Below are 288,358 nucleotides of genomic sequence, written 5' to 3'. Positions count from 1 at the left end.
GAGCAGTCAAAGAACACAGATCTCGTGTGCAGATTGCACAGGGAAATGCAGAAACTGGGGAACACCAGGGCTGAGCAGAGGTGCTGCATTCAAGCGAAAGAACTTCGGCAGGCTGCCCTCATCCTTGACCTTCCTCTTCTACATTGGCCAGCATGGCATACTTGGTGTGGACATCCCTGGCACCCTACATTCAAGTCTAAGATGAGGACTCCCACAGTATACAATGAGGGAGGGGGCACCTGTCTCACCTACGCATTTACAGAGCAAAGACGTTGACTCCTCAGTGCTCACTTCCCTCGCAAAACATCAGAAAAGCAATTTTAAAACTAGCTTGGCAGTCTGCATTACACAGCACACATTAGAGCCGTGCTCTCCACTCAGAGAGACGTAGAACAGACAGGTGGAGGCAGCATCTGCTTTTCCATTCTTTGGCTTGTTGGGCAAATCAGGACCATGCAGAGTACTTTGTGTGCCTGAATAGGGATGCCCTTTAACCACATTGAGTGATCCCAGTCAAACTTTCCTGGAGATATTCTGCCATCCTCTCCCACACATTTCTAGGGATAGGAGACTCATTTCTTCCCTGGGAACAGGAGACTTCTCTTTGCCACTGTGTAAACCACACACCTATGGGCTTGGTTCACAGTCGCATGTAGTGGCACCTAGGCCACTTCACATAGAAAGAATAAGCCTCCTCTACAGCCTTAGCTGAGACCCAGCTGCCTTTTAGCTCAAACTGTAAAGCAGGGGTCAGCAACTGTTCCGAGGCAGTGACCAGATTTGACCTTTTGACCGGTGATGCTTTTTAGAGTCACTAATAGTCCTACTTACAACAGCTTCATTAATCAATAAATGAAGATGCAGAGCTTTTACCCTTTAGGTGGTGATTGTTATCATTAGCTGGTCTTTTGTTGAAACACAGGCCGCATGGCTTTGAGCAAGCTCCCAGCTGCATGAGGTGGGACGGAGGCTGAACTCCCACCTCACCTGCCAATGAAGATCAGCTCACATGCATGTCAGGGGTTGCTAAGTCCTGCTGTTAAGGCTCCAGAAATTCCAGGTTCAAGTTCCCCTGTGGAGAGTTACAATTCTATGATAACTTCCAGGTTATGGAAACACTGGAGCTGCAACTCAAAATAACTTAAGAAAATTATGCAAGCTATTTTGAGTTAACTTATTTTGAACTCAGTGCCATCCAAACAGCACTGAAGTTTGAAATAAGCAGCTGTTTCAAAAGTTTCCTCTACCCCTCTGACAACAAGGGGTAGCAGAAATGAAATAGCGCACGTAAACTAGTGCTGCTATTTCGAGCGGGATGTTGCTATTTCAGAACACAAATTTATCCTGAAATAGCATCAACAATGTAGCCATAGCCCCACTGGCACCATTCCAGTAAACTAGCAGCATACGGGCCCAGCCAGCTTTGGAAACCCAGTTGCATCTGGCTTCTCTGTGCCCCCATCACCCTCAGGAGTCAGATCTCAGACAGAATAACCTCTACCTGGGAATATATTGACAGAACGCTTTCCACTTCCCCTATTCTACTACCCATTGGTGCCCACGTGTCTCAATGTTCTATGGAATGGAACACCCTACTCCGATTGGCCATACTAGGGTAGACCCATCATGGTTTGAGCAGCAAAGCCGTGCTATAAGAAGAACTCCAAAACTAAAGTGACACTTAATATCTCTTACTACAGGTCTTTATGGGAACAATCCAGAGACATTTTGAGGCTTCTCCTTTCCCTTCCATTGTGACTGTAAATCTCATTGTGAATCTGTCTGTTTTAATCAGTAGTGTGGTGTGGTACCTCCTCCAGGACTGGAGAACCTTCGACCCTGATCTAGAGGAGGTAAAAAGAAGACTTGGAGGAAACATTCTGCGCTATTCTCCAGTCTTTCACAGCCGTTGACCGTGAATACAGGGCTTGGAAGGGCTATGTGACCATGACCAGGGAGAAGGACTGAAAATGGAAAGCGGTTGGTTACAAGACAGGATTAAGGGCATATGAGGAAGTGCATCAGGACATCATGAGTTCACTCAGGCAACAATCTCAATGCTGGGCAACATTTATTGAACCACATAACCTGAGACCATGGACACAGCAGTCCTTCTGGTCAGACCTCAGCTGCAGTATTGCGTTCAGTTCTGGGCACCACAGTTCAAGAAAGATGTGAAGAAATTAGAGAGGGTCCAGAAAACAGTGACGAGAATGATTAAAGGTCTAGAGAATGTGATCTATGAAGAAAGACTAAAATAATTGGGCTTGTTTAGTTTGGAAAAGAGAAGATTGAGGGGAGACATGATAGTGGTTTTCAGGAATCTAAACGAGTGTCATAAGGAGGAGGGTGAAAACTTGTTCTTTTTGGCCTCTGAGGATAGAACAAGAGGAAATGGACTTAAACTGCAGCAAGGGAGGTTTAGGTTGGACATTAGGAAAAAGTTCCTAACTGTCAGGATGGTCAAACAGTGGAATAAATTGCCAAGGGAGGTTGTGGAATCTCCATCACTGGAGATATTTAAGAACAGGTTAGATGGATGTCTGTCAGGGATGGTTTAGACAGTACTTGGTCCTGCCATTGGGGCAGGGGGCTGGACTCGATGGCCTCTTGAGGTCCCTTCCAGTCCTAGTATTCCATGATTCTATTATTCTAATCCATAAAAAGCCCAAGATCACTGCTTCCTACACGTAATGGAGTACCACAGTTCAAACTCCCTCACCCAACAACTCCAAGCCAGGGAAAAAGCAAGGGGAGGTGTAGCTATGCACACAGAGACCTGCAGAAACCACAGGAGCTACCATGTTTTGTAGCAGGACTGTCATGCTTTTTAATACACAAACATATGCATTTATTGCTTACTTGAATTTTATAGCACAAGTCACTCTTTTACAGTGCTGCTAAAATGGTCTGAACCGGTATATTTGTTCTTTAACTTTTTTTCCAGCTTCTTGGTATACAATAAAGTTCTATTTTTAGGAACTTAGAGGCTTTTCTTAGAAATTTTAGTAGCTTACAACAGGCACAATCACTGCATCTCAAAATTGGTAATCGGAGTCAATAACCCATCCATATTTAAGCTCCATATATATGAAGACTCAACAGTTCATAAAAACCTCACACAACACTACTGCATCTGACAGTTAAAATGGTCTCTTAAGGCCTCTCTAAGCACTACAGCTTCATGATGGGCTCTTCTAATAGCCTGTGTGTCTGTCTTTTCACATGGAGCAGATAGCTGTGGCCACCGCATCCCTCCATCGTCTTACAGATACTAAGCAGTGCACAGTATGCAGCTATAATTGACAGGGATGTTGACCTCACTGAAATCTGACCTCACTGACAAAAAGCACCAACAGTACTTTTATCTACCAAAAGCACAAACAACTGTCATCCTGTACCTGCTAAGCCTGTTGTTGACTCTTTCTTTGATGTCATCAACATGGAGAGGTTATGGTTTTGTGAACTGAGGAGCAAGAGTTAGACTGGCACTCCTAGAAACACTATTGGTATTTCAACGGAAACGTACTGGTCAGGAAAGACAACCCTTGCTTGCAACTTTCTGAACAATCCCATGTTCATAAAGGTGTGTGCATCGCATCCCACACAGATCTCAGTGACTTGCTGATGGTGTGCCTCTTCCACAACCATGAGAAAATATCCCTGCCTGTTTACGTACCCACTGAGCAGGGAGGCTGGTTCCAGACTGGAGAAACGCGTGCCATGCAGTGCCTCACTGCAGTTCGCGAACACTGCTACTTGCAGATCTACCCACTAATTCCTGCACATTGCTGAGAGGCACAGTCCTGTGTCACAGGATATGTGTAATGGCCCTACACACTTGCAAGTTAATGGCCCCCGTTGCACATTTTTCAACTCCAGACCGAGTGTGTTCTGACAGCAATCCAACATTGCAGTCTTCTGAAGCATGGTCATGCTCATTTCTGCACTGTCCATGCAGCTCAGTCTGGAGTCCCCTACCCTGAGCACAGGGGGTGAGCTCAGCACAGAGATCCAGGAATGTGGCCTTTCATGCACAAAATCTCTGCAGGCACTGCTCATCCTCCAAAACTTGCATTACGATATAATCCATCAGTGCTTGCTTGTTTGTCAAGCCCAGAGGTGGCAGTCCAGCCTGCAGTGTTACTCCACAAATGCCAGTGGCAACCTGACATTTTTACTTCCTGTATCCATCAGCTTCCAGCTACTGGCATTGAACATCTGATTGTCCCGTGCCCACCTGACTGTAGTAGTACTTCTTCAAGTTCTGCAAATACAGGAGAATCTTGCTCCCAGAGTTAGCAACGGTCATTAGAATCATGCTGGGCTCTTCAGGGTCCACGTAGATGCCAAAACCATGGCAGAGGCCAAAAAGCAGTCTACAGGACTGTAGGAGTTTTAAAAACACCACAGAAATTATGGGATTGAAAAAGTATTATGGGATGGAGACAAAATGGCACCGAGGGGATCTGATCCCTAGGTCCCAGAAATCCAGGGGCAAATGCTGTATTCCACAAAGCACTACAAGGCTACGTCTACATGTGAAGCCTACTTCGAAGTAGCTTATTTCGATGTAGCGACATCAAAATAGCCTATTTCGATGAATAACGTCTACACGTCCTCCAGGGCTGGCAACGTCGATGTTCAACTTCGACGTTGCGCAGCACCACATCGAAATAGGCGCAGCGAGGGAACGTCTACACGCCAAAGTAGCACACATCGAAATAAGGGTGCCAGGCACAGCTGCAGACAGGGTCACAGGGCGGACTCAACAGCAAGCCACTCCCTTAAAGGGCCCCTCCCAGACACAGTTGCACTAAACAACACAAGATCCACAGAGCCGACAACTGGCTGCAGACCCTGTGCATGCAGCATGGATCCCCAGCTGCAGCAGCAGCAGCCAGAAGCCCTGGGCTAAGGGCTGCTGCACACGATGACCATAGAGCCCCGCAGGGGCTGGAGAGAGAGCGTCTCTCAAACCCTCAGCTGATGGCCGCCATAGCGGACCCCAATATTTCGATGTTGCGGGACGCGGATCGTCTACACGGTCCCTACTTTGACGTTGAACGTCGAAGTAGGGCGCTATTCCCATCCCCTCATGGGGTTAGCGGCTTCGACGTCTCGCCGCCTAACATCGATGTTAACTTCGAAATAGCGCCCGACATGTGTAGCCGTGACGGGCGCTATTTTGAAGTTAGTGCCGCTACTTCAAAGTAGCGTGCACGTGTAGACACGGCTCGAGTTATGTAGAGGTTAACAGAAGACGCAAGCCTCCCGCTTCATCCACAACAGGCAACAAATGAACAAGCTACATTTAGTTTTCTTTGTACTGAGAATTTATTTGAAAATTTTAGACAATTTGGTTATATTTATAGTTATATATTTAATCTTATTGCATGTGTGTTTGGTGGAGCTGTGTACAGGGAACACAGTAGCCATGTGGCTCTTTTGGTGATTGCAAATGTTGTTCCCAAGTCACATACTTGTGACTACCATTGTGGTGTGGCAACACTGCCGAAAACCATATCATGTGTGTCAATTGAATTCCGGAGTCCAGACCTATCCTTGTTTGCACACACATTTCTCCCACCACCCTGGCAACTTCAGGACCCACTCCCCATGCAAATCATTGTTTAATAAAATGGTGATAACAGCCACACTAGAAGCAAGTGACACACAGCTTATTGAGCCGCCATTCCAACAGGAGTTTTAGAAGGAAAGACATAACTTGAGACTCTTTTCTGTTTTTGTTTCAGCTTTAATGGGTGAGGAAAGGGTTTGACCACAGAAAAACCCTGGGCAGAAGTAGTGCCATTGGTCCAGCTTACACAGTGTGTTACAAAAGCTAAGAACTCAGCTTGTCTGCATGTGAAAGGTGACTGGTCTGAGCAGGAATGCCAGCTGGCAGCTTTTCCAGCTATGTGATTGATCGAGAGTTTCTTCTTCTCCTGTATCTTCATTTGGAAATCAGTAACTACCCTGTCCAGTAGCGCATGGGCAATAAGATAAATGACGATAAAACAGTTACACATTACATACATCTCATAGAACTGGAAGGGACCTCAGGAGGTCATTGAGTTCAGTCCCCTGCCCTCTTGGCAGAACCAAGCACCATCCCTCACAGTTTTTTTTTAATTAGTCTATTTGCCCCACACCCCCAATTGGCCTCCTGAAGGACTGAATTTGGTAAGGCCTTTCACATTTTAAATCTGGTTTAGTGCCAGGCACATGGAAATGTTACACGGTAGAACCAAGTTCTCCTACCTTGTGAATTTGGTAAGTACTTAGAAAAATACTGCACTGCACTGATTAGAATGGGGTCTGCAGGGAAATGAATAATAGACTATTTATAACTGTGCTTCTGGACTCAAGTCATTTGTACCCATTTTCTCCCCTTTGTTCTCTGATTTTGGCCCCGTTCTGCTGCCAGATCTGTGATTACCTCTTTGTACCAACTCCCTTCAATTTGCCATAACTGGTCAAAAGGGCATCCCCTGGTATTGGAGCAACAGCACAGCTAACTTTGGGTCAACTCTCCCAGTCTGGCCCGTCAGGTGGGGGAGCACAAACTGGGGCAAGCCCCCCCCCAACCCCATATGCAGGGCCCTGGGCAATCCCTGCCCTGTTCTGCCTCAGGCCCCACCCCTTCCCCAGCCCTGCTCCCTCCCTGAGCAACACTGCCTGGGGATTTCAAGATCTGGTGCCAGGGCAGCTGGAGTCCTTCCCCACTCACCACATGAGCAGCAGGAGCTGGAGCAGCACTCTGCCCCACTGCATCACCCTCTCAGCCTGCTGCATTCTGCTGCTCTGTGGCAGTGGGAAGTGGAGTAACCTGGGGCTGGCTGCCCAACTTGTGCTGCCCACGATGTGTGTGGGACCTGCAGTCTCAGCTGCCATGGTGTCAAGCCCCCCATGATCCCCTCATCCACCCTGTCCATAAGATGGTTGGAGTGGCTGCTACGGGCCCCACAAAAGTGCGGGGTTTGGGGCGGCTGCTCCACTTCATCCTATGGACAGGAGAGTTCTGCTGTCCGGTGGTAAGCATGGTAAGCATGTTCCTGGGGGAACAGAACACGGCTGTGCAGAGCTGCTGTGCTCTGGTGGTTACCAGACTACAAACTGCTGATTGACAGCACCTGAGGCCGTTCTAATTTTGTCTGAAGCCAGAGCGTCCCTTCCTCCCACCCCAAATCCAGTGCCACACTGAGAAACTAGGAAATGTAGCTTCCATTTCACAAACCCATTTTCCCAGTATACCTGCAACTTCCCTCAGCCCTGGTCTCACTACATTAAACTCTCTTACACCTGAGCTTTCCCTTTGAGTGGTGAGATCGGAATGGACACAGCATGGGCCCAATAACAGAGTCACAGACACTGATGTAGAGAAAACCTACATGGTGTCATCAGACCCTCAGAAGCAGCAGAGCACACAGGGAGGCAGCCAGAGGTCAGAGGGTGAGTCTCAAAGCAGGAGGAAGTGAAGTACCTACGTACAACCCCAGCCTCACTAGCTCTTGACGCAAGCTCTGCATAGGAAACCTGGCACTCATGACATTTTCCTGTTAGGAAATGTTAATCCCAGCAGCACCCAAACATGGTAAACGAAACCTCAAGGAAATCATTGCTTTGGAGATGAAGTGCTCTAAGCCATCATAGTCCGGAAAACCCACGTACATTAGAGATATGAATGAACTCTAATCTGGGAATTATCAAGTTAGTGCTATGATTATGTATTATCTATGCCGGATGGGGGCTCCCTCAGTAGATGTGAAATTTTATAAGGGGAGCCCAGCACGATCGACTGCTGGGTGTCAGGCTCCATCCATCTCATTAAATATGATGAAATAATATGTGACTGTTTTTATGTGTGTGTATTCACATTTATATGCCAATTAGTTACGTTCTTACATGCTACAGACTTGTTTTCTTACATGTGCCAAAAGGTTTTTTTTTCACATGAACGAAACCAAAACTTCCATCAGTTTGGATTACGTTGCTGCAAATAAAAGGAATGAAAAGAGGGGGGCCAATGTAAAACGTTTGCTCACCCCAGTCTATATGACAAAGATGAGGACTACATGGGTGTATTTGATTGGACCAATTGCTGTTGGTAAAAGAGGCAAGCTCTCAGGCTTCCTCAAGAGCTCCTCCTCCGATCTGGGAAAAGTACCTGTCACAGGTAAACATGAAGTGGAACAGATTGTTAAACATAAGAAATTAACACATTGCAAGAAACCATTTAGAATGGCAACCGGGGTGTGTGGTCAGTGGTTTGTTTTTACTGTATTGAAGCTGGTTCCCTTGGGGAACAGTGAGGCCCATTCCATGTGGGACCTGTGTCTCTGGTGGGGTGTCCCTATTTGGTTAAGATGATTATTTGGCAAACCCCTAGTTTGCACCCACCATCCCACAATGGAAAGCATACAGAGTTAGAGCCAACAATTACAACCCTGATGGGAACCACATCCTGAAAGAAATCCTCTTCTGGCCTGTAAACAACTTTCCAGGTGTGCAAAGCTCCTCATCACATGCAAGCTCCTCACAAACCAGTACACACCTAGTCAACACAGCACCAGACCCTGCCAGAATGAACAGACACAAACAGCAGCCACAACTCCACTTCTCCAAGGATCAGTACCTGCCTCCCAACATACCTTTCAAAATCCACAACTCCCACTCAGGCCTATCATAACATGAGGTGTATCTCAGCAAGTGCACTAAAAGATATCACTGCACCCACCTTGTCAGGACAGTGATAGCAATTGAGGGCACTTGGTAGACTGAGTGCAAGTGTAACCCACATACCTCGTGGGTGGGGTTCACTGTCCTATCTACTGGCAATTAGACCACTTACACAAAAAGAATGAGGCTGTGTCTACTCTGTAAGGTTTTGCAGAAATAACTCATTTCCACTGCCTAATTTCAAAATAAGTTATTTCTGAAAAGAGCATGCACACTGCAGAGCATTTTGAAATTCAGCATTCACACTAGGGAGCCCAATTTTGAAATAAGAGCAATGAAAGGGCTGCCACCCTGGAGGCCAAGTTAAGGTGCAATCTGATGAACCGAGTCTATACACACAAAAGCTTATGATCCAAAAAAATCTCTTAGTCTATAAGGTGCCACAGGACTTGTCATTCTTTTTACCTCTGCTTGGTACACACTGAATCAATTTCAAAATTGAAAAGCGTGGGAGGTTGGTAAAAGTCATTTGTTTTGCTGGAGTTACTCTTTCGAGTTAAATGCCCTGTTACTCCAGAATAACAAGTTTTGCAGTGTGGATGCAAGGCGTTTATTCCAGAAAAAAAATTGTTCTTTTTGCAAAACAAAAACCCACAACAACAACAACAAAAAGCACTGTAGACAAGCCTTGAGTTTCCTCAGCAGCCTTAGCTAAGAGTCAGCTGAATTTTAGCTGAAGCAGTAGAGGCTCATAGACTAAGCTCCAGGATTCCCATGTTCTGTTCTACCATTTACATTACAAGGTGGGTGACATCTGGGATTTCAGTTGCTTTCTGAATCTCTGGATGTGTTTTCTCATTTAGGAGAAGTATGTAATCCCTCCCCACCCCCGACACCGTCCATGGTTCATGGTCCCATGGAGTGGTGTTAGGGAGGAGAAAGGAGTCTCCTGTACAGCCTTTGCTGAGAGCTTTTAGCTCAGGGGTTCCTGAACTAAGCTCCAGAGGTTCCAGGTTCTGCCTGTTGGCATTACACAAGCAAACAATACACACTTTAACATGTCTGAATGTAAATGTGTACTCCTGGGACAAACACAGTATTCCATATTTACAGGATGGGGTGTTCTGTCCCAGGAAGCAGTGAAAGGAAATAGTTAGGGGTTGAGATGAATAATTAACTAAGTACAAGTTCCCAGTGTGATGCTGTGATCAAAAGAACTCCTGAGGTCCTGGGATGCATAAACAGAACACTGAATCAGGGTATCCGGGTTATTAAAGTCTACACATACCTACAGGGAGAACAAATGTGTAACTTTGTGCTTTCTAGGAGAGAAAGTTATGACATGAGCCAATGGCAGGTACTGAAAACTAGACAAATTCAGACTGGGGCCAAGACATATACTTACAATGGTGACAGTAATTAACCACTAGAACAGTTTACCAAGGACTGTAGTGGATTATCCATCACTGACCATATATAAACTAAGATTGGGTGGTCTTTCTAAAAGATCTGCTCTAGCAAGTATTATGGAGAACTTCTCTGGCCTGCGTTACACAGGAGGTCAGACTAGATCTGCAGTGTCCAATACGCTGTCCATTTGTCACGTGGCAAACTGGACAGCGTGGTGTGGTGATGTGGCTGGTTAGAGCCGCACACATGGAGCACCCTCTGCCCCCATGCCCCACCACTTGGAGGGACAAGCGTGGCAGCAGCAGCAGAGGTGGCTTCTCCTGCAGATCGCTCTGGCCACAGGAAAGCTTGAAGGGGGTGGCTCAGGGGTGGGCGGCCCGGGGTTGGGCAGCTTGCATGGCACCTTGGAGCTGGGTGACTCTCACGGTACGGCTTGGGGCTGGGCGGCTTAGGGCAGCGCGGCTTCTTCAGCAGCTCCAGTGAGTCATCAGCATTTTGCAGGGGGGTACGGTGGGGATAAGGTATATGGCTTGGGGGGTCAGTGCCTGGCTCTGGAGTGGGGGGGCAGTGCCTGGCTTGCGGGCAGAGGTGCATGGCTCAGGGGTAGGGTGGCTTCTGGTGTGGGGGGTGGCATGTGGCAATCCATTCAATTGCTTTTGGACACCACTGGACTACATGATCACAGTGGTTCCTCCTGGACTTAGAATTTACACATTTTGCTTTTATGACATTTGCCTCTTCATATACAAGCCACGACTAACCTTCGTTAGACTCCTGTGAGGTAGGCAACTGTCACCTTCATTTTACAAACAGTGAATCACAGCCTAGAGAGAACTGAGGAACAGCAAAGATCTACATTTTTTGATGCAGACTTTGATTTTGAGGACATCAGTGTTCAGGGTCCCTACCCTGATGTTTGAAGGCAATGGAACGGATAGGAATAGCGATTTTGACGTCTTGCCGCCTAACGTCGATTTCAACATCAAAATAGCTCACAGCACGTGTAGACGTGAAGCGTACTATTTTGACTTTGTACCAGCTACTTCGAAGTAGCCGGCTAGTGTAGACGCACCCATAGTGAGCAGAGCTGAGAGCAGGACATTGGATGTCCTGGATCCCAACTTTGGATCCAGTGGATGTGCTGAGCTGTGTCTCTGAAGGCAACAGAATGCAGAAATATTAACTGCTAAATCTGACCTGGGACAGGAGTGGAGGATGAGTGTTAATTAGACCTCCCGGCTCTTTAGTTGACTATGTGAATTAAAATTATTGTGATCATCAATATTGGACGAGGTGAGATCATCCATCATACACTTTTATCATACACTTTGACATGCTAGCTCCAAAATTAAGCTTTCATTTTGAAAAGAAATAAGCACAAGATTTTCAAAGCAAGCTCTCAGTGTAATTCTCTACTCTATATGGTTGTTAAAAAAAAAAAAACTTCAAAGCAAAAAGCCACCATATACATAATGCCTTGGTGTATTTACATCTGAAACAATAGTCCTGGGAAGAGGTGTGAACTTCCCTATTCCCTGCGAAGGCAGCTGTTCAACACTGAATATTTCACAGGTGATTCTTGCATGCAAGAAAGATGGATAATCAAATTAAGATGTGCTCTTTTGCAACTTTTGCCCATCTCCTATAAAGGTGACAGGTGGGCACAGTGCTGGACTAAGGCAGAAACAACTGTTTCAAAGATGCAGCCCCTTGGCTGGGAAGGGGGACACTTGAGACCACAAAGTTTGGATCCCAAGATACGTCAGCAAGACCTCTGCCAGATAGCACTAGAGTCCAATGTGAGATTTCAGATCCAGGACCACTATGAGTACTTGATCATGTTGTTGGGACTCTTTCAGTTGGCTTGGATACAGGCCAAGATGTCTACTGGGTGTCTAAGTAAATGGACTTCAGATCTGGCGTTAACTAACAATCTTTCTGCACCCACTGTCCACAGCCGTGGTGTCCAATACGCTAGCTACATGTGGCTATTTGGCCAGTTGAGTGTGGCTAGTTGGCTTGAATAACACGTATATTTTCAATATAACGTGGCTAGGTCACTATAGTGACTACTGTTTCAGAATGGGTTGGACACCATGGGTCAACAGGGAGAAATGAACTACTCTTACACCTAGATGTTGTCCCACTGGGTTAGGTGTTCAGCACAATGGCAAACATGAACAATGCTAAAGGGCAAGTTTGCCCAACCTGTACTCCTATCTGGTCTGTAGATAAACTGAGGTTAGCTATGGGCCTCTATACCATCAGACATAGCTGAAAGGTCTCAACAAGACCAGGTACTCACAGCACCAATGTTAAGCTGACAATACACATTAGCACAAAACTGACTATTAAAAATCTGAACCCACTCCCCCATCCCCCAATTCTCAGGTTATCTATGGTAATTGAATTCATGTTCTCATCTTGCTGCTGAAGTTTGTTACCCCACAAAGCGAGTTTGGGAAAAGAAAAAGTTTGTCCACTCCAGCCTTTGTGATTTTTTTCAGGGTCATTTCCCTTTGACATGGAACAATCCCCTTTATTCATTTGTCTTTAGGAGTCCTCTAAATAATGCACCTCAAGCAAAAAGAAGCTTCACTGGAAAAGGTGACACCCATCCTTCTCCCTCCCCCTTCTTTATTATACAGTGTAACTCCGATGTGTCATCCTTTAACAAGCCTTCTTACAGCTCATTGGTACAGGTATTTCAAAGCTATGAACCCGATCTCCCTGACACCAAAGGTTCAACTCTGGGCTGCTTTAACTCAGTCATCCATAAAGGGACATAATATGGAGCAAGAGACCTTCAAAACCAAGGTTCTGGACATGCCACTAGGACAATAAAGATTCCAGAGAATTCATTATAAGCAGTGCTGCTTGTCCCAGTGCCCTTGGCTAACAATGTCCTCCTTCCTTTTACAAGCCAGCTGTCTGCTGCTTTGCACTCCCCACCCCAGCTGGTGCCTTTCAGTGATATTGTAACCTATTGTTTGTAAAATAACATATAGCTACTTTAACTTGTGGCACCCAAAGGATTCAGGGGTAGATACATTGCTCTCATTTACACATTTAGCATTTTTTTAGCCACATCGATTTTTGAACTCTTTATTACAAAGGTGGGCAGGCAATGGTCCCCCTAATGCTTCCCACCCATGTGTGGATTTTTCCCACCTATGTGTAAAATACGTTTTTTTATGTGCGTCACCAGAAACACAAAACCTAGCTTTGGGCCCACTGCTGATCAGCTGAGAGGCAGTGTTCCCTCTAAGGTGAGTGCTTGGGTGGCTGCCCAGGAGGGAGTCACTTGCTGCCCAGTTGATTAGGTCAGCACCCACAGTGGGCAACACTTCAATTGGTGGTGCACATAACAAAATTTAGTCCACTCTTGGATGGAAAAAATTAGAGGGAACACAGCTGCGGGCATTTGAACTCTTCCCGAATGGCCGCACAAGCACCCAACTTACAACACGGTGAGCAGGTCCCATTGTCGCCTATGACTGACGGGGAAACTGAGGCACGGGCCCAACATGAGGGTCAAAGGACCAGCAGAGAGGGGAACCCAGCATCTGGCCATGCAATTCTCCACAGCTGGGGGAAGCCAGGCTCTGGCTGGTGACATGATCTCAAGGGTCACCCAGCTGACCAAGGGCATCAGAGCGAGACCCCAGGAGTCCTGAGTCTGAGCCCCTCCCCCAGGCCGCTCGGAGGGGTGCGCCGTGCCCCGCTGCGGTGCGCCCCGCCTCGCCTCGCCTCGCCCAGGCAGACACTGACTCACTTTCTCCCCTTTCCCGGCTCCGGAGCTCTCCCGCGGGGGCGGGGGGAGGCAGGAGGACTCGCTCTGCTCCCGGCCGCGCCGCGGGGAGGGAGGGGGCAGGAAGCAGCGTGTGGGCTGGAGGCAGGCAGGGCTCTCGCCGTCTCTGGCTCCGGCTCCCTTGTCACCGCCTGCGTCAGCGCCCAGGAGTTTTCCACTGACGAAAAAGGGCAGCGCTGCTGAGCCCGGCGGAGGAGGGCGGCGCGGAGCCGAGTCAGGCGCAGCCAGTCCTTCCGCAGCTGCACACACAGCAGCGGCCGCTCGCCTAGACGATGCGCAGCTGAGCGAAGGCTCCGTCCGTCAGTCCCGCTAGCTCCGCAGCCGACCCGCCGGGATCGCTAGCGCCGGCTCGGTTCTGCCGGGCGCCCTCGTCTCCAGCGCTCGCCGCCCCCGCCGGAGGAGCCCGGGCGCAGGTAGGTGGCTCAGGCTGCGGCGCTCTCGGTGCCTGGCCCCGGGCTGCCGGGGCTCGGGGGCGCTGTGGGTTGGGGAAAGGCGCAGGGGCGCGGGCTGGGGGCTGCAGCGGGAGGGGCGGCGCGGGCAGGGGGCGCTGGAGAGACCCCCGGGCGGTGGGGGGCCGGAAGTCGGGAGGGGGCTCAGCTGAGACACCCCCCCCCGGAGGGGAGCCGGGGAGGGGGCGCGGGAGAAACTCCCGCCTGGAGGGGCGCAGCTGAGATCCGGGGTCGGGGAGGTGGCGCGGGAGACCCCCCAGACGGGAAGGGGCGGGCAGGCTCCGGACCCGAGAGCGGCTGGCGAGGGGCGCACGGCGGCGACAGCGGGCGGGGAGGGGAGCTGAGTCGCGAGGCGGGGCGAGGCGGGGCGCGGGGGACCTGGTCGGGAAAGGGGGGCGGTCCAGGACAGCGATGGAGGCGGGTTCAGAGGCGCTGGACTTGGGGGCGCCGCCCCCCCCCCCGAGGGGTGACAGCGCTTCAGCTGCTCTCAGCACCCCGGGCAGGTTTGCAGCCCCCCGCAACCGGCAGCGGGGTGGGGGAGGGGATGCGTTTGAGGGGTTCAGGCGGCACTTGGCCACGGTTCCCTGTTGCCCAGGGCAGGTGACTCGCTGGCTCCGTGGCCTTGCCCAGCCCTTGCTCCCCACTGGGGCGTTTGAGGCGCTGTTGGCAGCGCCGAGCACCGGACGCCTGGCCGGGTCAGGGCCACTTTGCTGGCCAACGTGCCAGGCAGCCCTGCTGCCTGGACTGCCGAATCCGGTTCCCAGGGAGACCCGTCCCGTCCCGTCCCGTCCCCTCCCCATGTGCTGCAGCGATACGCGCCAAAACGTTTCAAAAGAAGTTAATTAAGGAGCCCGGGCCCCCCAGCCCGAAGAGATAATGATCTCTGGCTCCCTGCTGGGCTATCAGGTCCGACGGGAATGCACACACATCCCCTCTGGCGAACTGACAAGGCAGGAGACTTCTTTTGCTTTTAAGGAATTTGATGCCTGCTTTTCTCCTTGCCTCTGTGGTCCCAGGCGGGCAGGGAAGACTCTTCACGTTGCTTTATCCGCTCAGGAAACGAAACTGGCTGCTGCCTGAGAGCCCTCCCCAGCAGGCATGTTAGAGGAGATGCATTTGGATGTAGTTTGCTGCCCAGGGCGCACGGTTAAAACCAGGTCCTTTTGTAGAGGTGGATTCTGAAATAGCTTCAGTCGCTTCACCTCACTCACAACAGGAGAAAAAATGACTGGCCTATGTCTTTTGTTAAGGCGCCTCATGCATCAAAACTACACATTCCCTGCAGAACATGACTTTTTATTTGGTGGGGATTCTTTGTTTTATCCAGAGAAAAAGAGCAGATTGCTTTACCTGTTTCAAGGCTGCAGTTTGAATCTTCTGTCCATATTTGAAAAAAAATGACTTAATAGTTTTAGCTCCCAAATTTGCAAAACGGGCAGTATTTTTCCATCACCACAGCAACACCTACTGGTTTAGAAACAAATTGATCAGCTGTATTGTCCTGCTGCCCAAACACCAAGACGGGAAGGTGCTTTACCCCACAGCTGTGCCTTTTCTGTGAAAAGTATGCAAATCAACTTCATCTTCCCAGAGCAGCTGTTCTGGTCTTAAATTTATTAAGTAAACAATCAGACTTTTCTTTAAGTTTGTCTGCACTGGGGGGAAAAAAGACTGGTAAAGTTTCATGGGCTTTCTTTCAATTGTGTGTCACACACACCTTATATATTCTGGTTTTAGAAGACAGCTGATACACATGATAACTTTTCACTAAAGTAATGCTGTCCTCCTAAAATGTTTAATGAAAAATTTGTTGGAATCACAGAAAAATTAAAAAATATATAGCTGGGAATGGAAATGTGTACTTACATGTCGATTGAGTTATCAAGTCATCTAATATGTTACAACTGGAGCTTTTCCTAAACAAACTTAAGTGAAGCCATCCAGATGCATAGGTTTGTTTTAGGGAATTTTTACTCTAATAGACCATACAGCTGCTGGCAAAGCCTTTAATAATTTAGTGCATGAAAAGCATGCACACACATAGGAGAAGAGGTAATGTACAGTGTGTACCTACTGGAGGACAAATATGGAAACCTGTTGTGAATTATGCATAAGAGGTAATCGAATAGAAGATTTTTCTAGACAAAGTGCATAGTGTATTTTCATATGTATTATAGTCAGATCACAGTCAAGTAGACAAGGAAGCTCAATTCCAGAAGCCAACTCAGATAATCTACTATTTATTTTGCTGATTTTTATTTACTTTTTCCAGTTGTCCAAAAGATACAGTGGCAATGTGAGGGAGTAAAGGCTCACCTCATTGCTTTTTTAAAAGGATTAAAGAAAGCACTTCCTAACTCTTTAATGAAACGATATTTTGGCATAGGAATAAACTTGCACTATAAACTAATTCCTGCTTTTATTCTGCAGCACTGACTAGTTCAGTTTTTGCTGTTACATGGTAGGCAGAGTCTATTTTTGCCCAGAGTAAGGTTATGAAACCTTAGACCCAGCTGGGTTAAAATGATCTAGTTTGAACTGGAAAGCAAGGCTTGTGTTTCTTGGAATACAGTCAGTGAAGCTGGTTATTCTTTGCTTTGCACTCCAGGCTTGAGCAGGAAACTGGAAGGGAGACTACATTTTTTTCGTGCACTTTCCTTTCTGTACTGTACAAGGATTTTGTTTTCTTTCTTTCTTTCTTTGTGGTAGCTTCCTCAAAATGCCTATATCAAACCTGGTGATATTGCATGCAACATGAGTGCTGTAGAAACCACTTAATATCCAGAGAATTAAAATAGTTAAATGAATCAATGTCAGTTAAGTCCTGATTATTAAGTAATCTGGAAACATCAGGGAAAGCATCTTTTTTGTAAAGGTGTCTGATATTTAGATGGTTAAATTAAAACCTCTGCTCTGCTTCATTTTTTGTTAATGGTAGATACCAAGGTCATCTGACCTGCAGTCAACAGAGGCATGGAGATGCATGCCACCTAGTCTGAGGAGAGAGTGTAAAAATTGCAGACTTGCTCACTGTATTTACTGTCCTTCCAGTCTAAAATACATGGTGGTGGTGTTTTAAAACTAATATTTGCTCTTGTCAGACATGCAGACTCACCAGAGCCCCTGAAAACTGAGCTGGATCTTAATCTGACACACAGATCAACAGAATTGCTAACTAATTTCCAGTAGCAGAATCTTTGTTCTTGTTGAGCCATGAGCTAGAAAGAACCTGCTGTGACTTTCAGATCCCAGGTTGTTGGCAGAGTTGTCATCTTTTTACTTGTAAAGGGGGCAGAGTTGATTGGAGCGTCACTGAAAAACGAACGGTTAAGTCCATCACAACATTTTTACACAGTTGCTTTTCAGAGGGGAGCTGCACCTTGATTTACTTCTTGTACAAATCTTATGTTCCTTCATGCAATGTCTTTTGAAACCAAACTTTAAAATGTCACTGCAGACCGGTCAGTTCTGATGCTTCTTGTAATTATGGATATCCAGCCTGATACTACTGAATGCAGACTCTGAGCAACTGGCTCTAGTATGAACTGTTTCAGTCAGTTGACCTACTGATTATCCTACAGCCATGCATTTGTAGAATTGTGTATAATATCCACAACCTGAAAATGCAAATAGTTTATGTTCTGTAATAAGAGACCTGCAACTTGCAGACACAAACATAATGTCTTTCAGGGTTATAAATAGGCTAAAGGACCACTATTGGTTTTGGTTGCTTTTCCTCTGGTTGACTAAATAAATGCCAAATCTTCTTAAATCTAAATTACTTGAAATATTTACTGTTGACATGTAGTCCTAGAGTTGGATAGTTAAAACATTAATTCCTTGCATTCCAGTGTATTAAGGCTTTGCCCTGTGACTTGCTCAGAGCCAGAAATAGGTCTTAGCAATTTCAATTCCCCTTCCCCCATTAGACATCCAACTTGCATCCTCTGCCCCAAGTTTGATGTTCAAAAAAAAAAAAAAAAATGAAGCGAGAGAGGGAGGAATGCACATCTGGGCTAAATATTTGTTAGAAAGTATTCCCAAGATAGTGGGAGTTGTGGTACTAGTGGAATTCCTGCGGGTTTGATCCATCGCATTATGTACTTGTTCAAAAAGCTGTTTTCAGTAAAATAGATGAGTCAGGAGTCTTAGCCAAGAACAGAATGTCTTTTTTGGCAACCAAACGGGAGATGGGATTATTTTAATTCAGGTTATAAGAAAAAAAAAAGTGAGAAAAATCCTTTTCTAGATTGTACTTTGCAGATTTTGTTGAGTACAAGAATAAGACCTTTTTAAAGCTGCTGTGTACAGTTTTGGTGGTTTATTCTTAAGTCCACATTTATGTTCTATATAGGCATTTGGATTCTGGGATACTGCAATTAAAATAGCCTCACTGGGTACAAGTTGGCAGTCAGGTTTTATTGGCTGAACCTTCAAGAGCCTAAGAGACATCAGAGTTTCCAAGGCAGTGTTCAGATCATGGGGCTAAATGCTACTCTCACCAAACAGTGGAAGAGTGATGGACTTTACCTCAAGTGTTCATTCAGTAGGATTTTCATTTTGGGTGTGTGCAGCCAGCAGCGAAAGTGCAGCTTCATGATATCTGTATGGTTCATAAAAAGTTTTTGAAAATGCTACCTGGGAAATGTTCCATCTCAAAATCAAAACCAGAAAAGGGAAAAATTTTCTTGGACACGGATGGAAGCAGTTTCAGTAAAAGTTTTTCCCCCTGAATTGAAAATTGTGTTTTGCATGATCTCTACTTATGCATTGACAGTGTCGTAAAATATTTGAAATAACTTGGCTGTAATGGGTTATTTTTTCTCCAAAGGTTTAGCTCACTTTATTCTTATGGACTATGTCTACATGGGCAGCTTCTGTTAACAGAGGGTACTGTCGATAGAGAAACCCCAGCTAAATTTCCGTCGACAGATAGTGTCTACACACAAGAGCAGTCCACTGTGTCAACACAGAGCAGCCAGACTGCCTTGGCCCTCTCTCAATAGAACGACTGACCGGAAGCTCTGCATATCAGGCTGCCCAGGGAACCAGAAGACTCTTCTGTTGACAGAAATGGCTACAAGGGCTCTCTGTCAACAGAACACTGTCAACAGAGGCGCTATACTTAATTGGGGGGAGGTTTAATAGTGCAGGCTGAAAAGCTGAGTTTTATCAACACACTCTTGCCAGAGCCCTTTAACCATGTAGACGCTCAGCAAGTTTTGTCAACAAAAGTCCAGTTTTGTCGACAGAATCTGCCTGTGTAGACGCAGCCATGAAGAGAAGTTATATATTTTCCCTCTCTTTCTCATCTTGGGGGAAATTACCTAATGCACAGTGAGCACTTCTGTAATGGACACTATTGGATTAAAATGCTACATTTCTGCTGCTTTGTACTATTGCATTAGGTAACACTAGATTATAACCTCCCTTGATCATGGTTTTGTGCTTCTGATCAACTATCATTAAGATAGCATGTTTATCTGTGGCATGATTTGCTGGAGCTTTATAAACAAACTGGAGTATGTGCCTTATTCATGAGCTTCTATGTTCAGTGTTAATTGTCACATTGGTACTTACCCACTTGATAATGAGATCACCATTAGCACAATCCTTTAGGTCAGCCAACTTTGAATGTCATCTTGGAAGTGCGTATACAGGCCACTTAAACAAAGGAAGAACAAATGTAGTTTGTAAGCAATCAGATGTGGTGGTGTTGTACCCTTTGCTTTCTGTTTTTCTTCACATGCCACCTTTTTGCCTCACACAAAACCAAGTAGTCCTGTGCCACCTTAAAGACTAACAGTTTGATTCATTAGGTAATGAGCTTTCCTGGGTAAAAACCCCACTTCTTCAGATTCCTTTTTGCCTGCAAGTAAAAACTCATGGTTTCAGTTCTCTTTAATGCTCAGTAGTGACTTATCTGTACAACCAAAGTGCCAAATATTTCTCCTGAGGCATAAATTGGTGAGTGGGCTGTCAGAGAGCAAGAAGAGAAGCCAGAACTCGAGGTCAGAATTTGGCTCTTAGGCTGGGTTGGAAGATGGTTGTGTCTGTGTTCAGCATTGGTGGCCCATGTGGACAGTTCAGTAGTTTATATTGTGCCAGGGAGAAGGGGCTTCACTGTAAGTAAGCCTGACATGAGCCATACAATTTCCCTGTTGTTTAGTTTTGTAGAGAGACCTGGGCTGTTTTGCACGCTTCCTTTTTTTTCTGCTTGACATCTGTCACTGTAGCCACTGGGCTGGTTCAAGTAGCACAATCAATGAGAAGGCTACTGCTATCCCTGTTCGTTAAAAGCTGGGATCCCTTACAAATGATGTATCTCAGAGTCTGCATGTTGGGGTGGAAGGTGACTGTGACATAACAAGCAGCTGCAAACGCATGTATCATATGCCAGTATGCTTTACAAATGAGCTACCCACAAGCAGAGAGGCACGAGGGAGTGAATTACTCCTTAACACAACTGGGCTGCTTTAAACTACTTTTCCCCTGTGCTCAGAAATAGGTTGGGGGGGGAGTAACAAGCACTGAAGCAGGCGCCATTGAGTACTATCTCAGTCACTCCTAATTTTCCAGCTGTATAATTGGCACAGACTAGTAAAACTGAGCTGAGAAAAACCTCAGACTTCTGCACAAAACTTGTTTCAAACCCCATGCTGAGAAGATGAGGGAAGGAGGGGAGGCAAGCCACTGAGGTCATGGTCGTTTTGTAAAATGGGGGAGAAAGCCCAGAGTACAGTGGGAATTAATACTAACAGCTAAGCCTCCTTTTGGTGGCTTGGTTACTTGGGGAGTTCTTGGTGAATAGTCTAGTGGTGGAAAGCTAAATGGAAAGTAGCAAAGAGGTTAAGCCAGGTGTCAGGTAGTACATGGGGTGTTACTGCTGGAAGAGATCCAAATCCACCACCTCCCCATCTGTTTTGGATTAAGGCCAAAAAAACAACTGTGGTAAAACCACCTGCAATGCTCATTCTCTCTCCTTGTCATGTTAGAGCTGTCAGCAAAGGGTATAAAAAACAGCCTGGGGGAACAGTTACTTTGTCACTAGTATGAAAATATTATTGAAAAATGCTCTTTATTGAGCCCAGTTTCAGATTAGAAAGTTACAGAGTCTAGGGCCTTTGAAGCCCCAATACTGCCATGCTGCAGTAAATAATTAACTTTCTTATAACCAAAGGGCTATTACAGCCTGCAGTTTTTAACCTTTTAGAGGCTATTGTCTAATGGAAAGCTGTTTGTCAACATAATTAATTGCTGTTTGTATAGAACTTTGAAGATATAAAGTGCTATATAGACACACTAAGTAGTACTATGCAGTGCTATTGACATGTTAAAATCCCATCATTAAAAGGTTTTGAAATATGCATTTTTGAACCCATCCTGCCCCAGTACTTGGCAGGAGCTTTTAAGGAAGAATTAACATAGGAGGATATGCAAAGGAGGTGGTAATACAGTTATGGTCACAAAAACGCATTTATGCTAATAGCAAAGTTTAACCTTGATGTGCTGCAGGAGAAGAGTCCTTCTGGCTGTCAAGCCTAACGCTGGGCTGTGTAAGATTTCAAGCTTGTTTATAATGCTCATGTGATACATCCTTGTGCTCAGATTCAGTGTCGCATTAAAGGATGCCTTTGTATTTTTATAGAATTAAATGGAACGCTCGTGGGAGATTCCTGAATTTTGTACAGTTGAAGAAGTTCTATGTAACTTTGTAGTAAGTAGCTTAGTACCTGTTAGTGTCCAGAGCCAAGCTTCAGTTACAGGATGTTTTCTGATACATTAATTCTTACAGTGTGACTTTTTACATTTTCACTGTAGACCCTTTTTTGCAAGGCATATGGAAAAGAGAAGGGGTCAACATCCTTCTGCCTGTCTAATTTCCCATGTCAGCTGTGTTTGGCTGCGTGGACTTTGGATCCAGTTCCATTCCTAGCATTCAGTGACACTTCCTGATAATAGCCTCTTAGTTTCATAGACTTCTAAAACTGCTTACTAAGAAGCAGCACTGCTTGTGTCATGCCAAGTGGCTGGAGCCACTGCATCATCCCGCCCTCCGTAAGAGAGTGGGTGATTCTCATAAATTGCACCTCCTTCCTTGCCAAAGGAAGTTTCTGAACTCTAGCTTGAGGGTTGTCATGATTTGTAGCCTCGCATGTTTGTTCCTGATAAGTATACAAATTCACTGCTTTGAATCATAGTGAGTCATTCTTCCAGTAATAATCCTGTCGTGATGTCTGGGTATGTGCCCACCCACTGCAAACCTAAATAGCCCAGTGGTAATTTCTATAAAAATAGAGAAGCAGCCAGCGTGTTGTTTCCACGGTTTTGTAGGTCTTTGGACCAAGCAGAATTCTCTCCAAGAGTGCTCAGGCTCCATGGACTCTGAGCTGTGGAGTAATTGATGTGATTCCGTTGGTATACTGGATGTAGTGTTGTGTCTTTTTGCAGCAGGAAATTCTTATTCTAAAGATGCTAACGGATTAAATGTGAAGTTGTTTGGTGAACTGAATGTTGGAAAAAGAAGTGAAAAAAATTTGAAATCCAGACAAGTACATAACTATTTTGGTTTTAATTAACTCTGTTGCTTTTAATTGGTACTGTGTCTGATATATAACACAAAATAAACACATGGCTTAGTGAACCGTGGGGCTGAATCTGAAAGAAACTGAGAAGAAGGGTTGTTTCTTGCACTTGATGTATTTGTATTTCAGTGCTTCATTTAATAAGTCCCCAGGGGACTGAAGCAAGTAAATCCTGCCAACCAATTGTTCTCGACAAACTGGCTTCTTTTTTGCAATTAGCAAGGAACTAGAGCTGTAACTGCATAGTAAGTGACTGGGCAGAGAGTTAACATAAAATGTAAAATGTAATGCTTATTATTTCTTAACATTGTTTTTGATGGACTGACTTTGTGGAAGATCTGTTGTCTTTCTGTGGGTGTGCAGTAACCTACTGCCATTTGGTATGATCTTAATGTGGGTGGAAGGAAATTCAGCTGAGTTGCCAGAAATACAGTTTGAAAGCAGGGTGAATTAGGTAAAAAATGTGAACCTCAAAAGTAGGAGTGATTTGGATATATTCAGAAACAAGAGCAGTTAAAGCAGTAACCCTTTATATAGTGGTAGAAATCAGGGGCCAGTTTTCATGGGTGGAATTAGGTGATCTAGAAACTGAAACTGTGGTGTGTTTTGTCACCTATTAAGGTTGTGAGGGAATAGCCTTGCATACCGGAAGGTAGCAAATACGTGAATACTTAATAGGTGGCCTGAATATTTTTCCCTCTGATCTCTAAGTGCAAAGGGGTAAATGTTACCCATATGCAGAGGGCAGGCACAGAAGCCACTGAAATTCCAGTGGAAGTCCTCAAAATAAGGCTTCAGTGGTACTTGGTTTATACTCGTTTTGTTTCTCCCTGTTCTGGAGCAAATTTCATCCTCAATAAAGAAGAACCATTGTTGCCTATGCTTTATTTTTCAGTTATATGAAAAACACCAACCAACCATGAGCGGGGTATTGAAAAGGAAGTTTGATGAATTGGAGGATGATGCCCCCTACTGTTCCTCTTCCTCCTGCTCTCCTTTCTCCTCTTCGTCGGCCTCATCTGGCTGGGAGTCAGAGGAGGAAAACTCCCAAAGCGACAGCAAGCCCAGCACTGCCTTAACCTCCAGTTTCACTCGTAAGTATCCCAGGACAGTCTGTGCTGTTCAGGTTAGATAGAGGGACTGTAATCTTGTGGAGCCCACATAAGTCCATAGGCAAACAGATTTTTAAAACATGGCAACCTCACTCTGGATGGTGGTTATAGTCACTCCCAGGATCGTGGCAGACACTGATTTATTCATTGGAAACTATGGAATAAGTCTATGAAATCTAATGTATGTTATTTTATACATATGGTCCCTTTACTTAGCCAATATTTTAAGAATAGTTTTCTTCAGCTGTTTTCTCCATTCTCTGGTATAATTTGTAACAAGTTTATAACTTTACATAGAGGCCCTAGTTTGTGAAGATAGGAGCTTGGTGTTAAGTACCTAAGTCTGCCCTCAGGTATCTGAATGGTCTGCTAGGGGCCTAAATGTTAGTTATAAGTGCCCATTTAAAAAAATAGTGTACAAATGATTAACCGGTAGCTTAATTAGTTAATGTAAACCACTTCAGATCTGTTTCATAAGCAAACTGGATAACTTGCCAAATAACATGACACATTTGACACTGGCACTGCCGCTGGGACAGACAAATGCTGTTTTGTTTTCCTCGCAGCGATTGCCAATTTGGGTTGCTTTGGGGGAACGTTTGGAACATCCTCACATGTCGTTCAGAAATTACAATGCACACAATCTTCAGCTGCGGGAAATTACCTTACCAAGTAAATGGCACTTGAGCACCAAAACTATCTTGCTGTTAAGGTCCACTTAGCAGACATACCCAAACACGAGCTGGTCTGAGAAGGCAGTAGAAGTCTTGTAATAATAAAGAGCCTCATTCTTTTTTGTCTTCTGGGTTTGTGAAATAACAGTGAACTTTCTGTATGCTCTGGCTCAAGTGAAGATTGTCAAGAATGAGAAAACAATTTGGGGGGTGGAGGAGCAAAAGAAAAATGTACTAATTTTATTTTTTGTGGGCAGGGCATTCTGGTAAAGAATAAATATTTGTAAATGGTTGAGCCAAGACAATACAAAAGTGCATTGCCTGGAGGGAAGATATCATTAAATTGATGACAATGACTAGTCTGAGCTCTGGAAAGCTTTGCTGATAGGTTGAGTAGCGCTGGCCTGGCTAGCTACACCAATGCTTCTTTTGTCTAAAACTAAGAAACAGTTGTTTATGCATTGGTACATGAGGCTTACTATTAAAAGCAGACATGACTAACTGCAGTTCTGCATTTCACTAAGCTTCAGGGGCAGCTGATCTCACCCCGCCTCTGCAAATATCCTTTGAGTTTACAGCTGATACTTAACAATTCAATATCTATAGTAGTTTTGGTAAGGAGGGGAAGGACATGGCTTAGGCCTAGGATCCAGGGATGTGAGTTCCTTACAGCTTGCCCTGCCAATGATTCTTTTTTGCAAGCTCAAGTCACCGGATCTTCTTGCAGCATCAGTTTTCCATCTGTGAAATATGGGTGATTGTTCCTCTCTTGTTTGTGGTTAGAGTCTAAGCTCCTGCATGCCATTGCTTGGTGTGTGTGTATAGTTCCTACCATTTAGGGTTCTACTACTGATCTAAGCTAAACCAGCGTGAACAAAAATTACACCAGTTTGTGTGTCTGCTCTAGGGCATTGCACCAGTATAACCAGACTAATGCAGGATAAATTCCATTAAACGCGTGCAACTTTTCATGGACAGACATGGCAAGTTTTTAAATTGCGGTTTTAGCTGAGAGGGTAAGATGGGATGGGAGGCCACTGTCTTTGGGAAGATACATCCTCCCAATAACTGCAGTCTTTCCATCTGCCAGGTGAGGTCTGTTTAAATAGTTGTCAATGGTTTGAGCTCTCAGATCTGATTATGTTGACTAAGAATTCATCCTCTTTCTATGAGAATTTAGCAGAGATCATGGGCCAACAAGCTAAATTTGCCTCTTAATGCTTCTTCCTAATGTGTTCATGTTTCAGGAAAAAATAGTTCCTTAAGCCAATATTACTGTAATTGTGCGTTCCTTTTTACATGTCCTGTTCACAACAAGGTAACAGAGTGATTCTGGAATTACTCCTGTGAACTAGTAAACTTAATCTGTTATATTTATATTCACACTAGGAAATCTAGAGCAAGATACCTCTGGAGAGGTTATGTTTAAAACTTTCTAACTACATAAAGCATGGTATAGCAGTTTAAGATAAACCACTGTGTTGTACTGCCAATGTTTATATTGGGATAACCTGTATAAAGATTAACATCTCTGCAGCTGCTCTCAAATTAGTCTCCTGAGAATAAACTGCAGATTCATAGTTCCTCCCAGTGGATGTAAAAGGAAGTGCCACAAAAGCAGCTGGTGGTAATTGTGTGCTCTGCCCCCATGTAAGCTTAAGCAACCAACCCATTTGGGGGTCAGCAAAATAGCATCTGTGGAATAAACACAAGGCTCTGTAAAAGCTGTGATTCTGCCAGCACACAGAGAGGGCACTGAGGTGTTTAAAATCTTTCTCACATTGCCATGCACCCTTACACACACTATTTCATTAAGCTCTGCTATACCTGAAGAATAAGTAAATGTAAATTTCCTTGAAGCAATCAGTGTGAAGAGGATAAAAGTCATTGCTTCTTAAAAAGCATAATCAGTCTTCCCTGCAAGGAAAAATATATTGGCTAAGATTTCTTCCACCAGCTGCACATGCCTTCAAGTGAGTTTGCTTACTGCTTTAGGGTCCATCTAGAGATACACTGGCCTAATGCTCACTTGTTGTTTTACTTCGACTAACTGGACATCTTACAGTGTGTTTGCAGCTATTCGCATTAATGTACGTCTGTTCACAGGACAGGAATGTTGGCCTCATGTGTCTCTTTCATTTCTGCCTCTCTAGCTACATCCATCCTGAAGAAAACCAAGCGGCTAAAGAAGAACAATGTGGAGTTCGACCAGGTCACTGTGTTTTACTTTCCACGCTGCCAGGGGTTCACCAGTGTGCCTAGCCGTGGTGGCTGTACCCTGGGGATGATGAGCAAGCACAGTTCGTGCAAGCAGTTTACACTGGCAGAATTTTCAAAGGAACAGGACAATGTGCGGAGAGAGAAACTCAAAAAGCGGTTAAAAGAGGAGAAATTGGAGGCAATGAAATGGAAGGTGAGTAATAATGTGGCACCATTTATCAGCTGGTACAAGTCCTCATAATTAGTTTATGGCCACTTTACCATGAGGAGCGTCTCAGAGGTCCATACCTAGCTCCCTTAGGAGCCAGCGTTCAGGTGGAGAAACAAGCAGCTCAGTACTCTGTCTTCCAGAGATAAAGAAGCTGAATTCCCTGATTTTAAACTTACCACGCCTTCAGCGGCAACCTTGTCCCTGTGTGCTCAGCGGCTGTCTTGTGTATCTGTTAGGAGGTGTAAAGGTTTGCCTTCTTGTCCTTGGTCAAATGTTCCTTCTCCCACTTGAGCACCAGGTGTTCACGTCACCAACCAAGAAGCTGCTACATTTCAGAAGCAGGATGAGACCTGTCCCTTCCCCCCACTTAGTTTCTGCCCCCCTGGATCTTAATAGCCACCAATTTTAGGTCACTTTTCTCTGACTCTGCCCCACAGACGTCTCACTCCTACCAGAGGCGCATGGCAGAGACTCGTTTGAGGTGTAGTAATAGCAGGTGTAGGGGTATATGCTGTGATGGCTTACTTCCAAGTGTGTGCTTGCTTGTACGGCTGCCTGTTGGCTAGAGCGAAAAGCATTTCTTTAGTGTATGCGGTGCACTGACTCGCTCTCCCTTTATGCTCTGGGCACAGCTAACTGTGAATGGCACTACAGAGTCAGAGGAGGCCAACCAGCTCACTACTGAGGACATATCCGATGATGACGTGGACCTGAGCAATATGGAGTTGGAGGACGGCTTCTTCCTCCAGCCCTACCCTGCCAAAAAGAGACGCGTTCTACTCAAAGCCGTGGGGGTGAAGAAGATTGACAGAGAGGAGAAGCGGGAGCTGCATAGCATCCGCCTGTCCCGTGAAGACTGCGGCTGTGACTGCCAGGAGTTCTGCGATCCAGAGACCTGCAGCTGCAGCTTAGCAGGCATTAAGTGTCAGGTACATGCCACTTAGGCAGCATGTGGTGCATGGAGCCCATGAGGATGTATGAGCGAGGTTAGGGCTGAGATGAGGGTGAAACTGAATACTAGAAGGATCCTTGCCCGGGTTGGGACTGTATGGAGAGCCAGGCTGTGGGGCAGCGTCTGCGGACTTGACACAATCAGAAAGAAAAGCAAACAGGGAAGGTTAGCTCGCTTTGGGCAGTCTCCAGTGTAGATTAGGTCTCCCTGCTAGCAAAGCCTGATTGTAAAATGCACTCATTCTAACTCGCGTTTAAAAATGTTTACTGGCAAAGGGACGCTGCTGAGCTGTTTACCTGCGTGCGTACTGATTTTTGTTGCTTGTATTTCTGAGCATAGAAAGTTAGACTCTTTTACTCCTCTCAAGACCATAAGGCAAAACGAGAGAAGCAGTATAGATGAAGTTACAAGATTTCTGCTGGACAGCCCCCACCTTGGGATGCCTAAAGTCTGCTGCATTTCTTTGCAGTCATTTGCACATCCCAGTGCCCTTCTCTTCAGCATGTTTCTGCAGATCTACCACGTGGAAATTTGCACTCTGCTGCTGGTTACTTGAAGGAGGACGGATGCATATTTAATGTTGCACTGTCTTGCCAAATCTGAACAGGCAGGTAGAGCAAAGGGCTTCATCAGAGGCACATGTCTAGAAACTTAAACCATGCTTTTAGGTCACATGTTAGGGCTTGATTGTCTCCCTTTGGATTCCCTGGTTTTTCTTAGTATGTATCCCAATTCTGTCAAACAGGCTGGTGGTCTACAGTCAACAGAATGTGACGTAGTGTGTAGCTTCAGTGACTTCCTCCATTTTTAAGCACTCCCCAAGAGATGAGCTAGCATCAGACTGAGTTGGCCCATAATTCCATTTTGGAATTGGTGTTCAGTTTCCCCTTGTTGATGCTTGCCTCTTGAAGTATGTTTTGCAAGATGCATTCCATGGGGTTAGAAATGTTAATTCATTTTATGACACAGCTGTGAGGGTGGAGGTGGAATGTGTGCAACCTACTTTACGGCACATTTCACACACACTCTTCTAGTGGCTGGTCCTCTAAGGTGCATCCAACAAAGTGCCAGTTATTGCAGTTAACCCTTTAGTTCACATGGCAGAAGCTCTGCTTATTGCCAGCAGTAGTCCTGAGAGCTATTCCCAGGGGCTACACTGATAGCTCTTGTTTTGCATGCATATGATGTAATCAACACATAGCTTTTTATATAATTTGTCCCGCATCTTACATGCACAGCAGCACCAACAGGCCTTTTGGGCGAAATAGGAGGGAGCCCTGATTCTCTGCCTCCAGAAGGGGCAGGGCCATGGATAGAAGGAGCAGGGCTTGGGTCAGTCAGTCCTGGGTTCCTCTCTCTGAGCCACCACAGAGGGGCGCACAGTGCTCCGCAGCGTTTCAAAGGAGTTGTCTTTGCTCCACCCCCGTGGGTGGGCCTGTCCATGCACACTTCCTTTGAAAGGGAATGTGCTTTACCCCTTCAACCTTTTCATCCCCTTCCATGCTTCTTCTAAAGAGAGTTAGATTGTTTTTACCTGCTAGCTGATAGGCGCTCTTGTGATGATGTGTTCTCAGAATCGTTGAATAGAGGCAGTTTCTACTAAATAAATCTTGTTACACTGTTGTTTAGGGTTTTCCTCATATCATTCAGTCACTTTTTTTCCACATTGTCCTGGGGTTTGTGGGACCTGTGCCTAACAGCAGCTAGGCCTGAGGAGAATCTCGTAGGTCTAACATGTTATCTTCTTTACTCCATGGCAGATGGATCACACTTCATTCCCTTGTGGCTGCACAAAAGATGGCTGTGGAAACACAGAAGGGAGAATAGAATTCAACCAGGCTAGAGTGCAAACTCACTTCATCCACACCATCATGAAACTGGAACTGGAAAAGAACCAGCAGAACAGTGATAGGAACGCAGAACCTGAGGCATCGTTCAGGGACAGACTCCACCCATTTGGGTGTTCCTCAGGGAAAAACGTATTTGAGGAGAGAGCCGTCCCACTGACTCCAGTATTTCAATTCAACATGGACCTGGAGACTGTTGGGGAGAACAGCTGTAGTAGCGATATGACAGACTCTTCAGTTTCATCTGTTCAGAGCGAGGATTTGGAAGAGCAGTACGAGAGTGTCCCATCAGATAAGTCTCAGTCTGACATTGATGACGACGGCCTGGCAAGGATACTCCATTTCAATGATTCGGACATTGAAGACAATAGTAGCAATTGCCGAGATAATCTGAGCTGTTTCCATCCTGCTGACTTCTTTAGTGCAAACATTGAAGACCAGTGCGGTACCACTGCTGAAAAATTCAGCCCTGGAAATTACTCTGGTCATTTGTCAAACATCTCTGAATGCCTGGATGAAAATGCCAATCAGGATGCTGGTTGTTTTCTAGATGAAACTGCTGACACACACTGTGATGGGCTTTCTTGCTGCATGTCATCCTCCACAGAGCAGTGCTCAAAGAGCTACACAGATCTCAGTCTTTCCTCTGACTCCTTGGATCTTTTTCAGTCATTCTCTGACTATAACTTGGGACCTCTTTATAGCTCCCTAAAGGAATATGAGAACCTTGATAACTTTTCAGCATTGCAGTTTCAGTTGCCTAATTTTCCTGGCTTTCCTCAGGCTGGAGATCAGAGCACCTGTTTCCTGGAGTCTCTCATTGGCTTGTCTGAATCTGTCCCAGAAACCCCCGTCCCTTTTACAGACAATCAGCTCTTAGAAGATGCTATTAAGTCGTCACTAATGGAAACAGTGAAAGTTTAAAAAAACAAAAGCAAAACGGAAAACTGAAATTAAAACTGAAGAGCAAACTTTCAGTGAAGGAGAAAATACTACAAAAAGCTTTCTAAGCGTACAAATTATTTTTGGTCTTTTTAGAACATGGACACTTTGAAATACTGCAGCTACAATCAGTTCCGTTGCTGTTTGTGGAAAATTTATAAGCTTTCATAATTTGGAAAAAGCAGAAGACTTTCAAGTATGAATTTACCTGTGTTTTGTACAAAAAGACCTGTTAAGAAATACTCCTTGTTAACCTTGCCATTCAGACACAACTGCCCCTTCTAGAAACTATTCCATGTTGCAGCAACTTTTTAAAACAACTTCTGAATCCATATTTATTGTGAAAAATGATTTGCATAAGAGTGAGCCTGACATGCTCTTATGTTTAGAGGTTTACAGAAAAGATCCATACACTATATCCATAACCATTTTTCATCTATTTATTGCAAATTCCAGAATTTAAATAGCCACCGAAGCTTGAACTAGCATGAAACCTTATTTAAATTGGTAATACCTCAGATGTATTATGTGTACAATCATATTTTTACATAATATATCTGTATTTATTTATTTTTTACCTTTTAGTACATGAATAGCACTGTGGTTTATTAATGACCTGGAAGTGCAATAAAGTCTTTAGTAGCAGCACAGATCCTAAAGACGACAACACTGTTTTTAAAAAGAGACGGAAAGGTATTCACTTCCAAGATAGTAACAGTCCTTTTCCGTCTTTGTATAACATTTCTAAAAGAGCCTAAGCAAGGTGAAGTTTGTGGGGGGTTGGCTTTTTTTCATAAATAAAAACATCCTTTTGGTAGCTAAGAATCCTTTCATGGATGGGATTATACGATGTTACGTGATGTCCATAATTCTGCTATGGAAAACAACTCCCCCAAAACTGTTCCAGAAGTAATATGAACTAACTATATTTAAAAATCTTTTTTCATAAATTATTTTATAATTTTATTTAATTGCCTGAGGATTTGGCCATGAGATCTTTGGTGATCTATTATGGTGCCTGAATATGCAGAGGAACCATTAGCAGCTGCAGATGTAGTGAGGGGGACCTTTCCAGTCTGTAGAACTTGATAAGAACAAAGCAAACCAGAGCGACGCTGCTCATGCTCCTGATCTAAGTGCCCCTTAGTGCACAGAAGCATCAAGGGTCTAACGGTTGTAAACCATAATGGGCCAGACTGTTTATATGCCTTTTCTAGCTACATTGATACAAGTAAAATTGATGAAAATGAAGGTATTAGATTATTTATTGCTTTTATATGTTTTTAAAAACCTACAGTAAAAAAGTAAAGCTGAAAAATATGGAGCATCTTTTTAAAAAATCAGTACAAAATCCAGCAGTATCATTTTAAAGGGTGTTAGAGGCCTTCTTAGGCATGTGTGTTTAAATCAGTCTGAAAACAGGTCACTGGCCATACACTTAATTGGACACAATCTGTATTTTAGCAGTACACTAAGTGCCTATGCCAGCAGTACTAATGTATGTTTGTCTAGTTTGTATATCCCAATATCATGGTATAAACCTACCAGCTTTAAAAATTAGTTTAAAAGATTAAATTTCATATGTGATGCTGTCATACTGGTACTTGTGCAAGAGCCAAATGGGGACCAAAGAATACACTTTTTCTTTTGAATGCCCAGTGTCCAGGAAGTTAAAGGTCCAGCTCCAGCTATTTTAAACAAAAGTTGCAAATGTAACAACAACCAGTTCTGAATGTAAACCTACCTGGCATCTGCTTTGCTGAACAGGCTGGCGTAAGCAGATTCCCAACCAAGAAAAAATGGTGTCACTTTGACTGGTTTTAGGCTAAAACACAAACCCTTATGAAAAGCTAGGCAGAGCACTTCCATTGGCTGAATTGTAAATACAGCAGACTATAAAGATCACAATGATTTGCACCTGATAGAATGTGAATCATTTATTAACTAACTGGCATGGCAAGTTGTTCACAGCTACCAGCAGTTAGGAAGTTTTCCCATACCAGTAGAGCTATTTTGTGGATTGTAGATTTTTCACTTGTACTGAGCTGGTTAACTTTTAAGTGGTCATAATTATCACCAACTGAACTGTGACTCTTTACAGCTGTGACTAACAGCTGGGTTTGAGTCTAGCTGCAGGCTGCATTGCTGGGGAGTCCATTGGTGCTGTCTGATCAGACTCCACCTGCCTCTCTGGGACACCCTGCATCTCACCCCTGAAGTGTCAGCTATCCTGACTTGAGCCCCCGCATTCGTTCCACACTGGAGTCCTTGCTAAGGACCCTGCACTGTACTGTGCAGAGCAATGGTACGCTTGTGTACAAGTCTCACCTAGCATGTGTTGCAGGGTGGGACTTGGCTGCCATGCAGGAGAGCTATTGTAGGTGAACTACTGTCAGACAGAGGATTTCAAGAATTTTGCTTTGTTGTTCTGGAAAACCCATTCAATTGTCTAATTGGTGGTCATTTCTATTCTTCAGACTGCATCCAAAATACTGACAAAATGTGTCCGGTACCATTCTGTATTTATTGGCACTAATGTAAGATTATGTTTTAGAACATTCCTAGGTTTCTCTGCATATCTATTATTTTAAAAGTGAATGATGGGGATAAAGATTCCTGCCTTCATGGATTTTTTTCTATAATTTATTCATTTTATTTGTGTTGGTGCCAAAAAAAAAAGACTTCCCCCCCCCCCCCCTTTTTAGGGCACTGAACTGTAAATATATATATTTCCCCCCTCTGTACCTGTGTAAAAAGTTGCCTGTTAAACAGTTGAAAAACTGGGTATTTATTGACACAATCTGTAATTATCTAATGTATTGATTGAAACGCTTTGGTTTCAACATAGCTTTATTTTAGCTTCCTTTGTGTATATATTGTGATTATGTTGCTTAAAAGTACAAGTAGGAAAAAAAAAAAGCTTTATTTTTACTTTATGCATTTTCATTTGTTTAAGAAAAGCATATTTGTCTACAGCTGCTGTCTGTCATTTCATCACAGCAATATGAAGAAATTTCCATTTACACTCTCAATAAAACAGTTTTGTTTGAAGTCGGTGGCGCTTTCGCCTTTTTTCTTGGCCATTTCAATCCAAGTGTCCTGAAATGTGCTAGCCAGGGGCGGGCAAGATACAGCCTGGTGGCTGGATCTGGCTCACTCCTGCAGCACAGAGCAGAGCCTTTTAAAGCAGCTGGCTGCTCCTTGTGACACACTGCGTTGCAAGGGGGAGGGCTTTGCTCTGCCTCTGCCCCAAGGCAAAAGCTCTTAGCTTCTATTGGTCATAAAAAAATATTGGCTGGTTTCTGGCCAATAGAAGCTGAGCTATTTTGCTAGGGGCAGAGGACAGCACATGAAGCCCTTCCTCACAGCACAGAGACACACATGGAGCATCCAGCCCCTGTGAGTGGGCTCAGGCTGCTGCCAGGAGAGGGTTGCTGACCTGGAGCTGCATAGGTAAGTGTCTCCTGGCTGGAACCTGCCTCTGGCACTGTACCCCCTTTTGCAGCCCAACTCCCTCCGAGACCATGCACCTCTTTCCCCAGGGCCAGGGTCCTCTCCTGCACTCCTGCCCGCTCCCAGACTCTGAACCCTGATCACCTTTCCCAGGTCACCACCCAAATCCTCTCCATCCTTCTCCCCACAGCTCCCCCTCACACTCCACACCCTCTCCTGCACCCCAGTCCGCGAGTCCAAGCTCCGTCTGCACCCAAGTCCCAGGTTGCTCGGGCGGCAGCAGCTCCAGCTGTGGCACTGGAGCCCTGGGCTTCTCCAGCCACAGTGTGGCTTGGCCCTGGGCAGCTCCAGCTGTGCCTGCCCCTCTCTGCCCCCAGCGTTGCAGTGCCAGGCAGCCAGAAGGCAGGAGATGCTTCCTAAGGAGCCCCTGAGCTGGCCAGCAATGCGGGGGTAAATGGAGAGATGGGATACAGAAATAGAAGGGTTCCCCCCTACACTCAACTCATGCCAATATGAAACTGCATAAGTCGAGTCCATGCGAAACGAGGATCTACTGTGTAACTTAAGTAGTCTTCATCATACCCTTATGTTACTAAGGGTACAGCTTCACGGGGGCAGTGCATTCTTAAGTGATATTCACCTAATATCACTTAGTGGTAAGTGATGATAATATCATAGTGGTAAGATGAGGTAAAATCCTTGTGGAGGCCAGGCAGTTGATAGTTTTAACTTGGGGTTGGTTGAGTGATTGTGGGAGAGCTTTGATTTGCTAGCATGTGTTAAAATTGCAAACTACTTTTCCTTAATCTGATCTCAGTTACTTAAAAATTCACCTTGTTTTTCCTAGTGAAGACAAGGCCTATGGGAATATTGAGGATAGAGTTTTTACTTTATGCTGACTGTATTAATTAGCTTGAGCTAATCACTTTTATGACTACAACACTAGAACCTCTCCAAACAGCCTGTCCACAATATTCTGTAGTACAGGCTGAACCTCCTCCATCCAACCCCCTCAGGACCTGACTGGTGTCGTATGAGAAAATTTGCTGGATCACATGAGGTCAATAGTGTAGCACATTACCAACACTTCCACTGCTTACTGGGCTCTTAGAAGACATTGAGGGGTAAATTACAGCTAAATAACAGCACAGAACACCGAGATCCAGGACTGTTGGCTGTTAACAAACTTTATGGGACCGTGGAAAACTTGGCTGCGTCCCTGATAAGTGGTTGTTCAGCTAACTAAAATCATGCTGGATTCTGGATGTCACTGGAAGAGACAATGCTGAATTAGAGAGGTTCAACTTATAGTAAGGAATGGACTGGAACATGAAGGGTCACTGGAGATTGCAGCTCCTTTCTGTCAGCCATCTCTGGTCCTTCACACCAAATTTTGCACCATCTGGGCACTTCCTACTGCAGCTACCTAGAAGAAGGGCAGAGCTGAGCCCTACATTAACTCCTCGCTTAACCTTGTCCCTGTTAACCTTGGTATGTTGCTTATCTATTAGATCACAAGTTCATTTAAAGTTGTGCAATGCTCCCTAATAACGTCATTTGGCCGCCTGCTCTGCCCATTGCTGGCAGGATTTTCTGGAAAAGCAGCCTGTCCTTGCAGGGGTTTGGAGCCAAGTGGGCTGGCAGACCCCCTCAGCTTCCCTAAATTCCCTGTAAGCCATGTGTCTGGGCAGCTGCTTGCTGTACGATGAGAGTGGTGCTGATGCCAGGATCTCCCCTGCCTTACCGATTGAGCCCCCCTCACTTTGCCCCATCTCCACAAAGTTGATTACAAACAGCTATGGATTCTTGAGTCTGAACTTCCTGACCTACAGTACTGTACTTAAAAGAGCAGTGTACTTGATGTGAGGGTCAGCGTACTTGAAGGGGCAAGAATCTGACGAAAGTGAGTCTTACCCACAAAAGCTCATAAAATTGTTAGTCCTGTCGCACCTTAAAGTCTACTTGTTTTTAAAGGGGCAATGTGCATGTCTGCCTGCCTGCCTCTGTCATACACACACGCTACTGTGCGTGTGCCTGTTTCAAACACAGTGTGTGTCTGTCTTATACATATACACCTGTGCTGCACTGTATGATCTTTCTCGAGGAGAAAGTGGTGCACTCTAGCAGACCAGTGTTGTTTCATCTTCAGGGAAACATTTGCAGCCTCTGTCCTGCAGCTATTGCACTTCCTTCCTCCTGCCTCAGACAATGCTGCCTAGAGGGGAGGCTACCTTAACAACAAGGGGTTAACCTGGGAGGGCTCAGCCTAGTGCTAGTTCATCATTTAGTAGCAAGACATTCCCTGAAAACTAATCCCACCCTTTGACTCTACTTCCTCAACCAAGCTGCATAATCATCATTTCTCTGTACAATATTAAATTGTTTAAAAGTGTTTAAAACATCCACTATGATATACAATGTCTTTTGTCTTCTGGAAAATAGTTTCCCTGGAACCTAACTCCACCTATTTACATAAATTTATGGGGAAATTGGATTTGCTTGACATCATTTAGCTTAAAGTAGCACCTTTCAGGAACGTAACTACGGCATTAAGTGAGAAGCTACCGTATTCTAATGAAAACACAAGGTGCTGATCCTTTTCCTTTGAACAGTAGAGACCAAAGAAATTAAGAGTCATGGGCCTTCTCACATGTCTAAGCCAGAAGAGCATCTTCCTCTCAGACCAGACTGCCTTGGGCAAACTAGCAGGGCCAATTATTCATGTCCCCTGCTTTCATTAGAAGCACATCCACTCCAGACCTGAAGCCCAGTGCTGGCAAAGACTCCTCACCAGCATCCCCATGATCTGGAAGGGGAACTGGAATCGTCAAGTGTATTAGGCCTCTACCCTTGATTCCAATGTCACCTGAACTGGTCTTTCTGGCACCAGAAAGAAGTGAAACTTTCTGTGGCAGGAGACTTCTAGCAGCATCACTTCTGGAACAGACTTCCCCTCCTCCTCTTTGCTCGTGACTTATTCTCTCCTAAATCTAGCAGGACTTAGACATCCATCCCCATCCTTCTCCCAGAGACCCACCCCCCACCTGGTACAGCAACTCATATTTTGTTCCCAGATCACCATCAGGTGACTTTAGAATATTCATCGTGGGCCGTGAGTGAAGCTGCTGCTTGGGGAGGCTAGCGCCTCAGCCTGTGGCCCCGCTCATGCTCCACCTCTTCTCTGCCCAAGCCCTGTCCCCACTGCTCAGGCCCTGCCTTCCCCCCACTGTCTCCCTCTTCTCTTCCCTCCCACTCCCTGCTCGCCTCTTCTAACCAAATCCTTTAACCCAAATATAGCAAATGGCATTTGAAAAAAAAATTCTTCCAAAATGGAGCACGGTTTCCACTGCATGCCAAATTGTGAAGTGCAGACAGGCAGATGGTATCGAATTGAAAGCACAGATTTCTTAATATATGCTGAAGTTTGCGAGATTTATTTGCAAAAACTTTGTAGTAAGGGCAAGGCACCTGTCCTGCTGATTACGACTTGAGATATTATGAAATATATGATGCAGCTCTTCTCTCTTTTACATTTTCTTTATCAGTATTTCTAAGTTGTTTATATTTTAAATGTACCCAACCATTCATAAAGTCATCATTCCCGATTACTACATATTTATGTACTGAAACAAAGAAATTATTTTAAATTAGTCAGACAGTAGTTTAGTGTATTCATAAAAAGTTCATTGTTTTTACAAAAAGGAAACACTAATTTATTTTGTATGATTTCCATAACAAAAAATGTTTATGAAATTTTACCATATTTGTGTTAAAATATGTTTCCAAAGACTTCAGGCATAACAAAGATTTTATATCCTAGTAAGGTACTGATTTTGATTGAAGGTTCTCTTAATATTAGTTTATCAAATAGAGGTGAAGAAAGTGAAGTTCATTTGTCCAGCTATCTGGAAGAAAAGGGATGCTGTCCCTTAAAAGGGCTGTTTTTAATGGGGGGTGCGGGAGCGGGATGAAGAGAGAAAGCACAGCACAGGTGTCGACAGAAAGGACAGGAGGACTTTGAAAGCAAATTTTTGTAAAATGTGTATTTTAGATAAGGGTGGTCTTTTGAAGAATTTATTTAATGTGTTTATATGAAGGTCCAAGCATTTAAGTCTAAAGCTCAATACTCAGAGGCTATGTCTACACTAGAAGCATCTGTCTACAGAAGTTGCTGTCAAAAGAGATGCTCCTACAAAACTCCGGTTGAGAGATCGCATCTACACATAAAAGCTGATCAACCTAGCCACAACATATGCTTATTTACTTTCTTGGTGTTTTTCCACCTTTTGCTTTTTTCAAACCACTCTGTCGACAAAAGGGCCCCTGGAGTATCTACACAGCATTTTTGTTGACCGTTTTTGCTGACAAAACACGTTTTGTGTGTAGACGTTCCACAAGTTTTGTCTACAAAACTCTCTGGTGTAAATGTAGCCAGATTGTGCATATAAAAATCCACAGAAGTATTTTTAGAGATGTGATTTTTTGATCTTCAGTGACAAACTAATGAAATATTTACAACAAATTTTAAACTAAGGTGCTGTAGACATATTACAGTACTGCACAACTAGTGTTGTCAATAGATTCAGAAACTGCCAGTATATACCTCAGGGTTGGCACGTGCCTGTTAAATGACTTTATTACCACTTAATGGCTCTTTCACAATTCAGTGTTATGTTAATAGGTCTTGCAAGCAGGAAGGCTTTTGCTTCTAAGCTACTAGATCTACTCCAGAGGAAGACTCAGCAGGTTGCAACAGCCTCTAGTGGGAGCCTGCAGGAATGGTCAGAATGGAGCTAGGAAGAAAGGAGAAGTTGAGCATTACGGCCCAGGGAAAGCACTGCCTCCCCTTGGCTCTTATAACCACCACCCATGATCCTCCTTCAGATGCCTTCCAGAAAGCCTAAGTTCCCCCTATCAGCGCTGCCTCCCTCCTCTGACATTCTGAATGCACAGAGTTGGGGCCCATAAAACCCATAAAAATACCTACAGGCTCTGCTCAAAAAAGCTTCTTGAGGTCACAGATTCCCTGACCCTGGGTCAGTAGTCTGCCACCACCCAAGTGAGAAAAAACCCTTTTAACCCAAGAAGACCCGTGAGAGAAATCTCCCTGTGAGGTAAACCCCAAGCTCTTACCCATCCCTTAGGAGAGAGCTTGGCAACAAAAAAATTTAATCTGCTAGCTGACCTTTCAGTCTAAGGTCTGAATATACACAGACCCATCTCTACGACACAGGAATCAAATCATTGTTTTTAATACTTTATTCACAAAAGCAAAAGATGGAAAAATACCAAGAAAGTAAATAAGCATATTTAGTTGCTAGATGACTAAAACAACTCAAAACATTTTGGTTGCCACACAGAGAATTACTTTCCTGTGATTCATCTTACAGAGTGCAGTGGAAAAAGATCTACTCAGTCTGAGAGTTTACCAGTTCCAAAATAACTGTAACCTGATTGTGTCTAACCAAACATTTCCTTTCTACTCACATATCTCTGTGCTGATTATGAGATGGCCAGGAAATTTACTGGATGAATTCAAGCATTTCTGGTCTCTCCCTGTTGCAGCCACGGTCCAAGACAAAGACCCTCTCAGAGTTCAATTTTTCTCAGTTTAAAATAATTTTTCTTCCTCCCTTTGGCTCACCTGACTGCTCCCCATGGAAAGGGCCCTCTGACCCTTTTCCTGCATTCATTCATGACACCCTTGATATCCCTGTTAGATGTATCCTTGAATCTCAGCAAGTTCTCAATCCTATTCCAGTAGCTCTAGCCCTGCTACTGTGGACCTCCCAGTCCAGGTCCCCCTTTTGAGTGGCTTTTCCTAGACCCGCTCCATGAGCCAAGGCTTTTACTAAGACCTTCCAACTTAAGCAATGAGCAAGATAGAAAACATCAGGAGACAGAGGCTCAGGAGAAAGGTTCAGAAGAATCCTCTCTCCTATGAATGGTTTTGCAGGGACATTCTCAAACCTATATTCCATAAATGGGGGTCCCCTCCATCAATCTGTTTGCCAGCTTCTTGCTTCTGCTCCAAAGGAGTACCAGCCCAGGGTCCTTCCAATGCTGCTTTCAAGGCCCACAGGTATGTAAGCATTTCACCACTCAGCATCCAACACCTAACCGGCAGGTGGCCTGCCACCCAGTGGAATGCACACCCCCATGTCTGCCTTACAGACAAACACCCATGGATGGCTTACGCTACCTGCTCCAGGCTCAAGTGGTGGGGCTGCAAAATTGCTATGTAGATATTCAGGTTGGAACCTGAGTTCTGGGATTCTCCCTGTGCCCCGCACACACACCTCCATTGTTGTGTCCCAGAGTGCAGGGGCTGGCGCAAGTACAAACATCTAGACAACTGTATAGGCACATAGCCAGCCTGAGCAAACTGATACAGCCCAGCCATGGGTGTTTACTTGCAATGTAGATGTAAACTGCCTGGGGTGTCAGCTGGAGCTAGGGTTCTGAGCTGCTCATTCGCAGTGGGGCCAGGGCAGGGCTTAGGCAGCTGTATCACTACTGATCAGCAGAACCGTTGGTGACTACAGAAGAATCAGGCAGCAAATGGGCAGCAGCTCTGAAAAGCCCATTGGCACCTAAGTGTCTCTTTTAGACATCCGAGTACTGTTAAAGCCATGGGCCAAAGTTTGTATGCTTTCCCCCCATTTCGCTGAGCCCCAAGGTAGAGATCAGGCAAACTGCAGCCCCTGTGATTCTGACAGCCCTTTAGAGACCCAGACAGTAACAGCTCACAGACCTAATGTTCACACAGCCACTGAACTTCTTTCCTCAGTCTACCAGCTTTACACCCCCAGGACTGAGGACCAGTTCCCCAATTACAGCCCAGGTCTGTACACGTGACTGATTAGATGTTGGCTGACTGAACATCTCAGCCTGGGATTAATCCATGTCTGTCCAGCAGCTCCTGATATGAAATGGGAAACCCTCTGCCAGATCAGGCTATAGAGCATCACGGAAGAACTTTACCATAAGAAAAGCCATATTGGATCACACCCAAGGTCCATCTTGCCCAGAGTTTTGTCTTTCAACAGTGGCCAATGCCATGCACCCCAGAGGGAATGAAAAGAACAGCTTCTGACAAACAGGCTAGGGATACCATCTCTGCCCATCCTGGCTCATAGCCATTGATGGACCTATCTTCCATGGATTTATTTAATTCTGGTTTGAACCTGGTTATAGTCTTGGCCTTTACAACACCGTCCGACAAAGAATTCCACAGGTTGTCTTTGTGTTGTGTGAAGAAATGTTTCCTTTTGTTTGTTTTAAACCTGTGCCTATTCATTTTATTTGGAGACCTCTAGTTCTTGTGTTATGAGAAGGAGTAAGTAGCACTTCCTTATCTACTTTCTCCACCAGTTGTGATCTTATAGTCCTCTATCATATTTTCCAACCTGAAAATCCCACTCTTAATCTCTCTTATATGGATTGCATACCATGCCCTTCACTTTTGTTGCCCTTTCCTGAATCATTTTCAAACCCAACGTAGCACTTCAGAGATGTATTCAAGATGTGGGTGTACCATGGATTTAGAGGCTAAGTCTACACATGCCCCAAACTTTGAAATGGCCATGCAAATGGCCATTTTGAAGTTTACTAATGAAGCGCTGAAATGCATATTCAGCGCTTCATTAGCATGCGGGCGGCTGCGGCACTTCGAAATTGATGTGCCTCGCCGCCACGCGTCTTGTCCAGACGGGGCTCCTTTTCGAAAGGACACCGCCTACTTCGAAGTCCCCTTATTCCCATCTGCTCATAGGAATAAGGGGACTTCGAAGTAGGCGGGGTCCTTTCGAAAAGAGCCCCGTCTGGATGCGACGCGCGGCGGCGAGGCGCGTCAATTTCGAAGTGCCGCGGCCGCCCACATGCTAATGAAGCGCTGAATATGCATTTCAGTGCTTCATTAGTAAACTTCAAAATGGCCATTTGCGTGGCCATTTCAAAGTTTGGGGCACGTGTAGACACGGCCAGACAGTCGCAATACGATGCACCAGCTGAGTGTCACATGATCTTACACCCATGCAAGCCCTTATTCACACATATCTGACTTACATCCTGTAGCTCACATCCCTGAGCATCAGCATCATGCTCTTTGGCGGGGGCGGGGGCTACAAACCGAAACAGTTTGTGGCAGTGAGTCTGAGTGTCCAGGTTAACTGACTCGGGCTTGCATGGTATGGCCAAAATAGCAGTGGACATTAAGGTTCAGCTGGACCCAGGGCCATCCCTATGGGGACATGGGGTAACCCCCCTCTATCCCAGGTACTGGCCCACCCTGCCTCTTCCTTCCCCTGCTCAGCCCCAGCCCCACTTCTTCCTGCCCCTTTGTATCCTTTCCCCACAGCTCCTCCTGCAAGCTACACGATCTGGATTACCAGGGCACCTCGCGCAGGGCGGCAGCAGGTATCAGGACCTTCCCCCCACAGCAGCAGTGGGAGCCTAAGAAGCAGACCGCCCTGGCGCCAGCAGGTATCAGGACCTTCCCCCCACAGCAGCAGTGGGAGCCTAAGAAGCAGACCGCCCTGGCGCCAGCCTGCTCTCCCAAGCCCTGCATTGCTCTGGGCAGCAGAGCGAGAGCGGCTGGGGAGCTCCGCTTCCCACTTCCAAGGCACAGCACGGCAACCCAGAAGGGAGATGGCAGAGGAGCAGTGCTGGCTGCTGCATGCCCTGCTCTGCTCCCTGTGGCTCCCACCGCCACTGAGCATGTGGAGGGTTCTGACCCCTGCTGCTGCCCCAAGGCCAGCCCCTCCAAGTAAGCCCCCAGGCCACCCTGGGCCATGTGGGCTACCAGGAATGTGAGGGACCATCCCATCCACAGGACACTTGGGGCAACCACCATGGGGCCCTTCAAGGCATGAGGCCCTGGGCAGCTGGCCTGAATTTTCCTCTGGACGGGTCGGCTGTGGCTGGACCCTGCATTCTCACAACCCCTCTGTTTTTCTGGATTCAAATGCAGCCCATTCTCAAACACCCACGCTGCTTTCTTGGCCTCACAGCATGAACCCCGCAAGCCCCAGGCAGTTGACCCACAGGCTGTGAGATGCATGACTGGCGGTTTTCTTGAGTTGTGTAGCTGTACCCTCTGGTTCCATTTTACTGCCATGTCAGTGCCCCCACCCTCTTGTTCAACCCCAGACAGTTTCCCCTCAGCCCACTTTTCCGAAATTGCCTAAAGGATTGATTCACGCATGCTCCCCTGGCAGAAGGGGGCCCACCTGCCTTCAGAGATGTTCTTGGAGTTCCCATGAGCCTTTGAGAGTCTCTCCTCCTTTTGGACACTCAGCCAAGTGTTCTCCTCACCTCACACTCAAAACTGTAAGACCCTCCCCCCAACCTCTGGTCCCCATAAACTGAAGCAGGCTGGAACAGCGTACAGGGTCTCTGAAACCCCGGCTCGCACTGGCTCAGCACAGACTCTGTGCTCGTCAGCTATAAGGACTCCATCAGAGGACCTTTCACAAGAACCAGTGGGTGCAGGAGGGACATGATGAAGTGGGGTGCTGTGGAGATTCTGGGAACCACTGCTGTGGCTGACAGAGCAGCCCAGGACAGCTCCCATCACTTATCTGGGCCCCGGGGCTGTCTGTCCTATGGAGATCCCAGAGTACCTTAGGATCAGAAGAGCACAAAAGTGACCTAACGCCACCTTCACCTGGGCAGTGAGCACCTCAGTGCTCACCTTAGGGAGGATGTTATCTGTGAGCAGAGGCAGGAACAGATTGAGAAAGGCTTTTGGAGCTGCAGCCCATGGCCCCAACCCCACCCCAGAGCCCACACTCCCATTCAGTGCCCTCACCGCTTCCTGCACCACACCCCTCACTCCTTCCCCAATCTGCAGTTCTCTCCCATACACCGATGCCCTAATTTTTGTCCAACCCCAGAGTCTTAGGGCCCCACAAATTCTGGTAGCTCTGGGGTCCCAGAAATGTTAATCAGCCCCCCACATGTGAGTGACTTCCATGTAACCACTTGTGCAAAGAATAGTCTTTGGGGGATGTACAGAATCCCATACAAGGGGGGACAGGTTCAAGGGTGAATCTCTGCAGTGTTGAAATGGCAGAGAGTCACTCATCCCATTTGAAAGAACACCACATTTTAAACTGCCTGAAGCTCATCTTAACCGCATTGGATGGGTAGGACAAAGCAGATGACAATAGCCAGAAGTCCAAGTCCAAGAGATGCCTTCGGGGATTATTTTTGGCTTGTTCTGACATAGTCTATAAGGTGCCACAGGACTTCTTGTTGTTATTGTGCTGCGACTCCTAGGACAATGCTGCAAACTAACAGATATTTTGGAACATAAGCTTTCATGGGCAAAGACCTGATTCATCTGATGAAGTGGGTCTTTGCCCACGAAAGCTTATGCGCCGAAATATCTCTTGGTCTCTAAGGTGCCACGGGACTTCTTGTCGGTTTTGAAGATACGGAATAACGCAGCTACCCCTCTGATGTTCAGCGCAATAAAGAGCAGTGCTTTGTCAAACCTAAAGATTCAGGGGAGGGCTTCCAGGACAAAGACAGACAAGTAGGAGGGCATCTAGGCTGCTAGCTGAAGCCCCAAGAAAAGTATTTCCCAGTGCTGGACTCCACCCCAGTAGAACTTCCTTTTTCAGTATAGTCTTCAGTGGGATTTATGCCAAGAAAAATCAAAGCTGAGGCTTCAGACTACCCCCCACTGCTGAGGTTTTGGTTTTGCCTAACGAGAAAGAATTTGGGAACTGTTTAAGCTCCTCCTGTTTCCTCCATATTTCATTCAGACAAGAAGGCAGCTTCTTGAAAGCAAGCCAGTTGCTATAATTATTTCTGGGTGGCCAGTCCCAGAGAACAAGCATTACTGTTAACAAAGCTTTTTATGTATGAACTTCCTGGCGCCTTCTGACAATTCGCAGAATGTGGCATTCAGGTCGCTACAGATTAATGACCTACAGCAACACTAGGGCGGTCAGTTGAAAAAGTGCAAAGGAAGGTCCGTTGTTGTCTGTTCCCCTACAATGCATCCCAGAAATTATGCTTGTGCATTTCAAAGACTAATGTTTAACAGCCTCCCAATTAAAACTAGCTCTCCGGAAGGATGATGTGTGAAATCAGACTGTATTGGCATATTGGGGTGCATTAGGAGGAGCATTTCTAGCAGATCTACAGAAGTTATTATTCCCCTTTATTCAGCACTAGTGAGGCTACATCTGGAGTATGGCATCCAGTTCTGGGCCCCCCAGTATAGAAAGGATGTGGATGCATTGAGGTGGGTTCAGCAGAGGGCAACAAAAATGGTTAGGGGGCTGGAGCACATGACCTGTGAGGAGAGGCTGAGGGATTTGGGTTATTTAGTTTGCAGAAGAGTGAGGGGTGATTTGGTATCAGCCTTCAGCTTCCTGAAAGAGGGCTCTAAAGAGGATGGAGAGTGACTGCTCTAAGCAGTGACAGATGGCAGAACAAGGAGCGATGGTCTGAAGTTACAGAGGGAGAGGTGTAGTTTGGGTATTAGGAAAAACTATTTCACTGGGAGGATGGTGATGCACTAGAATGTGTTACCCAGAGAGGTGGTGGAATCTCCAGCCCTAGAGGTTTTTAAGATGCAGATTGACAAAGTCCTGGTTGGGATGATTTAATTGCGGTTGATTCTGCCTTAGGCTGGGTGCTGGACTAGATGACCTCCTAAGGTCCCTTCCATCCCTAGGATTTTATGATTCTATGTAACTACATTGTTGCACTATTTGCACGCGTGTGCATGTGTATAGCACATGGAAATGCTGATATGACACACCAATTATAGAAAAGGAGAGAGCAAAAAGGGAGACCCAGGCATGATTTTAAACTTAAGTTGATGCAAATCTCTGGGTGGCCATTCATTTTGGTTTGTGAGTGATTTATACTGACTGAACTTAAACGGATTCCTAATTAGCTTCAGTTACAAGACTCTTTGTACAGCCTTTTCCATTAGTTGAAGAAAACAAATGATTCAAGACTGCATCTTGAGGCAAATCAGTGCAACTGTCTCATACAGAGAAGTGTAAGGTCCAAAATCTTTTTGACATTTTACTGATGCAAACCGAAGTCAGAGGGCAGGAATCTCTTTTTTGTCCACTGGTATGACACCATGGATTTCAACAGATTTACTTCTAATTTACACTAGTGTAAGCAAAAGGCCAATCAGGACCAGCATAGTTTCTCAGGGTTTGCACCAGTGTCAGAGAGAACAGGTGGCCAAATTGCCTGTATTTGGTACATGATACAATACATTACGCGGAAGGTAGCAAGTAAATGGAGTATTTGAGTTTTACAGTTGAGCTGTCCAAAGGAAAGCAATATCACAGAGAAATGAGTGCATACAAATGAGAAGAGTTTACATGGATCCAAAGGTCTTTTCAGAAATGCCAATATTTTATGGAAATATCGTTGGATTGATACTGAGAAATCCATCTGAACAAACACTCCATCTTTCGTCAGACCAACGTACATTTAATGCAAGGTTTGGTTAGAAGAGTCACCATGAATATGGCAGCCTCTTATGCAACCAGTCGGTTTCGGGTTGGTGTTCAGCATCAGTCTGTTGCATTGCTGACAAACACAAGTTTGTAGTGTTTTTTTTACTTCTGCAAAGCAGGGTACCCTTCCAGACTAGCCATTCAATTCCATTTCCCTATGTAGACAAGGTGTTTCATGCCCTTAGTATCTAAGCTCCAGGTTTTCCTCACTTCTCAAGCACAATGCAGGCTTTATGGACCAATAAAAATGCTAGACTCCTCAGTGGTGTTTACAAGCTAAATTAGATGCAATAGCATAAGTGAGGGAAAAAGCAGGAAGGTGTGGGTGGGCCAGCATGGCCCAGTGGTCTAAGGTGCTGTGTTAAAGCTACAGTCTTCCCTTGGAGGTGTGAGTTCACATGCTACCCTGGACAGTCTGGTGCCTGCTGGTTGTCCTGGAACCTCTAAGCAGATGGTGGTGAGGGTCCTTGGGCAGGGGCTTCTAGCCCTATGATTCTATAAGAGGGCTGTACAAGTTTACCATCTTGATCATCACTGGGGAAGTGAAGTGAACCAAGGAGCTTGAGGACTGAAAGCCCACCTGCCTGTACCTAGAGGCCCCCTGATGGAGGTGGGGTAAAGGCATCAGTGGTTGCAGAGGGTAATTAAAAAGGGCCTTGAGCTTGGGGCCACTGGTGATGCAGCAGCCTGGGCCCTGCCCTTTAAATTGTCCTCCAGAACCCTGTATGGTGTGGTCTGGCAGGGCATAAATCTGGCTGCCCTGGCCTCACCCCTTCCACACACGCATTGTCCAGGGCCTGGTAAAGTCTGTCACCGATCCAGTCTGTAACCCAAGGTAAAGAACTACCTCTGTAGCTAGGAGCTCACAGCATCTGCTGCTGTGGCTTGGGTGCAGAATGAGATGCAATCCAGTCTGATCAGTGAGGTGTCTGTCTGGAGTGAACAACTGGAGGCAATTATTGTTATGTGCACATTGTGCTCAGTCTTCACCGGCTTAAAAAACAATCAATTTGACAGATTAAAACTGTCACAGGAGTTGGCATGGAGGGAAGGTAAATGCCTTTTTGGTCTGTCATTCTACCTGGCTGAGGTGGAATAACAAACAGTACACACAGCCCAGGGAGTAGCTGTACATGTTGGCAAACACAAGGCTTAACCCTTTCCTGCAACTTTTATGTAAACCTGTCTTCAGTTTAGTAACCATAGGAACAAGCTACATTTGCTGATATTGTTACCCTGGTAAAGTGCTGGATGAATCCCAGCTGAGCTTTAAGACACTCCCAACCTTCTGTTGTAAGGATCGTTAAAGGTTTTCTTCTTAAACGAGGGTCTGAGAAGAAATCCACTAACCACGAACAGATGTGCCGCTTACTGTGCTGCTTTCTCTCCGAAAGCTTTGTTAGGAGCAGAGCAGCTCATTGGAACTTGTCTGACCCAGCAGTGGGATAACGGAACATGCCACAGACACACGAGCTCTGAAACATATGGCTGGGTGAGCAGACCCCAATGGCAGGTGAATGAATTCAGTAGCCTCTGCTGGTGAAAAGCAGAAGCTCCCAGAACTCCATGCTGTATTGAATATGTTCTCTTGGTGCTATTTGTCTGCCGTTGGACAGCATTGGGAGAAAGGTGCAGGGGTGAGCAAACTTTTTATGTCAGGTCCCACTTTTCATCCCTGCAATTAGCAAGTGACCCCAACCTGTCAAATGTCATCCAAACCAATGGAAATTTCCGTTGCGTTCATATGAAAAATAAAATAATAATTAAAAAAACCCTTTCAGCATGTGTAAGAAAATAAGCCTGTAGCATATAAAAATGTTATTAAGTGGTATGTCAGTGTGAATACACACACAGAAAACCATTAACATACTGCAGTCTTTTCAATGAGATGGATGAGGCTGAGACCCAGCAACAGATTGTGCTGTGCCCTCCTTAGGAAATTTCAAACATATCCCCCCCACCCAAAGGGTCTGCCCCTCATTTTGCGCACCCCTTATCTGTGAAGTGAAATTAAAGGCAGTTTCTCCAAATATGGCCCGAACTGTCATGGCCTAAAAGAGCTGCTCTTTATTATTTGTTTGGGAGGAGACAAATACGCATGCTGGAGAATAATTCTGACCACAAATAACACAACAGCTGGGTCTACACTTGCATTCCTCTTTCGAAAGAGGCATGCAAATGAAAGAAATCAAAAATGCAAATGAGGCACTGATTTATATATCTGGCATCTTATTTGCATATTCTCCTTTCAAAACAGCTTCTTTTGAAAGAAAAACAGTAGTGTAGATGCAGCTCTTTTGAAAATAAACCTCATCTTTGAAAGAACCCTTCCTCCTGAAACAAAATAGCAAGAAAGGTTCTTTGGAAGATGGGGTTTACTTTCGAAAGACCCGCCCCCATCTACACTGCTGTTTTTCTTTCGAAAGAAGCTCTTTCGAAAGGCAAATGTGCAAATGAGGCACCAGATATGTAAATCGTGTCTCATTTGCATTTTCAATTTCCTTCATTTTCATGCTTTTTTTAAAATGGGAATTTTGCTCTCGACTTCAGTAGGGCCAGCAGTTCACTGCTGGTTTGTGTTCTGCTCTGCTACTGATCTACTGTCTGGTCTCCGTCAAATCACTTCTCAGTTTCTCCTCCCCTCCTTTGTTTGTCTTCTTTTTCTAGCATCTGACTTCTTTGAGAAGGGCATTGTGTCTCACTATTGGCATGTACAGCACCTAGCTCAAGGTTGGTCGGGGCCTTCAAGTGCCACTGTAATACAAATAAAAACAACAGCAATATGCCTGATGGTGTTCATCAAAACAAGGCTTCTAGCAACCAAACGTGGATCTCTCTTGAGCAAAGAGACTGACAGCTGTACTGAAGTATTAGGTGGCTTGTCAACGACGAGCAGGTGTTACACAGACTTCGGCTATGGAAGGTCAATCTTACTCTGACTTTATACCACCCTGTCTACACCTACACTTACAAAAAACTTTGAAATGGCCATGCTGATGGCCAAAGCGAAGAACACTAATGAGGCACTGAAATGAATATTCAGCTCCTCGTTAGCATGCTGCCAGCTGCGGCACTTCAAAAGTGCCGCAGTTCGCTCACCCGCGGCTCATCTACATGGGGGTCCTTTTCAAAAGGACCCTGCCAACATCGAAATCCCTGAACTAAGGGGATTTCAATGTTGGCAGAGTCATTTCGAAAAGGACCCCCCGTGTGGATGAGCCGTGGGCAAGCCACAGTGCCGCGGCCAGCGGCATGCTAATGAGGTGCTGAATATTCTGTTCAGTGCCTCATTAGTATTCTTCACTTTGGCCATTAGCATGGCCATTTGGAAGTTTTTTGTAGGTGTAGACACGGACCCAGTGACAAATATCATTCTTGTACAATAAAGGGCTGGTAGCAAACCCACCAAAGGGATTAGGTTAGAGAACACTGGTTCTGTCTTTTTCTCCGTCTAAGGGCCTAAGTGCCAGCTCTCTGCCTTGTGGTAAATTTCACGGGGGTTACATAGAAGTGTCCTTGTTTTGCAGGTGGGGTGAATACAGAAGGTGTCTCAGTCTGTCTGCATTGAAGCAACATTAGGCTATCGCCTCACAAATGCAAGGAAATCAAGAGTTTACACTCACCAAACCCATACCCAGCAGATAGCTGGACCCCTGCTGGCAAAGCACAGATTTGAACTGTGACCCAATAAATCATTTTCTCTAATAAAGTTTTCTTTTTTTCCTTCAAGCAGAAGCCTAAATTCAGTAACTTATTCCTCTATTAAAGGCTGTGCAATTTCCAGCACCAGGAGCCCGCCTAGTGTAAATCATGAGTAATTTCACTGAAATCAATGGTCCCAGTTTTGCTTCCTTCACCATCCCACACAATGAATCCCCTTCACACACACAGCTCCCTTATTCCTTTAGCGTCCAGCCATCCCAGCAGGGAGTACAATGTGGAATGCCCCAGCTTTTAGCTTGTCCAAATCCCTGAACAAAACAGCAGGCGAGAACGTGCACTGAAGATGGGACTGACAATGTGCTTCAGCTCATTCCAGCAAGAAATCAGAGCCCTGGTAACTTTCATTCCATTTGCCGCCCCCCTGCACTCCCTCGCCACTTCATCATGTAAGGTAAATAAAAGCAGATTTGACTTTAAATATGAAGAAAATCTGCATTTTAAGGCCCATTTCCATGGACTCGGTCCTTTTATGTAGCATAGTGGTTCCCATCCTTTTCGCTAGTGCAGAACCCTACTAACTCCCCAAACTGTTCATGGACCCCCATCAAAGCCAATTTTAGCTGCTATGTACACTTCATTAAATGAAAAAGGAAACCGCAACATAGATTTTCAGGCAATGATTAATAACATTATTGGAAGATATTTAATTTAAAAATAAGAATTGATTGTAACTTGGAAATTTATTTAAAACTTATTTTCTGTGATCTTTTGTATTTATCTTTTGTTTTTTTCACAGACCCCCCCTTGCAATACCTTAGCAGACTTCAGGCTGTGAACCACTGATCTAGTATAAAAGGTCTTGAGCAGGAGTAAAGACCTCACCCTATCTTTACTGTGTGTCTGTACAGTAAGTAGTACAATGGGCCTTGATCTTCATTTGATGCACCTCAGGACTTTAACAATACAAATTAACAATAATAAAAGCTGAGCATCCAATAGGAGAGAGCAAATGAAATTCATTAAAAATTCCACTCCATAATGTGAAAGAGATCCACGATCAGTTTCCAGAATAGAGAAAGAGACTAAATTCACTGAATTAAACTATTTGTTATGAATTATTTGCCCAGCTGTATAAATAATAATACTGTAATTAAAACCCTCGATGGCTATTATGTAATATACTGTTAGCTGTGCAGATAGCTTCTATTTCCTCTACACATAAGGAACTATTTAGTGATAATTTTAATTGATGGGCTCTATGCATATAATTTCCCATTAAGGCTAATTGTGCTCCTACTGTGAGAAGAATAGGCCCCATTGTATTGATCCATCAGCCATATGAACTCTGAGTAATGGGTTTAGATCCCAAAGGGCCTGGAGAATGGTAATGATGGGGTTTGTGCAATGCAGTGTGTGCGTTAAAGCTGAGAGAGAATTTGGGTCTATTTGTTTTCTTACACCGTGCCCATCACCCTTGTATCTGAGCCCCAAGGGCTGGCTCCACAGCCCAGTGAAATCTGTGTTTTGACGTCAGTGGACTTTGCAGCTGGTGTCTAACAAGAAGGCATCGGAGAGAAGCATAGCACACCCTCAATTTTCTCATTCCCATTCGTCGGCCTACTGACAGTGCTGCCTGCCTTTCCCAATGACCAAAGCTACACTTTCTTTTACAGCTGGATGAGTTCACTGAGCCTAATCTCGCTCCCTTTGCATTTACTGGGAGCTTTGCCATTTTGTTCAGAGGCTGTAAGCCTTTAGGCTCCAGCTAAGGCCCGTCACCACCGGGTGGCTTGGCCATTCAACATGATAAATACTCTCAAAGGACATCCAACCGCACCTTCTTTCTCTGCCTCTTCCAAGGCTGTGGCAGTAGAAGTTGGCAGTGTATAGAATAACAGCAGAGTTCATAATAGCCTCTTTGTGCCAAGAGAAGTTTGTGTTTGATTGTAATAGCATGCAGGAGAAGCCCCTGGAGCAATTTCCTCCAATGATTCAGTATCATGTCTCTGCAAGGCTGTAAGTTTAAAAGTGATAGACCCTTAATTTTTATAAGACTGGATTTTAAAAGGCCACAAATCTGCCTCATTTGTTTCATTTTATTTTTTATTTCTCCTGCTTTGAAATACAAGAATCAGCCTTCTATCTTTTCTCCTCATGGAAATATCCTGCAGTGCTTGTCTCTTATTGTTAATTAGGATCACTGAGAACCCTGCCACACCATTAATGCTAAATTACTTGGTAGGTGTTCTTTATACGCATTGGACCAGCTGCTGAGGTCAATTACTCTAGTGTAACTGGAAGAGAGGTGCCATGAGAATCACTGGTGCTCTTTCTGATTTAATCTGGTGGAAGGGAGGGCAGAATCAGACCCCCTGACTGCTCACACACACCAGCTTACATATATCACCCACGCCCTCAACACACACAATTTAAGCATTATTTGACAACAGGAGGTTCATTGCCATGTTGGTGGGAATATCCGATGGGACATTAAATGAATGCATTTCTACCTGTGTTGCCTCTTGGGGGAAGAAAGTGGTGTGTTTTAATCACCGGTATTTGCTTCTTTCTTCTTCTGCTCCATTCTCGTTTGCCAGCTTCCTGTCTAGCCACTTCTTGCGCTTTCCCTTCCTGTGAGTTTTTTTTTTAAATACAGGTTGAACCTCTCTAATCCAGAACTTTCTCATCTGGCAACATCTGTAATCCAGCATGATTTTAGTTAACCGGACAATGACTTACAGTGGGTGTCGCTGAGTTTCCCATGGTCACATAAAGTTTGTTTACAGCCACAAGTCCTGGCTCTCAGTGTTCTGGGCTGTTATTTAGCTGTAATGTACCCTGAAATGTCTTCTAAGAGTCCAATAAGCAGTGGAAGTGTCGGTAGTGTCCTAGACAATATTCACCTCCTGTGGTCCGGCAAATTCTCTCATCCAGAAACAGTCAGGTCCTGAGTGTGCCAGATGAGAGAGGTTCAACCTGTACGTAGGTCTGGAATTGCTGACCTCTTTTCTTCTTATTCATTCTGTGCCTGGCTCTCAGACAAAAGTTAAATGGTGAATTTAGTTAGAAGACTACAGATAGAGCTTTTCTCCTGTAAGTCACACAGCAGGGTTTTCAGAGGGCCCATGTCAATGTGTGGCCATTAACAACCACAGATGGGCTGGAAAAGTCCATTTCAGACCCAAAGATGTTTGCAAAGATGCTTTTGGTTTGGACACATCTTTACTAATAGACATGCTAGATCTTCATGTGTCATAAATCATAGGAGCACCACTGACTTCAAAGAAGCAGTGCCGGTTTGCACCAGATGAGGATCGGCGTACCTACACAGCAGCTGGCCTGGGCCAGCCAAGCTGGGCTCAAGGGGCTTGGGCTTCAGGCTTTATTGTTTTGTGGACTTTCAGGCTTGGGCTGCAGCCCAAGCTCTAGTATCCAGGATGATGAGGGTCTCCAAGCATGGTCTCCAACCCAAACCCCAAAGTCTACACAGCAATGAAACAGCCCCAGAGCCTGAGCCCTGTGAGCCCGAGGTCAGGTCCACATTGCAAAGAAAAAATGATTTAAAATATGCAAGTCCGGCTACATGAATTGCATAGCTAGAATCAACCTATCAGAAATCGATTCACTGAGATGTCCCCAAAGTGGGAGGTCAATGAGAGAACATCTCCCCTTGACTTCCCTTATGCCTCGCAACAGCAAAGAGTACCAGAGTCAACAGTGGAGCCCTGGTGGCTTGGTTTAGTGCAGCTTCACTAGGCACACTAAATCGAACTCCGGATGATCAATGACAAACTTTAGTGCAACTTTAATACAACCCATCCTGGACAATGATCCTTCACTCTCACAGACCTTGGGAGGCAGGCCTGTCCTTGCCTACAGACAGCCTCCAACCTTAAACAAATTCTCGCCAGCAACTATAGACCACAACAGAGTAACTCTAAACCTGGAACCAATCCCTGCAACAAACCTCTCTGCCAACTCTGCTCACATATCAACACCAGCGATATCATCACAGGACCTAACGTCTACCACACCATCAGGGCTCTTTTACCTGCACATCTACTAGTATAATATATGCCATCATGTGCCAGCAATGCCCCTATGCAATTTACATTGGCCAAACTGGACAGTCTCTACGTAAAAAAATAAATGGACACAAATCAGACATCAGGAATGGTAACATACAAAAACCTGTATAGGAACACTTCAATCTCCCTGGACACTCAGGAACAGATTTAAAAGTAGCAGACTGACAGCAAAAAATTTTCAAAAATAAAATGCAAAGAGAAATTTCAGAGCTGCAATTCATTTGCAAATTTGACTCCATCAGCCAAGGATTGAACAGAGACTGGGAATGGCTGGCCCATTACAAAAGCTGTTTCTCTGCTCTTGATGTTCATACCTCCACATTAGCAACTGACAATGGGCCATATCCCCTGTGACTGAACTGACTTGATTTTTCCTCTCTTGATGGTCACAACTTCACATTAACCACTGATAATGGGTCACATCCACCCTGACTGAATAGATCTTGTCAGCTCTGGCCTTCCCCTTTAGTGAGACTCCCTCTTTAAATCCTCCTCTGAACCCTTCCCACTCATGCATCTGATGAAGTGGGTCTTTACCCACAAAAGGTTATGCTCCAAAATAACTGTTAGTCTATAAGGTGCTACAGGACTTTGTGTTTCTGAAGGTACACACTAACTTGGCTACCTCTATGAACCTTTAGTGCAGCCTCATAAGGCATGCTAAATCAAACTCTGGAAGATCTTCTGGTAAGTGTGTATGTAACCTGAGTTGGCTGGCATGGGTCAGCAATGTGGGTATTTCTTTGCAGCGTAGACATATCTAGTAGAGCCCTGTACTAGTACAGAAACCAGCCTATGGAGTGCTGAAGAGCTGTCATGATTCAGAGTGCCGGCTCAGGAAGAAATTTCACTACTGTCACCACCATGGACAGTATTGCACACCTCGGCAAGTGTCTTGTGATATATGCCCCTGCAACACAAGACGTTAGCCACTGTCAGACGGTGACGCCAAGAGACATCAGGGGCCCGGCACAAAGTGGGAGGAGGCCCAGCTCCACATCCTGGAAGGGGTGGAGCCAACAGAAGAAGGGGTGGGGCCTAAGGCATTCAGGCCTCATCACTACCCTGACTGTGACACTGCTGCAGCACTTCATAGGGCTTACTACTATGGCAATGGCAGTGGCTGGAGCCCTGGGGCCCTTTGAAATGCCAGGCCTGGGGACGACTACCCCCTCCCCACCCCCATCAGTGGGCCTGCTGTCAAATGTTTATTACACAACTGACACCACCCCCAGCCCCTTGTTCTCCGTCTTCTCTGAGGCATCTCTCCTCCACAGAGAGGCAGCCATTACTAGGGGCCTACTAAACTTGCAGCCATGATAATCACATCACAGACTCTGAAATCTGAACTACCCATAAAATAGGGTGCACCCTGCGAAATATGTTCTCCAGACACTGAGCTCTGGAGGCAGCACTGCTGCCCACAGCAGCACAGAAGTCAAGGTAGCACGGTGGAGCCATCCTTACCTTTGTGCTGCAGTGGTGCTGCTTTCAAAGTGGGGCACCACCAGGCTAGTAACCAATGATCCCTGTAAGCTGAGGAGAGAATGAGGTGCTGTCCATCTGAATATCAGAGCCCCCTAAGTGGGTTTCTATTGTTGGTGCACAGCCACACATGCTCTGGTGCATGTAACAAAATTTATTCCACTCATGGGTGGAAAAAATTAGAAGGAATATTGGGAGTCCTCACATATTTCCAGCTGCCCAGCTCTGAAGGCAGAGAGGAGGGCAGTGGTTACTGGCCAGGCACCCAGCCCTGAAATCAGTGCCACAGCTGGAGCTGCAGAGAAGTAAAAGAGGCAGGGTGTGGTATTCCCATACTTCTGTACCGCTTCTGGCAGCGGCAATGCCCTCAGAGCTGGACACCAGGCAGCCGCTGCCACTGCCCTGCCACCCAGCGTCAGGCAGCGTCAGCACTAGCTTCAGTGCGGAAGTAGCGGTGGCTATATTGGGACCTCCTAATTGACTTGTGACTATAATCGACTTGGTCCAGGCCCCTGGTTTGAGAAACACTGCAGAGGAATCGGGTATTTTTCACTGGTTCACCAAGGCAGAAAACGTAAATTCCCCTGAGGTGTTACACAGCCACAAAATTTGCTCTTTCTGATACATGCAGGAGCTGATGGAATGCTTCCATTCCAGCTAGTGGGAAAGGGGCAGAGACCCTGGGTGTGTCCATGTCAACAGGATTTCCTCCACAGGAAGAGACACACATGGTAAAGTAGAGGGGAGGGAGCAGAGCAGGGGCATAGAGAGGGCAAGACAGGGGTGGGAAGGGCGTGGCGGATGGGTGGGGCAAATGTTGGAAGTGGGCGGGGCAGGGGCATGTGGCTGGTGCTCCCCTCCCAGAATCCCTGCACTAGTAACCTCTGCCTGCTTTGCTTAGATTTCTTAGCTATTTGGCCGATGGAGGGGTATTTTGCTCATTGTAATCACCTTAATTTGTGACCCAGTCGCAGCTCTGTTTGTATTAAATGCAGGGACCGCTGAAATACGGTTACCGATGTTTGTAATTCCTATGGAAATACAGAAAAGCAGGACTGTGATTAATCTGTTCCAAAGGAAAGAGCCCATCGCAGAAGGAACCTTGCTAGGCAGGGCCTCACCTTTCAGAGCTCTCTGAGAGTAACAAGGGTGAGGGTAGATTATTCTGGTCAGGAAGCTACATACCCTCCCCAGGCGTTCTGCCTGGACTGGTTGGACCTGTTCCTCCCAATGTTCAATTCTACTACTTAACCCTTTTATTTTGCCTAGAGTGTAGGTCATCTACAAGTCTCCTCCACTTCACTCTGTCTTGGAACAAAACTTCTAGCTGACTCCAGGAGTACCCCAGTTGTTGTTCTTCAGTCTCAATAGACCTTCTCCTTATTGTCCGAGGGCTTCCTCTTTTGCGTTTTTCATGCAGGTTCCGTGGGACAGCTTGACAGGCTATGCTGGATGATGGTTTTCTGAGAACCTGGCCTAGCCATCCCCACATCTCCTGATTTCAGCATCAATTTGTTCTTGCACTGCTCAGTTCCAAAGCTCCCATGTGTGACAAAGTCTTGCCAATTGATATGAAGGATGTACCTCAGGCACCTGTTTATGAATGTCTGTAGCCTGTGATTTGAAGACTTTTAGTACACCAGGTCTCGCATCCATACAAGAACACACTCTTCACATTTGTGTTGATAATCTGCAGTTTCATCTTCGCAGCTATTTTTTGTGAACTCCATATGGGACAGAGGGTCTTGAATACAGCTGTTGCTTTCCCTACCCTGGCATTGATATCCTCATCTGTTCCTCCACCTCTGCCCATAATACTCCCCAAGAAGGTGAACTGCTCCACATCTTCCAGGTCATCCCCTCCCAGTGTTCAATGAAAGGAGCTAAATAGGCATCATTAGGAGCTTCTTTCCTAGGATAATTTTCAAGAGCTGTGTTTTTCTGTCTTACCTGTTAAGAGGTAAAACCACAGGAAGCTGAAATCACTTGAGGCAGAGGTCACAGCCAAGAGTTGAATGGCAGTGAATCGTGACTGAGAGCTGGTGGAGTGAGTGGGTGGTGGAGAGGTGAAAGGAGTGGACAGCAGGGTGGCAGCAGACAGGTGCAATGAGCAGCCAGCCGAGCAGAAGGCAAGTGGCCAGTGGCATGAATAAGGGTGAACTCTGTGGATGTACCTCTGAACTATGGGTCTGCCCTGATGAAGGGCTGAAAATGTGAGTGGGGTGCAGAGTGGTATTGGGCGTGTGAGAGGGACATTTAAATGGCTAGATTTTATAACCTGAGATGAAAGGGCACTGCCTGACTTACTGGGGTGGGACTTTTACTCACAGTTTATGAACCCAGCTTGTGGTGTTTTCCCAAATTCATGCCAAGTTACTTCCGTCCTTTTGGTAAAAGTTTCTTTTCTACACTCCATCTCTGTGCTTGCAAGTGAGGACGTATCACCTCTCAGAGGTACCCAGGGGTAGTGTGTGAATTTCCCAGGTTACTGGGTTGGGGCTTGAGCCAGTTCTGGGCCACATGGATGGAAAAGAACCCCAGGCTATGGAGCCCAGACCTGGCTGCTGCCGGCTCGACCTGACAGATGGGTTACAATGCCATGATCAACCCATGAAAACCGTGATTTCTCCATGATTTAAGTAGCTCCCAGACCATTATTGCTTACCCAATGACCACCTCTCACCACAGAGTCCAACATGCCCTCAACTTTCATAGTCCCAGCAAGGCAGCTGGAATGATTAACACAAAAATCCACTTGCTCACTTTGAAGGCAGTAGTTAAATACTCTACTTCAGCTCATTCTGCTCTGACCAGGCCACAGTTCAGCATAACAGATTTCTTCTGTGTGGAAACAGAAGCTACAGCAGGGATTAGTTAGAGTCTACATTTAAAGCAGGGATGGAAAATGTGTTTTTTAAACTCATCTCATTATGAATTACTATTAGTATTATAGTAAGATGAAGATCAAGGCCCCATTGCAGTGGACATGGTGCACAAACATATTAAGACACTTCCCTTGCCCTAGAGTTTGTGACCTAAGACCCTGCCCCTGCAAAGTGATCAGTGGTCTGCACATGCTCAACTTATTGCAGGACTGAGGCCTGAACTGATGGCACACAAGTGACTCTCCGGGTCCATCTTTGCCAGCTCCTGAGGGCCCATCGCCCTGAATGTGATGCCGGCAATTTATTCTGTATCAATATTGAGGTACATTTTACCAGCTAGGGAGCGTTGCATTTTCATCAGCTATGGGCCTGGAACAGCACTAATATTTCAGAACTGTTCTAGATGACAGCCACCCTCCCCTGCCAGGGGCAATGGACATTATCGTCTAGTAAGACAGAGAAAAATGAGAAAGGTAGAAGGAAAGTGCTCCAGGAAAGAACAAAGTTTTAATGCAAGATAAACACTAAGGACTAGAGGCACAATGGGGACTTAAACCCAACTCTAATTTTAACATAAACTTCTTTTTCTTACTTCTGCAGTCTTGGGTTCAGTGTTCTGGGCCCTATCCTCCTTCTGCTGAAAGCTGTGGGATTTTTGCTGATAATTTCAATAGGAGACAAAAAAATCAAACCCTTATGTCATTTATTTTCCTCTGTAAGTGTCTAAAATTAGGCATGTAAATAAAATCAGCCCGTTTTACAGCTGTGAGGACCACCCACCATGCCCAGTCATATTAAGTGGAGCTCTAGGTACTCAATGGCTCAGAAAATTTAGCAATCTAAATGTATAATTGGGTGACAAAATGTAGGCTCCCTAGATGGAGCCTTGACCTTAGAGTTTTTTCTGCAGTACATGATAAAAATCATACACTTACCAGAGTGTGAGATAGAGGAAGAAATCACAATTTAAATGATTACTAAGAAAAGCTAACTTGTTCCTTTCATAGGTAGCGCCACTTCAGGGAACTTTGTTAAAATGAATCTCTCTCTCTCTCTCTTTGTAGATATGAAGCTTATATTTTTATATTTCAGTACAGGTAAGAAGACTGCAACTAAATGAATAGCAACATCCACCTCCTCCTGAATAGCTATACTCTTGTGTTACTGCCACTCTCTGCCAAGAGAACATTTTCCTTTGCCACCTAAACTGGGATGTCTGTGAGGTATCCCACCGCTCCCTGTGTTAGGGCATGCGCTGGGGCTGGAGGTAATGGAGATGTGGGGCATTGGTAATTGCACTGAGAGACTTTAAGGTCAGACCCTACCATCATGACCATCTCATGAAGGCGCAGGTCATTGGTAATGGGGGTACAGAGAGGCTGCCTTTCAGGTCTCCATTCAAATCCAGCCATGGCTGCAGGTAATCAGCGGCTGTCAGAAGCTGATGGCTGTTTGGGAGATGACAGTATGACATGAGGTCAGTAGTCTGAGTACAGTTCTTGACAGGCAAATATAACACAGAACCCAACCAAAGTGCCCTATAAATTGAGCAATTGAGCAGCCACTCAGGAGAGATTCAGGTGCTGCCCAGCTTATTAGAAGTAGGCCCCCAGCACCACAGCCAGCAGCCGGTGCTTCTATAGGTGGTCCACGTCTGTGCATGCCTGGGTGCACATAAAATCCATTCCACACGTAGGTGGAAAAAAACAGAACATGGGCCCAAGCCTAGAACTGCAGTAACTGGCATCCTCGTTGGCAGTCTGTCTTCTGCCAAGGTAGAGGGTGTCTCTAGATTAGGGTTGAGTCATGCTGGTGGAATGGGGTGGGACATACTCGACTGGCGCTGCTGTGGCTATTCTGGGGCTACCTACCTGGCACTCTGTCCCTTTCATAAGCCCTGGCACCTGCTCTATGCTACAGAGAGTCCTGACTGTGCAATGGTTTGTCCACACACATAATGGTCTAGTCGTGTAGAAAAGGCCCAGTGGCCAGCAGATTTAATAGTGGGTAAAGGCTCAGCTAGCTCAGTGCATGATAGACACTGACCAGCTGGAATGGTCGTATTCATCCTGTGTTACCATCACACAGTGAGACAGTATGAAAATCTCCTAAAACAGGCGCTGAGCCAGGAATTCTGGGGTAGGTGCTTACAGGGCATTGCAGCTAGTCTGGACGCAGGGAGAACCTGAAAGTGATCTGGCCACAGTAGAGAAGGCTCATTGAGTCATTCAGTTCCAGGGTGAAGAACACCCAGCCCACGGCCTGCTTGTCTGGATCTGGCCCCTGAGGCTTGAGGCTCCCCTCCCCCACATCCGGACTGTGGAAGGGTAGGAGTGGGGAGCCGTGAGCCTTGCAGGCTGGACTCAGGCATGCTGGGGCTGGATGTGGCCCACAGGCTCTGCCAGGATGGGAAGTGGCTCTGCACAGCACCCTACGGCTTAGGGCTGTTCCCCATATCTGGGGAAGGAAGTGGGGGATTAGCAGTAGCAGCGCTACATGGAGGCTTTCTCCTGGTGCTCTGATTGGCCAGCCAGCAGCGGAGGTTGGTGCCTGGGAGCAGGGAAAGAGGATGCAGAGCCATGTGCATTCCTGGAGTGCTGCACAGATAAGCTGTGCCTCTCTCACCTGGACCCCCTGCCCCTGGATCACTCGTACAGCTCCTCCTGCACAGACCCCCGTTGACACCCCCTTCCTGCATCCTCCCTGCTATCCTGGCTTTCCACCCTGTTCCTGCCCTTTCCCCCCAGACCCCTCAGCCCAAACCATACTTCAGCCTTCCTCCAACCCCCATCCCCCTCCCCCAGCCTTCTCTTGCACCCTGCCCACCCAGACCCCCACCCCTACCCCATCAGGCCTCCAGCCCACTCATGCACCCCCTACCCAGACCCCACATCCCAAGCCCATTTTTGGCAGGCCCCTCCCACACTCAGCCCCTCATTTAGCCCTACCTTGCGGTTCAAGGTATAGCGACAGGGAGGGAGGAGTCCGTAAGAAGAAGCGAAGCCTTAAAGCTTCTGGGTTCTAACCCCAGTTCTGCCATGGGCTCAATGGGCCTGACCCCTTTCTGGGGGAGGGATAGCCCAGTGGTTAGTGCCGTGGCTTTGTAAACCTGGGATTGTGAGCTCAGCTGTTGAAGGGAGCCTCTCAAGGGTCTGGCACAGCTTAGACCTAAAAAAACAAAATGCCAGGGATGGTGATAGGGCCTGTTGTGAGTGCAGGGGAGGGGGCTGGTCTCAATGGCCTTCCAGGGTCTCTTCCAGCTCTGTGAGATGTGTCTATCTCCATGTTTCAGAGCCCAGAGGGGTCCACAGAATGCACTAGCCCTGCGCCCTCAGGCTTTGTGGTTGAGGCATGGAAGGGGTGCCTCTTGTTCTGGTTTGTCAGTTGGGGACCACATCAGTGAGGGTTTTGTTTTCCTGCTTGTTACTTGTGTGGCCTCCAACACACACACACTGAGGTTTCCCATTCCTGATTTAGTATAAGTGTCTCATCCTGCATCATGAGAAAATAAGCATATTCCAGTAGCTTTAATGAGGGCAGGACCTAAAGCATTACAAAGTAAAACTGTGATTGTGGTGCAGTGCGAAGTGTTAAGTGGGGGGTTGCTGGTGCTGTTGGCTGACAAGAGGATGCTGGACAATCTGGGCACAGTGGCAGGCAGTGTGCAGCCAGGCACAGTGCAGTAATAGAGTGATTTTTAGGGATCAGCCTGGTTTGTTTAGTCCCTGGGTTTTGCTACTTCTGTTTGTAACCATACTGAATTCTCAGAAAAAAAAAGTACTGGTGCCTTCCCAGCTTCCAGCAAGAGTACTTACGATTGTATCTAACTTCCCCGGGTGTATGCCCTGAACATAACAATTATGATTAATAATGTAGACAGGCTTAGATTAGAGGTAGGTCTGGTCTAATAGGCTGCAGTGCATTGCAAGCTATTAACTATTATTTATTTGTGGATTAATTGAGAATAGAATTTAATGGGCCTTATGTGCTTTTCATACCCAAAACATCCCAAAGTGCTTTCCAGTAATGAAGAACGGATTGCTGTCATGGGACACCAGAGTCCATTATTTTCATTTCTCCTAATGCCCATTACTTTTGCCTGCTGGTCAGTGGATAATGGGTGAACAGGAAGAGGCAAGTTTTAATAGAGACATTGGAGACCACGTCAGTAAGTCCATCACTTCAGAGATAAATGAAACCAGAGCCAGGGCAGTATAGGATATTCCTCATGCACTTTAAGGTGCTGCATTTCAACTAATGCTGTTGGGCATTGTCATTTCCATAATGCCTTTTAATTAGGGGGTACATGCTGAGAGGGACTGAGTACGCCTTCAAAGTGCAGAGGTCCATCAGCTCCAAATAACATCAGCAAGAGTAACTTATCTCAGGCATATCTAGTATATGGCTAGATCAAACCCTCCAGCTATGTCTGCGCAGCAGAGCTATTACGGGATGCAGCCCAAAATAGCTAATCCGCATCTTTGAAATGCACCTGTTATTTCAAAATGCTATTCAAAATACCAGTCGCGCTAGTTCGGCATCGCTGTAGCCCTCACGCAGGAGTAAGCAATGCTTCGAAATAGCACTTTATTGTTTAGACAGCACCAAATGCCAAAATGGCATATGTCAAAATAAAGCTTTCAGTTTGCATAACACAAATTAGGTGTCTTATTTCAAGTTTAGGGTACTGTGTCGATGTAGCCACAGATAACAAGCTCTTCAAACACAGCCTTGGTCTTGCCTCCCCACTCCAAGATGGGACCTCTAAGCTATGTCCACATGGCAGCCTAAACTGGAAATACTGCATGATTTCGAGGCATCCCTTACTCTTCCTGCAATGAGGAGTACAAGGATGCAGAAATAGTGTACCCATTATTTTGAAAACTATTTCAAAATGACAGGCGCATGTCAAAGACATGCAGTAACTATTTTGAGGTACCTCCAGTATCCCCAAGTAGCTCTGCTGTGTAGACATAGCCCTAGAGTGCAGGCTTTCCAAAATCCTATGGATCCTTGTTTTATCTCTACCTACTGCCTTTGGAAAAGGTGCATTATAGTAGGAGTGTCATGGTAGCGTCACTCAGAGGCTGTTTCTACACATGCCCCTCCCAGAGGAAGAAGCATGGTAATGAGGAGCCCGGAAGATGCTAAGGAGGCATGGATGTAAATTTTTCACACCTCATTAGCATATGGACATGGTATTTGGAGTCCAGAAGAAGCTCTTCCAGACTCTAAACCGCACGTGTAGATATGCGGCCCATGGGGATCTCCTGGAAGGAACCCCTCCTTCTGGAAGCCCCCTTTTCCTCAAAATTTTGGAGTCTGGAAGAGCTTCCTCCAAACTGCAAATTGCATGGCCATATGCTAATGAGGTGTGGGAAATTGACATCTGGACCTCATTAGCATCTTCTGGGCTGTCCATTACCATGCCCCTTCCAAAGGGCATGTGTAGAAATGGCCAGGGTGATTAGAAGGGTAACTTTAGATGAACTTTTTCTAAAGCTTTTCTAAACCTGTGATTATGGTATTAACGTGATTACAGGTTTGTGATTTGGGCTTGTAGGAAAGTGAGGGCTTTGTAGTTCCAAAAAGACTCTTCAGTATTGAGAGACATATGAAGAGTGTAACATGAAGGATAAGGTGCATCTTACAAAGATGTTGCAAGACTATAATTTTATCTAATGGTTCTTCTTATCCTATGTAATAAAATCATGGTGGAGTAGCACAAGATGTTCCTGTCACAAGAGTCTGAGATGCAACAATTCTCTTTGTAGTGGTGACAAGATAATGACCCCAATTTGAGTTTACTTTCTCATAACGTTTGGTTCTTCTGCCATAAAACTTGCATTGTGATGATTGCTCCTGGCTGGTGCAAGGACTGATTCCGATCTCAGTCAGTCTGCAATAACTCCTCTGACTTCAATCACTGACTCCTGCCTTACTGTAATTAGAATCTGACCTTCTGGGTTCAAGAGGCAACATCTTGCTCAAGGCCCAAATCACGTTGTGATAACAGAGTTAAAATGGCACAGTCCAGGTTGTTGCCCTAAGCAAACTGATGACAGTCACTATGTGTAGAGCTGGACCTTTATGTCTAGCTGATGAGCGAACTTGCTAGAAGTCAGAACAGGTCAATGTCAGAGATAGACTCATGGTGGACGATTCAGATCCCCAAATCTGTAATGTCCAGAGCTCACTGGGTTCCAGCCCAAGGTTTTGGTCCAAGTCATTCTCCAGTTCATTTACTCAGCCCTTGGTAGTTCCTGATTGTCAGACACTGGGAACTCTCTCCTTTAGGGAACCTGCCTAACACCAGTTTTGCAGGGCAGGTCATTGGATCACTTGGGGTACAGCTATAATAGCTCAGTAGAATGTGGGGCTCACTCCAGCACTTTACCTGTGCAGACAGTGCTTTGAGGTTGCTGCTGGGGCTGGAGTTCAAGTTCTGAAGCCTGGGTGGGTTCAGAACTCAACTCCCAACCCACCCAAGCTGCATCTTCAAAGCTCTGTCCACACATTGAGGTTAAGAACCCTAAAATGGGCCCCTCTGCCCTAAGTCTATCCCTGCCTGGTCTGGGAGGTTCACTGCTGCAGGCTGTGTAGGCATCCATAACCTTGGTGTCCAGGAAACGAATGACTCTCATCAATGCATTGCTCAGACAAGTCTTATTTTTAATGCTGTAAATTCTTGGGGGCAGGGCCCATTTCTCTTTTCACTTGTCAGAATTGCCAGACCGGGCAGCTGAGGCAGGAGCCATCGAAAGCTGGAACAGGAGCTGGCTAGTGTGGAAACAGTCATGGGCTAGAGCAGGAGCAGTCTGTTGAAATGCTCAACCAGGATGGAGCACCTGGCCAGGAAGCCACGTAGAGCAGACTGGAGAGATGTCTTCTCTTAGCAGCCTCTGTGCCTGGGTGGCTCTTCGACTGTGGATTTGCTGAACCCCTGGTTGAATGGCCTATGACAAGACTTGCAGGCAATTGCCTCCAATGACTCATCAGGTTTAAGCAACCTTGGGCACCGAGGCAACTAACTCAGGCTGAGACAGGCTCTGAGGTAACTTGTCATGTCGACACACCCCTGCACTGTCTGTCAGCACTTTTAAGAACAAAATAAATAAACAAGGAGCTAGCACGGCAGCAAAATAACCTGCATGCATGTCCTTGACATGAAGAAACCCCCAACTTCCAGGAATTATGGAAGGCACCTCGGTTTTGGGGGTAGAGTTCCATCCTGTGCCACTCTTTAAGAAACAAATGCCACTCCAGGGAGCTCTTATCCCCTTGCTGCAGGCCACTGGAATATCCACCTCATCAGCAGTATCTGGGTTTTGTTTTTATGTAGGACAGGCTTTACTCATGCCATGTGAAGCGGCCTGGCCCACTTTGTCTAAGGCTATGGCCACACTATGAGGTAATATCGATTTTAAGTCATTTAGCTCAATTTTTCCAAGTGCCTGTCTTCACTGTAAATTCCATTAGCTATCGTAGTAACCTGACGGATGTAGCCTTCAGTTCGAATTTAAAATTCTAAAGGAAGGCCAGTGAGGATGCACCATGTCTTTAAATCGAATTCATTAGCCTCCAGATATATCCCATATGTGACCACAATGTTCCACAGTTCTCCACTCTGGCCTCTTCCATCTCCACTGCTCTCAGGTGCTCAGGAATTAGGCAACAGGAAGACCGTTTCAATTTGGCACCTCGAAGCCCAGGGCTGTAGGATCATGAGAGGCTGAAAAAACTTCTTTCTTTTTGTTTGCTATTAGCACGCCTGTGGGGTCTGTGGTTCTCTGCATTACTGCTGCTAGCTGCTTTTTTTCCTGTGCCGCCTGGCGCCAGCCGCTGCTCCCCCCGGCCCCCGCACCATGTGGCAGCTAGGCTGTGGGTGGGGGTAATGCTTGTATGATAGGATGAGAAACTTATTTTCAGCTGTTTACATGTTGCCCTGCCCCCACACATCCCCTCCCCAAGAGGCACCACATATTCTGGAACTTTCCCTTGCCCATATCAGGTAGCAGCTAGTCTGTGGGTGGGGGTTGTGCTTGGACAAGAAACTTCTTTCCAGCTGCTTACATTTGGTCCTGACCCCCACATCCCCTCCCTTCCCTAGAGAAGCCACACAGTCTGGAACTTTCCAGCTTCCAGATGCTTGACCCCGCACCCATAAAAGGACGTGCTGCACAAGGTGCCAGGCAACTCATGAGTGGTGAGGGGCCTATAGCCGGCCAGGGGCAGGCCATGGGTTCTTAGATGTACATTTCCAGATTATGGTTTGCGTGCAAGGGCTTTGCAGTGGTTGCAAGGATGAAAATTCTTATTCTGAGGGTCAGACTCCACCTGGAAAAAGGGATGTTTGTTTAATATGGCAGGGGAATGAGGGAAATGAAATGTAGGAAATGGAATGTGAGAAGATGTCATCAGATACCCACATCCACTTGCAGGGCATTTTTTTTCCCATGCTGCACCAGTGAAAATAACCAGAATGCTATGGTGCTCAGGGAACTATGGGATAGGTTCCCACAATACACTGCTGCACCAGTCGATTTAAGCGATGTATGTGCCACCCGTAAGTTGATTTTGTGGGAGCATGTGGGAATGTGAGGGTGCTCAAAATCAAATTGATAAAACCCAGCATTAATCAATCTATTTTAATAAATTCGATTTTCGCTTGTAGTGTAGATGCAGCCTACGTCACTATGGCTACGTCTACACGTGCCCCAAACTTCGAAATGGCCACGCAAATGGCCATTTCGAAGTTTACTAATGAAGCGCTGAACTGCATATTCAGCTCTTCATTAGCATGCAGGCGGCCGCAGCACTTCGAAATTGACGCGCCTCGCCGCTGCACCTCTCGTCCAGACGGGACTCCTTTTCAAAAGGACCCCACCTACTTCAAAGTCCCCTTATTCCCATGAGCTGATGGGAATAAGGGGACTTCGAAGTAGGCGGCGTCCTTTCGAAAAGGAGCCCCGTCTGGATGAAACGCACGGCGGCGAGGCGCGTCAATTTCGAAGTGCCGCAGCCGCCCGCATGCTAATGAAGCGCTGAATATGCATTTCAGTGCTTCATTAGTAAACTTCGAAATGGCCATTTGCGTGGCCATTTCGAAGTTTGGAGCACGTGTAGACACGGCCTATAGGGTACAAAGTCAGGCCCCAGAGTGAATCCTCTGTTCTTTATCTCCTTCCAGAATTATTTAGTAAGCAAAGCCTGTTTTTTTTTCTGCAATAGCTTTAACAGTTGAGTGGCGTCATGTTACTACTAACATCCCACCTCTGCTACTCAGGTATCACTGTGAGCTGACTGCCTTAAGCTCGCTCATGGCAGGAGCTGTGCAAAGGCCTCACCCTGCCTACTGCATGGGTTTGTGATCACAGCAGTGGGCGGCACAGTAGGGATGTGATGGAACAAGGGTCTCCCTGGGGTCAAAGAGATGGTGCGGAGATTTCAACAAGTAGCTTTTAAGTCGTTTTTCATTAACGCTGTCCCATGCTGACTATTCAGGACCAGTTTCAAAGGGCAGGGCTGGATTTCTGGCATACGTATATCAGCTTTCACCAGGGCGTCCCCAGTCAATATGGGTTTAGCCTGAACAAAACGGTGCAGCCAGGACTATGCTGCAGAGTGCAGCACAAGGAGATGTCTGACCTTGCCAGGGACAACTGCTGAGCCAGCAGCTTGTCTTCCAGGGGCTCTGTTGGCCTTCAGGAGAGGAACCTGTGATCTGCAACAATAATTACAGATGTGCTCGATGCCCCTGGCGTATTAGCTGCCACCTACCTAGGCTGCCCCATGCCAGCAGAGGTGAGGAAAAGCACACGAGCATGGGGTGGAGTCCATAAGGCTACCTGGCCTGCTGCCCCTTCACAGTACTGGCAGCTAATGCGATGCTTAATGGACAGCAGCGGCTCTGCCTCTAGCACTAGATGGGGACAGAAGGAGTGAATTCTATGGACTCACATGTAGCTTCATGGACTGCCTGATGGTTTCCAGTGAGATCTCGCTGGACCTGTATTAACTACTGTGGTGCTCTAGGCCAGCGGTGTGCAAAGTGCAGGGTGGACCCCGTTGGGAGGGGGTGTGAAATTTCATAAGCGGGGGTGCAGCACAATCAGCTGGGTCTCAGGCTGATCATCATCAACCATGGGCTCAGCACCTTTAGTGTCTGATGCCTCTCTCACTATGTCCTTCCATCTTTCCCTGTCCGGTGCTGAGTGGCTTAAGTTGCTGAAGACCAGCTCCACACCGATCGACTATATCATCTACATCGTTTAGTCATACTGGCATCAGATTTCATTCGTATTGTTGTTTCACAGTCACCGCATCATCACTCATCTGACCAACCTGCCTCCTTGATCCAGGCTTGGGACTGGCATGGAACCCCCAGGGACTTCATGACAGAGCTTCAGGCTCATCCATCTCATTAGAATGTTGAACTATATGAACTATGTTACTGTTCTTATGTCTGTGTGTTCACATTTGTGTACTGATTAATAGAGTTTTTACATTCTACATTCTTATTTTCTTACATTTGCCAAAAGGGTTTTGTTTTTTGTTTTCATGTGAACATAACCAAAATTTCTGTCAGTCTGGATAACATTAGACAGGTTGCGGGGGAAATGCTAATTGTAGGGATGAAAAGTGGGGCCCAATGTAAAAAGTTTGCTTACCCCAGCTGTAGGCCGCAGCTCCCCAGTGCAGTAAGGCTACCCCTACAGGGATGCTCTCCATCACAGAGCTTGCTTCACTGGTGTGAAGAGAATAGTCAGGCTGAGCAGGAGTCATGCTCGTGAATCAGCTCCTGGCCAGCAAGATTTCTGTAACTGCTACCGGCAGTGGTAGGGGAGCAGTGCCCATCAACTGGGATGGAGCCAGCGAAGCTCTCCTGGCTGACCTGCGGCATGGCCCAATGGGAGAATCACTGTTGTCTTGCCACTGCTGCTGTGCCAACAATGCATAGTGTCTGCTCTTAAAGCTGTTGCCTGTGTAACCTGGTCTCACATTGGCCCAGGAGAAGTTTGCTTTAGAGATGCCCAAGTGTCCTTGTCAGCTCATCACAAGCAGTGACTGACAAGGCCAAGTGGGCCTGGGACAGCAACACTAGCCCAGAGTTAAGAAAATGCAGTAAATGCAGCTCTTACACAGCTTGCAGACTTCAGGTTGCCTGTCCCACAATGCACCACATTGCTCTGTGCAGGACAGCTCTGCCAGGCAGGCCGAGAACAAGTAAGTTTGTCAGCTACAGGGAAAAATAATTTTCTGCCATTTGGCCAGACTCCTGCCTCGGTCTGCGGGGAAGAACAGATGGAGAAAAGCAGCTCTGCATTCCACAGCAGTGCAGGGTGAGAGGTCCCAGCACATCAGCTGGCAGGATTAACCTCACGTGAGCCCCCACAGCCGAAACGTAGCACGTGACTGCTGACTTGCCAAGCAGTCTGATACTTATGGAGGTATTGAGCCCCATCACTCTCATGGCAGCACATCACGTGGACTCATAACGGGCACTGTGGAACTGTAGTCTTAGAAGGCAACACAAGGCAGGGTCTGCTGGTCCTTGTCTTTCCACCCCTGCTGCCACATGCCCTGTCTTGCTCAGGAGACAACCAGCATGATTTGCATTCCCTGTAGAGCCACATCTGCATGTGTGTACATACATAGGGATGGACTTTGCACACGCACAAGCACGCCTGCTGAGGGGGAAGGTAAAGGGGGCAACTGCCCCCAGCGTCCAGCCTTTCAAAGGGGCCTGGAGCTCCAGTAGCTGCAGGGATGGCAGCCGGAGCACTAAGCCCCTTTGAAATGCCATGCCAGCGCTGCTCTGGCTGTCCACAGCTGAAAGGGGGTGCGAGAGGCAGTGGCACAGTCCGGGCAGCGCTGAGAGCTGACTGTCCTTGGTCCCACCCCTTCCTCTCTTGGCCCTGCCCCTTCCAGTCATAATGCCAAGCCCCCCTCCCATCTTGCCCTGGGGCACACAGTGGCTGTCAGTGCTGCGGAGCAGTAACATGAACCTCTGCATGTAGATCCCATGCATGGCCAGCCAGGCAATGGTTCAGCTCAGGAGTGGGGACACATCCAAGATTTGCTTGAATGCACGGAAATGGTCTGGAACCTTACTGCACTTACCCTGAACATCTTCCCACACATAGAACCAAAGAATCACAGAATCCTAGGAAGGACCTCAGGAGGCCATCGAGTCCAGCCCCCTGCCCAAAGCAGGATCAACCCCAACTAGATCATCCCAGCCAGGACTTTGTCAAGCTGGGATTTAAAAACCTCTAGGGATGGAGAGTCCACCACCTCTCTAGGTTACACATTCCAGTGCTTCACCACTGTCCTAGTGAAATAACGCCACTTCTCGCTTCACTATAACAATCCTTTTCTTTGACATTATAAGGTGCTGACACTATTAAGGGATCACTGTAAGGGAGTGCATATTGTTGCCCCTTGACCTGAACAGCTGCACAATATAAAGGCTATTGCCAGGGTGTTTCCATTAGGAGGAGAAACTGGTGGAGGAGTCAGATATTTCTTTGGTGCAGATCCAGTACTTGGGCTCCTGGGCATCACTGCAATACAAATGACAATAGATCCTGTCATTGCCATGTATTTCAGACGTGGAAATGAATAAGGAAACCAGTGCAAAGCATGAAGCATTGGTGTGCTGTTCGTCTTAACTGCTTGGCAGATCGGCCGCTGCGTTGTACAGTATAGCTCAGTGTTTCTCAGATGGTGTTCCACAGAACCCTTGGGTTCTGCAAAGTGAAAATAAGGGCTCCACGAGAAAATGAGCAGGGGTCAGCAACCTGCGGTTACAAGGCTGCATGGGGCCCTAAGGAGACATTCACTGCTCCGGATGCTGAGGCTGCTGACTCCTTAGTGGCTCCCTGCCCTGCCACCACTGAAATGGTAGCACTACATTTAATTGGTTTAGCAGTTCACAGGGCAGTGGAGGGATCCAGCCCTTAAATCAGCTGAATTTAGTTCCATTATTTCAGTGGTACCAGGGCAGGAAGTTGCAGAGAGACCCTCACTCACAAAGTAGCTAGCACACACATAATGTGGGCCGGGCAAGGAGAGCCAATGGCTATCCAGAAGGGGAGCCAGATGGGTTCTATGGTTCCTACATCGTCCTCGCCTTTCATTGGCTGTTACTGGCCTCTTCTGTTGCTATAGGGCATCCAATGAAATCACGTCCTCAGGATTAGAGTTGGAGGAGCAGTGGTGACTAAGGTAGGTTTGTCCACCATGTTAGGTGAGGTAATGAGAGGAGCTAACAGGTGGAGTTTGTTCCGGCGGGGTTAACCTGAGGGACTCTTTGGGTGGATGGATTATTCTCAAGGGCAGGTTGGGGGCTCAAGCGGGTTAATCCTGGGGATGAGGGGTGGGTTTGGTGCTGATAGGGGTTATGCCATATATAAGACTGTTCTTCAGGGTTCCACAAAACGTTCCATGGCCAAATAACATTGGGAAACACTGGTTTAGCTACACAGGGATAAGTATGGTGGCAGAGCCTTCTAGTGGAGCTGCAGAGTAAGCTGAGAAAAGGAATTCCTTTGCTATCAGAGCTACCTTACCACCTTGTACATTTCCATCAGCATCCTTGCACCTACAGCCGGGATTTTTACCCGCATGATTATGTTTGCTAGCAGGTGTGGGGTCTTTGCAGACCTCGCCAACATAGCTAGGCCAACAAACGTCAAGTATCAGAGTCAACAGGTCTGCAATCATCAGTGCAAAATTTCTGGGGGCACAACATGCCCACCATATATTATATATGGGTGCCTTAGCCATACTTTTCCCTCACTATAGTTTAACTAGACAAAAAGACTGAAATACGAGTTAAGCTCTGACACCAAAACCAAAAGGGATAATTTAAAATACAATGAAGGGAACTTTAAGGACAAGAATGAAGGTCCTGTGATTGCAAAGCCTCTGCAACCCTACCACAGCTAATGGTATTTTTAAAGTCAATCTCTCCCTCCAGCCCACTTTTCCCATCTGATCCTTTTGGAACAAGTTTTAACTGTCAATTTTAATATTCTCGTCACAAGATCCACTCCTACTGAGTTTCAGTAATACCAACTATATCAAACTTTTCCCTCAGCCACGAGCCTCTCCATTTCCTCTTGTTTAGTGCTCATCTTCTGGCATTCTTCTATAGTTGAAATATGTGTTCTTTAGACACTCCAAAAGTATGTGGATTTATTGCTGGAAATCTGCTTTATATATAACCATGACTGCCCAGTTATCACCTCCCCTTTCAAAGATAGTTTAAACCCCACCTGACTCCTTAGCTAATCTCATCTCCTAGGAGATTGGTCTGCTGACTAGTGAGATGGAGGCCATCACATCCATACCACCCCCTTTTTGGCAGGTATGTGCCTCGATCTTCCATAAAACCAAAATATTCCTTCACACCACCTGCTTAACCGATTGTTCACCTCCTGTACCTGCGACCTTCTTTCTCCTTTCACTAGTTGGGACAGGAAAGATCAGAAGCTCCAGACCCTTCCCAAAAGTGGGGTTCCAGGAGCACCTGCTCCCTCTGTGGTCCCTGCCTACCCATCCTGCCCACCCCCAAACTCCACCCCTGGCCAAGCCAGTATGAAGTGGGGACTGAGAGAAGCCCCTGTCCCAGGCCCCAGGCCTCCTACCCAGGGCAATTTGAGGGTCTGTGGCTCCCCACAGCTTCCTAAGTGGTTCTTACCTTGATGTGGCTGTTCCTCTGACCAGTGGGTGGGGCCTTGTAGCTGCAGACCAGCCACAATAAGAGCCATCTGGGCAGCTGTGGACCCTCCAACTGTTCTGGGTGGTGGGTCTGGGGGAGTGGAGACATGGGTTAGGGCATTCTCCACCCCTGCAGGCAAGTGGAGGGTCTTTGGTTCCACAGCTGCCTGGGCTCCCAGGTTGAGGATGAGAACTCAAAGGAGAGATGGGCAGGGAATGGGGGAGGGGGAAAGTGGACTGACCTGGCTTGTCTGTTTTCAAAAATGTTTGGTTGGAGACATGGCTCCCTGGCCTCTCTTGTTCTGGCACCTACAGAAAAAATTTCTGAGCAGATCGGCTGGATGCTCCTCTCCTTCAGTAACTTACCTTCTGAGATCTCAGATGTCTTCCAGGAGCTGGGGAATGGGACCTGATATGCTCCAATGTAGACCACTGCCAAGGGAGTTTCTCCTGCCAACTTCAGAATATTGTTTATTCTCGTAGTGGCGTGCTTCAGCCTTGCTCCTGGAAGGCAGCAAACAATTCTGCTCTCCCTCTGCCCCTTAAGTTAGCTGTTCAGGACACAGAAACTGCTCTGCTGAAGAGACATAGGACGATGCTATACCACAGCCTTGGGGAGGGGATGCTTTCTGTGGCTCTCAGTTTGCCTATGTTAACATGTTTTGATTTCTGATTATGCCGATTCTTATTAGCCCATGAGCGCCTTGGAGCAGGGACCATCTTTATCCCAGTTTTTGGAAGGTGCCTTGCACATAGTGGCTACGTCTACACGTGCAGCCAACATCGAAATAGCTTATTTCGATGTTGCGACATTGAAATAGGCTATTTCGATGAATAACGTCTACACGTCCTCCAGGGCTGGCAACGTCGATGTTCAGCTTCGACGTTGCTCAGCCCAACATCGAAATAGGCGCAGCGAGGGAACGTCTACACGTCAAAGTAGCACACATCGAAATAGGGATGCCAGGCACAGCTGCAGACAGGGTCACAGGGCGGACTCAACAGCAAGCCGCTCCCTTAAAGGGCCCCTCCCAGACACAGTTGCACTAAACAACACAAGATACACAGAGCTGACAACTGGTTGCAGACCCTGTGCCTGCAGCATAGATCCCCAGCTGCCGCAGAAGCAGCCAGAAGCCCTGGGCTAAGGGCTGCTGCCCACGGTGACCATAAAGCCCCGCAGGGGCTGGAGAGAGAGCATCTCTCAACCCCCCAGCTGATGGCCGCCATGGAGGACCCAGCAATTTCGACGTTGCGGGACGCGGATCGTCTACACGGTCCCTACTTCGACGTTGAACGTCGAAGTAGGGCGCTATTCCTATCTCCTCATGAGGTTAGCGACTTCGACGTCTCGCCGCCTAACGTCGAAGTTAACTTCGAAATAGCGCCTGACGCGTGTAGACGCGACGGGCGCTATTTCGAAGTTGGTGCCACTACTTCGAAGTAGCGTGCACGTGTAGACGCAGTTAGTGAGTGCTACTGTACATAAACTGTAATGATAAAAAGATAAACATCCTTTGTGGAAAGCTCTTGCCAACTGCATCCTTCTTCCATTTTTGCTGAGGCAGCCCACCAGCTCACGCTGCTGTGATATGCCTGTGACTACACACACTGGGCCAAGTCCTCATTTGGCACAGATCAGGGAAGATCCATTGGAATCAGTGGAGCTGCTGTGAGTTATGCCAGCTGAGAATCTGAACCACATTATGTCATAAACCATGGCATATTGGAGAGAGACAGAGACACAGAGAGACATGCAGTGGTGCTATAGCTGTGGTGGTACCATGACATGAGAGAAACAAGATGGGTGAGGTAGATTTTTTTATCAGTCCATCTTCCGTTGGTAAGACCATCCTGCTGATATCAATCACAAACACTTGTTGAATTCAGTGGCGCAGCTACCACCTTCTCATTCGGAGGCCACCTACAATCTGTTCTCTTTTTCTGTTGGTGAGACAGACAATCTTTCCAGCTGACACAAACCTCTTTTTTTTGGGCCAGATTTTTAAAGACATTTAAATAACTAAAGATGCAGATAATTACCCAGTGTCATTTACAATGGTGCACAGGCATCAACTCTCTTTAACAATCAGACCCTGAAATTTTGGGATAGGTTTTTTTCTCCCTCCATTATTATTTAAATAAAAATTAGCAAAAAGATGGCCCATTATCAGAAGGGTAACTGTGTTAGTCTGTTATGCAAAAACAACAAGAAGTCCTGTGGCATTTTACAGACTAAATGATATTTTTTGTGCATAAGCTTTTGTGGGCAAAGACCCCCTTTGTCAGATGCATCTCTGATGAAGGGTGTCTTTGCCCATGAAAGCTTATGCTCCAAAGGAGGGCCAGTTAACTTTAACTTCGCCTTGGTCATATGCGGATCAATTTTACTTTTCAAATATGTGGAAGACTTTAACAAGACTTATAAAGACTTTAAAAGGTCTCTCGTGGAAGACTTTTACAAAAATTAGTTGCCTTAGGCATATACAAAATATTTTGTATTCAGTTCTACAAAAAAGAGCATACACTTTATCCTACAAGGCACAGGAACTGTAATGTAATAATAAAGGTCATAAAAATAATATTTTTTCTACTCACAGGGAAGGGCGGAATACCTATTGGCAAGTGCGATCAAATAACTTAGCAATTTTTGAATTAAAACTCATCAGGACAGATGCTCTCCTGTGCTCTTAGAGCACGTGCAAAAATCTTCATGGCTTCCTCTTCAGTTGTATTTGCCATAATGTACAAGAGTTCTCTATTTGCAGATTAGAAATATCTCATTAATGGTATCTAAAAAAGCAGCTGCTTTATATATCTATGAGTGAATTAAATGAAATTGTGCACATACAAATCCTTGCATACTGGCAGCATTTAGATCCAAAGTATCTTCTGCAGTATTTGGCCTGTAGAGATTAGCAAACATAAACATTTCTTTGATGTAATGGTGCCCTTCAGTGGCTAGTTTGGTTAATTACAAGTATAAATTGAGTCATGCATTTCCAGATGATTAACACAAACACCCGGTGGGAGATGCAAAGTGCCAGATCATACGCTTGGGCTATGCAAGCAGCTAGGTAGGAGGCTGAGGCCAGAGCAGGACAATGCTCAAAGAAGTTAATGAGCTAGAATGGACGCATCGGGACATTAAACAGCACTTCTGCAGTTTTAAAACCTTCTTCCCCTATATAACAGAAAGGGACCTGGCTACAGGTGGGTGTGGCTTCCCCACATAGTCCTACCAGCTTCACTGCTCACATTTGTAATCAACCAGAAAATGAATCTGTTACCTCCTACTCAAGTAGCAGGGTTTGAGTATTTTTTCTGCTAGTTTCATAAGCTCAATATCACCCCTAAATGGTTCTGAATCATCCTTTAAGCCATTTAAAGCAATTCACAGAAGTATGGTGCCTGGTAAGAATATATATTGAGAACCTCAAAGGAAAGTTAGGCAGGGGACAGGAAAGGGTGTTTGGTTTTGTGTGAATAGAAATTTGACAGCCTTATACATACACATACATAATACATAAACCCTAATTATCTGGGATGGTGAATTCTGCTAGCCCTACAAGGGGGAAAGATAGCTCAGTGGTTTGGGCATTTGTCAGCTAAACCCAGCATTGCAATCTCAATCCTTGAGGAGGCCATTTAGGGATTGGGGAAAAATAGATACCAGGGATGGTACTTGGCCCTCCCAACAGGCCAGGAGACTGGACTAGATGACCTCCCAAGGTCCCTTCCAGTTCTAGGAGATGCATATCTCCATTTTTTTAAAAAAGCGCCTCCATGTGTATTATTCATTATCACAGGACTGAAACAAGGACTTTTCTTGCAGCCTTTGTCCCAGGTCTACCATTTCCACTCCATCACCAGTGCCAATCCAAACCCATTCAACTCCCTCTGTCACTTTCCCCTCTGAAAACAGGAGTGCCTGAGCTAAGGGGCAGGAAAGGGATTGCTTTTCTCCTTTCTGAAGGATCCTTATCCCCAATAACCATTATGATCACCCAGAGTCACTCAAGGCTGCTAAGAGATTGTGCTTGGCCCTGAGGAAGGTGAAGATGGGGGTGGCTCTGGCACCTCCCAGCAAACAGCCCTTCAGCACAGCCTGTCGCCTACTGCCCTGGGTTCTGGTTGTGATTTAAAGGACCTGAGGCTCCAGCCACTGCTGCAGTAGTAGTGGTCAGCAACCTGTAGACCTTTGAAATCACTTAGATCCTGGAGCAGCTGTCCCCTCTTCCCTGCACTTCCCCATCAGTGGCCCTGGTCTGACCTCCTGAATACCACACGCTATTGGACTTCACCCAGTGATTTCTGCATCAAGCCCGTAACTACCCTTTGGGCTATGGACTATTTTTTAGACAAATGTGAAGTCTTTATTTAAGGTAACAAACCAGACTGGCCTGTGTGTTTTGCTGGGGAAGGCACCCAAGAGCAGCAGTGGCAGGCGAGCGGCTAGGCATAGCCATCATGCAGGTGTGTTAGCTGGTAGCTTGCCTGCATTGGCTGTGGCTGGTTCCATGAGGATGGCAGCTGGCTTTGACACCGTGCTGTGCTCAAGGTGTCTCTTTGATAGATGGACTGACACTGAAAAGCGCTGGGTAAAACTGGCTGGCTTTCAGATTTTCTCTCATCTGTTGGGGTTGCTTGTAAATTTAGCTAAGTGTGCGCCAGTTATAAGTGGCCAGGCCCCTAGCCTGGGATGGGGGCGTCCCAGCTTGAATGCCCTGCTTTGCCACTGACAGCCTGGGGTATTGTGGGCAAATCACCTCAGGCTAATAGTAAATGCCCTACCTCACTGAGGGCTTGTGAGGTTAAACGCACTTGAGAGTTCCAGCTGCTCACACACTCCAGAATGCTCTAGTTGAATTTCCCAGCTTTTCAATAGTCTTTGTTTTACTAGCTACAGTGTTCTCACAAGGATTTTTATCTTCATGTCATGTGTCGTTATTTTTAACTTCACCTTCTGGAAGATTTTCAGTGAGTGGGAATACACCAAGGGAACCATATCGTACCTCTGTTCAGTGAGCAGAACAGTCACTACCACCGGGGCAGTTTATGTAGAGCCCAAAAGAGTAAAGCGTCGGTTCCAGTGTGTTCCTGCCATGTCTTGGTCATCATGTCCTCTCTCAGTGTATCTTTTCAGAGAAATGGAGCCCCAAAGACCACATGCCTTAGGCCCCTAGGAGCAGCACTGCCCCCCAAGTTACCCCAGTTGCTGAAACATACCCTCTCCCAGAATCTCATGGAACTGTGTGAGCCTTCTGTGTTAGAATTTAACTCTCTCCGGAGGCATTTAGTTGATGTGATGTATATAGCATATACACAGGGTGCAACCACAGTGCAAGGTCCTTGAATGTTCGCACCCACAACTGATGAATTCAGTCAGTAGGCTGATACTAAGCTCTCCCATTGTGAAAGCTGGAAGTGATGCCTTTTGCTAGCTAGAGGACTCCATCCTGTCCTGGCAGTGATGACCTGGCCTCACTTATTAACATCTGTCATCTCTCGGCTGGACTACAGCCTGTACCCCTGACCAGACCCCTAACCCACTCTCACATCACAACACACTGCCTCAGCCCATAATCTGCTCCCACACTCTGAACTCATTTCTGGCCCCAGCCTGGAGCCTGTCCCCTGAAAATGAGCAAGTGAATGAGGGTGGGGCGAGCGAGTGAAGAGGAAGGTGGGTGGAGTAAGAGTGGGTGGGGATTCAGAGAAGGGTCAGGCAGGACCTCAGAGGAGAGTTGGGCAGGGGACAGACAAGGATGTTTGGTTTTGTGTGAGTATAAAGTTGGCAACCTTAGCAGGAGGACCATGGTCCCAGTGCCCTCTCCTGCCACCGTTCCAGCACCAATGTCTCTAAATCAGTGATTCCCAAACTGTGATTTGTGACCCCAAACCGGATGGTGATCCCATTTTATGGAATAGTGTTAGAGTGGCTGATGCCCAGGGCTGAAGCTTAAGCCCCCCTGCACCCAGGGTTTAGGTTTTGGCTTCAGTCCTGAGTGGCAGGGCTCAGGTTGTAGCCCCCTGCCCAGGGATGAAGCACTTGGGCTTTGGTTTTGGACCCCTCTGCCTGCAGCGGTGGGGTTTGGACTTTGGCCCACATCTGGGGAGATAAGCTCAGGCAGGCTCAGGCTTCGGTTCCCCTTCTGGGTCATGTAATAATTTTTGTTCTCAGAAGAGGGTCGCAGTGTAATGAAATTTGAGAGCCCTGGTCTACATTAAGATGGTTTACACCGGGGTAACTGTAAATGATGCAGTTACACTAGTTAGTTTCCTTCATGTAGACAGAGCCTACATGTTGGGTCTTCAGCTAAGGGCGGAGAGAACAGGGCAATCCCCATAGCTCAATAGATCTTTGGCTTTTCTGCTAGGACTGACAACAGGGGGAAACCCTCTGGACCCATGCATGCTAATGGACATATTCATTAGGAACTGGATTGAGGCCAGACTTCGTTGTCATACACCTACAAAGCTCTCATTTACTACTGACCACACCTGGATTTAAATTAATGACTTTGAGATGAGAAGCTCTGTATCCCCCTTATTCCAAACCAGGCGGTGCCAGGAAACATCCAATGCCTCTAAAATAGGAGTATTCCTGATGAAGTACCGGCATGTATGCTCTAGTTGTGTGACATCCCCATGACAGCCACTATTCTATCCCGTATGCATTATTTTGGGCTTCCCTATATTGAAATGCACAGTACTACAGGTTTTTAATTCAATGCTTCCTTATTATTATTGCAGCCAATCCATCTATTAATATGACCATAAGAGAGAGAGAGAAATTCAATTAACAGGCATATCTCTTAACTCATCAGTTCATATTGATGTACAAGTTGATCCTTCCTTAAAATCCACCATTATTACTCACAGTCTGAAAAACAACAAAAAAGAGGATTTAATACGAAATATATTCAGTTCTTTTCCAACGTTATTTTAAATGTTTGAATACAAATACTAGGCCAAGCCTCCACTGTGCCACATCTCTCCATTCACCCCAGCTCAGGAAAATGAGGCAATTATGACTATATTCCATCCCTTGGCTCTCCCCGGGTTGGAGCTGGTGCAGCTGGTTCAACTTCTGGTGCAAATTAAAGTATTTTAAGGTTGTTCTACATGCTGGAAATTGCCTCAGCACTTCAGCCCTACCCTCTTGATCACAGTCGTCATGTCCTTGGCCTGTCCCCTGTGCCAGACTGCTGAGGGAGGCCAAAAGGAGATGTCTAGCTATGATAGTTTATATCATCAAGGGGTTCTCCCTTATGGAGGACAATTCCCAGCTGGCTGGATCCATTAGGTGTCCAATACAGCTGAACTGGGGCAAAAAAAATCTGATAATACCTCAACAACATTCCAAATACACCGAGTTCAGGTTAGTCATGGGCACTTTCCAACTAAGGAGTAAGTTATTTCAAATGAGTCCATTGGGTTTTGTCCTATCTTTTGTTGACTCTAACTGCTGTAGTGCAGATAAGAGGTCATTTATCCCTTTGAAAGCTGGCTCGCCAGGGCCTATTTTTACTAGTGAGGGATGCATTGTAGAGACAGCCATCTCATGTTGTAAATGGCTACTCTGTCTTTATGTATAATAGTTTAGAACATTCATCTTGTTTCTTTGGAAGTCTGGTACAGAGCACATCTTACAGGCATGATTGTACTACAGCATTTTCCCGGGATGCTGAAGCAGATGACCCATTGTGGCATGCACTGTTGCTGGGAGCAAGGGCCTTTTGGACATTTCCAAATCCAAGGCTTTGACTGCATTGGGGAAATCAGCTGAACTAGGGCAGCACATGACCTATGAGGAGAGGCTGAGCGATTTGGGTTTATTTAGTTTGCAGAAGAGAAGATGGGGCAATTTGATAACAGCCTTCAGCTTCAGGAGGCTTTAAAGAGGCTGTTCTCTGTAGCGATGGATGGCAGAACAAGGAGCAATGATCTGAAGTTACAGAGGGAGAGGTGTAGATTGGATAATAGGAAAAACTGTTTCACCAGGAGGGTGGTGAAGCACTGGAATACATTACCGTGAGAGGTCATGGAATCTCCATCGCTAGAGGTTTTTAAGTCCCAGCTTAACATAGTCATGGCTGGGATGATTTACTTGGGGTTGATCCTGCTTTAGGCAGGGGGATAGACTAGATGACCTCCTGAGGTCCCTTCCAGCCCTAGAATTCTATGATTCTATGATTCTCTGAGCTCCAGCACTTGTGCATTTATAGACACTGTGTACAACTGTACTGCTCCAGGCTGGATTCAGAGATACAACAGTAGACTGCATGGACTCCTGATGAACATGAGTTAAAGATCTCATCCTAGATATTCCTATTAGCTGGTACAACCACGCTTGTCCTAATCATCTGGGATGGCAGTTTCTGCATGCAGTGTATGTCTGCAAGTCTCAAAATATACCAAGTAATTCATATATCTCAAGGCAAAAAAACACCAATATGATCAGATAATCTCCTGCCTGAGACAGGCCATAGAATTATACCAATGGTTTCTTGCTGTATCTTTTTTTATTTTGGGTGGGTAAAGCCTAATTGATCAGAGGTCAAACCTATGGCCAAGCAGGAATTTTGAGCCTTAAGTGTTGTATTTCAACCCTAGTATTTCCAGAGAGTGGCGGCACTCATTCTCCTTCATGAGAAGCATTTGAAAGTGCCAAAAATAAGACAGAAGCATTGTGGATTTGAAACTTTCAAAGTTTCCTACTTCTGTTCTTAATGTAAGAAATGCATGGACTGGGTCAAACATATCTCAGGAAAAATTTAAATCAATAACTTTGGAGGAACTTACTCTGTAGATCCAGGAGATGTAAGCAGATACCCGTGTGAAGACCGTAGGCTTCTGATACATGTTGCAGTAAGGGACAATCCCAAAACTAACAACCCCGTGGATTTGCCATTGACCACCCTTGTAACACTGTAAAGGGCCCCCTGAGTCGCCCTGCAATTGGAGTTGGGAGAAGAGACACACAGTTAGTGGCAGCCAGATTTCTTAGCAGTTTAGAAAATAGGTTGGAAAAGTGGAGTCAGCTGATTAACTCATGAACATTCCAGTCAATGGGCCCAATACTGTGATGTGCTGAGGACCTTTTGGCTGTTTCTACACATGCCACTTTCTCCAAAAATGGCATGCTAATAAAGGGCCCAAAATATGCTAATGAGGCGTGGGTGCAAATTCCCCAAACACACTGACATCTGAAGTGGAAAACTCATAGGGACACCACTTGAAAGACAACTTTGGTTCTGTTTTCTTCTTTACTTCTTTCCCATGAATTCTCTGTGGGAGGGGGAATTAGCAATAATAACAGTTAAGAGGATGGTGTTCAAGAAATAGTGCTTAGCTTGTCAGGAAAGCCTGAGCTCCTGAGATGTTGCATGCATTGCAGGAGTGGGTTGTAAGTAATTCACACTTCCTGTAGGAATGGGATTATGTGGGAAAGAAGGCGTTAAGTGGAAGAAGAGAAAGGATTGAAAAATCCCAGAAAATATGGCACTTACACTGCACCCAGACTTCACCCCATCTCCACCAGCACACACCATGCTCTCCTTTACTTGAGAGCCCCACCAGTTACTCTGAGAGCAGATGGCATGGCCCACCACTGGGAGCATCGCCTCTTGAAGTTTAGCTGGAGCGCTGCCACTGACTAAAAGGAGAAAGGACAAGATTCTGCTCAAAGAGACATGATAATTAAAAATAAACAACCACCTCTGCTGCTCTTGTTTACATTGACTAGTACAAGGGTCAGCAACCCCCAGCACGTGTGCCAAGAGTGGAATGTGAGCTGATTTTCATCAGCATGCAAGGCAGGAGCTCAGCCTTACCCCTTCTCTCCCATGCAGCCATGAACTGTGGATGAGCAAAAGACCAGCTAATGCTACCAACCACCACCTAAACAGTAAAGTTCTGCCTCATTATTTATTTATTAATGAAGCTGTTGTAAGTAGGACTATTAAGCCGTGTCTACACGTGCACGCTACTTCGAAGTAGCGGCACTAACTTCGAAATAGCGCCCGTCACGGCTACATGCGTCGGGCGCTATTTCGAAGTTAACTTCGACGTTAGGCGGCGAGACGTCGAAGTCGCTAACCCCATGAGGGGATGGGAATAGCGCCCTACTTCGACGTTGAACGTCGAAGTAGGGACCGTGTGGTCATTGCGCGTCCCGCAACTTCGAAATAGCGGGGTCCGCCATGGCGGCCATCAGCTGAGGGGTTGAGAGACGCTCTCTCTTGAGCCCCTGCGGGGCTCTATGGTCACCGTGGGCAGCAGCCCTTAGCCCAGGGCTTCTGGCTGCTGCTTCGGCAGCTGGGGATCCATGCTGCAGGCACAGGGTCTGCAACCAGTTGTTGGCTCTGTGTATCTTGTGTTGTTTAGTGCAACTGTGTCTGGGAGGGGCCCTTTAAGGGAGCGGCTTGCTGTTGAGTCCGCCCTGTGACCCCGTCTGCAGCTGTGCCTGGAACCCTTATTTCGATGTGTGCTACTTTGGCGTGTAGACGTTCCCTCGCAGCGCCTATTTCGATGTGGTGCTGCGCAACATCGAAGTTGAACATCGACGTTGCCAGCCCTGGAGGACGTGTAGACGTTACTCATCGAAATAGCCTATTTCGATGTAGGCTTCACGTGTAGACGTAGCCTTAGTGACTTTAAAAAGTATCACTGGCACTTGGACCATAAATAGGAGGTCAAAAGGTCAAATTTTGGCACTGTGCCTCTGAAAGGTTGCTGACCCCTGGACTAGTTGCTCACTATGCATGACTGGTTCCAGGGATTTCCACTACTACTCACCGAGTAAAATATAACTCTATGGAATCATAGCAGTATTGGGTCCTGGCTGAAGGTAATATGTCTCCTGCTCACTCATGGGACCTCCTCCCTGTGTCTAGTCAGTGATATCTGCTGACTTTAGTGATTAAAATACATTTTTACCACTTGCAAGGCTGCCAATGGGGTGGGGCAAAGGGGGACATTGCCCTGGGGCCCAGCAATTTAAAAGGGCTTGGGGCTCTGGGGCACCACACTGCTACCAGTGCAGCACTGGCAGCTGGAGCCTCAAGCCATTTAAATCTCCACCAGAGCCTCAGAGATTGCTGAGGTCTGGCAGCACCTGCCCCTGCCCTTTATGCCTGAACCCCACCCATTCTGGAGACTCCAAATCTGAGCCACTCCACATTTCTCAGGGCCTGGCAAAGTCTGTCCCCAGCCCTGATCACTTGAATCATGAGAGCTAGTCTTAGTTAACCCTAGAAGAGATCCCAGGATGAACCACATTAAACACAGCAGTGCTTGTACATACTGTGGGTTGAATCATGTTAAACATCACGTTATTCCAGGACTATTTGCTGGAGGAAAATGCATCATGTGATGCTGACAAGAGTTTATCGCAAATTCACCCCTCTGCAGAGAGCCATCAGAAGGCCTAAGTGCCCCACACATCCTACTGAAGCTGTCAAAGCTGTTGCAGAGCAAAAGGTTTTATTTCCAAAAAGAACTGTGATCAACCTTTGATCTAGGTCAGTCTTTCTGGAAGGAGCATTAAATTTTTTCCACTTACCACTAACCAGTCCCCATCCAGTAATATAACACGGATAATTATTAGGCAAAATGTCTCCTTCAGATGGAAGCACTCCTATGGCAACAAAGCCATTATTGTAAGCAGGTGTAGAGAGATGCAGCAAGGCAATGTCATTTCTGAAATAGGACACAGATATTAGCCCTTTGGATGCCATGAGGCAAAATTATTGATATAGTCAGGAACAAACCCTGAGCATCCTTACTCACTTTTTGCTTATCCATCTAGTGTAGTAATGAAAGGCTTGGTGTAACGCGAAAGGCCAAGGACAACAGTCAATGCTTTGTTAACATACAGAAAAGCTAAAAGTCTCCAGCCTGAACAATGGTGGGTTAAAACAAAAACTGTGCTAGGTAGATTCTGCCCACAGGAATGCAGCAAGAGACAGAGCTGATAAGTCACAGGGCTTAAGAGCACATAAAAACACCTAAATTCACCCAGAACCAGGCACTTACCCTGTGTCTACATGTGCCCCTTCCTTTTGAAAGGGGCATGTTAATGAGAGGGTTCAAAAGATGCTAATGAGGTGCTGCAATGAATATTAGCATAATGGCAGCTGTGGCAATTCGAAAGTGCGGCTTTTCGAATCGCACACCTCCCGTGGAGACGGGACCTTCCGAAAGGACCCCCCCCGAGTTTTTGAAAGCCCTCCTTCCAATCACCATATATATATATATATATATATATATATATATATATTCCCATTAAATAAAGGGAAGAAGGATTCTTTTGAAAATGGAGTTTACTTTCGAAAGAGCAGCGTCTACACTGGTTTTCTGCTTTCGAAAGAAGCTCTGTAGAAATAAGGATATGCAGATGGGGTGCTGAATATGCAAACATGCACATCTTTTGCATTTTTGATTTTCCTCATTTGCATACCTCTTTCAAAAAGAGGAACGCAAGTGTAGACGCACCCTCATTGTATCCATTATAAATAGTATAGAGAACAATGAGGTTTCATTGGCAGTTCCTTGTGTTGTCTACAAGGACAGAGTAATTGAGCTAATCAAGCAAAGATTGATACAGATACAGTTACAGAACTGGCCACAAATACTGTACCACACAGCCATCATAAAGCATGTGTCGGAACAAGAAATAAATAATATTAATTCCAAAGTTTTTACAATCTATTCAATTTTAGAAAATACCTAAATTACATCATGAGGATGATAAACGTGTAGCTCACGATGGCCATCCCTAAGTGGAAGTAGAAGCCGGTCAAAGTATATTATGCAAACAGTGTGGGGACTGTGGTAAATAACACATACATACAACTTTACCCCTCTCTGTGTTTAGTCACAGACAGTGGCCTAGAGGTTAATCAGGCTTGGTGCATTAAACATAAAGGATGGTGGCTGTGTGAATGTTATGCTACAATTAATACTACTAATACCAAAAAAGGCTGGGTTCTCATGGTACACAAGGAATTAGTACAAGAAGTAGTCTGAATACAAGATATAATCTGTGCCTTTGGATACTCAAATTTTTTTTTATACGTGTACTGGCACTAATACTGAATTTTGTGTACTTGTTACCAGTACAATTCAAATAGGTTCTCATGCCCGTTGGTCAACAAGCAGTGTTAACACTGCTATTGAAATGCTCTTCCCGCCTATAAAACATTACAGCTGGACAAACATAATTTGCTAGCCCAACAAAGGAGGGCCTAATATCTCATAGCCCTACTCACATCTCCTATCCCTAGTTACATAGCAATATCCTATGCATATTACCTAAGCACCTCTAACAGTCTATATCCTTATATAACTAGTTATAAGCATTTATGAGCACATATATTCACAACTTAAGCCCTTGTCCTCAAAGAGACACACCATGGCCAAAGCCATCTCATGTTATCAAATGCATTTACCCCACATTGTAGTTACAGTCCTGGGCCTAACATTCGCAGGTCCATCATAAGGGACTAATCAAAACTGGCAAATAAAATCTGGCTGGCAGTAGTATGAGGGAATGTGCAGAGTTTGGCACAGATGGGGCATGAGTGTATGGACGGGAGAAGAAAGGTGTTCACATAACAGTGTTTAGCTCATTGGGTCACGTTTCAGTCTATGCATTATGTTTTTCAAGAACGATGGGTAAACATCCTCCCCATAAAAAGACAAAAAATGGGGGAATGTAGTAGTGAGAAGCTTGGTGTAAGGCTAAAGACCGAGGACAATGGTCAATGCTTTGTTAAAGTACAGCAAAGCTAAAGGCCTCAAGCCTGAACAATGGTAGGTTAAAGCAAAAACTGTGCTAGGTAGATTCTGCCCACAGGAATGCAGCAAGAGACAGAGCTGATAAGTCACAGGGTCGAAGAGCACATAAAAACACTAAATTCACCCAGATCCAGGCACTTAGTGATACACATAAACACATCCTGCTTAGTACCATGTACTCCCTATACCTTCCCCATAGATAACAGCTTATCACCAGGTACATTCCGACCCAAGTTCAGGAACAGGTCGTAATAACAGCATGATGGGTAGTGTTGTTTTGATGGTACCACAATTATTCCCTAAGCTAATGGTTAGATCTAGTTACATTAAGGGGTGTCAATGTATTACAATGAGGGGGTTGTACCTGGATACATAACTTGTTTATACCTGTGTATAAAAGTATGTGTAACAGGGGCTGTGTCGAGGGACCTGGGGAGTAACGGAGCCCCTTTGTCATCAACTGAGTCGTGTCCATTGTTATGGCATATGCATGTATCAAAGTAAACTGTTGAGTCATATTGGAGGCCGTATGTCAATGACAATAAACCTGGCTCCAGTACCTTCGTACCTCATTTGATTTGTGGTTCTTGGGGCTCTCTGAGGTCTGCAGTGTTGGCTAATCGCAGAGTGTATACTGCTGTCCAAAGAGAGCACACGCACGCATTCAAAGTGATTAACATCAAAGGGAGCAGATTGGACGTCTGAGCACCTTTCCCGTAGAGATGCCGGACCACATTTAGTTTCTTATATAGCTTCCAGTGCCACAGTATCTTTAATAATGTATCCTTAAATGTATCCTTAAAATGACATTTTACCAAAGAAGAACAGAAGGCTCAGAGGGATTAAGTAATTTACTAAAACATGTAGGCAGTTTACAGACCAGAAACTGAACCAGATGTCCTGATATCCAGCCCAGTGTTTTCCATAACCTACTTACTTACATACTTAACTTAAACCCGTGAACCCCAAGTGGGGCATAGGTCATCCACAAGGCTCCTCCACCTGGTTCTATCTTGGGCAATGGCTTCAATCTGGCCCCATGAATATCCCAGTTCTTGTGCTTCCGTGACTGTAGATCTCCTCCATGTGATTTGGGGTCTTCCTCGGCTGCTTTTCCCCTGAGGATTCCATTTTAGGGCATGTCGAACAATGCTGGATGAAGGTTTCCTCAAAGTATGTCCCAGCTATCCCCATTTTCTCCTTTTTATTTGGAACCCCACTGGCTCTTGGCCTGTTCGCATCCACAGATGTTCATTTGTGACTTTGTCTTGCCATCTTATTTGTAATATGTACCTCAGGCATCTATTCAAAAACGTCTGCAGTTTGTGTGTTGAGGACTTTGTGGTGCGCCGTGATTCACAGGCACACAGCAGGATGGACTTCACATTTGAACTGAAGATTCTCAGCTTTGTTTCGAGAGAGATGTTGTGTGATCTCCACACTGGCCACAGAGTTTGAAATGCTGCTGTGGCTTTGCCAATCCTGGATTTGATGTCTAGGTCAGTACCACCATCTTTATTCACAGCACTACTTAGATAAGTAAATTGTTCGACATCTTCGAGGGTCTCTCCCCCTAAAGTGATGTTGTCTTCTTTGGTGTGGTTGACCCTCATGGTTCTAGTTTTACATCTTCTGATTTTCAGGCCTGCCTTTGAGGCAGCGCTATCCAGTGCTGCAACTTTGCTGTCCATATACTCATGCCGATGTGCCAGGAGAGCAATGTCATCAGCAAAATCGATATCCTCTAATTGACGAGAGAAGGTCATCCATAAGGTCATCCTTAATCTCAGTGGATGATGGATAGGCTATGTACATACACATTTGCAGGACTAACCCCTAACTAAGGACATCTGTATTCATTCCCACATCAATGTAGTATTCAAAACAAATTACCCATTTGCAATATCATAGTGGTTCCAGCCTTCATGAATAAATATTTTGTCCACACCAACAAAATATTCAGTACCATCCATTTCAAAGAGATTATGCTCTCCCAGACCCACTCGGTAAATTGCTGTTATAGGCCTGAAAAGGAATTGAAAAATAATTACCATACAGCATCTCCTCGGCTCTACATTGGTGCCTTTGTATGATAGAGCCTACTTCTTCTGCAGGAACTTTCTCCTGTTATAGCCTTTTGTACATCACCTTAGAATCATAGGCTGTGGCCGCATTTGGCCAAAATTTTGAACTGGCTATGCTAATGGCCATATCGGAGGGTAATAATGAGACACTGAAATGAATATTCAGCACCTCATTAGCATGCTGCCGGCCACGGCACTTTTAAAGTGCCATTTTCGATTGCGCACAGCTTGGCTACATGGGGGTCTATTGCGAAAGGACCCTGCACGTTTCAAAATCCCCTTATTCCTATCAGCTGACAGGAATAAAGGGATTTCAACATCTGGAGGGTCCTTTAGAAAAGGACCCCTGTGTAGCCAAGCTGCTCGCAATCAAAAGTGGCACTTTTGATGCGCCGTGGCCAGCAGCATGCTAATAAGGCACTGAATATTCATTTGAGTGCCTCATTAGTATCCTCCGATTTGGCCATTAGCATGGCTAGTTCAAAATTTTGGCCAAGTGTGGCCACAGCCATAGAGTGATAGAATCATGGGACTCAAAAGGACATTCATGCAAGACTATTATCTAGGTCACCCCTGACATTTGTTTGTCTAATCTGCTCTTAAAATTCTTTGAGGATGGAGGTTCTGTAACCTCCCCAAATAATTCCATCTGAAGATCTTCAAAGCGTTTCAACCAATGTACATGTGAGCTGTCAAAATACTATCCACATTTTATGATTTGGGAAACTGCAGCTGTTGTGTCTGGCCTCCTTGTTCAATCGCTCACAGTCTTTTCAAACCAGACTCTGGAACTGTTCATGTTCCCTCTATACTTAAAGTTTTACATAGCTATAGAATGCTAAGGATGTGTTTGTTATGAATATTTAAATATGCATTTGCTATGGACATCTACAACTAAAGATATGTTTCTTATTATTATTATGTATTGTATTCTGGTTTTGGAGATGGAGGAAGGACAGAGGAGCATTGGGGGCCAGTGGAAGCAATATAAGGACATGCTAAAGGCACACATGAAAAATTGCAGCATTGGTGTCAACACTTGGGACAACCTTGCCCAGGACTGTCCCCATTGGAGAGAGGTAACCCATGAGGGGGTGGTGCAATTTGAGAGGTCCCACTCTAGTGCAGATGAGGAAAAGCAGAGAAGAAGAAAAGAGCATCAAAAACTGCCCCATGCCCCTCCAACAGCTGCCAACACCTGCCCATTCTGTGATAAGACCTATGCCCCCAAAACTGGGCTAATCAGCCATCAAAAGGCACAAATAAGAGGGTGAGCTGAAGATGTCCTACTTGTTATCAAGTCTGCCAAGAGAGAGATAATGTGTTGTTTATATATGTCAAAAATGTGTGAGGAGCTTAGTGGATCATATAATGAGGCATGGCGCACAGAGTGGGTAGGCAAGGTTTCCTTCCTCACTCTGTCTTTGTGCAGGCTTATGCACATTTAAATTTATTTTAAAGAGTTACTTGTATGTATATTATATACATTTATTTAAATCTGCAATCAGCTGTTTTTTGCTTCCAAAAGTTCACAGAAATGGGTAAATACGGATGAGTCTTTTAGCATTTACCAGAGGTCACAACACTAACTGTGGGTTAGTTCCACTTGCTTGTCTCACAAAGAATGAACATGTTGAAGTGGGTCTGCCCCAAGAAAGCTCATCACCCGATAAATTATTTTGTCAGTCATTAAAGTGCGACATGACTGCTTTTTTTTTTAATGTTGAATGCAGTGAATGTTGAGAGTATGTGTTGCCTGACCAGCCTACTTGCCTTCTATGGTGAGATAACTGGCTCTGTGGATATGGGGAAAATGGTGTATGTGATACACCTTCACTTTAGGAAAGCTTGCCAGCGAATGAAACATTTGGCTTGGATGAATGGACTATAAGGTGGATAGAAAGCCAGCAAGGTCGTTGGGATCTACTGGTAGTGATCAATGGCTCAATGTCTGGTTGGCAGCCAGTATGCAGCTGAGTGCACCAGTGGTCAGTCCTGGGGGTGGTTTTGTTCAACATCTTAATTAATGATCTGGATGATGGGCTGGATTCCACTGAGTTGCAAATAACACTAAGCTCTCAGGAGAGGTAGATATGAGTCAGGGTAGGAACTGGTTCCAGAGTGACTAGACAAATTTGAGGATGGAACCAAAAGAAATCTTATGAGGCTCAACAAGGACAAGTGCACAGTCCTGCACTTACAGGGTGACCATATTTTCCTAGGCTAAATAAGGGGTACCCTGAGGTGCAGGGGAATAATGCCTTCTTGGTGCCTGAAATAGGAGACTATTCCAGCCAAAATGGATGGATGGTCATTCTATTCAGCCAGTGACTGCCCTGGTGGGGCTGATACCCTGCTGGTGGGGGTGTGCTCCCTGGCTGCAGGGGGCTACTGCAGCTCCTGGCTGTCCCATGCCTTGGGGCACCGGGAACAGGACTGCGGCCCTGCTTGGGACCTCCCTGTGCCAGTGCTTTCTCAGGTCCCCCAAGCCACAGGGAGCCAGGAGCTGGGTGACAGCCATGATAGTCCAACTTCTGGCTCCCCCTAGCCATGGGGAGCTGGGATCCAAGTGGCAGCTGTGCCGGTCTGGCTCCAAGCTCCTATGAACTGCAGAGAACTGAGTGTGCAGCTATACCGGTCGAGCTACCAGCCTCTCCAAGCAGCGGGAAGCTGGGAACTGTGTGGCAGCTGCTCCCCCTGCACCATTAGCTCTTTTGTTAAAATAAATCAGGATGACTTTCTGGCTCTTGAAATACAGGGCTGTCCCGGCCAAAATGGGATGGATGGTCACCTAAAGCACTGAGGACAAAAGAAGCCCATGCACTACTACAGGCTGGAGACAGACTGGCTAAGTGGCAGTTCTGCAGAAAGGACTTGGGGATTAGAGTGACTGAGAATCTGGATATGCATAAAAAGAAAGCTAACAGCATTTTGGGCTGCATTAATAGGATCACTGCCAGCAGACTGAGGGAAGTGATTATTCACTTCTGTTTGGCACTGATGAGGGCACATCTGGAGTTTTGCATTCAGTTTTGGAACCCCCCACTACAGGAAGGATGCGGACAAATTGGACTGAGTCCCGAGGAGGGAATTTAGAGGGGTGACTTAGAGAGGATGGGGAGGTGGGCTTATTTAGTCTGCAGAAGAGGAGATATGATACATGGGGGAATTTGACAGCAGTCTTCAGCTTCTAAAAGTGGGACCCAAAGAGGAAAGAGCCAGGCTGTTCTCAGTGGTGGCAGATGACAGAACAAGAAACAAAGGTCTCAAGTTGCAGTTTGGGTTGGATATTAGGAAAGCTATTTCACTAGGAGGGTGGTGTAGCTCTGGGATGGGTTGTTGAGGTAGATAGTAGAATCTCCGTCCTTAGAGGTTTTTAAGACCAGGCTTAACAAAGCCTTGGCTGGGATGATTTAGTTGGTTCTGCTTTGAGCAGGGGATTGCCCTAGATGACTTCCTGAGGTCTCTTCCAACCCTAATCTTTTAAGTTCTATAGGTGTTTAAATGGTCTGGAAATGGGATGGCTGGCAGACTTGGCCAGGCCCTGGGCAAGATGGGGTGGGGCTGACTCTGGTCCCCTGGAAAGGGTGAGGCCTCAGACTGAAGGGGTGGGGTTGTGGCTATCCTCCCCCAGCCAGCCGTTCAGTGTTGTTTGGAGTGGTGCCTGGAGCGCACGTGGGGCTCTGGTTACATTTTAAATGGCCTGATGTCATTGCTGTGGTAGCAGTCGTGGCAGCAGATGGCATCGGGCCCTTTTAAATCACTGTCACTGGGACAGCTTCCCCTTCTCTTTCCCCTCATCCTCATCAGTGTCCCTGCCCAGTAGCAGTCCAGAGAGAGAATAAGAATTGGAAGTTGTAGCAAGAGTTCGAAGCCTTTTATTATCTTACTTACGTTTGGATGCAGTGTGCCGCAGTCATGACCCAGTAGGGACTAATAAGGGTGCCACCACACACGTGATAAAAGTACTCCGGATAATCTTCATCAGCTCTTTGGAGGGACACCTTTATCCAATGGCAACATATTAACCACAACGTTCCATTCTGGACACTGCGGCTCTTTACCAGTGCGATTTTGGTCCATAACATACCCTGCAACCCACCCACACCCTCACTGGATCTTGCTGTTTCTCTCTAGTTACATGTGTGCAGCCCCCTCAGCCAGTGGTAGGAAGTAAGTCTTCTCCAAGGGTTTGTCTAACCTAGGACGAAAGGGCCCTTTTCTGATGAAGCGGGTGTTAGCCACAAAAATTCATACTATATTTGCTAGTCCCTGAGGTACCACAGGACTACTGGTTGTTTTCTAAACTGAGTTAGACCAATTGGGATGACTGCATTTCATGATCATGAGGGTTAGCCAGCAGCCTGGGAGTAAAAGGGTTAACCTCCTTAGCCAGGTGGGGTTGGCCTATAGGAATGTAGGTAAGAATTGAATTTTGGCTCCTCCCTCTTCTGTTCTCTGTCTTTGCTTCTTCTTTCCAGCCATGAGGGAGAGAGAGACAGAATATCTCCTTCCAAGAACAGGCCCTCCAACCTCCTGTAAGTAGGGTAAAGTTTAGATAGATCCGTTAGGCTTTATTGTTTTATGGTTTGGGAAGTAGGATCTGATGTCTGCGCACTTTTTAGAAATATTCTTTTACTCTCCTTGTAACTAAGTTCTAGGCCCATGGTGGAGACTCCCCATGTGTTTTACTTCGTGACTCTTCCATCTAGTCATGAGGCTTGCAACACGAGTATTGTCGTAATAATAAAAGTTCTCTTTTGCTTTTTATTAACCTGGTATTGGTTAATGTTTGTGTCCTGGTTTTTACTTTTGGGGCTGAGATTTCCCAAGTAGTCTCTCCCTGGTTTCCTTATTATTACTTGGGTGGTCGCAGCAAATTTTATCCCCAAAATCTAAGGGTTTTTAGGATTTTGGGGGGGAAGTTTATACCAAAACCTGGTAGATAAGGTTTTGGAGGTACTTTTGCTGGCCTCCACTTCTGCATTTATCTTGCTAGAGTGGGGAAGGAGCCATGACACTGCATTTAATTGTTTAGGTATGATCCCAGCAGACCCAGTTTAACATCTTTGGGAGCCAACTTGATTGAAGAAATATTTTACATGGTCTAAACGAGGCCTGACAGAGGGTTCAGATTACCAGAGCACTACAGCACCACCTTTAACTCTTTAGCGTCTGAACACTATAAAGTCGTTCCTACAGGATTAGCATGCAGGAGAAATGTTTGAATGTGGAACATCTTTGTCATCAATGTGTGCAGAATCCCTGTGCCAGTGCATAGTTAATGGTTCTGAATAAACTTTGTAGGATTAGAGAAACATTATTTGGAATGAAAGTTCAACATGAAATGACCTATGGGAGGATAACAACTCCTACATGGGTCTGCAGAGAACAGAGGGGAGCCCTCATATGGGTCTGCAGCAAACCATCCATGACTTTAATCTCACTGTGCCTGGTTTTGTGAGGCAATAAAATAAGGATATTACCTAGATATAGAAACCCCTCAGCTAAAGATATTGTGTCTGCCTGCTGACACATTTTGTTCCTAACTGTGTTATTTTTACTGTGCAGTCATATGGGAATATTTTTGTCTGTACAGTGTATTACAGATTTCATGGTGTAGTTTTATAATACCACTAAATAGTATCAGTAACGTTTGGGTACGAGATCTTATCAAGCTAATCACTTAAAGTACTAGCCACATTTATACATGTTCCGTATTGCTTTTAGTCTGAATATACATTGATTATCTTCGTCAAGACTTAGCCTCACTGCACAAAAAGTTCCTTATCAGCATATTTCTGCGATGGTATTGTAGAATGACTAGTTTTGTTGGTGACTGAATTAAGATAATAGGTATAAGGTAGTTGTAAACAGATTTCAGTATGTCCACACAAGGCTTTATACTAGTTTAATCAAATTGATTTAAAAACAGATATAAATATTTAGACCGAGGCTAGGGAACTTTATTTTGTTTGGAGGCCACTAATCCACAGACAAATCAGCTGAGGGACAGACACAAGTGAAAAGTAAAACAACAACAAACCAAAATCTTCACGGACCTGGCCCCCAGCTGAGAAGCAGGAAAAAAGGACATTTCCCTGACTCTCCTTAAGTTCCAGCCCCACTGGGGGAGATGCTGAAGCTCAGGGCTTACCCAAGAGCCCAATTAACTCTTTTGGGGCCCGGGACTAGTAGATTTTGTGGGCCCCCTAAGCTCTGAGGTGGAGCTAAAATGAGGGGTTCTGTGTGATGAAGGAGCTGCCAGAGAGCAGGTGGAGGGTAGGATGTGGGGTCTGGGCAGAAGGTAGGCGGCAGGCGCAGGCTGGGGGTAAAGGTACGGGATCTGAAAAGGAGGGAAGGTGCAGGAGTGGGATGTGAGTAGATGTACAGGGCTCAGGAGTAGGGGTACAGAGGTGTGAGGTCTGGGAAAAAGGGAGGGTGCAGGAGTAGGAGCTGAGCAGGAGGGGTGCAAGAGTGGGGTAGGGGCACAGGATCTGTGTGGGAGGGGGCCAGGGACTGGTGTGCCCACCCAATACAGCTGTTGGGGACACGGGTCTCTGCGCAGCTTTGTGCTACAGGGAACCACTCCCTGCAGGCACTGCCCCTGTTGCTCCCATTGGCTGCCATTCTCTGCCACATGCAGAGCCACTTCCTTCCACCTGCCCTGCACAGCCTGGAGACCAGATGTGGCCAGGGGCTTGCCTTGATCTGGCCTGTGAGGCTTGGGGGCTTCCCACCCTGATGTAGACAAACATTGGGAGTTACAACCTTCTGCTGAACATCAATGTTTGTTAAAGGAAATTAAGCCTGTTACAGTGCAGCTACTGTCTGAAAAAGCAGTTCCGTTAAATGACAATAAAAGATTCCAGCCTTATTGTCTCTCACTGGTTTCCATATTAAATTACTTAGTATGCTGTAGCCAGACATGAACCCCCCATTTGGCCTTTTTTTTTTCTTCTCCCCCCCACTGGGAGAGAGAGAGAGAAATAAGCAGGGGAGACAGGCAGCCTTTGATGTCCTGGGAACACAGGTGTGCTGTCTCACGCAGCCTCTCTACTATACACAAAAACCAGACAGTGAATGGGCTAGCTAATGGCCACCCTTCTGGCTGATCTCGGTAATTGACACGCCTTGATCACTTCCCCAGCCTTGATCACTTCCCCAGGAAGACTGGGGAACCCCGCCCAACACCTCCAAAGGTGCCCAATTGTCCACAATTCACAGGTGCAAATTGAGCCTTGCATCTTCCCTGGGAAACCTGGGGTTCAAACACTCTCCTCCCAATTGGCCACTTGAGACCAGAAAGAAGCCTACATGCCACAAGGGGTATAAAGGGGCTTGGCAAACCACCCCCCCCCTTTGAGTTTCAATCACCTACACCTGCTGGCCAGGTCTGGAATTAACTCCCGAGACTGGGGACGCCTGTTTCGTATCTACTTCTTCCCGAGGGATTGAGAGAATTTGGGTCACACTGGATCTAGGAGGCAGGGGTAAGAATTACACCTGTATTGCACTTCTTTCCTATAGGAATTGAGGGAAAGACTCTGGTTCCACCAGGTCTAAGAGGCAGGGGTGAAAATCACACCTGCAACTTGCCTTTCTTGTGTACACATTACTTGTATTAGTTTAAGCTAGCTAGTTTGTCTAAAACTTTTCTTGTTAAATTGTGTTGTTTCCCCTTTAAGAACCATGAGTACTAACTTGTACTTTAATCATTTGTCTTAGTTAAATTGTTTCTATCTTTGTATAAATAAAAAGTAACTGTTAAAGCCTCTCTAAGTGTAATTTTCCTCTTGCTGCTGTACCCGAACTAAACACAAACCAAAGAACCCAGCCTGCCCTGGCTGCTTAGCATAGCTGCTGGTGTAGCATCACCCCACCCCTTTTTGCCTCACTAGACCTTTAGCTGGCACCTGGGCATCGGCTCACATATGCAAACAGATTATTTTTTTGTAAATGCTGAGTCTGTGAATTCAAGTGGGATCTTAAAGTCATGTTGGTGTTCACTGAGTAGTAATTTCCAAGGCCAGAAAGGATCATTGTGAACATCTAGTCTGACTTTCCATACCACACAGGCTATAAAATGTCCTGAAAACAGTTCCTAGAACAGATCTTTTAGAAAAACATCTAATCTTGATTTTAAAATGTTCAGAGATGGAGCGTCTACCACTGTCTTCGTGAATTGTCCCAATGGTTAATTAGTCTTCTGTTAAAAATTTATACCTTAATTCCACTCTGAATTTGTCCAATTTCGAGTTCCAGCCATTGGATCATGTTATATCTTTCTCTAGTAGACTGAAGAACCCATTATTAGATATTTATTCCCCACGTAGATACGTATAAATTGCAATCCAGCCACCTCTTCACCTTCTTTTTTGTAAGACCAATATATGCAGCTCTTTGAATCTATCAACATAAAGCATATTTTCTAATCCTTTAGTCGTTCTTGCAGCTCATCTGAGAACCCTTCCCCAACTTACCAACATCTTTCTTGAACTGCAGCCATGTCCACACTAAGGAAAAAAGGTGCCTTTTATCATGTATTAGAATCCTAGTATAGACAAGACTGTGGTAGTTTAATATGTGTTAGCTGACTGAGGTAAATTAGTGGAGCCTAGGGTTCACCTACATCAGGTTGCCTTGTCTGTTTGCAGGTTTTAACAGGTTAACAAACATGAATTAAAAAGACATCTTTTTCCTAGTGGAGATAAAGCCTGAGAGTAACCAATTACATTGGAAGTCAGTTAACAGTTCTGATGGTACATAAATCCAGAGCAGAATCCAGCTAACTCTTCCATGTCCATATTAACTCTCTGGTGGTAACAGGAGTTTAAAAAAAAAAAAAAACTAGAAAAATTGTTTTGACATGAAGCAAGCAGAAATTACTTCCAACATGTATAAGAAGCAAACATGTTAGTAGAAGGTTCCATTTTTAATCTACCCAGGGAGAGTCTGAACTTAGGGAGAAAGTCAACTCAAGACATGCAACTCCAGTGCTATGAATAGTGTAACTGGAGTCAATAAACCTAAAGCCAAATTTCTGTGGTATCCCCACAGCTGAATTTCTCCTGTTGACTTCTCTGACTCCTCACAACCCTGTAAAGTCTGGGGGTTGATGAAAGAGTGATGTGTGGTTGATTTAGCACATCCCTACAAGACCAGATAAATCAATCCCCATGAGCTCAATCTCCAGGGTATCTATCTCTGGTTAAGTGTAGACTAGCCATCACAAGAGCAACAACCAGAAAAAAAAATCCTCTCCTAGGAAAATGCACCCTACTCAAAGCAAAGTTCCATTCTCTTATGTTTATATTATGGGATTTTCAAGACACTATTTTTTAAAAATTTTTGGCACCAAACTACTTCAAGCAATAAAGCTCTCTCAGGGTCAAAGCAAACATACAAGTTTATTTAAATCTGTCAATCCAGGACACTAATATGTAACAGAAGGGATAGTTCATGAATCACAGCTTCTGTTTCACATTGATGTGTGGGACCGACAGATTTAAATGAAGTTGAATGTTTGCTTTGACCAACACTTGAGAAAATTCATCCATCTCCAAAATCCCATATTTCAGCTTTGCTGTCATGTGCTCAACCCTTTTTGTTTTTTAATAAGCAAAACATTTCAAATAAAATTTTTACCTGCCACTTCCAGCTGTTTGGTAAGGCCTCATGTCCTCCAATTACTCGCTCTGTTAGCATATCATTGTGAACTGCATAGTTCAGAGGGCTTCCAGAATTTGCCCCTGGCCACAAAGAAATGAGTACACTTCATCATATGGATCCTTAACTGGGGTCAGTCAGTTTGGTTTCATGTCAGCTACAAATCTGTGCTGCATACTGCTGTTAAGTAGGCAAGACTGAAAGCTCAGGTAACTTTTTCAGTTATGAAAGAAACTGGTTAAAGTACACTGGACTGTGACAGCGAGAGGTTCTGTTCTTTGTTTGTCTTTCAGGTTCAGATTGGCTTAAAAAGGGTGACTTTAAAAAAAGAAGCTCTATTACTGCACCGTGAAGACCCTTCTGTCCCAGCCCCTCAAAACACACACATGTGAAAGGATTAACGCTTGTAAATTTGTTTCTTCTGTTCCTTTTAAAAGAAATGTCTTGGCTAGCTAGTGGTAGTTTCAAGTATTATTCCATGAATTTGGGATTACCTTTATTAAAATGCTGGAGCCCGATCTAGTCTTGAATTTTGTATGATGGAAAATTTAAAAAAAAAAATCTGTGTTTAAACAACCTTTGAGGTCCCGACCTCTCATGGAAGGTTAAACAATCTCTCTTTTGCCAAAGGTTGCTGGATAGTCCATTGGACTTCCTGAATAATCCCTCCTTTAATCCTGAGCTGTTCAGCTGCACAGTCATGGCAGTGCTGGTGCTTCCCGCAGTATTTTAAAAAATCTTTGTGAGATAACTTGCATGCAAATGGCGGAGTGGAAGGCCAAATTCTGTGTTCTTCTGAATGAACTCACCAGGCCTGGCCTCAGGGCAAGGCAAGCAAAGCACTAAACACTCAGTGCCCTGCACTCCAATTGACTATAGCATCTACTGCCTGCTGTCCAGGCCCAGTTGTCAGCCTGCTGTGTGGGGCCCTGCTCACCAGCCAGACCCTGCTGGGCTGTCTCCAGAACTCATCCATTACCCAGGAGATATGCTGGAGTAGGTATGTGAACAAATATGATGAGATCTCTCACACACGGAAAGCGTCAGTGTGATACACCCTACTTGAATTCAATTCTATCATATAAATAACCTGTACAAGAGATCCAATTTGACTCTCAGTCTCTCTCTTCCACTCTCCTCTGCAACTAGTGCAATTGGAGCAACATGCTGAGCCTTTGGGCTACAAGACACCCTTTACTTACTGGTAGATAATCAGTTAGACAAATTTGGAGGGGATCCTTTTCTGGCTCAGCTCAATTAAAAGACAACACTGACTGGACAGTTGTAAAATGTGAGAAAAAACCAAAACATTCTAGGCTCCAGCGATGGCTCAGAAAATTCAGCCACATAATCGCACCCCTAGCCCAAACCCTCTAATTATAACTTACCCAGACAAATAAGAAGGATCAAATAGTGAATCATTTTCAAAAACACAGTGACGATGCTTTCTCAGGCCAAAGCATTTTATACAGAACCATTTGATAAGTGGCTCTATTTGAAATAGTAATTAAAAGTGTTTATCTGCACAGTCTCATGATAACCAACTAGGCCTATGAAAACCCAGAAATGGTCTATATTTGGAGGAAAAAAGATAACTGGTTAATGACACGGCACAAGGTTACACAAACAATTCCACACCTGCAAAGTTCCCATGGACTTGAAAAAAACAGTGATATATTTAGTGGATACTCACCTTACGAGCCCTGGGAAAATGATGCCAACTTATGCTAGACACTCCTGTGCTGCATAATATTAAAACCTTACCTGTATATATTGTACGCAATCCCAAAATAATTTGAAAACTAGCAGCCAAATTCTCTTCCCACCTAGACCCCTACAACATCAATTAAACCAACGAGTTTGCATTCATGGAAAAGAGAGAACTTGGCCCTTTCACTGATAATGGCCCTTCACTCACCATTGACATTCAGCCATCAACAGGGTAAATCATAACAATTGCATAACAGTGTATAGAAAAACCACAGTTTAGTACAGAAAAGCTGGGTCTACACGCGAGCACCCTTTGGAAAGGGCGGAAATCGAAGTTCGGCAGTCGAAATAGCAGCTGTTGAAAGGGAGCACCCGCCGCCATTATTGGATCTGCATTTCGATCCACTCTTTTGAAGTGCTGCCGCGGTCTTTCGAAAGAGAGCGTCCACATGCCTCCAAGCCCTTTCCAAAAGGAGGGAGGCAGGAAATGCCGCAGATGGGATCCCTATGGCCGACAAGCCCTTCTGGGGCCGCAGCCAGCCGCCCCCTTTTAAGGGCCCCTCCCTCCGCCCTCTACTTTGTATGAACTGAGTGCTGCCCAGCCTTTCCGAGCCCGGCAGAGCCTACCCATGGCCATGATGGAGGCACAGTGACAGCTCCTGCAGGAGGACAACCTCATTATGGACACCCTGCTGAGAGTGCTGTGCACCATTGCTGCAGCTGCACCTGATCGCATCGGGTGGCTGGGCAGTCCCCCTGGGGGCATGGGGTTGCCCTGCCCCCCCCGGGTGCCCCGATGCCTCTGGGCCCACCCCAACAGCACCGACTGGTGGGAGCGCCTGGTGCTGGGAGAGTAGGGTGAGAAAAGGTGGCTGTGGAACTTCCGCATGTTGAGGCAGACCTTGGACGAGATCTGCCACTGGCTCGCCCCCGCACTCCGGCACCAGGATACCTGCATGCAGCCAGCCCTCACCCTGGAGAAACGGGTCGCGATCCCCATCTGGAAGCTGGCCAGCCCGGGCTCCTGCGGCTCCGTGGGACAACAGTGTGGGGTGGGCAAAGCCACCATCGGGGCTGTACTTGTGGAGGTAAGGTGGGGCTGGGTCACGCGTCCCCCACGGGTGGGGGGGCTGGGGTGAGAGGAACCCACCACTGCAAGGGTCCAGATGGGAGGGGGGCAGGGGGCTGGATGGGGCGGGGCTGGATGGGAGGGGGGCAGGAGGCTGGACAGGGAGGAGGCCAGATGGAAGGGGGGCAGAATGGGCCCAAGGCTGAGACAGATGCCACACCTGCACTGGAGCACGTGCCCCCGCTCCCGCCCCTGCAGGTTGTCAGAGCCATCAACATGATGCTGCTCCATAGGGTCATCCACCTGGGGGATCTGGACATCACTGTTGTCAGCTTCTAGGACCTGGGCTTCCTGAACTGCATCGGCGCTTTGGACGGCACGCACATCCCCGTCCGCGCCCCACCACACAGTGCCGGCCAGTACGTCACCAGGAAGGGCTACCATCCGGTGGTGCTCTAGGCCCTGGTGGATGTGAGGGGCCTGTTCACCGACATCTATGTGGGCTGGGCCAGCCGCACCCACGATGCCTGGGTCCTCTGGAACTCCGGCCTCTGCCAGCACATGGGGGCCGGCATGTTTGTCACCCAGTGGGAGATCCTGGTGGCAGAGGGAGTCACCATGCTGCTCTGCATGGTGGCAGATGAGGCATACCCCCTGCAGCCGTGGCTCATGAGGCCAACATGGGACACCTCGATCCTACCTGGGAGGCATTCAATCAACGCCTCAACCATGGCCTCAACATCAGGGACCTCAGTGTGCCACAGGTGGTGCGTGCCTGTTGCGTCATCCACAATGCCCTCTACGCCGGCTACGAGCGCCGGCGCCGGCTACAAGCAGCCAGGCAGTGGCCCCATCCACGAGGCCCACCCGGATGGCCACCGCATCAGGGAGGCCCTCAGGCAGGCCTTTGCTGACAGCCACCTCTGACCCACATGCACATCCACATCCCATGCACCTCTGCCAGCCAGCATCCCCACCTGCCCCACCCCCACCAGCACCACACCCACATATCCACCACCCATCATCCCCCGATGAGCACAGCACAGAGTGAACATTAAAATAAACGTTTATCTAGAGTATTCTTGTTAACTATGTACAGGGGGTGGGAACCTAACTTGGAGGGGGTTGGGGGGAACCTAACTTTGAGGGGGTCAGGGGGAACCTATTGGATGGGGGCGTGGGAGGAACCTAACCTGGAGGGGGTAGAGGGAACCTAACCTGGAGGGGGGCAGGGTGCTCATTCCATTGGTCTCTGGAGCCCCTAACTCCCTGGGTGCAGGGTCCCCGGTGGGGAGGAGAGGGTGCAGGGAGCACCGACAGGTAATGCTGGAGAGTGGGCCTGGTGGAGGGGAGGGGGCAGGTTCAGCGGGGGCGGACTCAGCTGGGGCAGAGGGTGCAGGCTTGGGGGGGGCCTGGCTCGGGGGGCCAGGGGGAGCAGGCTCAGCAGGGGTGGGCTTGGTGGTGGTGGGGAGCTGCCGGAGAAGGCCAGGAGGTGGGCAATGTTGGCTGCATGATCCCAGAGGGTGAGGCCAGTGCCCTCCAAGGTGGTCAGCAGCATCTCCAAGGCTGCCCTCTGCCACTCCGTCTCAGCTTCGGTGACCCACAGGTGCTGCTCGGCCACCTCGGCCTGGTGCCGGCTGGCTGGGTCCTCCTCGGCCCAGCGGGGAGCCCTCCGGCCGCGGCCCTGACGGTATGCCTCATGGAGTGGCATCCGGGTGCCTCCGAGGGCTGTGGGGGCGGGGGGCTCTCAGGGACAAGGGACGGTGTAGAGCTCTCCCCACCCATGGATGGTGCGGCTGTGTGGAGAGGAAGGCAGCATGTCAGTAATGTGCCCCAGACGGAGGGTACCTGGCTGTGGCCCACCCACCCAAGCCCACCCCATGGGGCCCCCACTCCCCCTAAAGGTCACTGACCCCCCAAGGGACACCGACCTGCCCCGCACAGGCTGGGCCTCCCGGCCTGGGGGTGCATCCAGGTGGCCCTTCCCAGCCTGCAGTGTGTCCAGCACTGACTGGCTGCTGCCCCTGTGCGGCTTGCAGCGCCGTCCACTGAAGGCAGGTGCTGGGCATCGCTGGTGGGCCACCGCGGGGTGCCGCATCCCATGTGGGGGCCGGCCTGTGTGCAGCCCGGGACCACCGGTCCTGTGTATGGGCAACAAGTCGTTGCGTCGCCCCCACCCCGTGGAGCAGGTGTGCGCCCCTCCCTGCACGTACCGGAGGGTCCCTCAGCGACGTCTGGGGATGTCCAGCTCCCTGTCGCCTGGCTGGAGGAGGGGGAGGGGAGGACGATGGTGAGGTTCCCCTCCTCACTCGACCACTCCATGCTCCCCTCGCCCTCCTGGGTCCCCGGTCCAGGCTGCTCCTCCTCGTCCGGCTGCATTCCTAGAAGTCCAGGAATGATGGAGGTGGGGAGCTATCCCGGGGCCCCGGGATGCCCCAGGATGGCTGGAGCTGCCTTGGAGCAGCCGGCCTGGTCCCTGGCCCAGGCATAGCCCTGCCACAGCTCCTGTACCTTGGAGCGTACCTGCTCCGCGCTACGCTCTGGGTGGCCCCTGGTCTGGAGGCCCTGAGCCAGGTGGCTGAAGGCAGCGGCATTGTGCTGCTTGACCTCCATCTTGTACAGGACCTCCTCCTCCTTCCACAGGCCGAGGAGGTCCCACAGCTCCTGCTCAGTCCAGAAGGGGACCCTTTTTTCTTTTCCCCCCGGGAGCCCTGCAGGGGCTCAGAGGGGGGGCCATGGGGCTTACACAGGGGCTGGCTGCTGGCCATGCTGTGGCGCTGGAGCGTGGGGCTGGAGCACATGCAGAGGCTGCTCCTAGCACGCTCTCAGCTTGCTGCCATGGGTTTCCTGCATGTGTGCAGCTTTAAGGCAGCTGGAGGCAGGGACCATAGAACCCCGCGCTCCAGCTGACCGGCACCATGGTGGACCTTTATTTCGAAAAAGCAGACTGTGGCGCGTCTACACATGTGCTCTTTTGATTTAGTATTTCAAAAGGGGGCCGATCTTCCTGATCTGGGATCGGGGTTTGGATTTCGACGTCTGCGCCCCATTCTTTCAATTTCCTTTCGAAAGACAGCAGTACGCGTGTGGACGCTCCTCTCGCTCTTTCAACAAAGGGCCGCTTATTTCAATGTTTTGTGCATGTGTAGACACAGCTAAAGTGAAGAACACAGGAATCTCCATACAGGATCACCCTTCAGCTCCAGCCAGTTTTCTAACCTATTTCTGGCAGTGGCCAGCACCAGATATGTCAAAGGAAGAAGCAGAAGCTCCATAATAAAAAAACTTGATCACAGGGAAGTTTCTTTCCAACTGCACTTGGTGGTTGTTTTGTACCATGGAGCATGAGGCTTTATATCTCTTGTAAGTGATTTTAATCCATGTCATGCAGCTGGGGATGTTCTCATAGAAAATGCTATTTTCATTAGAAACTGTGGTGGGGAGTTAGACAGGTGGAATGAAATCACCTGGCCTGTGTTGTAAACAAAGAGGGTTCAAAATTAAACTCCATCCAAACCCTCTTGAATGCCAAGTTTGCTCAGATTGGAATGAATAAATCTATGAGCTTATTTTTCTAGTTCCATTTCAAGTGCACCTGAAATACCTCATGAACAACCATTCTACCAAGATTTTAATTCAAGAGAGATTCTCACAGGATTCCCACAAACCAAGATACTAGACATCTTGCAAGACCATTTGGCCTCATGAGAAATCTTCCATTTTTGACCAGTTGGTTAGGTTTTTGTGGCAGCACATTTGAACCCTGGTTCCATCAGAGGTGTGTATTTGAATATCATTCTAAACATATCCTTAAGTACATTTTGCCAGGCATTTTCCTAACAGCAAATAGTAACCTAACTTCCTGGCATTTATAAAAGATCCATTTTGACAGTATTTGAGAGTCTAGTCAAAATAAAAGTATAAGACATTAGTTAAATGTGAACCAGGCCCTAGTCTTTGCCTAAATATGGCTACGTCTACACGTGAAGCCTACATCGAAGTAGCCTATTTCGATGTGGCGACATCGAAATAGGCTATTTCGATGAATAACGTCTACACGTCCTCCAGGGCTGGCAACGTCGATGTTCAACATCGACGTTGTGCAGCACCACATCGAAATAGACGCTGCGAGGGAACGTCTACACGCCAAAGTAGCACACATCGAAATAAGGGTGCCAGGCACAGCTGCAGACAGGGTCACAGGGCGGACTCAACAGCAAGCCGCTCCCTTAAAGGACCCCTCCCAGACACAGTTGCACTAAACAACACAAGATCCACAGAGCCAACAACTGGTTGCAGACCCTGTGCATGCAGCATGGATCCCCAGCTGCAGCAGCAGCAGCCAGAAGCCCTGGGCTAAGGGCTGCTGCACACGGTGACCATAGAGCCCCGCAGGGGCTGGAGAGAGACCGTCTCTCAACCCCTCAGCTGATGGCCGCCTTGGCGGACCCCGCAATTTCGATGTTGCGGGATGCGCAACGATTACACAGTCCCTACTTCGACGTTCAACTTCGAAGTAGGGCGCTATTCCCATCCCCTCATGGGGTTAACGGCTTCGACGTCTCGCCGCCTAACGTCGATGTTAACATCAAAATAGCGCCCAGCACGTGTAGCCATGATGGGAGCTATTTCGAAGTTAGTGCCACTACTTCGAAGTAGCGTTCACGTGTAGACACGGCTTATGTGGCAAGGCTAGAGCCAGAATCCTTCCTCCCACATTGCATGTTCCTGCAAGGGAAAATGGCTCGTACTTGAGGGGCTGGCGGAGGAAATGCTGGGACTCATCCATTGACACTGCGCTTTCAGTAGGTGGATCAGGGCAAGTCACCAGTGTGCCCCTACCTTAATATTTTTTTATACAGGTGAAATCTAGCTATAGTGAACGCCAAGGGTAGCTGCTAGCAGCAGGTTAAGTATTGATAATTGTCTTCTTTTGGTGGGAATGGGAATGGCTGCAAAGCAGGGGCAGCCACCATGTGTCCTGGCCAGGTGTCCTGTGGCAGTGAAAAAATGCATGGCTGCATGTGGGGTTCAATGTACAATAAAAATAACGTAAAGCAAAAAAAAAAAAATCCAAAGGAAGGCTGGATGTAAAGGGACATGGGAGGGGAAAAGCACAGCACAGGAACGTCCCATGGGGTGCAGGGGATTCCTGAAAACTTAAAACAAATGGTGCTTGAAAAGCGGCATAGTAGGGGAAATGCCCAGCAGAGTACAGCAGCCATGTGGCACTGGGGAGTCCTGAAAAATGCAAAGAAATGGTGGGGGAAAGGGACATGGGAGGGGAAACGCCCAGCAGAGCCTGGCTGTCATGTGGCAGTGGGGAGTCCTGGAAAATGCAAAGACATGGTGGAAAAGAAATGCTAGGGGAAAGGGACAGGTTGGTTGCCTGGACTTTTTGATAGGCCTGACAGAGCTCTTTAACCTTCACCTGGCATTGCATAGAGTCCCAGGAGTAACCTCGGGTGGCCATCTTGCATGCCATCTGATCATAGATGGCCGTGTTTCTCTTGGCCACCCAAAGTCTCTTTGCCACCAATTGGTCTCCCTAGATGGCATTGAGATCAATAATCTCACGGTGGGTCCAAACTGGAGCTCCCTTGTGAGCCTGAGAAATGTTAGTCAGATCGTGACCCTGAGTGCTCATGATTGCAGTACAGGGCTACCGAAAATTTCTACTGATTCAAATTTCAATTCAAATTCAAATTCAATCAAAACCTCTCAGGCTTACTTTGACCTTCTTCTTGCACACCTGACAGCAGTGACAATGAAGTGGCCATATTTAGAGGATCACCGCGTAGCTTGTTGGGATAAAAATGGGACACTTCTGGAAGCTGTGAGCGGTTCCCACCGGTGTTAGGGTAGCCTAGTGGCTAGGCCCCCTTGCCAGGGCCTGGGGAGTGGGTCTTCAGCCCCCACCTCTGAGTCTGTTGGCTAAATTTGAGGTGTGGCCCCAAAAACCTAGTTTCCCCTCTGGTGAGAGAGGGTTCTCTGGGGGGGCTTCCCCCACTTTGTACCTGAGAGAGGGTCCTGAGATTCTGCCCTCTGGCAGCTAACTGGCTGGCAGCTCTGGCTCGGGCCCTGCTGCCTCAGAGCCAGCTCCTGCCGCTTGGCTGGTCACCTCCAATTGGGCTGGCTTCCCTCCCTTTAAAACCCTCCAGGCCTGCCACTGGTTGCAGGTGAACCGGGGTGGGGCTGATTGGGCCAACAGGCCCTGTTTAACCCCTGCCTTGCCTGGCCTTGCTCTCACCCTCTTACACATCCCCTCTACCTCAAGACCGCCATGGGGTCTGCCCCTCCCACATCTCTGTTCCTTCTGCCCTGGAGAAAAAGTCTGCATTTGCATGATCCTTTCCTGCACGATGCTGGATCTGGAAGGAGAAAGGTTGGAGGGAGAGGTACCACCTCATGATTCTGGGGTTTGTCTCTTTCATCGCCTGTAGCCAGTGCAAGGGGGCATGGTCAGTGACGAGGGTAAAGTGGCTGCCCAGGACATAGTATCACAGTGAGTCTATGACCCATTTGGCAGCTAGGGCCTCTTTCTCTATTACTGAGTAGGCCTTCTCCCTTGGGAAGAGCTGATATAAAGAATTGAGTGCTTCTTGCCTCCCACAATTTGGGAGAGCACCGCTCCCACTCCGACGTCCAAGGCATTGGTCTAGCAGGAACTTCTTCAAGAAATTGGGGCTGTACAGGACCAGTTCTCAGCAGAGTGGCAGCCTCCTCACAAGCTGGAGTCCATGGGATGTGGTTGGGAACCTCTTTTCTGAAGAGGTTGGTAAGAGGGGCAGTGTTGGAGGAGAAGCCTGGGATGAAGCAGCGGTAATACCCTGCTAATCCCAGGAGTTGGAGAACCTGTCTTTTTGAAGATGGAGGGGTGCACCGCTGGAGGGCTTGGACCTTCCCCACTAAGGGGCATACCATGCCTTTCCCCAAGGTATAACCTAAGTAGGTGGTCTCATCCCTTTCCAGGCAGCATTTTGCCAGGCTCGCTGTCAGGCCCGCTTCCTGGAGGGACTGCAATATGGTAGTTATGTTGTAGGTGGGTTTGCCAATCGTAGCTGTAGATCACTATATCATCCAAATGTGCTGCAGTGTATTGGCTATGGGGATGTAGAATTCAGTCCGCTGCGCACTGGAACGTAGCCGGAGCACCATGCAGCCCGAAGGGCGTGGTTTGGAATTGGAAGAGTCCAAAGGGAGTGGAGAAAGCCGTCTCTCCTTGGACTCAGGCATGAGGGGTATTTGCCAATAGCCCTTTGTTAAGTTGAGGGTGGTGATGTATTCTTCTTCCCCAAGCTGATTGAGCAGCTCTTCTACTCACGGCATTGGGCAGGCATCAAATTTGGACACAGTGTTCAATTTCCAGAAGTCGATGCAAAACTGGGTGCTCCCATCTAGCTTGGGGACTAGGACTATTGGGCTTTTCCATTCGCTGAATGACTCCTTGATTACCCTTAGTGCTAGCATCAACTGCAATTCTTGCTTCACCACCTCTCAGTTTCTGAGGGTGGGGCCGGGGCATCTCCCACACCTTAACCCCAGGTTTGGTCTGAATAAGGTGGACAGCCAAGTGAGTTCTACTGGGTTTTCCTGAAAAGACTGAGGAGAAGTTGGCAACTAACTCCTGGGCCTGAATTCTCTGTTCCAGGGTAAGGTTGGGCCCAATCTGGACCTCCCCTGGGTTTGCCACCTGCGCTACCTGGGGCCCCAGTTCTGGATCTGGTGGGTAGGGGGTAATTAGCAACCCTTCCTGGGCCTTCCAGGGTTTTAAGAGATTTACATGGTAGATCTGTCGCCTCTTCTGCTTACCCAGCTGGTCCACCTCATAGTTCATGGGGCCCACTCGCCAGACAATCTCATAAGGCCCCTGCCAGTGGGTGAGGAGTTTGGAGTCCGTACTTGGTAGTAGCAGCATCACTTGATCCCCTGGTTGAGACTCATGGAGTCTTGCTTGTTTGTTATAAGTTGCCTCCCGAGCCCGCTGTGCTTGGAGGAGGTTCTCTTGGGCAAATGGACCTAGATTTTCAAGCCTCCCTTGTAGGTTGAGCATGTATTACACCACGTTACTGCTTTGGGAGGGCTGTTCCTCCCACATCTCCTTTACTAGGCCTAGAATCCCCTGTAGCTGCCTTCCATACAAGAGTTCAACGGGTGAAAACCCTGTGGAGGCCTGGGGCACCTCCCGATCTGCAAACATGAGGACTGGGAGGAGCTGGTCCCAGTGATGTGCATCCATCAGCACAAACTTGTGGAGCATTGCCTACTAGTCCATCAGTTTGTGGGTGGTAGGTGGAAGTCCGGAGTGTTTTGATTTTTAGCAGACGGCAGAGTTGTTGCACTGTCTGGGACATAAAGTTTGTCCCTTGATCCATTAGGATCTCCCAAGGGACCCCGACCTGGGCGAAGATGTTCATGAGCTCTGTTGCCACCCGCTTGGCACTCATTGAGCATAGCAGCATGGCTTCCGGGTACCGGGTTGCATAATCAGTGACAACAAGGATGAACTGGTATCCAGCAGCACTCTTCTCCAGGGGGCCAACTATATCAATGCCAATCCGCTCGAAGGGTATACTCACGAACAGGAAGGGAACTAATGGGGCCTTCTCCACGGACCAGGCAGCTGTGAGCTGGCACTCTGGGCAGGAGGCACAGAAGTCTGCAACCTCTTTGTGGATCCCAGGCCACAAGAAGCAGGCCAGGATCCTATCCAGGGTTTGTCTCTTCCCCGGTGTCCCACCATGGGGATGGCATGGGCAAGCCACATGACCTCTCTCCAGTATGGTTGGGGCACCAGGAGCTGATGGTGCAGTTCTCCCGTCTGTGGATCCTACTCTACGTGGTAGAGACGGTCTCCCTGGATTTCAAAATGGGGGAACTGTCCCGCTGGATGGGCTCCAGTGGTTTCCCCATTCACTACCATCACCTGATCGTATGCTTGGCTCAGCATCTCATCCACCTGCTGCTCCCCCACAAAGTCTGAGGGTCACGTGAGGACTGAGGATTCAGGAAGTGGAGGCGGCTTCTTCTCCAGCTGATGGGGACCTGGGCCCACCTGGGCAGACACTGGCCCCTGGAAAGTCCCTTCTCCTGAGTCCACCATTTCCCCTGCTCCAGTAAGAGTTGTGGCCCTCCCTTTTACTGTGCTCAATGGCTGGGGCTGCCGCTCCCTAGCTGAAGGCTTCCCAAGTCCTGCTAGTAATTCTCAAAAATGTCCCCAGTTCCTGCCCAGTATCACCGGATAGGCCAGGGCTGGGGCCAGGCCGACCATCACTTGTTCTTCATGCTTTTCCACCCGTAGGATTACCTGGGTGTAGGGATAGGCCTTCACATCCCTATGGACGCACTGCAGCCTGATGGTGTCTTGAGGGGACCCTAAGTCTGGCACGAGTGTTTGCCGAACCAGGGTCTGGGCACACCCTGAATCAATCAGCCCAATTGCCTCTGTCCCATTGGCATACATGAGAATGGTCAGCTTGGTGGGGCCTTGGGGGTGTGCCCGTTTGTGGGGTCCAGAGCTTCCCAAAGTTGCATTCCATGTGTGGGCAGTCTCGGGACCAGTCCCCAGCGCCCCCGCATGTGCAGCAGGAGTCCTGTTCCAGGGTGGCCTTTAGGGGGTCTCCTCAATGGCCCCGTGGTGGGGATGGATGTGGAACCGAATCTGCAGCTGGGGCATGAGTGGGGTCGCTGTTACCTTGTCCAAGAGGCAGCTGGGCTCCCTGCGGAGGAGCTGGTGGGTTGGTCCAAGGCCCAGGGGTTGAAGCCCAGGGTTAGCTCAGTAACTCTGAGTCTTTCAGGGCCCAGGAAGGAGTGGCAGGCACTGTGGCCCACCCTGGCCTTGTGACTCCTGGCCCCCCACAGTCACTCGTGCTGGGGTGCCTCTGGCTGAACCGGGGCCTAAAGAGGGAGTCATCCCCAGGGACTTGGCCACTAGATAATTCTCCATCAACTGGATGGCTGCTGTCATATTTTCCGGATAGTTCTTCATCACCCACTCCCTTCCCCCAGAGGGCAGAATCTGTGTGAACTGTTCAAAGAGCATATGCTCAGCTACCTGCACCCCAGACTTTGTTTCGGGCTTCAACCACCTCCAGCAGGCATCCCGCAGCTTCTGGGCAATGCAGCAGGGTCGGGGTCTGGGGTCCCCTACTTACCCACAAAAGCACTGGTGGAAAGTCTTTTCCAAGATATTCAGAGCATCCAGAATTGCTGCCTTAACCTGGGCATAGTCCTGAGCAGCTACAGCATCCAGTACCTGATATGCAGTCTGAGCAACCCCTGTCAAGTAAGGTGCCAAGATGGCCACCCACTGCCCTTGGCCCCACTGGGCAATGGTGCCCACCGTCTCAAACATCTCCAGAAATGCCTCTGGATCATCAGCCAGGCCCATCTTTGCAAGTTTTATTTGTGCCAGCACAGGCGCTGGCGGCTCATCCACGGCTCGGGGTTGTAGCAGGGAAGTTGCCTGCTGCATCAGCTGTTGCTGGTGGGTTGCTAATTCCCCAATTAGCTGCTGCTGCTGCTGCCGGGCCATCTGTTGGAGCAGCTGCTGCTGTTGCTGCTGCTGGTTGGCCTGTTGCTCCACAATCCACTTCAGCTGGGGCTCCTTTGCATCAGTGGTTTGCCCTTGCTTGGTCTATGGCTGTCACAGTAGGATGGCCCTTCTGCAGGGCCGGGCTATACCCACATTCTTCACCATGTGTGAGCGGCTCCCACCGGTGACAGGGTAGCCTAGTGGCTAGGCCCCTTTGCCGGGGCCTGAGGTGTGGGTCTTCAGCCCCACCTCCCAGTCCATTGGCTAAGTTTGTGGAAATCTAGTTTTCCCTCTGGTGGGCAAGGGTTCTCTGCGGGGGCTTCCCCCACTTTGTACCTGGGAGAGGGTCCTGAGAGGCTGCCTTCTGGCAGCTGACTGGCTGGCAGCTCTGGCTCGGGCCCTGCTGCCTCAGAGCCAGCTCCTGCTGCTTGGCTGGTCACTCTCCAGTTGGGCCGGCTTCCCTCCCTTTAGAACCCTCCAGGCCTGACACTGGCTGCAGGTGAACCAGGGTGGGGCTGATTGGGCCATCAGGCCCTGTTTAACCCTTGTCTTGCCTGGCCTCGCTCTCACCCTCTTACAGAGGCTAACAAATTTGAATTAAGGACATGGTGCTTCCACACTTGCCTTCATTCAAGATTTTAAATTCAAAATTGATGCTATACCTGTCCCATAATACCAATATTTTGTAATCCATATCACATCTCAATACATTGAGTTAACAGTGTTATGTGTGAAGACAGTCACATTTTAATAGCAAACTAACATCTTGAAATTCAAATTTATCTCATAGTGTAGATGCAGCCTTAGACCATAAGGACGTGTTAAAGAATTAAATGCTGGAACATACTTAATGCCATATAGGTAGAGTCCAATGATTCATCTTGTGCATAGCCTGTCACACACCAGCTTTAGAAGACCCCATGGAAGATTTAACTTTACACTTCAGCATCAGGATGTTCTTTCAGTTGTTAAAAAGATGTTTGTTCAGAATTTTCCAGATCTGAAGAAGAGGGGTTGTCCCATGAAAGCTGATCACCTAATACAGTGTTTCTCAAACTTAAAACATTTGCATACCCTTTTTGGGACATCAGCCTTAGTGGCGTACCCCCTCTTCCCGTGCTGTCCCAGTGCTTATCTCCCAGTTTTTAGTAATTTATTTTCTGCCGTGTACCCCTTGAAATCCTATTAAGTACCTCCAATGGTATATGTACCACACTTTGGGAAACACTGACCTAATAAATGACTGCATCTGACGAAGTGGGTCTTTGCCCACGAAAGCGTATGTTCCAAATATGTTAGTCTATAAGGTGCCACAAGACTTCTCGTTGTTTATAAATTATGTTATTAGTCTTTGAAGTGCTGCAAGACTGCTTTTTTGTTTTGTGATGATACAGGCAAACACAGCTACCTCTCTGTGTCTTTGCAGTCTGTTTTGGATCATCTGCACACTTTGCAACCTCACTGTTTACCCTTCTTTTGCAATAGCAACAGAGAGGTAGCTGTTTTAGTCTGTATTCTAACAAAACAAACCAGCAGTCATATAGCACTTTAAAGACTAACAAACTAGTTTATCAGGTGATGAACTTTCATGGGACATTCTTCAGATCTGTTGCAAATCATTTATGAATTTGTTGACAGCAATGTCCACAGACCAATACAAGCCCCTCAGGGGAATACCACTATTTACTTCTCTTCATTCTGAAAATGGATGATATAAATAGTGATAACTTCAAACCAAAACCTTGGATCAAAATAGCCCCAGACCTTGGCAAAGCTGAGACCCAACTCTGATCCTGACAGAAAACCTCTCAATATGAAACAGAGCATACAAAAATTCTGAATTTGAACTTTGCAGTTCAGACTCATCTCAATATTGCATAAAAGCTTTGTTTCTTCTCCTTCTTTATGGCCAAATTCAGTAAAGCATCTCTATTCAAGATAGCACTGAAACTACATACTTAACTTTAATTATGTGATAACAGATGTTTAAGTGTTGTCCTGATAGGAGTGAACTTAAACACATGTGTAAGTGCTTTCCTAAATCAGGTCCAGAATTATGCATTAGTGAGAGAAGGTCTCTGCCAAAAGCTAGACTTAATAAGAAAATTATGTTTGCCATTTCATTTTTCACCATCTTGTCAAAGTCTCATCTAAGAGGAATTCAAACTCACAATCATTCAAGCTACAGTGGAACTTTCAAACTCCTTAACATTCAAGTTGGCTCAAAAGTAGGCACCTTTAATAGAACTCCATGACTACACAAGCAAAAAGAATTTGTTGATACATAATAACGAAGACAGACAAAACTTTAATCGGTTTAATTTACTTTATATAGTGGTCTCAATCATCAACAGGCAAAGGAAAAGGGACAAACTACTTTTCCTTGCCATGCCTTCAGCTTTTGTTATTGGTAGACGAATTATTCATTTCAATACATCTGTTCTGAGCTGTGTGATTATTTGAAGAAGCAGCAAATGAAATTATTTCTCTCTCTTTCAGCCAATTCTCCTCCTGAATTAGAGTAAGTTGTGTAGAAAAATGTTGCTCTTTCTATCTATTTATCTTTCTATCTTCTCTATATATTTTAAAATATATTTTCAGTAAGTGACTAAAATGTAAAATAAAATAAATGAATGAAGAAGCTTTAAAATAAAATTCAGAATAAAAATATAATGTCTAATTCATTTATTTTTGTAAACCACAGATTAATAGAATTTTTTTCCAAAGGGTGACTTGGTCTTATTAAATATAAAAGTCTAACATATATTTGCAGATAAGTGGTGAATGCCATGGTGTCTGATCTGAATAACTGGTCACTGACCGGGTAAACACTATGAAGTTAATACCTACAGAGATACACACTTCTTTGAAAAGAACTTTAAATTATTATGTTCACTAGGCAACTGAATCCCATGGGAACTTTCTAAACTTTCCTAAATTCTGTACTTAAAATAATTTTGAAAATACTCTGATGTATTGTATTGTAAATTAAATATATTGAGCCTGAGGTTATGTCTACATTTACCGGGAATGTCAACAACTACAAAGAAATTTTACGAACACCAATTGCATACCTAAAATTGATTTTGCAGCCACTGACATTGGTCTCTGTCTTCATTACAGAATGTTGATGGAAGTGCTCTTCCTGTCAACATTCCTTAATCCTTGTGGCTTGCAAGGAGTTCTGGGTTCATCATTGATCTTCTGCAGCTAGTCCTAGCCTCAGTCCCATTTACAGTAAAGCTTCTGTAGTCCCACTCTGGCACAGCAACGTGCCTTAAAGCAGATGTAAACATAATTTAACTTTTACTTTAAGGCTTCTTCACTCTGATGGAGTTATAGAAAGGGGTCTTATTAAAAATGAGAATCGGGCCCACTCTGTTTTCTTTTACACTGAATCCTGTAAATAATGTATATAAGACATAGAGGATGCACTCTTCTGCTAAATTTACAATTTTTCTTTGTCAGTCCATATAAACAGTTTAATGGGCCTTGCCTCAGTCTTATTATCTGATTATTTCCACACGAGTTTTCAGGAGCATACTCTCTGCAAAGAGGCAAGGCTGAATTTTGTACCCATTCAAACATCTAAATGCATAATAATCTTTACTTTAAATATGTTTTTATTTCTCATGCTGATTGACATATTTCTAACAGCAGGACATTTCATGTTATCAAGACTTTTGTTTCTATGGTTTGAGAGCTGCTCGTGCCTTTTCCAAAATCTCTTCTCTAACTTTTGGGTAATCTGGGCATATCTTCAAAACCTAGTGAAAAAGAAAAGGTGGATAGTCAATAACAGTCAAAATCCATTTCATTATCTAATTTAAAGTTTTATGTAGAACTTACATCATGACAAACTTCTATCGCCTCCACATACTTCTTATCTTTCAAGTAATTGAAAGCAAGTTTGAAACCTGCCGAAGGGTGAAAAAGATAATGTGATTTCACTGGATTTGAATATAAAACTACATATAGTCTGAAGACTTAGCATTTATTAAACAGCACTTCAGACAATTAACTAGTGTTAAAATATGATATAATAGACTTGCATCAGAGGAAATTACTTGTACCCTTTGGGCCTAACTCAGGTTGCAATAAAGGTTGGATCTTCCAAGATTCTGATAACTTTGCAGTCTTGAGCCATGTTTTATAGTGTGCAAAACAGCCTTAAATTCAGCTTAAAGAGCTAGTAAGAATCCTCTAGCAATCAGAAACGAGCAGAGTTGTCCCAATATTACCAGCTACTCAGCTCCTGGAATACTAAGTATGGCAAGTAAGTGAGTGGGGCCAGGGAAAAGGGGCATGGCTGATTTGTCTTTATGTTTTGAAGATTTCAGCTGCTGGAGCAACTCATTGGGGTGGTGAGCTACTGGTATAATGTACGTTGTATGGGGAAACTGAACCAAAATACGGTGGCTTGTGGAATAAGAGAGAGAAAAGATGTCTTAAAAGCACCTTTTCACTTACCTTATGAGCAGTCCAGCATCTGGGACAGAGTGTATAACATTCATTAGTCACATATGATAAGTTTGGAAATCAAGATGGATTCTTCCTTTCTGTCTTTCGAGTTGTAGGAAATCTTTTCCAAATATGCTAATACCTCCATCTCTACCACAGCCTGCCCAGCAGGGCCTGGCTGGTGACCAGTGGATACTATAGTCAATTGAAGCACAAGGCCCTGAAGGCACGGTGTCCAAGGCATCTGTCTTGCTCGCCTTGCTCTAAGGCCAAGCCCAATCTCGACATAGATCTCTTCTGCATTTACTTCTCCCTCCACATGGAATTTATACTTGGCCATTCTGCATATTTCACTTTTCTTACAATATTATGCAGTATTATCATTAGCTGTAAATAAGATCTTAACAGCATACTGGATTAAATGCCATCCTTAGTTACACCTTTGTAACCCCACTATCTTCAGTTTGGTTGCATAGGTGTAAGCAGAAGCACCTATTACATCATCACAATTTGTTGCACTCTCAGGAATACATATAATCAATGACACGTGGAACTTAAGTCTGAACACCACTTTGTGAACTTACCAACAGCAGGATTTGCTTGATTACTGTATTTCCAAGCCAATTCATAATTAGCTGCAGCATCCTTATAGGCTTGTTCTTTTTCCATGATAAAACCCATATATTCATAAGCTTTTGAACAAGACTGAAAAAACCAAAACCACAAAATGCTACATCATTATCGAGAATATGTAGCCTAAATGTCATAGCAGCACTGAGGATAGCTAATGTGTTGCCAAATTTTTAAAAAGGGCTCTAGAGGTGATCCTGGCAATTATTGGCTGGTAAGCCTAAATTCAGAATTAGAAAAATTATATTGAACATAATTTGCTGGGGAAGAGTCAACATAGTTTTTGCAAAGGGAAATCATGCTTCATCAACCTACTACAATTCTTTGAGGTGATCAACAAGCATGTGGGGAAGGGGAATCCAGTGGCAATAGTGCACTTAAATTTCCAGAAAGCCTTTGACAAGGTCCCTCATCAAAGGTTCTTAAGCAAAATAAGCTGTCATGGGATAAAAGGGAAGGTCCTCTCATGGACTGATAGATGGGTAAAAGATAGGATACAAAGGGCTTGTCTATACTTGCCCCCAACTTCGAAGGGGGCATGTTAATCGGGGTGATGGAAGATTACTAATGAAGTGCTGCGATGAATATGCAGCACTTCATGAGGTTAATTCTCCCCCGCGGCAACTAGTGTCAAACTTCAAAGTGCTGGCCTGCGTGTAGAAGTGTCTTTACTCCTCAAAATTTTGGGGAGTAAAGGCATTTCGAAGTAGCATGGGCACTTTGAAGTGCCCAGAGCTACACACATGCCAGAACTTTGAAGTTTGACATTTCCAAATTGCCGCGGGGGAGAATTAGCCTAATGAAGTGCTGCATTTACATGGCAGCACTTCATTAGTAATCTCCCATCACCCTGATTACCATGCCCACTTTGAAGTTGGGGGCATGTGTAGACCCAGTCAAAGTGTAGGAATAAATGGTCATTTTTCAGAATAAAAGAAGGCAGGTAGTGGTATTCTCTAAAGGTCTGTACTGGGATCAATCCTATTCAATATATTCATCAATGATCTGGAGAAAGGGGTAAACAGTGAGGTGGCAAAATTTGCAGATGACACAAAACTCCAGCTCAAGATAGTTAAGTCCAATGCAGATCGTGAAGAGCTTCAAAAGAATCTCACAAAACTAAGTGACTGGGAAACAAAATGGGAGATGGCATTCAATATTGATTAATGTAAAGTAATGCATATTGGAAAACATAACCCTGACTATACATTTAAAATGATGGGGACTAAATTAGCTGTTGTCACTTAAGAGAGAAATTGGCAGCATTGTGGATAGTTCTCTGAAAACAACCACTCAATGTGCAGTGGCAGTCAAAAAAGCAAAGAGAATATTGTGAATCATTAAAAAGGGATAAAGAATAAGACAGAGAAGCTTGGGAAATAGATGACTAAGGGGGATATGCTGAAGGCCTATACAATAATGACTAGTGTGGAGAGAATGAATAAAGAGGAGTTATTTACTCCTTCCCAGAACACAAGAACTAGGGTTCACTATAGGAAATTAAGAGGTAGCAGGTTTAAAGCAAACAAAAGGAAGTACTTCACACAATGCACAGCCAACCTGTGAAGCTCCAGGATTGAAGATTGATCCATCAAAGGCTGTTATCCAAAAGATGGGCAGTGATGGTGTCCCTGGCCTGTATCAGAAACTGGAATTGGGTGACAAGGATGGATCACTTAACCATTACCTGTTCTGTTCATTTCCTCTGGGGCACCTGACATTGGCCACTGTCAAAAGACAGAATACTGGGCTAGGTGAACCTTTGATTTGACCTAGGATGCCTGTTCTTAGGTTCTTATATTATGTTAAATATTATTATAAACAGATTCCAAATTACAGGTGGTCCTTTCAGTTGTTACTTGTGTGGGTTACTGTAAAAGGCCACTAATGAACATTTGTGTTTAAATCTCTAATTGGACTCAGTGTTTTTACACCTTCCAAGATTTCCTTGTATATCCCTCCTTTTCTTCTCACCTTATTGTACTGTAAACAGCGTTTCAGCTGTTCTGTTGCAAGGTCATACTTTCCACTTTTGCAGTATATATCAGAGAGCAGTAGCCAACTTTTTTCTAACTCTTCAGCATCAGACAAATTCCAGTTTGCTTTGGCTAATCGTTTTAGTTGGGTTCTGGCCTTGGGAGTCTGTTTCAGAATCATATAGGCTTGGGCCATTGCCAAAATAACTGGAACACTTTCCCTCTAAGAAACAAAAGCAGAAATACTATTGTTTAAGCAATAACCTCTTTCCAGGGTCTAGAAACATTACAAGTTTGATTGCCTTACTTTAAAAATTTACAACTTTCACTGTTAAACCAAATTTCATTTGGTTTATTAAAATCAACATGGTTGTCAACAAACTGAATGAACTTCAGTACTTCCCTATACAATGTCCCAGTCTTGCACTCAAATCCATTCAGACAGACTCTTATGATCACATGATGTAGATGGATCAGTTAATGGGACTACACGTTACAACTCTCAAAACTGAGACTCCTTGGTCCAGTAGCATCCATTGTCTGGCAGGTCCACAGATGCTACTGGACCAGAGAGACCTGGGGCCATGAGCCTAGTGGAGCCCTGATGGGCCAGGAGCCTGGTGACTGGGGGCTGGCAGCCTTGTCACATCACATTTTTGGGAGTAAGGAAACTTCAAAGTTGCGTGGGTACTTCAAAGTGCCCATGGCTACCTGGCTTACCAGCACTTTGAAGTTTGCAACTTCTAAGTTCCTGTGATGAGAATTAAGCTAATGAGGTGCTGCATATGCAGTGTACCACCTCATTGCTATTCACTGAGTGGGCTCATTTACATGCTCTCTTTGAAGGAGGGGGCTAGTGTAGTCAAGCCCAAAATGTTATCTGTTAGCATTTAACAATAGAGGGTCACCTAAGATTTGCTGAAGAATTTTCTTACCTCATTTTGGGCCATTTCTACAAACACACTTAGGGCTCTCTCCACATTAAGTTTGTCCTTTGTGGCCATCAGACAGTAGTTTTGTAACATCTTCATCTGATTTTGTCCTTCTTGTGAGTGAGCATAAAACTCTTTCAGTAGTTTCTCCGCTGTGCGTATCCCATGTTGCTCAGATTCTCTCTTCTCTTTTAAGTTACTGCTAAAATGAAATTCTACATGATTCTGAGTTTGCCTGTGATAAGGCAATGTCTTTTAATTCCAAAAGCACCATATTTAAGAGCGCAGATTTGCATTTCTCCTAAATGTGTAACTCACACATATTAGATTACAGACCACTGTCTCCTCCAAACTGGAGGGGCAGAACCTTAACCTGCCACTTCTCACATACCCATTCTTTGTCTGAATACAGGCTGTCAGCCTCCAGGCCTTTCAGTCTGATCCTTTCCCCATACATTAAATTTGTTCCATTTTTTTTAAATGCACAAATATGCAAACATTTCTATTTGCTGTTAGAGAATATGGTCTAGAGCAGGGGTGTCCAATCTTTTTTTCATTGGGGTCCACTTGGCAATTTTTTTACATGTTCTGGGGGCCAAATACAAAATAGCCCCAAAACCCCTCCAACCCCCAGGCTTAAACCCCTCACAGCCCCAAACTGTGTCCCCCATCCCAGGATTAATTTACCCAGGAGCTCCACGTGCTGCCATCTCCCACTGCTCTTTCGCTGGGCCATCTCTTCTTCACCATGGCTGCGTGGCTTCCCCAACCCTCCTACTGCCCCCACAAACATCGCAGCAGGGGCAGCTCTCAGCACCCTGCCACACTGAAAGAATAGGACTCTATTTAATTGGTTTAATAGGCAGATCCCTCCGGCTGGCCATTAAACAAATTAAATTGAGTTCTACTCTGGTATCCACAATTTTCAGACATGCAATATTCCCAACCCTACTTCCCTTTCTCCAGAGCCAGGCAGTGCCAGCCCTCCGCTTTAAATAAATCCCACCCTCCTCTCCTCCAGACAGGTACCCCCAACTCCCCACTTTAACCCAATCCACACTTCCCTCCCCCAGAGCCAGGCACCCCCAGCCCCCCACACTTTTACCCAAATCCCCTACACTCCCCCAGAGCCAGGCACCCACAGTCCCCTTGCTTTAACCCAACCCGTCTCCACTCCCCCAGAGCCAGGCACCCGCAGTCCCCCTGCTTTAACCCAACCCATCTCCACTCCCCCAGAGCCAGGCACCCGCAGTCCCCCTGCTTTAACCCAACCATCTCCACTCCCCCAGAGCCAGGCACCCCCAGCCCCCCACACTTTTACCCAAATCCCCTCCACTCCCCCAGAGCCAGGCACCCGCAGTCCCCCTGCTTTAACCCAACCCATCTCCACTCCCCCAGAGCCAGGCACCCGCAGTCCCCCTGCTTTAACCCAACCCGTCTCCACTCCCCCAGAGCCAGGCACCCGCAGTCCCCCTGCTTTAACCAAATCCCCCCTCTCCCTCAGAGACAGGCACCCACAACTCCCCCGCACTTTAACCCAATCCCCACTCCTCTCATGCAGAGCCAGGCACCCCCAGCTCCCCACTTTAACCCAGTCCCCTCTCTCCCAGGGCCAAGCACCGCCAGTCCTCCTGCTTTAACCCAATCCCCCCTCCTCCAGAGCCAGCCCCTGCCCCATAATCCAATACCAGCGATTCACCAGAGCCGCTGCTGCCACCATCCCTGCTGCCACGTTCTTCTCCCTCCTAGCACTGGGGAGGGACATGTGTGCAGAGCAGCGCACTGTGCTCCAAGGGCTCTGAGCATTTCATTGCTCAAAGAGCCACATGTGGCTCCAGTGCGTGTATCCCCTGCTGCTTTTCTCTGCCCCTGCTGTGCTGTATGGGAGCCAGAGGAGGAGTCAAGCATCAGAGGCAGGAGCAGCAAATGGCTCCTTAAAAAGCCAATGCAGCTCAGAGGCACCCAGACGCCTTTTAAAAATGGCATCGCTGCCAGATCCACAGGCTGGATAAAAAAGCTCCGTGGGCCGGATTCTGGTCCCTGGGCCACGTGTTGGACACCCCTGGTCTGGAGAGCTCAGATGAAATGAAATAATGTGTTTATTTAGCCTCCTTTTACACATGGAGTAGGGGAAAAATGACCAAAGCTTTACATTAGTCTTTGATATATAATGAAAATGAATTTGATATTTCATTGTGTTTGTCAATTGCAAAGTATCTTCATGAGTGTTGAGCTTGTCTTTTACCTGTCTTCTTCACTGAGGCTTTCAAACACTTCTCCTCCTATTACTTCATTATCAGGGTTTAGGCAGATCTGAATCATATTGTTGATGGCTCTTTGGCCCCAGTCACTATCCTTTCGAGCTTTGTTGAAATACTTCAGAGCCTGATTGGGCTGTCCAATGTGCCTATTCAGAGAGAATATGTAATGTGAAGTTTCAGCATGAGTATATAGGGTGATCATCAGTTTTAATAATGCTCCCATAGTCATATACATAAAGCACTAATGAAAGAGGCCTTTGTCAGCATGGGAAATTCTTATACAGGTTGAACCTCTCTTGTCTGGTACCCTTGGGTCCTGACTGGTTAGATGACAGAATCTGCCAGAAGATAGGAGGTCAATATTTCCTAGCACATTACCAACACTGCCACTGTTTACTGCACTCTTAGAAGAATTTAAGGGGCACATTAGAGTTACGTAACAGCACAGAACTATATCAACCATGAATCGTGGCTGTAAACAAACTTTATGGGACCATGGGAAACTTGGCCACACCGGTGATAAGTGGATGTCCAGCTAACTAAAACCATGCTGAATTACCGATGTTGCTGGATGAATGAGTTCCAGATTAGAGAGGTTCAACCTATAGTATTTGTTAAGACCAGTGATTCCCAACCTTTTCACCAGACCTAATAGTAAAGGGAAGGAAATGGAAGTTTAAAGATACTCTAGCTCCAGTTTAATAAAGCACTTAAGCATATATTTAATTTATTTTCAGGTAATCACTTGAATATACGCTTAACCTTAAGCATATATTTAATTTCATTGACTTCAGTTAGATTTAAATATGTGTTTAAGTGCCTTCCTGAATAGGTGTGCATACCTGAATTGGGGTCTCAGTGAACATTCCTCAAACCTTGGAAGCTAGAAGTTGGAAAAGAACATAGACTATATACATTTAAAAAATGAACAAATATCAGAAACAAAACAGAATACTCCACTGAGCACACAATTTTCCCCACATGGAGAGAACGGACCATCCATAATAGATATTAGTCAAAGAGCTTATTCACTACTGAAAGGTGGACAGACACTACCATAGTGAGAGTAGAGTATAAGTCTACACAGAATAAATCAGTGAATACAACCTCCTTTACTGACTGCAATAAAGAGGGAACTGACTGGAATAATTGACATGCAGCATATAAACTTAGGAGAGAGAAACGCACAACAGTTAGTAGAGGGCCTGGCTCATACCCTATCCTGTTATAATTGTCCATGATGGTCAAAAATCTTGAGCGATAGGTAAATTCCATGAGATTCATGTTAAGAAACCAATACATAGGATATCAAAATCCTGATAGACTATATCTAAAGAATAAGTACTTTTACTGCTTTTTTCTTTTGGCACTGCAAAGCCATCACAGCTAAGACTAATAGAGCTATGTATCGCATTCCAACGTGTGCATCATGAACAAATTCATTTGTTAAGTTCTAATCAGTTTCACCCATGCAATCCCCTTCTACTAATCAGGGTGCACAGATATTACTGAGGTTATAATCTGAATACAGTTAATCTTCACAGATGTCAGCAAGGTGCATTTAGCCTATGGTATCTTCATGAGATCAAAAAAAAAAATCCAGCTTGATCGGTCTTAGGCCAGACTAATCTGTGGGGCTAACAGTTACCAGAAAAACATTTTTGACTTGTTCTAGTTTGAAAGGTGAATCACTGAAACACAGTATATATGGAACCTTGCAATGCCATATTTAGAGTCATATTTTCAGGCAGAGTCAGACTTTAAGGCTTCATTAAGGTAGGGCAACTGCAGCTTTGCTTGTGGGGCTCAGATGTTTGGAAAATGATTTGTGGCCCCAAGAGAAAAGGTTTTATATAACAAAAAACTATTCTTCATTATTTGACTGTCATAACATGAAGTTTAATATATCAAAATACGTTGCGTGAAATCCTGGCCTCACTGAAGTATATGGGGCTTCTGTCATTGACTTCAAAGCGGCCAGATTTCACTCTTTGGTTTTAGAGCCATGTGAAATGAAACCTCAATTTTTTTTCTGCAGAGACTTCTGAAGTTTGATACATTTAAGTCAATCAAGTTTGTTCTATTTTACTCAAGTTCTTACCATTCATTACTTTCCTATATTTACCTGGCTTTCTTTTCTCTGTTCCAACATTGCCCTTGCTCACAAAAAGCCTTGAGCCCAGCAGAAAGTTAAATTTGTTGAAGGAAGAACTTTAACTTCCCAGCAAACCTGAAGACACTGGTTCACTTCCAGTTCTTGCAAGCCAAACTGCAATGCTTAGTTCACAAAATGAACCTGAATCAGCACGCATAGGCTACAAACTTTTACAACCTTACTCATTATTGTATCCATAACATTGCTAAAGAAAACGCAGTACAAATTACCGGCAATAAAGTCCTCTGCAGTAGTTATAACCAGGCTCCAAAGGTATTCGAGTTGACTTTTTCTTAGCCATTTCAAACAAATATGTAGCTTTATCAAGCTTACCACTTCTTCTTAGCAAATCAGTTAACCTTTCCATGACTGAGAAGTTATCTAAAATTACATAGAACATGCTACTTGGAAGTCTTGTACATAAAATTAAAACAACAGAGTTGTCAAATATTTTCTTTGGTCTTTTAAAATTAGGATTAATCTGAAAAGACTCCACCTTATTTAATATTAGATACCTGGTGTTTTGTCCAGAACATTTTGGTAAAGATTTATAGCTTGTTCATGCTTCTGTTTTCTAAACATGAGGTCTGCCATCATCTAACAGAGAAAACAAATTGCATAAGAAGATACTGAATTGAATTTCTTAAAAAGAAATAGAAATGTAGAAATTACTTCTGAAAATATTCCTGACAACCAAAAAAGGATATATTAAAAATAACTGAGCATGAACTAGCATTAAACAATGTTTCAAATGAAAGTATGAAACATGCAATAAAATAACTATGCACTATTCAGAATTTAAAGACCAGATGTTGTTGCCTCTTGCTGGACTTGGGCCCAATACTCTCATTTGTACGTCAAGAGTCCTGAGTACTCTGTAACTCTGCAGCAGTGGAATTTACCATAGAATTCAGCATTTGCTAAAGAACTGTGCTCCAGAATCATAGCTTGCAGTTAAAATATTTCTAATAATTATGGTAGTTGCAATAATCTATAAAACAAACCAAGCATAAACTGATACAGTGTTGCCTTTCTGAGTTTGCTGACAAGCATGAAAAAGTAGTTCTGAGAGATGTGAATAGTCCCCTTCATTTACAATAGGTTGTATTAACACTGAAATATAAATAAGATCATTTATTTGTTGAGGCTGTTAGATATTTTTCTGCTGGTCATTTTAACAGAAATATATACAATGTGTTTATCAAATATGAAATTTCAGACACGCTAACTGCAATGTGTAGCCTATCGTTTAAATCACCCTCTATACCAGATGGCTCAAAGAGAGCCAATGTAATGCTGATTTTTTAAAAAAGGCTCCAGAGGTAATCTTGGCAATTACAGGTTGGTGCGCCTAACTTAAGTACTAGACAAACTGGTTGAAACTACAGTAAAGAACAAAATTATCAGGCACATAGATGAACACAATATACTGGGGAAGAGTCAACAGAGCTTCTCCAAATGGAAATAAATCATGTATCACCAATCTATTACACACATGATCAAGTGTGACACAGTTGAGCTTGTGTACTTGGTTATTCAGAAAGTCTTCGAGAATGTCCCACACCGAAGTAGGATTGTCAACTTTGATTGGAAAAAAGGAGAAGTTACTCACTTTCATGCAGTAATGATGGTTCTCCGAGATGTGTCCCTGTGGGCACTCCAATTAGGTGTCAGCGCATTCTGGCACTGTCAATCAGAATCCTTTTCAGAGCAGCACCCCCTGCCAATGCCGTGTATGCACACTGGTTATCTCAAGCCATTGCCACTCTGAGGAGTGTGCATACGGCACAGCCCTCCTTTGTTCCTTTTCTACCTGAAGTTCCTATAGACTCCAAGCAGAGGGTAGGACACGAGGTTTGTGGAACACCCACAGGGACACATCTCAAAGAACCATCATTTCTGTACAAAAGTAAGTAACTTCTCCTTCTGTGTCGAGTAGTCCCTGTGGGTGCTCCACTTAGGTGATTCTGTAGCAGTACCCATATGATGTAGGTGAGTATTGGGGTCTTCATGTGGATTGATGCAAAACTGCATGGGCCAAAGCAGTGGCAGGATTGGCCCTTTCTGCAAAGCATCATGTTGTGCAAATGTATAATGCGAGGACCAAGAGTGTGCTCTACAAATGTCGATTAGAGGGACATAGCTAATGAAGGCTGTTGTTGTGACCATTGCCCGTGTGGAGTGGGCCCTAATAGTCTGTGGTGGCTGTTTGCGTCTGAGTTGGTATGCAGTGTGCATGGAACCTGCATTCCACTTGGATAGGTGTTGTGCTGAAACAGCTGTTCCTGAATGAGGTCCTGAGTACACTATGGAGATTTTGCTGAATTTTCTAATTGATTTAGTTCTGTCAAGGTAGAATGTACCAGCATGTCTTACATCGAGAGTGTGTACTGTGGCCTCCTTAGAGGAGGTGTGAGGTGTAGAAAAGTAAGATAAGTATATAGGCTTGTTTAAGTGAAAGTCAAATATGACCTTCTGGAGAAACTTTGGGTGTGGCCTAAGTCTCACCTTGTCTTTAGTGAAAATAGGAAAACATAGGTCAGCCATGAGTGCTGCAATTTCCCTGACCTTTCTGGCAGATGTTATGGCCAGTAGAAAAGTCTCTTTCATAGGAACATACTGAAGGGATGCCATGGCAAGAGGTTTGAATGGTGGTCTTGTAAGTGTATCTAACACTAAACTTAGGTCCCATGGTGGTACCAGGGGGTGCAGATTTGGGTACACTTTTTGTAACCCCATTAGGAAACGCTTCACCCTGGGGTGTATGAAGAGAGAAGGATCATCTCTGGACTCATGGAAGGCCATGATCACGGCCAAATGCACTTTGATGGAACTAATACAGAGGCCTGCATTGTGGACCCCAATGGTGCACAGCAATATGGTGCTGTTTGCAACTGTGCTATATTAAAGTACATTGGGTACCTTTACTGTGCACCAGTAGGGCACAAACATACCACTTAATGTGCAACATGTTAGTGTGCTTTAGAAATCACAGCTGCAATAGCACGTTATCTCACAATGTAAAGAAGCCATATATCTCACTTATATGCAATACAACACTGACATGACTTAGTGCCATGTGAAACATCAACTGAACTGCAAATCAGAGAAACTTTGCCCTGTGCTAAACTGACAGGTGTACATGATTACTTACAAAAACACAAATGCTTTTCCATTACTCATAGTTAAGTGTACAGTTTATTTTTTTTTCTGCTTTTAATGCAGATTGCTTTTTGGGACCTATACCTTTGCCTTTCACTTTTCCCTGGCCTCTCTTTCCTCTGAGTCTTCATGGAGTTTTTTTTTTTTTCCGTAGACACAACCTGTTTTGCCATCAATTGCAGTGTAGGTTCTTGGGCATAAGACATATTATGCCAATATACAAGGACATGTGTTTAGAACAGACTAAAAATTGAAAGCAATTCTTCAATATGGGCTATAGATGATTAAATATTACCCATTTATACCATTGTTGCAATTTCATTGCTATTGTCATCTTGAAGAAGCAGTGCACAATGATGTTCACATGAATCAATATCTCCTTGTGTCAAATAAAGACGAGCCAACTGCAACAGTACCTGGGAGAATAAGGATGAGTAATTAAAGAAGGTAAATATTTTGATGATCAATACAATTGATATTGAGAGCCATTTTTTTCTTTCTTGATTCAGAATCCTACCTCAGAGGTTAGAGATTAAAAAGATTTCAATGAAGTGACATCAAGGATAGATTTATCCCATAATAACGTTTACATCATCTTTTCAAGAAAGTGGAATCCTCCACACACTAGTATTGAAGGATGGAAAAATCTGAGGCAGGCCATCGTTTTCTGTTAAAGACCCCATACTTGAATCCTAAATTCTGGAGTAGGCCTATAATCCTATAGTTGGTATGAAACCCAGTTAGCATGAATGCAAGGTTAGAGAAGTTACTCACCTGTAGTAATGATGGTTCTTCAAGATGTGTCCCCGTGGCTGCTCCACAATAGGTGTCGGGCTTGCCCGGCACCACAGATCGGAAATCTTCCAGCAGTTTCTCCTGGATCGCGCATGCGCTGGTGCGCGCAGCCCCCCTGCGTGCCCCCGGCCGTGTGAGCGATCCGGTCCCCGCCAGTTCCTTGACCAACCACCTCGGATGCTCCTGAAAAACACTAGACAGAGATCTGAAGCGGGGAGGATGGGTGGGTGGTGGAGCACCCACGGGGACACATCTCAAAGAACCACCGTTACTACAGGTGAGTAACTTCTCTTTCTTCTTCGAGTGGTCCCTGTGGGTGCTCCACAATAGGTGACTACCCAGCAGTAACCCAAGTAAGGAGGTGGATAATCAGTTGATGTGCAGCTTGCCCCGGAGAGGACTGCTGTCGACAGACGGGTATCCTCTTCGAATAACCGAGGCAGGGCATAATGCTTGGCGAAGGTGTCGTAGGAAGACCAGGTCACCGCTCTACAGATGTCTTTTAACGCAATGCCCTTGAAGAAGGCTGTTGATGCCGCCACCGCCCTGGTGGAGTGAGCCCTGGGCGGGGCCAGCAAAGGAGCAGTTCGAAGCTCGTAACACATTTTTATACAGGACACAATGTGCTTAGAGATTCTCTGTGAAGAGAGACCTTCTCCTTTTGACCTGGGAGAGAGAGAGACTAGGAGCCTGTCCATTTTCCAGAAGGACTTAGTTCTGTCTATGTAGAAGGCCAACGCCCTCCTCACATCCAGGAGATGCAGGCGTGCCTCCGTGCCGGAGCTGTGAGGCTTCGGGTAAAATGAGGGTAAAACTATTGGCTCGTTAAGATTGGACTCCGAAGAGATTTTTGGAACAAAGGCTGGGTGCAGCCTTAAGGTTACTGCCTCCTTTGATAATACTGTGCAGTGCGGTGTTGCCATCACTGCCGCGAGCTCACTCACCCTGCGGGCTGACGTAGTAGCAAGGAGGAAGGTTGTTTTTTTTTTTTTTATCATAAGGAGACGTATGGGAACTGTGGCTAATGGTTCAAAAGGTGGACCCGATAGCGTGCTGAGCACCAAGTCCAAATTCCACGATGGTGGAAGCGGTTTCCAAGGGGGGTACAGGTTTACCAGCCCCTTCTAGAACCTGGTAACAATAGGATGGGCAAATACCATGGGCCCTTCCTCTGTATGCCGAAAGGCTGATATAGCGGCGAGGTGGACCTTTAGCGAGGATAGAGAAAACCCGCCTCTCTTGAGGTCCAATAAGTACTCTAGTATTACAGGTATAGGAACGTCAAGGGGAGCTAACTGCTTGGTGGAACATCAGGCTGTGAATTGAGTCCATTTCTGCTTGTAAGTCCTCCTGGTGGAGGTCCTTCGGCTACATTCCAGGACTTGTTGTACTCCCTCCGTACACATGCTCTTTAAAGAGCTGAGCCATGGGTTAGCCATGCTTGTAGGTGCAGACCCTGAGGGTGCGGGTGCACTAAGGACCCCTGAGCCTGCGTGAGTAAGTCCGGTGCCACCGGTAGAGGGAGTGGTGGGCGGTCCAACATGCGCAAAAGCAAGGGAAGCCATTGCTGCCACTCCCAAGCGGGACTATGAGTATCATGCGAGCTGTCTCCCTCCTGGCTTTGTGCAAGACCTTGTGGCAAACAGATCGATCTCGGGAAACCCCCATGTACGAAAAATGCGCCGTAGCAGATCGGAGCGGATCTGCCATTCGTGCGTGATTGCAAAGCGCCTGCCCAGCTGATCTGCTTTCACGGTGTGAGCACCCGGCAAGTACGAGGCTTTCAACGTTATGTTGTTGGCGATGCACCAATTCTACAATTGGACTGCTTCCGCACATAGGGCACGGGATCGTGCTCCTCCTTGTCGATTGATGTAAAACATAGTGGAGGTATTGTCGGTATTGAATCCCAACTACATTGCCACATAGGTAATCTCGAAAATGTTTGCAGGCGTTGAACACTGCTCTGAGCTCCAGCATGGTTATGTGCAGTGTCTGTTCCACAGGGGACCATAGCCCTTGTGTTACCTTGTTGCCGATGTGCGCTCCCCATCCTATGTGGGAGGCGTCGTTAGTAAGAAAAAATAGAAATTTGTGGTTGGTGAAAATGCACCCCCACTAGCAGATTCTTGGGGTTTTCCCACCACGCCAGGGATCTGTGCACCTCTGTTGTGGGCGACACTACCCTGTGGACAGTGTGGGATGCTGGTTTGTAAACGCTCACCAGCCAATGCTACAGGCTTGACATGTGCAACCTGGCATTCTGTACCACAAACGTCGCTGCTGCCGTATGGCCCAGCAGCTGTAGGCAGGTTAAGACCGGCACCATGGGGCTGCATGTAATGACTTGCACCAGCGAACTGATTGCGCAGAAGTGGGCGTCGGGTAGGTACACCCTTGCTGTGATAGAGTTTATGCGTGCCCCTATGAACTCTATATGATGTGTGGGTTCGGACTTTGACTTTGCGAGGTTCATGACTAGGCCTAGCGAAGAAACGTGTCCGCTGTGATGCATACCATGCATGAGACCTCTGCCTTCGAGGTCCCTTTTAGCAGGCAGTCGCCCAGATATGGGAAAAATAAACACACCCCGTCTGTGCAGGTAGGCTGATACCACTGCCAGGGTTTTGGTAAAGACTCTGGGGGCCGAGAGAGGCCAAATGGAAGAACCCTCTGCTGGAAGCGCTCCTGGCCGACCGTGAAGCGGAGGAAGCATCTGTGTGCCAGGTGGATTTTTATATGAAAGTAAGCATCTCGTAAATCGAGTGCTGCAACCCAGTCTCCATCGTCCAGTGCCGTGAGTATCAAGGCAACTGTGATCATCCGAAACCGTTGCTTACACAAGTAACTGTTGAGGCCCCGAAGATCTAAGATGGCCTCCAGTGTCCTGTTTTCTTCTCTGGTAGGAAGTAGTGTGAATAAAAACCTTCCCCTGGCATTATTCCGGCACTCTTTCCACCGCCCTTATGAACATAAGGTGAGTCACCTTCTGCTTGAGCCTCGCCTCGTGGCAGCATCCCTGAGGTGAGGCCTGGTGGGAGGCTTTGTCGGTGGAAGCAACTGGGAGGGGATCGTGTAACCCGTGGCTATGATCTCCAGCACCCATATGTCTGTGGTGATCTTTTGCCATTGGGAGTGGAACGGTCTGAGGCGATGATGGAACATGAAATGAGAGTGGCATTGAGTGAGGGTATTGATAGTGCAGCCCCCGACATACCCATCAAACTTGTTGCCTTTGGGCCTGACCCAAGGGCGTACGGCTTTGTTAAGAATGTCGCCTAGGAGTTCTGTACTGTTGCCGCTATTGACAGCACCCTTGGCCGTAGCCCCATTGATACTGAGCACGCTGTGGTTGTAAGCGTAGCTTCTTTGCTGAGGGTAAAAGTTTTTCCTCCTGTATGGGGCAGTATAAATGCCCGAGGTTCTAAGTGTAGCTCTCGAGTCCTTACTGGGGTGAGGGACCGAGTCGGTTGAATCTGCAAACAGCTTTTGTATATCAAAGGGAAGGTCCACAATCTTCGCCTGTAGGTCCCTCGAGATACCCGACGTCTGGGGCCAGGATTCTCTACGCATGACCACTGCTGCAGCCGTTGAACGTGCCACCGTGTCCGCCACGTCCAGGGCAATCTGGACTCCCGTCCGCGATGCTGTGTAGCCCTCTTGAACAATCGCCTTTAACACCGGCTTTTTATCTTCCGGAAGTGAATCCATGAGGGGAGTAAGCCCGGAGTAATTATCAAAATTATGGTTTGCTAGGTGTGCCCATAATTTGCCATTCTCAATAGCAGGATAGGAGAGGAATATACCTTCCTGCCAAACAGTTCTAGCTTCTTAGCATCTTTGTCCGATCCCCCGATTTGTACTGAGAAGCCTTTGACCTCTGCTGGGACGACCCGACCACCAAAGAATTTGGTTGTGGGTGACTGAAGAGGAACTCCATGCCCTTTGCCGGGACGAAGTATTTCTTATCCACTCTCTTGTTCGTAGGCAGAACAGAGGCCGGAGTCTGCCATATAGTAGTCGCTGACTCCAGAATGGCTTCGTCCAGCGGAATAGCAATTTTGGACGAAGCCGGGGGTCTCAAATTTTTCAGGAGTTTGTGATGTTTCTCCTGCACCTCTGCCGTCTGAATGTCTTGCGTGAAAGCCACCCTTCTAAACGGCTCCTGAAACTGTTTAAAGTCATCCGGGGGAGAGACATCCCCGGGGGCCATGGTCTCATCTGGGGAGGATGAGGAGCAACCACTAAGGTAAACCTCCCTTGAACCCTCGGGTTCCTGTGGTCGATGATACACTTGCTCGCCAGAGGATCGTGAAGGAAAGTCTCGGGGTTCTAAAATTAACTCCCCTTTAGACAACTGTGTGTCCGTCCCCGATCGGGAGTGCCCACGGGGGTATTGAGTGGCTGGGGGGGGGACCTGCCCCTGGGTGTAGGCCTGTGGTTTGTCTGTGTCCAGCCTGATAAGGACGATCATGGCAGCACGTGCAAGGGTCTGGGGATGGAGACCTAGACCACTTGCGGGGTGTGTACCCCCGATGTCTGGGAGAGCGAGACCTCCGCAATGACACAGATAGAGGTGAAACTGGCTTGTGATAGTACGCCAGGGGATCCAATACCAGAAATGGTGAAGGTGGCCCAAGCCATGGTGACATTGGTTGGAGGAATGGAGAAGGAGGCTTTTTTTTTTTTTCTTTTTTCCGGATGGGCCGGTGGAGACACAGGCCTTCGGTGCGGCGTGTGTATCACAGGGGGAGGGCTTGGTGCTAACAGCAGCGCAGCCCTGTCCAGAGATGGACTGCGGTGCCGGGTTTTTGATGTTGCCTTGCCCCTCTGCTGCGGGGCCGGCACCACCCCCTTCTGTGCCAGGGATCTCGGCCCCACTGTCAGTGCCGCGCTCGGCACCATCAGCTGCAGTGCCGCGCGGGTATCCCCCTCCGGTGCCTGCAGGCTCCATGCCTGGCAGCCCTGCACCGCTGGTGCCGCGGGGGTCTGTGCCGCCTGTGGCAGTGCCGCCGGTTCCGGCGCTTGCCTGGCTCACGCTCTAGGCACCGCGCATGCCGGCTGTTGAATAATCGGAGGCTCAGCCTCTGCCACGTGCGCTGCCGTGCTGTCGCTTGCCTGAGTATGCGGCTGGTGGCTGTGTGCTCCGCTCGTCCTGCTCGCTGCAAACGCATGGCAGGGATCGAGCCAGGGAGAGTTTCCTCTGTTTCTGCGCTGAGGGGGTCAGAGAGAAAAGCTGCCCTCCTGTTATGCAACCCAGAGGGCCCTTCTGGGTGAGGCTTCTCTGGCAAGTCCAGCTGGAGAACCTTATCAACAAGAGCATTTTATGCCTCATCGCTCTGTCCTTCCTGGCCCTGGTTGTGAGCTTAGCACAGTGAGAACGTGTCTGGGTAAGCTGTAATTCCCTCAGGTGTCGGATGCCTTCGCTATGCCCCATGGAGGCCGGCATAGCTTCACGGCATGACTGCCGCTTTTTAAAACGTGAAGAGGCCATTGCGGTGAGTCCTTTATTGTTAATAGGGTACTTAGCACTTAATCCGTGCCTTTCCACCCCAAATAGTGATCACCGGCCTGCGGGTCAGTGGGCGGCCTAAATGGCCTTCACGTCCGCTCTTCTCTTCTCCGCTCCTCTCTTTTTTTTTTTTTTTTGCTGATATTCCCTTTGTCTTTGCTTTCTCTCTTTTTTTTGTTTTTTTTGTTTTTTTGTTTTGTTTTTTTGTTTAATAACCGAAACAACAAATTACATGTGGAAAAAACCACTAAGTAATCTGACTCTGGCCTTAGCCTGAGTGGATTCCGTCTGCAGCCGATGGTGGTTGAGAAGGAACTGGCGGTGACCGGATCACGCACACAGCCGGGGGCACGCAGGGGGGCGGCGCGCGCCGATGCATGCGTGATCCAGGAGAAACTGCTGGAAGATTTCCGATCTGCGGCACCGGGCGAGCCCGACACCTATTGTGGAGCACCCACGGGGACCACGCGAAGAAGAAATCCCCGCTTCTCCTCTCTCCCCGCCCCCCATATCAAGACCCAGAGAAGGTCATCCCAACTTGGAATTTGGAGAGAGGGATAGTTGCCCCAGCAACCACCTTCCAAGAAGAGCCACTGCATGTGAAAGCCAGGATATAGCACCATCCCATTTGCTATCCCAGGGTAGGACTCAAAACAAATGTGTTATTGCTCTATGCTGTTACAGTTTTTTGTTTAATCTTCTAGATAATGCACCCTTAGATATGCCCATATGAAGGCATCATCATTACTCCTGTACATGCATCATTACTCAAATTAGACACATAGATGTCATTAAATGTCTGCTTTGTTTAAGTAATTTGTTAAGGAAAACCACTTGTACTAGAAATAAGGTGTTTTGTAAGCTATGGGCAGGGATACTATGTAACCCTTTTTAGATTATTGGCTTATTGTGCTCATTTCATCTTGTTGCTAGAACCTATCCAGGGTTGGGTAATACCCATGCCATAGCTTCCCCCTGCCCATCAATAATCTACATAATCAATTATAACTTATTGTCTGGCAGTGCTCCACTGAGTCCTGATGGGTGAAGTGACACTCCACTGGCACTGTGTGTAATAAACCTTCCTGCTTCCTTCATACATAGTGTCCAGACTTTGTTCCAACAAGTAAGCTCTTCATTGCTTTGCCTTGTCTCAATTTAATTGTCTCAAGTGATGAGGATATATCTATTTATCTTAGAAATAAACAGCTCCAGAGGATACAAGGCTAAACAGCTACAGAAAAGCCACTATACACGCCATATAACCTTTGAAATGAGTGTGATATGCATATGTTAATTTTGTTCTCATTTAAATGGAAGTTGCAGATGCCTGATCTTGGTCACATGCCTGAGTGCCATCAGTAGAACCCTGCATATCTGTAGACATCTGCATTAGCAGATGCAGATATCTGCAGTAGTGGAGCAGATACCCACACTGGGCTTTCCCTTTGTTTTTCACTTGGCAATCAGGCAAACGAAGAGGGGTGCCAGGTCAGGCCTGTGTACTTCCCACAGGAAAGAAATGCAACAAGCTCCTAAATCTCCCTGGGGGGAGGGGCTGAGTGCCAGCCTCACCTGATCCTTCTGCCCCACCCCTCAGCCAGTGAGCACTGACATACAGGAGTCTGGCCCCAGGTCCTGCTCAGGGACATGATGCCCACCCCACATAGTGTTCTGTGCTGCCAACTAGTGCAGTTGGGAGCATGTATGGGGGAGGCAACTCATTTCCAGGAGAGGAGGAGGGCTCCCAGAAAAGCAGCGAGCTGCCCTGCTCAGGATGGGTTGGGGAGGGCCTGTCTCTGTGGAGCTGGGACTAGGGCTGGAGCTGATGTAGCCCCTTCTTCCTGTCCCATACCCCTCTCAAGACCCTCACCCTGCCCCTGTGCTGCCCCTCACATTCACTTCCTGTTTTTGTGGTGCCCGTATCTTCCCTGCACAACCCTGCCCTCTCCTCGCTCATCTGTGCTCCCTGCTCCCTCCCCTCCAGATGGTTTGCTGTGTGGATGCAAGTAAAATGCATATTATGGATCAGATAATGATCCACATTTTTGTGTCCATGCAGGGCTCTAGCCATCAGCTTCCAGTGGCATCAGCTGAAGGGGTGACAAAGAGAAGGTTAATATGGGACTTGATTACAGTCTATAAAAACCTACATGGTGAAGTAATATTTGATAATTGTATCTTCAATTTAGCAGACAAAGGTCTATCATGATCCAATGTCTGGAAGCTGAAGCCAGGCAAAGTCAGACTGGAAATAAGGTGTACATTTTGAACAGTGAGCATAATTAATCATTAGAACAATTCACCAAAGGTCACGGGAGACTGTGAATCATGCACAATTTTTAAACAAACTTGGATGTTTTTCTAAAAGATCTGCCATAGGAATTATTTTGGGGGAGTTCAATGGCCTGTGTTATAGAAAATGTCAGATTAGATGACCTCAGTGGTCTACTTTGGCCATGGAATCTACGACATTTAGAGATGCAGTGTCCAATACCAGGTTAAGAGCTATTTAGAAAAGCTAGATGCACACAAATTCATGGGTCTGGATTTAATGCATCCAAGGGTACTGAGGGAATTGGCAATTATCATTGCAGAGCCTTTGGCTATTATCTTTGAAAACTCATGGAGATTGGAAGAGGTCCTGGATGATTGGAAAAAGGCTCATCTTTAAAAAAGGAAAGAAGGACAATCCAGGGAACTATAGACTGGTTAGCCTCACCTCAGGCCCCAGAAAAATCATGGAGGGAGTCCTCAAGGAATTCATTTTGGAGCACTTGGAAGAGGAGAAAGTGATAAGGGCAAGTCGTGCCTGACCAATCTGATTAGCTTCTATGATGATGAAACTGGCTCTGTGGACATGGGGAAGTCAATAGATGTGATATACCTTGAATTTAGCAAAGCTTTAGATACAGTCTCCCACAATATTCTTGCCCATAAGAATCCATATGGATTGGATTCAGGGACTGTAAAATGGACAGAAAACAGGCTTGACAGATGGGCCTAATGGATAGTGGTCAATGGCTCAGTGTCTGGTTGGCAGTTGGTTTCAAGTGGAGTGCCCAAGGATCAGTTCTAGGGCCAGTACTGTTCAACATCTTTATTAATGACCTGGATGAGGGGATGGATTGCACCCTCAGCAAATTTGCAGATGTCACTAAGATAGGGGGTCAGGTAGATATGTTGGCGGGTAAGGATAGAGTCCAGAGTGACCTAGACAAATTGGAGGATTGGGCCAAAATAAACTTGATTAAGTTCAACAAGGACAAGTGCAGATGCACTTGGGATGGAAGAATCCCAAGCACGGTTACAGGCTGGGGACCAACTGGCTAAGTAGCAGTGCAGCAGAAAAGGACTTGGGGATTGCAGTGGATGAGAGGCTGGATATGAGTCAACAGTGTGCCTTTGTAGCCAAGAAGGATAATGGCATATTGGGGTGCATTAAGAGAACATTTCCAGCAGATCGAGAGAAGTTATTATTCCCCTCTACTTGGCTCTGGTGAGGCCTCATCTGGAGCACTGCGTCCAGTTCTGGGGCCCCCATTACAGAAAGGATGTGGATACACTGGAGAGGGTTCAGCAGAGGGCAATGAAAATGATTAGGGTTCTGGAGCACGTGACCCATGAGGGAAGGCTGAGAGATTTGGGTTTATTTAGTTTGCAGAAGAGAAGTCTGAGGGGTGATTTGATAGCGGTCTTCAACTTTCTGAAAGGGGGCTCTAAAGAGGATGGAGAGAGACTGTTCTCAATGGTGACAGAAGATAGAAGAATGAGTAATGGTCTGAAGATACAGAAGGAGAGGTGTAGGCTGGATATTAGGAAAAACTATTTCACCAGGAGGGTGGTGAAGGACTGGAATGCATTTCCAAAAGAGGTGGTGGGATCTCCATCCCTACAGGCTTTTAAGTCCTGGCTTGACATAGTCATGGCTGGGATGATTTAGATGGGGTTGATCCTGCTTTAGGCAGGGGACTGGACTAAATGACCACCTGAGGTCCCTTCCAGCCCTAGAATTCTATGATTCTATGAATATGCCTCCTGTTCACCACATGTGGTGAACTGGACACCACAGTGTGGTGAATAGAATGCTTTCCTCCTGCTCTCTGCCTGCTCCACACATGCCCCCCACCACTTTGTGGGAAAAGTGTGTGGTGGCAGTGGCAGGAGCAGCTCCAGTTTGGCGTAGCTGGTGCTGCTCCAGCTGCAGTGCCAACCATGGGTTCGGAGTGGTCTCCTGCCACAAGGCCCAGTATGGTCTACAGCCTCAGGGCCTGTGCAGTTTCCAGCCATGGACCCAGCACAGTCTCCAGCTGTGGAGGTGGCATGGTGTCCAGCCACAGGGCCTGGTGGTTCCCCAGTTGCGGCGGCTCTGGTGAGTTGCTTGCAGTGTGCATGTGGGGTGGTACCTGGTTATGTTGGGGGCGTGACTGGCTGCTGCCTGGCTCTGCTGGGGGGTGGGTCTGTGGTGATTGTGAAAATCTTATTGGGCACCACTGGTTTAGAGCGTACAGCATCCCAAATTTGTGCTCATTGCTGCCCGCTTCTTGCAGAAAGGGAACATAGGCTTCTAACTTGGCAAAATTCCAATGGACTTTGCTAATGTGCCTGTGCAGATGGGATTCCCCATCAATTTGCAAGGCTATATAGTACTACTTAGTGGAGCTAAGAATCTAATCTTCAAAAATGTAAAGGGCATTTTGCACATGTAACCCTTATATGGTTGGACGCCTTCTTTGTTGCTAATAAAAATATGTGCTTCAGAATAATATATCATAGAAAAGGATTTTTCCACCTGGAGGTGAGAGTTGGTATTTAATTTCTTTGACTACTGCATTTTTTTTGGTATTATACACAGGATACATTTTTGTAATGATTAATTTTATATAATAAATAAGTTAAGAAGTGCTCATGAGAACCTGGACCAATATTTCCTCCTTGCATGCATTTTTGGCTGCTGTTCTGCTGAAATGCAAGGTTAAGGATTCCCTCTTAGTACTTACATTTAAAATATTCAAATACACCCCATAAACAACAAAGTGGCTAACATATCTATTTTTTCCAACTTAATGTGCACTTAAAGTATTTTTGAATAAATAGTGACTATTTAAAGACAATGCTTACTTTACTATCTGTCTGGACATAAGACAGTGCATTTTTATACCACTTCACAGCTTGTACATAGTCTTTCTCACTTAGGTATTGCTCAGCAAACTGTACACAAATCAGTGAAGTCAACTGCTTCTGAGAAGGGATCAGTTCAGGTTGTTCCAGAGGAATACGCTTCAGTATTCTCAACTGGATGTCAAAGGCCTTGTAGAATAAACAAATATATGAAGAAAGATTATAGCTCAAACAATAAAAAATGTAGTTATTTTAAAAGTTTTTTGTAATTTTTTTGGGCAGTAGGAGGTCTAAACTTTATACTTGCTAAATTACTTAAGATATTTCAAAAAGCTTTTTGTTACATTATAAATCCAATTCCCATTTCATTCTCTGAAGTTACTTTCTTTTGAGGCAATTAGGCTATCTTAAATTTTTGAAATATTGGATTTTAGGCTAGTTGGTTAAATTTCTACTTTCTTATAGCCTTTCATTTTTGGTGCTACAATTAAATACTGTTGGCAATGGCTTGGTGCATTGAATCTGTTACCATGTAATAGGTGAATATTCTCCAGAAATAAAATTTATCCTTGTTTAGAAAAGCATCACAAGATCAGTGGGATCTAAGTGGTGGATATGCCTCTGCTAACCCTCAGCACAGGGGTGAGTTTTATCAAATGCTTTGATGAATACATTTTTCTTTGACATAATGTATAATTTAGTCAGAACTGAGACAATGATTCTTTATGGTGGATTCACTGAATAAGTGGAGCATCTCCATAATTTTAGACCTACTAACCATGGCAAGGTGCTCATGACACTGCATAATAATTCAGAATAACTTTTTAAAGTATTATAAGCACACAGCATTATAATAAAACCACCTAAAGAAAACAGACAGAGGGAATTATATATAGAAATAAGGTTATGGGAAAAGATTTTGTTATGGGGCTGATAATGGTGGAAATATTGGGACAAATTCTGTTTGTGTTACACCAGCAGAGACTTTGTTCCATTATCCGATGTTGCTTAAGAGCTGGCAGAATAGTCAAGGGGAATGATTTCCATCCTTTCTAGCCTGTGACAATAAAATTACAATTTCCTTCCTATCTCAGTTTTAATGGTGGAATCCATATGAACTGGAATGAATTAGAGCATAAATACTAGTAAGGTCAAGATTCAAAAAAAGGAGTTAATAAATATATGCAAGACCCTTAGCACTATTCCATATTTACTGAAGTGCATAGTGAATTATTTGAGATACATAACTCTGGATAAAGTGAATGGAAGTTGCAAATGTCCCACACCTCTGAAAAAACCCCAACAACCCTAGTCTGAAAATAAATGGTTTTATTATAACTGTGGTTCTCAGATGTGTGATGCAGATATGTATTCCACGTAGATGTATGTGTACCCAGCACACTAGAGCTAGAGAATTTTGCCTAGCAGTGCCTGTAGGAAGGCAGAGCTTGTGCTTTGTAGCCACAGCCCTTCTCTTGGCTATATGACATGATAAGCCCCAGCCCTGCCAGTTGCTTTGTACTGAATTTCAAGAGTATGGACTCTTATGCAGACATCTTGGAGACTGTGTTGTGGAATGCACGTCTGCATCATTTGTTGAAGAACTACAGTTCTGGCAAATAACCATTGCTTTTTCTTTGAGTAGATTCAGCCATGTACTCCACTTAGGTGTCTCACAAACAGGAGATGGAGCCAAGAGTCTACTTAAACAAGGACTGCAGAACTGCTCTACTACAATTCACATCTGCTCTAGGTGCCACAGTAATGGCATAATACCTGGTAAACATATGCACAGATAACTAAGTGATAGTCCATCAAATGTCCAATCCTGAGATGTCGCTTAAAATACTGTCAGTGTGGCCTGTGCCCTTGAAGAGTTAGCATGCACCCTTTGACGGATCATTGTTCACACTATTTTAGATGCAGTTTTGATGCAGAAAGTGATCCACGTGGAGACCATCTGTGAAGAGACTACTTGTCCCTTCACCTGGTCTGCATGAAATGCAAACAGATAAGGTGAAATACAATAGGATTTAGTCCTGCTCAGGTAAAAGACAAGGCAGAACCAGACATTCAGCAATGCTCCTCCTTCAGGACTGATTGTAACTTAGGACAGAACTGCCTGGTTGAGGTGAAATTAAGACACCACTTTAGACAAAAACTTAGGTGTGACTAAATGGTCACTTAGCCTTTAAAAAATTATGTTTCAGGAGGCTCTGCCATCAAAGATTGCAACTCACATACCTCTAGAAAACACCAGAGAGTTTTTCTCAACAAAACTCATGGAGCATCCACATTCCCAAGGCATTCTGTCAACAGTAAATCAATGGAACACGGCACTTCTGTCGACAGCATTGTGCTGTTCCCCCGGGAGGCAGAACACCTCTCCCAACAGAATCTGTCAACACAAAGCCAGTGGGGACACTCCAGGGGGCCTTCTATCAACATAGAAGTACTCCATGGCACCAGCCAGATCGCCTGAGGGATCACTGTGTCCATAGCAATCACAGCTCTATTCTCCCTGCCTCTGGCCATTCTTAAAACTGCAGGGAGCTCTGGAAACCTCGTGGCAGAAAGCTGAGAGTGGGGACGCAGCCCAGCAGCACGCTGTCTGCTCCACGCTTCACAGCCATTCCTTCCTGCTGAGCCAAGCTATATGGCAGTGAGCCAGCCAGCACGCAAGCCCCTGGGAACCTTTAGGGAGCAGCTGGAGGGGTCACAGGAGCCACACATGGGCATAAAATGCTGGGCCCCCTAATGGACCATGCCCAAGGTCAAGGACATCCTCAGCCTGTTGACCCCTCTGCAAAGAGATGTAAGGCTCCTGCTTATGCCTGGCTGGCCATGGCCCTGGTGTCACGGGGTCACCCCACCTCACAATGGAGAAGGTGCAGGACAAAGTAAAAGCACTCCAGAAGGGTACGTCCGGGCCCAAGATGCCAGCCGGAGGTCGGGGCAGGACCCACCGTCTGCCCCTATCACACAGAGCTCCACCACCTCCTGAGGGGCAACAACACCTCCCCTCTACCCAGGCCTGTGGACTCTGCTGAGGAGAACCTCCCTCCTCTACAGACAAAACTAGAGGAGGAGGAGGAGTAGCACCCTGAGACCCATCCGGAGCCAGAGCCAGAGGTGAACATTGGGTTGGAGGCCAGTGAGAGCACCTTCATTATTGCCCTGGTCTTGGGCCCCTATAGCTAGGCCAAGTGCGTGGCATCCCCAGACCTGTTTGAGAGACCATCCAATAAGTATCCCATGTGTCACACACCCCAGGGTGTGGGGGGTGGGTGCAGAGGGGTTGTGCTGCATGTCTTGCCAGGCTTGCTTGAGTGGGATCTTGCTCAGTGATCCTGGCACGTGGAACCATGTTCCAAGGCAGCATATCCCACCCAGATCTGAGGAGTGCAGCTCCTGGCACATGGGCATGCCCACAGGAACAGGCAGCACCCACTCCCAAGGACAGTGCTGCAAGCTGCACATGTGAGAAGGCTCCGAGGCTGTGCCTGACTCCCCTGCCACCCATGCAGGGACCCCTCTGTGGCCAGATACTCCTCTTGTCCACTAGCCCGCCGAGTGGCGGTGAGTGACCCACAGCAGTCAGCCGGGTCTTGGAGGCTCTGCACAGTCCCCATGCAGCAGGGCCCACTGTGCAGGCCAGACATGCCACTGCTCCTAGGACATCCCTGCCCATTGGTCCAGGGAGTGTTGGTTGCTCTCATGGAGGAGAACAGGGCCTTTGGGACTGCATTGCATGAATGACTCACCATCTCCTCTCCTTGTCTTCCTTACAGCTGCACCTGCACTGAGCAAGGGCCGAGCCAGCACCACTTCACCACCAGGGCCAGCCAGCCCCAAGGTGGCACCAAAGTGAGCCAGCACCCCTCCACTGGCAAGAGGGCAGGCTTGCAACTGGAGGAGCCATTGCTGGCTAGAAAAGGAGAACCACAGGCCCCACACTGCTACCCTCTGGAGGAGATGGACCTCATGGAGTGGTGGGCCTGGGCCTGGGCCTGGGCCCAACTGCTGTCCCACTTTGACACTGCCACTGGCATCTGGTGGGATCTGTTGGCCCAGCCCCTTGCAGCTGCCACCCTTGCTCCCCCCGCTGCCTCTGTCCCTGCATCCCCACCAGCTATCCAGCAGGTCATCCTGGACCTGCTCTAGCGGATGATGGTCAGGGCTGCCCCCCCAGCTCCCCAGACCCTCATTGTCCGCCTGCCTGACCCATACCACAGTGCAGTCCCACCATTTCTGTACCTCCCCATGCTCCTGGCCCTAACTCTGCCCTGATGGGGACCCCAAATCCATAGCAGGAAGGGATCCCAAGGTCAATGCTGTGCTGGTCCGCCACCCATTCCTTGGACTGATGAACCCCCATCCCAAGCCCCCATCATCTAAGTTCTGATGCCCCCCATCCCATCCTAACTCCCCCCTGCACTGCATATATTTGAATTTTATTGAAAACTGTAAGTAGTTTTTGGTGACAACATTTATTTTACATGTTTTTCTATGTTCAAATAAAAAAGTTCTGGGTTCACCACCCCCACATCCTTTTTTATTGGGAAGGGATTGGGAAGAGGTGAAGGGAGAAAGGGGAGGGGTTATGGTGGTCATGATGTAGGGCTGCGGGCCTGAAGCCCTTGCCAGGGGTGCTCTGGGGAGGGTCCTTGGGGTCCTTGGGAGAAGCTCTCCCTTAGGGCATCCTGGATTAGTAGCCCGTCCTTATGGGCTTGGTGGACCAGAGCTGCTCCCAGCTGTTTGTAGCGGCAGATGGTGTCCATCCCTCATTCTGGCAGGAAGGCCTCCCACTTCCTCTCCACAGAACACTGCCACAATTTGGGGGGACATTCTGCTCCCCCAAGTTCAGGCGGGAGAGGAGGCATCTGAAGCATGACTGCAGGCAGCCAAAGGCACACTTGGCTTGCATCCTGGCCTGGTTGAGCCAGGCATTAAACAATTCCTGGCTCGGGTCCAGCTGCTCGGTGTGGGGCTTCATGAGCCAAGGTATGAGGGGGTAGGAAGCATCCCCCGCAATGCCCTCTACCCCCAAGCTTTACCCCCATCCCAGGCTTAGCCCCTCTCAGCCACAACAGCCCTCTCACACCCCCAGGTTTAATCCCTCTGAGCCCCAAACCTGACTCTGCATCCCCAGGATTAACCTGCCTCAGATGCTGCTGCTCATTCATGGCAGCTGCCTTTCTCCCTACCCCACTGCTCCCCCTGCCTCCTCCTTCTCTACAGGGCTGCCTGGCTCTGGCAGGGGCAGGCTCAGCGGCCCTTCCCCCCCAGCTCTCCTGCAGGCTTAGACTTCCCCCACTTGCAGTGTGGGTGGCTTCCTGCCCTGCCAGCTTTCTCCTCCAGGGCTCCCTGTCCTGCTAGCTTTCACTTCTGGGGCTCCCTCCTCTGATGCAGCTTTCTTCTCCAGGGCTCAGAGGACCCAAAGGCTCCTGCTGCTTAAAATAACTAACTAACTAACTAAATTCAGTTGGTTTAATGGCAGGCAACTGAATTTAGTTTTGTTTTTAAGTGGCAGCAGCGCTCGGAGATGCAAGTCGCTCTTTAAAGAGCCGCATGCAGCCAACACCTGTGCTAGGCAAAATTCTGTGGCTTTAACACATTGGGCACACACACATATAAGTGGGATACACAGATTCATCTACTCAAAGAAGAACTGAAGTTATTTCTACTGAAAAATGATTAGGGAAGCTCTCTAGCCTTGTATATGGCTTGTATAAGCACATCAATTACCTTGTTTAAAGTTCCCATCACTTCTTTTTTACTGTGTTTGTAAACCTTTGCTAATAAAATCAGGCTCTTGACATCATTCGTCATGGAAGGCAAGTCATTAACTGAAAGATTAAAATTGTAACACGTTATCTTTCTAGTCTGACATTTTTCTGGATATCAAAAACAAGAACTGATTTTTGGAGAAAAGAATGAAATGTTTTTGTGCTACTAACCATAGCCTGAGAGAAAGCAACTTATTGAAAGCTTGTGGAAGTATACTTAATCTAGAAATATAATTAACTTGAATAATTATTCATGAAGAAAGTAATGATATATAAATTGTAAATGATTCGCAAAGCATATTTGAATAGAAAAGGGGCAATGTTACCAGAGTCGTGGTGCATAGCTTGATTCAGAATACTTTCTGCCTTGTTAAACATCTTGAGTTTGAGGAGGAGTTCAGCAAGATCATGACACAAAAAGACCTGCTTACTCATTTTTAGAGCAACTTCATAATAATTAACAGCCTACAAGGAAATTTTAAAATGTCACTATAACATCCCAAATACAGAATAGATCAAAATGAAATACTCATTAATAACTTCTGCCATCTATTCAATTTTATTATTTACCTTTGTTCTTACGATTTAAAATTCCCAATGAATAAAATAAATCCTTTATGTTCAATACCTTGCTATACTGATGAATTTTCACATATGCTTGTCCAATTTTTCTGGCTAGTGCTGCATCTAAAGGATTCTTTCTCCGAGCTGCTTCGTATACTTCCAGAGCTTTCTCTGGCTAAAAGTCACAGAAGTGAGAGTTATTTCTATGGCTGCTTCTAAACTATCCCCCAATTTTGAAGGGGGCATGGTAATTAGGGTGTTTGAAGATTACTAATGAAGTGCTGCAGTGCATATGCAGCACTTCATTAGGCTAAATCTCCCTTGCAGCAACTTCGAAGTGTGAAACTTTAGAGGAGTAAAGGGACTTTGAAGGAGCGCAGGCACTCTGAACTACCCGCGGCTGACCTGTGGCTACACGCAAGCTGGCACTTCAAAGTTTCACGCTTCGAAGTTGCCATGGGGGGAGATTTAGCCTAACAAAGTGCTGCATATGCACTGCAGCATTTCATTACTAATCTCCAAACACCCTAATTACCTCCTTCGAAGTTCGGGGCTAGTCTAGACACAGCCTATGTGTAGTATTTCCAGCTAGGAATAAATTGAGCTTTTTAAAAGCATTTGTGTTTGAATTTACTACAAATATATTAAACATTTTTATGCTAACCTCTTGAATATTCATATAGGCGTCTCCCAAGAGAAGGCTAGTATGAGGACTTGGCAAATGTTCACACAGCTCACTATAAAAAAGTAAGAACAACCTTTAGAATCCATTAACAAGAAGAAACAAATATTGAAATATTTTGAACCCTCATGAGAAGAAAGGCAGTTCTGTCATTTAAAAAAGAGAGGCACACCTTCAGCCTGCATAAGTCAGAGTATCTCCAATGATATCAACACCACCACCACAAAATGCTTGCACAATTGGAATGAAGACAAGATGCAATACACTGATGCAGCAAACAAACAGAGAATTGGGATGGAAAGGGCCAAAAAGTTTGCAGGCTTTGATTTAAAAAATACAATTTTTAACAATTTTCCACTACCACATTCTGATTCTAGCCCCTCTTCACATTCACACAAAATAACCAATAGAAAAAGGCAACTTCTCCACAGCTGTATCTACCAAGTGGTCTTTGTCAAATTCTCTCATCATTGCACCACTGTTGTGGCAGGTTCATAGGTATTTGCAAGGACAGGAGCATAGTACACAGCAAATGTTGATGTTTTTGTTACTAAGGCTACGTCAACACAAAATAAAATAAAATTTTAATAAATTAATTTTTTTAACCTCAATCTCATAAACTCATTTAATTGTCCACAAACATTCTGGAAATTTGACCTACCATTTCTCTGTGTTGACTTACCCCCTCTCCATTGCCTTATCCAAGTTTGACTGCATAAGCAATGCATTGTGGGCACCTATCCCACAGTGCCTTAGCTCTGTTGCATTCTGAGGGTTTGTATCACTGAGTTGTGGGGGAAAAAAACTGCCACAGTTGCTTGTGGGTGTTTGATGTCACTATCTTGGAATGCAAAGTACTCTCTGAGAATGCAAAGCACCCACTAACTGCGCAAAAATGAACATGCCATTTTCTGTGGAACAATGGTAACACAAGCATGGATCTTCGAATGCGTCAAGTAATTGCACAGACCATTATGGCAACTTCTTAGAATGCCATGCACTTTTTCTTTTGACTGAGTGGGAGTGGGCTGAGATGATGGTTGAGGGTGAAGATTTTGAAGGGGAAATTGTTCAACCGCAGTCCAAGAACTGCTAGAAATGCTGGCTGCCCAGGACGCACTGCTAACAGTGGAGTGGTGGTTTTGGACTCATGAAACCAGCACACACTGGTGGGACCACATCGTTCTGAAGTACTGGGATGACCAGCAGTGGGTGTAGAATTTCCGCAAGTTCACTTTTATGGAACTTTGTGATTTGCTGGCTCCCGCCCTGAAGTGCAGGAACACAAGAATGAGGCTGGCTTTAAAGGTTCAGAAATGAGTGGCAATCGCTCTGTGGAAGTTGGCAATGCCTGACAGTTACTGGTTAGTGGCAAATCAGTTTGGGATGGGCAACTCTACAGTGGGGGCCACAGTGGTCCAGGTAGCAATTGCAATCGGTCAGCCTCTCCTGAGGAAGACTGTAACCCTAAGAGATGTACAGGCCATAGTGGATGGTTTTCCTGCCCTGGGGTTTCTGAACTGCATTGGGGCTCTGAAATTCATTTTGCTCTATGTTGCCAGCATTTTTTCTATATCTAAAGCTATTATCTCTTTGAAAAAAAATTGAAATTGCAAACATTTTAACAGAAATAATCTTAAAGAACATTACCAATAACATCCAATGTATAGTCTCTTATCCTTCCGTATCTGAAGATATATCTGAGCCATCTTTTCTTTAACCTCAGTATAATATGGCTGGCATGGGGTGATATTTCTCAGCATGCTTAGTGCTATATCCACTTCCCCTTTACTGAGAGCCAAATCTACATTAGCAACAGTGATGCGGATTTTCTCTGGAGTTTCACTAAATTCATTAATGGCATCCTGCATTATTTTAGTAGCTTCATGCTGGAAATATTGACAAAGAAATAAACCTGTAACTAAATTACACTATTACCATCAAAAAGGTTAGCAAAATTTATTTCATTTTACAGCAGGGGGTTTGCCAAATCCATTATCATTTCATATTAACCTGGAGGTTCATTTTAACCCCCAGTCCTAATATTGCAAACCCTGTGGTCATTGCTTTTCTTTTCATGCTAACTAGTTTGGTCTCATTGTTTTCTTCTCTTGTGTCTCCCCTATCTGCTTCTCAGGGGGTTCATTGTACTTATGTTGTACACTGCTTACTACAGTGGGATTCTGGTCTATCACTGATGTCTCTAGGCACTACAGGTTGAATCTCTCTCATTCAGAACCCTCAGGACCTGACTGGTGCTGGATGAAAGAATTAGCCGGATGACAGGAGGTCAATATTTTTAAGCACATTACCAACACTTCTACTGCTTACTGGGCTATTAGAAGACATTTGGGGTAAACTGCAGTGAAATAACAGCACAGAACACTGAGAGACAGGACTGGTGGCTGTAAACAAACTTTATGGGACTATAGGAAACTTGACGACATGCATGATAAGCGATCGTCCAGCTAAATAAAATCATGCTGGATTATGGAGTTTGCCAGCTGAGCAAGTTCTGAATGAGAGAGTGTCAACAGAAGTTTTATTGGAACATCTCTTCTGCCGTAACATCTGTAGACACAAAAAGCAGTCAAGTAGCACTTTAAAGACTAGCAAAATAGTTTATCAGGTGAGCTTTCCTGGGACAGACCCACTTCTTCAGACCACAGCCAGACCAGAACAGTCTCAATATTTAAGATACAGAGAGCCAAAAACAGTAAGCAAGGAGGACAAATCAGAAAAAGATAATCAAGGTGAGCAAATCAGAGAGTGGAGGGGTGGGGGGGAAGGTCAAGAATTAGATTGAGCCAAGTATGCAGACAAGCCCCTATAGTGACTCAGAAAGTTCCCATCACGATTTAAACCATGTGTTAATGTGCCCAATTTGAATATTCAATATTTGATTTATATTCAAATATATTCAAATATTGAATATTCAAATTGGGCACATTAACACATGGTTTAAATCGTGATGGGAACTTTCTGAGTCACTATAGGGGCTTGTCTGCATACTTGGCTCAATCTAATTCTTGATCTTCCCCCCCACCCCTCCACTCTCTGATTTGCTCACCTTGATTATCTTTTTCTGATTTGTTCTCCTTGCTTACTGTTTTTGGCTCTCTGTATCTTAAATATTGAGTCTGTTCTGGTCTGGCTGTGGTCTGAAGAAGTGGGTCTGTCCCAGGAAAGCTCACCTAATAAACTATTTTGCTAGTCTTTAAAGTGCTACTTGACTGCTTTTTGTTTTGATAGTGTATAGACTAGCACAGCTTACTCTCTGTTACTATCTGTAGACACATTTCTAGTATAGACGTAGCCATAAAGTATAGTGTGACACTCTAAAGTCTGACCGTGTTATATCTGGCATTTGAATGAAAGTAATACTTGAATAAAAGCATTTTCTTGAGCAACAAAGAGAACTACTGATAAAGGTTAGGCTTTCATCAGCAGCTCTATAACTAAGTAGCTTGAATGTTTGTCATAGATTGTATTTTTAAATTTATGACATATAAGCAGTAGTTATCCCCTTTGTAAACCATGTAAATATTCAAGACAATTTGTGCTATCTATCTTTGAATAGCAGACAGAAATTTGAAAGTATTTTTACAGAAAAAATTCAACCTAATACCCTGTTGTTTAGAGATGCTTTATTACAATTAACCAGTCCCAACACTAATGGCAAACTTTCTCATGAATAATATATATTTTAAAAGGCAAGAGATGGAATGTTCAGCACTTCAGCTTCTCAGCTATTAATTATAAGATCCATATAGAAAATGTGTTTGCCAATATAAAAACCTCTTGTTATTTTTACACTGTGGGCTTGTCTACACTTGCTCCCAACTTCGAAGGGGCATGGTAATCAGGGCCACGGGAGATTATTGATGAAGTGATGTGGTGAATACTCCTCAAAATTTTGAATAAAGGGACTTTGAAGTAGTGCGGGCACGTCAAAGTGCCCGCAGCTACACACATGCCAGCACTTCAAAGTTTGACGTTTTGAAGTTGCCGTGGGGGAAAATTAGCCTAATGAAGAGCTGTATATGCATTGCAGTACTTCATTAGTAATCTCCCATGGCCCTGATTACCACGACTCCTTTGAAGTTGGGGGCAAGTGTAGACCCAGCCTGTGTGTTCTATGTAGTGAAGTACTTAGCAGGTATGAAGCACTACAGTCCATATGGGCAGAATTCCGGCCCCATTGCAGTCAATGGCAAAACTCCCATTAATTTCACCGAGTATGTTAGGAGAAACTACTAAAATGTTGGTATATTCTGTATAAACATATAGTTTCAGATTAATTGCCATCAGATAGCGCATAGGTAGTACAGAGGACAATATTATTACATATATCAACATAATATATTGTGGATAATAGATCAAGTGAATATCAACTATCCCCCCAGTGACACTGAGAATTACATTCAAAGTCTTGCTAAAGAATGGAGTAATTGCCATAGCTTAATAAATTTATGAGTTTAATGAGATACTTGAACTAACTTCTACAGTTCCTAGAATTTACAGAATATAGTCACATCATACAAAATATATACAACACATGCTGTAACAAATGGACAATACACCAAAAGAACTTCTTTGAAGAGAATTTACAACTGTTCTGTTGGGTTCAAAATCCATATAATCTGAAAAAATAATACTCTTTTGCTGTGTAAGGCAAGTATAGTTCCTGTGTGACTGCTCCCTCAAAACTGCTCAAGGAAGCACAAGAAGATCAATGCTGTACCTCCTTCTAAATTTATCCTTTTCTTACGAAGTCCAACATAGACTGGACACAGAAAGAACTCCTGTTAGTCAATTTGCTGTTGTAAAATTTCGTATCTGTCTAATGGATTCCACAACATCTTTCAAGAGACATTTTAGCAACTGATCTAGATTACAAACATTCTTGTTATGTTCTGTGTATGGCCAGGTTAGTTTTCCTTACTGAGTTTTATTACTCCAGATTTGCCTAATCAGAATAGCTTTCTGACTTTTTAATTAAATGCTTGTTCATGATAGTCGCCTTAGTGAAAATATAGTTTATATTTATATTTATGTTTATGTTTATATTTAATTTCTTACCAGTTCTCCATTGAGTCGAAGAGCTTCTGCAAGTTCCAAATATATGGACACCTGTTCATTGGTTGTTATACTGGTGTTAAGGGTTCTTTTATTCTCACATTTCTTCATATAAGGTAAACTGATGATCATTTTTAAAATTTTAATTGCTTCTGGATAATCTCCGACTTTATTCAGTGCTTTGGCCTTGATGAAGTGATACAGTGGATAATCACGAACCTGATAAAAGTAGTATGTACAGGTTGTGTGATCATGGCAAAAATTCAGTTACTTTTCAACCAGAGCCTGATCCTGCAGTGATTACTTATGCAAGTACTCAAATTCTATTCTCAGTTGCTGGTTGTAGTGGAACCATTACTGTGGAACTGTCAAGTGCACTGAAACCACTTTGACTTGAAACCCTAAATATTATGTCCTTCTGATATAAATTGCTCTCAACTCAGGAATGTTCACTTCAAAATAAAATTAAGAAAGTATCTCAAAATTATAAATGTAACTTTTGTTGTTAGGGAGGCATCTGTCACTACAGACAGGGAGAAGAAAAGTTACCACCCATGGGACATTAGCCCACACCTTTTCCTATGACTTACTTAGACTTAAACCCTTTTACTCTGAGTAGTACATAGGTCATCTACAAGTCTCCTCCACTGCACTCTGTCTTGAGACAAAACTTCCAGCTGACTCCAGAAGTACCCCAGTTGTTGTCTTTCAATCTCAATAGACCTTCTCCACATTGTCCGAGGTCTTCCTCGTTTGTGTTTTCCTTGCAGGTTCCATATGAGAGCTTGACAGACTATGCAGGATGATGGTTTTCTGAGAGTGTGGCCTAGCCATTCCCCCCCGCCCCCACTCCTTTTCCTAAAGCTCCTCTCATACATTTGATATGGTGATAAGGAGACAGTCATGAAAGATCACTGGTTGGAGAGTACTGCTCTTCTGAGAGCACTACCATACAAAGGTAAGCAAACGGAGCATGGTGTTGTATGCCACTGCTGAAGCTGGTATCAGTGTATCTGCATTTTAACATCTGTGTATTGTTAAGTTACTTAAGAGTATTTCTTAAGAGGAAAATGTTTAGTACAACAGATAAGGAATTAACTCACAAGCGTATACTGTGAACAGACACAGGCTGAAACTCCCAAAACAGGAGTTCTCTCATCCAGCAACATCCGTTGTCCAGAAGGACCATGGATGTTACTGGACCAGAGATGCTGGGGTGGGAATTCAGTATGGAGAGCCTGGTTGCCTTGGCCAGGGGAACCCAGCAGGGCTTTTGTCCCTGGCCAGAGGCACAGCCAGCCAGAGCCAGCCTCCACAGGGCCAAGGCTGCACCCAGTGCCTGAGGAGCTGGGGCTGTGCTGGGCCTGGCTGGGGCTGCACCAGACACCCACAGGTCTGGGGCTGTGCTGATCTCCGTGGGGCCAGAGCCCAAAAGCCCAGCCCATGCCAAAACCGGCTGCCAGCCTGGAGGGCCAGGCTGGCAGCCCAGTCAAAACTGAGCTGGCACCATGTGGCCTTGGCCATGGCCATGTCAGGAGCAGGTGCCTATGGGGCCTGGGCCATGTCTGGCAAGCTGGCTGGGGCTCAACTGATCTCTGCAGCCAGTAGCCCTATGTGTGCAGGTAGGTGTTGGCCCTGTAGGGTCCGAGGTTCAGGTAGGAGGTAAGGGGACCTTGGGGCTGAAGTTGGGCTTGGGGGACAAAAGAGGAGCTGGCAGCAGACCAGGTGGCCAGAGCAGGGCATCTCCCTTCACCTGGCAAATTCCCTCATCCCAGACCAGTCAGGTCCTGAGGCTTCCAGACAAGGGAGGTAGAACCTGTACTGCCAGTAAAATTATTTTGTACTTGCTCTTACCTGAAAATTATGACTGACCCCCAACTCCAATGAATGAGAACACTCTTTGAAATTTCCTTGAGATAGATAGATCTGTGCCATTAGAAGATGGACATCTACTGACGTCGGGTCCAAATCTAGACAACGTTGCAGAATACCCTGTGCGTTTTCCAACTCACCTGAAAAACAGCTGACAATTTTCTTTTGTTTTTGAACTGCTTTTCTTAAGAGCTATCTTAAGTAAGCAATGTGAATACACTGCATAATGTCTGATATGTGTCATGATGCTGTCAGTATCTCATAACAGAAAAAAAACAGAACCTTTAATCTCTGAAGCATTTATCTTTAAGAATGAGAATGTAAAATAAAGGAAAGATGGCATACAGAACATGTCCACAGTGCCAGTTCATCAACTACATTCATTAGCTTTGTGATATTCTTTATAGTCTTACATGTAATTCTAACTTTGCAGATCTGAGGAAAAGTCATTTACTCTGCTTGGGTCTCCGGCAGTTAATGGAGCACTAACCACAGAAGCCCTGATGTGTGATGCAGGGAAAACATATTCTGAATTACCAGAACATTATTGTACTTCTCTCCCAGCAACTAAAATTGTGAGGGAAGCTAAAGAAGAGAAGCAGCAACCTTTTTTTACCCCCCAAATGAGAAGTGTGGAAATAGAGTGCAGAACCGCTCTAATCCAGAAAAGTCCCTAATCCAGCATAATTTTAGGTATGTGGACAACCACTTATCACAGGTGTGGCCAAGTTTCCTGTGGTCCCATAAAATTTGTTTACAGCCACCAGTCCTGGCTCTCAGTGTTCTGTTTTGTTATTTAGCTGTAATTTACCCCTAAATATCTTCTAAAAGCCCAGTAAGCAGTGGAAGTATTGGTAATTGGCTAGAAAATTTTGACCTCCTGTTGTCCAGCAAATTCTCTCGTCTGGCACCAGTCAGGTCCCGAGGGTGCCAGATGAGAGAGGTTCAACCTGTAGTAGAGAACCAAAAAAATAGTTCTCACCTGATGTCTTGGCATTGTTATAAAGTTTGCCTCATGCATCTACATTATTATTATTTTTACTTCAAAACATTCATCACTATAGTGTTTTTCGTGTCAACTGCATTAATGGTAATAAATTGCTTGAGAGCAGAACTATTGCCTACACAAATATAAGCCCCATAGAATCACAGAATCATAGAAGAGTAGGACTGGAAGGGACCTCGAGAGGCCATCAAGTCCAGCCCCCTGCCCTCATGGCAGGACCAAGCACTTTCTAGACCATCCCTGAAAGCCATCTATCTAACCTCTTCTTAAATAGCTCCAGTTATGGAGATTCTACCACCTCCCTTGGCAATTCATTTCAGTGTTTGATCACCCTGACAGTTAGGACCTTTTTCCTAATGTCCAACCTGAACCTCCCCTGCTGCAATTTAAGTCCATTGCCTCTTGTTCTATCCTCAGAGGCAAGGAAGAACAAGTTCCCTCCCTCTGCCTTATGACACCCTTTTAGATACCTGAAAACTGCTATCATGTCCCCCCTCAATCTTCTCTTTTCCAAACTAAACAAGCCCAATTCTTTCAGCCTTTCTTCATAGGTCATGTTCTCTAGACCTTTGATCATTTTTGTTGCTCTCCTCTGGACCCCCTCCAATTTCTCCACATCCTTCCTGAACTGCGGTGCCCAGAACTGGACACAATACTCCAGCTGAGGCCTAACCAGCGCAGAGTAGAGCGGGAGAATGACTTCTCATGTCTTGTTCACAACACACCTGTTAATGCATCCTAGAATCATGTTTGCTTTTTTTGCAACAGCATCACACTGTTGACTCATATTTAGCTTGTGGTCCACTATAACCCCTAGATTCCTTTCTGCTGTACTCATTCCTAGGCCGTCCTCTCCCATTCTGTATGTGTGACACTGATTGTTCCTTGCTAAGTGGAGCACTTTGCATTTGTCCTTATTAAACTTCATCCCGTTTACCTCAGCCCATTTCTCCAGTTTATCCAGATCCTTTTGAATTATGACCCTATCCTCCAAAGAAGTTGCAACCCCTCCCAGCTTGGTATCATCTGCAAACTTAATAAGTGTACTTTCTATGTCAATATCTAAATTGTTAATGAAGATATTGAACAGAACCAGTCCTAAAACAGACCCCTGCGGAACCCCACTAGTTATACTTTTCCAGCAGGATTGAAAGCCATTAATAACTACTCTCTGGGTACGGTTATCCAGCCAGTTGTTCACCCACCTTATAGTAGCCCCATCTAAGTTGTATTTGAGTAGTTTATTGATAAATATATTATGTGAGACCATGTCAAATGCTTTACTGAAGTCTAGGTATATCACATCCACCGCTTCTCCCTTATCCACAAGGCTCGTTATTCTATTAAAGAAAGCTATTAGATTGGTTTGACATGATCTGTTTTTAACAAAACCATGCTGGCTGTTCCCTATCACCTTACCACCTTCCAATTGCTTGCAGATGATTTCTTTAATGACCTGCTCCATTATCTTTCCTGGCACAGAAGTTAAGCTGACTGGCCTGTAGTTTCCCGGGTTATTCTTGTTCCCCTTTTTATAATGGGTACTATATTTGCCCTTTTCCAGTCTTCTGGAATCTCTCCCGTCTCCCACAATTTTCCAAAAATGATTGTTAAAGGCTCAGATACCTCTTCTATCAGCTCCTTGAGGATTCTAGGATGCATTTCATCAGGCCCTGGTGATTTGCAGACATCTAATTTTTCTAAGTAAATTTTAATTTGTTCTTTTCTTATTTCAGCTTCTAAGCCTACCCCTTTTTCACTAGCATTCTCTATGTCAGGCATTCCTTCAGATTTCTCAGTGAAGACCGAAACAAAGAAATCATTAAACATCTCTGCCATTTCCAAATTCCCTGTTACTGTTTCTCCCTCGTCACTGACCAACGCCCCTACCCTCTCCTTGGTCTTCCTCTTGTTACCAATGTATTTGTAAAAAGCCTTCTTGTTTCCCTTTATGCTTGTAGCTAGCTTGAGCTCATTTTATGCCTTAGCCTTTCTAATCTTACTCCTGCATGCTCGTGTTTTTTTGCCTATATTCATCCTTTGTAATTTGTCATAGTTTCCATTTCTTATACGATTCCTTTTTTAGTTTGAGATCATGCAAGATCTCCTGGTTAAGCCAAGGCAGTCTTTTGCCATGTTTTCTATCTTTCCTACGCAGCGGGATAGCTTGCTTTTGGGCCCTTAATAATGTCCCTTTGAAAAACTGCCAACTCTCCTCAGCCGTTTTTCCCCTCAGTTTAGCTTCCCATGGGACCTTACCTACCAGCTGTCTGAGTTTACCAAAATCTGCCTTCCTGAAATCCATTATCTCTATTGTACTGTTTTCCCTTCTACCCTTCCTTAGAATTGTGAACTCTATGATTTCATGATCACTTTCACCCAAGCATCCTTCCACTTTCAAATTCTCAATAATTTCCTCCCTATTTGTTAAAATTAAATCTAGAACAGCTTCCCCCCAGTAGCTTTTTCAACCTTTTGGAATAAAAAGTTGTCTGCAACGCAATCCAAGAATTTATTGGACAGTCTGTCCCCTGCTGTATTAGTTTCCCAACATATACCTGGATAGTTGAAGTCCCCCATCACCACCAAATTCTGGGCCCTGGATGATTTTGTTAGCTGTTTAAAGAAAGCCTCATCCACCTCTTCCACCTGGCTAGGGGGCCTGTAGTAGATGCCTATTAGGACCTCATCCTTTTTTTTTAACTCCTCTGAGTCTAACTCAGAGACTTTCAACCCGTCCATCTCCTATGTCCATCTCCACCTCTGTCCAAGTGTGTACATTTTTAATATACAAGGCAACACCGGCTCCCTTCTTTCCCTGTCTGTCCTTCCTAAGCAGGCTGTACCCTTCAATACCAACATTCCAATCGTGAGTATTATCCCACCAAGTTTCTGTGATGCCAACGATATCATAGTTGTATTCATGTATTAGTACTTCCAATTCTTCTTGTTTATTTCCCTTACTTCTTGCATTTGTATATAGGCATCTCAGACATTGATTTGGTTTTGCCTCCCAGTTTTGCCCTGGCCCTCTTTTTACTCTCCCAGTGTAGCCCTTACTCCCTCCCATTTCAAGTTCATCTCCCAGGTATCCATGCTCTCCACTTACCTGCAGGCTTGGCTCCCCTGCCCCCATCAAACCTAGTTTAAAGCCCCATACTTTGGAGGAATGGATTGAGTATATTGAAATGTATAAAGTGTATTGAGTCTCAGAGACAACATGAAGGTTCAAAAACTCATTTCAAGCTATATAATACGAAATAAAGATATCTCATCATCATGATTACATGGTGGTGTCTCAACTTTGACTTCAACAATGGAAGTAGGTCTCCAGTTCTTCAAGGAAAAGCTCTACTGCTTTGGAATAAATTTAATCAAAGGGATATTTACCAGATAATTTAATTAAAGGATGTTGTAGTTCTGGCAAGGCTAGTAATGGCTCCTATAGATGCCCACATCATTCAATGCAGACATTAAATGTTACAAATATTTTACATAACCTTCGGCAGTTGTTTATATTTTCTCCTCTTTCATTACAATCTCTGGAGACTAGACCTATGCACTTAAGCCTAAGAGAATATTTAGTTGGAAATGCAACAGGAGTAGTATTTTCATCAAATCCTAGCATTCTCTCCCTTACCCCACACTTTTGAGAGTAGTCATGGCTGGTTTAATCTCAATTATGAACATATTCCCCATCAACATATTTTCTTCTCTTTAAGTTTCATTATTAAAGACCAATTTATGACAATTTCCTAAACAGTTTACTACATCTACCCTTGATAGCTGCCATGTGCATAAGCATGTGTCAAAATCCACCTATGTTTCAAATTTTGTGGTGCAATGGAATTTTTATTGGGCAAATGGAAGGACACAAAGAACCATAATACATTAAGGCTACGTCTACACTAGCACACTATGTCGAAGTAGCCTATTTCGAAGTAAGGACATCGAAATAGGCTACTTCGACGTGTATCATCTACATTTGCTCCAGAGCTGGTGCCGTTGACGTTCCATGTCCAAGTAGAAATGGGGAACATCCAAATGTGGGGCGTCCACACACACAAGCACTCCCCGTCGAAATAAGGGGCCAGCAAAGCCCCAAGCCACTCCCTTAAAGGGCCCCTGCCAGACACACTTGCCCTGTACAGCATGAGATCCACAGAGCCAACAACCAGTTGCAGACCCTGTGCACACAGCATGGACCCCCAACTGCAGCAGCAGCCGCCAGAAGCCCTGGGCTAAGGGCTGCTGCATGTGGTGACCATAGAGCCCTGCAGGGGCTGGACAGAGCGTCTCTCAACCCCTCAGCTGATGGCCGCCATGGAGGACCCCGCTATTTCAAAGTAGCGAGATGCGGATCGTCTACGCATGCCCTACTTTGATGCTGAATGTCGAAGTAGGGCGCTATTCCTATCTGAAGATGGGAATAGCGATTTTAATGTCTCACCACCTAAAATCGATTTCAACGTCGAAATAGCACACGGCACATGTAGACACGACGCGTGCTATTTCGACGTTGTGCCAGCTACTTCAAAGTAGCCGGCTAGTGTAGACGCACCCTAAATGATTCTAAACAACATGGAAGGAGAGGTAATACCTTTTGTTGAACCAACTTCTGATGGTGGGATTGTCCCAGACTTGAAGGAGAGGCCTAAGTAAGCTCAAAAGCTTGTCTCGCTGACCAACAGAAGTTGGGCTAATAAAAGCTGTTACCTCACCCATCTTTTCTCTCAAATGTCCTGGGACCAATATGGTTACAACATACATCAAAAGGCACTAAAGTCATTTTAATCCATATTTTCAGAATGTGTTTTAGTTGTTAATGAGTCTTAAGCCTAATAAACTCTTAACGTGTACATTTTTATTTTTCTTTGGATATGACAACATGGTCTTGCCTTACCTGATAAATATTTAACTTGTGACATTAAATAAAGAGGCTCTAGTACAGCAGGAGCAGCTTTAACCACTGGATTCAAAATTATAGCCGCTTGTTTGAGAAGGGGAGATACAATTTGGCCAGGTGACCTAGGCTATGAAAAATTAAGAATTAGATTGTCCTTACTACATAGTCTTCAGAAGTGTAGTATACAGTGTATCATTTCAAAATGAAAATATATTGGTTTCTAGTCTCTCCTCCATTTCTACACATATGGCCTCATCAAATCAATGAACATTATGAACACACATTCAGGAGAGATTAAATATCTAGATTTCAAAATTACAACATCAAAGTTAAATATAAACAGATGAATGAGTATCAAATGTTTAATTTAAATATCTCCCACCTGTTTGGGACAGAAGACTAAATATTCCTTCACAATTTCAATCAAGAACATCGGATTTAGCTTTTCATAGTATTCCATGCTCAGAGGAAGGCCATGCAAAGCAGAAAAATGAAGTTCTGCAGCTTCATTCAGAAGTGCAGTTGCAACTTGTTCATTCTTATTTTTTCTTGAAGCAATAACTGCCTGAAGATAAACTAGAATCTGCAAAAAGAAAAAAATGCATATTTTACAAAATCAGGACAAGTGCTATCTTTGGATAAGTGCACAAAGCTTCAGTGGATTTCAGTGGAAACAGTGATCATCTGAAGTTTTAGGCAACTTACATCTGCTTACATCAAAATATTGGTTTTGTTTTTTTTGGGGGGGCGCGTTGGGGGATGACTATTCCATCTCTTGTCTAGATGTTGGACTTTAGGACTCTGTATGGTATAGTTATTTACATTCATGCAAATAAGTATAAAAAGACTGAAAAACAACTAAATTATGAGAGCAGCATGTGTTTTAAATACTGTGCTGCACTGGGGCTGGAGTACTCAGCATCTTGCATGACTGAACCATAGATGGCGTTGCAGCTTAGAACCATTCAGTAACTACAGATAGAGTAGAAGGTGGTCCACTTGTTAAGAAGCCTTCCCTACTGGATGCACATTACACTTGTTTTACAGGGTGTGAATTGGCTGCTAATTGATTTCCAGATAAATACAGATACTGATTTTGACTTATAAAGTCTTAAATTTCAGAGTCTGCCTGTTTAAAAAAATGCCTCTTTCCCCAGGTGATATAAAAGCAATAGCAAACATTGTGCTAGAGCTAACAACCCTGAATAAATGAAAGGAGGTGGGCAGTAGTGTTTTCTGATTGTGGTCCTTGATTCTGGAACATTTTTCTCATCTTGATCCTGGAACATGTATAGAAATTAAGAACAAAAATAAAGTAAACATTTGCATTGCTAAATCTAACCGCAGATTTCCCAATGGACTGTTGAACTTCCTTTAAGAATTCCAGCTGGTGCTCTGCTTCATCCAGCTTTCCTTCCAGCACCTGGCACCAAATAATACCTGTAACACAATACCATTAACATAAGAACATGTGAAATGCTTAGAAATACAGTAAAAAGGACATTTAGCCACAACAATAAAAAGTTACTTACCTTACAGTAATTTGGCTATTTGAGATGTTCTGCCCACATGGATTTCAGTCAAAGTACACAAGCACACTATGTGCATGAGATTGAATTTTTTATTCATTACACATTCACTAGGGCTGTTAACTTACTCTGCCTATCCATGAGCCCTCCATTCAAGGCCATAAAGGGCAGTTCGGCCCCAACTTCCACTCAGTTCCTTCATCAACACAGAATTCAAAGTTTAAAGGACTCTCCATTAGTGAGAAGGAAGGCAGGTTATGGGAGTCCTGTGTACAAAACATCTTGAGGACCTAAGGTTACTCTAAGGTAGGTAACTGTTTTTTCTTTTCTGTGTATTTGTCCCACACAGATCTCACTCTAACTGGCACACATTGGAAACTCTGAAGTGGCGAGTGCTAGAACCCTAATGAAACAAACCTGCCCTACCAAATTGGATGTCAGATGTAAAGACTGATACAAGAAAACAGTAACTTGTAAAAATACATACTGAGCTTCAAGTAGAAGATCTAAAGAGTTCAGGTACAGCGATCGGTACTAGTCAAGGAGGCTGCCTAAGCTTTAGTAGAATGTGCTTTATTGCGAGACGGTAAAGTTAATTTTATTTAAAGAACTTCACTAAGGTCAAAAAGTCAAACACTCAAGGATTAGGAAGTGCCAGAATTGAAGTCAACCATACAGCCTTAATTTGGTTTTCTCATGTGTTTGCATTACAATACAGTCTTTAAATTATATAAGCACTTTCCTTTTTTTCCTCACAGGATCCCTGTCTCATTCAGTGCACATGATGGATCTGCTTTGGGAATGTATTTGGGTTGTGTAGAGGAGGAGACTTGCCTGTAGGAGCCTTTCTTCATTAGTTACAGAATTTGGAATGTCTGCGGTAAAAGAGGCAGGGAACTACAGGAAGAGAAAATATGGTCTGATGGTTAATGGAGTGGAACAGTGCCCTGCAAAACTGAATTTTGTTCCTGCTTCTAACACAGAGTTCTGATACGGTGCTGGGCAAGTCACATAAACCAATTTTTTTTAGTAGGAAATCATTAATTGCATATACCCCTCTTTTTCTGGGTGCGTTGTTTGAGATCCTTGATATCATCTGCAGATGCCCTGAATATTCAAAGCTGTAAATCATATCAGCAGGAACTATGGTTTGAACACGAAGTGCTACATAATGTTAAATATCTTGACAAATCTAGACATCTCAAATTTAGTGGTTATAATTAGTGTACACTTTTGACATTCATGTTGCTGACATTCATAAAATGGGGCTAATAGTATCATAACTCATGGATGTAGTGAAAATAAATTCATTAAGGTTTAAGAAATATTCAGATGCTACAAGGATGAGTGCCACAGAAAAGCCCATGAGGGAACAAACCAATTCTCTCTTCAGAACAATGATTGCAAACATATGGGGCAATACATTGAACAATGAGAAAAAAATAAATACCAAATTGCTGCTTATCCACTGAGCCTCTTCCATTCTGTGAACTGAATGAGCACGGGCCCTGTCAAAAGCAGTACATGACAATATAATTTTAAGACACTGTATCATAATGCATATGCCTAAGACAGTTGACATAAGTTTAGATGGGTGATCTTAATTCTGGCATATCTTAACTTTTGTCTATTTGACTTTGCAACCACAATGTTCTTTTATGTATTTGTATGTGTGTAATAAACAGACAGACGGCCAAGTCCAAACAATTATATTGCTCTTGTTGAGACTGGTATCTAAATAGAAGAAATAGTTCCATGAAAATCAGATTTTAGATGCCACAAGGCCAAAACCAGAAAAGATCTCAGGTCAAGCTAAGCTGTCTGGGAATGTGGAAGGTAGTGACCACATGCAGGAATGCATGACAGACCCCAGACAATGGCGCCAACAGATTTGGAATTTAAAAGATTGAAGCAGAAGCTGCATATTGTGTAACGACGAGGACAAGGAGAAACACTGTGAGAAGCCCAATAAACATACTGCAAGAGGAGATCCAGATGTGAAGACAAGCTGTGATTTAAGTGATGAGTAAAGGCCTTCGCAGATTATAACATGGGTCAGCAACCTTTCTAAGGCAGAGTGCTGAAATTTGACCTTTTGACCTCTATGTACAGTCTGAGCACCAGTGATACTTTTTAAAGTCACTAAGGGTTTGTCTACACTACCACCTTCCTTCAAAGGAAGGATGGTAATTAGTGTGTTGGGAGTTTATTAATGAAGTGCTTCCATGGATAGGCAGCACTTCATTAAGCCAATTCCTCCCTGTGGCAACTTTGAAGTTTTAAACTTTGAAGTACTGGCACATGTCCAAAATTTTGAGGAGTAAAGGGACTTCGAAGTTGCCTAGGCACTTCAAAGTACTGGTGGGTGTGCTGAGGCTAGATGCGTTCCGATAATTCGAAGTTTAAAACTTCGAAGTTACCGTGAGGGTTAATTTGCTTAATGAAGTGCTGTCTATGCACAGCAGCATTTCATGACTAAACTCCTAACACCCTAATTACCATCCTTCCTTTGAAGAAAGGTGGTAGTGTAGACAAGCCCTAACAGTCCTACTCACAACAGCTTCATTAATAAATAAATTAAGATGCAGAGCTTTACTGTTTGAGTTGTGGCTGGTAGCATTAGCTGGTCTTTTGTTAATCCACAGGCAGCACAGCTTTGAGCAAGCTCCCAGCTGCATGGGGGTGAGGAGGCAGGGCTGAGCTCCTGCCTTGCTTGCTGATGAAAATCAGCTTGCGTGCCACTTTTAGCACCCTTGCCAGGGATTGCTGACCCCTGGACTAAAAGTTCATAAAATTCCGGCACATTTGAAAATTTAACTACAGCTAGTAGATAGGGAAGATTCATTTTCAGGTGTCTGTGGATGACATTTGTATCTATGCAAACATACCAAGGGCTATATAGACTTGTAATATCAGCTTTTGCCTTTAGGAGAAGAATCACCCACTTTACCTTTAAGAGAAGTTATAAACCTCTTTTGTGCCACTGAAACTGTGCAAAAGGGACAAAGCCTAGTCCAAAGATTTGGCACACACACTCCATATATACAAAACAAAAAGCAGTCAAGTAGCACTTTAAAGACTAGCAAAATGGTTTATTAGGTGAGCTTTCGTGGGACAGACCCACTTCTTCAGACCATAGCCAGACCAGAACAGACTCAATATTTAAGGCACAGAGAACCAAAAACAGTAAGCAAGGAGGACAAATCAGAAAAATATAATCAAGGTGAGCAAATCAGAGAGTGGAGGGGTCGGGGGGAAGGTCAAGAATTAGATTGAGCCAAGTATGCAGACAAGCCCCTATAGTGACTCAGAAAGTTCCCATCACGATTTAAACCATGTGTTAACGTGCCGAATTTGAATATAAAAGCCAGCTCGGCCGTTTCCCTTTCCAAAACGGTGTGATAATTCCTTTTCAGTAACACACATACCTTTAGGTCATTGACAGAATGCCCCATTCCATTAAAATGTTGACTAACTGGTTTGTGGATCTGGAGTGTTTAGATGTGTGTTTTGTGCCCATTGACCCTTTGTCTAAGGGAGTTAGAAGTCTGTCTAATATACAAAGCATCTGGGCATTGCTGGCACATGATGGCATGTATGATGTTAGTAGAGGAGCATGAGAAAGTGCCCATGATTCTGTGAGTAACCTGGTTAGGTCCAGTGATGGTATTTCCAGAGAAGATATGTGGACAAAGCTGGCAGCGGGCTTTGTTGCGGGGAAAGGTTCCAGGACTGGTATTCCTGGGGTATAGACTGTGGCTGTTAGTAAGGATCCTCATGAGGTTGGGGATCCTCACTAACAGCCACAGTCTATACCCCAGGAATACCAGTCCTGGAACCTTTCCCCTCAACAAAGCCCGCTGCCAGCTTTGTCCACATATCTTCTCTGGAAATACCATCACTGGACCTAACCAGGTTACTCACAGAATCATTGGCACTTTCTCATGCTCCTCTACTAACATCGTACATGCCATCATGTGCCAGCAATGCCCAGATGCTTTGTATATTAGACAGACTTCTAACTCCCTTAGACAAAGGGTCAATGGGCACAAAACAGACATCAAAACACTCCAGATCCACAAACCAGTTAGTCAACATTTTAATGGAATGGGGCATTCTGTCAATGACCTAAAGGTATGTGTGTTACTGAAAAGGAATTATCACACCGTTTTGGAAAGGGAAACGGCCGAGCTGGCTTTTATATTCAAATTCGGCACGTTAACACATGGTTTAAATCGTGATGGGAACTTTCTGAGTCACTATAGGGGCTTGTCTGCATACTTGGCTCAATCTAATTCTTGACCTTCCCCCCGACCCCTCCATTCTCTGATTTGCTCACCTTGATTATCTTTTTCTGATTTGTCCTCCTTGCTTACTGTTTTTGGTTCTCTGTGCCTTAAATATTGAGTCTGTTCTGGTCTGGCTATGGTCTGAAGAAGTGGGTCTGTCCCACGAAAGCTCACCTAATAAACCATTTTGCTAGTCTTTAAAGTGCTACTTGACTGCTTTTTGTTTTGATAGTGTATAGACTAGCACGGCTTCCTCTCTATTACTATTCCATATATACGAGAGCATGTAAAAATGCAACTGTTAAGGCAAAAGAGGAAAACCAAGAACATTGATCAACCCCAACTGCATTCAGGTATTCCATCTGTTAACCTGAAACATCTGTTAATGAAAAGCTAAAGTAGCTGTGCATTGAAATATAGTAAACTTTTTCATATCCGGCTGCCCCAGAACAAGGAGGTTTCCAGATATTCAAATATTCTGGATAATAGAGAGGTATAAATAACAATGTATAACACTAAAGAAAGAGAAGTTACTCACCTGTGTAGTAACGATGGTTCTTTGAGATGTGTCCCCGTGGGTGCTCCACAGTAGGTGTCGGGCTTGCCCTGGCGCCACAGCTCGGAAATTCTTCAGCAGTCTCCGTAGGGTCGCGCATGTGCCGATGCGCGTCGGCTCTTCGCGTGCTTACAGTCACGTGTGCGATCCGGTCCCCGCCAGTTCCTGATCAACCGCTCCAGACACCCCTGAAAAACACACAAACAGAGCTCCGAAGTGGGGAGGAACGGGTAGGTAGTGGAGCACCCACGGGGACACATCTCGAAGAACCATCGTTACTACACAGGTGAGTAACTTCTCTTTCTTCTTCGAGTGGTCCCCGTGGGTGCTCCACAGTAGGTGACTACCCAGCAGTAACCCCCACCAAAAAAGGAGGTGAGTACCCGATTTATGCGCAGCTTGCCCGTGAAAGGACTGCTGTCGACAGGCGTGTATCCTCATCAAGCATCCTGTGCATGGCATAGTGCTTGGCGAAGGTGTCATAGGAAGACCACGTTGCCGCTCTGCAGATATCTCTCAGCGCGATGCCTTTGAAGAAGACGGTTGACACCACCATCACCCTAGTAGAGTGGCCTCTTGGCGGAACTGGCAGAGGAGTCTTGCGAATCTCGTAACACAATCTTATGCAAGACACAATGTGATTTGAAATTCTCTGTGAAGATAGTGCTTCTCCTTTCGACCTGGATGCAATGGACACCAGGAGTCTGTCCGTTTTCTGGAAAGGTTTAGTTCTATCAATGTAGAAGGCCAGTGCCCTTCTTACATCAAGTAAGTGCAACTGTGCCTCTTCATTTGAGTTGTGAGGCTTAGGATAGAACGAGGGCAGCACTATTGGTTCGTTGATATGACAGTCTGAAGAGACCTTCAGAACGAAGGCTGGGTGTAATCGTAAGACCACCGCTTCTTTTGAGAAGATCATGCAGGGTGGTGTGGACATTATGGCCGCGAGCTCGCTCACTCTGCGAGCTGACGTGATTGCCAGGAGGAAAGTCGTTTTAACAGTAAGTAGTCGAAGGGGGACCGTAGCCAATGGTTCAAAGGGTGGTCCCGAGACGGTGTGTAGAACTAGGTCTAAACTCCATGACGGCGGTATTGGTTTCCGAGCAGGGTACAGATTCACCAACCCCTTTAGGAAAACACGAGACAACAGGATGGGCAAATGTGGTTGATCCATCCTCTTCATGCCGAAACGCTGATATAGCCGCCAGACGCACCTTAAAAGAGGATAGCGAAAGTCCCTTTTGTTTGAGTTGTAGCAAATAATCCAGAATCGTAGGTATGGTGGCGTCCTGGGGTATTAGTTGTCAGGAGGAACACCATTCGGAAAAACGCAACCATTTGTGCTGATAAGTCTTTCTGGTGGAAGTTCTCCGACTACATTCAAGGACTTGTTGTACTCCCTCTGAGCATGTAGCCTCTAAGGCGCTTAGCCATGGATTAACCATGCTTGTAGCCGAAGTCTCTTTGGGTGCAGGTGCAGTATTGACCCCCGAGCCTGAGTGAGAATGTCCGGTACTGTTGCTAGGGGAAATGGCCGATGTTGAGCCATGTGCAAGAGCAATGGGAACCACTGTTGCCGGTCCCAGGTTGGGACTATGAGTATCATGCATGCTTTCTCCCTTCTGGCCTTCTCCAAGACCTTGTGTATAAGTGTCGTGGGAGGGAATGCATAAAGTAGAGGGCCCTTCCATGGGATCATGAAGGCGTCCCCCAAAGACCCCTGTCCCGTGCCCGCTCTGGAGTAGTACTGGGGACATTTCTTGTTTTCTCGGGTGGCGAACAAGTCGATTTGGGGAAAACCCCATCTGCAGAACACTTGGTGATGTAGGTCTGGACGGATCTGCCACTCGTGAGTGGGCGCAAAGTGTCTGCTGAGTTGGTCCGCCTTGACGTTGTGGACCCCCGGTCGGTTTGAAGCCTTTATGGTTATATTGTTGGCGATGCACCAGTTCCAGCGTCGGACCGCCTCTGCACAAAGCGTATGAGACCTGGCTCCCCCCTGTCGGTTTATATAAAACGTGGTGGTGTTGTTGGTATTCACGCTGACTATTTTTCCGTGCAGATAATTGTGAAAATGCCTGCACACATTGAACACTGCCCTGAGCTCTAGTATGTTTATGTGCAGTGTCTTCTCCACGGATGACCATAATCCTTGAGTGGTTTTGTTGTCCATGTGAGCCCCCCATCCCATATGGGAGGCATCTGTTGTAATGAACACAGTAGTTTGCGGATGGTGGAAGGGCACCCCTGTTAGGAGATTCTTGGGGTTTCCCCACCATGTTAGTGACCTTCGTGCCTCTGTTGTAAGTGACACCCTCTTGTGGATGGTGTGGATTGAGGGTTTGTATATGGTTGCCAACCAATGCTGCAATCCTCGCATGTGCAGCCTGGCGTTTTGCACCACAAATGTGGTGGTTGCCATATGCCCCAACAGTTGTAACTGGAACAGTGGGGCTGTACGTTAGTAGTTGTACGAGAGATTCGATGGCACGAAAACGAGCCTTGGGTAAATACACCCTTGACGTGACTGAGTCTATCCGAGCCCCTATAAACTCTATATTTTGCGTGGGGTCAGTCTTTGACTTTGAGAAATTGATGATGAGGCCCAATGAGGTAAATGTGTTTGTGGTGATGTGTATCATCCGTAATACCTCTGCCCGGGAAGTTCCCTTTAGCAGGCAATCGTCCAGGTACGGGAAAATGAAAACTCCCTGTCTGTGTAGGTATGCTGACACCACTGCTAAGGTCTTGGTGAAGACTCTGGGTGCTGAAGAGAGGCCAAATGGGAGGACTCTGTACTGGAAATGATCTGTGCCCACAAGGAACCGGAGGAAGCGCCTGTGGGCTGGATGAATTGCGATATGAAAATACGCATCCTGTAAGTCGAGGGCTGCAAACCAATCGCCATGGTCTAGTGCCGTGATTATTGAAGCCATCGTAGTCATTTTGAAGCACGGTTTGCGTAGATACTGGTTCAGTACGCGCAGATCCAAAATGGGTCTCCACCCTCCTGTCTTCTTTTCTGTCAGGAAATACTTGGAGTAGAACCCTTTGCCTTGAAATTGTTCCGGTACTCTGTCCACCGCCCCTATGAATAGGAGGTGGTCCACCTCCCGCCTTAATTCCGGTAGGTGAGAGGGGTCTCTGAGAAGGGGTGCGGTGGGAGGATTTGGTGGAGGTAAAGACTGGAAGGGGATCGTGTATCCTGTGTTTACAATCTCTAATACCCACTTGTCCGACATGATGCTTTTCCATTGTGGGTAAAATGGCTTGAGTCGGTGATGGAACATGTACTGAGATTGGCACTGAGGTATGGTCTTGGCTTCGCGTCCCTCGACATACCCGTCAAACTTGCTGTCTTGCACTTTGCCCTGCGGAGGGGTTGCCCTGTTGAGGCCGGCGCCTAGGGCCCTTATAATGTGTTTGTTGATGACGTCCCTGATCATACCCCCGTTGAAATTGGGTATGTTGCTGTTGGTAACCATAACGGCGTTGCTGAGGGTAAAATTTCTTCCTTCTGAACGGTGGGGTATATATCCCCAAAGTCCAAAGTGTCGCTCTGGAATCTTTGCTCGAGTGTAGGACTGAGTCGGTTGATTCAGCAAACAATTTTATGTTGTCGAAGGGGAGGTCTGCAATTTTGACCTGTAAGTCCTTTGGAATGCCGGATGTGTGAAGCCATGACTCTCTCCGCATTACCACTGCAGTGGCCACGGCGCGGGCCGCTGTGTCTGCCACATCCAATGCAATCTGCACGCCCGCTCGAGAAGCCACGTAGCCCTCTTGCATAATTGCCTTAAGAATTGGCCTTTTATCCTCCGGAAGGAAATCCATGAGGGCAGTAAGCTTGGAATAGCTGTCGAAATTGTGGTTCGACAAATGAGCGGCATAGTTGGCCATGCGGAGCAACAGAGTAGAGGAGGAGTAGGCTTTTCTACCCAGAAGATCCAGCTTCTTTATGTCCTTGTCCAATCCCCCAGATTTGTACTGGGACGATTTGGACCTGTGCTGGGACGATTCAACCACTAGCGAGTTTGGCTGTGGATGACTAAATAGAAATTCCATACCTTTCGCAGGGACGAAGTACTTTTTGTCCACTCTTTTGTTGGTAGGAGGAGCGGATGCTGGAGTCTGCCATATATTAGTGGCTGCCTCCATGATTGCATCGTCCAGAGGAATAGCTATTTTAGAAGAAGATGGAGGCCTGAGGTTTTTAAGGAGTCTGTGGTGTTTCTCCTGCACCTCCGCCACTTGAATATCTTGGGATTGAGATACTCGTTTGAACAGCTCCTGGAACTGTTTCAGGTCATCTGGGGGAGAAATGTCTCCAGGGACCACGGCCTCGTCTGGCGAGGATGAGAAGGCATCACTATGGTATCTCTCCTCCAATTCCTCTGGATCCTGGCTGTATTGGTGTGATTGCCTTTGTGGAATTTCGAGGTGGGGTTCAATGTCTTTAGACCCAGCCTCTGATTGGGGAACTTGTGGTGTTCCCCCAGGTGGAAGCAGAACACTGCGGCGTTGAGGGGGGGTCGACGTGGATCCATAGTGAGACGTCGACCTCCTATGCTGACGCCCCACATAATGATGGTGGTCGTAGCAACAGGGACAGGGGCCCGGCGATGGAGACCTGGACCATGACCCAAGGATGTAAGAGTGGTGCCTGGAATGTCAAGACCTCCGAGATGATACCGACGTACGAGGAGAGCCTCTGTGGGAAGACTCGTAGGGATCTCTGCTAGATGATGGAGAGAAGCGTGCAGACCCCTGGGATGGACTCCGAAGAAAAGGAGAAGGACGTCTGTGGCAGGCTGAAGGTGTTGCTGCCCGTCGAATCTCCGGTGGTAATCGTGGTGACAGAGGCAGCGCAATTACCTCAGCAGAGGGGCTGCGGTGCCTGGTCTTTGTTTTAGCCTTTACCCTCTCGGGTGGTCTTATCGGTGAGCTTGGTACCGGAGCAGGTGTCACGATGATTTCCACTGCTCCTGGTGCCGTCGTCGCCGGTGCCGTCGTCCTCGGTGCCGTCGATCCCGGTGCCGTCGTCTTCGGTGCCGACGTCCTCGGTGCCGACATCCTCGGTGCTGTCGTCTCCGGTGCCTCTGGGGAAGTCTCAATCAGTGCTGCAGTAGCCGGTGCCGGACTGACTAGTGCCCACACAGCTCTCGGTGCCGTCTCCCCGGTAGCTGCAGGGCCTTGAGTGGTTGCATGCGCCGCGGCTTTACCAGTGGAGGAAGCCAGCATGCACGGGCCCTTTGTTACACTCGTCCCGCTCCCAGCAGTAAGGGGCAGGGATCCAGTAGGCAAGGCTCTTCTTTTCTTCTGCACAGAGGAGGTCAAAGAGGCAGCCTTCCTCTTGTGCGATCCTGAAGAGCCCTCCGCATGCATTGTCTCCGATAAGGCAGGCTGAAGTGCTTTGTCAACTAGCAGCATCTTCAGCCTCATTTCTCTATCTTTTCTAGCTCTATTTGTCAACTTAGGACAATGGGAGCACTTCTGGGGAATGTTCGTCTCCCCGAGGCACCGTATGCATCTGCCATGGCCATCCGAAACAGGCATGGCCTCCCGGCAAGATTCACACTTCTTAAAGCCAGGGGATGGCATTGTTAAAACTTAACTCTGAGTCCTTAGGTGCTAATAGCACACTTAACAGTCTATTAGGTGATGTTAATAACCGTTGGCCTTTGAAGGCTGACAAACAAAAGCAGCGGGCCCGCGCGGAGGCGTCCGCTGCAGTTTTAAGATAGTCTTTAGCTTTTAACAACTTTTAACAGAGTAACTAACTATAATAACTATAGAACTGCTAACTATGAACTGTTAAAAACTATTAACATGAGAAAAAAATAAGATTTATCTGTCTCAGGCGTTGGAGCCAGAGAGGATTCCGTCTGCAGCTGTTGGTGGTTGAGAAGGAACTGGAGGGGACCGGATCGCGCACGTGACCATAAGCGCGCGAAGAGCCGACGCGCATCGGCGCATGCGCGACCCGACGGAGACTGCTGAAGAATTTCTGAGCTGCAGCGCCGGGGCGAGCCCGACACCTACTGTGGAGCACCCACGGGGTCCACTCGAAGAAGAAAAAGAAGATTAGATATTAAGAAACAAACAAAAATGTATGCAGAATACTTGATTTACCAACAACAGTAGTTGTATACACTGTAAACTTTACTGTATTTGCTGTATTTATTTGTACTTATTTTCACTATACTGTACTTATGAAAAACATAACTAAAATTTACTTATGGGTTAAAATGTCAGTTATTTGAGAGTTCTGGGTGATAGAAACCGGATATGAAAGAGTTTACTTTGTTTCCAATGGCATCCACAATATGCAAACACTTTCCAAACACAAAAGGTAGATTCTCTGTCCCAAAGAGCTTAAAATCGTCATGGTTCTCATAAAAAAAAAACAATCCAACCTGACCTGTTAGAGCATCTACACTGCTTTCATCAAGCTCCATGGCTCTTCTATACCACACAGAAGCATCTTTCCACTTCCCCTGAAGAATCAGTTGATATCCTAGCTCATTAGCAAAACATGCATCTGAAGACTTTAATGTTGTATATGACCGTTCAATAAATCCATATATTAGTTGCAAGATTTGCTGATTCTTCCCAGACTGAAAGTAACCAAATGACATATTCTAGATAATGACATATTCAATATAGGTATGTCAGATAACACCGTGCTAACTCATGAATCTCAGTTTTCCATTTGCAACATTTCTTCAAAGTTATGCCTGCAAACTTCTTAACATTGTAGATTTTATGCAGAAAAATTAGAACCTTGAGTTTGTAAATTATTTTGGGCAAGCACTGTCATTTTCTACATGTTTGTACACAATGTGTCCACAATCTGACTGTGGTTGCCAGACACTACAGCACTATAAAGGTTTAATAATTGTAATAATGGACAGGTTCAAAAAATCTATAGGCCAGTTACTGTCACCATTACTTCCACTGAGCTGTCGAGTATTCTCTTTGTCTATGAATATGCCCCACTGAGGCAAAAAAGACTGTTTAAGTCAGAGTGGCATGATAAGACACAGAGTAAATATTTCTAATATTAACTATACAATTTTTCATGAGAAAAATTAGTTGATTTAGTTCAGATGAATACCCTCCCCTCCAATTTAAGAGCTATTTGCAGATGACTTTTTAAAAAAGTTAAGGATTTTTAAAGTGAAAGCCTACAATTTCAAAACACTTATCCTTCCTCAAATAATTTGAGCAATTGCACTGTAACTTTATAGGGAAAAAGCAAAACAAAACAAAACAAAAAACACTTTCATCAGATGTCAGGAAATATATTTTAGCTGGAAAGATTGTTTCATTTTGTTTTGTTTTTTGAGACTGAATGAGAGAGGACCAGAACAGACTTGTAATGAACTAGCTACAACCACAACTATGTAGTTGCACCCATTGATGTATAATTTCTATCAGTTTTTAAACAACCAAAACTGCTTACCAATCTTGTAACTACAAGGAGCTTTTGAAGATGTAAGTTTGTATTTTGAGGCTCCTTGGTTTCCAAAGAATGAATAAAATCTCTAAGCTGAAATGATGCCTGCAGAAAAAAAATATTCAATGAACTAATGAATGTATTTGAAAATTAGAGACAACAGTAATACTACCATTCTTTACACACAAGTCCTTTGAATGTTATGCAGGGTAAAGTTCATGACCACCAAACAAAATCTGTGCTAGGGATGTAATAGAATATCTAGTTAAATGACTAACCAATAAGCATTGCAATAAGCATTGGTTAGTACTACTGGTTACTAAAGTAAGTAAATGGGTAGTGGGTGGCTCAGCCTCTATCCCTGCTTGCTCTGGGATTAGGCAGGTTCCCTCAGTGGGTCAATGGTGTGAAATCTGCCTGTATTTGTGTTCTATACAGGTTGAACTTCTACGGTTTGGCACCCTCAGGAACTGACCAGTGCCAACCCAGAGAATTTCCTAGACCACAGGAGATCAATATTGTTTAATAGCATTAGCAACACTTTCACTACTTACTGGGTGCTTAGAAAACATTCAAGGGTAAATTGGAGCTAAATAACAGCACAGAACACTGAGAACCAGGACTGATGGCTGGAAACAAACTTTATGGATCTGCAGAAATATTGGCCACACCCATGATAGATGGTCTTCTGACTAACTCATGCCAGATTACACATGTTGCCAGAGGGGACAGTGCTGGATTATAGAGGTTTAACCTGTAGCAGAATTCTGAATGTTCTGTTGAATTGTACTGCTGGATGAAATCTATTATAACTGCAGAAATTACTGGACCAAATAAATTAGTGACTTACTGAGTACATGTATAACAGTTTCGGGTAGTAAAAATAAATTGGCTCATGTGCTTTCCCACCAACTACATTTCTTCTTATTACTCTTAGAATTACAGAATGACTTGAACTAAAAAATATCTCTAGAATACCATCTAGTTCTAATCCATCCCTTGCATTTCAGAAACCTAGAAGTAGTCTAAAAATGGGATTAATGCAGGTGAATTTTGAAGACTGCATTCCAGCAACAAATATGAATGAAAGCATAATACTGATAATGGAGATAGAGGGATATGCTCAGACAGCGACAGAGGACGGTTTGGGATTCATGGAATAATGAGATGTCTTCTAGGATTAGACCTTTTTCATACCACTCCTCTTGAAAAAGTACCAGGAGATCTTTAAGGACCACAAAAAAACAAGGCCTCAATTTTATACTTCAGATACTAATAAATACAGAATACTCACTGCATTCAAGTTTCCAGATCTTGAAAGTTCATTTACAATACTAGCTTGAAGTCCATCTATATTGGTCCCATCTTTACTCAGGATTCTTAAACAATAATTATTATATGTAATTTGCATACAAGTTTTACAAAATAAAACATTACAGAACATAGTTTTTAATAGATTCAGATTATTCTCTGATGTTGAAAGATAGACTGTGTCTAGACTGCGGGGAAATGTTGGCGAAAGATACGCAAATTGCACCCCACAATTTGTGTATGTTTTGCCAACAGTTCTGTTGGGAGAGGTTATTCTGACATTTGGCCCATTCACACAGGGCCAAATGTCAGAAAAAATCCCTCTGTTGAGACAACCCATCTTCCTCGTGGAATGAGGTGTACAGGGATGTTGACAGAATGCTTCCGAACAGCAGATCTCTTCTGAGAGATCTGCAGTCTGGACACGTGCTTTGTTGACAAAACTTTTGTCTACAGAAGTTTTGTTGACAGAAACCCGCAGACTAGACATAGTCTAGCCATTGAATGAAAGCTTCATAAATTATACATTTCTACATTTCCAATTGTATTTAAAAAGACTCTAAAGTATGCAAGGGTACATCTACATAGCAAAGAAACCTGGAACAAACTGACATGGCTTCACACCGTAGGGCTTAAGTTAAATGAGTAGACATTTGGGCTCATGCTGGAGCTGAGGCTCCAAGATGTGCCAAGATGGTGAAGTCTCAGGGTTCGTGGCTGTAGCCTGAGCTTGAATGTCTGCATATCTATTTTTGGTCCCGTATCACAAACCATACAAATCTAAAACAGTTGACCTGAGCTCCGAGACTCATTGCTGGGTAGGTTTTTTTGCTATGTAGATATAATCTGAAAATTTGCACTCTTATAAGTGACAAATACTGTCCTAAGGACGGACATTTCAGTTACCATAAATCCATGTTTAATTTTAGGAAAAATTAGTCTGGGACCTCATGAAAGAAAATTGCTTAAAATAGTTTAAACTGTTAAGTACATTTTGAGGAAATGAACTGCAAGAAGAAATATACTTTTTCTTAGCAGATATATGCCTAACAACTTTATAGAGGCATGTAATAGAATTTACAAAGGAAATTACATATCTCAGTTTGTTCTGGGTTTGTTTGGTTTATATCACCCCCTACCTTAGTGCAGTTTCTAAAGTTTGCTCCCAGTCTTGCTGAGCTAAAAATAGCCTCATCTTGAGGATAAATGCTGGTATGAAACCAGAAAAATGCACTATTATCTGGTTAACCTCTTCCAGAGCAGCTGAATAGTTCTGTTGCATCATGAAATACCTCACCTGTGGAGGGGAAAAATAAAGAAAAATATTCTCATTGGTTCAGAAAAGTGGCAGAATGTAATGTTATACTAATGGGTATCATTAAAATTGGTACCTAATTACCATCTGCTTCCTTATTTGAATGAGAAAAAGACCCAGATCACTTATTGTTGTGGCAACTGGAGTCAGTAAGAACGGGAATTCAATTCAGAGCTTCCCAGCCCTCCCCACACACTCATCACAAGATTTACCAGTAACTATTTTAGAGAACAGCATCCCCACGTCATTTCTCATTCCTTACTCACTTTCATGCTCAGGACTAAAAAGACAGGAGTTGGAAGTCAATGGGATTTAGGCACCAGACCTACTGAGGCACTTTTGAAAATCCCATGAGCTATCTATCTGCATGTTAGGTGCCTAAATCCCTTTAAAACTGGCCATATATTTCTGGAAAGCAACCCTAGGGATCAATGTTGCTTTGGATGGACACAGGAAAAAGAAGTTCTATGTTTCTCAGTCTAAAATAAAGTCCAATGACAATAAGTAAAATAATAAGGAATGTATAAAATTGAGTTTAAAAGGCTAAGAATTAACAACCAGACCTTTCCCATCATCCCAAATATATCAGTATTATCTTGAATCCCCTCATCTAGATATTTGATAGATTTCTTAATAGCATGCTGTTTGTCAGATGTACAGAACACCCATCCTTTAAGCACAAGACCCTGTAAAAGTAAAAAAAAAAGCACATATTTTAAATTACATGCTATGCAAATATTAATGTGCAAAGAAAAGTCTTAATGTCTTATTTCATGTACCTTTTTGTTTAAATATTTAAATGTATAACAATAGCAAAAAATGCCTCTCACAAACTCTGAGCATCTTTGAAAATTATTTAAAGCAGCACCTGCAGGCATATATAGCAATAACTGATGCAGCCTAAAAGCAATATACCTATCCTTAAAATTGTACATTTAGCATAATAGCATACTCTTCACTAAAATTCAATGAGCATTATGGCCAAATACCTTAGCAACCAAGTAGTGCCATTTAAGCACAATAAAGCACACCCTTCAGCACATCACCTTGATTATAAAATGGATTTTTCTTATTACTGATAGAAGAGAAATGACAGACCAAGACTCAAACATTGTCAAAGTTAGTGTTCTGGTAATGAGCATTTGAATGAGCTATTGCAGACAAACTTTGTTACAAGGGTTAGCCTTCATTGGCAATGTATATGGATGCAACCAGGAAAAAAACAAAATTGTTGTCTTAGCCATTTAATAAGGAATCAAAAGCATCACATTCTTAGGGTGCAACACAACAGATGGATGAAATTTTTCAGAAAGAAATCCCATCATGTATATTTATTAAGAAATTTGACTAGACATCCACCAGGTTGTCTAATTTTGAGGTTTTCCTGGCTGAATTTCTCCAATTTTTTTCATCAGTGTGGGGGTTGCCTCTTTTTAGTTTAGGTTATTGGACCTTCCCAGAAACTGCACAGATTCCAAGGCAACCTGCATGAAGGCTGTGTAATTATAGACTGAATCTGTGCCCAGTCACATCGAGTAACTACATTGATGCTGCCCAATTCTGGCACACTTGTTTGATAGTTCTACTTTGCAGCACCATGATAAAACAATTTGCTGCATTAATTTCAAGGCAGTAACATCACACACTAGTGTTTTGACCATTTGTGTACTATGAAAATTGCTTCATTGTTTTTTACAACTAGTATGTTTGTACACAATAGTCATGTTCTTTGTACATAGTGTGCACAAATGTAGTAAAGCCTGCGCCATTTTTCACTGTGGAAATTCACCACATAATTATTTTCCTTTTATTTTAATTGAGGTGGAGACATCCACTTCAAACCATTTTAAAAACCCCATCAACTACTTGTCATCCCTGCTTGCGTATGAAACAAGACATTTACATCTAGGTAAATCTAAGCTCAGGTATGCCGTATTTTGATGATTTATTTTTTCTAGCTATTAAAATTGTGAGCACATTTAATTTTAAATATTGAGAACTTCAGAAAGAAATTTGTTGCGTGGGTGAAAAACCTTTACCTACATTACCTCTCTAGAGCCATTTGACATTTTCAGCATTCTGTCAATGTATTCAGTTGCTTTATCATTTTTACCCATTAGCCAGAGAAACATTGCTGCATAATATAATGCATTAATTCCCGCAGTTTTCCGGGTTTCCTTTAATTTGTTTTCCAGCTCCAAAACAGCATCACGATCTGAAAGCAAATATCCCAAAAAAAGTGTTTAAAACATGTTGAATTTATATAATTCCAGAATGTGGTATTATAATGTATTTGGTAGCCAAATGAAGCAAAGGCTCCAATCCTTCAAACTCGTACATCAGGGTGGGGAATCTCCAGCCCACGGGCTGCGTGCAGTTCATAAGAATTAGCCACTGGAGGTCTGCCAGTTTGTTTACCTAAGCTTCTGCAGACATGGGGCCTCCCAGGTCCCAATGGCTGCAGTTCTCCTTTCCCAGCTAATGAGAGCTGCAGGAAGCAGAGTGCATCTCCCTTTGGCTGGGAAAGGTAAATTGTAGCCTGCGGACACTCAGGTAAACAAGCCATCTGGCAGCTTGCCACTAGCTAACCCTGATGAACCACGTGTGACCCACAGACTAGAGGTTTCCCATCTCTGTCTTACACACATGAATAACTTTTCACATGGGTAGTTCCACTGAACTCAAAGCTACTCATACAAGCAAGACACAGACAAATTGAAAAAGTAGCACACCATTGCCTATTACTGTAAGATCTATTCTCACCTCAACATGTGTGAGATTTGGGCTTATTTTTGTGAGGCACTGCACATCCCACATTTTCATTCACTTTCACTGAAATAGAAGGTTTGCAATTATCTTACAGGATCAGACCATTTCTTCACATAACTCCAGTTAGTTTTAATATTAGCTCTCTGCCTTTCTCTCTCTGGTATTATGAAATAATGGTTTAGGTGATACCAAGCACAATAAAGCAGATTAATAGCTCCTGGAACTGTCCAATCAATCAGTGAAATCATTTTATAATCTAAGCTACTAACCTTCTCTCCCTCTTCTAATGCCACTCTACTTTCTACTCTTATCTTTCTATATACACACCTTTTTCCTTATCTGTACTTTCTTTTTTTTTCCTACCCCTCTCCTTCTATTTCTTCCATCTACTCTGTGTTCTTTAACAAATATGCAGTGGTGCTGACATTAGGGATGTAAAATCCCATTTCATTCTTTAACTGGTTAAATGGTAGGTTTAACAGGTTAACCGATTGTGGGGGTCGGGGGCAGCTGGGGAGGCCTCTCCTTTCCAGCTCCCTCCCACGGCCTGTGGCACATCAAGGACCGCGAGCTGGAGTAAACCCCGGCCTGTGGCAGGTGGTGGGGTTGCTGCAACACCTACTGGTTAACCATAATGGGTAAGCCTCTTCCATTTAGGACAAAGCTTACGGGGTAACCATTAACATCCCGAGCTGTCACCAGGTCATCCTGCCTCTGAATCATGCATTATCATTGTGGAATGCTCTGACTCATTTTTGTGTTTGACATTAACGGAAACAGAATAGACCTTTGCCAATGTGTACTAATGACTGGACTACACAATGTGGATTACAGACTTTGTAAATGAGCACATTTGGAGACTAATTAATTTTAAAAACATCAAGGTCACTGCTGAATAAAATAAAATGTACCCATTTATTTTAATTCATAGTTTAATTTTTCATGATACCATAATTTTTTCCTTTGCTATCACTACTGATATACTCCTTTCCTCACTCTTGCCCACCTTTTACTGTTTTGATACCGCTCTCTGGCCATGGTTACACTACGAGATAAATTCCACTTTTAATAAATTCAATTTTTTAACCTCTTTCTTATGAATTTGAATTTAAGTGTCCTCAAAACTTCTGGAAATTCGACTTTCTATTTCTCCATGTTGTGTTACCACATCCCCATTGCCTTATCAAATTTGAATGCCACAGTGACTTATCCCTGGTGCATTCTGAGGGTTTTGTACCGAGTTGTGTGTAAAAAAACTTGCTGTGGCTACTTGTGGGTGTTTGATGTCACTATCCCAAAGCACTGTCCCAGAATTCAGAGCATCCACTAACCATGTGAAAATGAATGGGAGATCATGCCATTTTTGCCATCACAGTGCTAGCACAATCATGGATCCTCAAATGCTTCAAGTCATTGTACACACCACTAGGGCATCTTCACGTACTGTTGTGCACTTTTTATTTAGAATACAAAGGGAGATGATGGTTGAGGATTATGATGATGAAGTATCAGAGGGGTAGCCGTGTTAGTTTGGATCTGCAAAAGCAACGAGGGGTCCTGTGGCACCTTATAGACTAACAGAAATGTATAAGCATAAGCTTTCGAGGGCAAAGACCCACTTCATCAGATGCAGGTAGTAGAAATTTGCAGAGCCTGGTATAAATAGGCAGGCCAGAGCAAGGCTGGAGATAATGAGGTTAAGTCAGTCAGGGAGGGTGAGACCTACTACCAGCAGTTGATCTGGAGGTGTGAACACCAAGAGAGGAGAAACTGCTTTTGTATTTAGCTAGCCATTCACAGTCTTTGTTTAATCCTGAGCTCAGGATGTCAAATTTGGAGATGAAATGCAGCTCAGCGGTTTCTCTTTTGAGTCTGGTTTTAAAATTTTTTTGCTGTAGGATAGCTACTTTTAAATCTGTTACTGTGTGTCCTGGGAGACTGAAGTGCTCTCCTACAGGCTTTTGTACATTGCCATTTCTGATATCCAACTTGTGTGCATTTATTCTTTTCCATAGGGACTGTCCAGTTTGCCCAATGTATATAGCAGAGGGGCACTGCTGGCACATGATGGCATATATTACATTGGTAGATGTGCAGCTGAATGAACCTGTGATGGTGTGACTGACCTGGTTAGGTCTTGTGATGGTGTTGCTGGTGTGGATATGTGGGCAGAACTGGCACTGAGGTTTGTTGCATGGGTAGGTTCCTGAGTTAGAGTTGCTGTGGTGTGGTGTATAGATGCTGGTGAGAATTTGCTTCAGGTTATCAGGTTGTCTGTGGGCAAGGACTGGCCTGCCTCCCAAGGCCTGTGAAAGCTGGGGATCATTGTCCAGGATGGGTTGTAAATCACTGATGATGCACTGGAGGGGTTTTAGCTGAGGACTGTAGGTGATGGCCAGTGGTGTTCTGTTGGTTTCTTTCTTGGGCTTGTCCTGTAGTAGGAGTCTTCTGGGTACATGTCTGGCTCTGTTGATCTGTTTCCTTACTTCCTTGGGTGGGTATTGTAGTTTCAAGAATGCTTGGTAAAGATCCTGTAGGTGTTCGTCTCTGTCAGAGGGGTTGGAGCAAATGCGGTTGTATCTTAGTGCTTGGCTGTAGACAATGGATCGTGTGGTGTGTCTGGGATGGAAGCTGGAGGCATGAAGGTAGGCATAGCAGTCAGTGGGTTTACGGTATAGGGTGGTGTTTATGCGGTCGTCGCGTATTTGCACTGTAGTATCCAGGAAGTGGATCTCCTGTGTAGACTGGTCCAGGCTGAGGTTGATGGTGGGGTGGAAGTTGTTAAAATCCTGGTGGAATTCCTCCAGAGTCTCCTTCCCATGGGTCCAGATGATGAAGATGTCATCGACGTAGCGTAGGTAGAGATGGGGTGTAAGTGGACGAGAGTTGAGGAAGCGCTGTTCCAGGTCAGCCATAAAAATATTGGCATACTGAGGGGCCATGCGGGTGCCCATAGCTGTGCCACTGATTTGGAGGTATATATTGTCACCAAACCTGAAACGGTTGTGTTTGATAATGAAGATTTTGAAGAGGAAATCACTCAACTGCAGTCCAAGAAGTCACAAATGCTGGTTGCCCTGGATGCATTGCTGAGAGAGGAGCAGTGGTTTTGAACACATAAGACCAGCACAGAGTGGTGGGACCATATCATTTTAGAGTCCTGGGATGACCAGCAGTGGCTGCAGAACTTTTGCATGCATAAGTCCACTTTTGTGGAACTTTGTGATGTGCTGGCCCCACCCTGCAGAACAGCAGCACAAGAATGAGGCCATCTTTAACACTTCAGAAGCAAATGGAAATCGCTCTGTAATGCCGAACAGTTACCAGTCAGTGGAAAATCAATTCAGGGTGGGCAAATCTATGGTGGGGGCTGTGGTGATGTCGGTAGCCAGGCCAATCTATCAGCACCTCCTGAGGAACACCGTGACTCTGGGAGATGTATAGGCCATAGTGGATGGTTTTGCTTCCATGAGGTTTCCTAACTGTGGTGGGGCAACAGATGGTATGCACATCCCCATCATGGCCCCATACCACCTGGCCTCTGAGTACATAAACAGAAAGGGTTATTTCTCAATGGTGTTGCATGTGAAACAACTTTTGTGATCTACCAACACCTGCAACACCATTGAGAAGTAACCCTTTCTGCAGCCAGGATAACTTCAATGTCAGACTCAGCAAGTGCAGAATGGTGATGGAATGTGCATTTGGCCATTTAAAAGCAAGATCCAGGTGCCTATTGACCCATTTGGTGCTTTCAGAAACTAATCTCCCCACTGTGATGACAGAATGCTGTATTTTGTCTAACATTTGTGAATCCAGGAGGGAGACTTTTGTGAACGTCTGGAGTTCTGAGGCTGAGGCCATGAGCAGGACTTATTTGCAGCCGCCTACATAGCCAGTCTCCAGTAACCATGCTGAGGCTGCAGCAATCAGGGAGGTCTTGAAACAAAGCTTCATGAATGATTTGCCAGACACATGATAGCACTGTATTTCTCTTTTTCAGTACCACCCACCACTCCCCAAAATGATTCGTGCTCCCCATCAAATGTGAACCAATAAACCATGGCTTTCACAGAAACAATGTTGTTACTTCATGGGAGGAGTTAAGTTGCAGGACGAAGAATTGAGGTCTAGGGAGGGTTATTTTCCAAAATAGCATTAGGAAGCTGTGCTATCAGCCTCTGCCCCCTCAACCTCCGCCTGTGTCCCTGTGCTGCAAGTCCTCTGTGAACCTTGACATAGTGCTGGCCAGCTGTACCATTGACCCTAGCCCCCTCAACCCCCACCCAGGTCCATGTGCCGTGAGTCATCTGCAGACCTTGGCATAGCACTGGGCGACTGTGCTAGCAGGCCCAGCCCCTTCCACCCCCACCAGGATCCTTGTGCCATAACTCCTCTGTGGACCTTGGCATAGGCTGCAGCTGGGCTATCAGGCCCGGCTCCCTCCACCCCTGCCCAGGTTTTTGTGCCACAAGTCCTCTGTGGACCATGTCGTGTCGTAGTGCTGGGCAGCTGTGCTATTGGCCCTGGCCCCCTCCACCCCCACCTGGGTCCCTGTGCTGTGAGTCCCCTGCAAGTCCCTGCAGTGATTTGTGCACCCCAACACACATGGGTACCAAAAAATCACACTGAGGTTGTCATAAAAAGAATAAGTTTCTTTTGGGGGAGGGGGTTAAGCAGCAGGGAAAATAACATTGCCAAGGGTGGTGGAACAGTCTTTTGCTGTGCCTATTGGGGCTAGAGCAGCAGGCTGTTCTTGTCTTCCCTTCCCATGTTTGGGGGCCACGACGATGGGAGGTAAGTGACCTGAATTCAGGGGAGTCCATGCAGCAGTGAGCAGAGCCCACAATGCTGTGTTGGGAGTCCCTCTGCATCTCTAGCATTGAGTGCAGCACCTGCATTTGGTCACTCATGGCTGTTAGCTTTGCTGGGTCCTCCCTTAGGTGCACCAATTGCTCTTTCTGGAACTCAAGCATATTTTGCCACCACTGTGCTGTGTCCCTTTTGCTTTCAATGGTTTCAGCTTGAGCCTGCTCTATGTGCTGCAGGCTAAGATCCTGCTTGGACTTTTTGTGTTTCCTGGCCGTCTCCCATGCTGGGGGAGCCTGCTGAAAAGTGAAGGTCAAAATTGAGGTGCAATTCACACAAAGCAATTACCCATGGAATGAATGGATCTCTGTATGTACTATGAGTGAAACTCTTTTTGGAAGGCCCCTCACGGCTTCTTACGGATGGGATTCAAAGTGTGCATTGCACAAGCCCTCTTTTATCCAGACCATTTCCTTGTGGACATAGTAAGCAATTATCTACTTTACAAGAGGTAGATGCAAAGCAGAGGAATGAGGACAGTGTCTTGAAGCAGAGGAAAAATTGTTTTCAGCAATCCTCCACAAGGACTTGGGTCCACAGAGCCCGGCAGCCGTGTGGCAAGAGAGAAGGGTGGAGAGCGGTTAAATTCAAGCCACATAGGCAGCAGGGAGATATCCCTGAAAAGTGAAAATAAATGCCAGAAGGAGTGGGGGAGGGAAGTTTTACAGCTGTCTGTTGGGACAAGGGAAAAAAATTCTTTCAGCAGCAAAGAAAGGGCCAAGAAAAGGAGGGCAAACCATCTATGCTGGATATGCTTGTTTGTGGTAGCAGGGCCCATAGCTGTGTGGTGAGGGGGAAGGGTAGAGAGAGGTTCAATTCCAGCTGCAGGGACGACTGGGTGGAAAGGGATCCCTGTAAAGTGAAAGAAAATGTGGGGCAAAGGGAAAGGGAGGGGAAAAGGCCTGGAGAGCCTATCAGCCAGGCAGAGTTGGGGAGATGGACAGTCTGCCAGTCACATGGTGCAGCAATGGGCTCCAGGTAAATGTAAAATGGCAGGAAGCATTGCAAAGAAATCCAATCCAAATTCCCGTCCTTCTTTAGGTTGCCAAAGAAGACATCACCCTCCTAAACATTACAGAGAGTGAATAAGTAGAGCTGCTCATCTTGTGTAACCGCAAGCCTGGAAAATTTGCAAAAATGGTGTGCGGCACCACGATACCAGATTGCTATCTGGTTGCCTGGCATGGCAAAGTATGCTACTGTGGAAGCTGCACTAAGTCAGGCCTGCCCAAAACCTGATGCAAAAAATACAAGAGTGCCTGGATAAGGCCTTCAAAGAGATCTCCAAAAAGGATAAGTGCTCCATCCCAAAAATATTAACATGCTGTTCGGAGGGCCACAGTTCCATAGAAAACCTATCCCACACCAATACCTACACCTATATCCAGCTGCAACCCACCTAGCACTCAGAAAAAATACTTACCAGAAGAGTTGGGCCCCAGAAGTTTGGGGACTGGCATAGAGGGGGCCAGTTCCAGATCTATGGGGAAGAGCTCAGGGTTGTCAGGAACAGCTTCCTTGGGCCCCTCCTGGTTGCTACTCTCCTCCTCTCCACAGGCCTTTTCCTCCTGCCTCACCAGCTCCTCTTGTCTCACCCCGGACTCCAGACCAGGGCCTCCACAAGTGTCAAAATGAAGAGTGGGAAACGTGGTCAGGTCCCCCAAAAGAAGCATGTGCAACTGTTCATAATTATGGCATGTTTTTGGAGAGGACCCAGACCACTGGTTGGCCTCCTGGACTTTGGGATCCACCTGACAGAGTTCCTTCACCTTCATCCAGCACTGTGTGGAGCCCCAGGAGTGACCACTGGCAATCATCAACCATGACATCTTATCACATATGCACATTTCTCTTGGACACCGGGAGTCTGCTTGCCACTGATTCCTCTCCCCAAACTGCAAGATGATCCAGAATCTCCTAATGGCTCCATGCTGGAGCTCTCTTGAGATCCTGAGAACTACTAGGTAGAACACTACCCTGAGTGTTCATGACTGCAAGAGATGGCTGCCAATGCGATGGCTACCAATGGTGTGTGATGGCTACCGATGCAGTGTGATGCAATGGGTAATAGAAATTCTAGTTCTGAGCACATCTTATATTTCCAGGGATTGTTGGTGACCAATTCAAATTCATGGTCTTCCTATGACCTATTTCCTGCACACTTGGGCTACGTCTACACGTGAAGCCTACATCGAAGTAGCCTATTTCGATGTGGCGACATCGAAATAGGCTATTTTGATGAATAACGTCTACACGTCCTCCAGGGCTGTCAACGTCGATGTTCAACATCGACGTTGCGCAGCACCACATCGAAATAGGTGCAGCGAGGGAACGTCTACACGCCACAGTAGCACACATCGAAATAAGGGTGCCAGGCACAGCTGCAGACAGGGTCACAGGGCGGACTCAGCAGCCAGCCGCTCCCTTAAAGGGCCCCTCCCAGACACACTTGCACTAAACAGCACAAGATACACAGAGCCGACAACGAGTTGCAGACCCTGTGCATGCAGCATGAATCCCCCGCTGCAGCAGCAGCAGCCAGAAGCCCTGGGCTAAGGGCTGCTGCACACGGTGACCATAGAGCCCCACACGGGCTGGAGAGACAGCGTCTCTCAACCCCCCAGCTGATGGCTGCCATGGAGGACCCCACAATTTCGACGTTGCGGGACGCGGATCGTCTACACGGTCCCTACTTCGACGTTGAACGTCGAAGTAGGGCGCTATTCCGATCCCTTCATGAGGTTAGCGACTTCGACGTCTCGCCGCCTAACGTCGAAGTTAACTTCGAAATAGCGCCTGACGCGTGTAGCCACGACGGGCGCTATTTCGAAGTTAGTGCCGCTACTTCGAAGTAGCGTGCACGTGTAGACACAGCTCAGGAGAGCAGCGGAAGTGGATGCGGCCATACATGGCGGGTTACCATGTAGCTTTGTGGGATACATATGAGACACTTCTGGAGACTAATAAATTAGATTTTAAGACATGACACTGCCACACTGGCCTTTATTTGAACTTTTAAATTCAAACTTGACACTACACCCAGCCAATTTCAACAATTTATTATATCAGTATTAGTGCTCCCTAAATCGAGCTAATGGTATTTATAATGAAAAGACAGTCACATTCTAATATTTAGCTAACTGCCTTAAATTTAAATTTTATCTTGTAATATAGATGCAGCTTCCCATTAAAAGGCCTGCCTTGCCAGTTTCCAGACCAGGCTCATCTTCAGCAGCTACATCCTACATTCCTGCTTTCTTGCTGTGGAGACTAGCTGACAAACCAGACTCACTTTCTCCATTACAGATTAGTTCTCTCTTCCTTCAGTTCTACAATCTTCCAGGCTAATCAACTTTACTTCACCAACTTCACTGAATCTCACACTTGCAATTTCAGCTGCCATTTCATAACCTTTAACTCACTGCTCAAATCTTTCCCTCTTCCTGCTTCCAGTTCTCCCCTCTGCACAGACTGATTTCTTTCAGGAGAAAACTCACAAAATATGTCTCTCCCCTTGTCTTGTCTTTCTTTCCCTTAGTCCCTCTATAACACTCCCCTCCTTCTCCTAGTCATAGATGAAGAAGTTTCTCATCTGTTCTTCTAACCTCATTATTTGCCATAGTGGACCCCAGTTGACCTCCTTTGTACCCATTCTCATGCCCTACAGTACTCTTCTCTGTAATCTCTCCCATTGTCCTTCGGCTTCTTCCCCTTACAATCAGTGCTCCCTCTAAACTGAGCACTTCAGTGTCCACTCAAGAGAGATTAGGTACCACCTAGCTGATTGGTAGAGTTCGCACGGCAGCCCACAGCTAATAGGAATAAGGGGATTTCGAAGTCTGTGGGGTCCTTTTATAAAGGACCCCTGTGTAGATGAGCCGTGCGCAAACAAAATGCAGCACTTTTGAAGTGCAGTGGCTGTCAGCATGCTAATGAGGCACTGAATATTCATTTCACTGCCTCATTAGTATTCTCCGATTTGGCCATTAGCATGGCCATTTCAAAGTTTTGGAGAAGTGTGGACATGGCCTAAGATAACTGAACACTCTCTTTACTGTACCTGTCTGGTTATGAGATCTGGCTGAGAGAAAGATATTAGCAGTTTTTGCAAGAGCTATTTCAGCTGAGTTAAATCTCTGTTGGAGAGGGTGTAACATGCAACTGCAGACAGGTACGTGTACAGATCCAAACATGGGTCGCAATTAGATTTTCTAAGAGTTACTGGTTGGGTGACTCCAAGGGACATGTGGCTCTTTACAGAGCCATTTACAGCTCCCACTTCTGACACCACTCATTCCTTCAGCTCCCCATCCCTGCCCTGCCACACTGATGTGGAACTCAGTGTAATTGGTTTAATGGCCAGCAGGAGGGATCCAGCTGTTAAACCAATTAAATTGAACCCCATTTCAGAGCAGCAGGACAGGGAACTGCCTGTGCAGGAAGTGTGGGGGAGTAGGAGGACTAAGGGGAGCCACACGAAGGAGGTGGCAGTGGCAGCCCAGCAAAGGAGCAGTGGGAGGCAGCAATGGTGCTCGTGTGAGGTAAATGGGGGGGTGCATTTTGGGGCTGCAAGGGGTTTAAGCCGGGGGGTGGGGGGGAATCAAGAATTACGAAAAAAAAGCATCCAGGGGAGAACGTCCCTGCCCCCATTTTGAATTGCCTTGGGTCACAAAGTCTTACTGAATTGTCAGAAATGGGTCACTGTCTCAAAAAGGTTGGGAACTGCTGTATACTGTTTATCTTGCACCTCCTGCAGCGTGATGTCCTGAGACTGAGCAACCCTTTTATAAAGTTCCTGGAAGTGCTTTAGGTCCTCAGTAGGAGGAGAGGGGAAATCTGAAAAACTGCCTCGTCTTTTATAGACTTGGGACCCCTAGAAGAATCCTCAGAGTCTGAATGAGGCAACTCCTCCATACCATTAGAAGTCATCTGGGAAATAATAGACAGCAGGTTAGCCCATGAGGAGTGTGCTGACATTGTAGGAGGGTGGCCAGGCGTGCGCTCATGCTGAGGAGTAGCATGCCTAAAGTGATGAGTGTGGGATGAGCATGGCCCATATGCATGACAGGCATCCCAGGGCTCCCACTGTGGTGGCAACTGGTGCGTGGGATATGGCCACAGCTGGTGTACCCAGAAAAGGTGAGGCTGATAGGGATGGTCTCTGTATGAATGCCAGGATGGAGGTGAACAAGCTGGTGTCTGCCTCTCTGCCTGCTACTTCAGACTGAGATGAAGGTGAGCGAGGGGCAGTATATGAGGTGCTAGCATGCCTGTGCCCCACAGAGCTCAGTGAAGACAGGAATGGTGTTGAGTGTAGCAAGAGGGGATTTATGGATATGTTGTGTTTTTCGTTGTGCCCTCCTATGTTGAGCAGGTTGATCTAGAGTGGCAGCAGAGGTAATAGGTGCTGCTGTTGGAGGCATATGTTGCTTCTCAGGAGCAAACGCCTCAGAGGCGCCTGTTGGTGTGAGTCACCTGATCTATCCCTCAGATCTCTTTGTTGATGAGGGCCTGCGTCTCTCTGACATGGATGGCACCAGAGAAAGCGAGGGTCCCGACAACTCAGATAGACAGTGAGCCAGTGAAACTGTCACAGCTTGGGAGCCTCTGTGGGGCGATGTAGCTACCCTAACTGAGGGCTTTTCCTGCACCTGCATGTCATTTGGCGTGTCCCTGAATGAGAGGAACTTTTGCCCAATCAGCACTTTTAAATGTGCTTCACATTCCTGACATGCCCTTGCTGGTATTCCCTGGCAATGGGGGCACTTAGAAATGCTGTGGGATTCACCCAAGCACTTGAGTTATGAGGCATGCCCCTCAGACATTGGCATAGCGCATCCACAAGCATCACAGTTCTTCGTAGAGTCGGGCATTGAAAAGGAAAGAAAAGGGTTGCTCTTTAAGAGAAAACTGTTGTTGAAAATAAAAAAGCTGCTTGGCAGCTGCCACCTTTTTTTTTCTTTTCCTGAGGTAAAGATGTTTTAAAAATAAATAACAATTAAAATTATGAGGGAAAGGAGGGAGCCTAAGTCAAAATTTTGAATTTTTTGAACCAGGAAAAGAGAGCTGCTCTGCCTATGTCCACAGTCAAGGACAGTAGAAAAGGAACTGATGAGAGCTGTGCCACATACTCTTTCAGCGTGGTGACGTCATCTGCTGGGTCCTGCGCATGCATGGCATGTGATGGGGGAACACTGCTCTGCAAAGCTTCCAATTTACAGTGTAGGGACTCACTGACACTTGTGTGGAGCACCCACAGGGACCACTCGAAGGAGAAGCCCAAGTTCTCTAACATCTAGCACATACATAATGATTTACAAGTTGAAAGTGGTGTATAAATTAACCAATTAATTCTCAAAACAGATTGTCAGCAAATAAATTCCTGGTTGTGGGCAGGTTGCCATTGACAATCAGCGTAGCAATTACTGCAGCACTGTTTCTTTTTGGTGCGATTCCATTTAGCAATCAGAATCTTTTCAGCAGATATCAGTCAAAGTTAATATATTTCTGTAAAAAATACTTTGAGCCAAATTTCCCCCTATGGTCTTCATTTAACCTAAATATGTGAATCAGCACTATATAACTGATTTTGTCAACTTACTGATTTTTGTAAATTTGTGATAAATGACATTTAATAGCCAAGAAAAACTCACCAACATTTTCACATATTTTGTGTGCATAAATGAGTGCTAAAAGGCAGCATAATGAAACATCAGAGTGGCATTTCCTGGCATTTTCTAGCTGTAAGATAGCATCTTGTACTTGACCTGAAAAGACAATGCAGACAGATTCACTAAGTCTCACATTTTAATGATAGCTCAAAGAATTCACCATATATGCAGTTCAGAAACTCAGACTGAGTATGATATTTTAATTATGTTTCCTTAGCATTGTGGCTATCATGTTTCTATCTTTATATTTAGTTTGCACGCTACTTTTGGGATAACTGGAACACTGAAGAATAATGTACTTTAGATGTACGTTATGTGATCCAGGTCCAATATCAGCCTGGTTTGCTGTTTACTCATGGGGGAATTTTGCATCACTGTACAATGCAGAATTTTGAAGAAATTAATGTGTACGCAGAATTCCTTCTCTCTCCATCCCCCAAAATGGGCTGCAGTGCTGCCAGCAACCACTATGAGACACTTGGCTTGGCAGAGTCCTCCTTGCACACAGAAGACTGCAGGGGGGAGGAAGAGGGAGTTAGAGGGTTCCTAACAACTACAGTTTCCAGCATGCCCTGAAGAAATGAGATGCCAGCATGTGGGAAATTCTGTGCAAGCCTGGAAACCCTCAAATCAGGCTGATTCTCCTTTTGGGTCCCTGGGCTGGAGGGTGGGTTGAGAAAGATGATTGTTTAGGGTAGGGAGGACTTGCAGTTGGGCTCTGGGGAGGAGAGGGCTTGGGTTTCTTGGCTTTGGGGAGGGATTGTGCATATCTGGCCACTTGGGTGGGCTCTGGGAAGTGTGTGTTGGGAGACAGAGGCAAAGGGGACAGAGAAATAGGAACTGGGTTATCATAGGTATTTCTTTAACTCTACGCCCAGGGCAAATTTTTTGTCTGTATTGTTATAGACTTATTTTGGTATTTTGAAATAAATTACCAATGTAATTGAAACTGGTGTGAATATGTAATGTGATTTTGGCAAATAAAATTTGCAGACTTTTAAAATATTATGTGCAGAATGTTTAATGGTTTGGCACAGTATGCCCTCAGGAGTGCCTGTTGTAATACAAGAGACTCTGGAAAAAAGAAGTGCTTCAACACGAGCAGTCCCCATCCACCTACCAATATACTCTCATTTTTTTAATTTATGAGGTGGAAATTAAGATAGACTATAATTATTTTAGTTTTGGATATGTTATGCAGTGCATGTAGTAGGAAACCTGGAATGAGTAGAGTATGCACATAAATGAATAATAGCATAGTATTCTCCTTTGCTGGCCCATAGAACTGTTCTATTGAATTCTGTGCGTTGTATTACACTGACCAATAACTTGAACATATAGGTGAAGACCCGCAAGCTTGTCCCATAAATAATATTGGGAAGGGTGTTATGAAAAGCTCCTGGATCCTTTAATAACATCTTGAACTCCATTTGGGTAAGGCTACTTATAGAAATGACAGTGTAAATTGCTATTAAGCTAAGAGTCTGACATGGAAACATGAATGTTTAATATTGACTAGAGAAAATCTCTCTTGTTTTCTATCTGCTCTCTTTTTTGTACTAGTATGAAACAGAAGGAGCCATGTGGATGAACCAACATATATGAAACTATGGAGCCTAGTTCAGCCCTGAGGTTGAAGGAGCAACAACAAACTGACTGTTTTGAGAAGAGCAGTTCTCTCTCCTAACCGCATTGACACGTCCAGCCCAACTACATCAGCTGGGGACATAATATAATTTGAGATTCAGGGCTTGTCTACACAACAGTCTATTCCAATTTAAAGTGATTTGTGAATTTAAACCACTGTAGTTATAGCTATATAACCCCCTATGTGGACATTCTTATTCCACTATAAAAACTATTTCTAGTTTAGTTAATTACTTTGAATGTGATTTAAAATGGCTCACTGGATTTAGTTATTTATTCCTGAACATTTCTGTTATTTAAGAATAAAAGGTATAAGAAGCCAAATAAACCATTTTAAACTCGAAAATAAAAAAAACACAGGTAGAAGGCAGTAAGCCTAATTTTTGCTTTTCTTTACCAATATAACAATCAAATCTTCTTTGTATTTACCTAAATGTAAGGTTCCATATGCCTTGAAAAACTGAAACACTGGATCATTGATGTATTTTTCCAGTTCTAAATTTGCAAATTGCCTTACATGGCTGAAATATTTTTCTTGAGCATAGTATATAATATAAGCCTAGAGGGAGAAGGAGAGTAGGAAAATTCATATTTATTTAAGTAATTGTAGTCTTTTTAATATGTAAAATATCTGAAATAAGGAACTTTTTTCAAGAAAGAAAGGAAGATGCTGCTGATTATTTATCATATTACAATCCTTAAATCATAAACTGTAAAACAGACACAATATTAAGGTATCAGTCTGACAACTTAGTGATGGTGACAAAGGACCAAGAACATTTGTCATACTTTACATCATTTCTCAGAGGGGTAGCCATGTTATTCTATATCAGCTAAAACTATGAGGAGTCCTGTGACACCTTAAAGACTAAGTGATTTATTTGGGTTTTACCCTAAAGTGGGTTTTACTCTCAAAAGCTTATGCTCAAATAATCAATAAGTTGCTAAGGTGCCATAGGACTCCTTGTTTTCATACAATTTGTTAATGAAAAACGGCCAAATCCTAATCCAAAAAGCACATATTGCTCTGTGTTTTGTTTTTACAGTGTATACCAGTTTGTAGGCATAAAGCCTGATCTAGCTCTGCTGAAGCCAACATGAGTCCTTCCATCTACTTCAATTGATGCTGGATGCAGATTGTAAATCATCTCCAGGATGAGGATATATTTCAGCCTCCAGGCCTCTTTAATTCTTAATTTTTCTAGCCAGACTGGCAATGAAGGACTTCAACAGCAGGAGCAGAGCCATTCTCTCAGATGTTGGGGTAGCAGAGCAGAAAGCCTGCAGCTCTGGTGGGAGGAAGAGACAAGGAAAATGAGAGACCTGTGGAGGCAGAACAGAGCAGGGGAGTGAGGCAAGGTCATGGGGACAGAATCCTGCATTATGTAAGTTTATATGTGGGGCTGAGGATCAGTCGGTAAATAGAAGCAAGAGGAAGATTGAGGATAAAGTAGCACAACAAAGAGGACAAAACAATAAGGGAAAATTTAGAAATGGCAGAGGTGCTTAATGGCTCCTTTGTTTTGGTTTTTACAAAGAAGAATGGTGGTGATTGGACCAAACATCATGAATGCCAGTGAAAATGAGGTAGGATCAGAAGCTAAAAGAGGAAAAGAGAAAAATTACTTCGATAAACTAGATGCCTTCAAGTCACCAGGACCTGATGAAATGTATCCTAGATTACTCAGGGAACTGATTCAGGAGATATCTGACCCATTGGCAACTATATCATGTGCAAGACAGGAGAGAATCCAGAAAATTGGGAACGGGCAAATATAATACCAACGTATAAAAAAAAAGGGGGGGAAATAATGACAACCCAAGGTAATACAGACCAGTCAGCTTAACTTCTGTAACTGGAAAGATAGTGGAGCAAATTAATTAAGCAATCAATTTGCAAACATTTAGAACAGTGGTTCTCAATCTGGGGGTGCACAAGGGTATTGCAGGGGGTCTGTGAAAAAAAAAGATAAATAAAAATGATAATAGAAAATAAGTTTTACATAAATAGCAAAGTTACAATCAATTATTATTTTTAAATTAAATATCTTCCAATAATGTTACTAATTGCTGTCCAAAAATCTACGCTGTGGTTTCCTTTTTCATTTAATGAAGTACAAGTATAAGCGTAAGTGTATAGCAGCTAGAATTGACTTTGATGGGGGATCCATGAATGGCTTGGGGGGTGATTGGGGGTCTGCACTAGTGCAAAATGTTGGGAACTACTGATCTCTAAGATAATAAAGTAATAAGCATGTGATGGAGTGGGGGATAACTGTGTGTGTGTGTGTGGCTCACAGAGGGTGTGGGGCTCCTGCTGAGGGTAACCCTGACGACCAGGTAACACCTTTGTACTGCAGACAAAGGAGGAGGTGGAGCCTGAGGGGTTTGAATTGGAACTGGGAGTTGGAAGCAGTGAGTCTGGGCTGAGGGAGAGAGAGACCAAGGAGGGGGCCAGGCCCCGGCCCTGGGGGCCCCTCGGGGCCTCCTCTCCCCAACATGGATTGGACTGGCTGTCTCTGCCGGCTGTACTGACTCCTCTGTACGATGCTGTGTCCTGTCGGCTAATAAACCCGCTGTTTTCCTGCTGAGTGAGAGACTCTCCTGCCTGCGGACGGGGTGCAGAGCTTGGGGGACCCCAGAACCCCATCACACTGGTGTCAGAAGTGGGATGTTCTGCACCCCGAGGATGGAGCATCCAGCAGTAAGTGACTGGGGCCCCGGAAGAAGTGGGGCCTGCGAGACCCAGGTGTGCTGAAGGGCAGTGAGGTGCAGCTCCCCAAGGCGGAGGGGCCTGCGGCCGAACCCAAGCAACTGCGGTCGTGGTCCTCGAGAGGGGGTGTCACACCCGAGGAGGGGTTACTCCTGGGAGTCCATTGGAGTCGGCCCCAGAAGGTGGAGGGGCCGAGGGCCCAACCCCCAGGAACAAGTGACCCATGAGGAGGCTGACACGCTGAATGAGTTCTTCCCAAGACAGTGTGCTCATGGTCCTTGAGAGCGGGTGTCACACTGAAGAAGGGGTTCCTCTGAGAGTCTGTTGGAGTCGGTCCCAGAGGGCGGAGGGGCCTACGGCCTAACCCCGGGCAGCTTGTGACCCGCAAGGAGCCTGGCACACTGAAGGGATTCTTCCAGGAATCGTGGGGTGCAGAGGGCATCAGCCTGAGAGCCTGCAACCACACTGAGCAACTCCGCTGTGAAGTGGCAGCACCTGGAAACCGAATCGAGATTAAAGGAGCTGGACAAGGCAGCGTGGATGTGCAGTGGCAGAGCTGAGGGTTAAGGAGAATCCTGCAGAGGTGAGCCCGGATCGGGGCAGGGAACCCTGGACTGCCTGGAGCTCTGAACCGAGTGGCCTGCCGCAGCTCAAGGAGGGAAGGAGCGATTCCAACCCATCATCTACTAGTGGCCAAGACAGACCTGCGAAGAGTTTTCCAGGCCTGGGCCGAGGAAGGTGCCTGTGTGTCTGTGCAGGAAAGCAGCTGATCCACTGGGAATGGCAAGTTGTCTGTGAGAGAAGCTGCTTCACCTTCTGTGTGTGTGTGGAGACCAGCCGGGGGGCTGGGACAAAGGAGAGAGTGTCTCCCATTGTCTGTCTGTGTTGAACAGCAGCAGCAGCCTGGGGAGAGAGCAGAGCCTGCGTTTGGAAAAGATGCCAATGAGGAAACTAGCCCATTGTCTGAGGAAGATTCCCCAGCCTGGGGTGGCTGGAGAAGGATCCACCAGAAAAGAGCATTCCAGGTGTGTCTCTGAATCCAGCCATGGGGGCTGGAGCAGAGGGAATGGCTCTGGGATGGGCAGTGGTATCCCTGCTAAGGACACTGGTCCTTGGTGCAGGAAAAGTGCTTCTGCTTCTGGGGAAGTGAATCCTTTGCCTGAGCCTGTGGGGGCTCGAGATGGAGCCAAGATCCCAGAGCTGGATCTGAGGGCAGCTGAAGCCCAGATGGGAAGTGAGCCTGCCTCTGTGTCTCTCAGGGGGGATGATGCTTTAACTTGGTCTAATCCAGTTAGTATCATCAGGGAATCTCAGAGACCAGACGATTCTGGTACTTGTTCTTTGCCTGATGCTGAGGTGTTACTGGGAGGGGGTGAGAGGACTCTGTCCTACCAGAGTCATCCTCTCGCCAGGACACAAGAACAGACGGGCAATGGAGTTACGCCGACTGATGAAAATAAAGGAGCTGGTAGCAGAAGGGAGGAAAGGGACCCTAACCTTCTGTCCGGTGGTACTGGCTGTCTGCCTGGAGGTGGATTACGTGGGAATCTGCCTAATGGGCCAGAAGTAATCCTGGGTGTAGGTGAAACCCAGGAGCTGGTTGTGGCTCAAGGGAGCAGTGCCCCTGTGGAGCCAGACAGGAGTGAGTTGTTGTTTGCGGGAGCTCTTGAGGAAGAGAATTTCCCTGAAACTTTTCCTGACCCATCTGTGGGGACTGCAGAAAATGGGAGTGAGGTGAAGGAGAGTGAACAGGAAAGGTGCTTGCCTGTAAGCACCAGAGCCAGCCCTTTGCCTGGGGAGAAGTTTGTTTCAGCTCCTGACGGCCAGGACCTGCCTGAGTGTGAAACCACTGGCTGTGCTCTGCAAGGGTCCAAAGCAGGCAGGGTAAAAGTTTCTCAGGAACTGGAAGCTGGTGCAAGTAAAGTAAAAACTATCAGGGAATGTGAGCAGCCCTGTGAGAACCAAGTAAAACAGCTGCACAGCCAATCTCTGTAGGATGCAGGAGAGCACCAGCAATTCCCCATCTCCAGATGGTGGAAACACTTATATTCTCATACTGGATTCAACTTCTGATTCCATGGGGAGGCAGTAGTTGGAGGTGGAAGGACAAAGGAGCTTTGGGCCTGGTGGGCCAGTAAGGGATAAACAGGGATTCCTTCATGTGGATTCTGCGTCTGGGACTCACAAAACAACTCTCAGAAAGCAGTTTGGTTTGCAAATTTCCAGACTGGTGGGGGGGGCCGTCTCCCTGAGATCATCAATGGCCCAGCTCTTGTTAGAAGGGAGGGCACAGCCAGAGAGATCAAATTTCCACCCCAGGGGGCAAGAGAGACTATTAGAACTTGATGGTGCTAAGAATGGCCTCAGCCATTTATCCCCAAAATACCAGATTCTCAAGGAGGTTACACAAAAGTTGTGGTCTACCAAAGAGCAACGTAAATGTACAGTTGCAATGGGGTTGTTCTGTTACTCACGCTGACTGCTGTAACCAAGGGGTGCTGCTACCAAAAGCTGTAAAATTGTACCATGCACTGAATGTTTGGAAAGAGCCATGTGACATGATGACATTGATGTAGAAGCATGAGTTGTATGTTGAAGGAGTCTGTAACTCTGAAATGTCACCATTGTTCCCTGTAACTAGTCTTGCAACCTCTCACGTGAGGAGGAACATTCCAAACCTATTGTGTGGCATGGAAGGGGAAACTGAGGCACACAGCCATTGTGGTGGTCTGGCTGAATGCCAAGGGTGCAAGCATTTGTACCTTCCGTTACTGGACTGTAACTGAATTCCAGACATTAGCTGGAGCAGCTGTATGGACTGGTGGTCAGATGGGGCAGGACCCAGACCACAAAACACCTGTTTGATCTGTTGGTGCTGCAGCATCTGTATGGGCTGTGCCCGCCCGACTTGAGAACGTGGCTGACGGACCGGGGCCGAAGCAGCGAGACCAACCAACCCAAGGGAACTAAAGGGATTTGCCCGGCTGCATCACATGAAAAGGGCCAAGACCAAGCTCCTGACTTGGAGCCTCCCCCAGTAGGACTATGACGTGGAGGTGGTGCACATCAAGGGGAGAACAGAGGGTACAGCCGATGCCCTGTCACAAGGGGAGAGCCCCGAACTTCCCCAGGTCACCAGTTGAGTGACCCCGCTCAGTTCGGTCTGGAAGGGGGGAGAGATGTGATGGAGTGGGGGATAACTGTGTGTGTGTGTGTGGCTCACAGAGGGTGTGGGGCTCCTGCTGAGGGTAACCCTGACGACCAGGTAACACCTTTGTACTGCAGACAAAGGAGGAGGTGGAGCCTGAGGGGTTTGAATTGGAACTGGGAGTTGGAAGCAGTGAGTCTGGGCTGAGGGAGAGAGAGACCAAGGAGGGGGCCAGGCCCCGGCCCTGGGGGCCCCTCGGGGCCTCCTCTCCCCAACATGGATTGGACTGGCTGTCTCTGCCGGCTGTACTGACTCCTCTGTACGATGCTGTGTCCTGTCGGCTAATAAACCCGCTGTTTTCCTGCTGAGTGAGAGACTCTCCTGCCTGCGGACGGGGTGCAGAGCTTGGGGGACCCCAGAACTCCATCACAAAGCAATAGTCACTTTGACAGGGTAGCAAGCCTTATAAATGGGGCAGAAGTGGTAGACATGGCATATCTTGACATTAGTAAAGCTTTTAATACTGTCTTGCATGACCTTTTCATAAACATACCAGGGAATCAGAACCTAGATGGAGCTACTATAAGGTGCGTGGAAAGCTGGTTGGAAAAACATTTCCAGAGAGTAGTTCTCAGTGAATCACAGTCATGCTGGAACGGTATAACAAGTAGGGTACAGCAGGGATCAGTTCTGTTCAATATCTTCATCAATGATTTAGGTAATGGCTTTGAAAGTACACTTTTAAAGTTTGAGGATGATACCAAGCAGGGAGGGGTTGCAAATGCTTTGAAGGATAGGATTATAATTCAAAATGATTTGCACAAACCAGAAAAACAGACTGAAATAAACAGGATGAAATACAATCAGGACAAATGAAAGTACTCCATTTAGGAAGTTGGACTCATACAAAATGGGAAACGACTGCCTAGAAAGTACTATACGGAAAGGGATCTGAGTCTCATAGTGGTTCACAAGCACAATAAGAGAGAGGTAGCCATGTCAGTCTGTAGCTTTGAGAACAATGAGAAGTCTTGTGGCACCTTATAGACTAACAGATATTTTGAAGCATAAGCTTTCGTGGGCAAAGACCCGCTTCATCAGATGCATCTGACGAAGCGGGTCTTTGCCCACGAAAGCTTATGCTCCAAAATACCTGTTAGTCTATAAGGTGCCACAAGACTTCTTGTTGTTCTCGAAGCACAATATGTTGTTCTCGAAGCGCAGTATGAGTTATCAGTGTGTAAGGCTGAAAGACCCAGCCTGTTGACAGGAGGGAATGAACCCGCAATCTGAGGAGCTAAACCCATGTGCCTCTACAGCATAAGCTAAAAGCCATTCTGCTCTCAGCTCAGGCTGTACAGCAGAGATTTCATTCTCCCTTGTCAGTGGTCTGCATGCCTCTGGAGTTACAAGTATAACACTGCTGCAAAAAAAAGCAAACATAATTATGGGATGTATCAGCAGACTGTAGAAGTAATTATTTTACTCTCCTCTGCACTGACTGGGCTTCAGATGGAGTATTGTGTCCAGTTCTGGTCATCACATTTCAGGAAAGATGTCAACAAACTAGGAAAAGTCCCCAAAAGAGCAATAAAAAATATTAAACGTCTAGAAAATATGACCTGTGAGAGAAGATTGTCTGCAAAAGAGAAGACTTAGGGGGAACGTAAGTTTTCAAAGACCTAAAAGGTTGTTATGGGTGTAGGGGGAGGTGGGGAGAGAAAAAATGTTCTTCTTAACCTCTGAGGCTAGAACAAGAAATATGGGCTTAATTTGTAGCAAGTGCAGTTTCGGTTGGACACTGTAAAAAACTTGTTTACTGTGGTATAGCTTGTGGTCCTTTTGGTGCAGGAACTGTCTGTGTGTACATAGAACGCCCAGCACAATAAGGACCCAAGCAATGTTCCCTGTTAACTAAGCACTTGGGCGACCACCCAGGAGAGATTCAAGTGCCACCCAGCTGATTAGCAAAGTGCCTACAGATGACAGAACAGTAAATCCTCAATTTAACAGACTAATGCGGGGAAGGGTGTCTGTTAAGCTGAAAGTCCATTAAACCAGAGGGTTTACTGCCCACCTACCCCCACCAGGCTCCCTCAGCCCCAGTCCCCACCCCAAAAATGCCCAATACTCACCACTGCTGTAACTGCTGCCACTGGAGGTGCCACCAGAGCCCAGCATTGCAGCTGGGGACTCCATCGTGGTTGGGGGGGCCCAAAGCCGTGCCATGGCTGGGGACCACTGCAGCATGGTGCAGCTTTGGGCCGCACCGCATGCAGCAGCTGCCGTCAACCTCTAGAGCCTCCATGTGCTTCTTCCACTAGAGGTGGGGCATGTACACAAGTGCCATCAACCCATGTACACACACCGCCCCTAGCGGTGGCTCCTCCAGGCCATGGCACTAAGTCCCCTATCATATTTTTTTTGGGGGGGGGGGGGATTTAGGATTTTACAGACCTCAGTTAAGTGGACTTTGGGAATAACTTGGGGGGGGGTGAAGGCGGACAGATGTCCATTGTTCCCAAATTCTGCTAAATCAGGGTCTGTAAAATCGAAGGTTTACTGTACTAGTATAAGTTACTTAAGGAGGTTGTGAAATCTCCATCACTGGAGCTTTTAAAGAGCAGGTTGTCCAAACACCTGACTGGAGTCGTATAGCTAATACTTAGTCCTGCTGCCATGAGATGACCTCTCAGTAGTCCTTTCCAGTCCTAAAATTCTATGAACTTGATGGGGAATTTGCCAAGGATGGGATTCAAGAAGTGACATGCGTGCAGAGCACACACCAGAAGGCTGGGGTGTCCTCAAGGAAGCATGTGGCGTGGGCCACAATTAAGGTTGCTGCCCTACAGCCTTCTAAAGTGCAAGGCCTGGGGAAGCTGTCCCAAACCATCCTGTGGGCAGCACCTCTCTGCCAGCAGGACTGTTCAGGTCAGGAGAGATTGGGGGAAGAATGAACAGCTTAGTGAGGGTAAGAGCCTGGAGATCACATGTCCATAGGCAAGGCCGCCCATGGGGGGTGGGGCCCTGGGGTAACTCCGCCCACACCAGTGGGGGACCCAGGACAACCTGTGTGCCGCAGGCCCCTTCCTGCCATGCCCCCAGTCCACCCTCTCCCCAAGCTCCACCCCTGCTCACCCCCTTGCCTGAAGCCCCTCCCCGAGTGACACAAGCCGGGGGGTGACAGTGGAGCCTGGCGGGGGACGGCAACAGGGGTTGCCCACCCGGCACTCGCTGGGGCAGCAGCAGCTGGAGCGACCAGGCAGCCTGCTGGGCCCTTCCCCGCGCGTTCCCACCCCGGCGCGCTGGGTTTCACCGCAGTGGGGGAAGAGGAGGGAAGCCCCGCGCCAGGACGCTCCACTTCCCGCTGCAGAACGCAGCGGCCTAGGAGAGGGCTCGCGCCCAGGCGGGGGCGGGGGAGCCAACCCCTGCTCTACCCCATGCCCAGCTCCCATCGAGCTGCCCTGGGCAGGACCACAGGACGGGTGAAGCGGCCGTCCGTGCCCGCCCAGCGCAGGGCCTGGGGCAGCCGCTCCGAACCGCCCTATGGCCGGGACGGTTCTGCCCATAGGCCCCTACTGACCCCCCGCGTACCACTCTGCCCTCATCTGCTTCCCTCCGCGCAGCGCCCCGCCACCCCGCAGCGATCCCGACCCCCTGCACACCCCCCGCCTGGCGCGGTCCGTACCATGGGCTGGGGGTCGCGCTCTGCCATGGCGGCAGCTCGGGCTCGCCGCTGTGGGGTGGGGGCTCCGCGGTGCTCGCGCCAGTCTCCCAGAGCCTTCACACTCAACGGCTCCAACGGGCAACAGCCGCGTCCTGAGTTACCCGTAGCTCCGCCCCGTTGCTAAGTACGTCTCCAGTGACGTTTCAAGCTCTGAGCCTATCAGCGACCATTATTAGCCCATCCCTTCGCCAGGAGGGAGCAACCGCTCAGGGAGGTTCGGCGCTCGCTTGCTTAGGTCTGTGGTGCTGGCGGTGTCGGGGTGGTGGCCGCGGCGGCCCCTGAGCTTTGAGCGACCCTAGCTCTCGGTCTGCGGCGATGGGGCTGGGCTCGAGCTCTGAGATCCCCGACGGGGGCGCTGAGGGCTTCCATGTGCACGGGGTAAGGAGCGGGGGGCGCCCTGGGTCGTGGCAGCGCAGCCGGGATCTGGCCTCAGGAGTGCGCTGGTGTGGTAGCGAACCGGGATGTGGCCCCGGGGAGGAGGCGGGGTTTGGGAGCCGGGATCTGGCCCTGGAGAGGCGCTGGAGGCGGGGAGCCGGCATCCGATCCTTGTCGGGGGGGGGGGGGTGAGCCGGGATCTGGCCCTAGGGGGGCGCTAGTGTCGTGGCGAACGGGGACGTGGCCCCGGGGAGGCACTGGGCTGGTTTCACTCCAAAATGCTCTCGTGCATTAAACGTTGTCGGACTTCGCCTACGTGTCGCATATGTGCCATGCTCGGTTGTTCTGGTGTCTCTCTCCTTCCCTATCTACCACGGCACCTGTTCCCGTCTTCCTCGGAACGTGCTGCGACACAGAGAAAAGGAAGAACGTGGCAATCATTTAACTCAGCTCTATGGCATGAGCTGGACGCTTGCTAAAGGAGGGATTTGGCCTGATCTTCCTCGCTAATGCTCCTGGCAAACTTAAAACTTCTTAATTGTTTTGTGAAGCACCATGCACGTTTATTGCTATTTATACAGAGAGGAGTACAATTCTGCTCCTCCCCCATTATTTTTGCAACTTTAATTATAAAAGCCTGTTTTTCCTTCCCTGTAGTTATGGGTTGGAAAACAGACTTGGCCTGAAAACAGGAGTCACCCTGAAAACAAAGGAGAATGTTTATGTAAATTTTGATGAATTGCCTTCCAATGGTCCCTGAGTTATAGGTAATCTTAAAAACTATCTTGATAATAGTTTTGACTTTTGTCTAGTGATTTAATATCCTCTTCAGTCCTCTTGTCATTGTGTTCTGAATCTACCATCAAGTGCTATTGTTTGTAACATGGCAAAGATGCACCCTTGGACACAGGAAAATCTCTGCATAGACCATAAGATAATATATATGAGGAGATCAGTTTCTCCCAGCAGTCCTTAACTATTATTTTGTATGGCATCATGCCAACATAAATGCTGGTTTGAATATGTATCTTGGAACATAGATGTCAGGCAAAGATGCTGTTGCCTAATGTGCATAACACTGTACCTGTCTTTCAGCTATTGATATACGCCAACCTTACAGTGTAAGAGTGCACATATTGTTGCTACTTGTCTCTTTTCAGTTGCTGAGACATGTGGGCTACATCTACACGAGCCCCAAACTTCGAAATGGCCACGCAAATGGCCATTTCGAAGTTTACTAATGAAGCACTGAAATGCATATTCAGCGCTTCATTAGCATGCGGGCGGCTGCGGCACTTCGAAATTGCCGCCGCTTGCTGCCACGCGTCTCGTCCCGACAGGGCTCCTTTTCGAAAGGACCCCGCCTACTTCGAAGTCCCCTTATTCCCAGGACAGCGCAGCTGGGATCTGGCCCCAGGGGTGCGCTGGTGTGGTAGCGAACCGGGATCTGGCCCCAGGGAGGAGGTGGGGTTTGGGAGCCGGGATCTGGAATAAGGGGACTTCGAAGTAGGGGGGGTCCTTTCGAAAAGGAGCCCCCTCAGGACGAGACGCGGAGCGGCGAGGCGCGTCAATTTCGAAGTGCCGCAGCTGCCCGCATGCTAATGAAGCACTGAATATGCATTTCAGCGCTTCATTAGTAAACTTCGAAATGGCCATTTGCGTGGCCATTTCGAAGTTTGGGGCTCATGTAGACATGGCCGTGATCAGCGCAGTATCAAGAGGAATAGGGTACCATTTTAGCCAAGTGCATTAACTCTGTGTATCTTATCTGTTTTGCCTTTGTCTTCTGCTGTGTTTATGAAGTCTGGAGAGGCCTTAGCTTCTGAAGCGTATTCCTGAATGGAATAACAAAAATGTATATTTAATCAATTCCTCCTTGTATCAGGAATAATCTGATTTTTAAAATCCTAATCTCAAACATGATTATCATTTATTAATGAACATTGGTATTGTTCAATGGTAGAACACAGAGTACTTGGCTAGATGGAGCTTTGGTCTGATCCAGTGTGTTTTGGATGAGTTGTCTTTTTTAATGACATTTATGCCAGTAAAAGCCTGGTGTGACACTTTTATATCAGTACAGTTTATCAGTATTTTGTTATGTTGAACTAGAGTACGCTATAGTGGTACAGAATCATAGAATTCTAGGGCTGAAAGGGACTTTAGGAGGTCATCTAGTCCAGCCCCCTGCCTAAAGCAGGATCAACCCCAACTAAATCATCCCAGCCAGGACTTTGTGAAGTTGGGATTTAAAAACTAATGGGGATGGAGATTCCACCACCTCTCTAGGTAATGCATCCCAGTGCTTCACTATGCTCCTGGTGAAATAGTTTTTCCTAATATCCAACCTACACCTCTCCTGCTGTAACTTCAGACCAACAGCCTCTTGCAATCCTCTTTAGAGTCCCCCTTGAGGAAGTTGAAGGCTGCTATCACATCGCTCCTCACTCTTCTCTTTTGTAAACTAAATAAGCCCAGGCACCCCAGTCTCTCTTCAGAGGTCATGTGCTCCAGCCCCCATCACTGCATCTACTATGCAAAACTTTGTAAGTGTAGATTAGAGCTAAGTTTTATCTTAAGCAGCATGGTAGTGTTTATTTTAGGGAGGAAGTAGAGTTGTTATATTTCATTAGCCTTAAATGTAATGTTAATTAAGGAGAGTGACAGTTACTTTTGTTGCAGGGAAATTGTGACCTAACAGTCAACGGAGCATGTGACTTATATGTCTGTTCACTTGTAAACAATGTTGCTGTTGTAACTTTGGCATGAGACTGCATTTTCACTTTAAACTAATCATACATCTAAGTGAAAATATTTTTCCAGTCCTATGTACCTATATTCTATGTTTTGATGCGGTGTTTATTGTCAATTTGTGCTCTTTTGTATCTTTGTCTGACCTGCATTTTGATAAATATTCTAAGCCATTTTTTTAATGTTATAAATCTGTAGTTCATTATCTTCTTTGGGCCAGAACTTATGAGCACGGATGTGGTCCATGACCATCTCTTTATCTTTACATTTCTAATCTAACATGCTGTACATTCACCATTTTCATCTCTGAAGAAGTGGATCTGTCCCACGAAAGTCCATCACCTAATAAATTATTTTGTTAGGCTTTAAAATGCTACATGACTGCTTTTTTGTTTTATGCTGTAAATTGTGAGAGTTCTTGTTACCCATATAGAAAGTGAATGAGCATGACATGTTTTTCATATGTTGTTGACACACACAACCTGTTAATTGCAGGAAGAAGAAACCTACTGACCGTCAGCCTATTCTGTAAATTGTTCAGTGACCAAGCATGACTGATTCTCCTTTGCTGCACTTCTGTATACTGTGCTGATAGCCCTTAAAGGCCTGCTTTTGTATCTTCAGTGGCTGAAGGAGTGGTCCTTAGGTACCCTGCAACATGCTCATTCAAACAAACCCCCGTGGGGAGCTGTCTTGCCTTGCGTGGGTCTCTGCAGGGTACAGGGAGCCAGCTGCAGAATCAGGGCCTTGTTTGTAAGTTTTTTAGTCAGAATTTATGTTCTTCGTCTGGCATGTTGCCTGATTGAAAAGTACCATACACTGCAAACAATACTTAAGCACGTCAGTTCTGCAGTGTTTAACATGTCGTCATCCTCTGCATTGGGTGAGTGGAGGTATCAGTACTACATAAAGGTTATTTCATTCATAGATGTTAAGACCAAAAAAGAATCTTGATCATCTTGTTTGACCTGCTCAACACAGGTTAAAGAGCTGGATTCGTTTAGTAGTGTGCATACCATTGTAGTCGGCTCTTGTTAACAGCAAAGAGTAGTTAGTACCATGTACATTCAGGAATCATTATCCAGTGCTGGTAAAGTACCTCGTGTGTCTTCTCATTCCCTTGGTGTAAGGCACCTACCACTGAAGAATGCTGCCAGGACATACCTGTAGTTTGTGAGCTTCCAAAGCATTGCAGAAAATATATTTCAGTTTCACCTGCTGAGGTGTAATTGACACCTACTCTCTAGTAATTCTATTCCATAGATGGCCCAAATGGATTTTGTGGCCCAGGCAATTGAGGAATGGGAATTCAAAATTTAGGGAACGCTTCTAAGGTTTCTTAATAGGTGTCCCACACTTGCTCCAATCCTGAATGTACTTTATTCTCGAATCTCATATTTACAACACTCTCACTTGGTGATATGTACCGTAGATCTCTCTTATTGTAAATTAAAATGTGTACTTTGCAGGTTCAAGAAAACTCTCCAGCTCAGCAGGCTGGTTTGGAACCGTTCTTTGACTTCATCATCACAATAGGACACACCAGGCTAGTAAGTGGCTAAAGACAAGTCATTGTCAATGAAGTAATGTAACTGATGTATTTTGTGCCCTTGAAAGATGTTGGCTTACTTAATTCTGGGATATTGATGCTCTCTCTAGTCGAAATGGCAACCACACAAACTTCTCTGTACCTTCTTGCCAGTATGCCTGAACGCTGACCCAGCAGGATCAGCTGTGGGTGAAGTTGTTTGGTCTTTAGGCTGACATCCTCCGTCTCTATGCTGAGTGTTACAGGATGAAGGTGTGTTTGCTTTTTGTAATATGGACTTGTGCACTGGAAGGTAGTTTGAGTCCATCAAGCTAATTTCTTCTGAATTCAGCAGTCACTGCTTGACTAGCAAATCGGATTTAAAAATATAGCACCGGTGTGAACAGCTCATACAGCTTGAAATGGAGAGTGAAAATATTGTAAGAAATTTGCGATCACCTTGGACTTCCCACTTCCTGTCGTGCTACATATTTTATGGCTGCTTGAAACTTGACATCAGCAGTAGGGATAGAACCTAGACACTCATATTTCAGCCTCTGTTGCTTTTTCAAACAGAGTTATTTCCAGGTGCAGCATAGTGAGATGTGTGAAGTCTTCCTTGTCATAGGAAGTAAATGAACGTGATGCTGATGCTCAGGAATTTACCACCGGTCCTCCATTGAGCAATCCTCAGTAGACCAGAAGAGATACCAGTGAAAGTCTGTGGTTTTTTTGCTAGATTTGTAAACCGGAGAGGAATGGGGTGGTTTTGCCTAAATTATTTTGTCATGCTGGTGGTTTTTTTTTTTTTTTTTTATGGAAACCTCTGTTTTTCCTAAGCCTGTCAGAACTATATGACTAGGGTGACCATATCTTCCTGTACCAAATATGGGACAGGGAGATATGTGGGGGAGAGGCAGTTCCTCCCGGCTCTACCAAGCCCGGGGGAGCCGGGAAAGGGGTGGCAGACGCTGGCCTTCCCTGAGTTCTGAGGAAGTGGCAGCCACCCATGGTCCCTCTGCTTTCCCAAGGCTCGGGGAAGTGACCTAGTGCTCTCCAGCCAGCAGCTACACTTGCACAGCTGCTGGTGGCAGAGGTCAGCGGAGGGGGCCCAAATACAGGACAATTTGTCCCTTCTAAAAAATAAGTAGGGATGCCTTTTTGCCATCCAAATACAGGACTGTCTCACCAAATATGAGCCAGATGTTACCCTTAGTCAAGACCTGATCTTCCTCCTGTTGAAATCATGGGAGCCTTTCCTTTAACTTTAATGGGACTTTGATGAGGCTGTGAAATAGTTCTAAAACAGTGAAGAAAAATAACACCTCAGGAGAGCCCCCTACTCTTGTTTCCGTTCCCTATTTTATAGAACTCCATGAGGATCTTATTAGGTACCTACTAAGGCTTTGCAGTCCTGGATCTTTGGCATAGAATTGTGGTTGATTATAGTATAAGCCCCAGAAATCCCTTCATAATCTATCTCTGTAGAAAACGGTTTTTACCCATAACCCTGCATTGTAAACCTGAGCCCACATCAAAGTTAAAATAACATTTACATTTTTTCCCCAGCGACATTCTAGTTGTCCCACTGAAACCTGATTTCCCCATTTCCGTAGGCCTCTAGGGCCGTGTCTACATCAGCCCCAAACTTCGAAATGGCCATGCAAATGTCCATTTCGAAGTTTACTAATGAAGCGCTGAAATACATATTCAGCGCCTCATTAGCATGCGGGCAGCCGCGGCACTTCGAAATTGACGTGGCTCGCTGCTGCGCGGCTCGTCCAGATGGGGCTCCTTTTCGAAAGGACCCCGCCTATTTCGAAGTCCCCTTATTCCCATCTGCTCATTGGAATAAAGGAACTTCGAAGTAGGCGGGGTCCTTTTGAAAATGAGTCCTGTCTGGATGAGCCGCACGGCGGCGAGCTGCGTCAATTTCAAAGTGCCGCGGCCGCCCGCATGCTAATGAGGCGCTGAATATGTATTTCAGCGCTTCATTAGTAAACTTCGAAATGGCCATTTGCATAGCCATTTCGAAGTTTGGGACTAGTGTAGACATAGCCTAGATTCCCTAAAGTTCTGGTAGAGTGTCCTCTGGCATTTCCTGCTGCTGTTTTTCTAGCATAAGATGAAAGTCCCGGAGGGTTTTTTGGTTGTCAGAACTTGACACTTATTTAAACCAATGTAAACACCTGGTCTGGGTCTACACTTGCCCCCAGCTTTGAAAGGGGCATGTTAGTCAGGGTGATGGGAGATTACTAATGAAGTGCTGCGGTGAATATGCAGCACTTCATTAGGCTAATTCTCCTCCACGGCAGCTTCGAAGTGTCAAAGTTTGAAGGGCTGGCATGTGTGTAGCCGTGGGCACTTCGAAGTGCCCACGGCTACACACATGCCAGCCCTTCAAAGTTTGACACTTCGAAGCTGCTGTGGAGGAGAATCGGCCTAATGAAGTGCTGCATATTCACCACAGCACTTCATTAGTAATCTCCCATCACCCTGATGATCACGCCTCCTTCAAAGTTTGGAGGTAAGCGTAGACAAGCCATTGGTTAGATATGAACATGAAGATGAATCATTAACAAGTGGGAAGCGGCCACATGGCCAGCCTCATGCAGGGAATGTAATTCCCATTTGAATGCCTGAGAAAAGAGGAGACTTTCAAAGCTGTTGTGGGGCAAATTGTATTTTTAAAATCAGTTTTACCATTAAAATCAACAAATACGTTTAAGTGAAAAGTCCCTCAAAGTTTTGAAGACCTTTTGCTTTCTCATTTTTCAGACACAAGCTGAATTATTTTTAGATGTCTTGCTTACATCAAACTGGATCTCTTGCTGGAAACAGTCAGTACAACGGCTGCTTCCAGTGAAGGGCCAGGTGCAGCATTAACTATGTGGAAACAGTGAAATACTGGTAGAGATTTCTAAAAGATGTTCTTAAAATTCCAGTCTGTTCTTCTATAGGTTAACTTAGCTGAATGTTTAATTGATTACTACTAATTTTATTTTAAGCATTCTACTTCCAGAATCCTTACATTAGTAAATAAGGAAAGGAATCAGGGCCACTATATAAAGTAGAGGTTGAACCTCTCATGTCCGGCACCCTCAAGATCTGACAGGTACTGGAAGAGAGAATTTGATGAATCACAGGAGGTCAATACTTACTAGCACATTACCAACACTTTCACTGCTTCCTGGGCTCTCAGAAAATATTTAGGGGTGAATTGCAATGAAATAACCACAAGGAATGCTGAGAGCCAGGACTGGTGGCTGGAAACAAACTTTATGGGACCATGGGAAGCTTGACCCCACCCATGATAAGTGGTTGTCCAGCTAACTAAAATCATGCTGGATTATGGATGTTGCCAGATGAGAGTTTCAGATTAGAGAGGTTCAATTTGTATTGCTATTTATTGTAATGTATACATAGTGCAGAACAAGTATAATTGCCGGTCATTGTTGCAACAGCATAACAGAGAAAGGAGGTGGTAGGAGTGACACTGATGGAAGTGAGTAGTGGATGATCATACCTAAGATTAGAATTGGTTGTATTTGATCATGCATCCAAAGGAAGTAGCGCTGGTGGGGTTGTTAAGCAGGACAGAAGTTAAGTCCCTTCCTCAGTTGGGTCTAGGTATTTAAATTCTGCCTCTTCTTTCATGTTTTTGCATCCCTGATCTAGCTAGCCCTGGTCAGACATAAGTCTTTCCTGTGTTTCACAGAACAAAGAAAACTCCATGTTGAAAGATCTGTTGAAGGCAAATGCTGAGAAGGCAGTGAAGCTGGAGGTGTACAACATCAAAACAATGAAAGTGCGTGAGGTGGAAGTGATCCCTAGCAACATGTGGGGAGGGCAAGGACTTCTTGGAGCCAGTGTGAGGTTCTGCAGTTTCCAAGGAGCTAACGAACACGTGTGGCATGTTCTGGTGAGCAGGAGAAACATCTACATTTTTGTGCTCTGTGCTTTAGCTTAGTAAAAATGCTTACTAACTCATTCTCTCATTTGTTCTTTGAGAACTGTTCGTGTCTGTTCTACTTCAAGTGGGTGTATGCCCAGGGCAACAGTGTAGGCCAGCCCAGGTGCACAGGGTTCTCACCTCAGGAAACCTCTTTCCTGACTTGATACTCCCATGTGACTCCCTCTCCATCCCCCTTCTTCTTGGGAGTCATCAAAACAGTAGGGTTTTATCCTTTTATGGAGTAACAGAGAAATAGCCTTGTTAGTCTATATTCTATCAAAACAAAAAGGCAGTCCAGTAGCACTTTTAAGGAGATAGCTGTCTGATTAAGACCAGCTAACCTCCTGTTCTATTGAATTCCTTTTTCCTTAAAGAGGCCATGCCACAGAATGCAGATAGGATCAAGAACTGACCAACAGCTCCCTAAAGGAGACGTACTATAACAAGGCTACCAGTTCTCACAAGTTAAATGTGCCAAAGCTTAAGGAACCTTTTGCCTTAAAGCATTTTCTGAGACGCTGACACAGTCATTTTCCCTTCTCACAGAGTTATTATCAGTGGAGTAGGATTTCGTGAAGGCAAATCTCTGACATTTATTTAATGCGATGCTTGTCCTGATAAATGTTAGGAGCGTCTACCAGAGTATTCTCTGGATGGGAATGTGAGTGATGCTATCAGCCTGAAAAATGCAGTAAAATATGATTGTGCCCATAGGACTGTGGTTAGGATTGCGAAGCCTTGAGATGATGGTGATGCCACTTTGTGGCTTAGTGTTCCCTCTGATGTTGCATCCTACATTTGTTGTGAATATGGATAACTGGAAGATGCCTTACGCAAAATACATCTTGTAACAATTCATTAGAAAATTTATAGCCTGTTGACTGTGTATATTCTATTTGTGTGTTTCTATCACTCCTGTATGTGAAGTTAGAAATATGAAGTAAAACTATGTTTACCAAACTAGATGTGCTAAATGGAGGGCCATTATTAGCACTCAAGGAACTTAATGACCCGGTACATCACCACTAGTTTCTTTAGCTTGGTTGACCTTCATTAATGGGCTCAGTTTCCCATTGAGCTCCCTTAGTAGAGACAGCGTGGAAGCCTGAATTAAGGTGCATCAGCTTTAACTACATAATTCACCTAGCTGTATCATGTACCTTAATTTGATCGCCCCATGTAATGTAGATCTGCCCTAAGCCAGATTTGTCTGGGGTTCTGGTGGAAGGGGCTGTGCACCTGGGCTCTGTGTCAAGTCCCTTTGAACCTTCCTGGAGCTGAGCTGGTCTCAGTGTCTGTATTACTCTGCGGCAAGTGACACCAACTATCTGCCATTGCTTGAGGAGACCAGAGGGTCTGGCTGAGCAGGATAATGTGGTGGAACACCCCACAGGGCAAGGAGGTGGGCTCAGTGGTATTTCAGCACCTGAAGTGACAGTCTCAAGGGGATCTCTGTGACTGGACCTGTCACAGTCTTGATACAGGGAGCCTTAAAACATAGTTTTCCATTTACTTTTGTATGCCAAAGCACCAACACCACTGAAGTCGACTAAGAGAAGAGCAGGAACTATTTTAAGGATTTGCCTCACTAAATACAGATTTTCAAGAACCAGCAAGAGGGATTTCTGTTAAGGTAGGGAGCATGGATGTGGGCAGTTATTAGTGTCTTAGCCCAAGACCTTTCTGGATGATGAACATTTTTTTTTTCTTGTTTGTCACTTTACTGATATCTGATTTGTTACTGGCAAACTAAATGCATTCCTGTTGGATTGGTCTCGTTAGCTTGGATGACCTTCATCAAAATCACATGCAGATGGAAGGGCACAGAAAAGGTTTACTTCTAAAGTAAATGCCAATACTGACTTAGGAAGGAAGCCAAACGAGTCTAGAAAGGGTCTCCTGCAATGGTTGGTTTCATCCCGTAATCTTTGACTTCTCTTGTTAAAATGTCTCAGGGCTAGAGTTTGCACTTGGATTAAAACAAGGAGAAGGGGTTGTGAACTGGTGAAATGCAAGTTAGGTCTTCGTTAACCTTGAATACAAAAAAACTGTACTTGGAAGCAGCATGCTGAGACATTTTTCTAATCTAACCATAAACAATTTTGCTTTGCATTTTTTCCTGAGTTATATTTTTTTTACACTCCTAATTGCTGGAGAGTTTATGCAGCTGTGAATTTGTGTGACCTGTCTCATTCCTTTACAGGATGTAGAACCTGCCTCTCCTGCAGCTCTAGCTGGTCTGCAGCCATACACAGATTACATTGTTGGATCAGATCAGATACTTCAGGAGGTAGATCATATTTTTCCTTTCTTTGACTCAAACTATGGCAGTTCTTTGCATGTATGTTGTGTAGTGAAAATTGCAACTGCTATTATTGGTTATACATCTTTGAGATTTACATAGCTCTCGGAGGAGACGATGATAACCACTTCTATATGACCAACTTAGTCATTACCTATGTATACCAGACAATGAAGTTATCTGCCTTTCAAGGTCAAATGTCACCAGCAACTTAGTCTTCTTGTGTAATCCTTTGGCGTAGCAAGTGTGATCTTTCCTTTCACTGACAACAGTTTCTGTCTGTAAAGTGGGAGCTTGGGTTGAAATAACCTGTTGTAATATCTAACACACTATCTTTTTTTGACCAGTCAGAGGATTTCTTCTCACTGATTGAATGCCATGAGGGGAAGCCATTGAAGTTGATGGTATATAACACAGAAACAGATTCCTGCCGAGAGGTATTCGTAACTCCCAATGGAGCCTGGGGTGGAGAAGGAAGGTATCTATTAGTGATTAGACATTGCCTGATTATAAGGTCTAATTTGTACATAAATTTCTCTGTAAAATAACATCACTTGTTACTATAACTTTCCACTTTTCAATTGAGTCTTATTTTCTTCAAATTTCTCTGAGACCTTAAATACTAGAGAGTAACTGTGGAGTGTGAATTTGGTGTAAGAAGGTAGATCTAATCCTGTTGCTGTTGAAGCCAGTGATTAAATTTCCATTGCTTTCAACAATAGCAGAAGTGGTCCTTTCTGCCCTGCATTGAGGTCTCATTTGGAATTAATTTAAGGTTTTTACAGATCTCAGCTCCTGAATTTTCTAAGTGTGGTGGCAATGAAGATCCTGAGGTTTTTGAGTCACACAAGGCTGAAGCTGAACTGTATCCTGGCATTCAGTATAAGTACTTGGTTTGGGGGGTATAAAAACTCCACATCCCTCAATGATGTCATCATACCAACCTTAATGACTCATGTAGGCTGTGCTCTGTCATTGGAAGAGCATCTCCTGTTGACAGAACTGTTGCCTCTTGTGGAGGTGGAGTTAGGCCGACAAGAAAATTCTCTGCCGCTTGCTTAAAATATATTCACCAGATGCACTGTAGCAGTATAGCAGTGCCAATGTAAATTTGTAGTGTAGATCTGGCTTTAGTCACTATTACAATTCCTGCAATGCCATGTTTCTTCCCATAAGTTAAGAAATCTAAATCTTTGCCAGGCCTCATTTAAAAATCCCTAACTTAAAAGACAAAATTGTTTATAGTATATCAAGTTTCTTTTCTTTCTTAACCTGCTCTTTTCATGCAGTTTAGGATGTGGTATTGGATATGGCTATTTGCACAGAATTCCAGCACAGCCTGTTATACCAAAGAAGAAGGAAGAAGAAATCAAACCACCTTCACCTTTCCCAATGAAAGATAGCTCTTCTGTGCCATCTACAAATGGCTACATAGAGGTACATAAGAAATTTGTTCATACCTGTATGCTATTTCTGGGTTTTTATGACTAACAGGTTAGTTTCCATGAGAGATGGCCTTGAGTAAAAGTGGGCTTGGTGAAGGTCAAGACAATTAGATTTGATCCTTCTAGAATGGGATATAAGACAAAAGAGGAAATTCCATTGCACTGGACCTTTTACCACTGAAGACTACAGGCTGAGAATTTCTTGCATTCAGGGTACTATGACTGCTTCTTCATGTTTCTTCTGCTGTTGGTAAAGAGGTTGTAACCTTTCTTTGTATGTATGAGCATCACCAATTATATGAGGTTAATGTATTGCTCATAAACCTACCCTTGAATACTATTTTGTCAGATGCGTCAGCCCACTTAATTAGAAATGCGTCTTGTGTGGTACGTGTTACCTCTCTCCTCCAGAGAATACACTGGCTTCACATTAGTTTCTAACACAATCCAAGGTGCTGATCATGATTTTGTTGAATGCTCTTTATGGTTTTGGGTATGTTGGAAGCTCTCTCTTTTCTTTTCACACTCAGCAATTAGACCATCTGGGATGTTCAGCCTGATAACCTTTGATTTTAATTTTTGTAACTGGTGGGGCAGAGCATTCAGAGACAAGATTTTTGTCAGATTGACCAGAGATCGTATGAACACAATACTTCTGTTGTTTTAGGCTTCGTTGTTGACACCCAATTCTCAAAGTGACAGCTTTCAAGAGATTATGAACTTGGACGAATCCACAGATCAAGAAATGAATATATATTCAATGGAAAATGCACTTCTCCCTCCTCCTCCTCCTCCTGTCCAGAGAGTTATGGATCCAGGTAAGCACTTCAGTATACCTCTTCAGACTGTACTGTTATATTTATGAGTGCAATTCAATCCTCACCTCCCCTGGCCTCCAGTCCACCATTTTTAAAATTTAAACATAGATTGAGGATGGCCCTTGATGTTCTCCTTTGAAATCTGGCAGAATTTTAACTCTCTGTTGTTTGATTATGGGTCTGATCCAAAGTCCACTGAAATGAAAGGGAGTTTCTATGTTGACTTTTTGGTTGCTTTCCAAGCAAGCTGTATATCAAAATGGTGCCTTTTTTCTTAGTCCTCTAGTAGATTTAATGCATGCAATTATGTAGAAGGTGGGGTCGTGGCAGGGCAATAGTTTCATACTATGTTTAAAAGAATACTGTGCCTTTGATTCCTTCTTCAGGTTTTTTAGATGCATGTGGTGTTCCATCTCCTGAAATGGCTGACTTAGCGAAAATGCCTAATTTATCTTCTGCTACCCCATTTAACATGTCAGCTACAGCCTCTTTGTCAGTGACTGAAAGTTTAATGCTTAACAGTGGAACTACTACTTACTCTGGTAAGTTTGTTTATAATTGTTAGCCTTTTGGATAATATATGCATAACCACAAAGGAAGCTGTGAGGTTCATGACTGGACTACAGAGTCATGCTTTGTGGGAACATGTTATATGAGGGAAGACTGAAAGAGCTGGAGTTGTTCAGTTTAGAAAAGAGAAGACTTAGAAGGGGACCTGATAGCGGTTTTCAAGTACCTCAAAGAGTTTTACAAAGAGGAGGGAGAAAAATTGTTCTCCTTGGCCTCTGAGGATAGGACAAGGAGCAATGGGTTTAAACTGCAGTAAGGGAGATTTAGATCATAGAATCCTAGGTCTGGAAGGGATCTAGTCCAGCCCCCTGCTTCAATCAGGATCAACCCCCACTAAGTCATCCCAGCCATGATCTTGTCAAGCCAGGACTTAAAAACCTCTAGGTGTGGAGAATCCACCACCTCTCTAGATTAAACATTAGGAAAAACTTCTTAACTGTCAGGCTGGTTGAAGACTGGAATAAGTTACCTAGGGAGGTCATGGAATCTCCATTGCAGGAGATATTTAAGAGCAGGTTACATAAACAGTTATTGGGGATAACCTAGATGGTGTTTTTGGTCCTGCCAAGAGGGCAGGGAACTGGACTCAATGACTTCTTGAGGTCCCTTCCAGTTCCAGTGTTCTATGATAAATTATTCTTAGGGAAAGCTTCTTCTAGTTTAAAAATCATACACGAGGAAAAGCTAAAATGAGAGGGAGGTAGAATTAAAATTTAAAGTTTAAAGAAAATGGTAGTCAGTAATGAATGGGTTATCTAAAGCCAGTGGATTTTGAATTTGACAAGGCCACTGTCGTCATGTTTTTTAAAAAAACATCAGGAATATGGGTTGTTTTTTGAGACCTATACTTTAAGTCTAATAAACATGAGAATCCCCTTCAGGTGCCTAGGTCCTTCTGATGCAAGAATTAACAGAAAGGTCTTGTAAATCTTTGCTGCAAGGAAATTTTCAAACCACATAGCCCAGCTTTCACAGACATGGAAAACTGATGGCTTAACAAGTCTATCTATTTATGACAGGAAATGAAACTAAACACATTCAGTAGTGTTTCACTTTTTATTTTAAAGGAAAATATCTTGGTAGGGAGACACTTTATTGGTTAGGGAGGTGGTGGAGAGGGGAGAATTCCAAGAATAAAGGAATGACGGTTGCAGACAACATTGGGCCTTTTATCATGAGGCTGAAATGTCAAAAAAGTAAACTAGAATGTTTTATAATCCTAAAATATTGACACATGCCTTCTGAGGGTCTAAGTTTCAAAAGTACAGAGCATACACCGCTCACTTGTCCTTGATGGGAGTTTGTGGGTGCTCAGAATCTGAAAGTGGAAGGCTGTGCATTTCTGAAGATAAAGGGTAAAGCTACAGCAGAATAGTTAAATAATCTTTATGTATGACCTTAATGCCAGGGGGTTCTAGTCATGGACCAGGAGCCAACTGTATTGCTGTGTATTAGAATAGTCTATCTGCTACATCGCATCCAAGCTTAAACTATACAGCCACAGAACTAGGCTCTGGTAGGTGTCTGACAAGTTTTGGTTTGTTATTTATCTCAAACTCTTATTTCTTTAGAGCACGCCATGGCTTCAGTCCCTGCAGATCTAATTACATATGCTGAGGGCTCAGTTAAACAGCCAGAGTTGGACCATTTAATGCCTTCACTGTCCTCTTTACCATCCTTTGCTCCTCCTAATGATATTTCTTCAAAGGCAACGTTGAGAACAGATCCTGATGCTCAAGAAACTGCACAACTTGAAGGCTCACCACCCACTTACCCATTGAGACTGGACAGCGATGAAATGATACATGAACTGAAAGAAGCTATGAAAGACTGACACTAGAAAGACTGACACTTCCTTATGTCTGCGGGCTGCCATGTGCTGTCATGCTACACCTCGAATGTTGACTTCTTGATCTCCAAAGATAATTGCATCTATCCTATTTTATTACCATAGGCAATGCTGTAAGAGTATACAGGTCCTGTACATAGTATTTGCTGTCTTATCTCTTCTTGGCATTGTTTGCTAGATGGAATTTTATGTAAATGTTACTCAGACTCAGATTCGTCTATTGATCATGCATCTATATGTCTTTTCAAAAGCATCAATTTTTAAAAATTGAATCATTTTTGTAGATTGGGAAAAAAACTCACTAATTTTTCCTCTGTTAATTAGCATTATAAGGACTGTTGAAGTTGTTCATCCAAATATATAGTGTAACTCTTCACATAAAGAATAGGCTACATTTTAATGGCTATTTCCCTGATCTCTTTTATAGCATTTAAGGAAAATGCTGGCCATAATTTTGACTTCCCAGAAAACAATTTTTTACTTCTTGACCTAATTTTTGAATACATAACTTTTTAGATCATACTCTTCCAAAGAAACTTTGTTTTATCCAAACTTCTTCATTTACATGAAAATTAGGTAGGCTGTATTTTACTTGTTTTAAAGCCAACTAAGTGTTCCACAGCCTTTCATTTAGGGACTAAATTTACTGTTTGCCATTGAGTTATTTTTGCAGGAAATGAGGGAAATAGTGTACATTGGAAAGTGCATCATATACTGGGAGATATAGAACTGCAAGTGGCTACATTGGCATTCAGTAGATTGTTCAATAGGTTGGATTATGGTAGTTTTGCAAGGAACGTTTTTAAATGAAAAAGTTGTAAGGGAACTGTTTTGATGCAGTTAACTTTTAACTAAATATATTTCTGTTTGATGAATCGTGGACTGTGGTTTTATGATAAAGCACATTGGTTCTGGGATAACTAAAATTTTAAGTGGATATGAGTTAAAGGTGATGTGCTGACAGTGACTAGGCTCGGTACTTGTTTTTATTGATCTACTGTGTATTTTCCCATTTCTTAACTATTTTTGATATGTCTGTAGGTTTACAACACTGGAATAGAACATGCTGTGCAATAATTGGTACTGATTTTATAGATTGTCTTTTGTTTTGTTTTCAGACACTGAAGGTGGGATATAAGAATGCGTTCGGGGGTGGGAGGGCTGACAGCAAGTGGTGGAGGAGTGAGAGCAGGAGGTTGGGAGAGCCCAGGGCTAAGGACGCAGGGTGTGCAAAGACGGAATGGGTTGCAGAATCGGGGCAGGGGTTTTGGGCGGGGGGGCTTAGGGCAGGTGTGGGGATGCTGGACTGAGGGCAGAGGGGTTGAGGGGTCAGGGCTGAGGGTTTGGTGGAGGTGGGGGCAGGATCTGGGGATGCAGACACCACAGCAGTAATTGTGATATGTGTAGGCTGAGCAGGGGTTGCAGGGGATCCAGGAGTGGTGGGGGTTGAGGATACAGGTTTTGGTGTGGGGGTGCAGATGTCACCGTAGGGATTTTGGGGTATGGGGACTCAGCAGAGGTGGAGAGTGGTAGAATGAGGGCAGGGGGCTGAGGGTTTGGTGTTTGTGGGGGAGTGAGGGCAGGTGTTTGGGTGTGGGGTCGGAGGAGGGAATGGAGGGGCTAGGATGGCTCTGTGGCGGGGTTGGAATGTGCTGGACTGAGGGCAGTGGATATGGGCACAAGGGAGAGGATTTAGTGTCTGTGTGTGGGGAAGGGAAGTCAGGGCTGGGTTTAGAGTGAAGAGTGGATGAGTCAGGGCAGGGGGTGATGGATGCAGATCCAGGGGTGCTTATGGCAGAGAGCTGGGAGGTGCTGGTGGGTTTATCAAGGCTGGTCATGGCAACTGAGGTGGAACTGGCCTGTTTGGCAGACAGAGCTGCCCTCCCCTGCCCAGCACTGGCATCTCCTTGAGGGGGTCTGGGCCTGCTTCCTGCCTGTGGCACATCCTCGAGGATCAGGCAGGGGGTGTCCTGGCTATGGTTCCTGGCATCTCCTCAGGGGACTAGGAGGCATGGTTCTTGGCTTGGGGGGCAGTTTCCCCAGCTCAAGCTCGGGGGCTGATACGTACTTTGAAGTGTGTGAGGGGGAGTAGGGTTCTTGGCTCCAGCATGGGAGAATAGTCCTAGGGATCAGTGCCAGGGGAAGGGGAAGGTTCCCACCCTGGTGTCTGGAGAAGGGGGATAGTTCTGGTGTTGGGGGAGGGGGAGGTGGAGCATTGTGGTCAAGGACTGAGTGGTACTTTTCTGTGCAGAGGCCAGCAGGTGGAGAGTCCTGTCTCCACATGGCCAGTTTTCCTGCTGCAGCTGCCAAGATCACTTGGTGATGATGTATTGAAGTGCTTCCCAAGATCTCGTATTTCTCTGCCATAGGTTCCCTGCTCTGCATCTTCCACCCCATGCCCTGAGTCCCAAAGGTCACTCCACAATATCACTGTTGCCTGTGTTCACTGCTTCCCAGTGGCTGTATCCACAGATCTGAGGAAGTGGGTCTGCCCCATGAAAGCTCATCAGCTAATAAATTATTTTGTTAGTTTTTAAAATTATATATGACTGCGTTGTTGTTTTTGACTCCCAGTAGTGTGTCCTTCTAGTGGTGCCCCTCCCTCTCCATGTTCTGGAAAATCTGAGGATTTCAGATACTTTCCAGGCACAACCAAACCCTGACTTTGCCTTAAGTTAGGATAAGAGGAAGCTGCGTACCAAATTTCATGGTCGTAGCTCTTATGGTTTAAGACGAGTTCTTGAACAAACATAGCACAGACAGACACTCTAAAATATATAGATTCCCTTACCGTGTTGGTTGGGGCAAAGAACAAGGGAGCATTTTAATGCTTCTGATTTTTTTTTTTTTTTAAGTGTATAGCAGCACTCAGGGGGAGTGGTTTTCATATGGGTACGAAAAATAAAAGCATGACACCTACTGTTTGGCTTAAACATGCTATAATGCACAATTTAAACAGTCTAAACAGCTTTTCTTAAACTTTGAGACCATGGAACACCAATCGCCTATGACAATTTTCTGAAAAAAAAAAATCACACAAAAGAACTACATCTACAGCAAAAACAGAATGAAGTGATTTAATCAGGTATCCTAGCAATGAAGAAGTGAGACTGTATCTGGTTTTAACAATGGAAAACATACACTGTCAGTGTTTTTTTTTTCTTTTTCCCCCAAACATTTGCAGTGCACCTGTGAGTTGTTCATGGAACACCACTGTTCTGCAGAAGAAACACTCATCTAAAGTATTCCCTTATTTTTCTTGTTTTTGTGACTTTTTTTCACATTCTTGTAAAACCTTTCTAAATGTCTCTTGTCATGTTACTGATTTGTTCAAATACTTCATGTTGCTAAATGAGCGTGGGCAACTTTGCATGGTAGTAGCAGAGAGGTAGCTGTGTTAGTCTGTGTCTTCAAGAACAAGAAGTCCTGTGACACCTTATTGACTAACAGATATTCTGGAGCTAAGCTTTCTTGGGCAAAGACCCGCTTTGTCAGATGCACGAGACATAGCAGTCTCAGTTTTCTGCATAGTAGTGTTTTAGGAGGATTTCAGAAACTAAGCCAATCTAGGCAGATTGCAGAGAGGTGGGGATATGGTTTTGATTATTTGCTTGCAATGCATTTTCAAATTCATATTGCTTGGGGGTCAGTGGCCTGTTTTTGAACTCATTAAGGCAGAAAGCTGTTACAATAAGTAATGATTCCAAAAGAGAAGTTACTCACCGTAGTAACGATGGTTCTTAGAGATGTGTCCCTGTGGGTGCTCCACGATAGGTGTTGGGCTCGCCCCAGCGCCGCAGGTCGGATCTTTTCAGCAGTTTCTGCCGGACCGCGCATGTGCCGGCGCGCGCCGCTCCCTTGCGCACTCCCGGCTGCGTGCGCGATCCGGTCCCTGACAGTTCCTTGACCAACCGCCTCGGATGCTCCTGAAAAATACTAAACAGAGATCCGAAGCGGGGAGGATGGGCGGGTGGTGGAGCACCCATGGGGACACATCTCGAAGAACCATCGTTACTACAGTGAGTAACTTCTCTTTCTTCCTCGAGTGTCCCTGTGGGTGCTCCACGATAGGTGACTACCCAGCAGTAACCCAAGACAGGAGGTGGGTAATCGGTTTATGTGCAGCTTGTCCCCGAGAGGACCGCTGTCGAGAGACGGTTATCGTCTTGCAATACCCTGTGAAGGGCATAATGCTTGGCGAAGGTGTCATAGGATGAGCAGGTCGCCGCTCTGCAAATGTATTTTAGCGCAATGCCCTTGAAAAAGGCTGTTGATGCCGCCACCGCCCTAGTGGAGTGAGCCCTAGGCGGGGCCAGTAAAGGAGTCTTTCTAAGTTCGTAGCACATTTTTATGCAGGATACGATGTGCTTCGAGATTCTCTGCGAAGAGAGACCTTCTCCTTTTGATTTAGGAGCGAGAGAGACTAGGAGTCTATCCATTTTCCGGAAGGACTTAGTCCTGTCTATATAGAAAGCCAGAGCCCTCCTCACGTCCAGGAGGTGTAGGCGCGCCTCTTTGTTGGAGTTATGAGGCTTTGGATAAACGAGGGTAAAACTGTAGGTTCGTTAATATGAAACTCTGAAGAAACTTTCGGAACAAAGGCTGGATGCAGCCGTAAGGTTACTGCCTCGTTGGAAATTACTGTGCAGGGTGGCGTTGCCCTGTGAGCTGACGTGATTGCAAGAAGGAAGGTTGTCTTTATCGTAAGGAGACGGAGGGAAACCATGGCTAAGGGTTCAAACAGTGGTCCCGTTAGCGCATTAAGCACCAGGTCCAAGCTCCACGAAGGTGGGAGCGGTTTCCAAGGGGGGTATATGTTTACCAGCCCTTTGAGGAACCTGGTAACATTGGGATGGGCAAACACCGTGTGCCCTTCCTCTTCATGTCTGAAAGCCGATATAGCGGCAAGGTGGAGAGTCTGCCTCTCTTGAGGTCCAGTAAATACTCTAGTATTACAGGTGTAGGTGCAGCAAGGGGGGCTAATTGCTTGGTAGAACACCATGCAGTGAATTGAGTCCATTTTTGCTTATAGGGCTTCCTGGTGGAAGTCCTTCTGCTACTTTCTAGGACTTGTTGCACTCCCTCTGTACACGTGCTCTCTAGGGAGCTGAGCCATGGATTAACCATGCTTGCAGTCGCAGGCCTCGGGGGTGTGGATGCACTATGGACCCCTGGGCTTGCGTGAGCAGATCCGGCACCACCGGGAGGGGCATCGGTGGACGGTCCGACATGCGCAGGAGTAAGGGGAACCATTGCTGTCAGTCCCACGTTGGGACTATCAGGATCATTCGGGCTTTCTCTCTCCTGGCTTTCTGCAAGACTTTGTGGATAAGCACTGTGGGAGTAAAGGCATAGAGCAGGGGGCCCCTCCACGAGATCGTGAATGCATCCCCCAGGGACCCCCGTCCCAGTCCTGCCCTGGAGCAGTATTGTGGGCACTTCTTGTTGTGTTGAGTGGCAAACAGGTCTATCTGGGGAAATCCCCATGCGTGAAAAATCGGTCGTAGCAGATCGGAACGGATCTGCCACTCGTGTGTGAGTGTGAAGCACCCGCTCAGCTGGTCTGCCTTCACATTGTGAGCGCCTGGTAAATACGAGGCTTTCAAGGTTATATTGTTGGCGATGCACCAGTTCCACAATCGGACTGCTTCCGCACATAAGGCACGGGACCGAGCTCCTCCTTGCCGATTTATATAAAACATGGTGGAGGTATTGTCTGTACTGATCCCGACTACTTGCCTTGTATATGGTCTCGAAAGTGTTTGCAGGCATTGAACACTGCTCTGAGCTCCAGTATATTTATGTGCAGTGACTGTTCCGTGGAGGACCACAGTCTTTGCGTCACCTTTTCGCCCATGTGTGCTCCCCACCCTATGTGGGAGGCGTCAGTAGTGAGAAAAACAGATATTTGTGGTTGGTGAAAGGGCACCCCTGTTAGCATGTTCTTGGGGTTCACCCACCATTGCAGGGATCTTCGCACCTCTGTCGTGGGCGACACCACCCTGTGGACAGTGTGTGCTGCCGGTTTGTAGACGCTCGCCAGCCAGTGCTGCATGCTGCGCCTATGCAGTCGGGCATTCTGTACCACAAACGTTGCTGCTGCCATGTGGCCCAGCAACTGTAAGCACATCAGAACCGGCACCGTAGGGCTGAAGGTGATGACTTGCACGAGGGAACCAATGGCACGAAAGCAGGCATCTGGTAGATAAACCCTTGCTGTGATGGAATTTATACGTGCCCCTATGAACTCTATGTCCTGTGCGGGGTCTATCTTTGATTTTGCCAGATTGATGACCAGGCCCAGCGAAGAGAACGTGTCTGCTGTGACGCGTATCATGCGAAGTACCCCCTCCTTCGAGGCCCCTTTCAGTAGGCAGTTTTTTTTTTTTTTTTTTTCCAGATATGGGAATATAAACACCCCCTGTCTGTGCAGGTAGGCTGACACCACTGCCAAGGTCTTGGTGAAGACTCTGGGGGCTGAGGAGAGGCTGAACGGCAGAACCTTGTACTGAAAATGTTCTTTGCCTACCATAAACCGAAGAAAACGCCTGTGAGACGGGTGAATAGTTATGTGGAAATATAACTTGTAAGTCGAGGGCTGTGAACCAATCTCCATCGTCCAGTGCCGTAAGTATAGAGGCAACTGTGATCATCCGAAAGCATTGCTTGCGCAAGTACTGGTTGAGGCCTCGAAGATCTAGGATGGGCCTCCAGCCTCCTGTCTTTTTCTCTGTGAGGAAGTATCTTGAGTAGAACCCTTTCCCTCGGAGTTGCTCCGGCACTCTTTCCACTGCCCCTATAAGCATAAGATGGCCTACCTCCTGCTTGAGTCTCGCTTCGTGGGAGGCGTCCTTTAGGTGGGGTCTGGGTGGAGGTCGTGGCGGTGAGAGCGACTGGAAGGGAATCGCGTAACCCATGGCTATGATCTCCAGTACCCATTTGTCTGTGGTGATCTTTTGCCACTGGTCGTAGAATGGTCGGAGGCGATGGTGGAACAGTAGCTTCGGATGACATTGCGCGATGGTAGTGATAGTGCAGCCCTTGATCTGTGTGTCAAACTTGTGGCCTTTGGCCCTGCCCCGAGGACGCACGGCTCTGTTGAGAACGTCGACTGGGAGTTCTGTACTGTTGGTGCTGTTGATGTCGCCCTTGCTTGTAGCCCCTGTGGTATTGGGGACGCTGTGGTTGATACTGCAAACAGCTTCTGCATGTCAAAGGGGAGATCAACGATCTTCGCCTGCAGATCCCTCGGGATACCCGATGTCTGGAGCCAGGACTCCCTGCTCATGACCGCTGCCGTAGCTGTTGAGCGTGCTGCCATATCTGCTACGTCTAGGGTGATCTGAACTCCTGTCCTCGAGGCTGCGTAGCCTTCCTGCACGATGGCCTTGAGCACCGGCTTCGTGTCCTCTGGAAGCGAGTCCATGAGGGAAGTCAGCTTGGAGTAGCTGTCGAAATTATGGTTTGCTAGATGCGCTGCGTAATTCGCCATTCTCAACAGTAGGGTAGAGGAGAAGTAGACCTTTCTGCCGAACAACTCTAGTTTCTTGGCATCTTGTCCGTTCCCCCTGTCTTGTACTGAGAAGTTTTCGACCTCTGTTGAGACGATTCCACCACCAGAGAATTTGGTTGCAGGTGGCTGAACAGGAACTCCATGCCCTTCGTCGGGACGAAGTACTACTTATCCGCTCTCTTGTTTATAGGCAGAGTAGATGCAGGGGTCTGCCATATTGTGGTGGCAGATTCCATGATTGCTTCATCAGCGGAATAGCTATTTTGGAAGAGGCCGGAGGTCTCAGGTTTTTAAGGAGCTTCTGGTGTTTCTCCTGCACCTCTGCTGTTTGGATGCCTTGCGTGAAGGCCACCCTTTTAAACAGCTCTTGGAACTGTTTGAGATCGTCCGGAGGATGGATGTCCCCTGGGGCTGTGGCCTCGTCAGGGGAAGATAGCGAGGAACCACTAGGGTAAGCCGCTCTGGACCCCTCTGGGTCCTGTTGACAGTGATACATCCTCTCACTAGATACTTGCAAGGGAAAATATTGGGGTTCCAGAATCAACTCCCCCTGAGATATCTGCGTTTCCATCCCTGTCCGTGATTGCCCTTGGGGATATTGAACCGTCTGGGGGGATCTGTCCCTGGGAGTATGCCTATGGTGTCTATGCCCTGCGTGATAGAGGCGACCATGGCAACACGGGCACTTTTCCGGAGACGGAGACCTGGACCACTCTGGAGGCGCATACCCCTTGCGTCTGGGGGAGCGAGATCATCTGGGTGATTGAGATAATGGAGAGACTGATTTGTGGCAGTACTCCAGGGGTTCAAAGCCCAGGAAGGGCGATGGTGGTCCGAGCCATGGTGATGCTGGCTGTAGGAACGGGGATGGGGGCTCAGGGTATACTGGAGGTGACCCCTGCCGCCTCGTTGGAGTCTGCAGCATAAGTGGAGGACTTAGAGTGAGTAGCCCTGCAGCCCTGTCTGGAGAAGGGCTGCGGTGCTGGGTTTTTTGTGCTGCCTTTCCCCTCCCCTGTGGGGCTGGCTCCGCCCCTTTCCGCGTTGGGGATCTCAGCCCCGCTGTCTGCGCCGCGCTCAGCACGCTTTGCTGCGGTGCTGCACGGGTGGTCTCCCCCCGGTGCCTGCAGGCCGCGTGCCTGCGAGCTCTGCACCGCCGGTTCCCCGGGGGTCAGTGCCGCTAGCTGCGGCGCCACCGGTTCTGGCGTTTGCCTGGCTGCCGCCCTGCCCGCGGTGCGGGGCGGCTGTTTGATTATCGGAGGCTCAGCCTCTGCCACGTGTGTCTCCGCGCCGCCGCCGCTCAGCTGTGACTGCGGCTGGGGGCCATGCGCTCCACCCGTCCCACTCGCTGTGGCTGCCGGCAGGGATCGGGTTGGTGAAAGCTTCCTCCGTTTTTGCGCTGATGGGGTTAGGGAAGCAGCTTTCCTTTTATGGGCCCCTGCGGGTCCCTGCTGCTGAGGCCGCTCCGGCACGTCTGGCTGGAGGGCCTTGTCAAAGAGCAGCATTTTCAGCCGCATCTCTCTGTCCGTCCTTGCTCTGGCTGTGAGCTTTGCGCAGAAGGAGCATTTCTGTGCCCATCGGAGGCCGGCATCTCTTTGCGGCATGACTCACACTTTTTGAATCCTGCAGAGGACATTGTGGTGAGTCTTTGAGTTGTTAATAGGGTACTTAGCACCTTCTCTGTGCCTGTTCCCCTCTCGGACTCAGCCTGCCGCGGCAGGAGGCCTAATGGCCTCACGTCCCCGGGCCTCTGCTGCTCCGCTCGCTACTAAGGCTGTAAAACTTTACTTTTTACTCTTTTCTTCTTTTTTTTTTTTTTTTTTGAAAACAATAACAAGCTAACTTAAGCTAAAGACTGAAAAAGAAGCTCTAAACACTTTAAAAACATTAAATACGCTAACTCTGGCCGTAGCCTGAGCGGATTCCGTCTGCAGCTGATGGCGGTTAAGGAGGAACTGGCGGGGACCGGATTGCGCACGGGGCCGGGAGCGCACAAGGGAGCGGCGCGCGCCGGCGCATGCGTGGTCCGGCAGAAACTGCTGAAAAGATCCGACCTGCGGCGCCGAGTCAAGCCCGACACCTATTGTGGAGCACCCACGGGGACACTCGAGGAAGAAGTATAATTCTGTGTCCTAAGCCTGAAGAATCCCAAACCAGTTTTTTAAAAAGGGGTTGGAGAGGTCCAATGTTTGTTCTGTACATTTAAACTTCTAAAATGTACTGTTATTCTGCTGCAATATTGAGCAACGTTATTGTACAGTGACAGTGCATGAGAACTGTGTGGGGAGGAGGTGGGGGAAGAGACAGGAATCTAAACTTATTAATCTGATTGTTGAAGCAAAGAAAGGCATACTTCAGTGAAAGCAGCATTTTCCTTCCCTCCATGCATTTTAACTCCCATAGCCCTACACAGCAAACATACCTCTGCTTGCATCCCTTCGTTTTGCATTTTTGCAGTAAACAGTCAGAGCAGGAAGGGAAAATGAAGTTCAAACTTTAAAACTCACAAGGGAATATCCTTTCACCTCCATTTTTTCTCCCTTGGTTCTTAGCTGGTAATGCTTTTCCAAGAGGACAAAATAAAGAGACAAAACCCAAAATAGCCCTTTTTGTCCCTTCCCACGTCATTCTCTAGACTTGAGTACACAAAAGGAAATGATAGTTGAACTCTGCGGGAGGGGTCCTGCTGGCAGACTTTGGTCAGTAACCTTGCTGCAAATGGGGTGAGAAAGTTTGCAAGTCAACTTCTTGAGTAGACACTAGTTTATATTTCTTATAACCCTTTCTGACTTATGCATCATTATTAATATGCACTTAATATTTGTAGTTAACTTGTTTTACTTAATTGAATGTGTTTAATTTGTAGTGTGTAGATAGTTGTAAGATAAAATGGCATTCCATTCCCCGAAAGAAATGGACAATATATTTGTACCATCCAGCAGAAATGGACTGTAAAGGATGTAAAGGAATCTGGCAGTGTGTGTGTGTTGAGGTCACCCTGTAGTGTAACAGATGCCTGTGAGCGTCGGGCTGGCAGACTGCAGTTAGAAGGACTCAGTGTGACCTATAGGCTGTTTCTAGGTGGCTGAGATGGACAGCTGCAACAGTAGAGCATTGTGAAGCACCCCAGCTTGCAGGGCAGGGGTCCCCTACTACTTGGAGTAGCACTCCTGGATTGTTACTGTACCCAATAGAAATTACAATTCTAGCCAAACGATTCTGAATGTGAGTACCTTGGGCACCAAGAGGGGAATGCATAGCATATCTTGAAGTAGTACAGTTGCTGTAGGGTAAGTAGTTTTTCTTGTAATGACAACAACTGTAGCCATTGCTTACACAGAAAGGTTAAGAATTGAGTGTATTTTTATGTCTTCATGAAATTTTAGGATCTGAAAATGGTAACACTTCATCAGCTAGCTCTGGTGGCTCACCAGAGGTCCAAAGAACAGGATTTGGGAACATCTGGCTCAGAAATTAAAATGAAACACTTGCCTATAAACTTGGCAGTTTGTGAAAATGAATGGTGACCCAAAGAATCATGAGTTGCTCACAGGAGCTACACCTCATATTTAATGAAGATAAATACTCGTGATGAATTACACCATCCTAGGGCCACCACCTTTCATCAGGGTCTTTATTAGTAAGTGACCTTGTTTGTGAACTTATTCTTGGGTAAAGGAGAGCTTCAACTCAGGTCTGCTCCCCTTAAATTCTCTCTCCTCCCACTGTACAGATGTTCAAGGGTAAAGGGCTACTTGGGCAATGGTGTAGGAACAATATTTTCAGGAAAACAAGGGTTCTGCTACCTGCCTCCGTGAGCCTTGGTTGAACCACAAGCCAAGGCACCTTTCCCACTTTTTCTTGCTTATGCTCACCTTTTGTTTTCTTGTTCCAAATATTACACCTGAGAAGGAACAATCTTTTAAGGCAGTCAGCCTTTTTATACTGAATTACATCTGCATAATTTAAAAGGTGCATTTCTCTAGTGCACTGCACTGCAATTATTTTTAAGCTACTGGGAACCTGACTGAGCAACTTCTTTAAAAATTAGAAAAGTATTTATGAGCTTAGAAAAGGGTGAAAAAGATGACACCACATGGTTGCTCACATGAAGTAATGAACAATCGATACACCTGTTTATTATTTTAACTAAAGCCTTTTATTCTGTACAACTTTGAAAGACAGATCATTTACCCTTTTGGCATTGCAGACTCCCTCAATCTCTCCCAAAACTGTATTATTGGGATGGTTGGAAGGGTAATCTTGGCTGTTTTCAGACCCCAAAAAACCCCAAAACAACTAAAAACGAAGGTGGTGGGAGCAGTTACAATGTATACAAAGGGGACAGCAAGACAACCAGAAAGAATCACTGTCTTTTAGAACAAAGCATAGACCTCTGCTATTAATAAATATAATTCAGGACAATTTATTAAAAGTTACAATTTTGTTAAACAATTTAATTCACAAATATCACTAAAATGTGCAATACAGCACAGTTGTGTCAAATGGAGTATGCACTGAAATGGGGCTTAAAAATTAATTTGGAGTTCTTTCAAGTAAGGGAAAAAGACATGCTAGCTTAATTCTTACCCATACCCTCTTGTTTAAGTAGTGACCTTGTCCAGGTTGTAATGTAGCTGGGCATTTTTCATACATATGACAGTGATTTTTTTTCAATTTGATCACTATAAAATCCCTGTAATGTATCTGGGACTTCGTGTAGGCTCCAGCCTAAATCCTAATAGCAAAACACAGGAAGGGCAAGAGCACGTCTCCTAAAGAAACTTGAATATACTGCCCTGTCAAGGCACTTGTGCTTCTGTTTCAGATAGGCCATATGTTATGCAATTTTGCAGGGAGGATTTTTAATTTGTTTTGGCTACAGTCTTGGGACAGTCCCAGATTTTCTTGCCAAAAGCTGAAATTCCTTTCCCCCTCCCACAAATATGTTAAACTTTACACAAGGCTACTATGAATATATGAAAGCCTTAGATTTGTAGAAAGAGTGTGAAAGGAGGATGTTTACAGCTATAACAATTTGCATATTAAATGTGGAAAGAAGAATACAACTACTTTTATATCATGGATATGAAATTTGCTGAGACTTTTCTATAGTCTGACAACAAATAAAGTTAAAATTTTGATAATGGTCTTAAGTTTTTAACAAAATGCCACAGAAAGAGAGAGCACAGTTTCCTGGAATTCCAACTAGCGTATCTTTAAAACAAGGACACAGTGCAGGAATATTAAAAAAAAAAAACTATTAAATGTTGCAAAATATGTTTATTTATTAGGATGCACAGCATCACTAAACTGTCCCTATTATAATATTTCTCTAGTTTTCTTAATCTGAATCTTTAAGAATGCTTGAACTACAGTATTAAAACAATTCTAGTTATGCTAATCTTTGACTTACAATTTAATGGGCTCCTACAATAGCTTTTGGTGTTTGAGATTTCTCAAAGTGGTAAAAAATATTTTTATGAATTACTTGTGAAAATCATTGTAGGTAATAAATGAATGGAATGTATTCAAAAACACAGTGCGTGCACATTTGCATTACATTATGATCAGAGTGAGTAATATGGCCAAAACAGTGTTTCATATCAAGCATGAGCAGATGAAGATTTAATGCTCTGGAAAAAACAAATAAGGAAGCAGAAGTCTGCACTGGATTATCATGTGTTCTCTGTACACCTCACATAACATGAACCACTAGGGACTTCTCATTTCACTTGCTGTGCCTCAGACAGGACGGACTAAGTTTGTCATATAGATTTTTTTCCTCTATAGTACAGACCTATTAGTCACTGCAATTATTAAGTGTATACATTCTGTCCATACTGAGTCATTAAAAGTCTCATCTACCGTAGGTTCAGTGGGCTTTTATAGCACTACTCATGGAACCAGTACAGTAAGGTCAAGTAAATGAACAACTATTTCAGTCCATCATATGCTTTCACGTTGATTTCTGTCGGTAGTGAAGGGTCAGATCACCACCACTCTTCCATATGAAGTGCTTAACAGTTCGAAGGTCCATATTTGGATCCAAAACCTGCAGTATCACAAAAGATTAGTAGATCTGTTAAATCTTTTGATCCTGAAAGTTTTAATTGTCTGACAATGTGACACCATCCAAATGAGGACTGGTGCCAAGGAGCTAACATACATTAGAGCTGGGGTGACCACACTTTTTATGTTGGGCCCCACTTTTCATCCCTGCAATCAGCAGCCCCCGCCCCCACCAACCTGTCTAATGTAATCCAAATAGACAGAAATTTTGGTTATGTTCATATGAAAAAACCCTTTCGGCATGTGTGTGACAATAAGTCTGTAGAACACAAAAACTTTAACTGGTATATAAATGTGAATATACATACATAAAGGCTACACCTACACTAAGGGAAAACTTTGAAATGGCCATGCTAATGGCCAAATCAGAGAATACTAATGAGGTGCTGAAATGAATATTCAGCATCTCGTTGGCATGCTGCCAGCCACGGCACTTTGAAAGTGCCGCGTTTTGCTCGTGCACAGCTCGTCTACACAGGGGTCCTTTGCGAAAGGACCCCGCAAACACTGAAATCCCCTTATTCCTATCAGCTGTACTATAATACTGATATTAGTGGAGTGCGAGTAGGGGTGCTGTTTAGGTAGCTTTACCCTTTTGAATCTGAACATCTACTGTTATTATATTGTCTCTCCACCTTCCCTCGACCCCACTCATAATTTTGAGACTATTATACACCTTTCATTTGTGATCCCAAAAAGTTTGAAACCTACTTCCATTGTAGGAATGCCTCTTGGGCTGTGTCTACACATGTGCCCACCAGACTTCGAAAACCCCTTCATCCTAAAATCAAATAGGAAGAAGGGGCTTTTGAAGTCAGGGTGTCCTTTTGAAAGGTCCCTGTCTACATAGGTGGCGTGTGTTCCAAAAGCGGCACCTTTGAATTGCAGGCAGCCACCATTATGCTAATGAGGTGCTGCACAGTCATGTCAGCACCTCATTAGCATCTTCTGACCTGCCTCATTAACATGCCCCCTCTGAAAGAAAGGGGCGTGTGTAGACACAGCCTTCCTGCGCTACTGCATATATTGCCATGCAATAATTTTACTACTAAACCTAAGAGACCACATAAATATATGTTCTGAATTTAGAAAGATTTTGAAAATGACTAGAAATGTAACAATATTCCAAACTTCATAGTTTATTTGCTTGGTTAATCTTACTGATGTTACACAGACATGTGATTACAATTTATTGTGGATGAGCACTGTTATTGAATTCCAGGAGACACAAAATAAAATGGGAAATGATTTTAAAAACTAACTTGCTCTTAGTCTGGTTTTATGGCTTTCTACATAATTTTATCTCTATTCAACACTGTAAACATGGGTATCCGCCAAGAAACAGTAGCTTAAGGCCCTTAATGGAACTTTTCTGTAAAGCCTGTTTTTCTGAGACATTGTGAAGTACTCATCTCGGTTTACTACTCTTATCAATATAGGTAGTATGTGATTAATATGATTACTAGCACAAGCAAGAGTTTGGAGTATTAGGCACCAAAAGAAAATACAGTTCAACAACTAAAATTCTGTAATCCCAAAATATGGTAATACAATTTATGCATCCGTGCTTTATATGCAAAAAGCAGAAGAGGGCCATTTGTAGAGTTATCAGTTAATATTTCAGTTCTTAATATAAAATCTTGTTTCAAAGGCATCTATGTTAAAGTAGTTTATCTGAAGCACATGTTAAGAACAGCACCTTGCAATTCACAAATCATTTACTATTGACCATTGTATTTTTGCAAGAAGGCCTAAATGGGTGTGTATGTCAACTTACCTGGTCCTGGCACAAGAGTTCAATCTTTTCTTCTGCTAACACAGCAATATCCTCCTCTTTTTCTTGTTCTCCAGCTTTTTCATTATTGGAGGAGCTAGTCGTCTGAGATTCATTATCCAGGTTTATGATTTTCTCATAAACGTGCTCCATCACTTTTCTGACCTGCAGCATGTCACTCGCTGACAATCGGTCTCTGTATGAAGTAATTAAAAATTGTGAAACACCAGATTCAGCCTTTCAAAACACATATCCTCACAGTATCATGTACAATACAGTTTGCTGTAGCAATGATTTATCTATAGCAGTGTTTCCCAATTTGATTTGGCCACAGAATCCTTTTAAATTCAAAAGAATTTTGCAGACCCCTTAATAACAGTCTCATACATGGAGTTGAAAAAGTAGACCATAAGTAAGTATAATAATAGACAAATGTTAAACAAGGTAGATAGTATATATAGTTTGCAATACAAAACAAAATCTTTATAATCGTGCTTTCATATAAATCAATAGTGAAGATTCATCTGGAATCTGGTGTGCAGTAATAGGCACCTTAACTGAAAAAAATATTGCAGAACTAGAGGATGTTCAGAGAAGAAAAACAGGAATGATCAAAAGCATGGCAAAACTCAGATGAAGAGAGCATGAGAAGACTGGAAATATTTACATTAGAAAGAAAATGAATAATAAGGCAGATGAAAAAAGTATATAAAATAATGACTAGTTAAGTAGGTCAGGAATGTCTGTTCTCCCAGTCCCATAACATTCACTGAAGTTAAAAAGGTGGGAAATTGAAATTGGGGGCAACACAATTGAAATTGAAATTTTTAGGGGCAACATATAATTAAACTGTGGGACCAACAACAGACACAGCTCTCAAAACACAGCATATGTTCTAAATCTTATCCTTCAGGGCATAAGTCAGTCTCTTAGGATATGTCTGCATGGCATGCTACTGCTGGCAACGTCATGTAAATGAGGACACTGGACAAATGTAAATGAGGTGCTCATTTACAAATCACACACCTCATATGCATACTCCCATGTGATCGCTGACCCAGCAGAGGCTTCAGGTGCCACTAAACAAGTCGTGTGGAGGGGGTTTTGTTGACCACACCCCACCCTCCCCATGTTGATAGCCCCTTATCCCCGACAAAAATGTGGGATAAGGGGCTGTCAACAAGCTGTGGGGTGGGGGGTGGTGTTGGTTGACAGAACCCCATCTACACGGCTTGTTTTGTGGTGACTAAAGTTTCTACCAGGACAATGATCACGCAAAAGTATGCAAATGAGGTGTGCGATTTGTAAATGAGCACCTTGTTTGCATTGTCAAGTGCCCTTATTTGTATGAACCTGCTGGCAGCAGCATGTCGTGTAGATGTAGCTTTAATGATTAGAAACCAGGATGAAATCTGAGAGTTTTGTGTGTTCTCCTTAGCCTGCACACACTGGTATTTATTATACCTTCCTCTGATTGAAGCATCAGTTGTAGGTAGGCTACAAGATGTTTGGTTTAATCCAGCCCCAAAAAATATCATGGTACCAACACAAACCTTGTTATTAATACTTAGGTAAGATCTTCTAACGTAGTTAATTTAAGACAATGCCACTTACAACTACAACATCTCACATTCTTTAAAATATTTTTATCATCCAGTATAGTAGGATATTATCCTGCAACACTAGATACCTTCTTTCCCAAGGGACCCCTTCGTAAGCCTGCATAAATAGTCAAAAGCTCCTTCGTAAATAGTCAAAAATATATACATACTTCTTTAAAGTTTTTGCCCCTGAAGACGAATGAGGTTGAAGGTAGAAGGGAATCTTATTGAATTTGGGCATATTTTTCTAAAAAGAAACAAAGTATTAAAATTTAGAACCAATTGGCATCACACAAATTATATTCACAGTTTCCATTTGGAAAGTGTGTTTAACTAATATGTATGCTATTGTGTCACATAAAAATCAGATTTTCTCCAACACAACTATGAAAACTTTTCTTTCAAGCGCTTAAACTTCTGACATGTTCAGATCTCTTTCATGCAAATCTTTTGTTTGCCTAGTTTTTATGTAAATTGGAGCTCATTTCAGAAGAAGGATGTCAAAAATGTATAGCACCTGTATACAGTAAAAAAAATTAAAATAAATATTTTGTTTAAAAAAACATGACTACAAATTTTAAAGAAGAACGTCTCTGAAAACCTGTAAAAAAAGCACCAGAAATCAGGTTTCTTAGAAGGTGATTTGTTAAGGAATGGAATCAAATTCCAGACATGCGGAGACACTATACCTCAAACAGGCTATGAGGGACATTTAGAATAGTTCTAACTCAAAAATGTACCTTTTCTCTTCAACTCCTCCAAATTCACTTTATTTTCCGTAACCAGCAAGTGACACCCCTGGAGACCCTATGCTTATCGTTTCCCATCAACCAGCAGACCCCAATGAAGCTGGCTGGATTAAGAGGAAGACTGTGTAGTAGTTAAGTTGGAGGTTTTCACAGGCCTAATTTTAAAACCTGACCCAGACCCAGCGTCATTTTCTGAAGTGATGCAACTTGAATTTAGCACTCCCCACAAACAAAAACAAAAAAAAAACCCTGTCAGCACCATTACCATCATCTTGAAGCTGTGACTCTCAGCATGCTCATTTCACAGCACAGTGGCAGAAAGCAGCTGGAGACAGAACATAGACATGGGGGCCACATCTATACGGGAAGCCTCTGCTGACATAAGTCACTATCGGAAGAGATTTCCCAGCAGGACCTCTGTCAACAGATCAAGTCTACACACAAAATCGGATGGAAAGAGCAATCTGTTCTGTCAGCAGAGAGCAACCAGAGTGGGGCCAGCCCTAGCTAGACAGAATGGCTGACTGGAAGCTCTGCAAACAAGGCTGCCTGGTGAACCAGAAGCCCTGTCTACAGACAAAAGGGCCCCAGAGTGTCTATGCAGCTGTTTTGTTAGCAGAACTCTGTTAAGAGAGGCATTATACCTGAACGGAAGGAGGTATAATGCTGCCAGTGGCTGTGCTGAGTTTCGTTACAAATTGTCGACAAAGCATTTTGCGTGTGGTAGCTGCTCTGTGGGTTTATCTGACAAAAGCCCAGTTTTGCCAGGAAAAGCTGCTCATAAAGACATGGCTGGGAATGGGCAACCCCCATGAGGCCAAGCCCAACATGACACTTCTATCATAAGACTGGAGGTGAGAAGTGCTGAGTTTGGGTTGGTTCTGAAAATGACAAAGTGAGATTCGTCCGTTGGATCTGGGTCCAGGACAGGTTTTAAAATTTGGCTGAAGGAGACCTTTATCTCACACACAACTCTGGCGCCTATGGTGATGGAATATAAATGCAGTATATGATGGGTAGTAGGATTTATAATGGGCAGATGCCAGTGACCTGCAGTGAAGCGTGATTTCAAAAAGGTATATGTGAAAGGTGTTTTGCGTTAGTAATGCCATGACTACCCTTTTAGGTTAATAGAGATATTCAATATATACTACTTGAGATGCTGGAGTCTAAATTAAATTCCTTTGCAGTTCACTTGTAAAAGAAGGGTTGAGTCTGAACTCAATGACACTTACATCCACAGTGATGTCAATTACCCATTGCGGAACTGTTTCATTAAGGAGCATAGATTCAGTTTCACCTCCTGAATCCCGACATAATAACCTAAAATACACAGAAATGAGTTTAATAAATGATACATTTAAGCAAGGAGAAAAAATTGTTGTACAGCACAAATTACAAACCCACAGACAAAGAATAAAGTAGTGTGCACAAACCTTAACAAACAAATACAGAAATTAGGAAAATAATAAATCTCCTAAACAGAACAAAGAATAACAGTTCCATAACCACCAGTTAAGCAAGATTACTGTTTTATGAATCTGGTGTACATGAACCTTAAATTCAAAACTTTGTTTTAAAAAATATAAAATGGATACATTCTAGCAGTCGAGTCCCAGTTCTTCAAGTCTAATATGTGTGGGTGGACCCATGCCCTTGCGTACAACTCCACTGATGTAATAGAATTTTCTGCTGACATATGCACCTGCCAGTGAAGATCAAAGGCTGGAGGCCTTAGATAAAATTCAGAAACATTAAGAATGTGGGAATAGGATTCATTTTAAATTGAAAACATACTTTCATTTTACTTAAATGACTTGTGATCTGAACGGTACACTGCTTAGGATGCACTATGTTCTGTTCTGGAAAACTGAGAAAACTGTTAGTCTGTAGCTTCACAAGAAACCAAAAACCAGAACAAAATAAACAACCCAAAGAGTCCTGTAGAACCTTAAAAACTAACAATTTGTATATTAGGTAATGAGTTTTTGTAAGGTGATTCCCAGAATCTCATGGGAGATTCTGCTCCAGATAATTCTGAAGCAGAATCTAAAGAAGTGGGTCATTACCTACTAAATATAATTATTAGTCTTTAAGGAGATAAGACTGCTTGCTTATTGTGAAATCACTCAATTTAATATTCACCCCAAGGATGTTCATCACATTATATTATCTACTGAAGTCATGCTGGAATCAAAGTGGAGTAAAAAGCAAGATGGATGGTAATCAGAGTAGCATGATAAAAATCTCATACTACTTAACTGCTCACAGCTAAGAACACTCAGATAGGCCAGCAAACATACTTTTAGGAGAAGCTCCCCAGACCAGCAACTAGAAAAGGGGTGGAGGGAGTCTAATCCCTGCAGACTAAAACTGCAGCACAATAATAGAAGACAATTATACATTAAGCCCTGCTAGAACTGAAAGGGGTATATTAAGTAGGAAGGATGGTGTACAGGAAGTGCTTGCAGTGCTATAAATCAATAAGTCCTTGTAAGAGCTACTATACAATTCATGACCTTGTAATGCACCATGTCTTGATTATTTGGAATCTAGATGTTCCCAGTCTGACTATGGAATGAACCACAAACCTTGTACAGACAGGTATCTATTCCCTGAACAATGATTCATTTGGGAAATGTCCAAAAGCCAAAAAGAAAATAATTCTACTGCGCTAGCCACACTGTATTCTCTGAATTTCGGTACCTGAACAAAGTGCGTCCTCCAGCTTCACCAAAGATAACCGGTGTATGTGGTGGCACCTGAAAGTATCCGTTTCCTTTCTGCACTCTGTTCTCCTGCTCACCATTCACTAGGGGAAAACATACATCAGGACTATAGACCTAGTTTTAGAGCTGAGTATATGGATTAACACAACTCCTCTTATGGTTGGAAAACTTTTTCCAACTTCCACATTAAATTTATTCCAACACATAACAAGATTTCATCTGAAGCCAATATGACCAAAAAAAAAAGCTCTGAGCTTACCAAAACTCATGTGTAAGACATCTGAATTTAAACCAACTCATTTTATGGAGGCTTTTAATAACTAATGGACAGGAAAAATTTTTGAATTGCTTTGGACCTACTTGGATGTTCACTCATCTCTCAAGTGAAAGGTTTTACCAATCAGCTCCCTAGCCTCTGAGCTAAAGTGCCTGTCTTTTTGCCAAATCCACTCACCTATCCTGTCTGCCATTTATACAACCTTACTCTAAATTTCACTTTTCCTTTGTAGATTACTCCAGAAGGTAGCATCTTTGGCCTGTAAGCAATTTAATTTAGAGCACCCATTCGGCATAACACATTCCAACAAATATGACTGCTATTTATTAGTTTATACTGCCCAATAATGTGTAGAAGCAAATTAGGCAGTCAACTTGGCCATTTACCCAGAAAAGCATAACTAAATTACTCCCTTTTCCCTTCCCTGTCTTGAACGTAAGGGAATTTATTGTCTCTTTTAAAAGCCTACTCTCAATTTTACCACACTCTTCCCAGTTCTACTTAATAGAATTTCTGTAAATTCACCCTCAGTGCATATTCAGAATCAGCTTTTCAACTGTTTCATCTTTATTGTGGAATTCCAAAGGCTTTCTAACAGCACTAATGACAGTGGAGAAGAGCTACTTGAAACATTCAAAAGCAACATCAAGTTATACTAAAAGCTATTGTACATGTGGAGACAACTGTACAAACCTCACATAAATAAACTAGCTATGACTGTTAGAGACAAAAGGACTGAAAGATTCCTGTGTTGTACAAATGAACACTAACCATGATTTATTTCATTTTCCTCTTCATCCATTGGATTGATGTGTGTTCTAGGCCAATACTCTAGAAGAGCTTGTAGTAGAAGCCCTCCAAGATTCACTATAAGACATGATTAAAAACACAGAATATAGTTATGTAAAATCACTGACACACACAGCAATGCCACTCTCATGCCTGAGCCCAAGAAGGATATTTGAATCATGTGAAACTAGGCAGTCTTTCTCCTGTCTCACCAGCTGGGCCCAATTTGTTGGCATGCTCTGAGCACACTTAATTCCACACAAAATTGCCAGGGGAAAGGAGGAAGAGCAGGAATGTCAACTTCCTAAACCTTTAGTCCAGTAGTTAGGGGAGTGTTTCCCAAATAGTTGGTCCCAATCCACCCATGCACTGAGAGAAAGTTTTAGCTGGCTGATGTATCCAGAGCTGGATGAATCTACCACTAGACCCCAACCTCAGCAAACATACATTTCATCTGACCTGCTGTGAATGGGAAGACTCGGGTGGGGTTGAAGGTGAAGGAGACTGATGAACAAGCCTGCTGGGCACTCATCCCTTAGGGGGCCTGGACACAGGCATACGAGGCTGCAACATCACGTATGGCTAGCCAACCCTCCCTCATGACAGAGAGTCAGCTGGACGAAACCTGAATGGTGCTGAGACCCTGAGCATCCAGCTGCACAGGGCTGTAGGTCTTGCCCTATAACTGCACAACAACCACCTAGGCTTCCCTTCTGTACTGGGCCAGGATTAGGCTTGTGGTAACAAAGCAGAGGGTGTATATGCATACATAATGGCTACGTCTACATGAGAGGCTTTTCCCAGCAAAACTGGGCTTTTGTCGGGAAAACCCACGGAGTGTCTACACACAAAATGTGCTTTGTCAACAGTTTGTCGACAAATCCTGGCACATCCACTGTCAGTGTTATACCTCTCCACGTTCAGGTATAATGCCTCTCTCAACAGTGTTCTGGTGATAGGTACGTAGATGCTCTGGGGGAGTCCCTGTTGAAAGACAGGGCTTCTGGTTCACTGGGCAGCTCTGTTTGTAGAGTTTCTGGTCAGCCATTCTGTTGAGAGAGGGCCGAACAGTTTGGCTGCTCTCTGTTAACAGAGCAGATTACTTTTTCAATCTGGTTTTGTGTGTAGATGCAATCTGTCACCAGAAGTCTTGCTTGGAAATCCTTTCCAACAGCAACCTCTGCTGACAGAAGCTTCTCGTGTAGATGTAGCCAATGAGTTACAAAAGAAAGACAACGCTTAGTGAAATGTTTGGGAACCACTGGGCTGGGGCAATCACCTGAGAGATGCGAGAACCCTGTTCAAATCCTTTCTTTCTCCAAGGCCATCTCCTGGGCAACTTTCCCTTTGAGGAACAGGCCTTTGTGTGTGCCCTTCTCTTTAACATCTGCTACTAGCTAACTTGGGCAGTTTCTCAACTAGCACAATGGCTTTTGTGAATCCCATTCTTAGGTGCCTAACTCTCCCCATGCACTAAGCAAAGAGACAGGTGCCTGCTCTGGTTTGTGGATTGCACTGTGTTGCAAAACACCTGGAAGTTAGGTGCTTCCATGCTCTACTTTGTAATGCCTTTCAATTACATTATTTTGTGGCTCTGGGCCTTATACCATTAGTCTTATAGAAAAAGCTATTTCTGCTTTTAATTCCAGTAATTTTGAATTGTTTTTAACTTTTAAGGTATGAGTTTACTACAGTATTGTCCTACAGTTTGGTGCTTTAATGTAGTAATTCTAGTCTAGCATTTTTCATTTTGATTTTTAAAGGACAATGTACAATTCAAATAGATGCACTGAACACAAGCTTGCCACCACAAAGCATCTCAGTGAGTTTTCACTTGCGTGTCATTTGGAGGATTTTGTCTGAATAAAAGTGGAAAACTCCAGGCAAGCATAATATTACCGTGTGCAAGAAATATATTAATGTAGTTTTATACTGTTTGAATGAAAGGCTAACTTCAATTAAAACTCACATTTTGGATCAGATCCGTCTGGACTACTGAACCCAGCATCTTTTGCTGAGACCCAAGCTGCAAAGCAGTCACTCTCATCTAAAGTAATTGTCAACATCTGCCAAAAGAAGACCATTGGAGGAACTGAATATAAATATTGTATTAAGAAACTTGCAGGTTTCCTTTATGAATATACAGAAGATGACACAATGCAAAATATAGCATTATTTAATTATGTATAGACTGTACAAGCAAACACTCAATTTGTTAAATGTTATTACTTAGTAATCACAGTGTGTAAGATTAATTATACATTATCACCTTACAAAGAATTCTGTAATTAACTACTCTCCTTCTTAGGGTTTTCAAGACCCTAAGAAGTATTAATTGACATTTTGACTGAAAGATATATAATTTACCAGATAATCAAAATATAGTTTATGCCACACACACACACACTTAACTCAGTCTTAAGAGTCAAAGCTTAAATGGCTTGAAGAAGGTTTGCTTGGTGAATATTTTCATCAAGTCATATGACATGACAAACGCCAAAATTAGAAAGGATTTAAGTTGTGTCTTACCCCAGTTTTTAAGTCTACAGAGAACCAATTTGGCACGTACACCATTTTAAATCTTTTTTTAATTTCTTCTTCAAAATCTACTTTTCCAAGGTCTTCAACTTTACATGCCTGAATATTAAAAAAGTTAGAAAATAAAGAGTATTACAGATGATTAAAATACAGAACTTTCTCAATCCAGTGATATCCACTAGTAAAAGCTTTAATTTGCATCTAAAAGAATTTTTAACAAATGTAATCTCCCCCTCTATATAATGTCATTCTCAACTAGAAAATTCTTATTTGCAAAAGGCTATACAGTACATTAATTATTTGCTACTTAAGCTTTTTAAATTTTCTAGGAAACTTGATACCACTATCTTCCAAACACTAAAACAGGGAAGGATGGAAGCACTACTTCATAAACTTCTTCCCTGCGCTGATGGTTGCTGTGCCTTGAACTGTAGCTCATTTATAAAAATAGACTGATTTAAAAAAAAAGAACAGAATGAATATTAATACTATTCATTACCTGTTAAGCATCTACTAGTTCCACAAAATACTATTCTTGTAGTGGCACTATAGTGATTTTTGACATATTAATATAAACACATGGATTTTGGAATGCTCCTCATGTTTTTAACTTCTTTTTTTACCCTGGAAGAACTACTCACTCATTCTTAGCCTGTTGTCAGAAAAGATACCCTACTTCCCTTCTCAAAATAAGCCTGGAATGTCTAGTAACATCTGAGTAGTGCTATGGCCCTCAGATACCCATGATGAGAAACGAACAGTCCTGTAGCACCTTAAAGGCTAACAATGTTATTTATTAGGTAATGAACTTTTGTGGGAAAGAACCACTTCCATCAGATTTGGTGCAGATAAGAAGAATCTAAGGTCATGGAAAACTGGCATAAGTAAACATGTCTCTCCCCCCACCAAAATCGTCATTTATTCTCAGAATCCAAAATAGGATACAGGAAACAGGGATGGAGGAGGGTGGAGTCACAGATGGGTAACTCTTCTCTCTTTCCTTTAAATATAGTCAGTACAGATCCCCAGTTCCAAAGTGAACCGATTCATAGATAGAAACTTGTGAGCTAGTCGGCATCCCCTTCCCCGAGGGCCAGGGACATTCAACTAAATCTAGGACATGCCTTTGGAATGTCTCAATTGTGAAATATGTAAAGATGCAAACAGGCCCTCGGTTCACTCTTTATACATTGCTTATCTCTGGACTTGGCCTCACATTTTTTCTCAGCTCAACAGAGCAGTTTTCTCTAGTTGCCCAATTAGATTTAAATTCAAATAAATAAATAAATAAAATTGGAGATACACATCTCCTAGAACTGGTAGGGACCTCAGGAGGTCATCTAGTCCAGTCCCCTGATCGCTTTGCAGGATCAAGCACCATCCCTGAGATCTATTTGACCAATCCCTAAATGGCCTCCTCAAGGATTGAACTCAACCCCGGGTTTAGCAGGCCAATGCTCAAACCAATTTCTTCTTCTTTAGCTTCCTACTGCTACTGATCTCCCAAATTTGTACTGACAGTATTCAAAAGGAGAAAGAAAAGTTACTCACCTTTCCCTGGAAGTCTTCAAGAAGACTGTTATTCAAATACATTCTTAAACCTTCATCCCTTTTTCTCCAGTCTATGATGGATTCTACAGCATTGTAGGGTATCACACTCTGTTATACAACCTTATCTGGAGCGTTCTATGTATCAAGAGAAAGGGCCAATTTTTCAAAAGCCCCTAGGTGTCTTAAAAGCCCATATATCCCACTGACTTTTGGAGAGACCGAGGAGCCAAATCATGGTCACTTTTGTAAATGGAAGTTAGGCCTTTTTGAATGTGATACCAAAAAGACACCCATAAGAGTCAGGTTTTTTTAAAAGGCATATGCACAAATATGTAACCTGAACTGGCATTTCCTGGTTTATGCTACTAATTGATAACATTCTGACTGATGTCCATCCCCTCCCCTATGCATTCTGTGTTCACATTTTTTTAAACAAACACTGTTTTAAATACATTTACGTAAGAACAAACAGTAAAGCAACAGAAGAGACAAATATCATCCATTATCAATGAGACTCTCAAAAATACTTGTACAATGTACAAAAAAAAAGTTTTGAAGCACAATGAGGATCTATTATCTCCAATTATCACCCCACATGCAAACAAATATAAAAGGAAACAAGAGAAGAAAACCATTAATACATATCTTACGTACCTTTAATACATCCCAGTATGCCACATTATTATTTGTATCTTTGGTTAATATATGTCGCTTGTCATTAAGAATGTGGCACTGAATAATACTAGCACCCCCTAGCAGTTACAAAAAAGAAATAAAGTCAACAGTGTTATTTCATTAAACACATGCACTATGCTGCTACAATTTGGCATGATGCTGTCTGGCAATTCCATCAATTTGGCAGGATGCCATTTCAGCGCATAATGAATGTATGGTATGTAATGCATACGATCAATGATTTTGATAGACTGTACAGTCAATGGCTTGACTTTTTTTTTGGTGAAATATACTCAAAAGATAAAATAACCAACATCAGTCAAAGTTATTGCTATACAGCAATAACACACCAGAGGAAATAGCTTATATTATACAATAAACTCCTCCTTATCCAGCAGCCCCAGGACCACAAGGTTGCCAGATATTCAAGTACTCTGGATAACAGAGAGCTATATCTAGCAATGGATAACACTAAATAAAAGCAAGATTAGATATTAAGAAACAAATATGTATGCAGAGTACTTTATTTACCAACAGTAGTACTGTACACTGTAAACTTATTCTGTGTTTGCTGTATTTGTATTTCCCTATACTGTACTTATGGAAAACATTACTAACATTTACTTATGGTTAAAATGCAGATTATTTGAGAGTTCCAGATAACAGAATGCCATATATGAAAGACTTTGCTGTATACTGTCTCATGCATCAATGTTACATTCAGCTTACACAGAAGATGTCTATCAGGGATGGTTTAGATAGTACTTGGTCCTGCCACTGGGGCAGGGGGCTGGACTTGATGGCCTCTTGAAGTCCCTTCCAGTCCTAGTGTTCTATGATTCTATGAAGATGTACTCCCAAAGTTAAATTCCTAAACTCATGTTTCTAGATACTACTTATTTACAAGTAAAAAGATGCTGTATGCATCATCTGAAACCAGATTTAACCAACAGCTTTCTACCCTGCTTTTTGATACCACAGTGAATCTTCAGTTCTGAATAAAAGCATTTCAGGTATAAAAGGGCATGAAGGCACCTCTCCAATTTGTACTAGGATAGCATAATCGTGTATCTTGTCCTTTTTCTTTGGGACATTTCTGTGCAAGTCAGAGAGTAAGTCCATTCCTGTTGTCATCTGTCCCTGATCACGATATTCTGTACCTTCTTCAGTAAAGTCAAGGGGTTATGAGATACTTAGCATATGTGATCAGTTACATAAAACAATAAACCAATATAGACTACGTAACAGCTACCATGTTTGTGTTTAATGCTATTTGAGTTTAATGCATACTAATGTATATGGCATTGATAACACATTTTTAAGAGATGTACGTAGGCTAGCCTGCATATATCAGTCAGTGGTAGATATCTAAGAAAATATTTCTCCAAAAATACAGCAGGATTAGAGAGATTTTAATACAGGCTTGATCCAATGCCCCCTGCAATCAACAGAAAGGTATAAATTGACATCAGTGGGCTTTAATCAGGTCTTGTGTCATTTATAGGCTTTAAATTATACTTAACGGGCAATATTTGATGTTTGTGTGAAATAACTCATCATGTTTCCAACTCAGTCACTCACAGAACTCACAGTACTGCCATTGTTAACAAAATACCACAACATATAAGGCTAAATTCAAAGGCTAAGAAGGGTCAGTGTTTTTCTAAAAAATTATATTGTTCATATCACAAGCTAAAAATATGCCAGACACACACAGTTATAGGTTGCTATTATACAAAACATCTTATTTTTCAAAGTTTGGTTACAGCAGAGACAGAATTCCAAGGCATTCATGCACTTAATTTATTATAACTTCATTAAAATGTCTACTCTGAACATAAAATCATTAACATTTTTTTTGGATGCTTAACAATTTTAGCTAAATGTTATAGGTACGATTAATGTATACATTTATCCATTTACACTTATGGTTTGGTCATACAGGTTATCTAAGGTGTATATATAAGTGCATTTAAGGCACTCATTCTCTAATATATTAATCTTCAATATCTCTGTGAGGTAATGTAAGGAATGTCTATTATGCCTGTTTTACAGAGACTAAGGCCAAATCTACACTATGAGATAAATTTGAATTTAAGGCAGTTAGCTCAATAGTAAATCATCACTGTCTTCACTGTAAATACCATTAGCTTGATTTAGGGATCACTCATGTATCAGCGTTGGAACCAAGTGGGTGTAGCGTCAAATCTGAATTTAAAATTTTGAATAAAGGCCAGTGTAGAAGCACCATGTCATTAAATTGAATTTATTAGCCTCCAGAAATGTCCTGTATGCACCTCACAAAGCTACGTGGTTATCTGCCAAGTATGGCCACTTCCTTCTCTGCTGCTCTCTATCCAGGTATGCAGGTAGAAGGTCACAGGAAGCCTGCAAATTTTTGATTACATTTGAATTTGAATTCATGAGCACCTAGGCATGCAAATATAAAGCACTCCCACAATGAAAACATTCTTTTACTCATTGCATTGCACTGGATAGGTAGAAATTGCATCAGTAGCCATTTTCTATAGTCATGAGCACTCAGGGTAGCAATCTGCCTAGTAGCTCTCAGGTTCACAAAAGAGCTCCAGCACGGACCCATCAGGAGATTCTGGATCTTCTTGCAGTTTGAGGAGACAAATCAGTGGCAAGGAAACTTTGGGTGGCCAAGAGAAACGTGGTACTCTATGAGCAAATTTTGCACAAGACGACTGCCAGAGGTTACTCCTGGGACTCTACACAATGCTGGGTGATGGTGAAAGAAATCTGGTAGACCTATCAAAAAGTCTGGGAAGCCAACCACCGGCCAGGGAGATCTCCACAGACCTCCCGCTATTATGAACAGCTGCACGTACCTACTGGGGCCAACCCCACCACAGAGCCTGCTATAATTATGATACTTGTGGAGGCCCTGGTCTGAAGTCAGGGATAATCCAAGAGGAGCTGGAAGAAGAGGCCAATGGAGAAGAGGAAGTGGGCAGTGAGAATGGGCCTGAGGAATTTCTTCCTGACAACTCAGAGCTCTTCACCTTAGAGGTGGAACAGGTCGCCTCTGTGCCGGTCCCCAAGCCCCTGGGACCAAGCTGTTCTGGTGAGTATTTTTTTCTGAATGCTAGAAGTGGGTTGTGAGTGTATATAGGCATAGGTTTTCTAGGGATCTATGCCCCTCAGAACAGGTGTTAATATTTCTGGGGATGGAGTGCTTTCCGTTTTTGGACATCTCCTCCAAGGCCTCATCCAGGCACTCTTGTCTTTGCACAAGGTTTTGGGTAGGTCTGACTTAGCGCAGCTTCCACGGTAGCACACCTTGCTACACTAGGCAACCAGATAGCGATCTGGCGTCATGGCACCACACATCATTTTGGCAAATTTTCCAGGCTTGTAGTCACACAGGATGAACAGCTGTTTTTTGTCCATAGCTGTTGGTTTTAGGAGGGTGATGTCTTCTTTCGCAACCTAAAGAAGCATGGGAATTTGGATAGGACTTTTTTCCCATGCTTCCTGCCCTTTCACATTTCCCTAGACCACACTGCCACAGTACATGGCTGGTGGGTGCTCCGTTTCCTCCCCACCATATGGGTTGCAGGCTCTCTGGGCCTTCTCCCATCCCATGTCCCTTCCCCCGGCCCCAATTTCTTTTTACTTTACAGGGATCCCTCTCCATCATCTCTGCTGTCCCTGCAGCTGGAATCGAACCCTTCCCCCTCGCCATGCGGCTGCTGGGCTCTGCGGACCCTGCTGCTGCAAACCGGCATGCGCAGCACAGATGGGTTTGCCCTCCTTTACATGGCCTTTTTTCCCTGATGAGGGCTGCTCCAGTGACTGCCAAGAAACCTGTTTCTCCTGACATGGCAGATAGCAGAACCCCCTTCCCCTCACCCACCAGCATTTCTTTTTATTTTACAGGGATCCACACCCACCCAGCCACCCATGCAGCCGTAATCAAACCCTTACCCACCATCCCCTCTTGCCATGTGGCTGCCAAGCTCTTTGTGCCTTGCTCATTGCAGAGAATTGCTCCAGGAACAACCAAAGAAAGTTTTTCCCTGTCCCAGGACACCCAACAGCTTCCCCTGCTTTGCAGCCCTCCCCCACCCCCTGAAAAGTGGACAATAGCTTACCATGTCCACAACAAAATGTTCTGGATAAATTATGGTAAATGATGGCTTGTGCAATGCATGCTTCAAATCCCATCTTTAATAAGTCTTAAGCAGACTTGCAAAAAAAACTTTCCCTGATAAGAGAGACAGAGACCCATTCATTCAATGGGGAAGTGCTTAGTGTGCACTGTATCTCAATTCTGACCTCCACTTTCCAGCTGGCATCCCCAGCATGAGAGACAGAGTGAAGAAGCAAAAACGTGCAAGCAGAATCTGTTCCTGCAGCACATGGAACAGTCTGATGCAGAAACAAGTAAGATGGCATGGGACAGCTCGGTGTTGGAAACATACACCTGAGTGGCAGCAAATAATGCTTGAGTTCCAGCAAGAGCAAGTGGCAAACTTTGTAACGACAGCGAGTGACCAAACGTAGGTCCTGCGCTCCATGATGCAGCTGCAGAGGGACTCCCAATGCAGCACTGTGACTTCTGCTCACTGCTGTCCAGAGGCACCTGAAGAGAGGTCGCTCACCCCCCATTGTTGCAGTCCCTGAATGTGGGGAGGAAGGGCAAAGATAGCGGGCCGTTCTTGCCCCAAGGGCCACTGCAAAAGGCTATTCCATCACCCTTGACAACGCTTTTCCCTGCCACCTAAACCTCTCCTTCCAACAAAATAAACTTATTCGTTTGAGCTCAACGTGATTAGTTTGGCATGCATGAATGGTAGGGTACGCAAATCATTGTGGGGAACCGGGCAGGGGGTGAAGGGTGCAGGGCTGAAAGCACAGGTGCCCGCCTGCACTAAGCCAAGGTCTGCAGAGGACTGGTGGCAGATGGAACTGGGCAGGGTAGACGGCTGAGAGCACAGGTGCCCCTTTTTAAGAACACAACCCTCCCTTGACATCCATTGTACTTCCTGCAACTTAGCTCCCTCCCACCAAGGAAAGCATTCCTTCAGTAAGACATGGCCTGATTTATTGGTTCATATTTGGTGGGGAGCACTAACCAGTTTGGGGAGTGGGGCTTAGTTGGTATTACAAAAGAGAAATACATCATTATCATGTGAGTGACAGATCATTTATGAAGCTATGTTTTAAAGTGTCCCTTATGGCTGCTGCCTCAGCGTGGTCATTTGTGAATGGCTGTGCAGGTGGCTAAGAGTAAACCCTACTGATGGCCTCAGCCTTGGAATTCCAGATAGATGGGAAATTCTCCTTTCTGGATTCACAAATGTTGTGAAAAATCATGCACGCTGTAATCACGGTGGGGACATTAGTTTCTGAAAGGTCCAAACAGGTCAACAGGCATCTGAATCTCATTTTTAAATGGCCAAAGGCACATTCCACTGCCATTCTGCACTTGCTGAGTCTCTGATTGCAGTTTTCCTTGCTGCTGTTCAGGGCTCCTGTGTAGGGCTTCATAAGGCAAGGGAGCAGAGAGTAAGCAGGGTCAACTGATATTACAATAGGTATCTCCACATTGCCAATCTGGATTTTCCAGTCTGGGAAAAAAGTCCCATCCATGAGCTTTCTGTACAGACCAGAATTTCAGAAGATGTATGTATGTGTCATGAACCCACACCAACCATCCCTCATTGATGTCAGTGAAATGATATTTGTGATCAACCAATGCCTACAAAACCATGGAGAAGTATCCCTTTCGGTTTATATACTCAGAGGCTAGGTGGTCCGGTGCCATGATGAGGATGCACATGCCACCCATTGCCTCACTGCAGTTAGGAAGCCCCTGGGCAGAAAAGCCATCCAATATGGCCTGCACATCTCCCAGGATCATGGTTTTCCTGAGGGGACACCAACAGATTGCACAGGCCACCTTCATCACCACAGACCTCACCCCGAATTGATTTGCCACTGATGGGTAACTCTCAGGCATTGCAAACTTCCACAGAGCAATTGCCACTTGCTTTTGAACTGCTGAAGCCAGGCTCATTCCTGTGTTGTTGCACTTCAGAGCAGGGGTCAGCACATCACAAAGTTGCACAAAAGTGGACTTGCACATGCAAAAGTTCTGCAGTCACTGCTGGTCATCCCAGGACTCCAGAATGATGTGGGTCTACCAGTGTGTGCTGATCTCATGAGTCCAAAATTGCCACTCCACTGTCAGCAATGGATTCAGGGCAGCCAGCATTTGAGAGTTCTTGGACCACAGCTGAAAAATTTGCTCTTCAAAACCCTCATCATCATCATCATCCCATTGAACCATCACTGAGCTTTGTAATAGAACACAAAATTGCACAACAGTCCAGGAAGTTGCCACAATGGTATGTGCAATGACTTCAAGCATCTGGGGATCCATTCTTGTGCTACTGCTGTGACATAGAAAATGCCAGAGAAAATGGCACGATCTCCAGTTTGTTTGTGTGTGGTTACTGGGTGCTCTGAATACTGGGACAGTGCTTTGCATTCTGGGATTCTGCCATGAAACATCCGCAAGACACCAGAGCTAAGGCACTGTGGGTTAGGTACCCAAATGCACTGGTCATACAGTTGAACTTGGATAAGGCAATGGGGATGCAGAAACTCGACAAAGACAAATGGTGGGTCAATTTTCCAGAAGGTCTGTAGACACAAATTTGAATTCATAAGAATGAGGTAAAAAAAACTGAATTTATTAAATGTCAGATTTATCTCGTAGTGTAGATGCAGCCCACAGGTGTATCTACACTTCAAAAAAAAAATGTGTTGTTAACTGACATTAGCCATAAAATAACAGCAAAGACAAAGCAACTCTGTTTTTAATGCAGGTCAAAACTCAGGTTTAATCAGGTTTCCTTATAACCTTTATCTTGAGCTGCTAACCTAAATTAAAAGCCAGGTCAGCAGGTCTTCACTGATTTACGTACAGTATCAGACAACTGAAGCTAGCAAACCCCAGAAACACATTTTTTTTTTCTGTACTGTAGAAGTATCTTAAGTGAATTGCATGAAGTTTCAATGGAAACCTGTGATGGAGCAGGGAACTTTACTCAACTCTCCAGCATCCCGGGCTAGCACCCAAGCTGTAAGACTAGTCCCTTATTTTCTTCAGGTCTTTGACTCTCAGCTCTGACAAGCCGTTAGAATGAACAACTGAGGAGAAAGTGTGGTATCTCGAAGATCTGTCTCCCAAACCCTTCCCATTCCAACACAGCCCCTGCCCCCATAGTAAATTTACAAGGGAAGAGTTTGAATACTTTAGTGTAATTTCCTGTTGATGTTCTTCCATTTAATTTTCACATACCATATTAGATTTTTTTTATTGCATATGCTCTCCATTGGCAGATAAATATGGGCCTGGGCCTGATCCAGAGCTCACTCAAGACAATAAAAAGGCTCAGACAGACTTCAATGAACTTTGAATTAGACCTTGTACTTGTCACGCTACCCTTTCTACCTGCCAATTTCACTAACACTAGTTATTTTTGAGATGTTCTGTAAAGTTCATTTACCTTTGATAACTAGGTCAGGCTGCGTACAAAGAGGTGATATAGGATTGGTACAGTCATTGTCATAGTCCCCAGAAGCTCTAAAATTATGAATTCCCTTCAAAGTCTAAAAGAAGAGACAAAAGTATAACAGTTAATTTGCAGAGATCATTAAACCCTATGAATGTAGCTAGCCACTGTAAGCAAAATAACATCTTATACTGGACCAAGATCTGTCCATTAAAGAGGATTTTCATGTTATCTCAAAAGCCTGTCTCTTACCTCCTTCAGTTCTACTACTTGTTCAGCCAATCGCTAACACAAGCAAGTTTGTTTCCATTTACAGGAGGTAATGCTCCTCACTTATTTATGTTGCTTAAAAGTGAGAACAGGAGTTTGCATGGCACTACTGTATTTAGCACATAAATAATTTGCCATGCCATCTATGCTGGACATTTCTAAGCCCCTTCATGCTTCAACTTGTAGGCGCTAAGGTTTTACATTGTTTTGTTTTTGAGTGCAGCTATGTAAAAATCAATTCTACATGTCTAAGTTGCACTTTCATTATAAACAGATTGCACTACAGTACTTGCATAAGGTGAGCTGAAAAATACTAATTTTGCTTATCTTTTTACACTGCAAATACTTGTAATAAAATAATATACAGTGAGAACTGTATACTTTCTGTTCTGTGCTATAACTGAAATCAATATATTTGAAAATGTAGAAAAACATCCAAAAGATTTATAATACATTTAAACAGATATTCTATTATCGTTTAATAGTGAATTTAAAAGTACGAATAATTGCACCTTTCTTAAACTTGCAACTAAATGCGATTTTTTAAAAATAATTTGACAGCCCAATACTAAAATATTGGGCTTAAATTTTAGCAGTATAATGGACAAAAGAAAATCACTCACCCACTTATTCACAGAAGATTTAGTTGTTGCAACCCAAAGGGCTGGCGGAGGATCAGCAGATCTATCAAGTTCCATCTGAATAATTAAACCATAGAACACTTTTAGATACCCCTAGTTTAACTTTTTTCTTTTGAAGAAGTTTTTGTTTTCCAGTGGCCTTCAGTCATTGCCAGATGTGCTCCAGAAACAGTATTACCTTCAAGCTTACTGAAGAAATACAAGTTTCAATACAGTAAATAGTGAATTATAATTTAAACGTTTATTGGTGAACTTAAATTCTATGACAAACAATTAAATCTAAAAACTTTTTAGATGTGACTAAAAATTGTGTCATTTAAATATATGTTGAACATGCTTAGGTTGCTTTTAGCTAATTACCTGTGGTTTATAGTGTTTCTGAATTACACTATGTTTATACATTCCTTAAGATTTTTATATTTGACATGATGCTCATTTTAAAGATACAATTACAAAAGCTCAATACTACTAAATACATAACAAACGGCAAAAAATCAGATTTACTTGCTTGTTTACTACAGCAGCAGTGATGTGCTCTACTTAAGTATCATAGAACATTTCTATTCTGACCATACCTGTGATCATAATTCTTAAAATTTCATTTTCAGTTGAAGTTTTCCAGGATTTAACCCCTTCAAAACTACACTTTAGGTTTGCACACTACAAACTGAATATGGTTCTTTTGTTAAGCCAGCAAAGTATGCAGCTAAGGAGAAACAGACTGTTCATGCATTTTAGCTGTGCTGGAATATACTCCTCTTGGTGGTCTTAGCTGCTCCAGAGGCACATAGCCAAGTAGCTACCAGCCATGACATCTCCCTGTTTTCCCTTTTCAAAAAAGAAGGCCTCAGATTTTTTTAAAATGGATTTTTCTAAGTTAAGAGAATATTACTGTTGCAAAACTAAATGCTCCAAAGCCCTGCACAACTTTAAGTCTGGTGTCTCTTCTGAGTGTGCATCACAGTATAATCCAGTTACATGATCCTATGGTATTTCTCGAATACAACATAACATTTTTTTTCTCCCGACTTAGAAACACTGCTGTAAATTTTTGCAATTTTCCTCCCACCCTTGAACACCTATATTTTAACCTCATCATCGACTGACTTTAGGAGTTGTCATACAAGTTCCATCCAGTTACATCGATATATCCCAAGTGCAGAGCTCTTTTTATGTGGAAAGCATTTAGGGAAGAACAGAGGTAAGTTAACTGATTTAAACAGAACCCAGAAACCATCTCTGGAATGAATTTCACAAGGAATCTCAGTACTTCCTTGTCTTTTATAGAATGGAGAGAGTGACAGTCGCTCACTCATCTGGTCAAGCTGATGACCACCCATAAGACAGTCTTGCAATTAAGATAATGGATGACACATTTTGAGAGGGTCTCAAAAAGGATAATACTTAAGTTTCATATTGGAGTAAATTCTCTGACTAGATGGTATGTATGCACATATGTATAAGGCTTTTGAGAAATTGGGAAACCACTTAAAAGATCAAGCACCCAGAGGACACCTATACTCCTGCCAGATAGACCCTGAATGAACGGATTGAAAGTCCAAATTGCTATAACTACAGCAAACGTTCAAAACAATCTTTGGCACCAGAGCTTGCACTAGGTTTAGGACTTAGCTGGTTTCATGTTGAAAAAATTTCTTCCATTAAAGTCTCTCTCATGTTAGCTTTCTGCTCCATGCCAGGATTTCCTGAACATGTTACATGCGTGCCATTTCTAGGGGGCTCAAACAGCATTAAGGTGATTAAATGTAGTAACTTTGGATTTGGATGGAATACTTGACCCTCATCCTGAGATTGGAAATCTGGGAGCCTGACCAGCATTTGGGTGGACATCTGTAACTGATCTGTCAGCTAGCAGGGAGGTATGAGGCAGGTGTCTAGGGGTCTAGACTTACCCTGAAAGTTGACAGCTGCTACGTGATTTTTGGTACACCAATTGCATACCAAAAATCGTCTTTGAAGCCATCAACTTTTGTACCTGTCTTCACGGCAGAAGGCTGATTGGGAGTGCTCCTCCCATCGACCTTCATTATTACCATGTGGCTCAGGAGGAGTTCCGGGGTTGATGTTGACCCGGGAAATGGGATCCCAGAAGATCGACAGGGAGAAGTCGATCTTCTCTGGTAAATGTATATGTAGTCAAAGTCTCTTCTAGTCTTGGCAGTCATTTTGTTGCTTAGCTGAATCAGTGGGACATGTTGATTTCACTGCAGAAGGAGGCATTCAGCACTGATGCCTGTTCATACACTTTCTGGAACAGAAACAGTCTGCACACCTGGTAATGTTCTTGCTGACAAACAGGTCTAACACTGGAGTCTCTCACCTATGGCGTATCAGTTTAGTGATGATTTCTGTAGAAACCTCATGACTGGTAAAAGACTGCCTGCTTAAATAGAGTACCAAGTGATTGCTGACCCTAAGAGACACTGAGCCTCTAAAGGTTATGACACGCAGATGGCACTAATTTCACAGATTAACTGTTTCTCAGCAGGTGGGATAAGGGAAGGAAAGTGTATGAATGTCCAAGCCTCAAGTGGGAACAGAAGGATTCTATAGATGGGGAAGGCAATTAGAGTGTGTCCTGAGCCACACATGTTCCCTCACAGGGAGGTTCTTCTGGTTCTCGTTTGGAATGCCTGGCTATTAGTGCACATGGTGACTGAGACCTCATCTTTTAGGAAACACTAACGTAGCTCCACTCTAAGACCCATAGGAAGGTAAGTCTCAACAACACCAATAAGGCCACATTGATAAATTGTACACTTACTGGCCCAACTGTCTCTTGAACCTCTGTGGCTCATGGAATGCTTCCAATCCTTCATATTGAAAAGGGTTTGGAAGACTTGCTTTTAAATGAATGTTCTAAGTCTTCCTTATGGGAGCAGCTCACTGCATACTGAGCCAGGCTGGTGCTCAGTGTGGGTACATCACTAGGTGGCTGATAGGAGCCAAATCTCTCCCTGAGGGTTCATGCCAATGCACTTGAACTGAGACAGTCTATACTGATGGTGCTGGAAAGCTCAGCACTAGTACCAGTGGTCTTAATACCATTTTAGGGCTACTTAACCCTGCTGGCATCAGAGATATGGTGCTTGGCTACTGGACACTTGTCATAATTAGTTTCCTCATCTCCAGCTTGGAGGATGTGTCTTCTCCTGGACTGGGCAAGACCCTTCTGGCTTGCTTTAAGTCTCATCTCTCATTTTTCAGGTGTGGAACAAAACAAAGTTACAGAGGGAGCATTTCATCCTGCAGTTAGGCAAGGTATAGAGGGCCTCCTGATCCCTTTTTCTCTAAACCATTCAATGAGAAATAAGAAAATAATCAGAGTTATGAATTTCTTCATTAGAGGGTTGAGTCTGAATTTGAAAAACTCTAGTGGGTAGTACATTGTTCAAGCTGTCTTGCTGCCACAGGCAGTAGGAAGGAACTACAGAAAGACTGCCACCACTTTACCCTTTATGCCCTTGAATGGAAGCAAAAGGAGAAACAAGGCACATGAAAAGCACCCAAGGAGTCTACTATTTCAAATGACTCAGGTTGTGTCCATGATGCTCATGCACATCTACAGTGGAGCCATCGACACAAAGAATTTTATTTAGTGAACACTCAGTATCCAATACAGATTTGCAGTTATTCTGTTACACAATATGCCACAGATTAAGCATAACTATGTTTTACTGTGTACATTTTTCATATAAGAGTTATGGATTGTTTAGAGCATGGGTGTCCAACCTTTTGGCTTGCCTGGGCTGCATTGAATGAAGATAGTCTTGGGCCGCGCACAAAATATATAATATAGTTAATGTATATAAATCACATAATAATGTTAAAAGTTTACGATCTTGTGGGGCCGCATTACTAGCTGTCCAGGGCCGCATGCGGCCCGCAGGTTGGACACGCCTGATTTAGAGTATTGTGTAGCATAGAATGCTACCAGCTGTTATCCACATCTGATATCACAAGGAAAAAAAAAAAAGGATCCAATGAATATATTTGAGAAATAGCCTGTAACCAGCCCTGTCACTAAAGTCTACTGGAATACACTCACACCAAGGGGGAGAGACAAGCTTCTTTTCAAACACACAAATACTTAGCCATTTAATCTAATTCTCTTTCCATAATTCTTAATGGAAATAATTTTCAGAGCAACTCAACTCTATAAGGATTGAAAAAATTCTTTTCACAGAAGGAAAAATCTAGCTTCAAAATTTTACCAGGGATCAAATTTCTCTCTTCAGGACCAATAAGAAGAAACTTTTCCTGGTCTTAATTACAACTATAATGACCCAAAGTAATTAGTCATATGTAATGACCCAAAGAGTTTCCAGCTTTGTTATTTCATAAGACAGTCCAACTTAAACATCAAGTTATCCCATTTACCATCTTGCATTTTAGGAGCTACCAAAAGCTCTTATGGAAGATCAATCCTGTACAAATCTTTTCAGTTAATCAATTACCTTAAGAACTGGTGCCTTTTCTTCACAGATGAGCACACGGATATCAGGATTTCGTAAATCTGTACAATATATCTTCCTATCTCTTCCTCCTGAATAAACATGAGTGAAGGCATCATTGACCTGCAGAGCCCAAACACCTTCATCATGGACTCGATACGTGGCTATACACCGTTGCTGACCAAGAGACCACAGACGAATAGTTCCATCAGAACTGCCTGAAAGACACTGAGCAACAAACACTATTTAAATTTAAAATATACAAGTAAGTATTTGAAAAAGGCAATTATTTAATAAAACCCAGAGTTCTTATATGGACGAGCTAGAAATCTGTATTTTTCCATGAGAACACAGTGTTAAACCAAGAATCACAAAATCAAAATTCTAGTCACCTTTTTCTCTACCTGATGCATATATGGTACGCTATCTCAACAAGAGAGACTGAGAAAAAGAAATATTAATGGATTTATTCTTTCACACTAGTCCCACTCCCACAAACATAAACTAGCCTATAAATGTACAAGTAAAATAAAGCATAGCATATTCAGATGTGAAATCGCACACTCATTTTTAACAATACATTAAGGCCATTCTCTCAGCTACTGGTCATAACTATGCATGATAAATAAACCAAAAGGTTATTGACAGATTATTAATTTAGTTTAATACATTTAGGTTATAGCATCTATATTTACATCAACTTATTTTAAGTTTTATTTAAAAGACTGTCTACATCTTAAGATATAAAAGTGGAAAAACTGTACTGAAAAAGTAACAATATTTTAAAAAGAGTTTTAAAGAAAAGCCTAAGTCAAAGTATTCATGTGTCAAATGAAAACCCATACCTGTGTACCATCTCTGTTCAACAACAAAGCTTTTACATTATCCGTGTGCCCTTTAAGTTTCATCAGCTTCGCACAAGTCCTTGGATCCCATACCCTTAAAACCTGTAAAAGCAGATAATTACATATAAAAATTTCCTTCTTTTCACACATGAACTACCTACATAGGCAATAAGAGGTCCTTGAATCAGGTCCCATTTCATCAAATAAGTGTTTCTTTCAAAAGTTTAAAAAATAATTGATACTTTTGCAAAATACCTATGCTCTATTAAACTTACGAACACCTATGTTATCTTTTATCAGGGGTATTTACAGAAGTGATTTTCTAATGGTGTTACAAGACCAATTTACTTCAAATAACAACAAAAATTAAACAAGAAGATATTTATTGGAGAGTCAATTCAGAATTAGATTAAAGCTCAGGTGTTTAAAAAAAATTAGCAGTCACTTTATTACGGATGAAAGAGTTCTACCAGATACTGATTACCTTTTCAGTGGACCCTGATACAATTACTGTTCCCATTTGATTCATTGCAAGGCTGTAAATGGAATCTTTGTTCCCACTCAGGGATGAAGCTATTGAAAAATAAGATAACAGTTGTATTAATGCTTTGCTTCCTCCATTCATCAAAAAACAAGCACTTTCCATACACCTGGAAATACTGCATTTCAGAGACAACTGCAGGTGTTGATTCAATATGATGGTTCTATGTGAAAAGACAATAGTGTCCTCACCCAACTATCTAGAATTACTTTTAATAGGAAAATAATTTGGATAACATTGCTAGGAAGAGCCATCTAAAATTTCTGAATTGCAATTCTATAAAAGAATCACTATAATCATGGTACCACTGCAACCCCATTGACTGACATTAGGATAATTAGGGTACTGTCATAGTTTCTACTCAGACCCTCTGAAATAGTTCCCACTGTAAGAGAGGAATTTATGAGCGACTCTGAAATACACTGGGTTTATGCTGGAAACAGAGATAATATTTTGCATACGGAAATTCAAGTCCACCATTTCTAAGACTATATTTTATGATTAAAAGAACCTTTTTCTTAGTCCTGTGGAGATATATAGCACTTCTAGATTACAGGTGTGTGTAACTGGAAATTTGTAATGAGGGGTGCATGTCAGGGAACTTGCTGTTTGTCCAAAATGCAGGGATGCGTATAAGAGAAGGCTGCAAGGATCCCATCAACAGTACAGTAGTGCAAGTGGTCCATTCCTCCAGCAGGGACACAAACCAAAGTAAGAATCTGTTCAGAGTTCAGAACCATCGTTCGAACTTTATCAGTTTTGGAAAGAAATTCAAGAGCTAAGGCATAGGTATGACTAGAATGGAGATAACGGCATTGACAGGCATTAACATAGCCCTTATTACAACAGGGGGCATTGCAGATATTTCTGTATGGTATATAAATTCTCCACCTGGTTTTTAAACACACTGTTCATCATGCAGCAGCACAGTGATTCTATCTAGTTGAAAAACTTGTGGTTTTATTTCTTAATCATCTGTAGCCTTTCATGCAAAGCTGTTTTTGTCATCTATCATCAAGATACTTTGGCTCAGACTCTTATTGCAGAGCCAATGGAAAAAATCACCAAACAGGACCAAATACTCAAGATGAGATTTGCTAATGTATATTAAATGAAGACGGGCCCTACTCCGTAAGTCTAAAATAGCTGCTATTTTTCATTTTGGTATTAAAAGCCCATGTGTTCCCAAATGCAATATATAATTAGGGTGACCATTGGTCCTGTATTCAGCCACATGGTCCCATATTTTGGGTGCTAAAAAGGCATCCCAACTTATTTTTAAAAAGGGGCTAATTGTCTCATATTTGGCCCCCTTGCCAGCTGACCTTTTCCCTCACCAGCTGCGTGGGTACAGCTGCTGGCTGGAGAGCACGTACTGTATGTGAGTACGTGTTCTCCAGCTACAGGAAGAGGGAGCCAGAAGGGGGCCTAAAAAGGTTGGAGTTCTTTCTCACCTCCCTGAGGCTCGGTGAAGCCACTGGTGGGTGCTGCCTCCCCAAGGCTCAGGGAAGCCAGGAGAATCACAGATGCTGCTGTTGCCTCCTTCCCAGCTCCATGAGGCACAGGGAGCTGGGAGCTCACCTGCATGGCTGCTACCCAGTTCTCGGCTTCCCGCACCTCAGGGGAGCTGGAAGGTTCACAGGCACCACTGTTTTATTACTGGCTCCCCAAGGCAAGGGGCAGCTGGGGAGGCCAGCAAGGGAGGCAGCCCTTGGCAGCTGCAGCTGGGGAGCCACCCCTCCCTCATAACTCCCTGTCCCCTCTTTGGGATAGGGAGATATAGTCATCCTATAAATAAACCATAATATAGATATACTACGTAAGTACAGCACTACATGTTTGATTTCACTGAACATTTAAGAAAATTGTATTATAGGATCTCAACACATTACTGTTAGTTTGCTTTGCAGCCATGATCATATTGTGGTAAGATATTACCAGATAAAAATTTATTTTTCCAGGTTAATAATATGCAGCACTTTTTTGCCATACACAAATGGACAAAGCAGAATAAATATAGTGTCTCGTCTCCGTAAGCCATCCAAAAGTACAAATCCTGCCACAAACAGAAGTTTCACATCTTCCCTCTTGAAGAATGACTTCTTCAGAAATAGACAGTATTCCATCTGAATTAGTGCCTACATCTAGAATGACTGATAGAGGTCATTGTTAAAAGGGTGTATCCATTGTCAGTCTCCTTATATTGTTTCCTTTTGGTCTGGTAAGAAATTATGGATCAAATTTTGCCCACATTTACATTTATAAAGCCTTGACCCTTATCGTAAATCAAAGTGACATATTCTTCCTCAATTTATTTATACATGCAGGCATACATTCAGTATCTCCGCTATTGGTCACATCTTTATTGAAAAGTGCAGGAGTAAAATTAATTACACGGGTTGTTTTCATTGCTGTTATTCAGAACCCAATGGCAACAATTTAGGAAAGACTCACCCATCTTCTCAGCATTCAGAACATTTGAGAATACTGAAAAAGTTTCTCTCGTAGCAAGCTTTATTTTTAGAGCAGGCATTGAGACTCCGTAACAGGGTGGATTGATTTAAATGGACACACACAAAGATTTAAACCAAGTTAAGACTGACTATGCTTAGCGTGCACTTAATTTTGGAAAAATCCCCATTGAACTCACTGGAACTTTTGTTTTTTGAGGGGAAAAAAAATGTATGGAATGGAGTTCACTTGGAAAAGCTTAGTTATATGCTGAAGTAAAATAGCAAATAGATTTACGGCATCACCATTATGGTCTGTGGCCAAGATGTTCTAAAATAAGGGGCATGCGTTATGTAATATAAAATAAGAAAATTACACTGGCAACTAGCAACTTTAGATGTCTCTTATTACAGCTTTCTGTATCGTATACTTGAATGATAGATTCTAAATCTAATTAGCTAATTAAACAAGCCACAAGGATTAGCTAACTAAACCTTTTTTAAAAAAAAAAAAGTAACATCCAACACAGCAAACATCTTGGGAATTTATTCTTTTCAGTATAAGTGTGCTTTGACATATAGACAATATAGAGTCTCGAAGAATGAAGTCATCAACAAGTCTGTCCAATCAGTCACAACCACATATTCACGCACATCATTTTCTCACAATAAATAGTTTTCCTTCTATTGTTTCATTCTAGCAACTAAGTTCTGCATCATCTTTTTGCACTTGCACATTCTTACACTTGATATGCTTTTCTCTTTCACCCAGAGAATGAATTTCTTCAAAATATTAACTGAAAGGGTCTCTCTCACATCCAGAAGCCATGACCAATTTTCTGTGGCAAAAGTGTGGCGGATATAGGAAGCTATGGATGTGCTGAATAATGTCTTCCCCTTTTCTTTTTAGTCCACTCCACTGTTCCTTTCTATGTTACCTCTGTCCTTTTTTATATATTGTCTCTCTGTCTTTAAGACAGCATCTTAACTAACTCCTCTGCTGTGCTTGGCCAAGGTCCACCATCACATAAGCACAGAACAAAGACAATCCGATCCAACTTGTGTCTTTCTTTACACGTTACTTTTTAATCTGCTGATAAACATAAATTGATGTGGGAGCACGAGCACCTGGTGGCCGGGCCTCACTCGCAAGGCAGAATGACCATACACTCCATCTTGGAAAGCTATCATACAACGGCAGGAAGGTCTGAAGTCAGGCCAGGAGAAAGAAATCAGAAAGTTGACAAGTAGTTGGAGAGTCCCCAAAGAGAACATCCTGACAAGCAGATAGTAAGCCCCCAAAGAGAACAGCTGGGGCTAGAACATAAGAAGGCTAGTAGCTGGAAGCCCCCCAAAGAGAACATCTTGGTTGTACAACATCAGAGGGTGCCAGGGGAGGTTCAGAAAAAGACCAAGGACAGAGGAAATCTTGTAACATGTTCTGACAGGCCGGGAGGATAGAAAGCCCAAATTAGGTAACAAACGCTTTAATTGGCCAGGTATCGAACTCCCAAGTAAGAAACAGTATAAAAGGTGATTTAGCAGGAATAAGGATGTGGGCTCCTGGACACAAGGCGGAGGCTAGCAACTTCCAGTCCAGACAGCAGACCCCGGCCTGATCACCCGGACGTCACCACCACGAAAGGTCCCAACCAAGCCGTATCTCTGACTTGAAGGGCCGCTGTAACGCAGTTATTGGTGAGATGTGGGAGCATTGGATGTTATTGGTAAGTCACATGTAATTATATATAGTTATATGTAACCTAGTATTTAGCTTATGCCAAATAAATATATATATATATATATATATATATATATATATATATAAAACAAGTGTTAAGTAATTGTAGTTATGAATAAATGAATAAATCACTATTGGTAAATACCACTAGCTGGTCTAGCTGGGTCTGTATAGAGAATTATTGGGACTTAGAACAGCCACAGGGCATTGTGGTGTTCACAATCGGAGTGTTATTGTTCCTGGTACTCATAATACTGTGGAAACCTAGGTTTTAAAGTGGATACACTGAATCACATATTGCTGCTACACTATATCAGGCTGCTATAAAGGTGCGGTGGTTGGTCCCGGGCCACCCGACTCCCCCTGCTGTATCACACCCCACGCGCACCCACGGGACCCGGAGTAGGTCGGCACATCGTCAATTGAAAACCCAGATTTTTCAAGAAGGAAGAACTAGTAGTTAAGTCTGGACAGAATAGAACCATTAATTCATTTTATGAGATTAAGTGTACATGTAGCACATCTGTGATGATCTTTAAATTTCAACTTATTTTAAAGTGAGAATTTTCATATATAATTGATTTAAAAATAAACAATCCATTTTTAAATTTTTTTAAATATTGATTTTTATCCAACCTATTTTGTAGTGCTTCATGTAAGGCATCTGTTAAACAGAGGCTGATATTAAAGAGCTAATAAATAAATAAATAAAATAAATAAATTTTTAAAAGAAGGAAAAAAAAAAATCTGTTGTCAGTGCTTTTCCCAGTAGCTGGATTACCTGGGCATTGCTCCTAAACTTACGTAGTGTTCACTCCTGCCTTACCCCATACTCGCTTCCATTTGTGTCTATACCTGCCTATACATGTAGGCTCTTCAAAAGTAGTCCTTCCATTAGTAGGCATTAGGTATGCTTCTCAAGCTCTTTAAGGCTCTGTCTACATAGCTCAGCTTTCACAGAAGATTCATGCTAACGAGCAGCTATGAAATTGCAAATGGCCGCTCATTAGCATGATTCTGTGGCTCATTAACATAGCTGTGAGAGAGCTCAGTCTCAGCAGAGGTGGGTGCCAGCAGTAAAGAGGCTGTGTGGACGTGCCCTTGACAGCAAAAAGCCCCTCTGGCATAAGGGTCTGGCAACAGAGGGGCTTTTTGCTGGCAGGGGCACGTCCACAAGGACTCTTTACTGCCAGCACCCCCCTCTGCTGAGACCGACCTCCCGCACCGCTATGCTAATGAGCCACAGGGCCATGCTAATGAGCGGCCATTTGCAATTTCGAGGCTGTTCATTAGCATGGATCTGCCAGGAAAGCCACACTGTGTAGATGCAGCCTAAAAGATTAATTGTATTCATTTCAGCTTCTGTCTGATGCAGAAGATGGGAAGTACAACATGCAGAAGCAGCACTAAACTAATATCCTACAAGTAAAATACTACAATTGAGGTGCTGAGAGCTTTTGAAGCCAAAGCACTATTTAGTAATCATCAGGTGCTCTAGTTTTTCAGCTAAGCTTATGTTTTGTAATAAACAGACTGCTTACCTATATTAAATTCATTTATATATTAATTACTTCTCAAAATCCTTAAAATATTACGAAAGAGTGTGCCTATAATTCAATTACAGAATGTTGGGCTCTAACATGTGAATGACTTCTGTTCAGGAATTTCTTGCGAGTATTAGACTATAATCTATTATGACTGGCGTCTCCAAGTCTGTGAGAAAACAGCAGCCTCCTCAAATTACCAAAAAGGATCTACAGAAAAATAAATAGAATTGTTAAGAAACAACTGTTACTGTAAATGCATTCTGCACTGGAGAAATGGGGATCCATTAAAAGATATTTTGGGAAAACGCCAGTTATCTTAGCTGTTAGGGATAAAGGCCAGATTAGAATTCCCTTTTTGTGTACCAACCATATAACCTAAAGATATCATAAAGGAAATTCCACTATGTAATGAGAAATAAAAACAATATAAAAATGAAGAAAAAAATCTATCATGGGAAAATATTTTTCCACCCACAAAAGGGATTTTTTTCTTTTATATCCTATAAAACGTCAGAGGTACTGGGAATTAAGTAGCGGATGCAAAATTGCTGGTCTCTAGTCAGAAAGAGAGAAGAGAAAGACAGCACCCATTACCACACTTGGTATAAAGCAAAGAAAGTGGCTCTCAAACTTTCCCAACCACTGAACCCCTTTCAGGAGTATTGATTTGTATTTTGTACCCCTGAGTTTCACCTCCCTGACGCTTTGTTTACACTGAAAAGTTTAAAGTGCAGCTGCAGCAGTGTGGCCATAGCAGAAAGCTTTCCCAGCATTCTACATTAGGGGGTCTGCAACTTGCGGCTGAACAGCTGCATGCAGCTCTTTAAGGACTTCTTTGTGGATCCCAATGCAATAATTGCAAAGTGAAAAAACAAAACAAAAACAAACTCATGATTATTTTCAATAAAAGGTGAACATCTAAAAGCCCAAAATGAACAACTAATATCTAAATAGCAAATGATGGGATCTTGAACATTGGATAACTCCCCCTAGCAGCCTCCAGAGGGAACGCAAAGGTTTGGGAGTGATAGTCAGGAAGACGTCAGTGTACACACACACACACACACACACACACACACACACACACACACACACACACACACACACACACACACACACACACACACACGGAAATAGATTATGTAAAAAGTTTGTGAACATCCTGCAGTAAACATGTTGTGTGTGCTCTGTTCTTAAAATAGGCGTTACAAAAAGTATAGTTAGATGTTATTTATTAAAGAACATCTCATATTCACTTGCACTGCAGCTGTTGAAGTACTGAGGTTTTTACTGAATTGGAAAAAAAAATGGCTCTTCTTGTTATTTTGGTTGCCAAACCCTGCTCTAGGTAAACCACCTCCACGAGGTGAGTAGTTGACTGGGCTGGGTGTGTGACTTCCAGCACTGTAGCCCTGTTTTCACTGCCTTTAATAGCACTATAAATTATGCTCAAGGAGTTCTCTTTCACAACCTTGAGCCAGAAAGCTGCAGCACAGTAAAAAGACAGTGTAGACTTAGCCTTAAAAGCTACTTGCTTACCAAATGGGACCACTAATACTGAAAAATTGCTTACTTTCGCCATTTAATCATACAATTATAAATCAACTGAAATGTAAATATTGTACATACATTTAAGAGTTTTGTATACACAGCAGTATAAATGAGTTGCAGTTTATATGAAATTTTAGTTTGTACTGACTTCACTAGTGCTTTTTATGTAGACTATTGTAAAATTAGACAAATATCTAGATAAGTTGATGTACCCTTAAGAAGACCTCTGAGTGACTATAGGTGTGCACATACTCCTGGTTGAGAACCTCTGTTGTAATATATCTAGTCTTTCTGTATAGTGCTATACTAACTTCAAATTAATAATCTTTAATTAAATAATTCTATTTCAACCTATCTGATAATTTCAAATGATTACATTCAAACATGCAACAATACACACACCAAAACTTGAGTTTACTGTCCTAAAAATTGAACCAGTGGAAAAAGTTAACAGATGCATTGTATAGAAATTTTTCTCATGTACCTACTTGTGACAGTGTTGTTTGAGGCAGTCAGTGCTGTTAGAGTATTTACATCCCAGAGGAATATCTGTCTGTCCAGCCCGGCAGATGCTACCAGTTCTTTATCTTTTGCATATGCTAAGGCTTTCACATAATCCTACAATAAAATGGGTACATCAACATGACAATACAGAACTAGCAAATAACCTTCAGTATGAAGTCTGCATCTAAATGCTTACACTGCTGTTCTTTTTAGAATAGTAATGATCACTTACACAATTATAATTCCCGCCATTTACCTTATGTGTCCTTAGTGTTGACATGCAAAATCCCTTATGCGCATTCCACACTTTAACAGTAGTATCCGAAGAAGCAGATATCACTAAATGGAAAAGATTAGTTTTAAGATTGCTTCATCAGGTGTATATGAAGCTCTTCATATCTTCTAATTTCTCTTCAAAAATTAAAGGAACTATGTGTCTTCATTATTCATACAACACACTTTCATGAAACTTATTTATACATTAAGAAAATACGCAGTTACCCAAATTATAGCTACTGAAGAAGCAGGCAATATTCATATACTTAATAAATTTTTGAACATCATTTTTTCCCATTTTATGCTACTACAAACCACACAAAGAAGAGGTACTTACATGTTTTACCATTGCAACAAAGTACAATATCATTTACCCAGTCGGTGTGATGTTCCATAGATGCTATATAAGGGTCTTGCTGGAATTAAAGAATAAATTGTATGAGACCCCTTCAACACTGAAAAGACTAAACTGATTTTTGGATTCATTTATGATATCCCCTTTTCTCTCTCATGCTGATTAGCAGTTACTTCAAACATCCCACTCAAGCAAATGGGGCTACTTGTGGTAATAAGTAGAAATTAAAAGGTACAGTGCTTAATGTGAAATCCCTGTAAGCATCATGGAAGCTTTTTAATTAAAGACACCATGAGAGAGGCTCAACTTACATGTATACCCCAAATTAAAACAACAACAAAAAATTGCCACCGCAGCTAAATGACAAATTAAAAAAAATCAGTAAAAGACAAGCTATCCTTTTAAAAGTGAAAGTTAAATCCTAGTGAGGAAAATATAAAGGAGCATAAATTCTGGCAAATGAAGTGAAAAATATAATTAGAAAGGACAAAAAAAAATTGAAAGACATCTAGCCAACGACTCAAAAGGGACTTGCAAAAATAAATAAATAAAAAACAAATAAGTTCATCAGGAGCAGGAAGCCTGCTAACTAGTGAGGCCACTAAAGGAGAGAGATGCTAAAAGGACCACTCAAGGACAATAAGGCCATTGAGGAGAAAGTAAATGAAAATCTTTGCACTGGTCTTCATGGGTGAGGATGGCAGGGAGATTCACTATCCCAAAGGGGCTCTTTTTAGGTGACATCTGAGGAGCTGTTCCAGACTGAGATGTCAACTGAGCCAATTTTGGAGCAAAATGATAAATTAAACAAAGAGTAAGTCACCAGGACCAGATGATATTTAACCTAAGGGTTCTGAAGGAACTCAAATGTTATGTATAGAACTATTAACTGAGGTTTGTAACGTGTCATTTAAATCAGCTTCCGTACCAAATGACTGGAAGATAATGTGATGACAATTTTCAAAAAGGGCTCTAAAGATGATCCTACGACCCTGGAAATTATAAGTCAGCAAGCCTGACTTCAGCACCAAACTAACTGGTTGAAACTACAGTAAAGGACAAAACTGTCAAACAACTAGAACCTAATTTGTTGGTGAATAATTAGCATGATTTTTGTAAAGGAAGATCACATCTCACCGATCTACTAGAGTTCTTGAGGGGGTCCACAAACATGTGGACAAAGAAGATTCAGGAAGCTAACGTACTCAGATTTCCAGAAATCCTTTGATAAGACCCTCACAAAACATCCACTCAAATTCAGCAGCAGTCAAAATTTTAGAAATCATTAAGAAAGGGATAAATAAGACAGAAAATATTACATTGTTTTATATATATCCATGTTAAGCCCACATCTTGAATAATACATGCAAATGTGGACATTCCCATCTTTTAAAACAAAACAAAAAAACAAGATAATGGAATTAAAAGATTCATAAAAGGGCAGCAAAAATAATTGGGGTTGTGGAACAGCTGCTATATGAGACAAGATCACTAAGATATGGACTTTTCAATCTGGAAGAGAGACAATTAAGGGCTTGTCTTCACTTATGGTGGATTGATGCTGCTACTATTGATTCACCAACGGTTAATTATTGTGTCTGCTTGTGCATGATAAATCAACCTACAGGCATTCTCCTGTCAATTCTGGTATTCCATCAAGACAAGAATATGTGGCAACAATGGGAGAGCAGTCCCAATAACCTTACTCCATGGAGACAAACTGGTAAATATATAGACTTTTGCATGGTGGAACTTGCTTATCTTAGATCAACAGGTGGCATAGTGTAAATTCCACCTAAGTGTGGATAAGATAGAGGTCTACAAAATTATGAATGGTGTGAAGAAAGTAAATAAGAAAGTGTTATTTACTCTTTTTCATAACACAAGAACAAAGGGTCATCAATGAAATTAACAGGAAGCACATGTAAAACAAAACAAAAGGAAGTATTTTTCCCACACAACACACAGTCAACCCATGGAACTCCTTGCCTGGGGATTTTGTGAAGACCAAAACTATAAAAGAGTTCAAAAAAGAAACAAAAAATTCATGAAGGATAGGTCCATCAATGGCTACTAGCCAGGATGGGCAGGTATAGCGTCCCTAACCTCTGTCAAAGAGCGAGAGGGAATGGATCACTTAATGATGACTGAACAACAAGAAGTCTTGTGGCCCCTTATAGACTACCAGATATTTGAGAGCATAAGCTTTCGTGGGCAATCCACGAAAGCCTATGCTCCAAAATATCTGTTAGTCTATAAGGTGCTACAAGACTTCTTGTTGTTCTCGAAGCTACAGACTAACACGGCTACCTCTCTGATACTTAATGATTACTGATTCTGTTCATGCCACCTGAAGCACCTGGTATTGGCCACTGTTAGAAAATAGGCGACTAGACTAGATGGACTTTTGGTCTGACCCAATATGGCCATTCTTATATTCTTAACTACCTAGCAACATGAGTTAAGTGGTCACAACTTGGTCTTTAGTAGAAATTTATATTTAACAATATTTATATGTGGAATAGATGATATAGTAAAGTTCCATTTCACACCACTGTATAACGCTTACTTTTGCATACTATGACAGCTGTGCAAGGCACCAAGTAAACTTAACAGAAGATTCCTAAGCAAAGGAGCTCACAACCTATTTTTCTGTAAAATGTGATATAGTATTTATATTATATAAAAAAGTTAACGATAGCCATAAACCTTTAGGGAGATAATCGTCATTGTAATATCTGATTTAAATCAATCTGACAGAATTTGCTAAAGTAAAAAGGGACTTTTTTAATTAATAAAAAACTAAATTTTAGTCTCTTTGCTTACCTTGTGCTGATTGACACTCCATATTCTTATTATAGAGTCTCGGCCTGCCGTGAAGAGTCTGTTTAATGCCGGATCCAACTGGAGGGCATTTACCCCATTTCGATTATGCTTCTCCACCTCATCTCTAATCACATAGGAAACCTAAAATAGATACACAGAAATCTGATGATGGTATGCGAATATTTAGTCGACATGAAAGAAGTGTCTCTATAGCAGTGGTTCTCACCTGCTTGTCATTATGGACCACAATGTGTTACCTGGGTCATAGGCTGGGAACCACAGGTCACACCCGTCAACCCTCCCGCCCAGTCCCCTATGCTCAGCACCCCTACCCAGATTTGAGCCAAGAGTAGAGACCTAGGTGCAAAGCCAGGGGTTGGACTATGGACACACCCACTCCTAGAATTGAAGCCGCATCTAAAAACCTGGGTTCCCAGCACCCTCACCCTGTCAATGACCAGAGCCCCTCCTTCCTTTCCATAAACTTACCCACAGATCCACTCTCCTACCCTCTGCCTCCCATGCAGCATTCACCAGAGTTCAATCATTGAGGGGGACATTTAGGGATCGGGAGCAAATAGATTTAAAAAAAAAGAGAGACAGACAGTGATTGGTCCTGCCACGAGGGCAGGGGACAGGATTCGATGACCTCCTGAGGTCCTTTCCAGTTCTATGAACTAAGGTTATTTCTATAGAAGACATAGAAGACATAGAAGTTGAACTGCTGATACACAATTTTAGCTACGCCAATTGTGTAGCTAAAATTGACTTATCAGCGGTTGACTTCAATGTCTGTCTGTATGGAAGAAGGTCAATGGAATATTTCTCCCTTTGACCTTCCTTAATCCTTGCTGCTCACAAGGAGTTCTGGGGTTGACTTTGACCTCCCAAAAGTGCTGTTTCATGCATGCGCAAAACAAAACCCTAAGCAGGTCGATCCTCCGTGGTAGTATAGACATAGCCTAATCTTGAACATCCTATGAGACTGACAACCATTATTTTCAATTTACAGATAAAATAACGAAACCATAAACAGGTTAAGAGATTTGTTCCAAGTCACGTGACTTGATCAGAATCTGAAAGAAAACCAAAAGGAAGAACACTTCATTGGTTAAACTGATAGTCTAGACATTGTGAGACCCTCTTTAATTTCCTGCTTTGCAATAGACATGCTAGATTTCCCTGGGCAAGTGACTTAGTCTGTGCCTTGGCTACCAAGTAGTAAAGAGATAATAGTGTCATTTTACCTCACAACACTTTTGTGAGGACAAACACATGAAGGAATATGAGGCACTCACACAATAAGGGCTATATAATATCCAAGACTAATTGAATCTCTCTCTCCTCACTCTTAGCCCTTGTGCTTTAAAGGGACACCACCTTGAAAATTGTTTCCTTCAGAAAAAGTCTGCTGTTTTACAGAACTCATAAGACTATAGCAAAACCCATATTTACGTGATTTCGACTTGCACATTACGTGAATTAACATGAGCCAAAATCAGGAGTGGCATGGAGCCAGGAACCAGGCAGCTCCTGGCTCCCCTCTGCTTGAGGGAGCCAGGAAACTGATGAATGCCGCCAGTCCCAGGAGCCAGGAAACTGATCAACACAGCAGTGCTTGTCAGTTTCCCAGCTTCCCAACTTGTGTGAAATTCAACTTACACATGGTTGTCTGGGAATGCAACCTACATGTAAGTCGGGGGTTTACTGTATAGTATATGAATAAAGTTATGTTTCCAGTTGGTTTATTTTTGCATTAGAAAGCATGTGCATACTGTTCGTTAAATTATTTTGCTGATGATCATCTGTAACTCTCTCATGTACTACCATCACATTGATCATAATTAGCAATGGGAGGACTTAAATTATTGGTCTTCTACAATATGTAGTTAGAACAATATGATTTTCAGTTATGTTACATGAGGGAATCACCCTGTGTTGCTGCTACCCATAGTATAATCATTGCAGTTCCTATTGGTTGGAAACTTCCCAACAGGAATTGCCTAGGCTATGCTTGCAAGTATGTGCAGCACACAGAGACTGCTGCCCCTCCCCACAAGGAGCATGCTGCACACAGACACACACACTGGCCCAGGAGCCGATTGCTCTGACTGGCATGTGGGGTTGTGGGAACCAGGGAGCCTGCTCGAGGGTCTCGCTGGGCTGCTGGCTGGGAGCCACTAGCATTAAGCACTCCACAGCCAGAGACTGTACCCAGTATCCCTCTTGCACTCAACTCCCTGCTCCAGGTCACAATCCAAATCCCTATACCCCTCCCCCATGACAGAACCCTCTCTTGCACCCTTCTCCTGGACCTTGCATGCCAATAACCAGGCCCAGTCACAATCACCCCCCCATCCAAACTCCTTCCAAGACCCCTCCATCACCCCTGCATCCCAATCCATCACTCGACTTCCATCCCAGACCCTGCCCCCTCTCCATTAATATCATAGAAAAGTGCAGCGCTTGACCAATTACTAAAATTTCAGAATGCCCCCCCATTAAAAATTGACTATCCCTACATTAAGCAGAATATTACTCTGTAAGGCTCTTTCACTGCTAAAAAACCCCACAAACTCATACAATGTAAGGTTACATTCTGAGCCTATGGGCAGGTAAAGGATGGGCACCTAAATTAATAAGGTTATGCTTGACGCCACAGAAACTGGGTAAGGATGAGTGCATCTTTCACTGACCTTGTGAACTTTCAATGTGTAAAACTATTACACAGGTTAAAATAGATTTGTTTGGGGTTTTGGTCCCTTTGGGGAATTGGTTTCCTGGGTGCTGAGCCCTTAGAACTGAGGTCTACTGTAGCTGAGTTGGTTCAGTGTCTGTGCTACCCTGCAGTAACCCCAAATCTGTGCCTTGTCTGGGGGAGATCAAAGGATTTGGCCCAAAAGGACAGGATGGCACGGAGCCCTAGGTTATGTCTAGACAAGACGGCTCTGTCAAAAACAGTCTGTTTTGTTGACAAAACCTGTGTAGCGTCCAGATTCCCAAGGGCAGTCTGTTGACAGTAAGTCAACAGAATGCAGCACTTTTTTCAATAGCTGTACCCTGCTTGCCACAAAGAAGAACGCCTCTGGCAGAGATCTGTCCACTAAAAGCTGGTCTGGATGTTCTGGAGAGCCTTCTGGGACAAAAAGGGCTTCCAGGACACCATGCAACCCTGCCTGCTCGGCTTCCAACTGGCCATTTTGCTGACAGAGCAGGTGGGCAGTCCAACGGCTCTCTGCTGACAGAGTGGATTGCTCATTCGATCCGCTTTGGTTGTCTGGCCGCACTGTCGACAAAAGGTTTCTCAGAAAATATTGTCTGACAAGAACTTTTGCTGACAAATCCCTCTAGTCTAGACATAGCCCTAGAAAGTGGGAAATCAGGTGTCAGTGACATGATCAGCACACCAGTGAGACAACCCAAGGGGATTTCTGTGATTCAACCTGTCAAAATACTGGACTGTGACATTAAAAAAGAACTCAAGCAAAACAAGGCATGACACTATTAAAAAGCACAGAATAGCACTGACTTTTTCTCAGTAGTCTGCAATTGTACAGTGCCTGTATAAGTCAAAAATTAAAGCATTTGAGACCAAAAACAAGGACATAACATCTCTATGGCTACAAATGCCATGATTTACTAATAAGGGAATAGCAACAGAAATATAATATCAACTACCCATTCCTTGCATGCGAAATCTCTCCCTCTTAATTAATCAGCATTTTTAATTTACTAACACATCCCCAAAATGCTAGATAAACAAACTTTTACTGTAATAAGGGTGATTTCTACTATCCCCATATTGACTGGATCTTTGTCACCTCAGGATAGGATGATAAGATTAAAATTTTAGACACCATTAATGACTTGGTGGAACCCACAAGGAAAGACAATTCTTGATTTAGTCTTTAAGTGGCGCAGAGATCTGGTTGACACATTAATACAGCTGAACTGTTTAGTAATAGCAACCATAATTTAACATCTATGTAGAGAGAAAAAAAAAAATCTCCACCTCATTAGCCTTTGATTTCAAAGAAGGGGAAGTAGGCTAATTAAATGGCAATTAAAATGAACAGTAATAAGAATGAAATGCCTGCATCCTGTGTGAAAACTTTTAAAAAACATGATAGAGACTCAAACTATGTATATACGCCCACATTAAAAAAAAAAAAGCCTCACCAGAGCTAAACAGAGTAATAGAGGCAATTATAGACATAAAGATATCCTTTAAAAATTGGAAGTCAAATCCTAACAAGTAAAATGGAAAGGAAAGCACAAGAAAGGAAAAGCATAACTTGAATATCAACAAGGAAAATACCAAAACTAACTGCAATTTTAAAGTACATCAGAAACAGGAAGCCTGCTAAACAATCAGATGGGCCACTGAACAATTCAGGTGCTAGCAGCACATTAAGGAAAATATTGTGCAGAAATGAAATTCTTTGCACGAGTTTTACTGGAGAGGACACGAAGGACAATCTGACACCTGACCCCTTTTTCTTAGGAAAAACACCCGAAGAAATCTCCCAGACTGAGGTGTCTACAGAAGAGGTTTTGGGACAAGCTGAGGTACTAAACAGCAGTAAATCATCAGGAGCACATGATACTTACCCAAATGCTCAGAGAACTCCCAACAAAAACTTCAGAACTGCCAGCTCTGTCATGTAACCTATCACTTAGATCAGCCTCTGTACCAGATGATTGGTAAGTACCAAAAGTAATACCTTTTTTTTAAAAAAAGGCTCCAGAGGCAATTTCAGCAATTAGTCAGATAAGCGTAACTTCAGTATCAGCCAATTGGTTGAACCTATAGTAAAGAGACAGGATCCACCTCACTAAAAGAGGGAAGAGCATCTTTGCGGGCAGGCTTGCAAACCTAGCGAGGAGGGCTTTAAACTAGGTTTGTGGGGGGAAGGTGACACAAGCCCGGGGGTAAGTGGGGAAGGAGGAGGGAACAATCAAGTGGGTTTCCTGGGTGAAGAGGAGAAAGTGGGCTAATCGGCCCCTTCTCTAAGATGCTTGTACACTAATGCCAGAAGCCTGGGGAACAAACAGGAAGAATTAGAGGCCCTGGCACAGTCACACAAATATGAGGTGGTTGGAATAACGGAGACTTGGTGGGACGATTTGCATAACTGGAGCACAGTCATGGATGGTTATAAATTGTTTAGGAAGGACAGACGGGAGAAAAGGAGGAGGAGTTGCGCTCTATGTGAGGGAGCGGTATGATTGCTCAGAGCTCCAGTGTGAGGAAGGAGAAAATCCAGTTGAGTGTCTTTGGGTTAAGTTTAGAGGTGGAAGTAACAGAGGTGATGTTGTAAGTTGGTGTCTGTTATAGGCTGCCAGATCAGGGAGAGGAGGTAGATGAGGCTTTCTTCAGGCAGCTTAGTGAAGCTTCCAAATCACAGGCCCTGGTTCTCATGGGAGACTTTAATCATCCAAACAGGGGGCAGTCAGGTGGCACTTTGGAGACTAGCAAAGTGGTTTGTTGGGTGAGCTTTCGTGGGGTGGACCCACTTCTTCGGGCCATAGCCAGACCAGAACATGCTGTTCTGGTCTGGCTGTGGTCTGGGGGCGGGGGTCTGTCCCACGGGGGCTCACCTGGTAGACTGTTTTGCTGGTATTTGAGGTGCTGCTTGACTGCTTTTTGTTTTGATAGTGTATAGACTAGCACGGCTTCCTCTCTGTTACTTTTTAATCATCCAGACATTTGTTGGGAGACCAATACAGCAGCACACAGACAATCCAGGAAGTTTTTGGAAACTATTGGGGATAACTTCTTGGTACAAGTGCTGAAGGAACCGACCAGGGGCCGTGCGCAACTTGACCTGTTGCTCACGAACAGGGAAGAACTAGTAGAAGAAATAGAAGTGGGGGGGAACCTGGGCTGCAGCGACCACAGATCATAGATTTCAGGATCCGGGCAAAAGGAAGAAGGGTGAGCAGTAACATACAGACCATTGATTTCAGAAGAGCAAACTCTGACTCCCTAAGAGACTGGATGACCAGGATCCCTTGGGAAATGAAGATGAAGGGGAAAAGAGTTGAAGAGAACTGGAAGTATTTTAAAGAAGTCTTACTGAAGGCACAGGAACAAACAATCCCATTGCGTAGTAAGAAATGCAAACATGGTAGGCAATCAGCTTGGCTTAACAGGGAAATCCTTAGTCAGCTTAAATTCAAAAAGGATGCATACAAGAAATGGAAACAAGGACAGTTGACGAAGGAGGAGTATAAACATACGGCTGGAGAATACCGGGCAGTAATCAGGAAAGTGAAAGCACAATTGGAACTGCAGCTGGCAAGGGATGTGAAAAGTAACAAGAAGGGTTTCTACAGGCATGTGAACAATAAACAGGTTATCAGAGAAGGTGTGGGGCCATTACTGGATGAGGGAGGTAACCTAGTGACAGATGATGCAGGGAAAGCTGAAGTACTCAATGCTTTTTTTGCCTCAGTCTTCACAGACAAAGTCAACTTCCCAATGATGGTCCTAGATAATGCAGTACGGGAAGGTGGAGGGCAGCCATCTGTGGGGAAGGAACAAGTTCTGAGCTATCTAGAAAAACTAGATGTGCACAAGTCCATGGGTCTGGATTTAATGCACCCCAGGGTACTGAGGGAATTGGCAGAGGTCATTGCTGAACCTTTGGCCATTATGCTTGAAGACTCTTGGAGATCGGGGGAGATACCGAATGACTGGAAGAAGGCAAACGTAGTGCCCATCTTTAAAAAAGGAAAGAAGGACAATCCAGGGAAATTATAGACCTGTCAGCCTTACCTCAATCCCCGGGAAAATAATGGAGGGAATCCTCAAGGAATCCATTTTGAAGCACTTGGAAGAGGGGAAAGTGATCAAAAGTAGCCAACATGGATTCACCAGGGGCAAGTCCTGCCTCACCAATCTGATCAGCTTCTATGATGAGGTAACAAGCTCTGTGGACATGAGGAAGTCAGTGGGTGCGATATACCTTGACTTCAGCAAGGCTTTTGATACGGTCTCCCACAACATTCTTGTCCATAAGTTAAGGAAATATGGATTGGATCCTTGGACTATAAGATGGAGAGAAAGCTGGCTTGATGGTCGGGTCCAACGGGTAGTGGTCAATGGCTCAATATCTGGATGGCGGTCTGTTTCAAGCGGAGTGCCGCAAGGCTTGGTTCTGGGGCCGGTGTTATTCAACATCTTTATTAATGACCTGGATGAGGGACTGGGATGCACCCTCAGCAAGTTTGCAGATGACACAAAACTAGGGGGAGAGGTACATACATTGGAGCGTAGAAAGAGAATCCAGAGGGACCTGGATAAATTGGAGGACGGGCCAAAAGAAATCTGATGCGGTTCAATAAGGAGAAGTGTAGAGTCCTGCACCTGGGGCAGAAGAATCCCAAATATTGTTACAGGCTGGGGACCGACTGGCTCAGCAGCAGTATGATGGAAATGGACTTAGGGGTTATGGTGGATGAAAGGCTGGATAGGAGTAAACAGTGTGCCCTTGTAGCCAAGAAAGCTAACGGCATACTGGGGTGCATTAGGAGGAGCATTTCGAGCAGATCTAGGGAAGTAGTTATTCCTCTTTATTCGGCACTGGTGAGGCCACATCTGGAATATTGTGTACAGTTTTGGGCCTCCCATTATAAAAAAGATGTGGATTTGCTGGAGCAGGTTCAGTGAACGGCAACAAAAATGATTAAGGGTCTGGAGCGCAAGACCTATGAGGATAGGCTGAGGGATTTGGGCTTGTTTAGTTTACAGAAGAGAAGACTTAGAGGTGATTTAATAGCAGCCTTCAACTTCCTGAAGGGGAGCTCTAAAAAGGAGGGTGAGAAATTGTTCTCAGTGGTGTCACATGGCAGAAAAGAAGTCATGGTCAGAAGTTGAGGAGGGAAAGCTGTAGGTTAGATATTAGGAAAAACTTCTTCACCAGGTGGGTGGTGAAGCATTGGAATGCGTTGCCTAGAGAGGTGGTGGATTCTCCATCCCTTGAGGTTTTTAAGTCCCAGCTGGACAAGGTCCTGGCTGGGATGACTTAGTAGGGGTTGATCCTGCTTGAAGCAGGGGGCTGGACTAGATGACCTCCTGAGGTCCCTTCCAGCCCTATGATTCTGTGATTTCCCCCACCTCACAGCCTTTGTTTCTGGCTCTCAGCCCCTGCCATTTTACATGGGTGATCCAGTGCAGCTGCTATAAAAAGCAGGCAGCTGACAGAGACACATGTGGAGCTGGCTGCCTTCTGCAAATGAGAGTGAGTATGGGTTACGGGGGAGGAGGATGGGGTTAGATGGGGGGCTGGGGTGCCTGGCTTTGTGGGAGGGCAAGGAAGAGACTCAGGTGGATAGCTTGCAGGGCTCAGGCGGCCAACCAGCTTGCAGGATGTGTGGGGTTCAGGAGGCTGACCCCAGCAGTGTGGGGGTTAGGCAGCTTGGGATGGCTGGGGGGGTGGCTGGCCCTGGCAGCATGGGGCTTGGGTGGGTGGCTTAGGCGGCTGGTCCATGGCTGGGGTGGGTGGTTAGTGGGTGGGCGGCTGGTCCCGGCAACACGGGACTCGGGTGGCTGGCCCCAGCGGCATGGGGCTCAGGCGTGCGGCTCCGGCAGCGCAGGTCTCAGGCGGGCGGGTGGCTGGCACAGGCAGTTCTGGAGGCTGGCATGGGGCTCAGACAGCTGGCCAGCTAGGGTTGCACCAAGCAACCACAAGGGGCCAAGAAAAATTATTTGTGCTTATTTTTAATTTTAAATAACATTTTTATATCAAGTTTGTGTGTTTTTTTCCAATTTACAAAATGAGTTTTTTGTTAAAAGGGGGGGGATTGGGTGATGGTAAAGAAGATGGGGGGCAAGTGTGAGGGTTTCTCAAAAATCAAAAAGGGGGCATGATGCCATAAAGTTCGGCAACCACTGATCTAGATGGTGTTTAGTCCTGCCAAGAGAGCAGGGAACTGGACTCAATGACTTTTTGAGGTCCCTTCAAGTTCTAGTGTTCTATGATTCTATGATTCTATATTTCGATTTTATGCCTGGTCTAAACAGGTAATACTAATATACAAATTTATTAAGGATGTAGGCTTTTTGTTTGTTTCCTTGTTTTAAAATCAACATAGTTCTTTCAGGGTTAACTCTAGACAAACCCTGTACTACAAAAAACAAAAAAGCAGTCCAGTAGCACTTTAACGACTAACAAAATAATTTATTAGGTGGTGAGCTTTTGTGGGATAGACCTACTTCTTCAGAGAACTTGGTTCCCTGTGCCTTAAATATTGAGTCTGTTCTGGTATGGCTATGGTCTGAAGAAGTGGGTCTACCCCACGAAAGCTCACCATCTAATAAATTATTTAGTTAGTCTTTAAAGTGCTACTGGACTGCCTTTTTGTTTTGATAGAATATAGACTAACATGGCTCTCTCTCTGTTCTTCCTATACTCAAAGTTTTACCAGAAAAATAGCTATCCACCACAACTCCTATGCTGATGCATTTTATACAGTAGAACCTCAGAATTATAACACCAGAGTTACAAACTGACCATTCAGCCACATACTATGAATGTTATAACTAGTTAACCAGCAAGAGCTGGAGCAGCCCTGCACCTGTCATTGGCAGGAGGGCTGCTGCATCTGGGGGGCAACTGGCGGTGCAGATGGTGGAGACTCCACAGCCCCCCCTCACCTTGGTTAATTGGTTAAACAGTAGGCTTAACTACCATATAACCAATTAACTGGGATTTTATATTCCTACGACATACCTCATCTAAAACCAGAAGTATGGAATCAGGTAAGCAACAGAGATGACAAAAAAAAAAAAGCAAATTCAGTACAGTACTTTTCTTTTGCGCAGTAAAGCTGTATTAAATTAGTATTTGTAAACCCTGAAGAAATGTTTTGTTTGGAATAACACACATCCTCTATTCCCAACGTGTTCGTAATTTTGAGAATCTATTATATTAGCAAGGGTAATTTCTGTCATTCAGGGAGATAAATTTAACTAAAACAGCAAAATAATTCATTTGTTGGTAAACGCCATTTCTCCACAAATGGCAACTGCAGGTACTGCTACTCCAGGAAAGCCTTTGAAGTGTAATCTAACTCCATTGTGTACATAATGGAAGCCCTTACCACTCACAGGAGATAGTAGGTATCCTTCAGTCTGCATAGACTATGGATCGCACCCTTTATAGTTTCAATTTAGGACTTCATTTACAGCATCTACTGTGACTATGAAGACCCACATGAGTGACAGTCCTTGCTGCATCTCTTGCAGATGCCGTGGGTGTCTGGCAAGTCCTTAGTGTGCTTTCTGTGCGCTCGCTTCTCCTCTGCTAGCTGTCTGATCCTCATCTCGCCCTTCTGAAGGCCCTTGTGTAACCCCTGCCTCCATATGCTGCGGTCGTCTGCTAGCTCCTCCCAGTTGTCCAGCTCGATGTCTACCTCTCTGAGGTCTCTCTTGCAGACATCTTTATAGCGCAACTGGGGGTGTACAGGAGGTCTTTTGCCAGAGGCTAGCTCACCATACAGGATGACTTTTGGAATCCTTCCATCATTCATCCTCTGGATGTGGCCAAGCCAGCGGAGCCGACGCTGCCTGAGGAGGGTGTGCATGGTTGGGATTCCAGCTTGCTCGAGGACGGCGGTGTTGGTCACTCTGTCCTTCCATGATATTCCAAGGATGCGCCTGAGGCAGTGCAAGTGGAAGATGTTCAGCCTCTTTTCCTGGTGGGCATACAGGGTCCAAGTCTCGCTGCCATAAAGGAGGGTACTGAGGATGCAGGCTCTGTAGACTTGCATTTTGGTGTGAGTGTACAGCTTGTTGTTGTTCCACACTCTCTTGCTGAGTCTGGACAGAGTTGTGGCCGCTTTTCCGATCCTCCTATTTAGCTCAGTGTCCAACAACAGGGTGTCAATGATGGTGGACCCGAGGTAAACGAACTCGTGGACGACCTCTAATGTATAGTTGTCAATACTGATTGATGGGGACTCAGCAACATCCTGACCAAGTACGTTTGTCTTCTTTAGGCTGATGGTAAGCCCAAAGTCCTTGCACGCTTTGGAGAACTGATCCAGCAGTTTTTGAAGCTGGTCTTCTGTGTGAGACACTATAGCAGCATCGTCTGTGAACAGCATGTCTCTGATAAGGACTTCCTGAACCTTAGACTTAGCTTTCAGCCTTGCAAGATTAAACAGTTTCCCATCAGATCTTGTGCGCAGCAAGATGCCCTCTGTTGAAGATCCAAAGGCATGTTTCAGGAGAAGTGCGAAGAAGATCCCGAACAACGTCGGAGCAAGCACGCAGCCTTGTTTGACGCCGCTCCTGATTCTGAAAGCATCCGATAATGCACCGTCATAGTGGATGGTTTCTCTCATGTCTTCGTGGAACGACTGGATCATCTTGAGTAACCGTGGAGGACAGCCTATCTTGTAGAGCAGTGTGAACAGACCATCTCTGCTGACCAAGTCAAAGGCCTTGGTCAGGTTGATGAAGGCTATGTAGAGTGGCTTTCTCTGCGCCCTGCACTTCTCCTGCAGCTGCCTTAGAGAGAAGACCATGTCAATGGTAGACCTCTCTGCGTGGAATCCGCACTGCGATTCGGGGTATACCCTCTCAGCAATCTTCTGGAGTCTGCCAAGGATGATGCGAGAGAACAGTTTACCAGTGACGCTTAGGAGGGAGATTCCACGGTAGTTGTTGCAGTTGCTTCTGTCTCCTTTCTTCTTATACAAGGTTATGATGTTAGCGTCACGCATATCCTGTGGATCCTCTCCTTCTCTCCAGCACAGGCACAGTAGCTCATGTAGGGGTTCCAGGAGGGTGTCCGTGGTACACTTGATTACCTGTGGTGGTATACCATCCTGGCCTGGGGCCTTTCCTGCTGCAATGCTGTCGATGGCTTTCTTCAGTTCGTCCATTACCGGTAGGAGCTCGACGGCATCGAGGGCTGCGTCATCCACAAAGTTCTCGCGTGAGTACAGCTCGGAGTAGTGCTCAACCCAGCACTCCATCTGTTTGGCTTTGCCAGCAATAACTCCACCAGATTTGGATTTCAGAGATGCCATCTTGTTCTGGGTGGGTCCTAATGCCTTCTTCTTACTCTTGTACATTCCTCTGAAATTACCGAAGTCAGCACAGGTCTGGACGCTGCTGCATAGCTGGAGCCAGTGGTTGTTGGCACAGCGCCTGGCTGTCTGCTGTACTGTTCTTCTGGCCTCTCTAAGTGCTCCCTGGGTACTCTCGCTCGGTGAGCGTTTGTACTCTAGGAGTGCAGTGCGCTTCTTTTCAATGACTGGAATCATCTCATCAGAGTTAGCTTCGAACCAGTCGTTCATGTTTCTAGCTCTTCTTCCAAACACCGACAAGGCCGTGTTGTAAACTGTATCCCTCAGATGTTGCCATTTGGATGTCACATCGGTGCCCCCAGGGCTGCTGCGCAGATTTTTCTGGAGGGTCTCTGTGAACTTTTCAGCTTTCTCCGAGTTTGCCATCTTTCTGGCATCAACGCAGGGCCTTCCAGCAGGTTTAGAGCAGTACAGCTTATTGGGTTTCAGCTTGAGCTTGGAGCAAAGTAGCGAGTGATCTGTATCACAGTCAGTACTATGATAGCTGTGTGTCAGAAGGACGTTTTTGAGGTTATTACGCCTAGTGATGACCACGTCTAGTTGATGCCAGTGCTTCAAGCGTGGGTGTCTCCATGACACTCTGTGCTGTGGCTTCGTTTGGAAGAATGTGTTGGTGATGCAGAGATTGTGGTATGTGCACAGTTCAAGGAGACGCTGTCCATTGTCATTCATTTTTCCCACACCAAAGTGTCCTAAGCAGGAAGGCCACGGGGCCCAATCAGCTCCAACTCTTGCATTGAAGTCACCCAAGATGTACAGATGTTCACGAGCAGGTATTTGCGCTACAGCAGCACTAAGCACGTCATAGAACTTGTCTTTTACTTCTGGTGTGGCGTACAGGGTTGGAGCATGAGCGCTGATCAGGTGGATAGGACCGGCGCAAGTTTGAAGTGTGATCCAAAGAAGTCTTTCTGATCCGCCAATGACTAATTCCACCATTTGCAGAAGGGTGTTTCTGACAGCAAAGCCAACACCATGCACTCTGGGCTCTTCTTGGACTTTACCGTGCCAGAAAAAGGTGTAGTCCTTTTCCTTTAGAGATCCAGAATCTGCGAGTCGCATCTCTTGCAGTGCAGCGATATCAACTCAGATCCTCTTCAGTTCCTCATTGATGACAGCGGTCTTTTGGGTATCACTGATGGCCTGAAGATCTTCAGTCAAGCTGGTCAGCATGGTCCGCACATTCCAGCAAGCAAGCTTAAATTGTTGATGTTTCTCATTTCTTGTTGATTTTCTTATTGGTTTGCCTGGAGCCCAAATTTCAGTCACTTGTCAGGTTCAGGAACCTTAAGCCTCACGCACCCAGTGAGGCAGGTGAACTGTGGCGGGACAGTACCCTATTGGCTGGGGGCTGCCCAGCTTGAGGCGGGCGGTGACTGTCCAGTGAGATGCGAGGATCTCTCCCACTGTCGAAGGCACCCCTGGTGCTCGTTCTCTACGCCAATCGAGCAAGAGTTTATAACCGGGATCTGTTGCCTCCCGTGTTGATGCAACACTGTTCAGCGATGCCGGAGTACCTCTCCGGGCACGAGCCTGGGCACTTATTATGGAGACTCTGGGCTGCCCAGACACCAGTGTCCCCCTCTCGGCTTTACTGATATAGTCCAAAGGAGAGGATAACCTCCACGTCTGGTACCAGCTCAGCTGCAGGAGTTGCCGGGACAGTGCCAGAAGTTGACACTGAACCGCCTTCGGACTCCACTCTGGATTTTCTGTCAGGGTTTACTCCCTTAGCCTTGCTCCTTCCCAGTATAACCCACAAGGCAGTGGGGTGTGGAGATACTCACAGGAGATACGTTCTTGAGATCACCCTGCATTGCAAAGTCCTCAAATAATGAGGGGCAATGTGGTGCCCCTGACACAAAATAACCACATTTTTCTGTATAAAGTGACTTAATGATACAATAGATTAATATTTTCACGTAATAATCCAATTTACTTATGTGCTATTTAAAATTTCTCAGTATGGCATCATTACAGCTTCAACTTCCCATCACTAGAATGCACTGAAAAAGCGACATGATGCTGCATCAGGTGCTTGGCATAGTAAGGCACAGTGCACTATGAATACGTGAAACTGTGAATGGGGAGGGCTTCCTGCAGTTATATCGATGTATCTGTATTTAGACCAGCTTAACTTTGCAATTCTGAGAAAAACAAACCACAGTGGCGTAACTAGATCCCATTAGGAAGGTTTTACCAATTTAGTAATTCTGGTATAATTATACAGTTAATTCTTTTATATCCAGCATTCTATTATCCAGAACTCTTAAATAACTAAAATTTACTTACAGTTAAAATGCTGGTTACATTTTCCATATGTACAGTATAGTTAAAGTAAATACATATAAATCCAGTAAAAGTTTACAGTGTACAATGCAATTGTTGTTGATTTTTTTCTTAATATCTAATCTTGTTTTTCTTTAGCATTGTGCATTGCTAGGTATACCTCTCTGTTATCCAGCATATTTGAATATCTGACAGCCTCCCTCTCACAAGGCTGCCACATATGAAAGAGTTTACTGTACTTTCCACAGCCTCCTTGCATGGACAAGTCCTTGCTCTGAACTTAGCGCTCATGTAAGATACGCCAATTGACAATGCTGGAAAGTTCTCTGTTTATGCACAGAATAGGTTTAAATAAGGTAACACCACTGCAAATTTTCTTAGTAACACTTCCTCAACTCAGTGTTTATAAAGTGTAATCAGCTCGTGATTTTATTATGAGTCCCAGCATATTTGTTGTTTTTCTGAAAGCTTGAGCTCCTCCAATCATGAAGAGGCCTGAAAACAAATTGCTTCCTAGTCCTCTCAGTTGTTAAAAAAAAAGTCTACCAAATATAATTTTTTATTATATATATATATATATATATATATATATATATGTATACACACACACAGAGAGAAAACATACAACCACTATTTTTATCACTGATTTTGGTTTTCTGGATTGGCTTTGGATTGGCTATACTAATTACACCCAACCTGTAAAAAAAAAAACCACTTCATAGTGACATGAAAGTAGTTTCATTTCCACAATTTGTCCCCATTAAGGTGTAAATTGTCAGAGTTTTCTGTAAAATGAATATGTATGTAATAGGAACTGACCTATCACTTTGAACACCATACAGAGGTCATTTTTGGCTCGTGGGCAGATCCAGGTCATATTTGAAGTGACTGCCTATGATAGGCAGCTCTCTGTATCAACAATCCTCTAAGCCATCCAGGCTGTATTGACACTTCTAATTAAAAATGAAATTAAGAATTTTTATTCTAGACCAAAACAAAATGGAGAAACAGAATATCTGTAGTGTTTTACTTTCATGGGCTAAAAATATTTGCTTTTGCACGTACTTCAGCACAAGGATCTTGCCCTCAAGAAGATCATCAAAACATTTCTCACACACACATAAACTCCTGCACCGCTCTGAGCACAGTCCTCTAGGCCCCAAATATATTAAGTTGAACCAAACACACAATGGGATGGCTGAAGCATGTTCTCACTTTGCAAACAGTATGAAAGTAATTGAAGTGGAAAAAAAGTACTTCTGCCTCTTCCATGCAAAGAATATGGCACTGTTAAGCCACACACGTCTCCTCTAAGGAAGCACCCATCCTGTGAGATCCTCAAGTCCCAGAGCTATGGAAAAGGCCGGCGGGGAGAGCAAAGGGTGGACTCGGATGACAAGTGCATGTCATATATGTTAGCTCCCTTTCATTTCTTCGTTATTTAGGTCTAACACTGAAGGGCACCGAGACACTCCCAACGGCCGTGGGCGGGGCTGGGTCTCTGCTAGCGTCTCCCTCCCTCTGCTCAGCAGTCTTGACGTTTCCGAGATAAACCGGCACCGGCCCAGTCCCTACCGACTCAAGCCCACCGCCGCCTCGTGATCGTCCCCCACACATCGCCCCCTTACAACGCCTCCAGTGCCCGTAGCCCTGCTCCTTCTCTCACGGCTCCCCGTCCCCAGCCCAGCCAGCCTCCCCTCCCAGGGCCTCGCTCGCTCTCGGCCGCGCTCTCTCCTCCGCAAGCCCCTGGGCCATCCCAGCATCCCGCTCCGGCCGGCAGCCCAACCGACCTCTCACCTGCACTTTCCGGCGCCCGGCCGCGTTCTGTCTGTGATGCGCCGCCATCTTGCATGTTGACACGCTAACGTCATTTCCGAAGAGGGCGAACCGGCCCGGAAGTCCCGCCCTCTTCTCCTTAGACCCGCGCGAGACCGCTGGGTTGCTGAAGGAGAGCGTTGGAGGGCGGTTAGGCGTTCCGCTGTTGCTTGACGCGCGCTGTGCAGGGAGGAGTCGAGTGGACGGGAGCGCGCAAAACAGTCTCACCCGGCGTAACCGCTGGGCTGAGGCGTGGGTACCCGCCCACTCCGCGGGCCTTGAGGGCTTGTTCCGTCCCGCGCCCCATGTGGGCTTGGCGTTCCGGGGTGGCGTGCACGTGTAACCCACGCACCTGGGGGTGCGGTTCACTGTGCTGTGTAGTGGCACCTACACCACTCAAAGGGAAAGTAACAGAGAGGAAGCCGTGCTAGTCTATACACTATCGACACAAAAAGCAGTCAAGTAGCACTTTAAAGACTAGCAAAATGGTGTATTAGGTGAGCTTTCGTGGGACAGACCCACTTCTTCAGACCATAGCCAGACCAGAACAGACTCAATATTTAAGGCACAGAGAACCAAAAACAGTAAGCAAGGAGGACAAATCAGAAAAAGATAATCAAGGTGAGCAAATCAGAGAGTGGAGGGGTGGGGGGAAGGTCAAGAATTAGACTGAGCCAAGTATGCAGACGAGCCCCTATAGTGACTCATAAAGTTCCCATCACCATTTAAACCATCTGTTAATGTGCCGAATTTGACTATAAAAGTCAGCTCACCCACTTCTCTTTCCAGAACAGTGCGATAATTCCTCTTAAGTAACACACATACCTTTAGGTCATTGACGGAATGCCCCATTCCATTAAAATGTTGACTAACTGGTTTGTGGATCTGAAGTGTTTTGATGTCTGTTTTGTGCCCATTGACCCTTTGTCTAAGGGAGTTAGAAGTCTGTCCAATATACAAAGCATCTGGGCATTGTTGGCACATGATGGCATATATGATGTTAGTGGAGGAGCATGAGAAAGTGCCCGTGATTCTGTGAGTAACCTGGTTAGGTCCAGTGATGGTATTTCCAGAGAAGATACGTGGACAAAGCTGGCAGCGGGCTTTGTTGCAGGGAAAGGTTCCAGGACTGGTGTTCCTGGGGTATAGAGTGTGGCTGTTAGTGAGGATCCTCATGAGGTTGGGAGGTTGTCTGTAGGAGAGAACAGGCATGTCACCCAGGGCCTTCTGGAGTGTAGCATCCTGATTAAGAATAAGTTGTAGGTCCTTAATAATTCATTGCAGTGGTCTGAGTTGGGGGTTGTAGGTGATGACCAGTGGTGTTCTGTTCTTGGCTTTTTTGGGCCGATCTTGGAGTAGCTGGTCTCTGGGTATTCGTCTGGCCCTGTCGATTTTTTTTTTTACTTCTCCTGGTGGGTAATTCAGGTTTATGAATATTTGGTAAAGTTCTTATAGTTTTTAGTCTCTGTCAGTTGGATCAGAGCAAATGCGATTGTACCTAAGAGCTTGACTGTAAACAGTGGATCTAGTCACGTGTGCAGGATGGAAACTAGAAGGGTGTAGATAAGTACAGCGATCAGTAGGTTTTCGGTACAGTGTGGTACTGATCAGGCCATCCTTGATTAGTACTGTAGTGTCCAGGAAATTTATCTCTTGCATGTTGTAATCGAGGCATAAGTTGATGGTGGGGTGTAGATTGTTAAAGTCTCTGTGGAATTCCTCTAGAGCCTCTGTACCATGGGTCCAAATCATAAAGATGTCATCAATGTATCTTAAGTAGAGGAGTGGTAATAGGGGACGAGAGCTGAGGAATCATTGTTCCATGTCAGCCATAAATATATTAGCATATTGTGGGGCCATGCGGGTTGCAGTGAAAGTCTGGACTTCTACGTACAGTGCTTCCACAACTGTGCTCAGGCTGACATTATACACAGACAATGCCAAATGAGACACAATCTCAACTATGCTGAACGCCATGCTGTCCAGAGTCTCAAAAATAACCAAGACATCATAATCAAACCAGCTGACAAAGGGGGTGCTGTTGTCATCCTGAATAAGTCAGACTATGAACAGGAGGCAGCCAGACAACTCTCCTACACCACATTTTACAGACCTCTCTCCACTGATCCCACTTTGGAATTCCAAAGGAAATTACAACAACTACTGAAGGAACTCCCTGCTGCTACTCGGGACCTCATTAACTGAGACACACCATCTGAGCCACAGCCTGGATTATTCTATTCACCTCCCAAAATCCACAAACCTGGAAACCGTGGACGCCCTATCATTTCAGGTATTGGCACCCTTACCACCGGACTATTCAGTTATGTGGACTCCCTCATCAGCTGCCTGATCAGCTGCCTGGGTGCCTGAGCTTGTGCTGTGCAGAGAAGAGCAGTTTGCAAGGTGTGAATTGGGGGAGTTCCCTGCCAGGTGAGCCTTCAAGGGCTGATTAGACTGGAGGCAAGGTTTTGAGCCAGGCCTGACCAGCCAGCAGCTCTCTCTATAAGAAGGGAGCTCCCAGCGAACAAGAGGTGAGCAGCGAACAGGGAATGGAGTTTGCCTCTGGGAGTTCACTGAGGGAGGAGCCCCGTGTTTGTTGTCCTTTTCAGGTATGGTGTTCCACCTGTGCCCTGCAAGGCAGCACTACCAGGAAAAGGAGTCTCTGAAGAGAAGAGCCTGAAGAGCGATGGGGGAAGGTGGACCTGGGGGCACTGAGAGCAGCTGGGGGGAGAGGGTCCAGTGCAGTGAGGAGGGCAGACATGGGAGCAGATGGGGGTAGTGGGCTGGGGAGGGTCCTATGGTGATGGTAGCTGGGGGGGAGGGGCGGTGAAAGGTGGGGAAGAGGGTCCTGGGGATATGAGGTCATTGCTCTGCAGGGAGCTATGGTGACTCGTGGTGACAGAGGTATGAAGTAGTGGGATCCTTAACCACATTGTCCACACCCCACTGCCTTATGGGTTATCCTGGGAAGGAGAAAGGCTAAGGGACTAAACCCTGACAGAAAATCCAGAGTGGAGTCAGAAGGCGGTTTGGTGTCAACTTCTGGCACTGTTCCGGCAACTCCTGCAGCTGAGCTGGTACCGGACGTGGAGGTTATCCTCTCCTTTGGACTATATCAGTAAAGCCGAGAGGGGGACACTGGTGTCTGGGCAGCCCAGAGTCTCCATAATAAGTGCCCAGGCTCGCGCCCGGAGAGGTACTCTGGCATCGCTAAACAGTGTTGCATCAACACGGGAGGCAAC

The 288,358-nt window shown here is 44.9% G+C and overlaps 5 protein-coding genes across 7 annotated transcripts; 2 read left to right on the top strand and 3 right to left on the bottom strand.

The window, feature by feature from the left end:
* The first annotated feature begins 13,985 nt into the window (after positions 1–13,985).
* Positions 13,986–33,946, top strand: CSRNP1 (cysteine and serine rich nuclear protein 1). Of its 2 annotated transcripts, none has more exons than XM_074985142.1 (5): positions 13,986–14,316; positions 23,833–24,031; positions 26,877–27,136; positions 27,787–28,083; positions 29,867–33,946. In XM_074985142.1, exons 2-5 carry the CDS (start codon positions 23,857–23,859, stop codon positions 30,875–30,877), a joined length of 1,743 nt encoding a protein of 580 aa, XP_074841243.1. In that variant the 5' UTR covers positions 13,986–14,316; positions 23,833–23,856; the 3' UTR covers positions 30,878–33,946. The 2 variants fall into 2 exon arrangements, with proteins under 2 accessions (XP_074841243.1, XP_074841244.1); XM_074985143.1 differs by lacking the exon at positions 13,986–14,316 and adding an exon at positions 14,871–22,904.
* A 47,341-nt stretch (positions 33,947–81,287) lies between these two features.
* On the bottom strand, positions 81,288–100,677 carry LOC142008337 (elastase-1-like). The gene is made up of 8 exons (XM_074985517.1): positions 100,644–100,677; positions 99,235–99,338; positions 93,481–93,590; positions 89,396–89,527; positions 85,266–85,402; positions 83,212–83,357; positions 82,490–82,654; positions 81,288–81,365 (listed from the first exon to the last, which is right to left on the bottom strand). Exons 1-8 carry the CDS (start codon positions 100,675–100,677, stop codon positions 81,288–81,290), a joined length of 906 nt encoding a protein of 301 aa, XP_074841618.1.
* Positions 100,678–116,017: 15,340 nt separating this feature from the next.
* TTC21A (tetratricopeptide repeat domain 21A) lies at positions 116,018–192,433 on the bottom strand (the record flags this gene model as incomplete). The annotated part of the gene is made up of 28 exons (XM_074985141.1): positions 116,018–116,335; positions 116,418–116,485; positions 117,614–117,734; positions 119,634–119,858; positions 120,571–120,766; positions 122,813–122,974; positions 125,214–125,364; positions 125,499–125,580; positions 128,451–128,561; positions 139,574–139,762; positions 145,322–145,422; positions 145,689–145,827; positions 145,991–146,101; positions 146,591–146,663; positions 148,259–148,497; positions 151,691–151,906; positions 153,542–153,699; positions 159,469–159,598; positions 159,854–160,054; positions 160,814–160,911; positions 172,267–172,462; positions 173,311–173,409; positions 174,599–174,683; positions 175,755–175,912; positions 176,494–176,616; positions 177,979–178,145; positions 190,222–190,335; positions 192,316–192,433. Coding segments are annotated over 28 exons (3,909 nt in total), but the record flags the coding sequence as incomplete, so codon positions are not given.
* Positions 192,434–201,703: 9,270 nt separating this feature from the next.
* GORASP1 (golgi reassembly stacking protein 1) lies at positions 201,704–218,313 on the top strand. The gene is made up of 9 exons (XM_074985140.1): positions 201,704–201,852; positions 206,070–206,150; positions 209,847–210,050; positions 212,287–212,373; positions 212,733–212,863; positions 213,675–213,822; positions 214,498–214,648; positions 215,035–215,190; positions 216,790–218,313. Exons 1-9 carry the CDS (start codon positions 201,790–201,792, stop codon positions 217,050–217,052), a joined length of 1,284 nt encoding a protein of 427 aa, XP_074841241.1. The 5' UTR covers positions 201,704–201,789; the 3' UTR covers positions 217,053–218,313.
* A 10,674-nt stretch (positions 218,314–228,987) lies between these two features.
* On the bottom strand, positions 228,988–285,157 carry WDR48 (WD repeat domain 48). Of its 2 annotated transcripts, none has more exons than XM_074985138.1 (19): positions 285,096–285,157; positions 268,908–269,048; positions 266,064–266,142; positions 265,707–265,789; positions 265,435–265,564; positions 257,601–257,689; positions 257,117–257,218; positions 256,275–256,499; positions 251,779–251,853; positions 250,880–250,982; positions 243,312–243,409; positions 241,098–241,205; positions 240,538–240,634; positions 238,551–238,646; positions 237,480–237,585; positions 236,009–236,096; positions 234,195–234,271; positions 232,427–232,619; positions 228,988–230,632 (listed from the first exon to the last, which is right to left on the bottom strand). In XM_074985138.1, exons 1-19 carry the CDS (start codon positions 285,141–285,143, stop codon positions 230,537–230,539), a joined length of 2,034 nt encoding a protein of 677 aa, XP_074841239.1. In that variant the 5' UTR covers positions 285,144–285,157; the 3' UTR covers positions 228,988–230,536. The 2 variants fall into 2 exon arrangements, with proteins under 2 accessions (XP_074841239.1, XP_074841240.1); XM_074985139.1 differs by having other exon boundaries at positions 285,089–285,118.
* Positions 285,158–288,358: the final 3,201 nt, after the last annotated feature.

The sequence above is a fragment of the Carettochelys insculpta genome, chromosome 2, assembly GCF_033958435.1.
Source record: "Carettochelys insculpta isolate YL-2023 chromosome 2, ASM3395843v1, whole genome shotgun sequence".
In the NCBI taxonomy this organism is placed as follows: domain Eukaryota; kingdom Metazoa; phylum Chordata; order Testudines; family Carettochelyidae; genus Carettochelys; species Carettochelys insculpta.
The sequence above is the reverse complement of the archived record's forward strand: the minus strand, read 5'-3'. Positions and strand labels throughout refer to the sequence as shown.

Coding starts and splice junctions, on each gene's coding strand:
- CSRNP1 (XM_074985142.1), top strand. CDS start 23,857: ATGAGCGGGGTATTGAAAAGGAAGTTTGATGAATTGGAGGATGATGCC. Junction 24,032..26,876: donor CTTAACCTCCAGTTTCACTC/GTAAGTATCCCA, acceptor CTGCCTCTCTAG/CTACATCCATCCTGAAGAAA. Junction 28,084..29,866: donor TAGCAGGCATTAAGTGTCAG/GTACATGCCACT, acceptor ACTCCATGGCAG/ATGGATCACACTTCATTCCC.
- LOC142008337 (XM_074985517.1), bottom strand. CDS start 100,677: ATGATTCACTATTTGATCCTTCTTATTTGTCTGG. Junction 89,528..93,480: donor GCGGCACACTGCATCCAAAC/GTAAGTAAGATA, acceptor ATTCCTTTTCAG/GCCTATAACAGCAATTTACC. Junction 81,366..82,489: donor ACAGAGTAAGTTCCTCCAAA/GTTATTGATTTA, acceptor AAAATGCTGTAG/TACAATCATGCCTGTAAGAT.
- GORASP1 (XM_074985140.1), top strand. CDS start 201,790: ATGGGGCTGGGCTCGAGCTCTGAGATCCCCGACGGGGGCGCTGAGGGC. Junction 206,151..209,846: donor CAATAGGACACACCAGGCTA/GTAAGTGGCTAA, acceptor TGTGTTTCACAG/AACAAAGAAAACTCCATGTT. Junction 212,864..213,674: donor GCCTGGGGTGGAGAAGGAAG/GTATCTATTAGT, acceptor CTTTTCATGCAG/TTTAGGATGTGGTATTGGAT.
- WDR48 (XM_074985138.1), bottom strand. CDS start 285,143: ATGGCGGCGCATCACAGACAGAACGCGGCCGGGCGCCGGAAAGTGCAG. Junction 269,049..285,095: donor CCGGGCGCCGGAAAGTGCAG/GTGAGAGGTCGG, acceptor TATCTATTTTAG/GTTTCCTATGTGATTAGAGA. Junction 250,983..251,778: donor AATCTTCTGTGAATAAGTGG/GTGAGTGATTTT, acceptor CTCTTCTTTTAG/ACTTTGAAGGGAATTCATAA.